The following is a 288,358-nucleotide window of genomic DNA, read 5'->3' as shown; positions in this document are numbered from 1 at the left end:
ACTTTGGTCTATCTAAGGTAGCTGAGGATGCTACCAACATAAATGTCTGCCTTTGCTGACTTCTCTTGATCAACACTGTGTTGCAAGGAATTGCACTGCTAGGCACGCAGTGTAAAATCTTTGCTTTTATTAGTATTGCTGCTTCATGGCCTCTTCTTCCTCTTTGTAAAGAGAAGCAACTGTAAAACCACCCTGGCAATCTGGAGGGGTAGAGTGAGGGAGCATTCTGTTCCCGCATGACAAACACGTAAATTATCGTTTTATATAGGAGAAAGGAGGCAGCATTTGATTTTGTTGGTAATTCATTCAAAATTGATTTCTTGTACTAGTCCAGTATTTCCCTTGTCAATCACGTGCTGAATGTTTAGGAAATACAAATTGATCAGGGGAGGAATGCCCCACACACCAAGGAACTCGAGAGGTCACTATGTCTTACACTGACCAACCCTCTTCTTGTATTGGGAGCAAATCAGAGCTTTAGTGGGAAAACTCTTACATTTTTGTGCAGTGGGCTTAAGACAGGTCATACTTCAAGCCAAATCTTGCTAACATTGACAAGAGAACAGGATCTATCTCCAATTTTCTCTTTCTTAGATTGTAGAGGAAAAAAGTTTGTTGCTTGAGAGAGACTCAATGCATGGAGTGGTCTTTCTGCGGATATGAGAACACAGAGCCTATTTTAGGCACTAATACAAATGTTGTGCAATGAGGAGCCTAATGTGTGTCTAGCAACGAGGGAAGTAGATACATATAAGGTAGGTGGCCTACTTTTGGCAGTGCCTGTAATAAAAATCAGATAAAACTGGCATGCAGGACTTAAATTAAGGGGAATCATTTGAGAAAATAGCATCTGCATTGCTTGTAATCACCTGATGCAGAAGCACTTGAAGAAATTTATGTGTGTGTTTTGCTCCAGTGCTGTAGCCTGTAGACATTTGTCTCTCAATTAGTTCCCAGTTAGACACAGACAAATGGATATAATCTGATTCAGGGTAAACAAATGCTGTCATTGGTTATTAAGCCAATGTTAAAATATGGTCAAAATATGGAGTGTAGGGTACAATGATTCTCCTCAGTCTTTGCACATCCCCCAAAATCAAACAGAAGGGGCATCTGTACAAAATGCTTTATTTTGGGGCAGCCCTAAGAAGCTGTCATGTTGGTGGTGATGGCGCTACGTGAAATCTTTGTAATACACTTATAGGTAAATTAGATCACATCTGAAATGAGGCTGCAAACAGAATCATGGTTTTAGTCAAATATAACAGAGCATTCCCCTGACAGTTAAAACTTTATGTTGAAATACATTTTTGAATAACTTGCAAACGTGTTCCATATTTCATACAGATGGTAGACAAGAGGAACAAAAGTGATAAAATATAGCACTGAGCTTTATTTTAAAACTTGTAGCATGCAAACTGTTTCAATAGTGAAGGTTATTCAAGGTAAATGTCTGGCATCAAATAATCTTGCTCTGCACCTGCTCCTATAAACCCGAGGGCACCTTTGCACGTATCTCTGCTTGTACTAGCTGCTATCAGACATTGCCAACCTCCACTGCTAAGAACAAGTAAATGAAAAGCAAAATTCCTCAACAGATTCAAAACAGATGGAGGCAGGTGAAGTACTTTTTCAGCTATGTTCAAGTTTTATATCTGGCTTGTTGGAGGACTTCAAACACCAGGCATTAAATAATGAATTCTTCCTAAATGATAGTGCATATATTACTCTGTAAGACACCCACGTCCGATGCTAGTGGTAAATATTTGGACAGTGTGAAACCTATATGCAGATGGGCAAGTATCCACATTATGAGCAAGGTACCAAAGGCTGCATCCAAAATTAAGAGGAGGAATAACAGGACATGAGCTAGTCCCACCTTCTCAAATCCTGATGCCTCTAAAATAGATGCGTTGATGTCATTAATCCAGCATCTCTGCAAATTATGAAATCAGTGGATAATCTTGAAATCAACATGATCCCCTCCATCTAATCATCCATATGATACAGTATGATGGTAATTAGATGGTACTCTTAGACCAGGATGTTGTTAGGATGTGAAATGGAGCCTCCACAATGGCCTACTAAAATATGAAAAGTCTGTCTGTCTTCCTCCCTGCTTCTTAGATTTCCCTATTCTCTAGCTAATGAGAAAGGAGTAGCCACCCTTAAAATAAAGTAACTACAACACCTATGTTTATATGCCTTTAATCCCTTCATATCTCCCCCTTAGTCTAAACTAGATGCCAGTATGTCCAGTCAACAAACCTTTTTGCAACCCACGTGGTTTTTATAGCACTCAGTATTCTGGCAGTGTTTGAGAACTATCAAGCACGACTTACATATAACTTTTAGTTATGAGAATGCTATTCCATTTTAAGACATCCTTTCAGATTTTTGACTGCTTGTCTCACCATCCACTTGACAGTTCCCTTCTTTTCCAGCAGTGCCTACCAATTTATTTTAGTACATTTCACTTTGCACCACTGCAAAATGCTGAAATATTGACAGATGAACTTCAATCTGCCTCTTGTAATTCTGATTAATGATATTAATCTGTCACTGAATGATGTAGGCTAATACAACAAAACTTCCTCCCAATGGTTGATTATAAATTAATTGAGGGGATGTCCTGGTTATTTTAGCCCATAAAGCCAGTGGCATGGGAGTTGATGATAGGAGAGGACACAAATTGATGATGCAATTTTCATGGATAGTGAATCTGAAACCCATAATATATTAACACTGGAAACCTGACCACAAACATATGCCCAATCTCAGATCAAATTCAGAAATGTGAATACTCACTGCAAAGAGTTTGTGGGCAATCTAGAGGCTGAAATGTGTTCAGATAACAAGCTCAAACTCCTCTGATCAAATTTGAAGTGTCTGTTCAGAGTAGCTGTGAGCAGAAAACAGGGATAAATGAAGCAGTCTTTTCCTAAGAGCTTTCCCAGCTCTTAATGAGATTTACAAAGAGACTGCGAGCCAGGGTGCTGAACCTTGGAAGAAAGTGAGGTGAGTACCTGAGAGTTGTCTGGGTACACCACAAGAAGGACAGGAGACACCTGCTATGGATTTTAATCAGACTACAACTTTATTATATAGATGTCTGGGACTACCCGGCAGATGAAGTGTACTGTGCAGGCAAATCCATGCTTATTCAAATCAATTCTCTGGGGCTTCCACCAGTCCCACTTTGTTTCCATCCAGGTCCCCCAGCTGACCCATGGCTTGGACCTTACCATCCACCACCCTCGTCAGGGTTAAGATGGGCTATGAGAATGGGGGTGGGGTTCTGTTCCTTTATCCAGTACCTCCCTTTAAGTCCTTTACTAGGCCATTTATATGGTCACTGGCTGCCTTCCCTATGGAGTACCTGCACTGGACATCCGCCACAAGGAGGCACCAGCAATTTGCTTGGCTGCCTCCCCCCTAACCCAGCAGGGTTCCCAGACATCTCCAAATGGCCTCTTGCCTAGCAGCCCTAGTGGGGAGAAAGAACCCATTGTCACAAGTGTGATCATCAAGGGGCACCAGCAGCTACATTGTTCTTGATCTGGTACTGGAACAACCGCCCTCCATGGAGGGCCATATAAGCGAACCACTCTCTGGATCCTTGAATTGACAAGATTCCTTAAAAGAAAAGAAAAATAAACCACTTATAAGCCTGGAACCAAAAATCTCCATTCTGCCGACCACATCATATTCCGAGGTTCCAGAGAGCCAGTGGCATCTGCTCAGGTTCACTGCTAGCCCTGGTGCAAACTCAAAAAATCTGTCAAAATGGAAACGAGACAAGGCATCTGCTATGCCATTATCCATGCCCGGCATGTGCTTGGAAGAAAAACAGATGTTGAAGGTTAAACATTGTAGAACAAACGCCCTTACCAACTTCATAACCCTGTGTGATCTGGAAGTTTGGTGACTGATAACATGTACCACTGCCATGTTGTCGCATCAGAAGCGCACCCTTTTATTAGCCAGCTCCGCTCCCCAAATCACCACCACAACTAAAATGGGGAAAAATTCCAAGAAGATCATGTCACACACAACCCTGTTTAGTGTCCAGGTGGCAGGCCATTTTTGTGCCAATCATTTGCCTAAAATCTATGCCCCCTGCCGCATCTGAGTAGATTTTTAACCCCCCTTGTAATAACCATTCCTCCCTTCACAGTGATACTCCATTAAATTGACTCAGAAAATTTTCCCACACCCTCAAGTCTTCCTTCATCTCTCAAGTGACTCCTATGTAATGGCGTGGCCCGGCTATGCTGGCCGTTGTCGCTGCCAGCTGGGCCAAAACACGCACCCCGGGATAACAACCCTGCAAGCAAAGTTCAGGTGCCCCAGAATAGACTGCAGTTCTTGCAGCATGAGTTTTTTAGCCCCCACTGCTCTCTGGAGCAATCCCAATAGCTCCTAAAGCTTATTCTTTGCGAGCTGAGATACGCCCTCCCTGGTGTCCAGCTCAATGTTCAGGTAGGTCAATGTAATAGAAGGGCCTTCTGTTTTTCCCTCCACTATGGGGTACCCCCAACTTTTTAGCCAGGGCCTGAAATGTGTCCAACAGGTGAACACACTCATCTGACCCAGCTCACCCTGTGAACAAAAAACCATCAACGATATGAACTGCTTCATCACTGGAGGAATAGCGTATGGAACATAGTGCCAAGTCTATTCCAGCATTAACAGAGCCACCTTGCGGGTATGACAGGTGATGGATTAATCAGTATGTACCTGGGGTCTTCTTGGGGACCAACCCCTGGGGGGTGGGGGCTCTCAAATGTGCTATAGGTAATTGATCAAATGGCCCAGCTATCCTGCCCTCCTTTAATTCCTTTGCAATCATTTTTTTAATAATATGTCCAATCCCAGCTACTGAATTTAATTTTTTTTGACATCAAATGAGTCCTATTTCCCACAAAAGGGGTCTGAAATCTTGCTGTAAACCACTCCCACAAATATGCCCCATCTGCCCTGTTAGGGTAATCCCATAAGAGAACCCTTAACACATCTGGCCTAACTGGTGATGGAGCCTGTGCCCATTGCAGCACCCCCAGCGCGTCCCCCTCCCCAGCTTGTGGTCTGTGTTCCAGACCCTGTTCCACCCGTGCCAAACCTGCGGTTGGCACTTGTGCCAGCCCTGTTCCTGTTTCCTCCCTGTGATCTTCCCAAAACATGTCTCGCAAACATGCCTGTATCTACAGGTGCTGCGAAAACAACCACCATCATTAAGTGCCCAGCAAATATTATTACATACCTCGGGCCTCTCCCGAGCTTGCTGCTGTATGAACAAACTACTGTCTGTGTGAACGCCTGGTGCCCTTGGTGTCATCCACTCCAAACACAGTGTGTGATGAGGTATGTCCCACCTTATCCCAGTTTGTGTTGCTGCCCTTAATTGAAACTGCTCATTATAATTAAACCAGGACATGCCCCCAAACATAGTGTGCCCACCTAATTATGTCCATATACTTGGCCAAGGCAGGGCTCCTCTCTGGGTAGGCCTGTACTATAACACCTGCATAGATGAGGAAGGCAGCCTCCCAATTTTCCCATGTTCTAGGCACCCTTGGCCTCTTGGGCAGCTCGCTATTTTGCTTGCCTTGCCCATGCTTACTGTCTATCAACACCTCTCTGTGCAATAGGGATAACATGTCCACATATTCGCCTCTCAGGATTTTATCTTTAGTTGTACTGAGTAGCTGAACTCCCATCGAATCAGCCACCCCAGCAGAACCATACTCAGGACTGCATGGAGGGAGTTCTGCAGAGCCCTGCTCCCCCACAGACCCCCGGGTCTCTACTCTGTCCCATGAGGTTATGTGCCCTGATGGCCGATGAGTCCCCATGTGCCCAGGGGCTTCATTCCCAACATGACTTTGCTACCCTTGCTGAGGGCATGCCCCTGTCCTGCTGCCCAAACTTGAGCCCATGGTGGGCCTACCTAGGGTTACCATCCGTCCGTATTTCCCCAGACATGTCTGGCTATTGCCTCTCTAAATAGCCGTCCGGGAGGAATTGGTAACAAGGTTAAAATGTCTGGGGTTTATTTCTCTCTCGCCTCCCTCCCATGCAGAGTATGCCTGCTGATTGGGCGGCTGGGCCAATTGACCCGCTCCCATTGGCCTCCAGCAGCCAGAGCCCTCCCCTGCTCCCCCCTCCCTCTGTCTGCAGCCCTGGGTAACACATAAACCGACCCACCGGGCAGCGTGTTTTGCAAACACGTGGAGCCAGAATGGTAAGGGGAGTCGGGGGGGGGCAGTCAGGGAGCGGGGGAGTGTTGGATGGGTCCCCGGCCTCCACCTGCCACCCCCCCTCCGTGCATCCCCCCTCCGCCTGCCTCTCCCTTGTCTGCTTGTGCTGCCAGAGCCAGCAGCAACTGCTGTCTGCTGCCCTTGGGTCCTAGCGTCCCCCATCCACTAATGGCAAGGCAGGCTGCCCTTACCCTGCCCTTCCACCCTAGCCCTGAGCCTCTCCAACGCCCCAAACCCCTCAGCCCCAGCCCTCATCCCCCCGCACCCTAATCCTCTGCCCCAGCCCTGAGCCCCCTCCTGCATCATGAACCCCCATCCTCAGACCCACAGCCCTCACCCCTGCATCCCTTCCTATCCCCAAACTCCCTCCCCCCTTCACAACACCCCCTCCTGCCCTCAAACTCCCTCCCAAAGCCTGCACTCCTCACCCCCTCCTGCACACCCACCCCCTGCCCCAGCCTGGAGCCTGCACCCAGCACCCAAACTCTATCCCAGAGCCTGCACCCTAATCCCCAGCCCAGGACCTGCACCCCAGACCTCCCCCCCACTCCCCCTCCCAGAGCCTTAGGCAGGTGGGGGTGGGTGGGTTCTGGGCACCACCAAAATTTCTACAACCCTGCCACCCATGCGACTGGATAAGGGTTAGGGCAGTCAGGGGACAGGTAGGGTCCTAGGGGGGCAGTTAGGGTGGGGGGTTCTCAGCAGGGGGGGTTGGGGTTCTGAGGGGGGCAGTCAGGGGGTGGGAAGTGGGAGGGAGTGGATGGGGGCGGGGCTAGGGCAAGGTTCCCCCCCCCCCAGTGTCCTCTTTTTTGATTGTGGAAACCATATTTCCACAAACAGCAAAGGGTCTGTTACCCTATGCAGACCCTTTGCATCCAGCTTCCTGAAGTTGCTGCAGTAAATGCAAATTAGCTTGCAGCAGCTGTGTCATACCATCAGTGCCCCCACTGAAGGTGCCACCCCTAAGTGGATCTGCCCAGGCTTCTGGATCTCCAACTCCTGGGCCCAGAGTATTTACTACCCCAGTAGGCTCACTCCTGTCCCCCTCAGGTGAACTCACTGAGGGACTAGCTGAGCACAGTCCCTGCACCTGCTACCCCTCACCAGGCTGCAAGGCCAGGTATCACCTCTGCCACCCATTCCCTCAACCTCTGTGTGGTTCAAATCACACTCACCCCTTGGATCAGCATTACTACCATTCCTTGTGTTCAGTGGAGGAGAACATTCTGGTTCTGGGTGACCTTGTGCCCTTTGGAAGCGCTGTAATGCTGTGGAGAAAACCTCAGAAACAACTTCACTGACCATTTGCTGCACAGCTCCACTCACTTCCCCATTAATGCACACAGCCTGCCCACCTACATGCATGGACACTTCCCTTTGGTCATTTCCCTCCCTCGGTCCATGAGGGTGCCCTGGGTTATTAAACACACCACTCAGGGCATTAGCAGCCCCTGTACTGGTGAGCACCCCTTTCCCTTGCTGCAATACTGATTCCGTGGGGCTCCATTGGGACTGCCCTGTGCTGCAGCTGCTGCTGCTGCCTCTGCTTGTCCCCTTTCCAGCAAAGGTACAGACACCTGAGCAGCAACCCGCTCACAGCCATAAAGAATTACAGCCTGATAACCCAATCATCTACCTGCAGTACGGCTGGTACATGAAACAGTTAAATTCCCTTGTCTCTCTCTTCCCCCTCCCAATGCATGGTAATTGTTTCAGATGCTGACTAGTTTTGCTTGCCAATTCACCCTCCCCGATTACAGCTTCCAGTCTGCCTGTGGGTGGAAGTACCTGGGGCAAGGGGATGCTAGTTCCCCTTCTTTCCAGTCTTCCCTTCCTGCGTGAGCCTGAAGCCACGCTGTCTCGAGACTGCAGCAGACGCCGAGCAGAAGCTTCACTTGCTAAATCACACCCTTTGTGTCCTACTTGTAATTTGCCTCTGCCTGCCCTTCCCTGCATCTGGGGCTGGGAGGTAACAGCCCCCTTTTTCTCGCTCTTCTCTGTGCCCCTGGAGCCGTGCTGCTTCACGATCCTGTTTGCTGGCTTACTCGCTGTGTGGAACTCAGGGGCAAATGCTTATTGAAGTGTTAATGGGCAGGATGGCTTGCACTGGATTAATGAATAAATTAAATTACTTCATTTAAAATAACCAGAAACTATTGAAGTAGAACAGAAAATAATTCCAGGGTAATGTCAGTCCTGATTTCCAGGGGATTGTGCAGGATGCAAGCCAGTGCAAAATTTGATATTAAAGGTTGCCTTGGGATTAACACCAAAATTGCTTTAGAGCTCACATATAGAAATGTTGCCTTTCAAGTGACTACTTTAAAGCTCAGAGGGGTAGCCGTGTTAGTCTGGATCTGTAAAAAGTGACAAAGAGTCCTGTGGCACCTTATAGACTAACAGACGTATTGGAGCATAAGCTTTTGTGGGTGAATACCCACTTCGTCAGACTTTAAAGCTGAAGATGTTGAAGCAACCAGAACACCCTTTTTTTTTTTTTTGAAGAGAGCAACAAAGGCATGTTTTTGTGGTTAACAACAGTGCCTTTAATGACAGTATCTAAGTAAAGCAAGTTTCAGAGTAGCAGCCATGTTAGTCTGTATCCACAAAAAGAACAGGAGTACTTGTGGCACCTTAGAGACTAACAAATTTATTAGAGCATAAGCTTTCGTGGACTACAGCCCACTTCTTCGGATGCATATAGAATGGAACATATATTGAAGAGATATATATACACACATACAGAGAGCATGAACGTCTTAGACATATCACTAACTGCAGATGCCAGGCAGTTCCAAATGTCCCTTCTTGACAATTCTCATTTTACTGCTTTAATTTTGATTTCAACTCATTACAGTAACTTAACACCCACCTGAGTAGTTCTCCAGTTAATGGAAACTTCCTGTTACCCTGTCAATACAACTTTACATTCCCTTGGCATTGTGAAGCAGCATAAAAGGCGTGTATTGAGGGCTGAGATTCAGTTCCAGTATACTGTTCAAAAAGAGTTATGGTTGGTATAGCCCAGGGATCTCAAACTCAAATGACCAGGAGGGCCACATGAGGACTAGTGCATTGGCCTGAGGGCCGCATCACCGACACCCCCCGTCTCACTGCCCCAGCCCTGCCCCTCAGCCTCCACCCCTTCCATGAGGCCCCGCCCCATCTCTTCTCCTCCTCGTCCCCTGAGCGCGCGGCTCCTTGCTCCTCCCCCTCCCTACTGGAAAGTGCTAAGGGCCACCAACAGTAATGCACCTCACTCAAAGGACAAAACATGCGCTTAGTTAGATTTACTTCTGTTAAAGCCCCCCCACTGCACTGGGCTGCACCACCACTCCACCCCTGCTCTGCCTCTTCCAGGGGTGGCAGGTTTGTAGAAATTTTGGTGGTAAGTATCTATGTCCTTGGCATTGGAAATGGGTTAGTTTCTGACATAGGTTCGCTTCTTGTCCTTATGTGATGCCTTGACTTTCAATAGTTGATCTGCTGAAATTCACATTATTTTGTGAATACCTTAAGTTTGCTGGCACTCTGTTACTGAAAGCCAATGACAAGAAGGCAAGTAAACAGGAGAACCTTAAAGGACAGAAAGTTGTTTGAAAGAGGCAGAGAAGACTAATGAACAATGGACAAACATTTGCTTTGGAATTACATATTCTACCTAGATGTGATGGGGTGTTAAGCCCATACCAGCCTGGAAAGGGTTAACCTCCCTTTGAGCTATGTTAAGTAACCGGATAAGCCACACCAGAGAAGAGTTAGGCTTGATAGGTGATCCCTAGTTGATGATGGAGCCCAGCTGAGAAGACAAGGGGGATGGTATAAAGCCAGGATACTTGCATCTGAAAAAGAAATGCACAATCACTTTCTAGACATTAGAGAGGGAAAGCAGAAACCCTGGGGATCCAGACCTGGAAGGAAGGGTTTACCAAAAAGGATGGTGGAGCAGAGGTCTGAGAAAGGCAGCTTAGGAAAAGGATTAGGAAAATGGCAGAAAGGTGAGATGTTGCAAACATTGGGTCACTGATTAGAAGGTCCCTGAGCTGGAACCCAGAGTTGAGGGTGGGTCTGGATTCCCCCACCAGCTGCTGGGGAGGTGGCACAGTCAAGGCACTAGGTTTGAAGAATGCCTAGGATTGTTTGTCCTGGGGGACTTTGATACCGTGAAAGGGGAAAGCACATAATGACCTGGAAGGAAGGCCAAGCCATGAAGAGGAAGTGTGTGGCGTGAGGGAAGGGGGTATCGGACCTTCAAGGAGCTAATCCTCAAAGGACCCAGGAGGAGGCACGAACATAAGAACGGCCATACTGGGTCAGACCAAAAGTCCATTTAGACCAGTATTCTGTCTTCTGACAGTGGCCAATGCTAGGTGCCCCACAGGAAATGAACAGAACAGGTAATCATCAAGTGATCCGTGCCCTTTTGCCCATTCCGAGCTTCTGGCAAACAGAGGCTAGGGACACCATCCCTACCCATCCTGGCTATTGATGGACCTATCCTCCATGAATTTATCTAGTTCTTTTTTGAACCCTGTTATAGTCTTGGCCTTCACAACATCCTCCAGCAAAGGGTTCCACAGGTTGACTGTACATTGTGAAAAATACTTCCTTTTGTTTGTTTTAAACCTGCTGCCTATTAATTTCATTTGGTGACCCCTAGTTCTTGTGTTATGAGAAGGAGTAAATAACAGTTCCTTATTTACTTTCTCCACACCAGTCATGATTTTATAGACCTCTATCATATCTCCCCCTTCCCCTCCCCGTCTTCTATTTTCCAAGCTGAAAAGTCCCGGTCTTATTAATCTCTCCGCCTACGGCAACTGTTCCATACCAGTAATCATAAGTGAACCCTGTGGCACTTGATCATTGACTACACAGGGCTTTATGCTGTTATATGTTAAAACAAGTGAGCATGCAGTTTGGTGCTATCAAATAAAATGTATTGGTAATAACCCCTGCACGTCATATGCCAGATACTGGTGTCTACCATGCCCAGGTCAGTCAGTCCAGCATATTCTAGGGTTGCTTCTTTGACATGCAGTGGAATTTGTTTGCCCGTAAGTTGTTAAGATTATTCCAAAATATATAGAGTATTTGGTGTTGTGCATTTTAGATACTGCAGCACAGAGCAGTGGTGACAAATCTCTACAGAGCTTTCTAGTAGGCTATTCCATCTAATAATGGGTGCTTTTAAAGTTTTATTTAAAGCACTTAAACAGTGAATAATAAGTTTGGATACCTAGTATCCAACCTGCTGCTTTATTTACATCTAAATTAACAAGATGATGGGCAATGTTGGTCCATAAAATGAGGTGCCAGTTAACTCTAGCTTCTGTTTTATTTTCTTGGATACTGTATAATTCTTACCTAGGAGATGGCTTTGAAAGGTGAACAAGGGTTTTTATAATTAATTATTGGATGGATCACTCACTACAGAAACAGAACATGAAAGGGAAAGGGTCATGGAAAATGTTCCAATCATCATCAAAGCTAAAATCTCCTCCATTCACTGATGAGAACAGTGTTTTGATCAAATGTTAAACATAGGCAAAAATGCTTTCAGATGTGTAAATTATACACTGTTACTATAAAATAAGAAGAGCTGGTCACATTTTAAGGGAAAGCGTGATGGTGGGGGAAGAACAGCTGAATTAATTATCAGCTCATGTTTATTTTAAATGAGTACTTGGACAAGGTTGACTTAGTCAAAGTTTTTGATATTGTCGTGCACATCATGCGACCTATGAAACTGAAGATGACATTATAATAAACAATCTTAAGTGACCTCAGCAGTGTTTAAGGTAAAGTAACTTCCCAAATGCATGGAATGTATAATAGTGAAGTGTGATTATCTTTTAATACAATTGATGTGTGACTGTGAGGTCACTGAGTTATTGCATGAGTGCAAGCTGGTGTACACACTGCTTTTGGGTATTAGTCAGAGATGGAAGTAAAAGCTTCAGAGAGTGTTGGAGTGAGTTATTGATAGTGGTGGAGACAATATGAAGGTATAAAATGAAACACAAGTCTTTCCCCTTAAGCTCATATTTCCCTACTTCCAAGTTTTTGGGGAGATGGGATATGTTCTGCTACAACCTTAATTGTCATTAAAGTATTTGTTTGATATGGAGCTCGGTCGTACAAAGAACTCAATCTGGAGGTTGTGGCGAACATAATAAATGGGATGTTTGGCCAAGTTAGGGAAATAGCTTAGTCATTTGAATGACTTTTTAGCCATTTTAGTGTTTAAACTTTTTAAGGCTTTTTTATGCCAGACACTGGCAACCCACATTGTACTCAATACAATGGGGGGGGAGGGATAGCTCAGTGGTTTGAGCATTGGCCTGCTAAACCCAGGGTTGTGAGTTCAATCCTTGAGGGGGCCACTTGGGAATCTGGGGCAAAATCAGTACTTGGTCCTGCTAGTGAAGGCAGGGGGCTGGACTCGATGACCTTTCAAGGTCCCTTCCAGTTCTAGGAGATGGGATATCTCCATTATTATTATTATTATTATTATAAGCCTAAATTTCAAAGGACTATGTAGTCTGGCTTGAGTTGCCTACTGGTGTTAATGGCAGTTGCAGGCAAAATCCCTGTGTACTGCTTTGGAAACTTGGAAGAAACTGCTCGGTTTTGAAACTTAGCTTCCCCCAGCCAATCTAAATGCTGAAGTCCTTTGCTAATAGCCTTTCAGTCACCTGTACAAAATATCTAAGCTCTTAAATTCATGCTTCATAATAGGTAATACTTGAAAGAGAAATGACTGTTTTCATAATCACGTCATACACTAGAGAAAGCTTTAGTTTGTGTCTACCTGCAGCTGACTTTACATTCTGTTCTTGAAACTGCATTTTCTTTTCTTTTCTTTTTTTTTTTAAACTATGTCTTTATTTAGGAAGTTAATTTTAACAGGCTTACAAATCCTGTATGTATCAGAGACAATTCAATACAATCCATGCAACTGTGAGCTTTTGTTTAGAGAAATATTATGTACTAATATAATAATCAGATCTGTCTACTTAACAGGATATTACCATGTTACAGAATGAACATTTTTACGCTACCCATATGTCATTTTTTTGGGATTTTATTAGTGATTTATTTTATTTGAAAAACCACGTGTCTACTAAAGTTAACGTTGAAATTGGATAGGTGTACCTTTTTTTTTAGGGGATGGTACTTTGTCTGCATATTGAATAAATGGTAGTTAAATGTCTATCTATCTGTCCTCTTTCTATTTTGTGCGTACATAATTGGTGGATTAATTTTTCCTTATCAACCACCTCCCATAATTTTTGATCCATCCCTCTAGAATTGGACTATATTTTTTTCCAATGAGGCTATCAGTAGCTTAGTAGATAAGAGTTTAGTTCTTCATTTCCTTTTGTGTGATTGTTTGTTAGGAAGCCCTAGGTGGATTTCCAAAGGATCATTTGGTAATAAATATCCAATAACTTGTGATACTTGGTTATAAATTCCATCCCAGTACTCTTAAGTGACTGGACATGTCTACCATATGTGCCTAAAATCTTCTCTGTCACCACAGTTTTTCCAACATTTATCCCTATTCAATCTCTCTATATTTTTAACCTGACTGGTGTCAGGTACCATTGAAATAGTACCTTAAAGAAATTGTCTTTATTGTGCTACTGACCAAGGCTATTGGTCCTCTTTTCCTGATCAAACCCCATTCCTCTGAGGTCTATCCAGGTTTTGTTCCTAGCTTTTTCATATATGGACATTCTTTTGTTAGGAAAGATGTCTGTAAACAATTATATAAACTAGTTATTTTTGTTCCTAATTGACCAGATGCTGTCACTTCTGTTAAAGTTAACTATCTGTATGAAACAGCTTTTCTAGAAAGCTGGGAAACTTAAGTCCTAAATTGAAAGTACCAGTACCATGGGGAAGTGGAAAAGAAAAGCTGCATAAGGTAAGGTCTATGCCCATATCACTGTTGAATCGTGACATGAATATTTTAGCACAAATACTAGCTAGCTGATTGGAGTCCATGCTCTCGATGTAGCTCAAACTGGATTAGTTAAAGACAATATTTGAAGCCTAGTTGGAATCATCCATAATGCCAGATCAAAAAAACCCATCAATTTCTTGTTTTCTTGTGCAGAGAGAGGTTTTGATAGACTAGAGTGGAACTTTCCATTTCAAGTCTTGTCCCATATGGGCAGTGGCCCTTTCACAGGTTGGGCTGCTCTCCGGCACTCTCTGCAGGGCCAAGCATGGTGCTGCAAGCACGCCCTGCCCTAGGACGCAAGATGTGGCTGCTGACTCAGAGCAGAGCAGTCCATGCTGTAAGTTCGGCAACATCAGCCTCTAAGGATAACAAAACTCAGAATTTGGCTGTCTGCACCTTTAAACAAATGAAGTTCACAGGCAAGAGCTTAGTTGCAGTGTTTGAGGGCACGACCCTGACCTGACCTTAGGGTTCTGGTCTAGCACCGAGGAGCTCCTCCTGTGACCCAGACTCACCCCACACTGCCCATGAGAAGAAGAAGGCAAGCCTTCTTTACAATACCTGCTGGCTTCCGATTGGTCAGTGTCTTCTCCTGGCTCTTCTAGACCTCTGATGGACTAAGTCTTGCTGTTAGCCTGGACTGAGTGGTTTGTTCTTGAGCAGAGGGGAGTCAGGGTGCTGAAACCTCCTGCAGGGGCCAGAAAAGTCCCCATCACATGTGCCCAGTTCCTTAAATGGGTAACTGTTCTTTGCACCAGTTCAAAAGCAAGTGTGTTAGTTAATGGAGTTAAGTTTCCCCTGTTTGAATTATGCAGAGGGGCTAGGCAGGGATGTCCATTGTCTCCTTCACATTTTGCATTTGCATTTGCATTAGCCTTGTGCAGGGAGGATGAGGAACAATAAATTTATCACAGGAATAAAACTTGCAGGAACACATCAGAAAATAGCTTTATAGGCAGATGATGTAATCTGATTTTTTTGATCAAAACTGCATTTTCTATATATATTTGCAATCCCTTTCCTAGGATTCACACAGCTGTCTGTTAACAGCTTTCTGTCATGTTGACAATACTGCTTTGAATATCTGAATCTCACCAGTTAAGGTATGATGAGCAAAATATTTTGGAGATGCAGGAAACTTAAACTCACTTTATTTCTTGACATAATGTTTAACTAGCTGTGCATAATGTGGGGTTTAGCTTCATTCACCAGGTTTAGATGAACAGTAATAGCTCTGTCCGCCTGAATCTGCAGGACTCAAAGACCAGCAAAAGAGCTACAGTGTCTGATAAAAACATTTCTCTATTAAGGCAGGATGCATCAATAAATAATTCATGTCCTGTCTGCACTTAGTAACCATTACTGTCTAAACAGGATATAATGGGTGTCATAACAAGAGAGGATATAAAATGCTGACGTGTGCATAACAGGAACAATTTTATTTTTTTAACTGACTGGAACAATGGTTAAAACAATGACTAAAATTTTACTGCATGTCCTTGTTTTCATTTTCTCTTGTTGACCTTCTTGATTGCTGTTGATTAGGGTGACAAGTTAATCTTTGTGCTGACGGTTCTGTTTATGCACATGCCTATGACTTATAATCTGAAGTAATGCCTGGAGAAACAACATTTCTCAAAAATCTCTAGAGTTCCTCATGGACCTGAAGTAAAACCTGTCAAATGGCTACAATTTTTGAGATGGCTGTAATTAAGTCCCAGGAGGAGAGAGGGAAAAGGTTTGCTTTTCTTCAGCATTTGGCCAGACTCAATGCCTTCCTTCAATTATTCCACTGCAAAACCAAAAATGATAGCAGTTCAAAAGGAGATTAAGAGTATCTCAAAAACTTGTATACAGAAGAGATTCTGAAAAAACTCAGTGTAAACAGCTTATTGTATGTACGTCTGTACTACTATGTAGCACAAGTAAAGACTGGAAAGAGACTCTTGCCCTGCACTGAGACTACAGAAGAAAAATTGGGAAATATATCATTGAGAGCTGAGCAAGTGAGCTAAACAGGCCTAGAACTGCCACATAACTAGTCTTGAATTGACTTGTAGGACCACTCTTGTAAGATACATATTTACTTAAGTCAGTGCTCCCAGCTGAGTTAATGGAGGTGGGGTGGGGTGAGTAATTATGCCATCCACAGAGTTAGCCCAGTGATGAGACATCTGAGATAATGGTTGTGATAAATGAAGGGATGGGGTAGCTCCCTTTTATGGACACCCAGTTAGCTATAAAACCCTTGTTAGTAGCTGTTCTCTACTTGCTTTACCTATAAAGGGTTAAAAAGTCCATAGGTAAAAGGGAGGGACTGTGCACCTGACCAAAAGGCTAGAACTTTTTAAAATTGGGGGGAAAACTTCCCCTTTGTCTGTCTGGGTTGTTTTCCCAGAGAGCAGAGACAGGGCTGGAACTATGCTGTAAAAAGCTTTGGGCCAGGTATGAAAATCATCAGACCATACCCAGAAACTACTCATTTGAAACCCCAGGTATGTAAGTAGATCAGGAAATGTCTAGGAAGACACGATTAGGTTTGTCTCTTTTTATTTTTTTTTATTTCTTTATGGCTTGTGAATTCCTCTGTTCCAAATGTATTTTCTTTTTTTGTTTGTTTTTAATAAAATTTACCTTTTTAAAGAACAGGATTGGATTTTTGTGTCCTAAGAGGTTTGTGTATATGTTTAATTAGCTGGTGGCAACAGCTGATTTCCTTTGTTTTCTTTCTCAGTTCTTCCCTGGAGGGGGGGTGAAAGGGCTTGAGGATACCCCACAGGAAGGAATTCCCAAGTTTGCCTTCCTGGGTTCTCAAAGGGGTTTTTGCACTTGGGTGGTGGCAGCATCTACCCATCCAAGGTCAGAGAAAAGCTGCAACCTTGGGAGTTGAATACAAGCCTGGAGTGGCTAGTATTAATGTTTAGAATTCTTGCGGGCCCCACCTTCTGCACTCAAAGTGCCAGAGTAGGGAATCAGCCTTGACAATGGTAAAGAGGAAAGTTGTCATGGATGAAACAGCTGAAGTCTCAGAATTAAACTAGTAACTGATAAATGTTCTAGGCCTCCTGACTAGGAAGCAGTAGACTGTGAAATTGTACAAATAACAAAACAAACAAAAAAAAGTCATTAATGGGAGGCTTTAACTTCTTAGGTGTAGATGGGATTACAAAGGGGGTGGGAGGAGATAAAAGGCTTGGAAACAAGATTATAAATCAGTTGTGACTTGTCACTAGTTGGAAAAGATTCTTTTCTAAGGAGAGAGATCTCTTAATTAGGGTTACCATATTTCAGCAAGCAAAAAAGAGGACGGGAGGACCCCTGCCCTAGCCCCGCCCCTGCCCCTCCCACTTCCTGCCCCCTTCAGACCCCCCAACCCTCCCCCCTGCTCCTTGTCCCCTGACTGCCCCCTCCTGGGACCCCTGCCCCTAACTGTCCCCCAGGACTCCACCCCCTACCTAAGCCTCCCTGACTCTTGTCCCCTGACTGCTCCAACCCTTATCCACACCCCCACCCCAGACAGACCCCTGGGACTCCCACACCCCATCCAACCACTCCCCACCCCCTGACAGCCTCCCCAGAACTCCCGACCCATCTAAACCCTTCTGCTCCCTGTCCCCTGACTGCTCCAATCCCTCTCCCCACTCCTGCCCCCTGGCAGCCCTGCCCCCAGAATTCCCAACTCCCCCCCCCCCCCAGCTCCTTGTCCCCTGACTGCCCCCTCCTGGAACCCCTGCTCCTAACTGCCCTCCAGAACCCCACCCCCCTACCTAAGCCTCCCTGTTCCTTGTCCCCTGACTGCCCAAAACCTTATCCACCCTCCCAAAAAAGTCCCCCCTCCCTGCCCCTTCTCTGACCCTCTGGCTCCCTTGTTGTTGGCCTTCGCCTAATGTCTCTGTGTTCGGCCCGAGCCGTTCGGCCCGGCACGCTGGGTAGCAGTGGGGGAGGAGCTCCAGACTGCCGTAGGCGATCTGCGAATGCAGGGAGGGAGGGAATGATCTCTGCTGCAGGGGAAGCGGAGGAGGGGCTCTCTCTGGCTGTTGGAGCCCCATGTAAGTGGCACCATCCAGCCGGCTGCCCTGTTAGCCGCGCGCACTCTGCAGGAGGGGAGGGGAAGTCCGGATATTTACAAATTCCCCCGGATGCTATTTTTAGCTCAAAAAGCTGGACATGTCGGGGGAATCCGGACGAATGGTAACCCTATCTTAATGGAAGAGCCAGGATTCATCAGTGGTAATGCTAAAAGTGTGTCAGAATACACGGAAACCACTGAACTATCACTTGGTATGATGAACTGGGACTGTCTGTACAACATGTGAATTGTGTGCAAGATTATGAACCCTACATGTCTGTGTCAGGCTGCAAACTCCATTCACAATGTGTACCCTTTTCCCTTCTCTATTGTCTATTACAAAAGCTGGTGGCAAACGAATAACAATAGAGGGTAGATGACTCTTCAGTATCCAATCACTGGAAATCTATTTAGTCCGGACAAAAGACTGGTCCCTGCCTGGAAGAAATGATTTAGCAGGGGAAGTCACCTTGGCAACAAAATCACCCAGCTGGGGTTTGTGCTCATGTGAGGAAGTTGGCAAGGTGTCACCTGACACAGATGGGCTGAAGGTTTTGAAAGGGTAGAGGTTGATCTGCTCAGGGGCCATTTTCTCCAGCTTATGATAAGGGCGGGAGACCAGTTAGTATGAAACAGTCTGCATGAGGAGGGGACACTTTGCCTGCCTGCCATCCTGGACCAGATGGTTCCCCACAGGACTCACAAGAAAATGGTGAGCTAGGAAGTGAGGGATGTTTGATGTTTTATTGTTCTGTATCATTTGTACTCTGCTGTGCTTTACATGATTAAATATAAAAAAAGCATAAAGATGTTAGACTGTGCAAAGTGTGTGTGTGTGTGTGTGTGTTTGGACTGCTTCACAACCTGCTGCATGCCCCTGAGAGAGTTAAACTGTAAACCAGAAGCTTCACACCTTTTAGGGTGCAGTTCTGGGACAGGGATGTGTTCAGACTCCCGGAACCTGGAGAGAATCCAGCCCCTGCTCCAATCTCAGGGATCCCCAGGTGCACTCTCAGAGGACAGACCTTCCATCTGGCATCACCCTCTGAGTGTTGGAATTACTGCCCTGACGCCCACCCCTTCTGAGGGCAGCACTGACCCTTTAGACTCCCCAATACCTGCACTAACCCCTTCTCAAAACTTTCTCCCACCCAAAAGATGTCAAGCTTTTGGTCACACAAAACAGTAAAACACCCTGAACACTGTGTCTCACTTTCCAGCTTGCCGTTCTCTTTCATAGCAGCTGCGTTTTAAAAATAACCTGTGGCTCCCTGTTTTTGATTTCCTCATTAGAGGTATGGTATATTGCTGGAACAAACCAGCATACTGACAAGGTTTAGAAAATTAGAGATAGAGTCCGTCCATGGTACAAGCACTGCATACGAATCCAAGAGGATGCTAGATAGGTTCTAATAAAGAGATGGTCGCATCCCTGCAACCTAAACTACTAGGTGAGGAAATGTGACTTACTTTCTGATTGGTAACCAGGGCTTAATGAAGCATATGGTGTTTTCCACAATTGCTGAACCTTCTTGTTTACAAGCACCAGTAAATGTCATCCTGTATATTAGATCCTGACAAACAGCACAAAAATCTACTTAGCGCACGTGAGTGGGAAACATACAACAGAGCTGTAAGCAAATACCCACTGGGTACATGGCTATCCTATTAACAATTCATGTCACTTACTACGGAATAAACATTAGGTGTCCAGACATTGTAACTATTAGTTTAATTTAGTAATATTTAGAAATTACACAGGAAAAATGGTTAGTAAGCTAACTAACATTCTCAAGTCAAGCTCTAAAAAGGTAGGAAATGCCAGATTTACAGTTGGTCATGCAACCTTAATTTGGCTCCCTTGCACATCCAACCTATAGAAAGAAGGGGGCAGGGAAAAGAAGTATGTGATCATGTAATTAAAGATCACAAGGAGGTGAAATTAAGATGGTTCCAGCAACAGCAAATCTGGCATTTCTTAACTGTTGAGTGCCTGACTTTTAACATGGCTTTTGTATGTCACTTCCTAGGATTTTGAAGGACAAAAATAAGCTATTCTGTAAAAATGTTCCAGAAATCTCCCCATCATGTATCATCTGCAGCATTTAAACGCTGAACCTGCAGCAGCACAGATGTCTGCCATTTGAGCTACAGCACTAATGACGTTACCTGGCAGCAGGAGGGAGTTGGGATTATGGCCACCCTGTGCTGGGTCCTGGGGATAGCTGTGGGGAGCCCAGTGCTCGCTCTCCCTCACAGCAATGTGAGGTGCTCTTGCCCCATGTAGTGTCTCAGGGTGTGCGTATGTGTGTGTGTGTGTGAGGGGAGAATATGGGATGCTAAGGCCTTGTCCTGGTTCAGGAGGAGGGGTTGTCAAAGGGAAACACAAGATCTTTTCCCCCCATCCCTCTCCAGTTACAGCGACTGTGGTTTCTCCCAGGTATTCCCAGAGTAGCATCTACTGTTGCTTTGGTGGAAGCATGGAAGATGCTCTTCATAATATTCAGTGATTTTTGGCAGGCTGACAAAACTTTTCTGAGCAACCTAAGCGAGAGAGGGGAAATACTTAGGTTTCAGCCTTTTACCACTAGGCTAAATCGCAAAGGCATTTCATGGGACAAAGACAGTAAGCACTTCTATAGCTAGTGGGGTTTCCCTTTGCTAAATATCAAAGGCTTGCTGCCAACTATGGTGGTGTTACTGCTTCCCAAACAAAAGATCCAAGGATCCTCTCTCCTTCAGCTCACCAGGAAACCTAAATGAGTCAGGAGCCCTGGAGCCAGCACTACCAGGGCTTCCTAGTTAGGGTGACCAGACAGCAAGTGTGAAAAATCAGGACCGGGGGTGGGGGATAATAGGAGTCCATATAAAAAAAAAGCCCCAAATATCGGGACTGTCCCTATAAAATCGGGACATCTGGTCACCCTATTCCTAGTTCCTCCTTCAGCCCTTGTCTTGGAGTTTCTAAAACAGAATACTGGGGGGTTTCAATTCTGCAAAGAATGTTGAGGTTTTGGGGTTTGTCCTAATTTGGGATGAAAAATGTTTGTGAAAACTAAATATTTGTGGAACTAAAATTTGGTTTCCTGGACAGCTCTAGCCAAATGACATATGATCCCATGAAACAAACAAACAAAAAAAGTGTCCAGGCATGAAAAGTTATGCATCTTAAAGTAAGTGGTGCTGACTATATATCAGGATTTAAAAATCTGGCCCAATGTGTTAGTACGGCTAAGAGATCCAATTTAAACAACTGATGATAGGCTGATTGTTGTCTTAGTTCAGAACTCAGGATTTCAACAGAAGTTAAACAAGTAGCTTGAGGGTGGTGAAAGATGAGCTGCAGGGCCCTCCCTTTATACTTCCTGCCCTGTCCCGGTACTTCCGGCCAGAGGGATGGTGTAGGTGTGGCTCCGCCCATCAGGGCGAGTGTTGTGGTCCCTCGCTCTCTAGTCCAGGGAGGCCACTTTGCCTCACTACAGAGTGGTAGGCCGCTCTGCCTCACTACAGCTGCTACTGGCATCTTGAAGCCTCTCAGGTCTATATGCCACTAGCATGTTTACTGCAATGGTGACAGCTGAACTTATTGTGGAGGGGCATGGGAAAGCATCTTACTGAAGAGGAAAAAATAAGGCTGCCGTCCCCAGAAACCTTCAGGAGAGGATTGCAGAGTACCTCCATGAAAGTTTTAATGTAGGTCTCTCTCAGGAGGAAGAAAGGACATCCCTATGTGCATAAACAACTGCTCCACCTGCCTAACCCAATAGGGAACAAAAAGCAGATACCAACTCTACCTCTGTTTGTTGTACCACTAACTTTTCTTGTATGAGTACAACAATGAAAAGTCTATTCTGTGTCTTGTTAACTTGAGAGTGGGCCAGGCATGGTTTTTAAATTTAAACACTGTAAGAGATAATGCATGCACATGCTTACTTGGGGTCCCTTCCCCTTCATGCTTGGCTGGCATGACTGGCTAGACTATGGTGAAGTCTCAAACAGGTCCCCACTTCCTTCTCCTCCCTCCCGCACTGTTCACAGCATGGGTCTCCATCTCGGCCTCCTTTGAGGTGTCCATAGTGGTTTGTAGGGTGCTGGGAAGGTCTCCACCAAGTAGGACTTGCAGCTCGTTGTAAAAGCACTGGTCTATGGCTCAGCACCAGATCGATTATTGGTCTTCCTGGCCTTATGGTAGGTCTGTGCCAGTTCTTTCGCTTTCAGGGAGCACTGCTGCTGACCCCTTCGTATCACTTTGCCTACATCCCGTGTAATCTTTTCATAAATGTCTATGTTTCTATGGCTGGTCCATAGCTGTGCTTGCACAGCGTCTTCTCCCTACAGGCCCAGGAGATCCAATAGCTCCTGTCATGGAGGCAGCATGGTTGGTTGAGGGGAGAGTTACTAGGTGTGGTCACCAATCATGAAAAGACATTTCAAAAATATGTAGGGTGTTGTTAAGAAGGGGATGACTTTGGATCTCTGTACCTGTAGGTAGTGCAGTTAACAATTGTGATCAGAACAGTCAGTGTCGGGCATTGTGGGACAGCTGCTGGAGGACCATTAGGGTCAACACAGGTCACACCATGTCTACATTTGCACTACATTGACCTCAGTAGGCCAACCCTGGGTCTATGCCATTTGGGGAGGTGGTTTTACTGCCCCACTGTAACAGGGCACTTACATTGCCCAGAGACAAATTTGAGCATAGACCTAGGCACAAATAGGTCAATACAAGGTGAGTTACATTAACCTAACTTTATAGTGTAAACCAGGCCTCAATCTGAAATTCAATGTGTTTGTGGGGGAAATTGCAGAGCTCTCATTTCACATAAACTCATTTCTGAATCATTACAGTGCATGCTTAGCATGTTTATTATACGTGGCAATTCCTTTCAAAACACACATGTTTAAACAGATGGCTCATGTTGACTATTTAATACAGTTCCTACAATTAAGTTAAATCTCAATGAAGTAGACAATGACTGATATTCTATTGACATCAAAGCTGGTATTTTGCATGTTCATCTTATGAATTTTCATTTGCAAAGCTGCCACTGCGATCTTATTGAAATGTCAACTGAGATAAACCTAGGTGTAACTGAAGAGGCTAGATAAGGTATCTGGCATTTCATTAATCTGTTTTTTACTACAATTTACTAGCAATCACACATTCATGCTGTTTTAGTAGTGAAAGAAAAGGACAGGTGCAAATGTATTTGAGCTAATTTCTATAAATAAACATAGTGAACGGGTGAAACCTTGCCCTCCCTCTCTGTGTGTATGGAGAACTGTAAGTGCACCCAAACTCACTTGTTACCATGGCACAGAGGGGGCAGGTTGTGGTAGCATGCTCTATGCACTGGTAGCAGAGGTAGCATGCTTTGTGCACTGTATAGCAGTCTCTGCCTCCTTAGCTGGTGGCTTTGGAGGAGGGTTGTGTGTGGCTACTGAATACTTCACCATATGGATAGCTTGGTTCTCTTTCTGAAAAAACAAAGACCTGGGAACTACAAATTTAGCTTTTACTTACTATGCTAGCAACTTTGCCTTTTATTTCTCAGGTAACTTTACATCACTTTGTGTGCTGTTGCTCAGATTAATTGTTAGCAGTCTTATTTGCTGGAAAAATGAGTTTTATTTGCTTTAGTTTTTTTAATTACTGTACAACTTACAATTGGAAGGTGCTTATAGATCATATGAACAGAAAAAGAAGACAGTTTTCTAAATCACACTCTAAAACAGGGTGTCTCTCAGAGTCTAAAGCCAACAATTGAGGCATCCACAACATGTAAGCCGGTGAAAACCTGGCTGCGTATCTTGGGCCCTCTATGTTTCTCTGCGGGGAAAAACTATGGAGTGTCTCAGAATTCTGCCCAAGAATCCTATGTTTGGGATTGTAGCCTCTTGATTAGCTTCATTTTTTCCAATGGCTCAGTTAAGAGAGAGTATGGATAGACCTAATGCAATGCCAACCGTGCATATTTAAAACATGACAAATCAGTTATCTCCTATTTCTCACGTTCCCTTTATATGTTCAGTCCTTCATGGCACTCTTCTCCTGAAGCATGTTTCAAAGGCTCCTCTTTACTTCCTTACCCAGTTTGTCACAACGTTCTGAGAAAACTTCCAAACGAAAGGACACTTTTCACATACAGTTGCCATAAGTATTTTTCAAATGTCCTTTCTTGTTGAGGACAAAATCTCTAACCAAGATATATCTGCTGGGGTTGGGAGTCAGTTTTCCATGGCACAAAGCTTGTGGAATGGTGAGGTCTGACTTGTGAAGTGTGACAACAGTTAACATTAGAATGGACCTACTGGGTCAGACCAAAGGTCCATCTAGCCCAGTATCCCGTCTTCCGACAGTGGCCAGTGCCAGGTGCCCCAGAGGGAATGAACAGAACAGGTAATCATCAAGTGATCCATCCCCTGTCACTCATTCCCAGCTTCTGGCAAACAGAGGCTATGGACACCATTCCTGCCCATCCTGGCTAATAGCCATTGATGGACCTTTCCTCCATGAAGTTATCTAATTCTTTTTTGAACCCTGTTATGGTCTTGGCCTTCTCAACATCATCTGGCAAGGAGTTCCACAGGTTGACTGTGCGTTGTATAAAAAAATACTTTCTTTTATTTGTTTTAAACCTGCTGTCTATTAATTTCATTTGGTGACCCCTAGTTCTTGTGTTATGAGAAGTTCTTGGAAGATTTCCAGCCATTATCATATGATGTTGTTATCCAGCATCTGAAACAAAAGCACAAAGAGGCTCCTTTTGGTTCTGATCCAGGGCCAGAATTAAAAGTTTGCATGAGGGTGTTTTTATTAGAGTTTCCAGTTTGAGTGACAATAGGACAAACATCCAAATGTACGAAAGATGAACAAGGACTGAAACCTGATATACATGAGCTGCAAAACATCTAATTCTCCATTCTGTCTAGTGACTGCGGGAAGTGACGCCTGTGAAAACACAGCATTTCTGGGAAATCCCTTAGCAAACTAGCTCTGGAACAATATGTAGTACTTAAATTTCTTCTGATTGGCCTTTGGCAGTTGCAACTCAATAACAAATTAACATTAATCTGGATCAGTCTGGATAAATTTATCATTGATTGCAACAAAGAATGCTGGCTGTCATTGGACTATGTATTGTGGCATGTTTAAACTTTTTAGGTCAAAGTGTCCTCGTTTGAGAGTTACAGAACACTTTGTTTGAATCCCTTTAGCAAAGCCAATAAAATAACTTATAACCAGATTATCTACTTTCTGAAAAACTAAAGGTGGCAACTGAAATAAAATCCTAGGAACAAAGACAACAGTGTAGATAGTTCTCAAATTAAGCATAACTATAGCAACCTCTAGATATAGCTGTTAATTCTGTAGGTGAAGAGTGAGGTAAACTTAAAATCATGCTGCATGCACAACTGATTAAATATTTGTAAAGCTCACAAATGTCCTTTCACTAAGTGAAGGTATAATGCACTAACAGCTGTAATTATAGTGCTCAAAAATCACATGAGAAAGCTGATTCTTTTTATGGCTTTGTGTTGTTCTGTACCTCAGGGGAACAGGGTCTCCCAGGGCAGGGGGCAAGTGGGGCAATTTGCCCTGGGCCCCGCAAGGGCCCCCACGATAATATAGTATTCTAAAGTATTGCAACTTTTTTTTATGGAAGGGGCTCCTGAAATTGCTTTGCCCCAGGCCCCCGAATCCTCTGGGCGGCCCTGCAGGGGAACTCCCAGCACCCCCATGTACATCTTTATAATATGATTGTGTGGTCTTTAATGTAAAGTTTGTCATGTCGGGTGTCTTCAGAAGGCTCATGATGTACTAAGCATTGTTGTTATGGTAATGTTATAGGTTGTAATTTCATGTATATAGTTATGAGGCTGAAAATGTGTCCTCATAGCTTAAAGCAAGCCCAGGCAAAAACTCTCCAGCGGTCATAACTGGACACTGCAAGACGGAGGTTCCTAGGGTTGTGTCTGGGACCGAAGATATTGGCTAGTGTCATTTGGTTGCACAATCCAAGGAGCAGCTTACATGCCAGAGGCTGTGCGTGAACAGCGAGTGGGGGTTCTCACAGCAGAGCAGGGTAAGGCAGAGTCAAGGGTAAGCAGAGTCAAGGATTGGAGTGTCCTAGCAATTCACCGGTCCAGATAACACCAGAGGGGAATGTCACAGGCTTACTGGGTGTCTGCCATAGGATGAATTTCTTTTGGAAAATTTCAGTCAAATATACAGCCATTACTCATGACAAGGATAGGGAAAAATGGATTGGTTTGGACATGTTAAAAAAAAATGGTGACCTTTTCTTTAAAAACTCTAGCACTCCCATGCTTTGGAGCAGGGATCTGAAATATGGCAGGGGATGGCCATTGAGTCCGGGGTGTGTTTGTAGTAATCTCTGTGGAAATCTCCCCCAAATTTGACCAAGTTATAAATCTGTTGGGGGTGTATTTTGGATGCTTGTTGCAGATTATTAAGTGCTCAAGGCACAGACTGCCCTCTTAGTGTTTCATACAGCGCCTCATAGGGCCTCAGTCCTGACTGAAGCACTACTGCAATACAAAATATTTCCCATGTGTGGTTTGTTATAATGAAATCTAATGGCTATAGCTAAAATACCTTCAAAATGGTAAACTCAGACAACCAGCTTTGTGATCTGCAAGTGAATGTGGCCTGATGGCTTTTCAGCATGACTGCTAATTACATTATGAGAAATCAATTGGCTGACGTGCTTCCTATCATTATGAAAAGGGAAGGGCAATGTCTTATGGAATTGACTTCTCTCTCTCTGTAGAGAGAAATCTAAGATAGCTCCCCACTGTTTTTTAGGGTGAAGGAGGCTTGGTGTTGCAGAGGATCTTGGCTTAGTGGTCAAATAAGAATATTTTGGTGGTTAAAACGTCAAGTGTGTGTCTACCCTGACAGGGGACATTGTGAAAATGATGCAGAAAGTCAGTTACTTTTTCTCCATTTTTATTATTGTAGGACTTCTAAATGGAGCACAACTGACAGTAAGTGGAATTCTAAGGGCTTGTCTACATTGGCAAGTTTCTGCGCAGTGTTCATACTGCAGACGTGTACACACTGCCAACCAACTTTGTGCGCAGAAACTCCTCAGTTGCAGCGCTGCAAAAAAAACACCTTGAAGAGAGTTGTAAAGCTATTTGCTCAAAGGCTCCAGCGCTCTATTGCCAGTGTAGACACTTGATTGCTTTCTGGGCTGTAATTGGCCTCCGGAGTAGGGTGACCAGGTGTCGAGTTTTGGACCGGAACACCCGATCCAAACGGAATCCTGGCGGCTCCAGTCAGCACCGCTGACTGGGCCGTTGAATGTCTGGTTTGCGCAGTGCCGCAGTGGAGTTGGCAGGCTCCCTGCTAGCTGCCACGCCGCAGACCGTGCGGCTCTCCGGTCAGGAAGCAGCTGCCATGTCTGGCTTCTAGCTTTAGGGGCTGCCAGGGAGGGTCCGCGTGTTGTCCTGCTCCCTGCCCTCAGACGCAGCTCCCATTGGCTGGGCCAGGGCATGGGTGGAACTAGTGCCACTCGTGAACACTCAGCAGGGGGCTGTTGAGGGGTTGCGTGGGGCATGCCTCTCCCACTGTTGCCCGGTCCTCTTCTCCTTGTGTGGCTGGGCTTGAGCTGTGGCGAACCACGGTCTGTTGCCCCATCACTGGCAGCCAGGAGTTGGAGGTATGTGTATCCCCATCTCCAAGTCCTGGGAATGGGGCTGCACCCCCAACCCCCTCAGTGCATCCCTCCCTGTCCCAACCCCCCCCATCATTGCATTTCTCCCCGTCCCATCCCATCCTGCCCCCTACACCTACCCATCCCAGCCCTGTGCCCCTTACAGCGCTCTCCCACCCATCCTTTCCAACTCCTAGAGCTGCCACCCCCATGTCCCTCACCCCCACCCCCTGCAGCCCATTCACCTCCATACACTGCTGCACACCCATTATGTCCCTATACATCCATGCCCCCCACATCCGTATGCACCTGTAGCGTTCTGCCTCCCCTGTATCCCCAGCCACACCACATAGCCCTCCATATTTCTTCCTATCTCCTTCACTGCCCCCTCTCACCTCTACCCTGCTCTCATCCTTGGCCTCTTTCCCTCCCCATCCTCTCTCCTCCACCTCCACCCCCACCCCCACCCCATCTTTTCCCCTCCAGCCCAGCCTCTTCTCTTCCCGTCTGGGAAGGCAGCCCCTGGAAAAGTATATGAAAAAGTGTCTGTGTAGGCAAGTGTGTGCATGCATGCATTGTAAGAGACTGTGTATCTTTGTGTAGGGAAGTGTGTGTATTGCCACATGTGTATATACCTGTGTGAATAACATTTACAGCCTAGCTCTTTGACTTTTATTCCTTTTGCTGGTTTGTGCACAAAAATATGGATGACATAAAATATGTGTGTATTCATTTCATAACAAGTTTTTAAAAGAGAAGGGAACTCTAAAAGAAATGTATTATTTCTTAAAAAGTGAATGTTGTTGACTAGTAATTGCAGAAGAGCCAATATATCATACATTTCTCCCCAACTTTGTCTAGCTACATTATAAACTCTTTGTTGCAGACTCTCTCTTTTTATGTGTATGTCTAGCACCTACCATCCTGGAGCCCTGATCTTAGTTGGGGTCTCTAGGCACTAAACAACAATTGTAATAATAAATAATGTGGAAGTATGTGTTAGTGCATGCTAGATGCGTACACATGAATGCACGTGTGTATCTGCATGTAGGTGTGGGAGTCAGTTTCTACAGATTTATTTTTATAGGTATCTGGATAGGTGTATAAATTTAACTATTTTCTATTGTCACTCTCATGAAAACTGTTTTTGTTTTATATTGTTTGTATCTTCTTTACACTTCAGAAGAAGTTTAAAAAGTTTAATTTTCCAGTAGTGTTTAAAATCTTTCCCTGGTGAGGTGAAGGGTATCTGAATCACACATTCCATCTCCTACATTCAAACTGTTGCAGCTCCTGGCCTTCTCCTGGTGCCTGTTTAGGCCTTGCAGTGAAAATAAGCATGTGAGCCAGGGTGGGGGGAGAGGAAGCGACAGAAGGAGGGGGGATGGAGTGAGTGGGGACAGGGGTGGGACCTCAGGGAGGGGACGGGACAGGGGGCGGGGCAGGGGTGTTCAGTTTTCTGGAATTAGAAAGTTGGCAATCATACTCCGGAGCTGTCCCATAATGTCTCAAGTGACTGCTCTGCTCACTGTTTTGAATTTGGCTGCCCTGGAGACAGGTGCCCCTCTCCTTTCAAAGCACCGTTTCTGACAGCTGTTGCATGCTGTATTGATGTGCTCCACGACACAGAGCAAACCATTACTGTGGAATGCTCGTGTGTGTGTGTGTGTGTGTGTGTATGTGTGTGTGTGAGAGAGAGAGAGAGAGAGAGAGAGAGATTGCCCAAGGAGGGACGCCGGGGCTGATGTCAGGGTTTACCCCGCTCCCTGCCTCAGGACTGGTTGCTTCCTGCCACTGTCTGAACTTACAAGACAGCGTGCTGACACACTCGTTGTCCCCCAAAACACAGTCTCTCTCCTCCTTCTATACACACACTCCCTGTCATACACTCTCTCCCCCCACCTTCAGTTGAAAAGCAGCTGGCAATGTAGTAGGATGCCCATGGAGCAGTGGGATTGGGAAACCTGCATCATGTGATGCTGTGCCTGCCCCAAGAGGCATTGCAAACCCTTCCCAAAGCACCCTGCAGCCAGTTGCACAGTGGGATAGCTACCACAATGCACTGCTGTGTTTGCCATTGCAAAAGCTTTTAATGTGGATGCGCTCCAGCACAGTGTGGACATGCAACAGCGGTTTAATTCCAGCATTTTAATAAAAGTGGTCAGAGATGAAAAGCAAGAAAGCCAAGCAGTAGCCTGTGAGTGCAGGGTGGAAAAAGCTAGAATGAGGGATTTTGGGTCTGGTGTTGGCTAAAAGGGCTTGGCGGTGCAAGCTAAGAAATTGCTCCTTTTGTTCTTGGTTCCTCCTGCATTTGGAGAAGCAGGACTTTGCATATTCCTTGTAAAAAAACAAGATTGCGTCAATTATCAGACTCTAACAATTATTATTTCCAACTGGAACATCCTCAGGCCCCTGAAATTTGGCTAACCTTTTGGATTAAACAGGAGCAGTAAGCCTTGGATCTCTATTGATAGTTAAACACTGTTATCTGGAACCCAGCTGTGTCCATTTGGTGTAATTTTGTGTAAACAAGTTATACTTGTGAAAACCCAGTGAAGACCATGAAGTTGCTCAGATGTAAGTGAGCAGGTGAATGGGTTTACAGAACCTTAATTGGAGGAGGTGTTGCAGAAGGAAAGACCTTAGCTTAACTCTAAAAAAGCATTTTTTATTTAACATGGCTAAAAACAGAAAAGCTACTCTGCATTTTGAGGTCTCCCTTAAAAGACAAAGGGACAGCACAGCACCTCTTTCTCTACAGATAGCCCCAGGGACACGTCTAAATTTCTTCTGCTATCTGTTGCAACTTTAGCTTTTAAAACCAAAAAGCTTTTCCCCATTCTTTCTTTCCTCTTAAGATTTGTGGGTCATGGTGGAAAATCAGCTGAACATGAGCTCCCAGATCAATGCCGTGGCCAAAAGGGCAAGTAGGGAAATGTTGAGTAGGAGGACAGATGTTTTTTAACCTATGTATTTGGCATTGGTGCAAGAGCTGCTCAAAAACTGTTTCCAGTTCTGATGACCACAATTGAAGAAGAATGAAAAAGTTGTGGTGGATTCTCCATCACTGACGATTTATAAATCACGATTGGATATTTTTCTAAAGGATATACTCTATGGATTATTTTGGGGAAGTTCTGTGGTTGTGTTACACAGGAGATCAGATTAGATGATCACAGTAGTCCATTTTGGTCTTGGAATCTATGAATCTTCAAGGGACAAAATTTCCAGATCTTGTTTTCCAGAAAGAGATCACTCCCTGATCTTCCCTTCATTAGTATCCCTCTCCCCCGTGATAAGAAAGCAGGCTAAATTGAGCATGCTAGAGGCAAGAGGTGCTCTCAGGATCCAGTGAAAGCTTGTGCCACGTCTGTTCCAAGCCTGCAAACCTTCATTTGTATGGAGCAACATGCTCAATATGGATGGCCTGTCTCGTCCGATACTAGCTGTGACTGTTAGACTGGAGCAGTGATGGTTGCACCAGTAACCCATTAAAGTATACAATTATCATTGATCAGGAATTTTTTTTATGAATAAATCTCCAAGTCTCTTATATTTCATGATCTAATGTAGTGGTTCTCAACCAGGGGTATGAGTACCCTGGGGGCATGCAGAGGTCTTCCAGGGGTACGTCAACTCATCTAGATATTTGCCTAGTTTTTCAACAGGCCACATAAAAGAACTAGCGAGGTCAGTACGAATTAAAATTTCATACAGTCTGACTTGTTTATACTGCTCTATATACTATATTATATGGTAATGTAACATGCATATACGCACTGTATTAGACACTGCATTAGACTTATGTGTGCAAGCATGATAATGAGGTTGAAGTTGTCATAGTGTATGTGATTGTGATGTAAAAATGGTTTGATTTTTAAAATGAGGAGCGGGAGGGGCGACAGTGATAAATTGTAAGAAATTGAAAATGACTACAAAATCATGGCTCTTTGCCAAATGTGTAAGTAAAACATAAATCTGACAGCCATTCCAAAACTGCCATTAATATCAACGGAAGCAGGATTTGAGCCTACATAGACATGTCAAGTAAGCAAGTCAAAACCATTAAAATCAAAATTAATAAAAGGATAAAATTTCAAGTACAGGTTATTTGCAATGAGCTTTGCAAACGTATTGAAGAATTAATCAAAACCAAACTTAAGATATCCAATCACTCTTTGACAATTGACACAGAGAGAAGATTGACCAAATTATGATAGCAATTATTTCCCAAATATTAACCCTTACTACGGAGATTAAATGAAGTAATTCTGCAGATCCCCTAACCTTTACAAGGATTTTTTTTTCAGACTCCTGTGTCAAAGCTTATTGCAATTGCTCATGACTATGCAAAGGTAAAACCAGTATACTGACACCTGATATAATAGTTCATTAATGTCGGTTTGGGCAATGATTCAGCAGCTGACATTAAATGTCATTCTCTACTTCCTTTCTTCTCCAGGATAAACATGTCAAAGGTTCCACAGCCATGCAGGTAAGTAAAGGAAATGTGTAGTCTTGTAGATAAACCAAGCAAATAAGATTGTTAGAACCTAAAAAGCTGAATCACCGACCAAACAAATCCTACTAGGTTAACCTTTTAACTGCTAATCATGATTCAACTCCTGTGCAGCAATTCCATTTTCAGACTGTCTCAAGAGCTTCTGGTCATTTGATGGGGACGTACCAAACATGACCTGGACTTCAATGGTTAGGATGAAGCAGGGCTATCTGCCATAGGACACGGTGCTTGAAAAGTCAGTAGTACGTTGAAATCCAGCATATGTAAGCAGAGAAAGCTTCACCTAATTCATGTTCACTGTGAAATATTTTGACATTCTGTATCCAATTAGTCCTGGTAATTTGTCCATACGTAACAAATAGCGGCAAAACTAACAACCTTCTTCCTTATTTAGTCTTGATCAGAAATGCCAATTTTGACTGTTGTCTTGGTGGCATTGCTCTGAATTCTGCAGGCAGTCTCTCTAAGTTGGGCGTTAGCATGCTGCTGGGATACTCTGATGAAACATGCATCTCTGCTCTGCTGTTATGAGCACATCGGATGATCAGTTCTGGCACTTTTACCCAAATAATAAGTTGACACATTAACATTAACAAACAAAATAAACTGATTATGAATGCAGTCTTGGAGAAGCCTAGAGCCCACTACTTCAGGTGCAAATTAATCCTCTTAATTTTCAAATCTTGGTGTTCAAATGAATGTAGCCCCATTTATCAGGCCCAGAAATTGGAAGCATTGGAGGGTCTCAGTTTAAATAGGCAATATACGGTTATTATAAGTACATTAGATTGAGTGATTGTTCAGCTGTCATAACCGAGCAGGAGACAGTAAGTTAGCAAAGGGCTAAACACTGAAGTTTACATTGGCAAAAACAATTTAAACAGACTGGAGAGGACAAGCAACAACACCAGGGGGCATTTAAACACATGACATATTGACCATGGCTTAAGAGGATTCAGGGCAATATATTTCAACCTCTAGTTCCATCAAATGATAAGAGCCGACATGTCCTTTTTATTATGCTAATTAAATCATACTGGACTAGAGTCAAGTATCAGGAAGGTGGCAGTCAAACTTGTACTCAGCTGAAATATATACTGTTGATCATGTGGCTCGTAAGGGGAAGGATTGTCCCCTGCTTGAGACTGGTAGCGCAGCTGTCCTCCACCAGAGGGGGAAGCAGCTTTAAGTTGCATAATGGGTCCATAGAAGCCTTGACAGCATAAACTACTTGCAGGTGTTGAATCAATAGGTCTCTCACATTTTCTGGCTCTGTTCCTGGTTTTACTCCAGCCCAACCCACTTTTTGGACCAATTAAAAGTCTTAGCTTCTCAATCCATAGAGAGAGAGAGAGAGAGAGAGGGAAGCTGATAGCTTGGGTTCCCCTGGTCCTCAAGTCACATGGGTAGCTTACAAGCTGGGCTCTTTCCATGGCAATGAAAAAGATCCCAAGGTACAGTAACACATTTGTTTACTGGTGGTGATTGTTAACTATTAAACAAAACTGTAAAAACAACTTAAATTGTTGCTTTAACCTGTAAATCAGACTTCTTTGAAAGCTTATTTACTGCAAATTCTAGTTAGTCTGAACACTGTCTAGTTAGTGGTCACTCTTTTACATCGATAGCTAATTACACATCTAATGCAGACTCGCAATGAAACACAGTTCCTGATCAGTCTCCAGAGAAGAGGCAAACTCTCAAATGATCTTTATTACATAAATTACATCACATTTCTACCCACTTGAGCAATTCAGGGATTATTCCTTTGCTTTCAAAGAAGCCTTTGATCTGCTTCCTGAGAGACAACCTGTTTTTATTCTTTCTTGGCAGCAGAGCAGGGTTTTTTTAAGCCAATCTAATCAAAAAGCACATCATTTGATGTGGTATCTCCAGTGAGATTGATGGCTGGATAAACTATAAATCAAATTACCAAGTGTTGTCCTTCTGCATTGAAAGGAAGTGTTGTCCTTCTGCATTGTGCAAGGAACTGTTGTCCTTCTGCACTGTTTCAGACAAATATATTACTTAATAAAAAGTGTTCGTAAGAGTTGAGATTGAACATGTTAAAATAAAATCCTGCTAACACTGCATAAATGTGCCAAATATTCTCTCTCTTAAATAAAGCCAAGCTGGAAAGGAACACTTTGCTACCACACAACTCTTCATCCCTCAATATCTCCCTGCCTTGCTTAACCCTCTAAACATTTGCAAATATAAATGTACGATTCATAACAAATATGAATAGTATTTAATACTAACAAATCTAGCTTTCTTTTTATTAAAACCTCAGAGTGGAGGTTGTTTGTAACTGAAAGTTCTGTAACTCTGAACAAAACATGATGGTGGTTCTTTCAAAAGTTTACAACTGAACATTGGCTTAATACAGCTCTGAAACTTTACTAGGCAGAAGAAAAAGGCTGCTTTTAACCATCTTAATTTAAATGAAATAAGCACAGAAAAATTTCCTTGTCAAATCTTTTTTTAAACTTTCCCTTAATTTTTTTAGTAGTTTACCTTTAATACAGTACTGTACTGTATTTGCTTCTTTTATTTATTTATTTTTTTTTGTCTCTGCTGCTGCCTGATTGTGTATTTCTGGCTCCAAATGAGGTGTGTGGTTGATGGGTCAATTCATAACTCTGAAGTTCTACAGCATACAAATAGCTATTTTGCCAGCCATTGAAATGTAGTGAAGATGGCAGTCCCATAGAGTAGCTGGTCCCTTAAGACTCTCAGCATACTTGTAACGTGCTCTGCTAAAGAGAATAAGCCAGCAGAGATCCATCTTGGGATAGCTGATTGCCTAAGTATCTGGGGAGTAGTTAATTAGCTAACGAATACCTGGACCTTTTAAAGGGTTATATAAGCTCAGGGAGGGGAGGGAATGCCTCAGAGGAACTGACTAGAAAGCTACTCCTAGTGGAGTCCCCCTAGAGAACAGAGGTTAGAGGCTCCCAAAGGACAGAGCTATGAATGCCTGGTCCCAATGGAAAGAGAAACCTGGTCCCAATGGAAAGACTTCACCAGGCAGCAACAACCCCAGACCAAAGAAATTATATGCTTTCCTAAGAAGATTTGTCATGGTGTGAACTCTCCGGGGACCTTGACTCAAGCGGCGAGATCCATTCCCAGATGATGACAAGAGGCCCTTCTCCAGAAAGGGGTTCTGCGTTAAGAGGGCCCTCACCAATAAGGGACCTGGACAGAAGTGGGGTTGATAGACTAAAGTTGACACAACCCCTTCCCTGCCTAGCTAGGATGCTGGCATGGAAGCCTATTTGTATAATGTTCTGCCTTTGGGTTAAATAACTAGACCTCTGAAGGGACACTGTTCAATATACATAAGCCTCACTGGACTTATTGAAAGCCCAGTAAGGGAAACTGAAGGAGACATAATTTCAGTGCTGCACCAGGCTGCCATGGGGGTGCTCCAGGGCTGAGGACCTCCATTACAGGCAGCTATTCAATATGGTAACAGTTCATTAAAGAACTGTTAAACTAAAACTATAGAATACAACTATTCAAGATCAAATATCAGCAGGGCGCTACATGTATTGTGGTCATTAAGCAATTGATTTGTGAGGTGTGTGTGCTTACTTTTAGACAGACCACTATTTAGAAGTTATCTAGAAGCAGGGCCACTTAATTATAACCCAGCATGAGCTTAAATTGAAATTAAATGCTCACCTGGGTAGGAAGAGTGCTACTTGCTAAATCACCAGTACTTTTTCCTGTAGTGCTTTGGTTTACTTCTAAGGTCTCCCATCCAAACAGTGGCCAGTCTGAGTCCTACTTTTCTTAGAATATAGCCTAGTATAGTATGGCTAGCTATTGTCAGTAGCCACATCTTAAAAGTTGTTCTTGTGTAATGAACCCAACTTGCCATGCTCAAAGGCACTAATCGGAGGACAAATTAATGATAGGTAAAGCTCTTTTTTTTTATATGTAGCTAGTTGTAACACAGTGTAAAAAAGGGGAAAAAAAACTGTTTACAAGGTATATTTTATACTATATAATCTATTTTATCTTAAATTCAACTCTTACATTTTACTACCAATAATAGCAAAACGTGAAATTTATTTGAGGAAAGACTGTTTTTCCACTGATCATCTGACCAAGTTGGTTATGACTATGCTGACTGATGCAGTTATTCATTGTAATAAGCTTTTATCCTTCTCTGGCTACACCAGTTCCCAGAAATGTGGCAAGTGGTGCTTCTGCACACAATTCAGATCACTAGTAAACATGCCCATCTGTTCAATATTTTCCTTCCAGCATAATTTTGACTCTGTGGGTAAAAGCAGTTGACTGAGGGGAGTACAAAAGAAGTATATATGCTCTTACAGACTCTGTCCTTTTGCTGTAAAATGTCATAGGAAATCAATTGTAATTTGTTGTATCAGAATACACATTTAAGAACCTACATTGCCAGTGACATAGCGATATAAATTAGAGGTACCTTTTTCAAACTCAACTTTTGATAGCTCTGGCAGGCTAGTCACTAGTCAAATGGGGTATTTTGGTGAGGAAAGTCACATTCTTAGCAGCGTCGTCAGCCATTTTGTAGCCTCTCAGTTGTTGTAACAAAAAAAAATGCTACTAAAAATAATTTCATTAGTACATTATTTGCCTTGTAAAATTATATCTAGCTAAAATGAAAACACCCTTTGTCCATGTTTATAGCTGTAAAACATGTTGAAATAAGCTAGTTTGAAAGAAATTACATTTTGTAAGTTGATCATAAATGACACATATAGACACAACAAGAAGCAGAGAACATATTTAAAGTAAATTTGCCATAATGAAATCAATATATGGTGAAATCAATGAATAATTATACACATGTTAAAAGGGGAGTCACTACTTTGACTTTTTCAAGAAATTCGACAAGGCAATTGGACATGATTTACAAAAGCATCCATAATTCTCAAAGTTACACTGCCTAATGCCACATTTCCTCCCATTTCCCCCCAGCACTCTTGGATTAATCTCCCTCCCCCTTCATAAAAATGTGTTATACCATTTCTGGAGGAGGCATGTGACAAATTTCAGATTTAATCAGGGTTTTCCATTTGGGACTCCCAGACTATTTTTTCCCCCCTGTAATGTAAAGTAATTCAAAGGGAAGATGCTGCAAGTATATGTGTGTAAAAAGTCTTCTGTATTAAGATGTGAACATGTAAATCTAATGGATATAAAACCTGAGTAACTCCATTGCCTCAAGAAGTTTATTATGGACTCAAGTAAGTGTAAATTGAGCAGAATTTGGTGCTCAGATGCAGTTCCTGGGCCAAATTCTCCGACCATGGAAGTGGCTGAGGTTCCATTGACTCCTTTATAGAAACAGTGACTCAATTTCATCTGAGGCTTTTTTAGTCTAAAGGGTGGGTGGGTCTCTCTCTCTCTCTAGTTTTTTAGTCCTTCCCCCCCTCCCCCTCCCCCAGGACAAGATACTGAGGAATGCATTTGAGCTAGCAAATTTAGTGGAGAAAGAACAACTTCTTCCTAAATTCTCTCAGCAAGGCCAACCTGCTGCTTGTAACCAGTTTCAGAAGAAGTATGCCAGCATAGTTGAGCTCGCCAAGCAGCCATACACCAAGACCAAAGGAATAAATGGCTGTAAGGAAATGGGTTGGTTTTAATGCCATTAATCCTAAATACTTTTTAAACCTCTTCTCACTTCAAGAGGTAATGTGGTGTTCTCATTGCTTGGTGTACTGTCTGTTGTTTAATTTAATTCCAGCTCAGATCATCAGTCTGGGCAGTTTGAAAGAGAGGAGGATTAGAGTTAAAGGATACATTAAAAACACAAATAAGGACTTAGTGCTACCCCCCCATACAGCCAGCTCAAAAGAATCCTACCATATTGACATAACCAAAATCCTGACTGGGACAAATTCTTAAATCTGAAGGGTAGAACACTAGATAAGAGTATTTGCCAATCTGTGTGGAAAATAGGACACAAGGAGATAAACTGGTGCAGCTCCAAAACACTAGAATATCCAGCCTTGACATAATCTTACATTTATTACTGGTTGTAGATGTAGGATTGACAGCCTTGAAGACTTATGCTATTTGACCACAGGCAAGGGCACCATGGGCAACAGCACTACGCATTTCCTACACTGTCTTGAGCCTCAAACTTATGCCATAGGAGCCTCCTCTAAGGTAAGAGCAATTCAGTTTTATATGACATAAATAGACCTTGACGTTTGTGCTAAGCATAACAACAATAGCATGTACACAAGCATTAACTAACTTAGCCATTACTAACCTAGGTTTGATTTAAACCAGTAACATACCTTTGTCTGTCCCACTACCAATATGCTGAGTCATCCAGGCCCACCTGTTTAGGTAATGAATTATTTAGTGGTAATGAAAGTAGTAGTGAAGTGATAACTTTCTCATACGGAAAGTGTCCTGTAGCATCATTAAAATTTAGATAGAGAAGGGGATTTCAACTACAAAACGTGTCTGTTAAGCTTTATATACAGCAGGGGATTCAATTAAAAACAGCAAAGTCAGTGCACCAGCTCAGTGCTGAAAAGTTCTCAAATATCACTAGACAATCCTTGTTTGGGGTAGACTGCAATAACGAAGTCCAAAGACTTGGAATCTTAATTTCCCCTCTGTTATATTAAACTAGGTTTTACATCAGTCCTTCCAAGTGTAGTGGTATAAATCCACACTCTAATACTTTAGGTAATAAATATATTAAAGAACACTTGGGCCTTGATACTATATTGGAATCCACTGGATGAGCCCTTGCACTACTGCACAGTCTCACTTACATGAATAGGCCTCATCGTAGCATAGGGATATTGCTCAGGTCCAGGGGTATGAGCTAGTGGAAGGCAGAACAGAATCAGGGACTTGGATTATCAGTGAACCTAAAGAAAGCTATCCAAAACCCTATATTTTAAATGGCCTAGATTATTAAAGATACTTGTATGGACTCCTGCAATGGACCATGTGAGCCCTTTATTCATGTGTGGTTTCTCTTTAATATTTAAGAGAGTACTTTCTTGTCATAGCAACAGTAGCACTGTTTGCTTTTGGTACATATGCTTCAGTGCTGTCAGAAATAAATAACTGACTGTACAGGAACCAGAGGCTCTTCATTCCTAGTTTCTCGACTGCCTAATTCAACCTTCTACTGAGCAATCATTTTTTTTTAAAAGATCCTTGGTTTTTCTCTGTCATTACTTTAATGATGCAGTATCATTAAATAGTGTTTCCTTACTTAATGTCAGAGACTGGGCTATACATGGAGACCCTACCCACAAACTTTTCTGCCTTTCCAGGCTACACAGTTTGACTCTATGGTAGGTTGATGGTTTTGAGAGAGAGGCAGGCCTATGGAAGAAACCTAAATACATAAACCAGTCTTTTATTGACTCAAACTGCACTGAGTTGCAGAACAGGCTCAGTGAGTATAGGTCAGTACACAAACACCCTTTGCAAATCACTGAGTCTAGACCAGGCAGCTGCCCCTTACTACTGGAGCTACCTGGGCAGGCTGTGGAATCTATAAGCTTTACAGCTGTAGTTCTCCTTCTCCTGCCACCTGTAGGCATCCTCAAGAAAAGAGAGGGAAATTGCTCTGAAGGCCACAATAGTTAATGAGAACCTGTATGGGGAGAGAGTGGTAGGACAGTATTTGATCCCCTATTGCTATAGTAACTTAATGCCTTCAAGTAATTGTAGGTGAGGATCTACCAGCTAAAAAGAACCAAGGACTCCTTATGCTCTTGTCCTAAAGGCAACAGGGAAGGTGATACTGCTAGTTAAATGGGGATTTCCCAGCAGAGAACTCAGATGTACCTATAGTTAGATTCAAGCATTGTGACAATAAAATGCAGTGAGAACAAGATAAATATTTTCAATAAATGTGCAGAGCAAAAGTGTAAACATCAACTTCTTCAAGTAAGGTTTAGGTCTTGTAACGGTTCAGTCCATAATGTATGGCTGTCCTTTCCGCGTGGAATGTTCACAATAAAGATTTCTGGTCAAAGAAACAGCATTCCTATTCCAGTCACATTGAACAAGCCCATGGTTTGGTCACATTGCAACAACAGACCAGGGCAAGGTGTTGTCATCAAAACAGCTTCTATATTAAAAGGTGACAAGTTGTTTAACAACATATCTGCAGAGAAATGTGAAATTCCAGAAGTTGTAGAGGGGAAATAATACAGGTAAGCCCTAGAAGTTGTATTGTCAGTGCATTGCATGTGGTATCTGGCAACTTCCCATGGGAGCTCTGTAGGTAGGGACAAAAGTGCAATTATTTCTATTTATCTAGTGTTCCTGTCCTCCACTACAGTAACATGCTCCAAAGGAATAGAGGATTTGCATCTATCCCCCAATTTTTAGTAAGCAGTGTAGTATAGCCATGTCAGTCGCAGGACATTAGAGAGACAAGGTGGGTGAGGTAATATCTTTTATTGGACCAACTTCTGTTGGTGAGATACATGAACTTTTGAGCCACACTGAGCTCTTCTTCAGGGCTGGGATCCAAATTTTTTAAGCAGTCCTGGGTTTCATGGCTCTGCCTCACCATCAGCAAGCCGAAAATAACCAAAGGTGCCTCTCTTTCCGGCTGTACAACATGAAACCTTAGTGCTTAGCACTTTCTGAAAACCGGGCCCTTCTGAAGGTCATTTAACACATTTGAAAATGTAGGTCCAAAAGTCCAGAGGGTGAGATGACTATTTCAACTCTGGCATAAAAGAGGTGATGGCCTTGGAAGAATACAGGGTCCCTAACTGCCATGTAGATCTGAGAGGAAAACGTTCACCTCTATGATATATAGGGTAAAATGAGAATTGATTTTTGCATCTCAGGGCAAAATTAAAAGCCTTGCCCCAGTTGTTGAACCCTGTTCTTTATTTGTGGTGTTTCAGTGAAGGATGCCTTTCCATCCCAGAAAAAAAAGATTTGGTTAGCCCACAACCTATTAAACTCATTGGACACATTATAAATCAGCAAAGTTGTACTGTAGAACTGAAGTTAAACTCATTGGATTTTTTTGGTGGGGTTGGGTATAGTCTGAGTGTCAAAATTATTGTTCAAGTAAAATGAAACAATTTGAGCTAACTATAACTATTAACATTTCCAAACTCCATAAAGCCTTGACTAGATTACACTAAAGCTACGTCAATATTTCTGTCAAACACGTGCTTTTAGGGGGTTCTAATCATCTCTGGATGAAACCTGGAATGGTGTTCTACAGGTAACTGAATTCCAAAGGCAAGTAGAAGAAGGTTAAGTAACAGAGATATGAGGGAAGGATCAGGCCTGGAGAGTGAAAGTTGTCATACATGGATTTTTCACTTGAAGTGCTCAATCCTAGAAATTGTTCTCAGTAGTTATAAAAGTAAATTATTTGAATGCAGATGTTTCAGGTCAGCACTGAAGTATTCAGCGCAGGGCTGTCCTTAGCCATAGGCAGAACAGGCAGCTGCCTAGGGCACCACGCTACCTGGGGGCACCTCTCTGCCTGGAGCCCGGACAGACGGGAAGCAGTGGAGCATTTAACAGCAGGACTGCTGGGTCCTAGAGAGAGCCGAATGCAGCACAGTCTGAGGGAGGGGATTGGCTGCTGGGGTCTCTGGGAAGGGAAGGGGAGGGGTGGGGGTAGGAACTCACCTGTGAGTGTGACTCTTTCCCCCGGCATGAGGTGAGGCAGGCTTGGCAGCTCTGGCACCAGTATCCTTTGTTGTCCCCAGGGCCGGCTCCAGGTTTTCTGCCGCCCCAAGCGGCAAAAAAAAAAAAAAAAAAAAAAAAGCCGCGGCAGCACGATTGCGCCATTCCACTCTTCGGTGGCAATTGGGTGGCAGGTCCTTCGCTCCGAGAGGGATTGAGGGACCCGCCACCGAATTACTGCACTGCAGACCCAGACGTGCCGCCCCGATAGCGGCTGGAGTGCCGCCCTTTGGTATTGGCAGCCTCAAGAACCTGCTTCTTTAGCTGGTGCCTGGAGCCGGCCCTGTTTCCCACTTATTCTGTAGCTACATCTGTCATGCTTCCCCACTCCTTCACAATTCTGCAATGCAATTTCCTTTGTTCCCCTTGCTTTTATCCATAATGGCTGTTCAGTAAAACCACTTTTCCCTGGCTGATGGAATTGATCTGCAAAGGGATTTATTAAATGCAGCATTTGTCAGAGCTGTTTTTTAAAAGATATTTAAACCCACTTGCTTTACTCAAAGGGAATATTTGTGCTTAGGCTTGTTGTGCATCCAGTGTGCCTTCTTGGTGGCTAGTGTAAGAGGTAATAAGATCACAATTATTCCTTTGAGGTCATGGATTAGTCCAGGAAAGGAGAGACGAATTAGGTGGCCCATGCTAGGAGATTCCCTATGCATCTACCAGAGGAGGGGAAGAGAAGAGATGGAGGGCAGGGAATAAGTCAGTTCAGCTTGCTTATGGAGCTACAGCAATAACTGCAGTTGTGTATCCCCATTCTATCACTGAATTGTTTTCTTCCTAACCAGGAGTCAGATTCTATTCTATTCATGTTCTTAAAACAATGCCCATCCCTGACTTATGTGAGCCCTGGGGCCTTGACAATTTGTCTCTTATATGGACTAACCTCATTCCTTGGATTTAAGCAAGTTATGTTAAATGATCACATTAATTTACATTTTGATAAAACAGCCAAAGTTTTATGGGTGGGGTAAAACATAGGAGTACTGTTAACTTTCTATAGCACTTTATGCTCTAAAAGAAGTTGGTGCCTAACTTCCCTTAGGCTACCACTTTTTCACAGAGGCTTACAAACATGCTTTATTTGGTTATGTTGACTGAACTGCAAAACCCAGCTCAGCCCTTTGGCCCCCACACCAGTCAGCTGACTCCTGGGACAAGGGACCAGGCTGGATCAGAGGTGCTGGAACAATTTTTATAGTGGGGTGCTGAGAGTCAGTGACCCAATCTGTAAACATAGGATGGAAACCACTTCAAGTCAGGGGGTGTGCACTTCAGCACCATGGGCTAGAATGGTGGTGGTGGAGGGTCTGGCTGGAGTCAGGGGACAAAGAGACTTGGCTGGGGCGGCGCATGACTATCATGATGGGGTGAGAGGCTGAAGATCCTCACTGGAGTGAGAGAAGATAGGAGCCCAAATGATTGGACAACAGTATACGATTCACATAAAATAGAATAAAAAATAGAAAAAATAATACATTTATAAAAAGTGCAAAATAAATTTAAAATAGTAATAATGAATAAGATACAAAAATATTAACAAGTAAAAAAGTAAAATAATAAAAACTGAAAAATAAAAGAATTGTAAAATACACAAAAACCATAAAAGGGGAAATAAAATTAAAAGAAACTTAATATATATATATATATATATATATATATATATATATATATATAAAAACAATAAAATAAAAAAGGAAATACAAGTAAAATATATTAAAAAGGTAAAAATATAACTATTAAGAAAAAACACACACACAAAAAGAAAGAAAAAAGAAGTACAATTGTAAAACCGAGGGCGAGAGTCCATGGGGCTTGTGCTTCTATATCATAGGTGAGGAGCTCTGATGTGTGCCCCCGTGTGTCCCCCTCTCTGTCCCCCATGTGGACAGGGCTAGACAGCAGTCTCACTCCGGCCATGCGGCCACCCCAGCCTGGGAATGAGGGGCGGCGCCCTCCCGGGCTTCCAGACCCACAGACAAAGGCCGGGGGGAACCACTCCCATTTATACTTGCTGGACACAAGTCTCTTGCTCGTGTTGTACAGGAGGCTAAGCGACCCCCCTGTTATACACTGAGCAATGAGGGCTCCCTCCGTGTGGGGCAGAGGCGAGACCCTGCACTCCAGGGACGAGGTAGCTGGTGGACAGACCCCGCCAGAGCGGGGAATGTCGGCGGGGCCACTCTGCCTTGGACGGAGTCATCTCCACTTGAGCAAGCGAGACTCCCCGCAACCGCCAGGCACCTCTTCCGTCAGTGGACGGTGACCCTGACTCCGAGAGAGACCCCCAGGAGAGCGAGAGAGAGACGGGGTGTCCCTCGGCTGGGCCCCCTGGGGCGAGATTCAGCCCAGCCGCAGCAGGGTACACAAGGTACTAGGTGGAGAGGGGAAGGAGAGAGAGAGCCAGGCCGGAGGCCTCCGGGCTCTGCTCCCCTCTCTGCACCAGCCTGAGTGAGGGGCCTCAGGGCTTTTCCCAGCATGTACCCAGCTCACCCAACCTTGTGTCATGGGTCCGGGCCAAGCCTTCGGAATGAGGGGAGAGAAAAGGGCAACGCTGCCTCTGCCCAGGCTGTGCAGAGAATCACCCCGCCCTTCTGGAACTACCTCTGGGGACCCAGCTGGGATTGTAGCTCATTGAGACTTCCAGAGCCTGGCCCCATTGCGGTCACTCCATGAGGTAGAACAGAAACACCTGCCTTTAAAATTCAACTGTATCTAGGGTGACCCCACCTGTATTTCAAGTTCCGTAATAGAGGACACTGCTGCGGGGGGAGGGGGTGAGCTCGAGGGGGTATTTTGGGGTGCTGGAGGGGTGTGTGTGTACTGGGAGATGGAATTTGGGAGGTGCTGGACAAAGTATTTGGGGTGTGTAAGAGCAGGGGGGACCGGGGGACCTCCCGCAGGCATGCTGCCAAAGGCAGCCTGACTGCTGCCCTCAGGGTGACTGGCAGACAGCACCCCAGGCAGGCGCTTGCTGCGCTGGTGCCTGGAGCCGCCCCGGTTGTCCCCCATAACGTCCATTCTTCTCCTCCCCACACCCCACGGAGCACTTCCCTTTTCTCCCCCCCCAAGGAGCACCCTTCTCTCTCCTCCCCTCCGGCAGGCCTGGGTTGGGTGAGGGGTTGGGGGGAAGGGTGAGGCTAGCTGGCTGCCTGCTGAGGAATGAAAGTGAAAGTAACTCACTTCCTCAGCAGCCAGTCAGGATTGGAATGGTCACGCGTGGCTGGGCTGGGGATAGCCAGATAGCATGTGTGAAAAATCAGGACGGGGGGTTGGGATAGGGTGAGCAGATGTCCCACTTTTATAGGGACAGTCCCGATTTTTGGGTCTTTTTCTTATATAGGCTCCTATTACCGCCCCCGCACCCACTGTCCTGATTTTTCACACTTGCTGTCTGGTCACCCTAGGTGTGGGTAATTGGTGCCTATATAAAACAAAGCCCCAAATATCGGGACTGGCCCTATAAAATCAGGACATCTGGATCTGGTCACCCTAGCTGGGGAGCGCGTCTCTCCCCCGGGCTGGCAGCGATCCATCTCATCCGGGGGGAACTGCGCAGGGCAGGATGAGCTGCTGTGGCTCCATGGGTGCTCCGTCCCTGAGATCAGATGGTGTGCTAACTTCACCATGGTCCGTGGGGCTGGCGGTGGTGCCCATTGGCATGTGATTGGACCTGAGGGTTTGCTGCTGCTGTTGCCACTCTGCACCCCAAGAGGTGGATTTTGGGGTCCTGCAGTTTTCCACCTATCTCCTCCTCTACTGCAGCTGTTGGACCAGCAGGCTGGGGGGTGAGCCAAGCATGAAAGCAGTACTGTGTTGCCATTTAGATTGTCATTTAACAACTTTGTTTACCAAAAATGCTTGCTAACAATCCCTGAATTCAATTTCAATATATTTTTTTAAATCAATATCTTGGCCAAAAACAGAAAATTAAGTTGTTGACAATTATTTGTGAGAAGTTTGGTTTGGGGCAGGGAGTGGGCCAGTTTTCATCAGAGAAACAAAAAATGTTGACTGACTTTCCTATAGCCCTGTTACTGCTAAATAGAGCCTCCAACAACTGTAATATGCTCATCCCCTTACTAGTGTACAGAGCAGGGGTCGGCAACCTACGGCACACATGCCAAAGGTGGCACACAAGCTGATTTTTGATGGCACGCCGCGGTGGGCTGAGCGGCTCAGCCCACCGCTGCTCTGGGGTTCTGGCTGCTGCCCCATTGCCAGCCGGGGTCCCAGCCGCCAGCCCCACTCAGCGCCTGCTGCTGGCCTGGGGACCCCCAAGGAACCCCAGGCTGGCAACGGGCTGAGCAGGCCGGCGGCTGAGACCCCCTCTGAGCCACTCAACCCGCTGCTGGCCTGGGGTTCCATTCACTCAGCTGGCAGCGGATTGAGTGGGGCCGGTGGGGGACTGAGTGGGGCTGGCGGCAGGCTGAGCGGGGCTGGCGGCTGGGACCCCGACTGGCAAGGGGCTGGCAGCCGGAACCCCAGAGCAGCAGCAGGCTGAGTGCTGCTGGCACCCCAGACTGGCAATGGACTGAGCCACTCAGCCCCCCCGCCGGTCCCGCTCAGCCTGCCAGCGGCCCGCTCAGCCTGCTGCCGGCTGAGTGAATGGAATCCCAGACCGGCAGTGGGTTGAGTAGGGCCAGTAGCTGGACCCCAGACCGGCAGTGGGCTGAGCGGGGCTGGTGGCTGGAACCCCAGACAAGGATCCCAGGCAAGGATCACACTAAATTGATAAGATCTGCATTTTAATTTGATTTTAAATGAAGCTTCTTAAATATTTTAAAAACCTTATTTACTTTAAATACAACAATAGTTTATTTATATAATATAGACATAGAGAGAGACCTTCTACAAATGTTAAAATGTATTACTGGCATGGGAAACCTTAAATTACAGTGAACTTGGCACACCACTTCTGAAAGGTTGCCGACCCCTGGTATAGAGTGACCATATGTTGTACTAAGATTCTCTTGCTTTTTTTCCCAGTGAGTCAGTATAGCTTTTGCCAGCCCAGAGGTTGGGCAGCCAATGTCTTACGTTTTCATAATGTTTTGTCCAACTTTCATAAAGTAAATATATGGTTAATATGAGTTAAAAAGGCCAGGGACACTTCCTTGTGAAGAATCTGTGTAGCAGATCATGCTAGAGCTGTGAAAATGTCAGTTTTTGATGGAACTTTAGAGGCAGTGATTTACCTGTATTTCTGGCAGTGCCCAAAATGTGCTGCTATTGCTAATGTCTTTCCAAACAAAAATGAGGCACAATAGGACTTCTGTAACATTTCTGTGCTACCTTAATCTAGATGAGATGATTCTGTGCTGACTTCATTTTGGTCACTTTGTGCTTTACCTAGGAGTAAAACTAGGGTTATATTTTCCCACTCCTTGGAAACCCAGCTTATTAAACTGGATAATGCCATTGATCTATTTACAGTGTAAGGTTGATATAGAGTTGTAACTAACATTAAGACTGATGCCCAATATACATTTAAAACTAAAAAGTGGCTTTGTAAAAATGACCTGGGTTTCCAACTCTATTGTGTCTCAGTCAGGGCGGAGCGCCTTGTGAGGTGTCTTCACACTAGCTCAAGGTCACAGCGCAAGAACCTAGAGAGCCTCCTGAAGCACGGTGATAGTTTTAATTTAAATGGTCTTGAACTGTACGAAGAATTGAGGACACTGTCACCAATGTTGCCACATGCAAAATCGGTGATGGACATTGTACAGTTTATTCATACCAGCAAACTTGTTGACATATATCCTAATGTGTACATTGCCACTCGTATTCTACCAACAATTCCTGTAACAGTAGCATCAGGAGAACGGAGTTTCTCAAAACTAAAACTCATTAAAAACTATCTCCGTTCTACAATGAGTCAGGAATGCTTGACTGGTCTTGCTATTCCTGCAATCGAACAAGACATCACTTTGTTTTTGTCATACAATGACATTATTACTGCTTTTGCAGCCAAAAAAAGCCAGAAAGATTGCTTTTAATAAAAAACAAATCCTTGTTTCAATACCTCTTCATATAAATTTCCAATAAAATGTTGACCAATTAAAAAAATTATATAATTTGCATCATTCTGTCAAATCAGAATTTTTTCTATAGCGCTACTTCTTTAGTGCTAGTCCATCAGCATTACAGTGTGCTTAATTCAGTTAAACTGGGTTTAATAACGTGCATGTGGCAAGTTTTCCAATACTGTAAGCTTATGTTTGTGTTGTTAAGAGCAAGTCAGGCACAGGGGCACCAGTTTAATAATCCCGCCTAGGGCACCATCAATTCTAAGGACGGCCCTGATTCAGCGAAAGCAAAGGTGGTGTTAGATGATGCCTAGCTCTAATGTTCTAATACCTTACTTGCGGGATAACTGTTGCTTATGTTCGCACAACAGGTTACCTTCTCCCTCCTCGAGAATCCTGGTAAGACCTATACCCAGGATCAGCGTCAGAGCTACAACAGGTTCAGTGATAACATTATTTTTCCCTTGTGGAAACTGAAATATGATAAACTTTGAAATAGGATAAACTTTGAAGGGCAACTTGGAGACCTATTATCAGATGAATGGAAACAATCTTGGCTGATTGTGAGTTGGAAAAATAAATAAAAGCAGTAGCTGTTACTGTGAGAACTTTTTAATCGAGCTCAGGAAGGAATGTCCTGGGCTATTATGGATTACACCTTCAAACTACTGGGACTTTTGTTCGACAAGTGGGTGAGGGATATTCCATGTAAGACCCTGGGATGGTAAACTCACATTACCCAATGCAGCTGCAGGCTTACTCCAGGTATTGACTTAAAGGGTGATCAAAAGGAAGATGGTGAGATCTTTAAAAACATACCTTAGCTTTGCTTGTTTTTTTTTTTTTTTTTTTACATAAAAAGCCTATTCAATTCCTGTAATAAAGTGCAGGCAACAGTGAAGGAATTTACAGGTGTCTTGTTTCTTTCACTGTACATCTTTTTCAATAGATATTTTCAAGACATTGAATAGCTTTGGTTACAGAAGATATCAAAGCTTCTTTTGGTTTGTAAACTCAGATCAAGTTGTGGGGTACACTGATGCTTGCTGTTGCTCTCAGGTGGGCTATATATTAAAATTACTAAACACACAGATCACCACTGAATAATTTTTTGTATGTGGTGTTTCGGGATGTGGCAGGGTCCAAACAAACTCACAACACTGTTTACTCTTTTGCCACCAGGGCCTTTGACTTAACATGTATCTTTTTCTCTTCCCTTGAAACTGTAGGATGCAATATAATGGAAATATGAACTTTCCTTGATTGGATTCAAATGATTCATAAAATAAAGCCAAAAGCAAAACAGAACAATTTGAGAGTGGAAGATGAAATAACATTTGAGTCAAAATATGTGATATTGCTGGACCTGGAATTAGTGAAATGAAGATAAATATCTGCCTTTACTTTTGTGCAGATTTTTTTCTCACCCTGTTCATCTATATGTTTTCACATATATAATATGCATTTAGGAATTGATTTTCAGATGAATCTCAGCAAGCTTCTGTTCTTTGTGGGTGCAGTGGCTTATTTGCAAAAGTGTTAGCAGCTTGCTTTCTGATAACTATATTTTGTGGCATGTAGTTACTATGTCAAACACATCCCCTTAAGCTGTGTTCAGTAACCAGTTTGTGTCATAATATAGCCAAAAGTACTGACGAACAAAGATGGTGAATTTGGGCTGAAGGAAAGTATTCTTTTGTCTCATGCTCTGGACTAGCCACTTTCTCCAGCCTCATTGGCACAGTGTCTAACTTCGCCCACTCATATCTCTTACTACCATATACTTTGAATATTCCATCTAAGCAGAACATAACTATGTTATCTTCATAACTCAACAGCACACATTGTTTATCCACATATGTTTCTAGAGTTTGAAGATAAGATACTAATGTTCTGCCTAGTTGGAATGTTTGAAATGCGTGGTCGTGAAAGCAGTGAGTAGGAAGGTCTGATAATGCTGAGAACCACTGCTTTTTATTGTAAATTTGTGTATCTCCAAGGCTGAATGGGAGGGAATGAAGAAATTCTAGAACAAAACTAAGTCTGCTCTGAGATCTCCTTGATAGAGCATGGATTTGATGTTTCTCTCTCCCTGTGGATCATGGTCTATCATGGTGGAGAACAGAAGAAAATAAGAATAAAACTATCAATTACATACAAGAGCAGCATTTTTCCTTTTAATTATAGGATGGAAATCTCTTCGTTATTTGCAGCTAGAAAAGGAAACAGGAAGACAAAAAGCTAACTCATAACAACTCCTAAGAAAAATCACTTGTACTGCATACTCCTGTACACCACTGAAAGGACCATTATTATGTTTCCAGCAGGGGGCTGAATAGCTGCAGTTTTGGAACTGATCAGAGGACAACATGATAGACAACTTCCTCTGTTCTTCCTGGCCAGTTAGATTGCTTTGGGAATGAATTAGTGCAGAGCTATTTTGGGTGAGCAAAAAGAGGCAGAGTGAGAGAGGCAGCCGTTTGGCCCAGAGGAGAGAGAAGGAGGGTGTGCATACCAATCCTGCGAAAAGGAAGGAAAGGCAAGAACCCAGTTAGAGGTATATTAGCAGCCTGTTAAGTGAAAAATGATGTGGGATAAGTATGGAAGATCCTGCCGGAAAGCTTAGCCTAGGCACCACAGCAGTTGCTAGTTCAAAAGGAGAGACAACAAATTGTGGGGAGAGTCTGAAGGTCAAATCCGAGACATGCACCACAGACAACACTTATAGTCTTTGGGATCCTAGTTTGGGGAAGAACTTGTAACCAAAGGGTGTGGTTCTGATGGGAAAATGAAGAGATACTTGGATTAAATCTGGTATGGGCCAGAAGGATTCACTGTAAGTAGTTAATTATTGGAATAGCTAATTGTGTTATAGCCCTATCCTATTCACTATCTATCTAACAGTAAGGGCAAGATGTCTGAAGTAAATTACCCTCATTTTTACCTATCTTATATCTTGGCCAGACTCTGTGTAAAGGTGGTTGCTTTCATTTTTAACCCCTGTATGGTTAGAGTCAATCTTGAGGGAACCCACTAGGTGCATGTATGAGAACCACCTCAGTAATAAACAATGGCAAGAGCTTTTGTGGTTTCTGTTCTGGCTGTCAAGACCACCGATGCGAACACACTTTCGTGTACTGCCACACAGGGTGGATCAGGCTCAGGCTCATGTGAGCTAGGATGGAGCCATTTGCAAAGCTTAAACATCAGGTGAGGTAATCAAATCATTCTTCAGGGCAGGAGCTCAGTACCACCAGGTTGTCATTGGAAGCCCTTTTCCCCTAGATGCACTAGAGAACAAGTGTCCAGATGTTAGGATTTTATGTGCCTTCCCCAACAAGAGGCTTAGAATGCTGCTGGAAGCATGCTAATGAAGTTAATGGACCACTTTCCCATTCTGATAGATAAAACCTATGATCCTAGAGCCCATACCCAAACTACTGGGGTAGAAGGAATTACCTTTTCTGGAAGCCCTGAAGGCGTGGTAGTATCGTATTAAAATAAATCTTAAGTACAACCAGGGTGGCATTAAACACCTGATCATATGAGCATGAACTTTAAAGTAAGAAAGTGGGATTTTTGGAGTTATTAAAAAACTGTCAATACACCAATTCACCAATAGTGCAATATCCTAGTTAACAGCAATTAAGTTGTGCCACAAATGTTCTCTGCCTTAATTTACAATTAACAACGTACTACAGACCTTTTTGCCTGTAAACATTTTGCTTATAATATTGGCCAGTCATGCAGTCCTCACACTGTCAAAATTCCCCGTCAGTTACAAATAAATCTAGGTAAAGAAAAATTAAATATTTCTTCATGAAAATGAGGCACACATGCAACCACACTGAACATACTGTATTAAAATAGTTTTTCTTGGTTAAATGGTAGCAAAAAAATAAACCTGTAAAATATTCCCCTTAAGTTAAATAAAGTGCCATCCCTTTTAGTATCGAATGAGTACATCATATGAATTTTCTCCTTGGTGCATTTAAATTATTAATAGCTAGGACCCTGTTGTGATAACGGCAAGTATTAATTGATGTGTATATATACTCATGCGGCAGCAGTGAAGCATTGTTCTAAGTAATGTTATAGATTAACAACATGCTCATTCTATAACCTGGCACTTAAAGAATTTTCCTGAGCCAAGTTAGCATCTTTCAAACATATGACATCTCTTGGGCAGATGAATATGGATTAAGTTGTCATTGACATATGTATGATAAATTGCCTCTAATTCACACATGTAAATCTCTATTGCTGCAAACTCCCAAACTATATCTAAAGTCATGTCCAACACTTAGTACCTCTTACCAAATTGTGAACGAATGTATTGCTTTTTAAATAGGAAGTTTCTTTTCTCTGTTGAAATGCAGGGTTGGCAAATACATGCAACTAACTTCCATATCAGCTGCAAGGGTAGCAAGCCAGTGGTCTGACATGATAACAAAAACTCCAGTTTTCTGTTAGGCCCGTAAACTTAGTGCACGGCAGTGGGGATTTCAAAGGATCCTGCAATTGCTTTAAATTAAGGTAAAGAGATCCTTTAAGTTCCCTCTATAGTAGAACTTAAATACTGATACGTGGGAAAAAAAAACCTTGCTTAATATCAGCCACTTACACATGATGTACTTGAAAATAAAACTTTGCTTGCCAATTATGATTTAACAATAACATCAATTAATTGTAAAATAGAAAGAGATAACATAAGAAGGGAAAGTAACATAGCCACATAAAATACACATCTTATTCAAAAGTGAATTTACCTAGCTCAAAATAGACTAGACTTATATTGCTTTCCTGTGCCCCTCAGATAGGCACCATATTCAATAAGCAAAGTTCAATTTTACCTAAAATATAATCTCTCTTCATAGTAGATGTTTTATTCACAGCTTTTATCTTGATTGATCGTCTATGAAGATCATCCTTAGAAATACTATCAAAGAAGAAGTCCTCATTAAAGATGGGATTTCTGCTTCTCTTTATAACAGTGCTTCTTTGTTTCTGAACTTTCCCTGGCACAAGAGAGATGGTGATACAACAGTTAATCCTTTTAGGTTCCATAAATACATCATATAAGCCTTCAGCACTTATCAGACAGAGTCTAAGCCTTCTGCTTTCAGGACAGTAGTCAGAGGACAGTCTCAAGATTCCTCTTCTATCAAGAAACACTGTACGCACATTTCTAAGTCCCTCTCTGCCATTAGTAAAATCCTGGGGAAAGATGGGTGACTGTGACCCAGAAGAGCTTTGTGTGCTTGAGCCCTCGCATAAACTTGCCAAAGACCGTCTATTGGGATTGGGGCTGTTGTCTATGGAGCTGTCTTCATCTGTGGATAAGTTCTCCCTTAGCATTCTGGATTTGCTTTCTGCCTTTAAAGCCCTGCAGAGCAGTCTCTCTGGGCTCTGGATTGTAAATAAAGAGCAGGATCTGGGAAGGAATGTTTTGAGAAGTGAGGAGGTGAAAGGGGAAGAGTCAGTGGAGGAAGCAGTATCACATTCACAAGTGTCTTGTCTTGGCAGGTGTGGATGCCTAGAAGGGAGTCTGGTGGCGGTAGAGCTGATGATGCTGGAATCTACTCCTTTGCAGCAGATTCTGGAACTTGGAAGCAACAGTAGACAGGACATAGAAGAGCTGCATGGGTCACTGTGGAAAATACTCTCCTTTCTTCGGGTATGGGGACTCTCCAGCAAAGTGCAGAATCCATAGGAGGTCTGCACCTTGGGGAAATGGAGCAGGGAAAGTGCTGCCTGTGACTGTGGGTCTGAGTTGGTGCTTTCTTCCATTGAAATGAAATTATTAGCAATTTCAGTTGAGAGGATATGTGGCAGCTGTGTGCTGGGGTTGTGAACAGGTTCACAATGAGGGTACAGGTTGGTCTCTGCATAGGACTGGATGCGGGAGCTGGGATCCCTTGCAGAGTGGGAGCTAATCAATCTGGGTGGGATGCAGAATTCTGGAATCCTGTCTGGGGTTAAGATATTGGGAGAAGCAACCGTTGCCTTCCGGGCTCTATTCCAGCACCAAACTCCTTCTTTTCCCAACACGATTGGCTCTGAAGCCTTGCTGAGTTTCTCCAGGCACAACATCAGTAACAGTTTGTGAACCACACAGCTACCGTACAGGAGGAGAGATCTGTCCTAGGGGAAAGGCTGGTCACTTGGAACCTGCAACACAGGAAAAGTAAGATGAGGATCACTCGCTGCTTTTCATAAAATCCAGCAGCCACTAATGGTCCAGAGGGAGGCAGAATTAAACACTGCATCAGGAGGAACCAGCTACAGACTTCATAGTTAGGGAAGGAGACTTAAAAAAACAAAACAAAACAAAACAAAAAAAAAAACCTGAGCGCGATTTTAAATGAATTGAAGCAAAATCACAAATGTCAAGAATTAATGAGGGAGCCTTCCTCTGTAGTGGTGAGACATGACAGGTGCCTCTAGGAGTTTAGGTCAGTTTTCCTAAACCACGAACTTGGTTGAAGGACTCTTCTTTGTCCAAAATGGGCACCAACCACTTGGCTGCTGCTAAATGGTGTTTAACAAATACCAACACTTAAAAGCTTTTGGCTTTTTAATTTATAAGAAGTAAACACCCCACTTGACTTGCAATACATGTAACTTGAATCTTAAAGCATACTAGTCTAATGATATTTTTGACGTGCTGTTAGAATGGGTGCATGTTGTACAATTTAAGGAGTACCTACCTCTAATTCTTGCAATGCAGTGAGACAGTCTCTGCTAATGCCACTTAGATGGGACACTGCAGTGGATGTTCAAATTGTAGTTCTGTTGCAGTTCAGCTAGACAACTAGTTCTGCTTTTATAAAGGCTGACAGAAGCGGTCAGCAAATCAGACAGTAGACCATCACCAGTGGAGACCTGCTCTCTTTCAGGCAGCACACATCCTCAGTTGCCGCTCTCAGGATGACGTGTTATCTGCCACAGCAACAACCTGCAAGCCCCACCCTCAGACAGGCTTCCAGTGAGTTTACATGCAGGTCAGTTTATCTACTGCTGCAGCTACACAATATAAGAACCTCATGGAGAGCCTGTGCACACCCCCTCCTGTGTAACTTCTTTAGATTTGTTTTTATTTGGTTGAATTTTTAAAAAAGACAGTATGACTGTGTCTACAGCAAATATAAAAGGAAAAATGGTAAAAAGAAGTGGATGTAGTAACGATGATGCTTCCGCAAAGAATGGTAATTAGATGATCTAAGTGCCTAGGGAAAGTAAGAGGAGAGAAATGGCAAGATGACTGGTACTGATGGAACTAGTATCAGAGGGAAGGCTAAATTGCAATAGAGCACAGAATTTCATTGCAGTTGCCAGTGCAAAAAACCTACCTATTAACTACATATAAACAGAAATTACACTAATAGCCACCCCAGAGATCCAGAATTTAGCCCAGTAGTTTCCAAATTGTGTAAGGAGAGATGGCTGGTCATATTTGTGTTTTCCACTTAGTATCCAGCTGCTAATTTGAATTCAAAACCACTTAAAGAAAACCCACTTAATACCATTCTAATATTTTCTATCTAAGTAATTGCTGGTCAGCATAGGCACAGGCAGCAATTGCCAAAAGGAGTGTTGGGATTGCAGTGCAAGGGACATTTGCAGTGGAACATTTTGGCAACTTTGCTCCAGTTTATTCTGAACCACACTCTTCTATGAAAAGTCTCTCTAATTTCCAAGGCTGATTAGAGTATGGGGCAGTTGCCGTATGGGGTACCATACTTGCTTATGGGTCATGCCAAATGCCGATTCCAGATGGTCCAACAGCTCCACCACCTTATCTATGTGCTTCATAGCACAGTGCCCCTGATAAAGGCAGATTATTCAGGAGTGGCTAAAAACTCCCCAGATAAATCCTAAGCAGCAGGCATTATTCCAGATAGCTAACGCGCCCCAGTGTCAACAAGGCAATCACTCTAAAATATAGTATGCCTTATGAAAAACTGATATCCCCCTGAATTAGGCCATGGTATACTTCCCAAAAGTACTTGTGATATCATTGGCCGTACTTCTGCCTGAACCCAAAAGTGATAGGCATCAGAATCTGAATGAGGATTCCCCATGCAGTGAGAAAGGTGTCTGACATTAGCTTGTGGTACATAAGGCTATTGAAATGTTAGTGCTGTCGGAAACCCTGAACATGCTGCACAGTTCAGGTGCTGCTGGAGCCTTCAGAAACCCACAAAATAGGATTTGCCATGGATATGGGGAGTTCAGTGAAAGTTACTCAGTGGGCTTAGTCTCTTCTGATCCAAGATTCCCAATCAGTTGAGGTTGGTCCTGCTTTGAGCAGGGGGTTGGACTGGATGACCTCCTGAGGTCTCTTCCAACCCTAATCTTCTATGAGTCTATGGTCAGTGTCTGCTTTAGTCCCAAACTTGATGATGAGCACTAGAAGGTCTGAACCATAAGGTGCTGGGATGCTTGCTGTAAAACTCCCTGACCCAAGCATGATTCTTCTCTCTTACTGATTTTACATACGGGAGTCACTGATTGTAATGGAGTTACTGCTGTTTTACACCAACATAAGTGACAAGAGAATCAATCTTAATATCTGCTGAGTTATGTAATGTGTATCCATGGCCATGCCAGGTATTCATTGCCAAGAGATAATCTCAGAAAACACTAGAGTGCCTTAGCTCTTTGAAATAATGCTTGCTTCTTAGGATTTATCTGGGGAGTTTTTAGCCACTCCTGAATAATCTGCCTTACGCTATCAGAATGGGGCAGTGTGCTATGAAGCACATAGATAAGGTGGTGGAGCTGTTGGACCATCTGGAATTGGCATTTGGCATGACCCATAAGCAAGTATGGAATCCCATATGGCAACTGCCCATAATCTAGTCAACCTTGGAAAATAGAGGGACCTTTCATGGAAGAGTGTGGTTCAGAGTAAGTTAGAGCAAAGTTGCCAAAATGTTGTAGCTCTTTTTTTTTTTTTTTTTAGGTGAACAACTTTCTTGCCCCATAGCGATACTGTCTAGTTGATCAATGCCTTGAGTAAGGAGGATCTTTTGTGAAGAGACAGAAATCATTCACCATTTCACTTTAGGTTGGGTGATGCGTGGGACATATGGAATCTTGCCATCCTTTGTTGGGCTACTTAGAAGGACTGAAGTTCAGCTGATAATTCATTTACTCTGCTAGTCAAGAGTGGAGGCTGTAATTGTGCCATATCCTGCTTTTATCTTTATTCTTTTCCTTAAAGGCCTTTAACTGTCTCTATAGTAAATTTTAGCCAATGACAAATCCGTGATCCTTCAAGAAAGAAAGTATTGCCAAAAGCTAAAGGAAACCCAGACTCCTGAACCTGCCCTGAATGTGCCCATTCAGTAGCTCTCCTTATTCAATTAATGCTTGGCTGAAAAACACAGCCCTATCAGTCCCTCTCGTTTTTGAATCAACTACAAAGCCTGATCTAGGACATACTGGTCACAATGGTGATCATGTCCATAGACGACTGGTCCATCATCCAAGTGATTACAAGTGAAAATTTTGTCATGAGAGGTAGAGTCTGGACTTGGGCTAACAGATGTAGATGACTGTACATTTTACTGTCTGCTTAAAATTAATTCTCACATTCTAATTCTCTGATGAATGATGCATTCATTATGGACACAATGCTCAACACAGTTGTCTCTGATTCTATCTTCTTAGACTTTCTCTGTGACTTGCTCCTTCAGGACCCATAACAGTCATTATTAATTCTTCACCAGCTTCTGAGGATTTTCTATCTGTTTTTACAGCCTATGGTTATCCCTCAACTATCAAAATCACTTTGTTCTCAAATACTGACTAATTTCCAGTTGACTCCATTATGTTAATTCATACCCCAAACACCTGGAGCATGTCACCATGGTTCAGTTTGTGCCATATCTTCAAGATCATGTTTTTGAAACACCCTTTTCAAAGAGGGTTTAGAATTGTCTGTTCTTCTGAAGCAGCATAATTGAAAGTATTTGATGATCTTTCAGTAGCTAAATCAAGCGGCCTTTCATCAGTTCTGGATTTGCTCTGTTTAGCAGTCACGTTTAACAAGATAAACCACAAGATATAATGTTCCTATTAATCCTTTTCAAAGGATTTAAACCTCCATGCTCCAAGTGTTTTGCTGCTTAGATCTCTAATTACCCATTTCACATTCTCCACTGGACAAAATTGTAATTATTCTATCCAGGTGAATGCCCTTAAAAGGTTCTCTTATGTCCCTCCCTATTTTCTCTTTCTGTTCACTTTCAATGCTTTGTGTTAGTTACCAACACCGTATGGGCAACATTCTCAGCAGTGCAACTGTACAAATGTTCCCTGATGACTTTCAAGTGATGAATCCAGTATTCTGTATTAACACACTCTGATCAGTCGCCAGCTTGGGTCCAGCATGTAGTGATGCTTCACAAAGGCGAGTGTTCATAGGAAATCAGCTCATCAGAATACCCCCTGGTTTCTCAGAGAGAAGGGCTTCAGCCACAAAGTTGAGTTCTAGGTATGAATTACCCAACAGCTGTTGGTGGTAAGGCCTGGAGCTCTGGTTTGAGCCTATGTCCAGTTAAGAACACCAGTGAGTAGTAAGATTCCTACTTGACTCTAACCGCACTGCTGCAGAGCAGCTGGCAAAATGGTCTCTTCTGATTACTTCTTTTCTTTTGACAATCACAGATGGAGTTGCAGAAGAGCCCTCTCCAAAATCTTGGAAATAATATCATGCCCAGAATTATTGCCAAAATCCTGGGAAGTAAAAATACAGATTTAAAGGTAAGAATGAGTCGTCTCTGTGTACGGAGGCCTTGCTATGTTGGAAACAAGCATTTCAGTATTCAGTTTGTCCCTTTCCTGCCCCAATAAGTCAATATGTGGGTGCATCAGTCAGGAGTGCCTATGGACAAGCACCGTTGTGCAAAGGCCTGTATTACTGTCCAAGGTAAATAAAAAAATGTACAACTTATTTCACTGTATTAAATTGTTTATAAAAATATGCAGCATTGGAAACAGAAATACTGGTACAAAATGACTCGTTAAAGAACTGTGATATGGGATCTTAAAGGCTTATAATAAATTGTAGGTTGGCATAACAGTGAGCCGAAAGATTCTAGAAATAGGAGATGTTTATAGTTGAAATAATTGAAATATGGTTTGATTGGTTAATTTTAGTAGGATGAGTTTTATTTTTCTTACTACCAGGGCTGCTTCCCCCAGGGGAAAGGATTGGGCCCAGACTAGAAAGGAGTCTAGTCTGTGAAAGAAACTTATTTGAACATCTCTGAGGGTGAGATTTTACCTGTAATCAGTTTCTTAATGTATTAGGCTTAGACTTGTGTGTTTTTGCTTCATTTTGTTTGGTGACTTACTTTGTTCTCTCTGATATTACTTGAAACCACTTAATCCTACTTTTTAATCTTAATAAAATCACTTTTGTTTATTAATGAACCTGGAGTAAGTGATTAATGCCTGGGGGAGCAAACAGCTGTGCATATCTCTCTATCAGTGTTATAGAGGATAGATAATTTATGAGTTTACCGTCTATAAGCTTTATACAGAGTAAAACTGATTTATTTGGGGTTTGGATCCGATTTAGAACTGGATGCTGGAGATAGGTTACCTGCTGAGCAGTTTTTGGTTAAAGTCTGTAGCTTTGGGGGCATAGACCAGACATGGGTCTGTGTTGCAGCAGGCTAGCGTGTCTGGCTCAACAAGGCAGGATTCTGGAGTCCCCTGCTGGCAGGGAAAACGGGCTCAGAGGTAATTCCAGCAAGTCAGGTGACAGTCCCAAGGGACTCTCTGCGACCGAACCCATCACACTAACATTCTTTTTCGCTGATCTGTGCCATCTAATTTAAGCTGCATGTCTCTCTCTGCTGCAGCAATGCCAAGTGGCTCTGCAGCTCTGACACTGTCATTTGTTTTTCTTTGGCCAGTTTCTAGAACAGTGACTCAACCTTCCAAAAAAACCAGGAGTACTTGTGGCACCTTAGAGACTAACAAATTTATTAGAGCATAAGCTTTCGTGGACTACAGCCCACTTCTTCGGATGCATATAGAATGGAACATATATTGAGGAGATATATATACACACATACAGAGAGCATAAACAGGTGGGAGTTGTCTTACCAACTCTGAGAGGCCAATTAAGTAAGAGAAAAAATCACTTCAAAAGTTTTTTTTTCTCTTACTTAATTGGCCTCTCAGAGTTGGTAAGACAACTCCCACCTGTTTATGCTCTCTGTATGTGTGTATATATATCTCCTCAATATATGTTCCATTCTATATGCATCCGAAGAAGTGGGCTGTAGTCCACGAAAGCTTATGCTCTAATAAATTTGTTAGTCTCTAAGGTGCCACAAGTACTCCTGTTCTTTTTGCGGATACAGACTAACACGGCTGCTACTCTGAAATCAACCTTCCAAGTCAGTCTTGTCCAAGATTCTAGGAGTAAAGAAGGAAATCAGATTACTTCTCATTGTGACTTCAACTTAAAACAATAATAGTCCTTCCTTAATGTCCCATCTCTCCCTACCATATTGTTCCCAATTATTGGGGCAGAAGACTATTTCAATCATTAGATATCAACAGTAGCACAGGCATCATTCACCAGCTAACAATTGCATCATTGCAAATCTTCCAGTGGTGCTGTACTGTGGAGTCACACAGCAATACTGCTACTCACACCTTCTTGTCAACTGTTGGAAATGGACATCCTGATTATCACTACACAAGTTTTTTTTCTCCTGCTGATAACAGCCCACCTTAATTGATTAGTCTCATTATAGTTGGTATGGCAACACCCATTTTTTCATGTTCTCTGTGTGTATATATATATTCCGGCTGTATTTTCCACTGCATGCATCCGATGAAGTGGGTTTTCAGCCACGAAAGCTTATGCCCAAATAAATTTGTTAGTCTCTAAGGTGCCACAAGTACTCCTTGTTCTTTTTGCTAATACAGATTAACACGGCTGCCACTCTGAAACCCCCTAATCTTAACCTTAGTTGTTTTTTTGAGATTTTAAATAAAGCTGTTAACCAATGAACTAAAACAAAACAACCAAGCAACCAAACAACCCTCCTCTGAAGCATTCCTCATACCCTAATAAATAATTTGGACATTTTTATGCCAACAATCTACTGATAAACCTGTGGTGTAAATTCCTCATCACACTAGTATCAGATGATGTTATAATAATTAAGGCTACAGGGCCAGATCTTGCCCCCTGGTATTCACCTTTGTGCTGCAACACAACATATTGCTAATACTCGTCTTTTCTGAGCACTGGCTTCTTGTAAAGAGAATGTGTGGCTTTCCAAGTGCTGTTCCTCCATGGATCACAGTACTCTTAAAATTTTGGAATGACTTGGCATAACTGGTTTTAGTCCCAGTGATGTTCATGCTGGAGTACACAGGGCCGGCTCCAGGCACCAGCTTGTCAAGCAGGTGCTTGGGGTGGCCACTCTGGAGAGGGGCGGCACGTCCAGCTATTCAGCGGCAATTCGGCGGACGGTCCCTCACTCCGGCTCGGAGCAAAGGACCTCCCACTGAATTGCCGCTGCAGATCGCGATTGCGGCTTTTATTTATTTATTTTTTGGCTGCTTGGGGTGGCCAAAACCCTGGAGCCGGCCCTGGGAGTACACTATTGATCTCAGTACCTGTGGATATGTCACATGTAGCAGTACTTTACCCTCTAGTTTCCCTACAATAATACTGACTTGCAGAAAAATCTGGAAGTGGGATGGTCACCTCTTACTCATCTCTAACAGGTCACATGCCACCAGGGGCTATTCATATATTTTGACCTAGTACACTTTTAGAAGCTACACAAACATATAAGAAAAGGTCTGGTACAGAAGAAATGGTTTAGAAAATAGACTTCATTTATTCCTGTCACATAGCAGGAGTCAATATATGCTCAGTCCAGTGGCTGTAAAAGGAACATATATAGGTCAAGATGAAAGATGGTTGTCATCTGCTTAGTATTTGTAAATTAACCAGTGAAAATAAAAGGGCAGATGTTGACTTGTCCTGTGCAGGATATATGAGGTTGAGAGAAAAAGGTAAGGTGCTTTTCCCTTTATCCAGTGCCATAAATTACATGTGGCAGCTAGAGTCCTGGTGCTTGCTTCCCAAGTTGAAACATTTCTGATCATCACAGCCTCCTAGTGGAGCTAGCTATCTCACAAGCATTGTGGATGGCCAGGACAGTGCCCTTTTTGTACTTAAGGGAGGATATACATGTAGTAACTCCAAGTGAAGCGAGACATGAGGACTTGCTCTTCAATGCATCCCTTCATATTAATCTAACCATTCTTTGACTTTGCAACACAGGAACAGTAACTCTGGAAACTGCTGCCAGTATAACGTCTGCCCTTTGCACAACTCTAATACTGTGCCTATAAGAGCTGCGTCATAGCTTATATAAACATGATTATGATTAAGGCCTTACTTAAATCACGGGATGATTGTCAAAAAATTGCGACTGAATTGCAGACAAGCCATGGAAAATTGTGGAAAAATAATAATAGACCTTATTATTTGAGGTAATACGGTTAATTACTTTTCTGTGATTTTTCTGCTGTTGGCAGCCCGGGGCTGAGAGAGGGGACTCCCACTATTGGCCAGCCGGGGCTGAGAGTGGCTGCCCGGGGCTGCGACAGTCAAAATTGTGGTGGAAGTCACAATTTCCACAATATTGTGAATTAAGTATGGCCTTAATTATGATTCAGTAACATATTAAATGTATTGTAGAAACAATTTTGTTGTAATAATGTTTGTTTCTTGATCATATATAGCTCACTCACTGCCTTTTTATCTCTTTCTTTACATCAATTAACTTAACTAATCTGAATTTTTAAAAGATTGATTAAATAATCTACTTAGTTAATTAAACACAATCATCATGCTTTTTTAAGGAGTAATACTTTCTACTTTCTGTTGCAACACTTGATGAAAAATTTATTTAGGACACAATGGGAAACATATTTTGTACTGTTCTCAGATAACAGCACAAAATAATGTCTTCAGCATATAAAGTCACTATCTGAATAGTCTTTTTAAATATGGCAGTGGTTCTGTGCTTGTGTCCAAATAAGGACACAAGGAACTAAGGCAAGATTTGCACCACATAGCTAATCATGGGTATATGAAAGGAAACTTTGCAGTTAGGAGTACTGCTGAAAGTATAAGCCATTAATTATATCAACCATATGTGGGAGTAGCAGATAAGCATTGCATTTACATTCATACTTTCCCAGACTCATGCTGCTGAGAATCTTACACAACCTGACCTTCCCCCACACTCAATAACTCTGCATATTTAAAAAAAAAATCAAATACATTGACAGATGTGTAGTAGAAGGAGAGGAGAATGGAGGATAATACCCAGATGAAAAAGAACAATTTTTAATTAATCTTCAAGTATTACTGAATCTGATACCTACCAATGGGCTGTGCAAAAGCTGAGTCTAATGTACCCTAACACACAGGCTATGTAGATGTATCTTACTGTTACCATAAGGTTATGTAGCATATTGTTTCCAAGTGTAACTTGATAAAATTTCCTTTCTTCTTTTGAGAGCATCACTACTGCCCCCCTCAAAAAAAAAAATTATAAGAGTATGTGAAACTTCAGAAGCATTGATAAAATGTTGGAAAACTTGGGAGGTAACAAAAGTGATTTAATAAATAAAACCTTACTTGAACTTTAAATCCAGAACAGACTATGTTTCTCTAATAGTGGATGTGAGCCACACACATGGGAGGGTAGGAAGGTGTCTGTGGCCACATGTTACTGGGACAGGCTCCTCTGCTGCTTCCTTGCAGCTTTTCTTCCAGAGCAGAAAAACTGGTTACCTACCTTCTTGTAACTGTTCTTCTTCGAGATGTGTTGCTCATGTCCATTCCAATTAGGTGTGTGTGTGCGCGCCGTGTGCACAGTTGACGGAAGGTTTCCCCCCTAGCAGCACCTGTTGGGTCGGCCGTGGAGCCCCCTGGAGTTACACCTTCATGGTGCTGCATATTATAGGGCCCTGCCAACTGGCCGCCTCTCCAGTTCCTTCTTCCTGGATTACTCCAACAGAGGGGAAGGCAGGTGGGTTTGGAATGGATATGAGCAACACGTCTCGAAAAATAACAGTTATGAGAAGGTAGGTAACCAGTTTTTCTTCTTTGAGTGCTTGCTCATATCGATTCTAGTTAGGTGACTCCGAAGCCTTACATAGGAGGTGGGGTCGGAGTTCATGGAATTTCTGACTGAAGCACCACTCTGCTGAACGCTGCATCATCCCTGGCATGGTGGGTGATAGCGTAATGGGAAGTGAAGGTGTGACCGAGGACCACGTTGCCCCCTTACATATCTCCTGGATTGGGACCTGGGCCAGGAAGGCCACCAAGGATGCCTGAGTTCTGATGGAGTGCGCTGTCAGAGCAGAGGCAGGGACCTTTGCCAGGTTGTAACATGCCCGGATACAGGATATGATCCATGATGATATCCTTTGTGTGGACACTGGGAGGCCCTTCATCCTGTCCGCGACCATAACAAACAGCTGGTTTGACTTGCGGAGTGGCTTAATTCATTCAATATAAAAGGCCAGTGCATGCCGCACGTCCAGGGAGTGGAGCCTATGCTCATGGCTATTGGCGTGAGGCTTCGGGAAAAAGACTGGAAGGAATATGTCTTGGTTCGTGTGAAAATTTGAGGCCACCTTCAGGAGGAATGCTGGGTGAGATTTCAGCTGCACCTTGTCCTTATAAAAAGTGGTATAGGAAGAGTCAGATCTGAATGCCTTGAGCTCGGACACCTTCCTGGCTGATGTTATTGCGACCAAGAAAGCCACTTTATAAGAGAGAGAGAGTAGTAAGCATGTTGTTAGGGGCTTGAACGGGAGCCCCATCAGCCTCAAGAGTACCAGGTTAAGGTCCCAAGCTGGGGTGGGCTGTCGGATTTGAGGATACAGCCTGTCCAACCCTTTGAGGAACCGTCACACCATCTGATTAGTGAAGATGGAGCGACTATGTTCTCCCATGTGAAAAGCCGAGATGGTGGCCAGGTGAACCTATATTGAGGAGTGAGACAAGTCTTGCTGTTTCAACTTTAGCAGGTAGTCCAAGATAATGGGAACCAACAATTGTGTTGGAGGGATATGCCTCTGCGAGCACCAAATCACGAATCTTCTCCACTTGGCCAGGTAAGTAGCTCTGTTCAGTGGTTTTCTGCTACCCAAAAGGACCTCCCTAATGGGGTCTGAGCATGTGAGCTCTAGTACAGGGTTGCTCAAACAGGGGTCGCCGCTTGTGTAGGGAAAGCCCCTGGCGGGCCAGGCCGGTTTGTTTACCTGCCTCGTCCGCAGGTCCGGCCGATCGCGGCTCCCACTGGCCGTGGATCGCTGCTCTGGGCCAATGGGAGTTGCTGGAAGCGGCAGCCAGTAAAGTCCCTCAGCCTGCGCCACTTCCAGCAGCTCCCATTGGCCCGGAGCAGCGATCCACGGCCAGTGGGAGCCGCGATTGGCCGGACCGGCGGATGGGGCAGGTAAACAAACAGTCCCGGCCTGCCAGGGGCTTTCCCTACACAAGTGGCAACCTGTTTGAAAAACCCTGCTCTAGTAGGTTTAAGTATGCAACTTCCAAGCCATGAGGTGGTGAGATTTGAGATTGGGATGCTGGAGACAACCGTGATGTTGAGTGATGAGGTCAGGAACGAACGGCAGAGTGATTGGAGTATCCACTGAAAGCTGCAGTAGCATGGTGTACCAATGCTGACATGGCCAGGCTGGTGCCCCTCAGGATCATCGAAGTTACGACACTCCAGATCTTGAGGAGGACCTTGTGAACTAGCGGAATAGGAGGGAACACATAGAAGAGGTAGTCCTTCCATGGAAGAAGAAACAAGTCTGCCAGTGAGCCCAGGCTGTGGTTCAAGAAGAAGCGGAATTGCAGGCACTTCCTGTTGCCCACCATTGGAAGATATTGCTTATTACATCCAGGCAAATACACCACTCGTGATTGTGAAAAGACTTGCTGAGATGGTCTGCCAGCTTGTTCTGAGACATGGGGAAATAGCACACTTGATACTCTTGGAAGCGTCCTATGCAGAACTCCCAGAGCTTGAGGGCTTCCTGACACGGGGAGGAATGACATGCTCCCCCTGTCTGTTGATAAAAAAACATCGCTGTTGTATTGTCTGTCAAGACTGATATGCATTTGCCCTCCAGGAGAGGCCGAAAGGTCTGACATGCCAGACGGAATACTCTGAGGAACCTGACATTGATGGGAAGCAGCAGTTCCTCCAGAGACCACGAGTTCTGTGCTCTCCGAGGTCCGCTCTCCACCCCAGGGTTGAGGCATCGGTGGTCAGACATAGCAAGGGGTGGGGATTGGAAAAGGCGACTCCTGCACACACCAAGTGTGGGTCGAGCCACCACTGAAGAGACTCGAGAACCCGCAGTGGAAGGGTAAGTACCTTGTCTAGGCTGTGCCTGCTCAGTCGATACACCTGGAGAGCTCTGAGTCTGAGCCTCATGTGTTGCACGACATACATGCAAGATGCCATGTGTCCTAGGAGTTTCAAGCAACTTCTTACCGTGGTTATAGGTAATCATCTGAGGTTCTGTATGACGTTGTGAATGGCCTGGAAACAGGATTTAGGCATGAACGTTCTGGCCTGTCTTGAGTCTAGCACAACCCTATGACCTCTATTCTTTGAGTAGGGGTGAGCACTGACTTCAGAGTGTTTAGGAGGAGGCCCAATACATTGAAGGTGGATTGCCTGCTGGTTTGCAATCCAAAGCTGGAGCCCTCCCATGGAGTATATCTTCGTCCCGAAGAGGTCCAGCTTCTTTATGTCCTTAGTTCAAGGGGTAGGCCCTTGCTGCCCTTGCCTCTCCCTCTCATTGACAGCTGCAACCACCAAAGAGTCTGGAGGGGAGTGGGTGAAAAAATATTCATAGCCCTTGGAGGGCACAAAGTACTTCCTTTCAACCCCTTTAGCTACAGGGGCCAGAGAGTCTGGTGTTTGCCAGAGGGTCTTTGTGTTCTCCTGAATAGTTTTAATCAGGGGAAGAGCCACCCTGATGGGCCTTGCCGGGGATAAAATGTCCACCATTGGGTCTGACACCTTGGTGACCTCTTCCATCTGTATTTCGAGGTTCTGAGCGACCCGCCTCAAGAGTTCTGCTGTCGTGAAGGGGAGGTCCTGAGGATGTTCCTGCCACTGCCTCATCTGGTGAGGATGAGGAACCCCCAACCAGGGAGGGTCCCTCCTGCCCATCCGGTTCTTCAAACCACTGCGGCTCTGCCCCCAATTCGGTATCCACCTTGGTGCCAGACGCAGCACTGGTCGTGGTACCGGCCATGGTGCCTTCCACGGTGCTGATTGTACCACCTCTGGTGGATGCGGTGCCAGGTGCAGTGCTGGGTACAGCGCTGGTCCTGCTGTTGGTGCCGGGAGTGGTACCGATGGTGGCGCTAGCAGTAGTAGCAGTGGCCGATGCCTGAGAGAGATCCGTAGCTCTGGACTCAGTCCTTCTCTCTGATGCAACTGAGGAGCATTCCGAGACAGACCCCTGGGACTGACAGTAAGCCCATGGGGTCCAGAAAGACCACTGTGCCAGCATCTGGGATGGTACCTGCCATTGTGCCGGCCATGGCTCCAGGGGAAGGTCTGCATCACCCCGCAATCTGTGAGTGTTGGTGGCTACGGTGCCAGCTCCTCTGGGATACATAGGAGTCCGAGAGTGGAGACCATGGCAGCACTGTGCCTGTCGTTGCCAGGGATTGGTGCTGGGGAGATGGAGATGGGCGCTGAGTCATAGCTGGCTTGCCCTTGGACTGCACTGGTAGCCTCTGTGGAGCCTCAGGGCTGATGCACTCTCCCTCTGATTGGGAGAGTATGGACCTGTCAGAGTTATAAGGTCCCAGGCTGCCTCGTAAATCTCCGGTGTGGAGGGAAGGTCTAAATCCTCCACTTGGGTCTTCTCCAGTGGCACTGGACTCAACAGCCCCTACCGCGGGCCCAGAGTCAACGATGCCAGCTGTTGAGCAGGAGGGGAGGTGCGGACTTGCACAAGTTGCCCTCTCTTGGGTGGCTCCCATTCCGCTGCTTGGGAGGGAGAACGCCCCCCATCCATCTTCCTGTGTTTCTTCCTTGGCACAGGAGACTGTGATCGGTGCCATGATTGTTCCCGCGCCGTGGTCTTCAGTGCCGGGGAGTGCTGGTGCCGAAGGTCTCTAACCCCAGATTCCTTCTTCGGCACCTTCTGAATTGAAGCCGGTGTGCTGAGCACCGATGCCGAGGAGCCCAGTGCTGTGTCCATGGGGCTTGACTTGGACTGAAGGCGTAGAGCTGCTTCCATTAGCAGCAGCTTCAACCTGTGGTTCCTTTCTTTCCTCATGCGGAGGCAAAAACTCCTACAGATCTTACACTTGTCCATTTGATGAGACTCCCCCAGGCACTTTAGAAAACCTATGTGTGGGTCGCCCTTGAGCATAGGCTTTTGGCAAACCCCACATGGTTTAAACTCTGGGTCCAAGGCATGCCCCAGGCCCGGGAGAGGGAAGTGGAAACAGGGAGTGGGTGGAGGAGAACACCCCCCAGTATCCCCAGTTCAGATAACTAAACTAACTATAAAACAACTTTTTAAAAAACTTGTCTTTTAACTATTTACAGAGAGACTATGCTAGAGGATCGCTTGTGAAGACGGAAGACGAAACGCTCCAACGACCGTCACTGGCGGTAAGAAGGAACTGGAGGCAGGGCCCTATATGCAGCACCATGAAGGCACGACTCCAGGGGGCTCCACAGCCGACCCGACGGGTGTTGCTAGGGGAAAAACCTTCCGGTGACTGTGCATGCGGTGTGCGCACACACACCTAATCGGAATCGATATGAGCAAGCACTTGAAGAAGAACTGTGCTCCAGGACTAGGGGGAGGGATTATAAACCCTTCTATGAAGTGCTGTGGAGCCAATATGCTTTGGTGAAACACAAGAGTGTAGCAAATCAACCCAGAGCCTCCTTCTAAAGACAATGAGGGGGCTGAATGCACGCAGCAGGAGGCATGTACTCCTTAAAAGGACCAGGGAGGAAGGATAGCTCAGTGGTTTGCGCATGGGCCTGCTAAACCCAGGGTTATGAGTTCAATCCATGAAGGGGGCCCATTTAGGGATCTGGAGCAAAAAAAAAAAATCTGTCTGGGGATTGGTCCTGGCTTGAGCAGGGGGTTGGACTAGATGACCTCCTGAGATCCCTTCCAACCCTGATATTCTATGATTGTTTTTTCTTTCTCCTGCTGGCATACCCACTTCTGAGACTGAAGAGGCCACTTAATAAAAATTAGATAGTAACTGCCCTTCCATTTATGCTTTCATATTGCTCTTATGTATATTCTACAGGTGGGGCAGGTACTGAAGTTTGTTAAGGTTGTCAAACACTAAGACAGTTTTCAAATCACTTATAATTTTGCCAGATTTAAACTGTTCAGGCTCAAACCCATATGGTGTGTCTGCTTTAGGCTGAAATGTTTTTGAGTTTCAGCAAAAATAAACAAACCAAAATAGATCAGCAGTTTCTGGGAATGAAATTAGGGAAAAATATGCTGTTACACATCTCTTAATGAATAGGTTGCAAGTTGTTGCTTTATTTATTTTCGGAAGCTCCGGCTTCTCCAAGATTTGGAACAAAGACTTAAAATTCAGATGGGGGCTTGCCCTGGTTTCAGGGATGTGTCTTTGGCACTCCCTGCAAAGATCTGGCCAAGTTATAAACCTTCTAAAAATCTGTTTGAACAGGCTCAGTAGTGACTTATTGAAGTTTTACTGCTAAAATTTTCAGAACAGTTTGTCTGCACTGAGCATACTCCAACCCAGGCCACTGACTAGGACTTTATTTGAAATTGCTTCTTCTGGCTGCTATAAGATGAATACAGGAATTGACAACTGCTGGACTGTTTCTCCTCCATATTCCTTATGGACATTCTGACAGTGTGGAGGAGGAAGCTACCTCAGCTGAAGGAGAGAGGGGACAAGAGTTAGTATTGGGTTGATGGTGGGGTAGATGGGACAAGGAGCCAGGGGCACAAAAAATGGAACTGCCTGGATAAAGAGAGTGGGAGGTGGGGGTGAAACAGGGGCTGAACAACTCAGATTGGGGAAGCAGCTGAAGGCCATGGAACAGGGTTGCCTGAGCACTAGTAGGAGAAGAGACGGTGCAGGAAGAAGAGGAGGAGTTGTGGGGAATGGGGACTGGCTAGACAAGGAGAGGAGAGGATCGGTGTGTAAAAGAGGAGGGCTGGGGAGAAGCACTGAGGGGAGACTAGAACTGGCTGGGAAATGGGTCTGGAAGAGGGGCAAGAAGCCCCTGGAGACGGGAAAGACTGGGATGAGGAAGGGACAAGACTGGGACAGGTTCAAAGGGACTGGGCAAAAGGGGTCACAGTTGCGGGCAACAGGGGAGAAAAGAGCGTTCTTATTAGCGCATGCTCCTCTCCAGAGCCTGGAACTGAACCGAGTATTCCACTGTCTCACATTCCTCTGCTGTCAGCAAATATCCATGAAACTCAATGGAGACTGTGTCATCCTTCTCTAGTGATGGCTCAGGTAGAGAATGATGAACTACCACTGCTGTTAGTTATTCCGTTAGCTCAAGAGTCAATAGTTGGTATGATGGATCTAAAGCTTCCAGCCCTGTTGATGAACCACATGGATGTCAATATAACTCTATGTGATGGAATTAGTTTTTTCAGGGTTTTTTTTTTTTAAATCTAGCAAATTACACACACACACAAAAAATCCACCCTGAGCTGCTTTGTAAGGCTCACATTCATTCATAACTCTCCCTCACCTACAAATCTCTCAGACCTGCCTTTAAGTTTACAAATAAGCCAACTAATAATGATTAATAGAGGAGATGTATATATTTAAAAATAAATCAAATGAAAGTCATAGGGTCTGACCAATCTTCACCCTGACGACTTGCCTGGTACATTGTATCTTTCTCCCATCCTTCATCGTTTTCAAAACTGTTAGTGCTTTGGGGCAGGGTTGGTTTCCTTCTGTATGCCTGAACACATACAGGGAGTTAATGTAATATAAATGATAGTAAAAGGATATGACAGAGTGCTGAGTCTGGAGTACCTAAAGTGCAGCTACATCATGGCTGAACTGCTGTATGAACAAGGAGTAGGTGCGCCACCTGCAGTCATAAAAGCTGCCATTCTGTGTCCCTCCAATCTTCAGTGAAAATGGGTTTAGATTTCATGGTGGAAGATGAATTCTGATTATTTTCCACAAAAGCTGCTATAGGGTCAAAAGAAATTTTCCGTGTTTGTAGATGGATCCTCTATATGATGACCATTTGACAGGGCTTTGGAGCGGAGCCCGGAACTGGAGCGTGGAGCAGCTCCAGAGCAGTGGAGCTGCAGGTTTTTGCTTGGAGCTGGAGTAGAGCCAGAACACAGCTCCAAAGCCCTGTCCTTAGTTGGTGCCTAATCTGGGCTCATGAGTTAAAAATTTGGTTCTAAGCAGTAACCATGCAGAGCCACATAGAGTGTGATGCCAAGGTGTGATCTGGAACCATAAATGAAATACTGTGAGATGGTATGTCTGAAATATGTTTTGTCCCATATTATTCATACATTTGTCCTTGACCTCCTTGAAATATGCAATTCATGTATCTGCATTAGAGGGGGCAGCCAGTGAGGTGATCACCCTCTGTTTTTGCAGAAGGGACTTTGTTTACGGAGTCTGACCCCATTGGTTTGACACAAACAATACCACCACAATCAGCAAGTGATGAGCTGAGCTGCTGAAATTGACAGGCTGCTTTAGCACATAGACACCTCAAGGAGCTCACCCTCCCTGCAGGGGAGTGGAATGACTGTCCTGCCCCTGCCCGTGAGCTCTCTGCTAGCTCAGCATGCGGGGGTCCTACGCTCTGAACACCCCTCACCCTGCTGCAGCCTTGCCTCCGCTACAAGCCTAGGATGACCAGATGTCCCAATTTTCTAGGGACAGTCCCGATTTTGGGGTCTTTCTCTTATATAGGCTCCTATTACCTCCACAACCCCGTCCTGATTTTTCACATTTGCTGTCTGGTCACCCTATCCAAGCCCCACAAACCTACCTGCCTGAGTGAGTGAGGTGTGGGGGCCCCACTCCTTCAGGTCAGGGCAGGAGACCCCAACCCTCCTTGGAGGGTCTCGCTCCCGTTTCGCTACCTTGGGTGTACTGAGCATGCTCACTCGAACTGAGCATGCTCAGTAACCTTCGTTGTAGCCACTGCCCTCTCTCTACCCTTACTTCTACTTACGCTTTGTTGCCTCCTCTTTGGGGGGGTTTAAAAGGATTAAGGGGGGCAAATCGCAGCGGGGGGGCTGTCAGAGTCTGAGCAGGGGGCAGAATTTTACTGGCCTGGGGGGTTCAAGCTACTGTAGCTAGCGGCAGAAGAGGGGCTGAAGGGCAAAAATCGGTGGTGGGGGGTGAGAGCCGGGGTTAAGCGGGGGGGGGGGGGAGAGACACTGCCAGACCCCGTGCGGGTACAAAACCCCCGTTTAGGGAGGGGGAGGGGGGGAACAGTGACCCCGTGGGATGAGCCACCCACTGTGCTCGCTAATCTAGGGGTGGGGGGTTGGCAGAGGCTGTTTTTGTTGTTCTCACAGGGACGCTGCATGTCAGCTTCGGAGCAGGGGGCGGGTTCCTGGGACTGGGGTCTTAAAGGCACAGGCCTCCAATTCCTAGCCTGTCAAAGCTTAATCACCGCAGCTCCTCTCTATCCTATACAAGTGTTGCAGCGCCAGGGCCGCCCAGACGGGGGGGCCAAGTGGGGCAATTTTCCGCAGGGGCCCCCACGAATATGTTGGAGACTGCCCCCGCCTCCGTCTTCCCCCGGTGTCTCAGCGTGCCGCGTCCGAGAGCAGCCCTGGCGCACTGCAGCGCGGTGGCTCCAACGCTGTCCGGGGCCGCTCCTGGTCGCAGCACGCTGAGGCTCCAGGAGAGGGGGTAAGCGCCATGGTAAGGGGTGGGGCACGCCCCCCCGATCCCATCCTAACCATCACCATCACCGAGCAACAGCCCATTATGTAATTGCAAATGTATACATACCATTAAAGCATTTAATGTTTTTAAATAACGTATTTAGTGTATTTTCAAATTATTACAAATTAATTTTTGAATGTATGTCACTGGTTATTTTTTACATTTCCAAATACATGTTACTATAGTATTGCAACTTTTTTTTATGGAAGGGGCCCCCAAAATTGCTATGCCCCAGACCCCCTGAATCTTCTGGGCAGCCCTGTACACGGCTACGTTACTGATCCAGCCAGGAGACTGAATGCGGTGAAATATTGTACAGACACTCCCTCCCTCCAACTCTGCCTCTCACATTTTGAATATGTAAAAGTGTCTTCTGTCAGTTTCTATGCCTATATGAAATCACTGCAGCTCATTTCTCTTATATAACGTGCTGAGTTGCTAACTCCCTCCCAGAGCCCACATGTCTGCACCCTCTCCTGTACCCCAATCCCATGCCCCAGGTCAGAGCCTGCACCCCTCACTCAAACTACCCATAGCCTGCAACCCTCCTGCACCCCAACTCCATCCCAGAGCCTGCACCCCAAAAAGGGCTGGATTAACTTTTTGTGGGCCTGGTGCTAAACATATTTGTGGTCCCCAAGGGGGGAAATGGGGACATGGGGCGCAGAGTCCTCAGAGCGATGGGCTGGCCGGGGGCAATGGGAGATGGGTCATGGCACGGCAGGGACAACCCTGCTCCACCCAGCCCAGTACAATGGCACTGTTTACAAACCGGGAGCTGCCAGACGCACACTGGCCAGCCCAGCCCTGTGCTCCCATCATGCTTCTTCCCCTTTGGGGCAGGCCCATGACCCCAAGCTGATACCAGAGTGGCCCCTTTGGTTGATCTGTTTCCTCTTGGCTAATGTGACACAGTGATCTATTGGATGATTGAGGCGTGCTGTTTCACGTTTTTGTGTGTGAGTACGTGAAAAGGGAGGTAAGCTTTGGGGGTACGGAGCATGCCCCTGAGCCCAAGGTGAGACCAGAGTGGCCCCTTTCATCGATCTGCTTCCTCCTGGCTAGCATGCCCCTGAGCCCAAGGTCATACCAGAGTGGCCCCTTTCATTTTTTCCACTGGCCTTCCTTATTTCCAATGACTTGTCTGCTCATGCACCTGTCACTGGTCCATGGGGTTGCGAATCAGGAGGGATGGGGTTTGTGGTCAAAAACACTCACGGTCTGCTTCCTCCTGGCTAATGTGCCAAATTGATCTATTGGACAATTGAGGCGCGCTGTTTCACGTTTTTGTGTGTGAATACGTGAAAAGACCCCCACAAACCCCCATGCCCAGTGCCCTCCCACAGACCACTCCTAACCCCCCCCAGATCCTCTCACTGCCCAGTGCCCCCTAGCTGTAGACCCTCCACAGCCCTCCCACAACTGCACAGTGCCCTGCCCCTCCCCGCCCAGAGCCCCCCCACAGATTCCCTCACTGCCCAGTGCCCCCCACCGCCCCACTGCCACAACTGCACAGTGCCCCACCCAGACCCCTGCACACTTCCCAGTGCTCCAACACACACAGATCTCCCCACCCCCCACTGCACAGCACCCCCCCAGACCCACTAGAGACCTACTCTCCCACACCCTAACCCCCAGCCACAATACCCAGCCCTGATGGGAGGTGACTGTGTCTGCCAGGCTGAGCCGACAGCGCAACCAGAGCTTGTCCTGGGGCAGGATAACTCTGGCCCCTTGGGGGTGCAATCAGCCAGGCTGGAGCAGGAGCAGGGCCTACCCGGGCCAGGCTCCCTCAGGACCCACATGCCTGGCAGGACCCAGCTGAGCCTCCCACACTCTCCCCCTCCCCCAGCCGTCCTCTGGGACTGACTGAGACTGGCCCAGCCTCTGCACCAATCCCAGGTGGCTCTTTCCCTGGGGAGGCAGGTGGGGCCCCACAGGTCCCAGGCAGTGGCAGTGGAGACAGCTCAGGGCTGGAGCAGTGCTGGGGAGTGGGGCATATCCCTGGGACATGACTCCTGAGATCCCACCCACACCCATTGGCCCCGTGGCCAGCAGCCCTGCCGAGCCCACATGGTGGCTCCCAGCTGCTGGGTGATGAGCCCCCTACAGCAGCGGCATAGCCAGGTTCTAACATCAGGGATTTCTTGTATTATGTATAGTGAGTGTATTATATAAAAATCAGGTAGTAGGGTTTACAATGTTCTAACAAGAGATTATGCTATTATCATTATCCAGTCAACTTGCACACCACTATTTTGAATTAGTGATAATTCACAGAGAGAGAAAGAAGAAAGCTGAATTTAGAGAATAATTATTAACCAGATTCTTGGTTATTCACCAGCCACTTTGCTCCAGTCCAAAGCACACAGCACCATAAACCCAGTAGAATCTGGCCAAGAGAATATTCACCTCAAATTGTCATCTGCTACACGCCCCCCCCCGCCCATTCCCAGTCACCACTATTCAGCAGGTCCGCCCGGGGGGGGGGGGCAAGTGGGGCAATTTGCCCCTGGCCCGGAGTATGTCAGAGACTCCCCACACTTCTGTCTTCCCCCATCCCATCCCGCGGCGTCCTGGATGTGGCACGCTGAGGCCCCGGTAGAGGGGGTAAGCGGCATGGTAAGGGAGGGGCCAGACAACCCCCTGACCCCATCCCCCCACAGCCATGACCCCCAGCTCCGAGCCCAGCCCATCTGAGCCGGACACCTCCAGACCCCATCTCCCCACATCCCTGAGCCCAGCCCCTGTGAGCCGGGCGCCCCGCAACCCAGAGCCCAGCTCCCCCCAGAGCCCTGGGCAACAGCAGCACCACCCCAAGGCAGCGACAGCCCATTTGCACCAACCATCACCATCACCATCACCCAGCGGCAGCCCATTATGTAACTGCAAATGTCTACATCCCATTAAAGCATTTAATGTTTTCAAATGCTGGATTTAGTGTATTTTCAAATTATTACAAATTAATTTTTGAATGTATTTCACTGGTTATTTTTTACATTTCCAAATACATGTTACTATAGTATTGCAAGTTTTTTTTATGGAAGGGGCCCCAAAAATTGCTTTGCTTTGTAATAATTTGAAAATACACTAAATACATTATTTAAAAACATTAAATGCTTTAATGCTATGTATACCAGCTGCTTAGCTGCAGCGCGCCAGGGCCGCTCCCGGACACGGCGCACTGAGACGCCGGGGGATGGAGGAAGACGGATGCAGGGGGAGTCTCCGACATATTCATGGCGGCCCCTGCGGGGCCCCCGGGGGCTGGGGCAAATTGCACCACTTCCCTCCCCCCCCGGGCGGCCCTGAGACATTCTCTCGCCTAGACCTAGACCAGTTTCAACAGATTTAAAATTTTTATTAAGATTATTTAAAAAAAAAAAGTGAACAGAGTTTGAGCATAGAAGTTTATGGTTATCAGGGAATACTGTACAGAATTATCGATGGTGCAAAGTTTGGTTTAAAATCAGGTGGCATAAGGAATACATAATCTGCAATATCCCCGATTGGGGGGTAAAAGGTTGATGGGTCAAAGTACAGGCATTGAGATATGAGGGTATGAAGTTCATTTAGTGGCTATGTACGGGTATGGAGTATAATGAGTAGATATAATGATGAAGATGGATTGACCCTCATTTGGTGAGATTTAATGTTCAGGGAGTTTATGGTTCCAGTAATTCTCTACAGATTTGTCACCAAGAACAAGGACTGCAGTGAAAAGACAGCAAGGCCTGTGTGCTGGACTTGTGTGTAGAAGCTGATTCACAAATATTCAGTGTAGTGTATTATATGGTGTCATCTTACATCCTTCCCAAGGGCAAAAAATCTTCTGAAACAATGAAGGCTTGGGCTCATAACCAGTGGCTGCAGAACTTTTGGATGCGCAAGTCCACATTTCTGCATCTGTGTGCAAAACTCACCAAAATAAAAGCTGCACTGACAATGGAAAAGAAAAAAAAATTGCACTATGGGGATCTGCAACAACCAATTCTTATTGGTCAATCAGTGGTCTCTCTCCTAAAACAAGGTGGACTGGATTTCTTTAATGTAAGTAGTCACAACATATTGTTAAAGCTCATTTTATGCTCAATGCTGTGTTAAGATCTCTGCAGTCACAGATAATAACGGTCTTCTTGGGGAATCAGGGCACAGTATCCAGTCTGCAAGACACACACACACACCCCGCTTTGCAACAATCCCTGGACCAGTGACAGGTGCACGAGCAGCCCAGTCATTGGAACTAAGCAAGGAGAAGCCAGTGGAAAAAATGAAAAAGGGTCACTGAGGTCTCAACTTGGGCTCAGGGGCATGCTCCATACCCACAAACCCTACCTCCCCTTTCACGAATGCAATGAAAGCGGCCACTCCGGTCAGGAAGCAGATCGGGATCGTTTTTGACCACATACCCCATCCCCTCCTGATTCGCAACCCCATGGACAGGCGGTAGCAAGTTAACAAACAGTTTACCAAACTGCTACGCTGCGTGGCAGAAACCGCTCCCAGTTGCAAAAGGGGAGGGTTGCGTTCTGTGCTGATACACCTGCCCATTACCCCGCCGTGCAGCGGAGCTCCCCGGGCCGTGCGCAATACCGAAGCTGCGCTGGGATGCGTGCGGGGCCATAGGGGGCCCCGTTCTGGTTGTCGGGCTGGTGGGGCCGTGCATGGGGGGCTGGCAAGAGGGGGGATCCCCACCCCTTGCGGACCGGCCAGGCTCGCGCGAGGCCTCGCGACGCCGTGAGTGACAGAGCGGCCGGAGTCTGACAGCCGGTTCCACAGCGCAGTCACGCGCCGGCTGCGGCGAGGACCCGCCCCCTCCCCCGCCAGTCACATGACAGCAGGAAGCTGACGGGGGCTCGCCAGGCTTCCGTCCCGTGCCCCCTCCCTGCTAACGCCGAGGGTGCGCCCCTGCCCGCCGCCATGGTGCTGGAGTCGGTGGTGGCGGATCTGCTGAACCGCTTCCTGGGCGACTATGTGGAGAACCTCAACAAGTCTCAGCTCAAGCTGGGCATCTGGGGGGGTAAGCGCGGGGCGGTGCCTGAGAACCCCGAGCGCTGCCCACCGTTAGCTCGCAGCCCCCCCCCCCCCCAGCGCTGCCTGCACGGGCTCCGACCGTTAAACCCCCACCCCACCCCTCTGCCTGGACTGCCCCTTCCCCAGCGCGGCCTGCACGGGGCTCCGACCGTTAAACCCCCACCCCACCCCCTTGCCTGGACTGCCCCTTCCCCAGCGCTGCAGCGGCACGGGGCTCCGACCGTTAAACCCCCACCCCACCCCACCCCCCTGCCTGGACTGCCCCTTCCCCAGCGCGGCCTGCACGGGGCTCCGACCGTTAAACCCCCACCCCACCCCCTTGCCTGGACTGCCCCTTCCCCAGCGCTGCAGCGGCACGGGGCTCCGACCGTTAAACCCCCACCCCACCCCACCCCCCTGCCTGGACTGCCCCTTCCCCAGCGCGGCCTGCACGGGCTCCGACCGTTAAACCCCCACCCCACCCCCCTGCCTGGACTGCCCCTTCCCCAGCGCTGCCTGCACGGGGCTCCGACCGTTAAACCCCCACCCCACCCCTCTGCCTGGACTGCCCCTTCCCCAGCGCGGCCTGCACGGGGCTCCGACCGTTAAACCCCCACCCCACCCCTCTGCCTGGACTGCCCCTTCCCCAGCGCGGCCTGCACGGGGCTCCGACCGTTAAACCCCCACCCCACCCCCCTGCCTGGACTGCCCCTTCCCCAGCGCGGCCTGCACGGGGCTCCGACCGTTAAACCCCCACCCCACCCCCCTGCCTGGACTGCCCCTTCCCCAGCGCGGCCTGCACGGGGCTCCGACCGTTAAACCCCCACCCCACCCCCTTGCCTGGACTGCCCCTTCCCCAGCGCGGCAGCGGCACGGGCTGGGCCTGTGGCCGGGCTGCCTCCCTCCGCGCTGGACAGCGCCCGAGGCAGGGGTTCTGTTCTGTCACCTGGGGTGCTGAGTTACTGGGGCGGGGTGCAGCCAGCGCCCCAGGTGTCCCCGGCTCTGCCAAGCCCCGCGACAGCCCGGGCAGCGAGGACCTGGAGCTCGGTGTTTGCAAATGGGGAGGGGGCTGATAGGGGAAGATAAGTTTGTGGTGCCTGGTTTTTGCATGTCCTCCCCCCGGATGGGGGCTGGGTATGGGTGCAGGGTGTAGAGAGGAATTCAGAATCATTCTCCCCTGTTGGCCCCTGCTGCAAGAGGAAATTAACATTGTAGGTGAGACACACAGCTGCCAGAAAGCGGAAGTCTTCCCGTAAAAAAACAAAAACCACAAAGCAAATCCTGGTTTAGGTGGTAGCTTTTGCAGTGAGTTGTTTGCTCTGTTGGGCTGGTCTGAAGCAAGAAGCTGACTGAGAGGAGGGACAATGAGATCATTAGGCTAACAAGCAAAACAAGTACTTCTTTAAATCAGCTAGTCTGGGGAGCATTAAAGGAACTAGGTTGTGTTGGCAGAAAAAAGTGGGTTGTATATATGCATGTGTTGCAATGGCTGGGAGATGTGGGAAGTCTGAGTTGCTGAGCAGTACCTGATATATTTGTGGGACAATACTGTTGACGTTAACTTGGTAGTAGAGGAATTGAACATTTTAAAACATTATCGTAATAATGTCTGAAATACTTGTCATTCTGTCTGGCTTGACTCATGACAGCGAGTGCCTACCTCAGGGCAGACACTCCAAACTGGTGGTATGTTCTAGACTTCATGGAGCCAGTAACTCCTAAAGTATTACAATTGTCTTATTATGGAGTCATAGACAGTCCCCTTACACATTCCAGTCTATCTTGCCACCCAGGCAAGATGGACTATGTGATAAATGCTCACTTATACCAGAAATCACAAATATTCCAAATTACACCCAGTCCCAAGAGACCAGTCACTTACCCAGGTCAATTTACATCCTAGCTCTCTCACAATGTTGTGTAGCCAAGATTATAGTAACCTAACTAAAGGTTTTTAGCTAAGAAAAGGGAATGAGAGTTAGTGAGAGGTTAAAGGAGGTACAAATATACATACAGTTGAGGCACTATCTATAATTCCTAAATGTAACAGAGATTTATTAAACTGCCAGTTTCCCAAAAGTCATTAGGTCTATTTGGAGTAACTTTGGGGATCTTCATCTTCTCATTGGGTTTTTCTGCCATGTTAAAATCCAAGCAGTCCAGAGATCAAGTTTTTCCTTGTGTCCATATTTACAGCATCTCAAAGAAACCAGCTGACAGTAACAGCTCTCACGCAGGTCTCTTCTTCAGGTCTCCTCTTCACTGTGTGGAGGGAGGAGGAAGGAATGCACTTGAAGTCTTTAGTCCTTGATCTCGTGCAATGGATCATTTGTGTTTAATGAACAGGATTTAAGATCTTCTTGTGAGAGACTGTTAGTTGCATTACACAAGGCTTCTTTCTGATTTGATGAGTTATTTAGTTATAGGGGTATATATAATGTGAATGTTTGCTATTACAGTCTAACAGGATATAGATAAGTGAAAACAATGCCTGCAGCATCCCATTAGTTTTCATGAAGTTAAACACCACATACATTCCTATATATGTAACAGTTACTTTGATCTATATTAATAAACAAGGGAATTTGCCTGGCTCCCAGCTTCTGAGTTTGTCAGTTCTCATCTGATTCCTACACCTTGCCCAGAGCTGGCTCTTGGCTTACCAGCATCACATAACTCATCCTCTGTATTTATTTCTGTGCTTATACTATGTGTGGTGCTTTATTGGGCCAATAAAATGGATGGAACTCCTGCTGTAAGGAGTTTTTTTTGCCTTACCTCATACTTTTTCTCCCTTGTTGCAGTGGTAAGTGCTGTATGCCTGCAAACTTACTGATTACTAAAGATCTATTTGTTGTAAGCCATGCATATAAATGCAGTACAGGGAAGCTGGTTATACATGTTTCCTTCATTATTATGTAATCCTTTGAGCCTCCAACTCTCTTTCATTTGGGAATGATACTTTAATTCTGATGCGTAAGGCAAGTGGAGTATGAATAGCAACAAGTGTTTGAAATCTAGCAATTTTTAAAATAAGTTTACAATAGTTGCAGGAACTAATCTGCCCCAGGATGCCCACGCAAATTTTAGTGAGGGTTTTTTTTTTTTTTTTTTTTTACAATTCATATTTTTTTGTTTTTGTTTTCCTATTGTTAAAAGACCCAGTAAAACAAGGGACACCGAGAGACTATGTAGGTGATTTAGTGCAACTGACAACATACTCAGTGCTGTCAAATGAACAAAGTAAACAAACTGAAAAAATACTAATATTTTTCTCTTACTATGTTATCTTTTAAAACAAAAATTGTAAAACACACATACATAAACCCCTGTCACATATATACCTTTTGCAATACTTAATTTCTCCAGAGGTATCAGAGTTATTGATGTTCCCCCGCCCTATCTCGGAAAAAATGCCTCTTCCTATTTTGTTAAATAATACTGTAGTCCTGCTTATTTACAGGAGTATTGATAATTTTAATCTTCTGCTTTGTAGGTAACGTGGCACTAGATAACTTGCAGATAAAAGAGAATGCGCTGGTAAGTATCTTAATATAATCAGTGGCTTTTTAATGGGTTGCAATGATTAAGCTATATGGTATAAAACTAATGACTTAGGAATTTGATTTTTATAATCCTTATTGTTCAGATTTGAATTCTAGTGCAATAGTAATACATAGAAGATTGAAAGGATAAGAAAAATAAGATTTCAGTCTCACCCTCCAGCATCGCTACCCTTCACATTTTGAATGGTATTAACATACCTTTTTTGAAGGTGATTTAAAACAAATTGCACTTGTAGACTACTCTTACCACCTTGTTGTAAATTCTTATTTCCTTCCATAACAAATTAATATAATGAACTACTTTATTTTGACTTCTACAGTCATTACATTTTGAATAGTTAAAACCCAAGCTTTTATCCTGCATGTGGATCTGAAAGGGTGGGTCCTTGTGCCTGTGCTGACTGCAAACAATTTCTATAACTGGGCAAATACTTGGACCAGCTTTACTTGATAGGTGTTCTGACAGGTATTTATGTAGTACTGAGTGAATCCTACTGCAGTATCTAAATATGCCTCTAGCAAAGTTCCGCTAAAGATGATAATAACCTACAAAGTATTGAGAAAACACTTCAGATGCTTTCTGTATCACCCTGACATAGTAACTAGCTTTTCTTTTCTGACATGAACGGGGACTGGCCACTTGAGTAGGTGTTGCACATGTTGCTGAAGCAGCAGGGCTGGTCAGTTTAGCTTGTGCCTTTGCAAGTGGGCAGCTTTTCACTATTGGATTTGATATAGAGGCCTAGGAAAACTTGTAGTAACTGAAATGTAACCCTAGTAAAGCACGTTATTGCTCTTTGGAAATTTCTGTAGCTATAGGCAGGGGCAGCTCCAGGCACCAGCGCAGCAAGCGCGTGCCTGGGGCGGCAAGCCGCAGGGGGCAGTGTGCCAGTTGCTGTGAGGGCAGCAGTCAGGCTGCCTTCGGCGGCATGCCTGCGGGAGGTCCACCGGTCCCGCGGTTTTGGCGGCAATTCGGCAGCGGGTACGCCGAAGGCGCGGGACCGGCAGACGTCCCACAGGCATGCTGCCGAATCCGCGTTGCCAGCAGATCTCCCGCAGGCATTACCGTGCTTGGAGTGGCAAAATACATAGAGCCGCCCCTGGCCATAAGTTTTATTGTACTTAGGAAAATAATACTGAAATCATCTCTTTCCTAGCTGAAGGAGGCTATCTTGCTGTTGTGTTCTATTACTGCTAGAAATGCCAGTCAAATACATAAAAATAAAAAAACGTTTTGTTAAACATTTAAATCTTTCTTTGTCTGTAAGAAAATGTTACTTATGATCTGTTTGGAAATTATTACTCTTAATCACCTACCTACTTTGGGATCTTTAATATGTATTCAAACTGAAAAATTCTGAGAGTTTCAATTCAAGGACCACGTCAAAACTGCTATTTGAAAAATAGCATCTGTTTTAGTCATGTTGGCCTTCTGCTCTGCCTGTAACCACTACCTAATGCTCCCTTGACTAGTACTATTTGAAATATGAGCCCAATAGGCAGTACTTGGGCCTGCCTGCGGCAATCTGTATTGTCAAAAATGGATGATGATTAATTAATATATTTGATTTTGTATGCAGTAGGGTAATAACAATGGAATAATCATTCTCCAGTATTAATGTAATCTGTGTGGAACTGATCTGTTCTAGATTTAATACTTAGATTAGATTTAACACATTTGCTTAGCGTTTGGTTTCTGACATACTTTAGGTTGGTCATTTCATGTAACAAAATTACTGGTACTACAAACTGCTATTCTACCTTGACTCAGTAGAGAGCAGATACACCATTCCACTTGCTTTCAAGAGATTCAAAAGATCCTGCATGTAGTAGAGCTCTTATGCTATCTTTTGGGTTCTTCTTTAGTGTATTTACAGTACATGATCATGGTTAAACAGAACTTCTGCTTTACAGTTCACATACTAACATAAGTGTTCCCAAGGCAAGATGTATTGTCATGTAATTAATAACAGAATAAGGGCTGAAAGAGAAGTAAGACAAATTAGGGAGAACTAAAAGTAAGCATTGCTTTACTGAAGTTGGTAGTATGACTACAGTACCTTTAGGCTTCAGTGGATCTGAGCAATAGGTAGGTATTGTAAATGAAAGTTAGGTTTGAACTGCATGTTCAATTATAAGACTGTCCCTTTTAATTATAGCTACAAATGTAACTATTTGAAATGAATGTAGTAATAAGAAAAAAGAAAGTGGGAAGAGGAGACTAACAGGGCATTACAATAGCAAAGTGGAACACTGCTAGCACAAACACAATACCAAACCGGGATGATAGCTTCCTGAATGGTGAGAAAAAAATGATGTGTATAATTAACTTTATTCACACATGCTCCTTTTCATATATTAAAAATAAGATTTTTTTTTATGAAAAATAAAGCTGACTAAAGCTTCAAATTGAGCTTTCTGAACAAATAACTTATAATATGAACTTTCTTAGGTAGCAATGACCACTCAGAAGAGAGGGATAAACTTTAAAAGCACAGTGTATAGGAAGTACACACATTGTCCTATGGGACTTCAAGTACACCGTGAATTAATATGCAAATATAACATAAAGGAATTAAAATATTCCAGACCTTTTGATTGCTTTTTAAACAGATGATGAAGTAAGAATGAGTTGCGCTAGATTTCTATCAGTGGTCAATTTTAAAATGTTATTGACACTTCTTTGCAATATTCAGAACAGAGCTTTTGTTCACTGCTATTTATTTACACTGATACTTAGTTTTCCATTCTGTCTTGTTTTTTATCTATTCAAGAAACTGAGTTTTTTTTTTTCTCGTTTAAAACTCATCCCTCTAACAGCCCATTATCTTAATTTTGGACCCATAGTGATTTCAATAAGAAACAATTAACATCTTGCCTTTGTTTACACCAAATACAAGTTGGTAAGTTTTAAACCAGAGACTTTGTTTCTTGATTGGGGGTGAAGCTACTTCTTCGGGGAGTTTTTCTGCTTTTTCTTACCAAATTGTAATGGGAGCCAGGGCTCTATCATCTGTCTCCCAGTTAGTGGGGAGAGGTGGCTAACATCTGTCTCCTTTGTAGCGATATGTTTGATAGCTTGTATTTAATCTTTGAGATTAAAAATACCTTCCAGGCTCCTGAATCTAGCAATTGTTATGATTACTTAAAAAAGTATCAGAATAGTAAGGAGTTTCAGAAATTAATTGGGAAGTTAAAGAAACCCCATGTCAGTTAAGACATGCCCAGAAGTTGGCAAATACTTCTTTTAATGTAGAAAAATGTGAGATTGTAGACTCGAAGAAGATATATTCTGTTTGAGAGTAGTTAAAATGAATTTGAATGAGTATGATTAAAACTTCCTTATTTAGACACATTTGGTTCCTCTATTAAGTGTTGTTGGTATTTGTTTCACTGTCTACTTTGTAGCTTAGGTTCTTGATTGTGTTTAATAAACTGTCCTGATTGCAAAATAGTAGTATCTTCCTTGTATGGGTTTATAGGTCTACTCTGCCCTTGATACTTGGCAGGGAGTCTTGTGTAGAACTTGTCTTTGCTGTATTAATAATGCAGTATTACACCTAGCTCTTCTTTAGTGATTTTCATCAGTGGATCTCAAAACACTTCATGATGTATTTATCCTACAATACCCCTATGAGGTAAGGAAGTGCTTTTTCTCCCCATTTTACTGATGGGGCACTGAGGAACAGAGAGCCACCTAAGTGACTTGTCCAAGCTTGAGCAGGGAGCCTGGGGGAGCAGGGACCTGAACCTGGGTCTTGCAAGTCCTAGGTTAGTGCCCTAACCACTGGAAAGTTGAAGAAAATATTTTTCTTTCCTTTTAAATACCACAAAATATAAGACAATAGTGGTAATTTTTCTTGTGTGAATAGTGGAGGTTGTGGGTGAATAGTGAAGGTTGTGGGCATCACAGATTTATACAATAAGTTCTTTAATACCCCATTTTCAGTAATAGAGACTATTTTATAACCAGGTTCCTGTCAGTCTGATTATTTTCTAAGCTATGTGGTGTCAACTTTACAGAAGAAAATTTCACTATAAACTTATTTTATAACTTTTTATACAATACATTTATTTAGAACTTAAATGACTTCTTTAGATCATGATCTTGTGAGCTGATCCATGTGGGTACAGGGATCTGCCCCCCTGAGTCAGTTTACAAGATTAGGGCTTTAGTGTATGGAGGTTGCTCATTCAGCTTCTGACCTTTCAGAAAGACCAAATCCTGGTTCCTATCAACTCTGATTTTAATAAACTAATATATTTGAGATTTGCCACTTACCAACTTCCATATCATGTGTGTGGGGATTCTTCTCTTCACTGAGGCTCCAGTTCAAGAAAGCATCTCTGTTCAGGAAAGGGCATGCTAAGACTCATTGAAGTAAATGGGATTTAAGCAAATACTTAATTTAAAGCATGTTTTAAGTGTTTTCATGTGTATGTTTTGTCTAAATTATGCAGATTACACTAGAGCAAGTTCACCTTTTTTGCAGAAACGTACTTCTTGCATTTGATGCCTATTCTTAAGTTTTGTATAGAAAAGTGATTTTTGTAGAGTTACTTGAAAACTAGCTGTTGGCATTTGCTGAGAGCATTATTTATCTGTAAAGAATAAAAGGTTATGCTAATAACTTTATATGTTACATGTCAGATTGATGTAGGGGTGTTTGTGTGTGTGTATATGTATATGTATGTATACACACACACACACACACACCCCACCCACCAAGTAATTGAGATTTTACCTTTTTTTGTGCCCTAAAGATCTGTCTATTGGGAAAATATCTGATTTTTACCCTCTCTTTGCCACATGGTTCTACTTATAACTAATTAGCTTGGTCTTCAGTTTTATGAACATCGTTTTAACTACTATAATCTACAGTACTTGATGGAAGTTTATTTTGAGTTTGTCACACTAATTTCCTAGTTTGTAATTTCACAATTATCACTGTTACTACATTCTGTCTCAGTTTGAAGGAATACTTTTGCATAAGGCAAAATTTCCTTGTCAAAGAAAAATAACTAATTGAAAATCAGTGCTAAGATTGCTAGGATACCCTGGGTTCTACAGCAGAATGAGCTGATCTTAAAAGTAGATGATAGCTCTGAAATTTAATGAGTATACTATTACTTTTCTCTGTACAGAGTGAACTGGATGTGCCTTTTAAAATAAAGGTTGGGCAAATAGGTAAGTAAATACTTCTTACTACACAAGCTGGGATAATCTAAGCTTTCACTCTGAAGAGGAAGTTAAAGCGTAAGTCTTAATGCTGACCTGTCTTGCTCTCAACTTTCCTTATTCTTAGGCCTCGTCTACTTTGGGGGAGGGATCGACCTCAGATACGCAACTTCAGCTATGAGAATAGCGTAGCTGAAGTTGACGTACCTCAGGTCGACTTACCTCGCGTCCTCACGGCGTGGGGTCAAGTGCCGCCGCTCCCCCGTTGACTCTGCTTCCACCTCTCGGCGTGGTGGAGTACAGGAGTTGACGGCAGAGCGATGGGAATCGCTTTATCGCGTCTACACTAGATGCGATAAACCCATACCTGAAAGATCAGTCACTACCTGTTGATCCCGCGGGTAGTGTAGATGTACCCTTAGAGTTCCCTTAAACTGATCTTTGAGTGCTTGATTTCCATGACTGACTTGCTGTGTAGATGTCTTAACATTGATTCCATAGCAAGTGTTGAAATCTTGCCTGAATGACAATAAAATCCTGTTCTAGCATACCTCTGCATGTCATTCCTGAAAAACCTGTCAGTAGGGATCTTGCTAGCAGATATGTGGGGTCAAACTTGAACTGGTGTGGACAAGCTGAATATGAAAATGTTTTCTTTTCATATACATTAGGTACATTATTCCTGGTAGTGGTTACCAGTATATTAACACTGTGCTGCGGTAAAGAACCCACTGCGGCAATATATGCCTTGGTAATGGTCCCACCCTCTGATATGGAGATGTCTGAACCTGAACGCAGATCTTTAATGTTAAATTTTTTCCCCATATATTCTTATCACTTAAATAGCTTTTAAAAATTGTTCCCAGACCCAGGGTATTACAGCGTTGTCTGTTTCTGAGTAACTCCTCACCCACCCCAATTTTAGTCCTTTTTTAGTAGTTGCTACTGCTTACATAGCCTCAGGCTTTTGGGGCTCTGGAAAAGTGAAGGGATGTACTTCTCAGAAGTTGTCAAAACTAGAAATGCTCATGTGCCACTGAGGTAACCAAAAGTGGACATCTGCTAAATGCCTGCTTTATCTTACAGTATCAATAATATTTTTCAGTGTTTGAAATTTAGTGCAAAATAAATTAAGCTCTAGGCTTATTCAATTTTTTGCTTTGTAGCATAAGAAGCTGAATGTGTATTGTATTTTGGTCTGTTTAGATAAACTTACTCTGAAGATTCCTTGGAAGAATCTGTATGGTGAGGCAGTGGTTGCAACTCTAGAAGGCTTATATCTGCTCATTGTTCCTGGAGCAAGTAAGTCATCAAATCATAGTGAAATAGAATAATTCATGATGCAAGAGAAGTAAAACTACTACTATCTGATGATGCTATATGGATAAGTACAAAATGGAACTGTTAACTAATGTAAGTTACTGGTAATGTAAGTTAGTTTCCAGAGAGAAACATTATTAGAATACTTTATTTTTAGCCAAATATTGGCAAGTGAAGAAACTTGTTGCTTTTACAGGCTGCCTTGTCCCTACATTTGTTTCCCTATCCTTTGTCAACCAAAAACCCTCTTAAACTTGCTTATCTTATCTTCTATAGGTTTTTTCCAGAATGGACTAGTTTAACAGGCTGTAGACTTAGGCTACATCTACACTAGAAGCACTAGAGTGGTGCAGCTACACTGCTGTAGCGCTTCTGGTGAAGACACTCTAATCTGATGGGAGAGAGCTCTTCCGTCGGCTTAATTATTCCATCTTCCACAAGAGGTAGTAGCTATGTCAGCGGGAGAAGCTCTGTGTACACTGGTGCTTAGGTCAGTATAATTTACATTGCTCAGAGGTGTGGATTATTCATACCTCTGAGCGACGTAAGTTATACTGAAGTAAATTATAATGTAGACAAGGACTATGAATTTATCCTTTTACAGGAAACCTTGTCTAACTTCTAACCATTGAAAACGGTAAGCTTCTTGATCTTGCATTTTTTCTCTGAGGATGTGATTAATTTCCATGATCCTTAGCTACATTATTGGTCTTATGAAACTTAAAATTTCTGATCTTGACAGGAAAATCAGTAAATTCCTAGATCCTTAAATGCTGGTTTAATAGAACTTATAACCTTCACTGTCTAATTTTTTACCAACTGCACTTCAGTGGAAGAGTTTTAATTCTCTTAAATCATAACTGTCTCATTGATTTCATAAACCTACCAGTGCAACTTGTAAGATCAGTAAGTTTGTCAGTTCCATTATCCTTACATTTCTCATAGAACTTTAGAAGCTCCATGATTTAGTGGGTCTGGTGCATGAAGAACTCAAAAGAAATAGAAATAGCTGCGTTTGATGGCACATGGAGCTTGTATCTTAGAGATTCATATGAGTTGCCAATTCTGCAGGCTTCTGAGTGGACCTGTCAGAGTATCGAGAAGGACTTGTGGACCTTGTGAAGTCCACCAGCTATGTTGCATAGTGTAAGACCTGTGAACCATTGAAAGGAGGATTCAGAGAGGTTTGAATTTTGTCATCTTGTTTGTTTTGCTTCAAAATGCGATAAAAAAGTTTGGAAAGATTAGCGTTTTATCATAAATGTTGAAAAACGTTTATTTCTCTATACACACAGAAGCTGATGAAAAAGCATGTCCATCAGTGATAACTGAAATTTATAAGTAGGCAAAATAAGAAAAATGCTGCTTGAGAAATTCTTAGTTTGATTTAAGCATATTTACTTAGTATTGTTTGACATGTGATGTTGACAATTTGTGGTTTAACAGTTTCAATTTTTTGAATCTCAACATCTACAGTCATTAAATAATTGTCTGACCCCTTCATTGTCTGATGCCCCTTCGTAATTTCCTGCAACTGTGAAAATTTAAATAGATAAAAATAGAAAAAAGTTCAAAAGCCATAATTTTGCACGTTTGAAAATTTATAATGATACTCTAAAAAATGCCTAAAGAAAATTGATATCCATCAAAATTATATTAAAATATCTAATTCTGACAAGCTTCTTCATAAATCCTGAGATGAATAATTTGGTGCTGATGGTAATTCTTTTTCAGAAGATTTTGCAAAACAGATAAATCTGGTCATGAAGGATTTCAGCTATTATAACACTTGTGCAACATATTTATTTAAAAGGTCCACACCTATAGACAGGTGGAAATGGGTCTGAAGGCCCACCCTTGTAAGAGTCCTTGAGGGAATCTATAATGTGGCCATCTTACTTTGACAGCTAGCTCAAGTAACACCTGTGAAATTTATAAGCTCCCTGTATTACAGCTTGTCTACACACACATCTAGTCCTGTTTCAAAGAGGATGAGGTCAAAGTGTGTTAACAGTTAGTCCATGGCAAGCTAGTGTAGGGTAGATTCATGCCCCAGCTTGCCGTGATCTAAATGTTTGTGTAGACAAGCCTTTGGGTTTCTTGTAAGCTTCGTATTAGTGAGTATTAGATACAAAGTATTTATTATGATTTAATTCATTTGTATTAATTATGAGTTTATATTAGTATGCTTTTATTTAATTTGTGTAGTTGTATGTTGAATTAAACATGAAATCTCTCCTAATTTTTGTCTTCTAGGCATTAAATACGATGCAGAGAAGGAAGAAAAATACTTGCAGGATAATAAGCAAAAAGAACTATCAAGAATTGAAGAAGCTCTGCAAAAATCAGCAGAGAAAGGTACTGTATGTGTACAAAACTAATTAAAAGTTTTGGGGACTTAGACAATACTGTAGAAGTAAGAGAAACCTCATTCTGTGACTGACTTCACAAGTGGTACAGCTCAACATTTTAATTAACTGGTGTAATTTTCATGCTTTTAAAAATAATAATTTCTGTAAAACTTAAAGTAAGAGATGTAATCCTGTGTGTTTACTCTCTAGTTACTTATTTTGTAACTTCCATTAGAAATGTGAAGTTGAGTATCTGATATACAATATATGCCTTACCTCAAACAATAGCAAAAATGTAGATCTTGATGCAGCTGTAGAATAACAGCCTTTTTGTTATCAAATATGTTTTAGCTGAACATATATGAACATAGGTTTTGGAAATTCTTGCAAGCTGAGTTTTGTTAAGGGAAAGGAAATATTGAGCCTACAGGAAACTGGTAACTTTGTGAAAAATGCTGTAATTTTGGTGCTATAATAAGTAAACTTATATTTGCAGTTTTTAATGTTAAACATCCGATGTTTAGTTTGGTTTTGATTTGTGCTGTCACATCTGAATATTCTAGTCAGTGTTAGAATAATGGTTAATAAATAAGAGGGCCATTAAACAATTGCAAGACGCAGGAAAATGATGAAGTAAAATATAATGTCGCCACTTAATTTTTGGCCTAGGTCAGTAGGGGCTGTTTTATGGATAGCTGTTTGGCTTCATGGATGGATGTTCAAATTGCAAAAATCACTAGCTTATTGGTACGTGTGCCTCCCAGTCCTGATAAAGGTCCAGGATTTAATTTAAATAGAAATGGGACTATCATCTTACCCTCTACCCTAGGTGGCCCATCTGAGTCAGGTGTGAGACTCATTAGCTGGGTAGTGTGAGGACTCTTGGACTATTGTTGCTTATGTTGTGCCCATTAAGATAAAGAGGTGACTACAATTTACAGGGGTGCAGATCATTTCACTTTCATGACAACTCTAAAGTCAGTGAAAATTAAATAACACTTAAAAACATCTTTAGAAATAACTTTGGAGTCCAGTCTCTGAAAATTCAACACACAATTTTCACGCTTTATTCTCTTGTTCCTGTTTTTTGTGCTACTTTGAAATGCAAGCTAATGCTTTCCTTAAACTGCACATGTTTGGCTTCCATTTACAGTGAAGAGAAAAGCCCTTATTCATTGCACATGTTCTTCTAATATTCCAGGAACTGTAGAATTCATGGTGAATTCATGTAATACTGATTGACAGTCTTTTATCACTTATGTCCATTTGGCCCAAAGAATCATATGCATAAATAAAAATGATCAGAGTTACAGACTTGACTACTACATAAATTACAACTGCTGCTCATAAGATCAGCAGAACTATGGTAGAATGGGGCAATAGTGCCAGAAAAATTAACAATTGCCTATTTTCTATGTTATGCACTTAATTCATCTTATAATACTGTTAATGTGCAGCTTTCTGAGGGAAGGCATCACACTGTTTTATTACTACAGAACCAGCTGATGCTGTCTTGGTAACTGGATATAATTAGGTTTGTTTATGCATTTGGAACAGGAATATTGTTTAAGAAATTATGAAAGAGGAGACTTTCATAATGGCTATGACAATCAGTAAATCATTTGTATTAGAAGGGTTTGATTGGACTACTGAAAGAAATGTGAAGTATTACATATTTAATTAGTAGCTTGATTGTTTCATGAAAAGACACTAGCTCTGAGATTCTATGTTGTGTCTCTAAGAGGTGCAGCCCTGAATCTGCAGTCCGGGGGAAGGGAAGGCCAATGAGGTTTTAAGATGCCTTTGTGCCATCCTGATCCTGGGCTGTTCTGGGAGTTGGAGAGGCTCCTGTTGTATCTTAGGCAGCACTGTGGGCCTGTCTAAATTAATGTATATCCTATGGAGCCCTATGGGTGGTGCTGGTGCCTGGAATCTCTCCAGTGTTGTGGCCTTGCTTCTGGCATGCTCCTTCTGCCCCTGGCGCAACTCCTCTTCTGGAGTTTGCCAGTGGCTGATTGAGCAGAAGTATTACAGCTGCCTTGCTGAATGAATCTCCTTGACTGCAGCTAGGGTACAAGGCTTTTAGGGCTCATTTATGCCACTCTGGACCTTTTACACAGCGTAAAGGGCCAGAGTAGAGGAGTGAATCTCATCCCATAGATGTTGTTCCTTCAGTGATATACAGTGTACCACAGATCCAGTGAATATGTATTTAAGAGCCCATGGGAGTATATCAAGGAGAGAAGTGACTGTTCTTTGGGGTGTACGTGGACTCTTGGCTCTCAACATGCTTTTCATCAAGATGCTTTTCTATTTGCTAGTGTACATGGCAAAAATAATTTTAAGTGAGAAGCCTATTACTCCCTAGTTACACATTAAGAGAAGCTCTTCATTGGCTTAAAAAAACAAAAACAACTGGTGATTTGTAGAAGTAGTACTTAAACTCATACCCAGTTTCCATGTAGTTATATAGCTAGAGAACTCTTGCCCAGTTACAACAGTCAACTGTTATATGCCACTTGTGGGGAATGCCAGAACCCTCTGGGGTACAGTTCACATGGACATCCGTTTACATGAGCGTATCTATTGGACAAGCTTTACAGGCTGGCTGTTTAAGCCTGACACTTTTGGTTTGAAACTGGAGCTTTCCTTCTCCAAGGTGAGCTGTCTGCCAAGGCTGATGAATCTCAGCCGCCCTGTGAAGACTTACTTTAAGCTGGTCTTTATTTGCCTTGACATCCTCGTCATAGGGCCTAGGTGGCATTTGACAGAGGCAGCCAAGCCACCAGCTATCTCACCATTCCCTGCTGAGAGGTGTTGCCAGTTGGTCTGCAACTGCTTCTTAAATATTTGCAGCTGTCCTGCATACGTGCAGGACGTTCCCCTATCAGCCACAAAAGGGCACACTTGATGGGAGTTGGTTGCTCCATTCCAGAAGTTACATAGCTAGAAAAGTGACACGCAGTGTTTTTTGGTGATGTGGGGAGAGGAGGAAGGAGACAGACCACCTTTGTATATAGGTTTGTTGGGTATTAGATAAAGAATTAAAGAAAATGAGACTTGTATATCATGGGCAATACAAAAAACTGCCAAAACCTTTGCCCATTGTGTTACCAGCGTTAGCTTAAAACTACTTGCATATGTGTTAAAAAACCAAAATTTAAACAAGTAATTTACATGCATAAAAAAGCAAGTTTTTCAAATAAATCACTTTGCAATGTCTACATTTATCTTCTAATATCAGGAAAGGATTATCCTTGTATTTACATGGTATGTAAATCTGCTTTGAAGTTTAAAGATTTCGTTTGTTCTGAAATTTGAAAGTAGATTTCCTTTAAAAATTGTGTTTTTGGTTATTGCTGACATGTGGATCAAGGCACTCATTCAGGAGACACCATATATGGCTTGGAGAGCTTTGTTTGCAAGGATAACAAGCCTGGTGGGTATGCATGGTTCATTACCTTCTTCCTTTAAAAAAAAAAAAAAAAAAAAAAAAGCTTAATGTATCATTGACAGTATCAGAACTCACATACTTGATTGGCAAGCAGTGAAATTTAGGAGGTTTTGGAAACAAGATATTAAGTAACATGTCATTGAGAGAAAGCTGAAAATAACATACTATGTTACTTGAATGTTATGAGAGTCCTGCTTTCAAAAGAAAGATAAATAGAAAACAGTGAAGTCTGGTTCTACTCTCAAGTGTCTCTAAAAACAGTATTGTTGATTTTCTCAAGGAACATTCAAAGACACAGATGGCAGTTGGGCACCCAAATTCCATTGACTTAAAGTGGGAATATCTCGCCCGCTATTGGTGCCTTTGAAAACGTCCCCATCAATTATCATTATACTGTATTCTAACCATGTTAACAGTTCAGACAGACCTTAACTATTTCAAGGCCAAGCTGTACTACTGCCTTAATAGTGCAGCCAGTCTTCTTTCATGAGGTGGCCATTAATCGGCCAAGTCCTTAGCTGTTGCAAATGGGCATAGTTCCATCAAAGCCAATGAAACTAAGTGGATTTGCACCAGTTGAGGGTCTGGCCCCATGTTTCTTGTAATGCGAGATGACATGATCATGTTTTGTGTCCTCATGTAACCATGGTATTTAGCTGAAAGGTGCTAGAGTCATATGATGTTTGATTAATTCAAGGAAGTTGCCATATATTAGTTGAACTTCTTAGAGTTAGTTTTTTGTTTTTAATGCAATCCATTTGCCTCTCTCCCACTGCTACCCCAAATAAATCAGTTTTTGTCTACTTAACCTTGAGGCTGTTGAGATTGGGATTGCTGGGTGACAGTGCTACACTGGTATTTACCTATTATGTTCTTTACAAAAAAGCAAGCATTTAAGACTAAGGAAATTTATTAATAAGGATTTAGGAAATATTCAACTACCCATATAAGAATTGCCATACTGCATCATACCAGTGATTCCTCTTAGCCACAGTCAGGCAGGAGACTGGACAGTAATAGATGAATTTGAGGATGGTGCAGAGAAGCCTGCATTAGACACTAGTGAAATAGCTTTTGCATTGGGGGAGTTTGTTGGTAATCTCCTCCAGCAGTTGATGGTTCATTTAAGCCCTAAATCTTCAGGGCATTAATCTCTGTTTAAAAAAAACCCAAACATCCGATCTAACTGTGGATGTTCACGTGATCTGTATGTATCTAATATCACTTAATATACTACTACGTTATTGGATGATAACGTGACTATGGATTCCACAGGCGAATCTGGTTTTGTGTTTAAAAAAAAAATTGTATCTTGATAAGTTTTAAATGCATTTTGAAATTTCATTACATGACTCTTTGCTCTTACATTACGAGAAGGGGCCAAGTACAAGCAGATGTGTGACCTCTTTTGTACCATTAATTAATTTGTATACCTAATATATCATCTTTTTATTGCTGTATCTCTTGAAACTAAACAGTCCTTTTACAGAAATCTTTCTGTGCTTCTAACCATGATTTCAAGAAATATATCTCTTTCTGCACTTAGAGATATGGTGATCAGATCAGAACATACCGTAGTATTTAAGGTGTAGGTATGCCATTAGTCTTTATATAACGGCTTTTTAGTATTTTCTAGCCTATATTTTTTATGTAGCCTAGCAATTCCCCCCCCCCCTTTTTTTTTATTTTTATTTTAACCACCACTGTGTGTTAAACAGATAGGAGAGATTTTAATTGAGCAGTCCCCAGTGATGTCCAAACTCTTTTCCCTGTATGTGGCTAAAGTTGATGTAGAACCAAGCAACATGTAAGAATATTTGAAGTTAATCCTTGTAGCAAGCATTATCTAACATTAGTCAACAATGGACTTTTCTGTAATAAACAGCAACTTTGTTAAAGCTGACTGAATTCCCTTAATCTATTGTAGCCTTGATTAACTTAGATATTTTTTTAATTACAAAATTGGTAACCACACTGTTCATCCTCTTTCCTGGATCATGAATAAATATATCAAACACTAATACAAGTACAAAAACATTTGTTTTAATGTGGTTAGTTGAAATTGTCCATTATTACAGTTCTCTGACTTAGTGGCTACTTAGATCACTCTTAGCACTGTGCACTTGATATATTTTTCCTGAAAAAGAAGCAGGTAGCATAACCCTACTATTATAACCCCAGAAACACAACTATATAAAGCTGGAGGTAATGTAGAGAGAACGTATCAGTCATTTAAAGGTAAAAGAATTACAAGAATATTTTAACTATCCCCAAAATGATAATTTATTAACTCAGGAAATTCAGAATTAAGGTTAATGTTAAAAGCAAACAGATCCAGAATTCTAGCAGACAGCCTTAATTCTGATGTTTTGATGTCATAGGGCTGATGGAGGGGGAAATGAGAGACTAATTTTTGAAAAACTATTTTAATCTAATCTGGGAGCACAAACAAAGCTACTAAGGAAAGAATATTATTTATTTTGGCTCAGTTACTTCATTACTTGACCTGGAAAATGGACCAGTGCACTTTTTATATTTAAATTAAGGGGGCCAAAATGGCAAGGAACAAATGAAGAATCATTTTTACAAGATACTGGAATTTGCCTTCAGTTGTGAAAATTAGCCAGAGGCTAAAAATGAAAATTTTAAGTTTTCTTCCTGGAGCATATGTCTAGTTTTCAAAAAGTGTCAATTTCCTCTCATGTTTTACTATTTTAACACTTGAAAACTGCTTTTTACAAGTCAATGTCAAATTCCACCAAATATCTGTGTGGTGTAATTTTTTTTTTTGGTAAGCAGGTAAAACAGTGAAACTGCAAAAATTTCAGAAAGGAACCTCTTCGAAGTTTTTTTTATATCAAAAATATGTCAGGTCAGTTTTCAGGGTACATTCTAGTTGTCAATGGGAGGATTTTTGGCAGTGGTTGAGTTTAAAGCAGGGGTGGGCAAAGTATGGCCTGCGGGTCAGTTCGGCCCACCAGCCATTTTAATCCGACCCTCGAGCTCCTACTGGGGAGCAGGGTCTGCTACTCAAACGGTTAGGTTTGGCAATGAGTGTCTATATCCTTAGTGTATGTTTAAGGTTGCAGTCAACTTCCGCAATAGCATCCTATGATGCAATCTTAACTACGGAGAGGATGCAACCTCCCCGTGATGGAGAGAAGTTAAACAATGTAACTAAGAAATACATTTTTCAAGAGATAACTAATATACTCCATTTCCTCCTGGAAAGTGTCAAGTCCTGGTGGTAGAATTAAAATTCATTTACTTACTAATTCATTAGCCTTAACAAGAGGCTAATGTAAGTGTTTCAAGGCACAAAACCATGACAGCACAAATTATTACAGAGCTCAAACAAATTCCTGGAAAGTCGTCATCCACTGTCCTGTACAGTGAAGTAATGTAATTCAATGACTTCAATGGCAAAACTTCAATTTCAGAAATATGAGATGGAAGATGAGTTTCAGTAAATTTAAATAGATTTATTTAGAAGCCATTATTGTGCATTGAAATAGCATGTTTAAACTTGAATCTCAAAGGATTAATATGTATACATGGTACACTGGGTGTGTATTTTGCCTTACCATTCTTAAAATGATGATACAAAAAGCATGGAAAAATTATTTTCGTGTTCTTCATTTGATCAGTGTAAGAACAGCAGGGATAAATGCACAACGGACGTACAATGAATAGCTCTCACTGAAACCATTTTAACCTGTGTTTTGTGACCCCACGAGACAGGAGTGGACTTGATGACCCATCCATATGTAAATGTCTGTTATTCTCCACTCAGTGCATTTAAGTAACTGCTTGAAGTATTGTATTGGTTCAGCTTTTTGTGTCTTTGTCGATTGGACCAAAAAATAACTGTCAGAGGCCATTTAAAGGATGACAGTTTTGGATGCTAACAGGTACACCTTTCACATGTGGAATTCTACTACCCTTTTTCTGAACAAAAACATTGTTTCTCTACTTGTGAATTTTGTTTTGTCTCATCACATGTTTAATTGCTCCTACAATATCTTAAATTAATTACATATGGTTATAGTGAATCCTGATGTGTATGTTATATGTGGACATGCATATGTTTTTAAGTATTAAACTTCCCTCTCTCCCCCCGAGTATAACATCCAAAAAGCTTGAAAACTGATACTAAGGAACAAACACAAAGAAAATTCAAACTTTCATTTGATTACAACTGACATTACCATGTTCAACATATACCTCATGATTTTTAGTGTATAGGTTTGGGGCTGATGTGACATAGCAGAGAAGAGAAAGATTAGTTTAGTAAAGTTAAAATCTGATAGTGTAAAAGAGAAGCATAAAAATCCTGCTTGAATAATTCATATAAGAACCATTTTTATGTGGACTTGTGTGCCTATGTATAGAACTGAAAGATGAGAGAGAATTGGAAACAGATGATAAAACATACAGAATAGCATGTTGCTTCACTGAGTGAATTTGAAATATTTTAAAGGTTTTGAAGAAAGGCAACTGTTTAAGATGTCATTTTTCTTTTTAGAAAGCCAGTTACCTACGTTTCCTCATTTTCCTTCTTACCTTTACTTGCTTTGTAATTTTACTAACTTGAATTTTATCCTTTTCTCACAAAATTGCCTGCATTGAGAAGGACGTAAGCGTAAAAAGCATAAAAAGCATTTTAAGAAACCCTTTAAAAGTCATGATCACTCAAAAGGTGGGTACAATGTAGCCTTCTACATTGCATATTTTATTTGCTATTTAGTTTTTAATAGCAAATGGGAAAAACACAGACTTCCAGGGCCAAATTCTTCTCCTCCATTGTACAGCTGGAGTAATGTTATTGATTTCAGTGTAGTGAAAATTTAGATTAACAGGCTTTATTGCAAAATTTGGTCTATCCTCTGCACATAAAACTTCAGTAAAATTCAAGCTTACTGTTGAAAAAGAAGGCACAAGATTTTAAAACAAGGATTTTTTTTTCTTTGTGTGTGTCACACTATTTCATAACGTGAAAATAGTTGTGGTCATATATCAAGAGGCTTCTGATGCCCACATGACATTGATGGCACAACAGGAAAGCATTGTTTTTCTCAACTCCACTTTTGTTAGCATTTGTTATAAATAAATAATATGCTAAACTCCAAATAGAGTTATTGTAGGCAGATAAGCTATTACAAAGCATATAGAGAATAGAATTCACATCCTCTGATATTAATGTCAGTGCTGAGGTCCTCTCTTTTTCTTTGTTATTGATTGATTGTACACAAAGCAATACATATGAAGATTTTCAAAGGCACGAGAGGCAGATAGTTTCCCATCCCTTACTGAAAGTCAGTGGGAGTTTGGGAGCCTGTTTCAGATGGATTAATTAGAGAGGATGGGGTGGGAAATGGAAGGTACATTCTTGGGTATTTGGGGATTATTTTTCATACCTGGGAGGATCTAGGTGGAAATGTGCAATATATAAACAAGAGGTGGAAAATGAATGATGAGTAGGTGGTCTTGTCATACAATTTTTGCTTGCACACATTTCTGCTCAAAGTTGCTGATGATTGGTTTGTTTATTTGTGATTACTTGCTTTCCATTGAGTGAGCAGTGTCATCCACCTTCAGTAACAAGACATGTGCACTTTTCCATTTTTGAACAAAATGCTACTTAACTTTGATGTCTGAGGCTTTTTTGAGATGCAGATATCTTCACTTTTCTCTTGAAGTGAGCTATATAGTGTATGTATACTTGGCATCATATAGCTGATGTTTGTATGTGTACAATTAATAATAACTATATATTCTATATTTAAGGACAAATGTATACATAAAACTTAACTAAGTCTTCAAGATTAAGCATTCAAAAATCAGGTGGGGCTATATGTGCAACCTTAAGTGTAGCCTTAACCCTTGTCACTTGTACATAGCTTGGAAGAATTTGATTTAAAAAAATATTTTCTACAGATAATATCCATGTTTCTTTTTAAGCATTTTCCCCAGTTTTTTGTCTGTTTACATTTTCACAGTTGTGGGAAATTATTGGGGGAGTCAGACGGTGGGGTGGGAGGCTCACAATTATTATTTAATGACAGTAGATGTTTTGATTCTGAAAGTTGAAGCTTTATAACTGTTAAAACACAAATTGTCAACATCACATGTCAAAATACACAAAGTAAATATCCTTAAATCAAAATTTAATAAGTTCCTAAGCAGCCTTTTTCTGACTTAGCCTATCTGTACATTTCACTTTATTATTGATGAAAATATTTTTTGTCTCTTTGGGTACAGTGAAATCGACACTTACAGATAAAACTCTAATCCTTCCAAGCCTACATGTATACAGTGTATGCAAATTCATGTATACAACCGCTGATAGCCATGCATAGCATTTTCTTTTACAGTGTAAGAGCCTGTGTCCCAGGCAGTGAAATTACAATTACTTATAAGGTGTATGTGGAATGAGCAAGGCTTCAAGAAGCCATGTCTCATTGAATTCATAATTGAGGGAGAGAAACACATTGACTGTGTAGCTGAGTCAGCCCTGTACACATGCACTGCAGCCTTGTTTACCTAAATCACCACTTGTAAATGGCTTTAAAAGTCTTACTTGGAAGATAGCACCCTCATGTGCCAATCAAACCCTATAACTTGATCAAATCAAAACCATTTTTCACCAGTACCCTCTCAAAACTACTTTCCCTCAGTGAGGAGTATCACCTGCCAAATTGCACCTTTCTGCTCTTATCTATACCAGTGCTGTTACTGTTAAGCCATTTCTAAAGTGTTGTTTCATTATGGGTAAAGCTTGTTTTTTTCAATTTCTTATTCAAAACTGGGTTTGTTCAAACTAGAAAAAAATGGCCTTTTGGCAGAGATTGGGTTTGAAAAACTTCAACCTGAAAGATGAAAGTTGATTGGTTAGAAGCATCTGGCTTTAAGTGGAAATATAACTGTAGTGCAGATCGTGTGTTGCTAACATCAGTATAGGCAGAATTCTTATAATCCACAGAACACATTTTTTTTATATAAAAAGATTAATAGAATGTTATGGTTGGGCAAGGGATCGGGGAAATTGTCCACTCGAGAGGGATAAACCAAAGCTGCTGCTTTTGCGTCTTCAGGGTCTGCTGCAGTTCTTAGTACAGTGTATAGTTTGTCAACTAACATAACTGTCTGTCTCTATTCACACCATATTTAATATCTGGAATTCAAACAAGTTTTTAATTGTTCCATTCTTTTGCAATTTCTCCCTTTAAGCTTTAATATTTTTAATTTGTTTTCTAAGCACAAAAGGGCTCTAAACAATTTAGACTAAAGCTTAAATGGCAATACTTAATGTGAATAAGTGTGTGAAGTTGTTGAAATGTGGTGAACAAAACTTTGTATGTCTTGTTGGGCAAAATGTAATGAATTCTGATTTTTTTTTTTAACTTTTTTTTTTTAAGATAAGCCAAAGGCAGAGAAAAAAGATACATTCTTGGAAAAGCTGGCAACTCAAGTTATAAAAAATGTACAAGTCAAAATCACGGGCATTCATGTTAAATATGAGGATGATGTAAGTGTCCTAAACTTTTTTTTTTCTTAAACCAAATTTCAACTGAGATATCTCTCATTGTGACAATAGGCTATTTTCTATCTGCACTGTGTACTCGGTAGATCTGAAGTAAAACAGAGTTTTCAGACATCTTGAAAAAGTTTTCATGGGTTTAATACAAGCAAAACAAACAAAAAAAAGCCCTCCAGGATAACTGAAAACTTAATATCCTGTGATATATAGCTGGACTTGGCCCTCCAATTTGGACAGACAGCTGCTTTTCATGTCTTTGTATATGCAAGTGAAGCTGCTGATTGTTCAGTGTATTATGGGAGGAACATAATAGTAGGCATCCCCCCGGAGCACTGCTTTACCGCGTTATATCCAAATTCGTGATATCAGGGTAGAGGTGTATTGAGGCTTAGAAAAATGTCCCCTTATCTCAAAATAGCCTCACTTCAAGACCTATTTGAAGTGAGAAGCCTTTAAAAAGCAGAATGATGTAACCAAGACAGCTGTTGGTTGGAGAGTGTCGCCATGTGGTTTGTATGGAAAAGGGGGATGTAGATATGGGGTTTGGGGTAGAGGATAACAGGTTGGCTTTCACCAACTAAAAGAGAGAGTTTGAACTCAATATTAGATGCAAGAAGAGGCTAAAACTAATCCCTCTAAACTGAATGAAGGGACAGATTAATGGAAGTTTTCTTAGAAGTTCCTGCATGGTATCAGATTTATCATGGGCATAGCTAGTTACAGTGAAGTGTATGTTACATTGAAGATTTAAATCCCAAGGCTACAAAATGGAGTCACTGTTTTAAGATGTCTAATGAGCTGATAGGTGTTTGTTTGCTGCATAAAATAATACAGTATTTAAATAAAATTTCCTTTTTATCCTTTTCTGTTTGTAGATCACAGATCCCCTTCGGCCACTTTCTTTGGGAGTGACATTGGGTGAACTTAGTTTACTGGTAATGTTTGTTCTAATTTATGACGAAGAATGTGGTTACACGATTTAGAACATAATGCAGACTTGCTGAACAGATTCGTAAACAGAATACTTGGATCTGTTTACTTAAAGCTGTGCATGTAGTTGAAAGTAAAAACAAACAAACAATCACTGTCTATACAAATATTATTCATGTTTTGGTGGTTAAACATGGGCTGAGAGACTGTAGGGGAAGGACTGTCTGTGGCCTAGTTTGTCACTTGACCTCATGCTTCAGCTCATCTGTGTAACTGGATAGAAGGAAGAGTTTAATGCTGATTTTGCATTAATCTGTCCTGGGTAAAATAGGAGAAACAATTCCATGTTGCAGTACTACTCTGAACAATTTTTTTCTAGGTCAGCTACTAGGTACAAGGAATTCATAGAAAATACAAGTGCAGTCAGTACTAGTTAACTAGCATTGTCCTGCTAAACCCAGGGTTGTGAGTTGAATCCTTGAGGAGGCCATTTAGGGATCTGGGGAAAAATCAGTACTTGGTCCTGCTAGTGAAGGCAGGGGGCTGGACTCGATGACCTTTCAAGGTCCCTTCCAGTTCTAGGAGATGGGATATCTCCATTAATTTCAAATTTCAAATTCTAGTTCAATATCCTTTTTTTAAAAAAGGATATAATCAGCAATGTTGATTCTGGAGTGTACAGTTTGTTATTCCTTATGTATGTGAAACTTGAAATTCTTGTTTGAGGTGGCCTCTACATACTCCCATTTGTGGGAAGCACCTTGTCTTCTGCTGCCACTGAGTTTATGGAAAGAGTTGCTCCTTGGGACCCCATGACTGGTGCCAAAGGACATTCACTTTTCTGAGATGAAATTACTGAAGTGTCATGTGGCTTGAACCACTCCAGCCTTTGCCTTCTTTTTGTGTGGTTAGCTGGTGTAAGGCCTAGAGTGGCTTCCCCCCTGCGGAGTCCAGGTTGGTTAGGGCATTATTGATCCATACATTTCCTTAATTTTTATTAAAACAACGAGGAATCCGGTGGCACCTTAAAGACTAACAGATTTATTTGGGTATAATCTTTTGTGGTTAAAAAACCCCACTTTTTCACATGCATGGAATGAAAGTTACAGATACAGGCATAGATATACTGATACATGAAGAGAATGGAAGGGAGTTACCTGTGCCTGTATCTAATTTTCATTCCATGCATCTGAAGAAGTTGGGGTTTCTTTTACCCATGAAAGCTTATGCCTAAATTAAACTGTTTGTCTTTAAGGTGGCACCGGACTCCTTGTTGTTTTTGACAGGTTTCAGAGTAGCAGCCGTGTTAGTCTGTATCCGCAAAAAGAAGAACAGGAGTACTTGTGGCACCTTAGAGACTAACAAATTTATTAGAGCATAAGCTTTCGTGGACTACAGCCCACTTCTTCGGATGCATATGCATATGCATCCGAAGAAGTGGGCTGTAGTCCACGAAAGCTTATGCTCTAATAAATTTGTTAGTCTCTAAGGTGCCACAAGTACTCCTGTTCTTCTTTTTGTTGTTTTTGTGGATACAGACTAACATGGCTACCCCTCTGATACCTGATTTTATTATTGCTCTGTAATATGGGTCGTAAGGTTTTTTGTTTTTAAGAAAATGTTTGTTGTACATCTCCTTTAAAACAGCCAAACAAACTGGATCTCTAGTCTTTGGATATGAAAATTTCATGGCCAATAAAGCCTCAGAGGATCTGAATAGGAAGGGCATCGTTCAGTGAAGCATGTCATGTTCCTAAATGATGTAGGGCCAGCATACATACTGGTTTGTACTGTTGTGGAAACCTATTCCTAGATCACTTTTTGGTAACATAGCAATAGGGAGTGGAGGGTTCCATGCCTTCGTCAGTGAAAAAGGCCTGAGGACGCCATTGACTATATCTGCCATCGGATTGGTTGTGTGGCCGTCTGAAACCAGAGAGATTCTGCTCCCCCGTCAGTGTCAGGCAAATCAGGATAAGTTAGGTACTGAAGAAACCAGTGCTAGGTCATGGGCTATACCTGGCTCTGAGAGCTGGGAACTGGGTGTCAGTTTCCATCAATAAATCCTTAATTTTGTACATTTAACTCTGTTGTCTAAACTTGATGAACTTTGTAGCTTGACACACACAAGTTTAGCCTTTCATGAACACCATTCAACCCTTAAAAATGTATAACTCCTAAAATGATTTATATTTAAACATCCACAATTATATATTATAGAGAAACTAGTTTTAAACATATTGGGTTATGTAAGTCTTAAAATCCCTTCATGGTAAAAGGTATCAATATTTTTTTTTAAAGAAAGTTATGTCTAAGGCACTGTTGAGCCTTGTAAATGCGACAAGGTGTTGAAACATGAAATACATCAACATAAGTGGTCAAACTTTCAAAACCAGCCAATAAAATTTGTTTGCAAAATTTGTCCACAGGACATATATATACAGAGCAAGCTATTTTGGCTTTCATTGTTTAAATATATGTTAAGAGTTGTAATGTGAAGTTAGCTGTTAAAAAGGATTTTAAAAAAATCATTGAAATAAATGTTACATAATGAATTTAAGATGGCTTTATGGAGAATAATTTCTAATGTTTTTCAACTTCTAGACAGCCAATGAAAACTGGACACCTTCCATTTTAAATGAAGCTGCAAAAATCATATACAAGGTAATATGTCCTTCATTATTTCAGTCAGTTCATTACTACTTGGGTGTGGAGTGAAAATTGGACCAAAAATATCCACTGATAAATTAACTCAATTCAGTAGTCCATGAAAGGGTGGGTGGGGGGAACATAATGGTTTAATGAACCAAAATAAGGAAATCATGGTGCTTTAACTTGTTTTTATTATATTACTTTGTAGCTCTTCATTCCCTATGCCCTTGTTTTTCAGTTGTTTTTCCTTTTTATAACTAGTGAGAAGTAGAACCATGATCACTGCTTAAAATACAAGGCATTTGTTTTCAACTGTGTGTGTAAATGGGGTTCTCATACTAAGCACAAGCAGCAATCTGTTCATTAAATGAACTCTAAGATATTGTTAACCTCATGCAGATTCCAGCTTTCTTACTCAAGGAATCAAATATTGGCCTCAAAAAGCAAATTTAACCAGACACACCTTGCATCATTTTTTTACCCTCACAAATAGACTTCAAGTACAGAAATAGGAAAAGAAGGCCAGATTTTTGAGCAACACATTTAAATCAAATTTGGCAAAAAGAAATAACCCTCATTTTGATGGTATTCACATACACTGAAAGCTTATTTCATTAATACAGAAGTTGTATTGTTTATTTTTCATAAATTGCGGAATCCATTGAGTTTTCTTTACTTTGCAGCTCCTGCGTCTTGATTGCCTCAGCGCCTACTGGAATGTGGGTAGCGAGATGTATTATCATGGCTCCCGTGAACAAATATTGGTAATTTAAAAGGCTGCATACAGAAAATGGTTATATGATATAAATATTCTACTACTAAGATAAACTCACCGCGGGAGATTTCAAATGCAAAAATAGAAATTAGGTGCCTAACTCCCAATTCTGATGTAAAAATCTCCTTCGTAGTGTGTATTATGCTCTGATCATTAAGGAAATTTTTAGGCAAAGCCAGTAGAGCTGGGTGACTGATTTTTATTCCCCCCACTCCCTTCAATTATCTAATAAAATCATGAATGTAGGAACTGATCCTGTTAATATTTACTAGTTGTTCTGCTGACTGTTGAGCGTTTGATCCCCACTGATTTTTGAGATCATAAACACTATCAAGTACTATGACTGTAGAATTCGTAATGTTGGATCATTCATTATAGTTTCTTATCTCATATATGATTATTTATATTCAGAAATTGATTGTGGGCTACCTACTTTTTTTCTCATTTAGCAGCTTAATTTGGGCTTTGTGTTGGTGTCTCCATTCATAGAGTTTTTAATTTCATTATGGTAGCACCTTAAATCTGAATCCGAGATCAGGGCTTTTATATTACACTCGCTTCACAGGGTAAGCTAGCCCGTAAAAAGGGTTGGGAAGGAGATGAGTGCTGAAGTCATGTGTCAAGGATCATGTGACTAAACAAGGCCTGCCGTTGCAGATAAGAGAAGACTGGTGAGCAGTCATAAGTCCTAGGAGCAGTAGACCTGGGAGATCACAAGAAGAAGATAGCAGGGAGAAGAGACCTGGGAGTCAGCTCTCCATCAAGAGTAGGAGGACAGCCAGGAGGGCTGGCAATGTAGAAAGAGGCATTTGGAAGAAGCAGGACAGGTTAATGTTTTAGAGGCAAATAATCTGGTTGTTTAGGGTTCCCATAGTAAAAGGTGGATGTGGGTTTCCCAGTGCTGTTATATTGGAAGGGATGATGGAGAGACTTATACTGCCACCTAGTGAAGTAATATACTAACACCTATGAAAAAGGGGAGCATGAAGACGCTGGCTAGAGCCCGAGGGAAGGGGACTGCTGAGAGTGTATTGTGAAAGACAAGACAGACTCTTGAGGAGAAAGGGCATATCCCAGCAAGTCTGGGATAGAATATTAGTTGGTTTGGACTTGAGATTTACTCTGGAAGGAGTGGGCTTTTTGTAAGTTAACTGGAATCATAGAATATCAGGGTTGGAAGGGACCTCAGGAGGTCATCTAGTCCAACCCCCTGCTTAAAGCAGGACCAATCCCCAGTAAGGTTTTTGCCCCAAATCTCTAAATGACCCCCTCAAGGATTGAACTCACAACCCTGGGTTTAACAGCCAATGCTCAAACCACTGAGCTATCCAAGACATCTCAGCAACGTGACCACTTTGAAAGCCAGGAGAACATTTGAGAGAGGGAAAGTGAGGCAGTGGATGGGACCAAAGCCAGACCCAGGTCCCAGCTACACTAGTGTTAGTAGTCCATTGCCGACTATGATGACAATATTGTCACAGTTCTCATCTATGGCTACAAATAAAGATATTCTCTGCCCCAGGGATCGTACAGTTCAGGTGTTGGATAGGATGTGACATATCAATACAACCAAATAAAGCAGGGTGGGAGTAGACCTAACAAAACTTAGGTTGAGCATTAAACTGGATGCCTATGTTTGCAGCTTGACTAACCACTGCCCGATGGAAGTGACTTGTAGCCATCGCAGTAGAGAGAGTTTTAGAGGAGGCATTTGAAGGATGATAAGGTGGTGGTTTACAGAATTTTGTTTCCCCTCCGCCCCCCCAGTCATAAGATTCAGTATTAACAAAAAGATGGAGACTTGAGGGAAAAGCAGACAACTGCATGAACAAGGCTGCCGTTGGCAAAGGAAAGATAAAGATCAACAGCTCGATAAGTTGGTATATATGAAAGATAGGGTGAGGCTAAACAACAATGGGCTTTAAAGATAAACAGAAGGAACTTAGGTTAGATATGGTGGTGGATGAGGGAGATCCAGTAGAGTGACGTGAGTGGACAGTTGGTATTATGAGCCAGGAAGATGGTCATAGCAACAGTATTTTGTATGTGTTTGAGAAAAATAATGAAGGTGACATGAGGGCCAGGGCAAGACTTTACCACGGTTTGAATATCTGGGCTAAGAGAGAGTGCCATATCTAGGTTTAAGGCAGGTGGTCTGGTTTTAATTCCTTCAAGCTATTATCTAAATGAGCAATAAATCATAGAATAATACAATTTTTATATACACAATCTTTATCTCTATTAACTAGCAAAGACTTATTGTGTTCTGTAACAGTTTCCTTTTCTTTGCAATATTAATGTATTATCTTGTTGTAAGATTAACACTGGCAAAAGCAGGAGTTGTGAACATAATGCATTAAAATATGAGCCTAGCTATGATAGCTTAACTGAAATAGAAACTTAAATTGACTATCATGCAGGTTTACTTTCTGTTGTGTTCATAATCTAGTATTGCCTCTTACAAAGCTGATGATTAGCTAGCTATTACATTTCTTCAAAGCCAGTATATAGATTTAAGAAACCCCATAGACCCTTGCAATCTAGTTTTCAAACACAGTTAATTTGGATTTTAATAATTGTTACAATGGAGAAATGTAAGTCTTTTTTTCTGTGCACTTGTTAAAGACCTCTGACATGCCAAATCACAATTTACTAGTAAACAGATTACATCAGATGGCTGCTTCAATAATGTGATTAAATGGGTTGCCTCATTTTTAAGTAATGACTAACAGATGGTACTTTGACATTTGTTATTTAATTGAAGTAGTACATTGTTCAGTATCTTGCAGCTTTATGGTCCTTTGTGAAGTATGCTTTCAGAAGTACTATACAGGAGTTTTACCTTGCTTTGAAAGTTTTTGAAGACAGACATTTAATTATTTTTTAACTTGAAAATTTTTTCACTTACTGATGTGAATGTTTAGTCAAAACCTATGTAAACTACTTACTTTTCTGTGCAGCTTATGAAGGAGTGTGATCTGTTCAAATAAACGATTCTGATGCGAAGCTTGTACAGTTAGCTAACTGATGGCTTAAGAAATAATTCTACTCAGATTCAATTTTCAAAAGCTTGAACACATGCAAAAACATCCCCAGTGGGGAATGTGTGCATGGGTACTAGCAGAAGTTGAATACAAATGGATGTTTCAAAGGGAGAGGTGGAGTGTGACACTGCTGGGTCTGGTGGGTGCGGCTGAACTGTCCTGTATGGCCAATCCTGTAGCTCCTTACTTATGAAAATTTTGCTTGTATGCTTTTGCACCTGAACAATATGCACTGTTTGGTAATGTGCTCCACGTGGACCCTGCAAACCTGGCTCTTTAGTGTATCAGAACAGGAGTATAAGCACTGAAGGTGCTCATTTGGGTTTTACCTAAGCACTTGGTGACTGTCACATGAATATGGGTGACAAAAAAAAATGTAGCTGAGGGTTTAACAAAAGGTATTCACTAGAGCAGGTCAGAAAATCTTTATCAAGGGTTCCGTTAGAAAGTGCCATTTTGATTAAACCAAAATTTTACATAGAATCATATCTGTTTAACTAAATTTCAGGTAGAAAAATGGAAAAACATTTGGAAAATACCCGATTTTGACATTTTTAGAATACATTTCAATTTTTCATTTTGAAATGACTTCTTGTTTCAGAATTTATCTTTTGAGTAAAAAAGGGTCAAAACTGAAACAAAACATTTCAGATTCATCAAGATAAAATATTTTGGTTGTCCCAAAACAAATTTTTTAACAAGTTTTGGCTTTTGGTCCTGATTAAGGATGAAAAAAAATCATTTTTTTGTGTTTAAGCATACATTGTATGTACATATTTCCACCAAAAAGAACAGGAGTACTTGTGGCACCTTAGAGACTAATTTCAGAGTAACAGCCGTGTTAGTCTGTATCCACAAAAAGAAGAACAGGAGTACTTGTGGCACCTTAGAGACTAACAAATTTATTAGAGCATAAGCTTTCGTGGACTACAGCCCACTTCTTCGGATGCATATAGAATGGAACATATAATGAGGAGATATATATATATACACACATACAGAGAGCATAAACAGGTGGGAGTTGTCTTACCAACTCTGAGAGGCCAATTAATTAAGAGAAAAAAAACTTTTGAAGTGATAATCAAGCTAGCCCAGTACAGACAGTTAAGAAGTGTGAGAATACTTACAAGGGGAGATAGATTCAATGTTTGTAATGGCTCAGCCATTCCCAGTCCTTATTCAAACCGGAGTTGATTGTGTCTAGTTTGCATATCAATTCCAGCTCAGCAGTCTCTCGTTGGAGTCTGTTTTTGAAGTGGCTATATTACAACAGAAGAACTTCAAAAACAGACTCCAACGAGAGACTGCTGAGCTGGAATTGATATGCAAACTAGACACAATCAACTCCGGTTTGAATAAGGACTGGGAATGGCTGAGCCATTACAAACATTGAATCTATCTCCCCTTGTAAGTATTCTCACACTTCTTAACTGTCTGTACTGGGCTAGCTTGATTATCACTTCAAAAGTTTTTTTTCTCTTAATTAATTGGCCTCTCAGAGTTGGTAAGACAACTCCCACCTGTTTATGCTCTCTGTATGTGTGTATATATATATATCTCCTCATTATATGTTCCATTCTATATGCATCCGAAGAAGTGGGCTGTAGTCCACGAAAGCTTATGCTCTAATAAATTTGTTAGTCTCTAAGGTGCCACAAGTACTCCTGTTCTTCTTAGAGACTAACAAATTTATTAGAGCATAAGCTTTCGTGAACTACAGCCCACTTCTTCGGATGCATGTAATTAGTACTATATGTTAGGGCATAAATCCACAAATTGCATTCTCAGGAAATACTCGATTGCTGCATGCATGGATTTTATAAGGGGATGATTTGTGCTGGATTTTATAGAAGACAAGGTGGAGAGTGGCTTCGAAAAATAAGTAACTGAGGTGATCTATCTGTGTGGAAATTGATTGTGATTAGATTCACATATTGACAAGATTGGTTTAATTCTCACTCATGAGAATTGTTAAGTGAATACAGAAAAGTAGATCTGAAGAGCATGATAACATTGAAAGAATGAAGAAAGCTGACTTAAGAGGAAACAAAAAAGGAGGTAAAAGACGACTAGTAAACTGGGGGGGGACTGAAGAACTAAAAAAAAGATTTGAGGAGTGGACCTCATATAATGTCATCCTCCCCACCTACTGCAACTTCTGTGATCTTTACAGAATACAAAACTGAACTGCCACAGTGTGAATAAACTTTCAAGGTCAGATTAAGACCTCATTCAAGCATGAGGTCATCTGCATCTTTGCCAGGACAGAGAGTGCTTACATATTTATCACAATCACAAACTCCACGAATAATGACAGTTTCTCTACTTTGTTCTGTGCTTTCTCCAGCTTCCTTCACATGGGGAAGAAGTCAGGGCTCAGGACACTGATCCGGCAAGAACCTATTCTTCACTGGAATGTGTCCACACTCTGCTGACAAGCAGTTAATAGGTTAATGCCCCTCTGCTTTTTGATGGACTCAGTGCAAGAATATACTGCCCTATAAGTTTTAAGCTTTAAATAGCGTGTAACCAGTCACTGGCAAAATTGGTTCTTCTGCTCTAAACAGGTTTGGAGTAACATAGTTAGTTCTGTAGTTATGGCAGCTAAATTTTTTGGCTTCCGCCTAGCGCTTAAATTGGCACATAATTTTGTTTTATTCCCTTGTAGCACAGATGAGACAAACCATGTTTGTGTAACTGGTTTGGTTGTTCATCTTTGCTTCCATCTGTTTGTGCCCTATGGCATTCCAGAGTATGTTGCTCCTGACAGACTGACAATGTCCTGGACAAACCGTATGGAATTAAGATAAACTTCACTGAATTAAATTAAAACTTATTGACTTAGGTTTAATATCTTTGGGGTCCCTTGTATTAAAAATGCAATTGTTGTGTTATAAGATTGTATGTAACTTCTAGGGAAGTGACTAATGTAAATATTAGGAACTCCAAAGAACTGTTTCGCACAAGATGTGTGAAGTGGGTTTCCTAGGAGGTTCTCGGGAGGCCTGTTGAAACTATACCCTGGAGAGACCCTTTATTTATTCCTGGAAACTCCAGATCAGAGACCCCTAAACAGTATAAAAAATGGACTAAACTTTTTGTGAGGGTGCATGATATGAGCAGATGAACTTGAAACAACAGTGAAACCCCTTGGGTGGGGTTTTGAAGGGCTGTTCCTTACAGAACCAATGTTAGGTTTGAGGTGATATCTGGTAAGCTTATTAGCATGCATGTAGATTCTTTTAGTGTTTTAATGGGTTCTCTATAGTTCTTTCACCTTAAGAATGAAATTGGTTTGCATAAGAAGCTCTGTGTGGTATCTTATAACTGTTGGTAATCACTCTGTTATTAGTCTCTGAAGAGAAGGCAAGGGAAGCTTGCTTAGGCAGCCTTTTGCTGAGAATAAAGCAGGGTAGGCAGGGAACTGTTAGTCTTGTCAGGAGGGAGAGAGACAGGGTCTCCACCCAAGAAAGACAAAAGCTAAGGAGCTTGGAAGCCTGACAGTGGGTGTCCTTGCTGAACCACTAAGGGTGCAGTTGCCCTGAACTGTGACACAACCCATTGGCCATGTTCTCCAGGTGCACTCTCCCTTGTTGAAGCAATGAGCTATCCATACCTTCAGAATGGACTGATAGAGGAAAAGATTAGGGAACTTGATAAATGCGGATGTAAAAAACATCTTTGTGCACAAACTGGACCATGTTACTTGTAATCAGTAAAGGTAGCAATCCCTCTAACTGGTTACAAATACAAGGAAAAGTGTGGGCAGGGTTTCTTGGCCTTTGTATTGGGGATCCCATGATTCCTTGTTTGCAGAATTGTGTGGTGGAAATGTGGAATATCTAATCTCTCCATTTTAGAGTAGAAGTATCTAGTTTTCATGGGAACAATGGAAAAAATTTAAAATATGAATTAATTCAGGGATGTTTTCCCAAACTTTCAGATGAGCTGAACCTATAATTGAAAAGCATGAGCTATCAAATTAATCTTAGTCTCTGAAGTATATTGTGATGACAATGATTTTACGTGTCAAAATCATTTTATAGATTATTTTAGCAAAAACTTCTAGCTGGCAGGCTTACTTATCTACAGTTATTGGATGGAATGGGAAAAAACTAACTTTGACTGGTTTCTGTACCAAGGGTCACTGCGGTGGGGAACTGGTCACGTAGGCAGCTCTTCGCTACTCACCACCCACTTCCCCTAGTGTTGTCACCTCAGATTCTTGCCCATAAAGGAAAAAGTGAAGACTAACAACATTGCTTAAGCAAAATTACTGCTCACTGCCCAACGCTTCAGCTGCTTTCTGTGCGCAAAATAATGGGGCTTCCCTTCTTGCACCCCTCTGACTTTTATCCGTTTAGCTTGCTTGTTGCAGCTGTTCAGACTCCATTACTAGTACACTATTAAAGGTGATTGGGGAGAGAGAGACACTTAAAGAAGCAGAGAGATCTTTCAGCAGATGAAAATTTAAGGCTAAATTACTAAGCAAAGGACTTTTTTTCTGTCCACAATTTTTTTCAAACTAGTATTAATATAGATTAAGCTTTGCAAAAAATGGAATGGTATATCAAGATTTTTAAAGAAAGAAACAAATTAAAATACAAACTAAACAGAAATATCAAATTGTTAAGCTTGCAAAATTCAATTTCCAATGACTGTGCTGGGATTTTTTTGGCAACCTATTTTTTTTTTCATTAAAACGCATGTATCTATGAAATTTGTAACAAGATGTGTCGCTCTTGAATTGGGCTTGTCATCCAGAAGCGGATTCATCAGGCATCTGACTAGACCTCTTACACATATACCATGATCTATGGATCAACAGTTGCCTATATATTCAGTAGCTTTATCTTTGTACTAAGAGTAGAATTCTGCTCCATGCTATTCAGAGGAAAACATCTAATTTACATAACATTCAGTAAACCCTGTTTCCCAGAGGACTAGTTCTTCCTTCTAAACAGGATGTTTGGGTCTTAATTTTAAAATTTATTCTCAAGAACTCCGTTTGATAAATGGCTAATTAGTCTGCTTTGTGTTAGTGGTAATAAATTGTGTAAGCCTTAGCAATCTGTCATTTTTAGAGCAACGGGCTTGGTGTTTCTAAGTAACAAAAATATAAGGTTGTTTGCGAGATTGGTTATTGCATATTAAATATCCCTATTTGAATGTTAGCTTTCATTAATATAGTCCAGCAGACAGGATATATGATGAAATACAAATATTGTGAATAGAAAGCTACCTCCTATTAAATTACAAATTAGCTTTACAGAGGAAGCTGGGAAACGGAACACTTTGAAGAAATTTGTTGCGACAAAATCCCCTTCTGGTAAAAACATTATTTTTTTTAATATCTGGTTATCTTTCCAATAAAGAAACACTTGTTTAAACTATCCACTGTATTCTAGTAATATCTGGTAAGCAAACATTGATGCATTTTCGGCTGAATTGTAGTTTGTTCTTGAATAGGGATATTTGGGGCTAAATATGATTTGTAGTTTACCTATATTATATTTGAATAGGCTTTAAGTGCTTCCCATGACTAATTTTCTTTTTTTGGAGTGATATAAAATACGTGTTTCTTTTTCCAAAATAAAATTCTACAAATGTACTTAAACCATGCACCTAACTTTGCCTTTTTGTGATATTTTTAATCTAAAAGCTGTAGTAAAAACAATATAATGCAGTTTTTATAATACAGTAATTGCAAAAGGTATTTGAAATGTGAGAACATGACCAAGGTAGACATGAGAAGTTTTTATTTTCGGAATATACAGGAAAACAAGAAACAGAGTTATTGGTATCTACTGAAATGTTCATATCGGGAGACTGTGTAACCCTTAGTATGACCCGCCTACTGCAAGCTTATTTCCTTCATCTCCTAGTTGTGGAACCTACTCACAACCATATTAAGAAAGCAGACTTCTTTGCTACAAAGGGGATAGCAAGTCATGATATTGGCTCTGTTACCTTTGACCTCCTGTGGTTGAAGAGTGTATGCTGAGACACACTATTCTCATACCTTTTTCTCACCTGAAGGAACAGGAGCTGCCTAGGAGTGGACTCCATATCAGGGCCGCCCAGAGGATTCAGGGGACCTGGGGCAAAGCGGGGGAGCGGACATACTCAATGGGCAGCGCTCCGAGTCTGCGGCGGCTGTGGTGGATCCTTCTGTTGCTCTGCGTCTTTGGCAGCACTGAAGGACATGCCGCTGAAGACCTGGAGCGACTGAATGGCCCCCTGCCGCTGAAATGCTGCTGAAGACCCAGACTGCCACCGGGTAACTCGGCCAGGGCTTGCGGGGCCCCTGTGGGGCACGGGGGCAAATTGCCCCACTTGCCGCCCCTGCCCCACCCACCCCGGGTGGCCCTGCTCCACATCTCTTGAGATGTTTCTGGGCTGCGTGTATTTCTGTATTCCAGTCTTGCAATGAAATGGTGGTGACTGAGTTCTGTTACTTTCTGTTGGAAATATTTTATGTACAGATAGCATTTACAGGCCTGACTTGAAGTGCATATAGTTCCGCTGCCTGGGATTATTGGTGGTGTTTTGGTGGTGCTGAATAGATCTGCTACTTTGCACACAAGAGAGCAGTTGTTGTAGAGCAGCTTTTCATTGTGTAAATGGATTCTTTACTGTTTTTTTGTTTTTACCTTCTGATACTCTGGGACAGGGATTGGTAACCTTTGGCACGTGGCCCGTCAGGGAAAGCTGCTGGCAGCTGGGATGGTTTGTTTACCCGCAGCGTCCGCAGGTTTAGCTGATCGCAGCTCCCACTGGCCGTGGTTCGCTATTCCAGGCCAATGGGGGCTGCGGGAAGTGGCGCGGGCCGAGGGATGTGCTGGCTGCCGCTTCCCTCAGCCCCAATTGGACTGGAACGGCGAACCGCAGCCAGTGGGAGCTGCGATCGGCCAAACCTGCAGATGCTGCAGGTAAACAAATCATCTTGGCCTGCCAGCAGATTTCCCTGCCGGGCCACATGCCAAAGGTTGCAATCCCTGCTCTGGGATTAGCCATGGCCTGGTTACCCACAGGTCATAAGTGGGGGAATTGGTTAATTGTTCCTATGCTGAATACTGTATATGCTTTTCTGAGACCCTGCTGCATCTACATGTGCATAGATACATGTTGGATTCTTCAGACTCATGAATATGGGAGTGCACATAACTGCACTACTATGGCATAAGAAGTGTTACACTCAGGTTGTATATCGGATGATAATATGAGCATTTTAAACAAAAAATTTTAAAACTGGGTTTTATCTCCAATATTTGGGTTTGATAGTTTTGGAATTGAGAGAAGCTCAATTGAATTAAAAGTTAAACCCTGGATTAAAGATAAAGGGAAAACTTAAACAGAAAGCTTGGTTGGAGAGCAGCAGTGTAAGAGATAAGGAGTACTAAATAAACTGTTGCATTAAACTTCTTCCCATCTGATCTGCAAAATGGCAGTGTGTGAACTTGAAACACAGGCTCAGTTTGACTTAATTAACAGCTCACTAAGAACTTTCTACACAGTAGTAATCAACACAGCCAAAGCCTCATAAAGTTAAACTGTTGTCATTTGCAGGATCAGCTAAAAAGAGGAGTTCCTTCTAGCAGACATCAACCTCAAAACTACCAGTATAGTAAGTATGTTGAAGAGTGTATTCGTATACAGCACTTGTGAGTACTTTGCTGTGCTTAAGGTTTTTAAAATGAACGTTCGGAGTCAATTTTTGTGATAATTTAAAATCTTCTGTTAAACGAGACCTGTGATAACGCTTGTGATTGTAGAGGGAGAGGATGATAGGTTGTGCCATATTTCGTTTCTTTGCTATATAAAGAAGACATTACAAATTTTATCAATGTGTCATCTCATTCTCCTTCACTTCCTCCACTTTTTTGACATTAGAAGTTACAGATACTGTTGATCCTATTTTCATAAATGACTCAACACTACTGTAGAGGCAGCATGATATGACATCATGGGTGCAAGGCGAAACCTGAAAAATGAGGCAGCTGAATACAAGTCTCTTCCTTCAAAAACAATAAAGCTTAATTCAAAAGCTTGGAAAAAACAGAAGAAATGGTTCCTATTAAATATTTTCCTTTTGTACACTAACTTAAGTCTTGAAATAGCTCCCACAAAATTCGTTGGTCCTCCATGGACCAGCAAAAACAGGAAAGTCAGGATTTGATATTCCTGAAATCAGGGTGGATTTGATTTAAATCACGATTTAAATCACTCATCGAAGACTCAATTTAATCATCGATTTCTACATAAAAGTGGATTCTTGTTCGTTGTTATAACCTTAATACATAGTCTTCACAATTCAGAGATAGATGTAGGTTTCATTTTTAGAAGGTACACACTATACATTTTTAAAGTGATTTATTTTGAAAACTTTTCAGATTAGTTTTACAGCTATATCAGAAAATGAATGATTGTTTGGTTATTTCATTTACCAAAGGTAATTGAAGCAGATAGTTCACTTCCCAATGACTTCATAAATATCTCCAATTCAACAGGTTAATCATTAATATTTGGAGGATTTTCTTGCCATGCTGTATTAGGAGGAGAACATCACCAGACAGACATTTTAATTGTTTTATTTAACTAAAACAACAACATTATGTATTCTGGATTTTTTTCTTCAACCGCAATCATAATACTTTAACAAAACGAGCACATGAATTTTTGAATTTAGTTAAACATTCAAGTTTTTTTAAAATCAGGTTTGTTTTTGTTAAACTTGTTTTTAACTAAAATAGTTAAATGAAATGTTTAAAAAAAAATTAAATGAACTATGTCAGCCAGGGTCAACATGAGAAACTTAAAATATTGGCTTCTTCAGCTAACTCAGTCATCTTCACCTTCGTTTTCCTGTCTGTTTATATTCTGGAAAAGAAAAACAAGCTTTCCTGCTTTTTCAGATCCCAAATGATTTCTCAGTTTGGAATGAATTAGTCCAAAGGAAGAAAATATTCTTGCTACACCGGCAGAAGAAGCTATTGCTGTTAAAAGTGAGATTATCACTTCAACAGTCTCTGAATCCAAGTGCTTAAGTGACTTGCACTAGTTCACTGGTGTGACTTTCTTTAAAACATCATCAGCAAACATATATTTCTTGAATGCTTCACCCTTAGCTCTCAAGTTTATTATAGTTGGCATTATGGAGGGTTGATTGCTGGATGTGCATGTCATAGCCAACTCCTCATCTTAAGCAGTTAAGGTTTGACCCTGGTACCAAGTATTGAGAATATTTTCAAGAAAATGAGCTGGAGATAGTGCTTGTCCCATTTGTTTTTTTTAATGCTTGTAATTTAACTCTGTCATTGCCTATTTCTCTTTTTAAAATCTCACTCAGTTCCTTCCAAATTTCAATAGCGTCAGCAATAAAACAGCTATTTCCCTGCATTTTGTTCAAGGCTACAGAAATAAGCTTCAGGGTACTCGGCACGTGTTCAACATTTCTTTTAAGCCCAATGTTGAGAACTTTGGCTGTGACAGTGCCATCTATTTTTTTCACAATTTTGTTCACAAACTGTCATCAGATTAGGCCAGTTCTTGATATAGTGCTCAAAAAGTCCACTAATGTGTTCCATCGCATGTCTTGTGGGAGAGTTAGCTTGGTTCCTCCCATTTTTTTCAGAGCAGTGCTGCAAAGTGGTTATTATGGAAGTATTTTGCAATTTCAACATCATTAGCCTTTATCTCTGGAACACTGAAGTCTTTGGCTAGGAGGTGCATCAAATGAGCACTGCAACCCTATATTATTAGCTTGGGACTCTCTTCTAAATTTCTTCTCATCTTGGATATATTTGCAGCATTGTCTGTGACCAAGCTGCGTGCTAGACATTTGAATTTTTTTTCACAGTTTGTTATAGCTTTTACTGCTGCTACTTGTAAGTATTCTGCTGTGTGTGCATTTCCTGATGTAGCAGTTTTTCTGTAAGGAAGACATTCCCTTCTTCTGTTGTCCTACAAGCACATACAACAGGATCGTTGTGGACATTGCTCCACCCATCAAGACTCAGGTTAACAATTTTACCTTCTAGACCAGGGGTCGGCAACCTCTGGCACGCGGCTCGTCAGGGTAAGTACCCTGAGGGGCTGGGTCAGTTTGTTTACCTGCCGCATTGGCAGGTTCAGCCCATTGCGGCTCCCACTAGCCGCGGTTCACCGCTCCAAGCCAATGGGGGCGGCAGGAAGCCGCGGTCAGCACATCCCTCATCCTGCGCTGCTTCCCGCTGCCACCATTGGCCTGGGACGCGAACTGCGGCCAGTGGGAGCCGCAATTGGCCGAACCTGCCAACACGGCAGGTAAACAAACTGGCCAGGCCGCCAGGGTGCTTACCCTGGCGAGCCGCATGCCAGAGGTTGCCGACCCCTGCTCTAGACATTTTGTACACTGCTCAATTTCTCTTTCATACGCTTTATCCAGCAATTTGCCTGTGACATCTGCTGTGTTGTGTGGACTGTATCCTGGTCTTTATGACTGAACCATGTTAATGAAGTGTAGGTTCTCAATCATATGGAAAGGAGAGTTTGTTGCATAAATAAACGGGGCAATTTTTCATCAATTACCTCTTTTTGTAATCTGCTGGGTCTTATCACAAACTTATCTATGGTTGTTTCTGGATGATGGAGTGATAATACTGTGGCTATGTGACATTCATGATGTGACTCGAAACACTATCTTTGGCAGATATTTTCTATAGTTTCAGAGTTGATGGTGATCTCAAAGGTGGATAGTCTTCAGAATCCTGTATATTCCTAAACAAAATAAGTCAATGCAGTTATTTAATGTTTATTACCATACTGCTCATTTAGTATTACTCATTGCATTCACTGACACTCAGTACTACTTTAGAGGTGAAATTGTAAGAGGAAGATCTGCCTACTTCAGCTATATTTTTTTTTTATCACGACTGCATCTAAAATGATAGTATCATAGAGTAATGACTATATTTTTTGCTCAAACATGAGAATTCAAGAATAGTCCAGAAGGAAGACAGGCAGCCCTTAAGAAAGAAAAATGCATCCGAAGAAGTGAGGTTTTTACTCACGAAAGCTTATGCCCAAATAAATCTGTTTGTCTTTAAGGTGCCACCAGACTCTTTGTTGTTTTTGTAGATACAGACTAACACGGCTACCCCCTGATACTAAAATAAAAAAGTTTACCAACCTGAAGATCCTGCATGTTAAGACGTGTTCCTTTCATCATCTTCAATGCAGCTTCCTCCTGAGAGGGAAAACTTCTCATCATGTTTCATCTGGGCAAACAGGCCTTGCATTTCTTTGTTGCACTGTTTGCATTTTGCACACATGCTTGTCTTACCCACAGTTAGAGGAACGTCATTAAAATATTCCCAAACTGGGTCTCTTTTACGGCCTGCTGCCATTATAGGTTTTCCCTTCTAGTGAGAGAATGGTATGGTAGATCTCAAATCAATGAAGGCTACACTCAGACCTCAAGACTTCTGGAATATGCTGCTAAAACAGTTTCACTTTTTTTTCTACTGCCTCTCCCTCCCTTCTCACATTTTAATCCAGACTTCTTCTCCTTGTCCAGATCTATTCTGCCCCCAAAAATCTTCTAGTCACTGAATTTTTTGAAACTTTGCACTTTTAGAGAGAGATAAGGGATTGACTCAGTGTACACACATTTGCAGAGGGACAATAGGGTTGAGGTCAGTTATTTCTCACCTCTATTTATTTATTTATTTATTTATTTGTTTATTTAAAGCATGTTTGCTGTTAACAAGAATGTTATCACTGGAGACACAAATCCACAGTTTGAGAACTGCAAAACTAAACATCTCTGATGGTATCTTCTAGACTGAGCACTGAGTCCCATTGGGTAGATAGAAAGATTAACCTAAATGATCTATACAGAAGCTCCTGGAACTCCATAAGATTGGGTCCCTAATCCATGAACTATTGGAACTGTATGCAAAACTTTTCTTAAACATTACGTGAATATATTGTCATACTATAGAATTAGAATTTATAATCCCTATTCCATGATGAGATATCTTTTTGAGCTATAATGTATCTTAATAAAAACTATCTTTAGAGAAGTTTTTTCCTCAAAAAGCATTTTATCAAAAAAATTCGATTTAAATTAAAAAAATCTGATTTTTTTGATTTTAAAAAAATCATTGATTTTTATCCATCCTACCTGAAATTTAAACAAAACATAAACCTTTAAAATAAATACATACCTTGTCTATACATTATGCTGAAGCAAAAAAAGGCACACATGCCATTCTTCCCCCTTGAAGAGTAAGCTTTATTAAAGCCAATCTTTTAAATGTATATAGTCATTAGTAGAGTTTTATAATATGAGTAATTAGACATGGATTTAAGACATTATTATGCCATTTAAGCATGGACTCCTGCTTTGTGTAAAGTGTTAATGCTGAAATAGTAAGGTAGTGGGGGTCTTAAAAATATTAGAAAAAGGACAGGTCACGAATTTGCTCATAGAATATCTTCAAAAGAGAGATGCTGAGCCAAATTACCTGGGTTGTGGATGTGATAATCACAGTAAACTTTTCGGTTTTAAACAATAAAAAATGCAATTATATAAAACCATTCAAATGTATGTAACAAGCTATCTTAGTCAGATGTCCTCAGAGCGAGACTGTACAAAGGTTCTAGAAATTAACCAAATAAACATTTTTAATTTTTCTTATATTAACATAGTAAATGGTGTATTATGTTGTGGCTATTGTCCTTGTAATGAATCCCTTTAGTGTTCTTTAAGGGGATCATAAAGAGCAGTGTGGGCTTCAGATAATTTAAGTAACTCTATAAATCCATTACAGACAGTACTGCAGAATGAATCCATCTTGTTTTCTCCTCTTGCATCCCAAATTTGCTTAGTTGGGTTTAAAAACACTTGTTCATCTACAACAGTGTATTCCTTAAGTGTGAAATTATCACTTTTCCTTCTAAATTCTAATCTGTGTTGTGAAAACTAGGTTTGATGGAGTATTTTTGGTCTTTTTCTCCAGACATGCTGTAGACTAGAGGTTCCTTCCTGGTAACCAGTACTGCAGTCCTCAGTTTCTTTTATGGACTCCTCGTATAGTTGATTTGTCTATCGCAGAAGCATCTGCCATAATGTGTAGCTTTAATGCTCCTAGCTTCCTAAGAGCACATTTTTACTGCAGCTGATTGAAAATAAAAATAATCATTTTGTTGTCATCATTGTGATAGTTTTGAAGGGGCACAGTCAACTTAAATAATATTTATCTGAAATGTTGACCTACTAGTTATAGGTAATGCAAGATTAACAATTTATGAAATGTTTAATTAAGCTGAGCATCACCCGGTAGAACTTTTGCTCTTGCCATTTTGGCATAAATATTGCATTGACGTTTTTCTGTAAATATAAAATGTAATAATTGATTTAGGTTCAAACTGAGAGTCATAAACAGATCTACTACATCATATTGTGCCCTGTTGATTACATTATATCACAGAATGCTTCAGAACATCACCAGTGGCAGAATTTGTGTAGTAGTAGTTTCCTTTACTAAGTTTTACTAATTTTGGGCCCATCAGAACCATAGTGTTATACATGTTTTGTATCTTGAAGTTTTTAGGCCAGTATCAGCCTCTGCAAAACTCTACATCAACCCGCATGCAGAAACTGAATTAAAAACTCCAAAGCTTGATTGGAATATAGAAGTACAGAATATTGCCATTGAACTAACTAAGCCACAGGTAAGTTATCTGGCTATTTTTATTCTCTGTTTAAGGATTATGACATTGCCTATATATATTCAACCAGACAGGTTTGTTAGTTTAATTGCACACAAGTCTAAACTACCTAATGGTAACCCTGGGAAAGTGTGGCAGCTTCTTTTTGTCTGTATTGTAACAGGCATTGCCTGGTGTTAGCTCATGATACTTTCACTGTGGGTTGACTGTGGGTAAGATCCCAGCCGATCTATGTTGAACACTTGTACATTGGCATGTTTCCCACCTATTTGAGGTGTTTTTCCTGCAGGGCTATTATATTGTTTGCCTTTGCCCCACCTAAATTTAGCACAATGAATCAGGGTTATGCATGCTGAGCATTTTGCTCATATTTTGGATAAGGCAAGCAATAACTTTTTCAATCCAAGTCACAGTGTCTCCTAGTTTATCTTTCTGATTTTTACCATTTTCAGATACGGGCTTTTGTTTAGTATATGAAAACTTCATGCTAATGTATAACTTGATCTTAATCTAATTGAATTTCCTTCGTGCTAATGTTGTACATTTTCTGTCAAGCATCCACATGTGCCTATTAAACCTTAAATTTTCCATAATGTTAAACAATATTCATTTCTGGTAGATAATCAGCGTTATGATGATCTGTATAAAGGCATGTGGTAGTGCTCAGTGTTCCCATAGGACCTAGTTTCTGCATCAGAGACGATGCAAATAAGAGCGTGGTAGTCGCGTGACTTGGCATAATGCAATCTAAACAAGTAGGAATGGCTTTATGCAGCCAAGAGAGGACTATGTATTGGAAGTATTGAAAGTGATTTAGTATGTTCAGGAGAGAACCACGCAGAAGAGCCACACACAGTCATATTTAAAGTTACAGAACTAAATTGCATGTCTTTTTTTTAAGTCCTCGCTTTGAATGTTTTGTAGAAATGTAAGCACCTCACTAGGAAGATGCTAATTACAGTATAAAATAGACTCGGACAATAATGTTCTGTAAGTTTGAGAGGTATATGTAAAACTTGAAGAAACTTATAAAGTTTAAGCAAATAGAATGGACATTTCAATCAAAATACAGCAAAAATGTAAAATTTTAGTGGTGGGCAATTTATTTTAAATTGGTCAACATGTATTTTTTTTAAATAACCCATGCAAATTAAAGTGAAGTTGAGGTAAATGAATATCAGTGAAATTATAAATGATGTTCACGGAAACCACTGCACCTGAGGCTTTTGAAGCTTTTCCAAGAAACATTAAACAAGAGATTAGTGTAGAGAATAGCTAGTACCTGGTGTAGGAAGTTGGGCTTGATAACATGGGATTCTTCACAGCTATGATTTTGGGGCTGCTGCATGACTGCACTGCAACAAATTAAAAGCTGTATACGTTTTTCAGTTTTATAGTCCTTTTCAGCTGCTTAGAACTTGGTTAAACTTTTGTGTTTAGACCAGACCTGAAAAACATTAGTCTAATCAGGTGACCAGACGTCCTGATAAAATTCAGTTGTTTGTCCCGCGTCCTGATATTCTTGCTTCGACGGCGCTCTGGCTCGGCTTTTTTTTTTTCTTTTTTTTTTGCTTCAGCAGCGCTCCGGACCTGCCCCCCCATGTGTCCCGATATTTTGTTCATGTCATCTGGTCACCCTAGGTCTAAACCAAGAGTGTAATCTTGTGGCATACTGGCTGTATTACAGAAACAGCATGGGAAATCCAATAAATCTCTATGTGGGTTCCAGTAATACAACTGAGACACATAGGATAGTGCATTGTGGGGAACACACAGAGTGGAAGTGAGGGAAAGAAACCAATTTGAGAAGTCTACCACAGGAAGATGAGCACACTAACTGAAATACAAATTGTGCCTTTTGGTTGTCATTTACGCAACCAAAAGTTTATATTGTGTGTCATGCATGCAGCTCTATACTTCATTACCCCCAGAGCATGCATTTCTATATATTTCAGGAAAGACTGAAGACCATTAAATAGCTCTAAGTATAACCCGATCTTTGCATGTAATTAAACTTTGTAAACCTCTGGTGGTAAGAAATAATGTTTTGTTTCATATGTGTAGTACCTCAGTATGATTGACCTTCTGGAGTCCATAGATTACATGGTTCGAAATGCACCGTACAGAAAATACAGACCAGATGTACCTCTACATAAAAATGCCAAACAGTGGTAAGTTGTACAGCCTTACAGAAATGCATTAAACTATCAGGATTTGTACTGCATATCCTGAGTAATAAATGCTGGAAGCTTTCATATGGGCCATGACCACTATTCATGCTTTCTCTTAAGGATAAGGATTTGTTACCCTCTTGATTTTACTTTGTTATTAATATGCTTTAAAAATTGATGAGATGGTCTAGGTACTACTTGTCCAATGTTAAGTTCTCACTTCTAAAGTAATGCCCGTACGGAAATTTAAATAAGCAGAGACAAGGTGGATGAGCTAATATCTTTTATTGGACCAACACCTGTTGGTGAGAGAGACAAGCTTTTGAGCCATACAGAGCTCTTCTTCAGGACTGGGAAAGGTACTTTGAGCATCACAGCTAAATGCAAGGTGGAACAGATGGTTTAGCATCAGTAGTTAGCACATATTCTAAAGGACCAATGAGGGTAGGGTGGCCTTTGGTCACATAAGGCCTCCCCGCTTCTCCCCCCCCCCCCCCCCAACTTAAAAAATGCCAAATTTAAGTCTGGAAGTAACAGGGTATGTTCAGAGGAATTAAACACCTTTCTTCTGTACATCATTCACTATTTGTTTAATAATGGAACTTGGGTTCCTAAGAGTTGTATTTCAGTGCTTCTTGAAGACTTACAGGTGAATAAGCTTACCCATTCTCTTCTGTAGAACTTCCTTTGAGCTACTGGCAAAATAGTGATATTCTGAACTCCAAATGGAGAAATGGTTAATAAATGAACTCCATGTTCTAACTGGAAGTTAAACAGAAAAATGTGGGAACTTGCTATAGCAACTTGTGGGGTCTTCCTTAGAATATTTAATAGATGAGCTCATTCAAGTTATTAAGGAAGAGGCAGAAGCAATTGATATAGAATGCCATAGCCAGTAGCTTTCTGCAAGCTATTCTAAATGGGTAAGCTAGTGCATTTCAGTCAAAACATGCAAAATGTTGTTCCAGCCCATTTTATTTTGAGCAGTTTGCCTATTGTGCCAAGTTCTGTGTTGCTGGAGTCAAATAGGTTAATTTGCAGTTGGTCCTTGGATGAGACCACTGAACATGACTAATTTGTGATGTGATTTGCTGTTTGTAACATAGATCGAGTACAATAGCAGTTCTTTTTCCATCCAACTTAATGTTGGACTGTATCGCCAGCTTCAGCTTTACCCTATTCAGAGTGAAAATATAATTAAAGCTTATAGTCTGGTAACTAAAGATGAGGTGAATCAGAATGCTTGTGTTCAACACTTGTGAAAATCAGACATTGGTTTCAAATTTAATTTATTAAATTAAACAATAACTGGAACAACTCATCTTCTAGTGTAACTCCTAGAGCTGCAACTTGTTCAGATACTATGAACAAAATAATCAAACCTTGATTTACTGTTTTTTTTCCCCACAATTAAATTTTAAGTTGTAAATCATAAAAATGCAGCCAGAAATAATTAATGCAAATGAAATTCCTACAGGTGGAAATATGCAGCTAACAGCATTCTTGACATTCATATCAGAAGATGCACTCGCGTGTGGTCATGGAGCAACATGAAACATCATAGGCAGCTTTTGAAGAGTTACAAAAATATGTACAAGACCAAACTAACACAGAGCAAACTATCAGAAGAAACACAACGACAAATTCAGGTACTTGCTATTAATATGGTGGTATATTTGACAGTGGAGTACGTCTTAATGAATATTTTAGTACATGAATATTTTAGTGTATTTTTTGTAACATTCCTCTTGCCAACCAATATGTTAAATTCATTTCTCTCTTATAGAAAAACCTTGCTTAATATTCACACTTGACTAAAACTAAGGGAAAATCTGGAGTAGTATTCTTTACTTCTGCTATGTTTTTTAAAACAAAAATGTTTTAAAATAATGATCAACCTTTTATCCAGGGAGAAGGAGAGCCTGATTCTTCAATGCAAAATGTGTGTTAAGTGTAAAGTCAGGAATAATAAATGAATTTGTGAAATGTACCAAAATAAAATATTAATTTTCACAATTTGGTGTTCAAATAGCACATTAGCCATTTGGATAGTGTCACTTTTTTGAATATTTCAGAAATAGAGCTTAAAACCTGAGGGAAGATGAAATTCTAATCGCTATTACTTTTTTCCCCATCACTGCAATTCTTGACTTTTTGTTAAAACATACATGGGAAAAGAAAGCTAAGATAATTAATTCTTTAAACTTAGTAAGATAAAGTTGACGGCTGGTTGCTTTCCATACTGCAATTCTGTATGAATATATTTCAATGTTCGGCTCCAAAATATCAGAAAACCTCCATATTATTGTTAATATGTGGGCACTATTAAAAAGGATTTGTGAACTTCAGTTATGTTCAACTTCCTGAATTATAGATGAAATGCACTCCCAACATTTATTGAACTGGAAAACTGGTTTATTAAATATTCTGTCTTAAGCCAACTTTCACCTTCCAGTGACCTATTGTAGAGAGATGAATTCTAAAAGGCAGAGGCTAGAAAGGAGACTTAAATGGATTTGTGGAAGTGGATTTGTGGAATGGATTACTGCAACAATTTTTTTAAGAGGCCGTAAGTTAATTCATCTTGCACTAACCAGGGTATTTATTTCCTTTGTTTAACAGGATCTAGAAAGAGCACTGGACGTTTTCAACATCATTTTAGTAAGACAGCAAGCACAAGTTGAGGTAACAAAATAAACCAGTTTCTAATGTTTAGTAGCAGATATTTATGTATATGAAGTTAAGGCATGGCTTGTGGATATTTTCTAACCTTCAGGAAAGATTCATAGATTCTAGGACTGGAAGGGACCTCGAGAGGTCATCGAGTCCAGTCCCCTGCCCTCATGGTAGGACCAAATACTGTCTAGACCATCCCTGATAGACATTTATCTAACCTACTCTTAAATATCTCCAGAGATGGAGATTCCACAATCTGTGTTTCACTGCTGTAGTCATAGAATATCAGGGTTGGAAGAGACCTCAGGAGGTCATCTAGTCCAACCCCCTGCTCAAAGCAGGACCAATCCCCAGACAGATTTTTGCCCCCGATCCCTAAATGGCCCCCTCAAGGATTGAACTCACAACCCTGCGGGGTTTAGCAGGCCAATGCTCAAACCACTGAGCTATCCCTCCCCCCTTACCTACGTTAAAGAAGCATAGAAGGTAGATGGAGAGGAGCTCTTGTGTTATAATTCTTGCTTTTTGCTGGACAGTTTAATATATTTTCCTAGTTTGGTGTTCAGTCTTAAATTTGTATGAAGCATTGAGACTTCTAATACTAATACTTCTGCTGGCATAGTATCCCATAGTATGATACACTGTGCTGTCATTTTTTCCTGATAATACACCTAAGTATTCCCCTTTCTTTATTCCATTACAGGACTACTTATATTCCTGCATGACCTCCTAAATACTTGATCTCCATCCTTGATGTTATATTCCCCAAATATGTGACTGCTAGATCACTTCTCTTTATCAGCTAGCCAAGCTTATGCCTTCTGAGGCAGAGATGGAAGCAATGAGAGACACACCAGAATATGGTTAAATGCAGTGATCACAACTTATTAAGCTATTAAACAGCAAGGAACCACTACTTGGCAGGCCTGCTACAGTGCAGAATTTAACTGAGCACCACTAACCTTGTGTTCTACAAACCTGAGTGTATATATATGTAGGCAGTGCCCTCTGTATATCCACTGGCCTAGTTGGAGATCCTGGCATGAAGCCAGAGTCTCAATCTATTCCCTTCATCCATGTTGGATGTAGGAGAGGAGAGAGGAAGGAAATCATGTACTCCGCAAGACTTGGAGGCATATCTCCTCACCGTGCAATGTCATGCATAGGCCCCATGCCCAAGCAGCCCATTGGTTTACGGGGTTTTCACATCTTATCCTTTCTCAACACATCCATTGCACTGGAACCCACCACAGGGGACGACAGCAATTAGTTTATGTCTACTCTCGCACTGATGAGCAGCTAGAAAGGAATCTGTATTAGGTCAACCAAGAAAATATCTGTACCACGTCCTCCCTAAACCGCTCAGGAGCAGTATACTTAATTCTTCAATGGGAGATCATTGCACCCCTTATTGTGGTAATATACTTACTCGCTTCCCAGTTCACCTCTTGCCTGGTTCATTATTGCTGGTCTGGCGATTCCTTGCCAACCCAGTTTTGGAAGGTTTTTCGACCAGACCTGGGTAACACAAGGGGAAAGGGCTGAAATCTGGCTGACATCTCTCTTTAACATAATGATCAGACTAATACCTTTTGCTGTGCTTAAATCAAAATAATGAATGAATTATGATCACCTGTGAAGGATAAGAACAGCCTGCCTAGGGTAGATGAGTGGGGCCAGCAGGTGCCACAGCATTTTTCTCCTTCCCTGCCATCTCAGGTAGGGAACTTAATTGGAAAAGTCCGAATGGAGACCCCATGTTTGCCAGACACCTTTTTTGTGCCCAATGAAAAATACTGTGCCCACATACTGAGATATCTATAGGTGTAGCTTTTCCATGTGATCCTGAAAAAGACAGACAATGTATTTAATAATGAAATTTTAAATTGATGTTACCCATTTGGGGTGGCTTAATATAGGATGTAAACACCGGTCCATGTGTGCTAGCACCTGATAGATTGTATCTCATAAGCACCAGGAGGAGGCTAGGACCCTGTTATGGAACAAGCCAAGAAATGCTGGGCAGAAACAATCCCTACTTCCTCCCACTGCCTGTGAAGGTGTAAGACAATCAGTCAGTCTGACATGACCCCACACATGCAGTGGCAGCAGGAGTGGGTGGGATGAGCTCAGATGCTATTAGCGATAGCCCCCCTGGGAAGGAAGGGGAGAGGAAATAAACACAAGCTAGAGTTCCCCCCTGCTTTCCTTTTCTCCCACCCAAAATGGTGGGAGGTGGTTGGTGGTGCATGTGTCATCACTGCCCCCAGTCGTATCAGTTACACATCTCGGTAGCAAGATGAGCACGTAGGTACTCTGTGAATAAAGATGATGTGGTTTTCTCCAGTTTTTTTGCTCTTTGTTGTAATTGTTCCAATTTTTAATATCTTTCTTTTAACGCAGTGCCCAGAATTGAACGTAGTATTCCAGGATCAGTTATACTGGAGCCATATATAGGTTGTCTTGGGCTCCCATTCGTAACACCAGGGAGAGGAGGTTGGCGGGGGTGGGGGCTGTGATTGTGGAGCCGTTTTTCGTTTTTTCATCCATTCGCATATCTGGGCAGAGTTTCTCTCGCTGGCTCTCTCGATGTTTTTGAGGAGCATTGGGTGCTGTCCGGGGTTCTCTGCTTGGTGTCCCCTTCCGGTTCCTTAGTTTTGGCCCTTTGACCCCCACGCCTGTTCCTGTTGTTGCCTTTGTTGTCCCCTGAACTCAGTTGGGTTCCGGGTTTAGTAGCCCCTCCCTAGGCTGGAGGAGGGGCTTTCAGCAGTGGGCGAGCTAGTGCTCGCCCATGTCCCGGTACTCAAAAGGATCACTCTCCTGTAGCCATCTGGCCTGACCCTGTCACACTGCTTACAACCTAAAAGTGGAAATATGAATAAAATAAATTAAAATGGTAGAACTATCACGATGGATTTATAGCAAACCTGAAAAAGTCTCTAAACTATATTAACAGTATATAGATGTTAGGGCCAGAAGTTGTCCTTCCGTTCCTTTATCTCCCTTGCTTTAGTTTTGTTTGTAGATCTCACTTGATTTGTTTGCAATTAGATTGGAACCTCTTTGGAGCAATGGATTACAAGTAGATAAAGGGCACAACACAGAATAAATGTCATGTTAAGCAATGAAGCATTTTTTCCCCTTTAAAATACGGAGACTAATGTAATTGACGCTTCCATCTTATGCTGGGACTTAGTCTCTGATCTTTCTCATTACTGAAAATGCCTGTACATCATTTGATGTATCCATTGTTTTTTTTCTGGGAATACAAAAGTTAATACGCAATGGTTCTAACATTTATGTTAATTTAACTAATTATCTTTGGTTTGTAGGTGATAAGATCAGGGCAGAAATTGCTGAGGAAGAAATCTGCTGATGGAGAGAAGAAAGGTGGAGGATGGTTTAGTGGGTTCTGGGGTAAGAAGGAATCTAGAAAAAAGGAAGATGAAGAATCAACAGTTCCTGAAAGTAGGTTTGAATTTAAATAGGTCATTCTCACATGAAGCTTAACAAATAGTACTAATATTTAATTCACTTGTGGGTAGGTGACTGTCTGTCCTTGGGTATAGGAAAATGGAGTGCACTGTTTTCTTGTTTTTAATTTTGGGTCTCTGCTGTTATATCACTGAATAGCTAGTAGTAATTCAGTGAAAACACAGTAATAAAATATGTCCGCAAATAAGCTGTGGCATCTTGTAAATGATGTATGAAAATTTCAGAAGTGCATTATAAAGAAAAAAATACTGAGTTATTTATGTTAGTTGTAAAAGGCAAGTATTCACTAGCAAGTTCCTCTAGTGACAGTTGGCTGTTTGGGCCAGGAATTCTTAGGGCAGTGTTTCCCAAACTTGGGACGCCATTTGTATAAGGAAAGCCCCTGGCAGGCCGGGCCAGTTTGTTTACCTGCCGCGTCCGCAGGTTTGGCCGATCGCGGCTCCCACTGGCCACGGTTCGCTGCTCCTGGCCAATGGGAGCTGCTGGATGTGGCGGCCAGTAAATCTCTCTGCCCACGCCACTTCCAGCAGCTCCCATTGGCCTGGAGCAGCAAACCGTGGCCAGTGGGAGCCGCGATCGGCCGAACCTGCCGACGGGGTAGGTAAACAAACTGGCCCGGCCCGCCAGAGGCTTTCCCTACATAAGCAGCGTCCCAAGTTTGGGAAACACTGTCTTAGGGTATTGAATGGTGCCTAGCACAATGGGGTCTTGATCACAGCAGGGGCTTCACTGTGCCACTGTGATGCAAGTAATTTTGGCGAGTTTACACTATGTAGGTATATATCACTTACTAGCCTGTGGTAGGGGAATATGAGTCACATTGCATAATTTATGATCTTTTTGAGAACTACTTCAAAGCAGAAATTAAATTAAGTGCCCTGGCAGCATGTGGTGTTAACGTATATTAATTAAATTATGTTTTTCCTGTACCACTTATGGGTACTAATGTGAATTTGAACTTTTTTTTTTTTAAAGCCATTGATGACCTCATGACCCCAGAAGAAAAGGCTAAGCTCTTTACTGCTATTGGGTATAGTGACAGCTCTCACAACTTGACTTTACCTAAGAAGGTAAACTGAATATTTTTAATGAAAGAAAAACAAAAACTTTGTTGTCCTGGTATACATCAGTAATACAGGAGTGATGTTAGGAATGACTATATTTTGAGTGCCAATCGTTCATTGATACTGATCTGCCAAATATATATTCACTGTGAGTTCATATTCACAATCTGTAGACTAAAAGATCATTATATTGGGCTGTATAAACATCTGGGCTTGTTGAGATTTTGGTGTCCAACAGTCAAATGCATCCAGACAAATCAGTCGCTTGATGTTACTATCAAGATGTCAAAATCATTCATGTGTGATCTTTATTCCCAAAATTATGTGGAAATGGGTAATGGGAGCAGAATGAACTGAAAGATAAACTTGCTGCTTAAAAAAGAGGAAAAATAAAAAGTTTGCTGTAAATGGGGAAAACAAAACAAATTCCAACAAACAAAAAAACTAAAAATAGTTTGACCTCTTCAGCATCTCTCTTGCTGAGTGTTGGAGGGAAGAACTTAAATTTGTGTTAAACTTAGAATCCTATGGTAATTAAGTGAAATAAATATGTATTTAGGTCAAATGTTAGTATAGTATTGTTGATGTCTTGAGTCAACGGCTAACCAATATTCAGAGCTTGGCAGGGTTGTTCGTGTTAGGATGAGAAATTGATTATATGAGTCAGGTGTATATTCACTGTGTAATTTTGTTGGGTTAAAAAAATATATGCACAAGGTGCTGTTTCCATGAACACAATAGAAACAAACAGCAGTAAGCAATTGGATTGCTAAGAAATCCCCAAGTCTGCCACTCCAGCTAGTTATGTGCACAAGAACCTCACATGGCCAAAAAGCCATAATTACTCCAGGTAAGAAAGAGGACAGCTTAGGCTAAAACCTGTCCTGGTTTACTGATGAAGTACAGGCAGCAATTAGAAATTAAAAAGCAATGCACAAAAAATGGAAAAAAGAGGAAATAGATAGTAATGAGAATAAGTTAGAAGTTATGAAGTGTAGAAAGTTGATAAGGGAAGCTAAAGACCTCAGGGAGAAATCCATGGCTTGTAGGGCAAAGGACAATGAGGAATTTAAATATATTAGGAACAGAAGAAATCCTAACAGTAGTATAGACTCATTACTAGATAGAAATAGTAAAATTAATGATACAAAAAGGCAGAAGTTTCAATAAATATTTCTGTTCTGTATTTGGAAAGAAGCAGGATAATGTACTAGAATCATAAAACATCTGCTAGAGATGAACCTTTTTAAATCTGCAAGCCCAGGTAACTTGCACTAAAGGGTCCTAAAAGAGTTGGCGGAGATCTCGGTCCTGCTGACATGAATTTTTTTAATAAATCTTAGAATACCTAGGAAATTCCAGAAGACTGGAAGAGTGCTAATTTTGTGCCAATATTCAAAAAATTACAAACTGTATGACCCAGCTAACTGTGGACTGACTAGCCTGACATCAGTCCTGGCCAAAATAATAGAAAAGCTGATTTGGGATGCGGTTATAAACAATTAAAACATAGGAATATAAGTAATACTAGTCAGTATGATTTTTATGGAAGAGAGTTCTAATCCAACTTGATTTAAATGTTTGAGACTACCAGTTTGGTTGATAAAGTTAACTGCATAGATGTAATGTACTTAAACTTATGCAAGTCGTCTGTCTTATTACCAAACAATGTGCTAATTATTTAATAGACTTACACGCTGTCAATATAGCCCATATTAAATGAATTAAGAATTGGTTAACTGACAGATTTTAAAAAAGCAGTTGTCAGTGGGGAATCATTATTGAATAGGGCCATTTGTAGTGGAAAATCACTGCTGATAAAATTTGTAGTTATCACAAAGATTGGCAGAGCAGTAAATAATGTGGACGAGGCAGTTGTACAGATGGATAGGATGGGCCCATTCAAACAAAATGTGTTCGAATGTAGCCAAATGCACTTATACATCTAGGAACAAGGAATGTAGGTTCTACTTAGAGAATGTGGGGTTGAATCCTGGGCAGATGTACCTCTGAAAAGGATTAAGGGGTCGTAGTGGACAAGCAACTGAACATGAGCTGTGGCAAAAAGCTAGTAGGATCCTTGGATATATAAACAGGGAAGTAATGAGTATAGATGTGACTTTACCTTGGTATATGGGATTGGTGAGACAGATGCTGGAATACTATGTTGAGTTCCGGTGTCCACATTCTTTTAAAAAGAATAATGAAAAAATCAGAGCAAATGCCACCAGAATAATTGGAGGGCTGAAGAAAATGTTGTTGTATTTTGATTTACAGCATATTACTTGAAATAAGAACCTTACAGTAAATCAGAGAGCTTCAAATATACAAAATATTGTTCTTGGCAGCTCTACCCCTTTGGCACATAGTGGACTAGCCATTTATGTATTTGTGATATTGTAGATATACAGAAGTTCAGCAAGTGTGATCTATTTGAATGTGACTTTTTTGGTCCTGAAGACTTGACTAGAGATCTTAGTAGTGTAATCTGAGTTGTAACTTCTCATAAGTGAAAGAATGCTCATGAGAGATGGAAAGCAGCCTGAAACCGTAATCTTCTATTTTTCTCAATGAAGTGTTCACCCTCAAGATGGAACCTGAATACTCTTAACCCTGTTAACTATTTGACTGCTGATCATTTCATCTTGCTCTGTTGATCCTCTCAGAGGTTTGTTGATGCTCCAGTAGGGGTTCAAAAATATACCATTGGAAATTGTGCATAATGCAAACATAAACATGCAGAGATTAACTTGGAAGTGATTACTTCACTATATGAAGTATGCAACATCTTACTGAGTAGAAAGTGAAGGCACATCCACCAAAAAAAAATTGCAGGGCAGTATCACAAGAAAAATTGCAGGGCAGTATCGTACTTTTACAAGATTGATTCTGTAAGCTTTGAAGGACACAGCCATTCCGAAAATCTCCCGGACTCTTTGTGGCCATAGCAGAGATAATTAAGGGACAGCACATTTTCCACCCTGAGGATCTCAAAATGAGTCTCAGGATGCATTACAGTCTATGAACTAGTAGGATGATCCCCACCAGCTGACATACAAGCCCATTCCATGAGAGCACAAGCATAAGCTACCGCTGCACTCCATGACATGCCCCTCTTGGACATTGGTAAAGCGGCCACATGGAGCTCGGTGTAGTCCTTCTCTTCTCATTATGCTTTGGTGCATGATTTGGCAAAGGATGCTTCGTTTGGTACGGCGGTCCTTCATTCTGTGGTTCTGTCATCCTCCTCGCACCCTCCTATATAGGTACTGCTTGTCAATCACCTTAGTGGAATACAATAGGGACCATCACTCGAAGAAGAAGGGGAAGTTACTTACCAGTTACTGGAGGTTCTTCGAGATGTTTGGTTCCTATATGTATTCCAGACACACACCCCTTCCCCTCTGCTGTGGATCTGAGACGTCTACGGTGGAGAAGGAACTGGAGACGTGATTGGTCTGCCCTGCCCTTTATTGCCTCGGGTGAAACCAAGTGGCAGCGCAAGGGTGCATGTGCAGACCGACGGACACTATATTCAAAAGCTCTAGCTCCAGGGGCATGAAGCATGCACATTACCCTCAGTGGAATATAGGTAGGGACCACACATCTTGAAGAACCTCCCATTCTGTAGAAGAGTCTTTCACACAGGGAAAAACATTTATTATTGAATGAGGGAATCTTTGGGGTAGCAGTACTCTGTCAGTATACTTCATGTACATTGCTACCCTCTTAATTTCTCTCTCCACACTGGTAGTCCTGTTACTTAGGTTAGGGCTGCTAGTCATGTACGCAGAAGAATGTACAGGTTACATAACTGTTTCTTTTCCATGTTTATATGGCAAGGAACGTTCCAATCCTACTTTTTTTTGTTTCAGATAAAGAGAAATCATTTCCTATTGTTCTCAAAAAGGAAAAGTGTTCTCCGATTGTTATGTGGATGCATTCAAACATAGGTCCCAGGAAGTAATCCAGTAACTTTGATTTACATAATCTTTCTTGCTGCTGAGACTGACATACATGTGTGTAAATTATTCAAATCATGAATCAAAGTTAATGATCACAGCTAGTAATTATATCTTTTGAGTTCAACTAGCCATAGGATTAGGAGTTGCCTGGCTATACTGGATTTCCATCAAAGTAGTATGTCTATATCTCGAGTAAAAATAATTACTGTTAGATGGAATTGATGTCCGTTCTTTCAGAGAAAGGAAATACCTCAGTAACTTTTTTTTTATTATTATTTTAAACTTGGAGAAGGAGGATGATGATTGAATTCAGGGGACTATAACACAGGTTTCAGGCAATATGTTGGGCCACTGGATTGGCTGCACTAAAACTATATAAAACAGTGGAATATGTGGTAAATATACGAAAATAGAAATTATCATGAAGCATTTGTGCAAAGACTCCTAATCTTTTTTTATCTCCCCAACTAGTATGTTGCTCATGTAATGACACTGAAGCTGTTAAGTACTTCTCTTACAATTAAAGAAGACAAGGATGTGCCAGAGACTCTTAAAGTACAGATAATTGATCTAAGCACGAAAATATCTCAGAGACCAGGAGCACAAGGACTTAAGTAATTACATGTTTGCTTTTTCATATTTCTGTGAACAGTGATCAATTATATTTTCAATGTGCTAATTTCCACTATGCTTATCCCTTTTTGAAATTAATGATTCTTGAACAAAGCAATATGTTGTGTATGACTCTCCTGATTACATTTTCTCAGATTTTTTTTACATCTTAAAACTTTTTTGTAGGTAAATGAAGTTTTAAATATTGATTTTAAAAAACAAAGTTGAAGGAATGAGCCGTACTGGCTTGCCTAATAAAGGCCTCTTTTGGAGCCCTGCTTCATTCAATGTTTAACATACATTGCCTTTTTTTTAAGCTAGCCATTCGTACATGTGCAGCTTGTCTTCAAACCATATTTTGTTAAAAAGTGCTAAAAGTAATACCAAGCCTGGCTCCACAGTCAATGCCGAATGCTCTGGCCAGAGTGCCCCTCCTGCCTCTTCTCCCCCCCGACCCCCATGTTAAGTTGGTTACCTTGATTGTCATTTATTCAGCTAAAGGTAAATACTGCTTTGCACATAGTTCTGTTTCACCTGAAAATCTCAAAGCACTTAACAGAGGATTAACCCCGCTTAAAGGGTGACCTAATCAAATACAGAGATTTGAAATTATAGGTATGATGATGGACAGCATGGCCTGTGTCCAGTATATGGGTCTATCCTCAGCTCAGAGTTAATTTCCCAGCTCTGCCACAAACTTCCTATGGAATCTTCACCAAGGAACTAATACACTCTCTCCCTTAGTTGCTGCATCTGAAAAATGAACCTGTGCACACTTTTTCTAATTCAAGTTAGCATATTGGTGGTGAGAATAGGAGAAGTAATTTTAACAGATCCTGTTTTTTCCCCACTTTTCTTTTATGCAGAACCCAATTTCACAGAATATCTGTTTAAAATATTCTGTAATGTGGTTTCATTGGACAGATTGAGGGGCACACAACTAGCACTTGGCCCAAAAATAAAAAAGAAGACATTTGAAAGTATAGTTGGCAATGAGACTTAATCCCAAAACTGTGGAAGTGATGATTTTGCTAATAAAATTTCATAAAGGAAAAGATGGAGCTAATCTGCCTTAGTTATTCTCCTTTATTTTAAAAGGTTAAAAACATCACATCTCTATGAACCTGGGCCTAAACTGACTTCCCTGTTTTAAACTCCCAAGTCTTTTTACCACTAAAACAAAATGAAAATCTTAATAGTCAGTTGTAGAAAAACCATGTATTTTTTTTTTTCTAAGGTGCAACCAACCAACATAATCTCACATTCAGAAATCTGGTTCCTGCTTCTACTGAAGTAAACAATCAAGAACTTCTATTGATATCAAAGGGAGCAAGACTGGGTCCATTACTTGCATTGAAATCTGCAAGATTGGGCTTCAAACTGGCTCTCCTAAGTCATTAATAACTTTTTTTTAATATAGCACAAGCGCACTGTCTCTGCATAAGAGAATCAGTTACAAGAGAAATGTGAACCTGAATTTAAAATGAAATAAAGTTGAATGTAGATGGTAAGGACATTAAAATTGCAGGGCTTAACTTAGTCTCCTGTTGTTTTCTTTTCTTTGGGTAGCTTGTGTTGTCACTTAAACTATTTAGCTTCATTTAACCTACGGTATTTCTTTGTTGCCTTTTTATATGCAAGAATCTCCTAAAATTCTTTTGCATGTAGTTAGTCTTATGAATTTAGGATACTTCTTGAGACTGTTCTGGCTAATGATTAGTTGCCCCGTATCTTGTGTTCACTTAGTTCTTGTCTAAGACACTGTGATTTTTCCTGGTTTGTGTTGGTGCAAAGTGAAATTGCAGCCTGTATTCCATTGATGCATTTACATACTATTGAATATTCATACAAATTGCTTTAAAACAATTCTTGTCTTCATTTACAGAGTGGAGGCAAAACTTGAGCACTGGTATGTAACAGGACTGAAACAACAAAGTGTTGTACCTTCTCTTGTGGCTTCTATTGGGGATACCAAATCATCTTTGCTTAAAATAGTGTTTGAGACAAATCCAGAGGATAGTACTGCTGACCAGAGCCTTATAGTTGAATCACAGCCTGTGGAAATCATATATGATGCTGTGAGTAATATTCAAATTAGAAATGTATGGGAACACCTTTTGTTCTCTCTCAATCTCATTGCCTTTCCATCTCCTTTCAAATACTGTACCAAAGTAGTTTTTCTTCCTTGCCTTAATTTTTTGCCATCTGTTGAATTAATATTTAATTTATATTTTGGAACTGATGCAGTGTGTATTGGATGATTGCATATAAACTGGTATTATTTGTTTTTAAAGAGAACAATAAATGCAATGGTGGAATTTTTCCAGACAAGTAAGGGAATGGATCTGGAACGACTAACATCAGCCACATTGATGAAGTTGGAAGAAATTAAAGAAAGAACTGCTGCAGGTAAATAGATAAAAGTAACTACCATTGATAAGTGAACCCTTAAATATTAGCAAAGAGACTGGGGGCCTTACTTGCGAGGCAGTATTAGTATTGATGTTTGAATAAACGTCATACCATGGGATCTCTGAATCAAAATTACTTTAGTTCTGTTTCTCTTGAGTCAATACACTGATAAGTGATTTAACCTCCAAATAGAATGCCTTCTAGCAATAAATTGAAAAATTGACTTAAAAACTTACAAGATGTTAGTATATAGAGACGTTTAACCAAAAAGATGTCTGCATTAAAGATTGATCACTTTTAATCTGTAACTGCTCCTACAGTGAAAATGTGACTTTTACCTTGGTATAGTATTGTTTGTTCCATGTCCCATGCCTATTGGTTACAGATGTGAATATATTTTCATCTTTTAATCTGTTGTTTTCCCTATTTAAGGACTAGCTCATATTATTGAAACACGCAAAGTCCTTGACTTGAAGATTAATCTGAAACCATCCTATCTTGTGGTTCCACAGACTGGTTTCCACAGTGATAAGTCAGACCTACTTATTTTGGACTTCGGTACATTTCAGGTATGCAGTTGGTTTCCTCTGGTTTCATTTGCATTCAAGAAAGAGGGAAATAGTACAATTATTTGTTTGTTCCCAAGAGGCTCGTTTTAAGACTGACAACAGGGCTGATCAGAGGTCAGTGGGTTTTTGTAAACCCACTAGTATCATTTGCATAATAACCTTTGTCATAAACACATGAATAAGAATCATCCAGAAGAACTATATTTCATTCTTTGTGAAATGTGGTTCAGTATATCAAACAAGTTAAATTGTAAGAGTTATGTGATTTTCAAAGCCATGTCTTTCACTTGTTCATAAAGCACTGTGTACCTACATTTTTTTAGTTAAGTAGTCTTCCTTTTATTTAAGAAATAAGAAGACTTAAGAAAAGCTATTGAGCTACTCTGGAGCTGTGAAAGTTGATGCTATGGTGGTGGTGTAAAGCTGAAACTTGAAGTCCTATATAATTTGACTAATATATTGTTGACGTGACGTGATTTATTTACAAAAATAAAAAAAAGTTACTGAACTTCTTCTATTTTCAGTTATGATATCTTAATTTTCATTAAGGATAACGGCGTTGACATTTCTAAAATACCTCTTCTGAGGTAGTCAAACCAAAAATTACAGGCTTTAAAAATCTAGTAGTTTTACCTGTACAGTACTGAAATGAATAATATAGTGTGTGTATAAATTATTGTGCTTTTAGTAGACGTACTTTTATTTCTTTCAATCTGTCCCACCAGTTGACCAGCATAAATCAAGACGGTCATCGAGCTTCCAGTTTTTCATCCTTGGAAGAGATTATGGACAAAGCTTATGACACGTTTGATGTGAAAATCAATAATGTACAACTTCTCTTGGGCAGAAGAGGTATTAAAGCATAATCACTATCTAATCAAAGAACAATAAAAATGTTTAAATGTGTATTAGTAGATAGTGGTTTGTTCTTTAAATAAGTTACGTATAATGTAAAGAAAATACAAATTAAAACTGTAAAACTTCCTTTATTTTGAATTTTCCAGTATCTTGAATAAAATGCCCATTTGTTCTCTGGAAATCTATATTATTGCTGTACTCATTGAAGTGTTAGCAAGTAAATTAGGGTTAGGTAATTTAGTATTATGCACCTATTGATAGGCTCATGAATTTTTGTTTGTTTGGATTAATAGACAGCTCAGACTAGCTGCAAAATATATATGATGGTCTTTTATGATGATTTACATGTGGGGACTCTTATGTTAAGAAAAATGTTGTGAGGAAAAGAAGAAATCTGACATTCTGATAATGGCTGAGTTCATAGCTCTTGCTTCTGGGTTTCAAGGTTGTAAGTGAAAATACTTCTTGGTTTTGGCCCATGCTAGATGCTGATAAAGCATGGTGTTAGGGGTGGTTGTTTTCTGACCTGTGGAAGTCCATGCAATATCTTGCCTATATGAACTTAGGTTTCTGCAGTTCATTAGATGGGCTGGATTTTTTAAAGTAATTCTTAAATGATTTTTCTGGATTATTTTTTATACGGTCTCTTTATTACAAAATAAAGCTTGTGAAGTTTAATTTTTAAACTGGATAAACACTCCTTCAGGTGAAGACTGGAAGAAGGCTCGATTTCAGCATCCATCAGCTTTGCACATATTACAGCCTATGGATATGCGTGTGCAATTATCCAAATCAATGGTGGAGAAAGACATCAGAATGGCTAAGTAATGTATCAGCACTATCAGACAATTAATTTTTGCTTGGTTATTTGTGCTTATTGAAAAAGGGCATTGTCACTGAAACCCAATGGGACAAGATGGAGTTTGAAGACTTATATGCATGGTCTTAATTTTCTCCTTGTTATGGGCAAAGTCAGTAGCTACACTTTTATAATTAAGGCTGCCTAACAGTTTACATGTTGCTTGTAACTTTGCCAAGCTTCAATCATTTGGGCTGAAACTTGCCATATTGAGTGTTTGCTGCAGGCTAAGAATTTTGTAAAGTTTCAGCTAAAACAGTGCAGCCTTTTATGAGAATCAGATAAAGGAAAAACACCTTGTTTTGCCCATGTTAAATTGCTAAAGTGTGTCTATGCTTTAGAGCAGGCACTTAAGAGAATTCACTCTCGTGTCAAGGATGTGCTTTTTGTCATTCCTGTGAAAATTTGGCATTAGTTGTGAGCCTCTGAAAAATGGCACATGGATACTTGTTAGCATTTGGCAGCTAAATTCTCAGAAGATTCTATCTGCACTGACTATGCTCCATGCTCATACAGTTCCTATTGGCCTGCAATAACCTATTGCTGTGTAGACAAACCCTCTTAGCAGAAGCATTTCTCTATCTGGTCTCATCTGTCTGGAATTTTGCTGATATATTCTTCAGTCCAGTATATTTTGGACTGTCTTTTGTACCTAAAACACATATTGGTTGTTAGTTCCATCAAGGTCCACTTAGTTGTTCTCAGCTGTGGATGACGGCTCTGTCTTTTCTAATAGAATGTCAATACATTTTTGAAAGGCCTGGAAAGATTGTATCCTCAGGTACAAGATCCTGTTCCACATGGGACTTAAACTTGATACTGTCAAAGCTTATGTTCTTTCTTTTAAGCTTTTAGCTATCTGCTCTTGACTGCCTCTTTCAGTGAAAGTAGCATTTCTGGTGGCTATTACTTCTGCTACGAGGATGAGTGAGCTGCAGGCCCTGATGTCTGGCCCTCATTCTAGTGTTTTCTCTAAAGACCAAGTTTACCTGTGTATTCATCCAAAGTTTCTCTCAAAAGTGGTATCTAGTTTTTATATCAACCAAGCAGTTTACCTATCTTCATTCTTCCCAAACCACATTCAGATAAAGATGAAAGGAAGGCTGCATGTACTCTGGTTATTAGGAGAGCATTGGCATTCTACCCTGACAAGTCCAAATAGTTCTCTGTCTGTCTTCCCAACTCTTTGTGGTGATCGCAGACAGAATGAAGGGGCTCCCAGTTTGTTCTCAAAACATATCATCTTGGATAACTTCATGTATCCGCCTGTGCTACTATTTGGCTAATGTTATCCTGCCAAGCGGAGTGACAGCATGTTCAACGAGATAGCAAGCTGCTTCTGCAGCCTTCCTGGCTAAAATTCCTATCTCAGACATTTGTAAGATGGCAACTTGGTCTTTGATGCTCATGTTTGCTTCCTATTATGCCATCACTCAGCAAGCTCAGGATGATGCCAGATTTGGGCGAGTTGTCCTTTAGTCCCTGTGCAGATTAGGCTCTGATCCTGCCACCTGTTTCCGTGGCTTATGAATCATCAAGAGAAGAATGCACATGTGCAATCACTTGAAGAAAAAAACCAGTAACTAACCTGTTCCATAATTGTTGTTCTTCGAGATGTGTTGCACATATCCGTTCTATGACCTGCTGTCCTACCTCTCTGCCTCAGTGTTTTTCCGGCAAAAAGAAACTGAGGGAGGGCGGTGGTGACCTTGTCCTTTTTATACATGTATGCACAGGCATGCAAGAGCAGTACCCCTCTGATACTTTGCTCCAACAGTTAATCACCTGTTAAAATTAAAATTTAGTAAACCTCTTGGTATCTGATGAAAAGTTGGCTTACATGCAACTTCATTCCAACATTATATTGTTCACAATGCCATTTTTTTAATTCTCTACCCCCCAGGTTTAAAGTTTCAGGAGGCCTTCCTCTGGTGCATGTGAGACTTTCTGACCAAAAGATCAAGGGGATTTTTGATCTGATTGATAGCATTCCATTTCCTCAGATGTCAGCCATGTCAGTTCAAAGCACAAAGGTAAACTGACTAGAATAATGGTAAACTTGAACTAAAACATGATAGTATAACTGCATAGAACCCTTTTAGTGAGTGCATTCTTTCATTTAGTATTTACGGAAAGCAGATATTGGCAGGTAAGAGAAGGCTACAGGATATCTGAAAAAAAAAAAGACAGTAATATGTTCATGTGTTGCTCTAGATGATGATGGTGATGATGAAGAGAGTCTTCAAAGTCCACTTGAACACACACAACTAGTCTTATTTGAATAGGCCATGTATTATCATATGTTGACTTGAAAGTTCAAATTAAAATTTGAGTCTTATCCACAAATTTTATTTGGGAAGCAGGGTGGATTTTCATGAGAATATAAATGAACATTCTGAAGTCCTGATAAGTTATTGTAGATCAGTTTCTGTACTTGGCTATTTTTTTCTAGGTACCTGCTATCCCCATGATTACTGATGCAAGGAAAGGGTTACTTGACACATCAATATTGCTGGAAGGAGTAGAGTCAGGTAAGAAAATATTTTTAACTATTTCTAAAACAAAACTTTGCTAGGTGTTTCTGATCATGAAATGAGTGTTCTATGGACAATAAATACCTATGCATACCTATGAATTGCAAAATTTAAGGTGGCCTTGCAGATCTTGCTGATACTGTCTTAAGACACTAAGCTTGCTTTTTAAAAATACATAATTAGCTTTTTTTTGTTCAGAAGATACATTAATTTACATTATGAAAGCTATGGAAGGCTTTCCTAATCTGAGATCAGTCATTTAATGGGATGTTAACTTGTGGTATCTGGACCCTGATTGTCTCAACCACCTTGCACTTGTAATTACCATATTTAGAAAATACTTACATGAAGAGGCCTCAAACACAAGTAAACACAGAATTGATAATGACAAACAAATCAGTATGTCAAGGTACTAGCCATTGCAAAGAGAACATTTGCTCGCTTTTATATTTGGCTGTCAGTTCAACAGACAGCATAAAAATATTACATGTCTTTATTTCCTAGAGTCTGATGAATATTTTGATGCTGAAAATTCTTTTTCACTAACTGAAAAGGCTCTACATGAAGGACATGAACTAAAAAACAAAACAGAGACTATTAATGAGGAGTTCACAGACCTTCAATTGAAGTTTGAAATTAAAGAGGCATGTGTTTTACTTTTCTTTCTTCAAATTGCATTAGTCTCTCTTAATCTGTAGGACCATTATAAAGCAGTTATTATAGGATCCGTTACATGTCAAAGTGCACCCCCACTAGTCTGATGAACAGCACAACATTGATGAAATGTAACCTCAGAAAATAATACACTTACTTTAGCACCATAATCCAGCAAACTTCCATATGTAGTAACTTGATTGTGATGCCACATAAGAAGGAGGAAGTTGAAACATCGGGAGAGTCATTAACAAAGAACCAACCCTAGGAGTTTGCTTCCGCTTTGTAATAGCAAAATTCTACTGAAAATATTTGTTCACCAAGAATTAGAAATTCCCTCCCCTTTCCATTATGCTTCAAGTAGTTCAGATCTTGACAGCTCACCTTCCGTTTCACACGCTTGTGCAAGAATGCTAGTTGTTAAAGAAAATAAAACAGTAAAGGTAGCAGCAATTTCATTTTCCTCTTTCTGATTAATAAAAAATGGAACATCAGATATGAAAAGAGATGATCTGATACCAGGCTATTACTGACATTTGTGTAATTCTTATTCATGTAGGTGGTTTTAGAACTCACAAAGCAACAGAAAATAGAGGAAACAATACTTGTATTTAATGTAATGCAGCTCGGAACAGAAGCTACAGTCAGAACATATGACTTAACAGCTGTATCTTACTTAAAGAAAATCAGCTTGGATTACCACAAAACTCAAGGTAATGAAAATAATAAGACAAAATGGAGGATAAGAATAATAGTGTCTCTGCTTAGTAGACTTCATAGTTTAAACCTTTTTGTATCAAGGTTTCGACTGCCTACCCTAGCCTTTCAGAGAAAAGTTCTACAGTATCATAGTTAGGTTTGATATTTAGAATCAGCCCCTTCTCTTTTGAGGCTGCAGTTGTGTGGGCCCATATAATTGTGTGCAGTGCTCCACATGGAACTTATGTGCCGGCACAGTTGATGCCATTAAGACATTCACCTGGTTTTTTTTGCTTATCTAGTAAATGTGTAATTTTAGATATATCAGTCGTAGCTGCAAAATGGTGGAAGTCAAGTTTTAAAAATCTGGCCCTTACTCTTCGACATACGTGGAAATTTTTAGGAAGATAAGTAGCATCTAGAAAATGAAGTCACCTTTCTTAGTAATACATTTGTGGCAATGTATTTGTTGTAGAGTGGGAAGGGGTTAATTTAAATTTGGTTCAGAGAAACAAGTAGTGGTAGCCTACCTCTTACTAATTCAGGGAAAACCAAATCAAAAGATGGAATCTTTGTTACAGGCTAATTCATGAGACGATCCTCCGGCTTATGATTCCTACTATTTAGTCTCCAGCGGTTCTTTTACATACCTTTATGGGACACCATGATTGAAGCCAAGTAAAATAATCAGTTATTAACCCTGGCTGTTTTATTATTAAGGAAAGGAAAAGAAAACATTAAACAAAACAGACAAATGACAGAGCACACTGATAAATTAGCTGTTTTGTTCAGTCTAGGTGCATGAGTGCATGCTAGCCCAATTCAAGCCCTATAAGAACAACTTCCTGATACTTGTTCATTTAATGATTTTGGTGTACACTGTAAATTTTGTCCATGTTGCTGTCTTTACTACGTTATAGATAAAGGATTCAGTGTTGAGATACTGAAGCAGAGCCTATTCCATTTGTCACTACTCCTTTTTTTTTTTTTTTTTTTTATTAAACCGAATGCTTTGTGAAACCTTTTTCAGAGGCACATATCAACATTAGTCTCCCAGCACACATGGACTTCTAATGCCAGTTTGGCACCTACCTTTTTTGAAAATTACAGCCCTTTAAATGTTTTAATATTCTTATTCTTCAATATCAGTATTTTAAATATGGCAAAAAGAAAAGGTACAAGCCTGTGTAATGACAGTGTTAACTTGTCATTGCCTGTCTAAACGTTCAACTCAAGATGTAAACGTGGATTCTAGGTTATTAGCACAATGCTTCAGGCAGCAACACATTTTGAAGTGTTAAATAGAAAATGATATTCGAGGAGAAGGGTTTAATAAAATCATTTCTCTGCCTGCTTCAATATTGCGAAAGCTGAATTCTCAATATGCTCTCATTTGGTATGTTACAGATAAAAAACGACCACTTCACTTAATTAGCTCTTCAGATGGACCTGGATTAGACCTTTTGAAAGTGGAATATATCAAGGTACATGCTTACTATTTAATAAGTATTTATTAAAATGATCTGTGAAGTGTATCTGGTAATAAGTTAAAAATTTAGTACATAAGGTATAAGTGAGTGCAGTCTACACAATGCAATGGCTCATTCAATTTGTCTATCTTTAACCTTTTATAACGTTTCCCTTTCAGGCTGACAAAAATGGTCCAAAATTTCAGTCAAGCTTTGACAACACTGAACAAACACTTCAGGTAACTGAATTTTTTTCCAAGTGTCTCATATTAGCCTCTTTACTTAGCAGGTACTTGCAAGTCAAAGCTGAGACTCACTGAAGAGTGGAATGTTAGCCTGACTTCCCTAGGTAAAGTGGTATGCTCTTATCTCAAGTTAGGTAACTTAAGATAAAATACTAGTAATGACAGGGCAACTTGAAGTTTCAGCAGGTCAAGTTGAAGCCTATGCTCCTCCATAGTCTTACCTTGACCTGCAAACTGTTGTGAAAACTACCAGCTGCTTGGTCTTCACTAGGGTTTTAACTAGCTAACTTGAGTTAATGAATTTTTTATTAAGATGATGTTTAAAAAAAGTGAACGGTACAGAGTTTAAGCATAGAAGTTTCTGGTTATCGGGAATAACATATAGATTATCAAGGGGTGCGAAGTTCGGTTTAAGATCAAGTGGCATAAGGAATACATAATCTGCAATATTCCCGACTGGGAGTAAAAGGTTGATGACAGACAAACTACAGACATGGAGATATGAGGGTATGAAGTTCACATAACGGCTACCTTCGGGTGTGGAGTATAATGAGTGGATATGATGATGAGGATGGATTGACCCTCATTTGGTGAGTTTTAACGTTCAGGGAGTTCATGGTTCCAGTTCATATGATCCAAAGGAGAAAGTTTCTTGGTCCCTTTCTCGTACAGCCTTCATCTCTCTCCCCTCCCTCCCCCAGTGGAGACAAAGCCTTGAAGTCGAGATTGCCACCATACCACTCCATCCCTGTCCCCAACACATCCCTGCACCTTGGGGTTCATAGGAGATGGCTATAACAGCTGCCCCGACCTAGGAAAATTCTCAGTTGCCCACTTAGGGCAGTTTTAGTGTCCCTTCGTGCCACTCTGGCAGTGCAAAGGGGCCCAACTCTCCTAGAAACTGTTAAGTTGCATATGGATCAGAAGTCTCAGCCAATGAACTGAAATATGTGCTTAAAAGCCTTACTTCAGGCACCAAACATTTTAACATGACTAGATAACTGTGTAACAATTGGCGGAGTGAGCAAGCTCTGTACTAATGCTTTTTTCCTCCTCAGTTTGTGAAAAGGAAATACACAGCATATATTTAACTTGTGGTACTCTCAATATCTGATGTTCGGGTGAAATGTCAGAAGAGATTAAAACAACCTTGGGGGTGGGGAGGTAAAAAAAATCTCCATTAACTGTGCCTGAGATTAAAAATGACAAAGGTAGTCAGTTTTCTTACCTTGGGGCATATTGCCAATGGGTGTCAGGAAGAAACTTTTTCCCTGGTGAAAACTGTGACTGATGTAAGGAGTGCCTTGAGGATGAAGGCACCTTCTTTTGAAGTATCTGCCAGTTACAGTTGAACTGAATATTTGACTGAAATGGTCAACTAGAGTGCTCTACATTGGGTCTATGAATTCTTTGTGTTCCCAGTTTAGATATTTTTAATATTTCTGTGAATCCTATAAGAGTTGAATTCTTTGGTACACATTTAGTGTTAAATCTTTACGTTCCTTAATATGAAACTGTCAAGGTTATTGAAAAGTGATAGAACTAGGCTTAGGTACATCAGCATAATTTTCATGAAAATGAAGTTATTGTTGATGGTTCCCAGATGAATTTATCAAGTTATGGCCTAATTAAACCACATGTATTGCATCTTGTCTGTCTTTTTGTGTGTTTGGGACAACTACGGTGTGGTATAAGCCTGGCTAATACCTCTGGTATAGCACGGGATTTTTAGTAACATTCAACTGCAGCTTGCTTGAAAGGTTTATTTTGTCCAGCTGAGAACAGAGAGTTTAATAATGCAAGTGTTCCCCTGAAGAACTTTCTGGGAAGGTATTTTCTGCATCTTCTGGTAATTAGTATTATGCATTTTCCCCAATAGACTAAGTTCTCATGGCAACAAAGGTTAAGAGAACCAGAAAATACAAACTTAAAAAACAGATCAGGAAAAACTACTCAAAGAATATACTGGAGTTAACTAAAAGGAAAAACCCCCACAACTAGTTGAGTATTTGATGTCTTTTTAGTTTAGTTGCATGTCACCTTGTTCTTGTATGTTGGGAAGATGAAGCCAAATATTTATTGGTGATTACATACCTGTGTCATTTTCCCGTATAATTGTCACTCTGCAAGCCTAAATCCCAATCCATTCAGCATGTCTACTCGTGGAAGTGATCCACACGCTAAATGAATGTTATCTGTAGCTTTACATTTTGTGATTTGGATTCTTTTGTTTTAAACAGGTGGCCTTTTCGTCGTTAAATTTTCTGTTACATACACAGGCCCTTCTCTCTACTATCAATTTTCTAACAGACGTTATTCCATCAAGCAGTCCAAGTACTGGTGACATAGGACACTCGCAAACACAAGGAGAAAAGCAGCAAAAAGATACTAGTGTGAAGAAAGGTATAGTTAATATTTCTGGCAAGTCTAATGTTGTTCAGTGTGTCATGTTGGAGTGAAAGGGTAGATTTAAATTGTTAGACACTAATTTAGTTTTAAAAATTATTAAAATATTTAGTTTGCAGAAACAAGAAATGGTAGGCCAGTTCTTAATAATTTTCTTTCACTGCCAACTTAGAGGTATCCACTGTTTAGTCACAGGAATTATTTTACATAATTCAGGGGACACCATGATCAAGGCCAAGCAAAATAATGGCAGTTATTAACTATGGCTTTTTGTTATTGAAGTAAGGAAAAGAAAATATTAAACAATACAAATGATAAGCTGGTTATTTACATTACAATTTCTGTGGTATATCTCTCTGTGGAAAGCTTTTAACAGAGATTACAACCCTGAGAATGAACACCTCTGAGGTGTGCTTTCCTCTTGGTAAGTTAAAACTAAAATATATTTTCCCCAAAATTATTGTGAATCCGTTTAGTATATCCTTAGATAAATAATCATGTTCATAGATGGGCAGAAGAATTTTGTTTAAAGGCAGGTTGTCCCATTGTTTAATATATAACCAGTTAGTATATCAGTAAGCCAGTTTATAGTTGGCAAAGTAAGTGATCTTAACTGCACCTTTATGAAACTGAAGAAAACGTGGAAATCAGTTACTTAGAAGAAGCCATTTAAGGAGAAATCTTGAGACAGGCCAGTTAGCCAATATTAAGAATCTTAAATCCAATTAAAGCCCAGTGTATCTCAGTTTACCAATGTTTAGCCTCCGTCTCCTCTCCAGGAATACAAGGTTTAACCACTTGGTGATCAACAGGAGAAACTTAGTCTTTTAAGTATCAGAGGGGTAACCGTGTTAGTCGTTATTCACAAAAACAACAAGGAGTCCAGTGGCACCTTAAAGACTAACAGATTTATTTGGGCATAAGCTTTTGTGGGTTAAAAAAAACCTACTTCCGTTTTTTTTTTTTTTTTTTTTAACCCATGAAAGCTTATGCCAAATAAATCTGTTAAGGTGCCACTGGACTCCTCGTGTTTTGTTTGTTTGTTTTTTTGGTAATTAGTTTAGCCTCAAATGACCTTGGCGTAAAACATCTGACTATTCATATATCAGTGAAATTAGGAAGTTGTTAAATGAAGGCATTCATTTAGATACAAAATATTTGCAAATGTGCATATTAAAAGAATCTTATTCCATTGTAAGCATTGGAGAACCAACAAAGGTTTTCATCTGTAAGTGGAAACATGAGTTAGAAGTAACCAGTATCTTCTTCTGTAAAATATTTCCCACCATAAATGTTCTTCAAGTTCAAGGAATGAAGACTTTAATGTGTCTACTAAAGAAATTAATTTCAAAAAGAATATTTCTAGTTTTATTTGTGAGAGTTTAAATTCAGGTTTTTCTTTGAAAAGAAAAGTGGGGGTGGCTGGTCTAGGCCCACTTTACTTCTAGATTTATTGCTCCGACGACCTAGTCTTGCATTCCTTTCACAATTAGGTTGCTTCTGAAAAGTGGTTACCTGGTTTGTCTGGTGTTTGCTGTTCTTGGGAGATAGAAGCAAAAACTTTAATAATATTATATAATAATAATATAATTAATTAACCTTCTATAATGTCTTGGATTAGCTTCAGCATTTTGTCACATAATTAGCTAAACATGTATATTGTTAAATTTCCAAGCCTCCTGGCTATAAAACTTCAGTATCCAATCTTAATGGCCAGTAAAGGGTTCAGTCATGCAAGATACTAAGCACTCTGGCCCTGACCTAGCAAACAAGTTAAGAACAAGTGCTTAACTAACAAGACTATTTGCTTACTTAAAGTTAAGTATGTGCTTAATTTGTTGGATCAAGATGCAGGAGCATGGATGTGATCTAAAGATAGGTGTGGCAGGAAAAAGGGGGAAAAATGGAACGTCTGTCACCTGTGTTGTCTTCAGTTGGGCTTTTTATTCCTATATATGCTTGTTTAAGAGCTGCTTCACGTGTGGCTCACTGAAACTGAGGTATGCCAATGACTTTCTCTCTCTGTTTGTGGAATAAAAAGTAAGGCAGGATCTTCATCCTCATTTCAGGGTAATATACAGAGAGAAGAGGCACACATTGCTTTTTGCAAGTAGTCATTAACTTAAGAGCTCGGTGCTGAGCTAGAGAATGCAAGAATAAACCTTTTCTGACAAGAGACTTGCTGAGGAAGTAGCGTGTTCCTTTTTTCAGCCTAATGAAAATTCTCTACGTGCTTCTGGAACATAGGAGCAAAAGATGGAGAAATCTCAAGACAGTTGGTGACTGAGGCAGCAGTCTGTGCCAGCTTCCCAAGAGCTATAAAATGTACTTGGCAAGTGTCACATGGGCCAAGAAATGGACTACTCTGGCAGAAGAGCAGTCTAAAGCAGTTTATCGAGCTAATGAGCTGTTTACGGGTGATAGGTTCGCTCCTTCTGCAGACCAGTAACAAAGTTACTCCACGGATAATTAACAAACTATGAGCATTTGAACTTCAGTGTTGAGCATTACTTTTAACTATGGTCAGTCAGCACTTTTATTAATCAACACAAATATTTAGTCTCAAATTTTAAGAAAATCCTTTCTTATCCAAGCAATAAAATTAATCCTGAAAATAAGGCCACCTGTACATAGAAGATGTAAATTGATAAAATGCTCAAGGGTTTTCATAACTAGAAAATATTTATCAATCACTGTAACAACTCATATTTTATAGTTGATGTTTTATATACAAATTAGTTTAATTAACATTGACTGCACTTAAGTAGCCATACTTGATTTCTCTAAAATTGTTGATCCACCAGAGGTAGCAGAAGTGGGTGTGCTACTTTCAACAGAGCTCCAGGCAACTCTGGCATTTAAAACATGTCCTATAGACTAGATCTGAGCAATTTAAGATTGGTTAATTTGTTCATTGGTCATCTGGAACCCTGTCAAGATTAGCACCACCATTGATGTATCAGCAATGAAGATGAACCAGAGGCAGCAGTGGTTAGGAGTTCTTAATTTAAAAAAATAACAAGGTTAATCTTAGTGGATGTAGTCCTGTCAACACTGGTTCTCCACTTGTAAGGTTAATTTTGAACTCCTTTTGTCTACTTGACAGAGGCTGAAGAGCTTCAAAGTATATTAAAAATAAACAAAAAAGGAGTTATGATATTCTTTGTTTTTACTTAGTAGTGACCAGAACTGCCAAGGATAAGCATGTTATTGACTTCAAGCTGTTTGCCAAGTTGGATGCCTTCTGTTTAAATGTGTGTGATGAAAAGAACAATATTGCTGAAATCAAAATACAAGGTAATGGCTTCTTTAGTAAAGAAAGTGATTACTGGACTTGTTAGTAAATTAGCAGTAGTTTCTTTGATTACTTTTTACCAGGTTATAAAGTATATCTTACCATGAAGATGTGAACTTGAGTTCTTTCACTTTTTGGGGATCTATTTCTGGTGCCCCAAGTATGTATCCTGAAGCCATCTGGTGCCCCAAGTTTTATTTTTTTAATAATCACACGTGATGTAAAATGTTTCCCCTTTATAAAATATAAATAAAGAAAATTTAACATTATCTGTGATATAACATTAACACTTTCTTAACTGAATAACCAGCTCTTTAAAAAAGCACTTTTCATCCATAGATCTCAAAGCACTTTACAAAGGAGGTCAACATCATTATTCCCATTTAAAGATAGGGAAACTGAGACACGGGGCAGGCAGTGACTTGCTCAAGGTGACCTAGCAGGATTAGGACAAAGGCCTCCTGAGTCCCAATACAGTGCTCCATCCTCTAGACCACACTGCAGCCAAACACATAAATACAGACAGGAGATGAGGAAAGGGACGTGGGGAAGCAGTTCCATTAAACACAGATGTGGGTGGATTGTTGTGATGTTAAGTCAGAATGGAGTCGATACCTTCTCTTGGCAAATAGGAACAGTTGTCCATAAACTTTCAGGGAAGGCTTGCGCATGAAGCTAGAGACTCTCTAGCTGGCTGTTAGACTTGTAGTTAAAATTTGTGGTACAATCTGCATTTGCATGAACATAACTGAAAACAAGCAGCATTGGATCTGATTCTGAAGTGCAAAGAATGCACATTTCTATCTGCTGCTGGATAAAACACATTTTTGTTAGTGTCAGTAGCAAGACAAAAAATAGATGCTTGTTTCTCTTCAATACCGGCAATCAATATAGGAACAAAAAATAGCTAATGGCATACATTATGTTTTAAAAATAACAACTTCTTCAGAGCTCTCAGAGGAATTCATTTACTATCTATCATACATAAAACTACAAGACAAATATTTCTGAAGCAAATAATGCTGTTAGGTAATTTGGAGTAGCACTTACCTCTCATTCTCTTGCAGGTGTCGATTCATCACTCTTCCTTCAGCCAAGTCACACGGTGCTCTTTGCCCGTCTTAAAGACATAATTGTCACAGATGTTGATTCAAGGACTGTTCATAAAAAGGTATAATGCATAATAAAAGGGTATTGCTATTTTACTTGATCCTTGGTTACTTTTATGTATATAAACCATTTGTGACAGAATAATTCACCCGAATATCTTAAAATGTTTGATTTGCTAAGTTCTATCAAGATAAGATGTTAGAGACACCAGGTGGGTGAGATAATACTTTTTATTGGACCAACTTTTACAAGATATTACCTCACCCACCTTCTCTGTCTATCTTGGGACCAGCAAGGCAACGGCAATGCTGCATACAAGATCTGATGTGTAATATGTAGGTGCAGGGTCAGCTCTAGGATTTTTGCCGCCCAAAGCAAAAACAATTTTGGCCGCCCCCCTCCCCCCCCCGTTCTTTAATTACCCCACCCCCGGCCCCGCCTCAACTCCGCCCCTTCCCCAAATCCCCAGCCCTGCCTCCTCCCCCCAGGCTCTCAAGCCTAGGAGGGAGGGAGGGAGAGAAGCCGCGCCCGCGCCGCGCCCACTCGGAGTCTCCCCTCCCCCCCCAGGTTTGAGAGCCTGGGAGGGAGGGGGAGACTCCGAGTGGCCGCGGCGCAGGCGCCGCTTCTCCCCATCCCTTCCAGGCTCTCAAGCCTGGGAGGGAGGGAGGGGGGAGCAGCGGCGCGCGAAACGGCCGCTCGGGATCTCCCCCTCCCTCCCAGGTTTGAGAGCCTGGGAGGGAGGGGGAGACCCCGAGCCGCCGCGGCGCGCGAAACAGCTGATTCGTGCGCTGCTGCTCCCCCTCCCTCCCAGGCTTGCGAGCCTGGGAGGTGGGCGAGTAGCAGCGCGCGAATCAGCTGTTTCGCGCGCCGTGGCAGCAGAAGCGGAGGTGAGCTAGGGCGGCCGGGGCACATTTTTAGGGACGGCATTCTGGCGCTGGCCATGCTGCCCCTAAAAATGTGCCGCCCCAAGCACCAGCTTGTTTTGCTGGTGCCTAGAGCCGGCCCTGTGTAGGTGGAACTGTAAAGTATGAAACCACTGGTAATTCTTTTTTTTTTTTTCTTTTTTCTTTTTTCAAATGTGTATTAAGTAGTTCAGTGGGGTAGCATTCTCTCCTTCAAGTAGGCTTTACATGCAGGTATACAGTGGTAAAGGTTTGCAGATCTGCATCGGTGATTCCAGAAATCTAATTGTAGGTGGTATTGATCTTGGATCACAAAAACTTCAGTTTGGCACAATAGCAGTTATGATTCATGAGTCCCAAGCACCAGAATAGCCAGGGAATATTGCAGGTTTCAATAAAAGTGAAATTGCAGAGTTACATTTGGGCAATTACATAATGTCCAGTCTTCGTGGCTCAAAATACTGAGTTTCACAGGAAGTAAGTTGACATGAAAACTTATTTAAAGTTTACATCCCTCCCCCTTGCTAACCTAATGGGAAGCATTATCACAAATCAACAGATGGATTTAAGGCTCGCGTTTGGGAGATTTTTATAAAATCTGGATAATTGTATGTTTCCTCAGTCTTGCTACCAGTTTCCTTGTTGCTACTGGACATAACTATAATTATTTCACCTACTGTGGGAACTGTCAGAATTTTTACATTTCAGATCATTATGCTGAATTGATTACTGTTTCTACTCCTTTAAATAAAAATAAATAAACATTTAGATAGGAGTGATATTGAGTTGGTTCTTAATATTTTACCTACAAGATTGAAAATTACATGAAAATCCAGCAACATGTTAACTTGCAACTTCTCAAGGAAGAAGATCATGTAGTTCCCAGCAGCCTTATTTGTCTTACTGCATATGGAGTTACATTAAGACATTTAAAGGTGTGGTTAAAACAATGGAATAATAGAACATTCTAATTGTTTCTCCCCAAACATTGAACTGCAGTGCTATGGACTGGAAAAAGGCTAATGTAGTACCCATCTTTAAAAAAGGGAAGAAGGAGGATCTGGGGAACTACAGGCCAGTCAGCCTAACCTCAGTCCCTGGAAAAATCATGGAGCAGGTCCTCAAGGGATCAATTCTGAAACACCTAGAGGAGAGGAAAGTGATCAGGAACAGTCAGCATGGATTCACCAAGGGGAAGTCGTGCCTGACTAACCTAATTGCCTTCTATGATGAGATAACTGGCTCTGTGGATGAGGGGAAAGCAGTGGATGTGTTAGTCCTTGACATTAGCAAAGCTTTTGATATGGTCTCCCACAGTATTCTTGCCGCCAAGTTAAAGTAGTATGGGCTGGATGAATGGACAGTAAGGTAGATAGAAAGCTGGCTAGATCGTCGGGCTCAACGGGTAGTGATCAATGGCTCCATGTCTAGCTGGCAGCCTGTTTCAAGCGGAGTGCGCCAAGGGTCGGTCCTGGGGCCGGTTTTGTTTAATATCTTTATTAATGATCTGGAGGATGGTGTGGACTGCACTCTCAGCAAGTTTGCAGATGACACTAAACTGGGAGGTATGGTAGATCGGTAGGGTAGGGATTGGATACAGAGGGACCTAGACAAATTAGAGGATTGGGCCAAAAGAAACCTGATGAGGTTCAACAAGGACAAGTGCAGAGTCCTGCACTTAGGACGGAAGAATCCCATGCACTGCTACAGACTAGGGACCGAATGGCTAGGTAGCAGTTCTGCAGAAAAGGACGAGAAGCTGGATATGAGTCAACAAAGTGCTCTTGTTGCCAAGAAGGCTAACGGCATTTTGGGCTGTATAAGTAGGGGCATTGCCAGCAGATCGAGGAACGTGATTGTTCCCCTTTATTCGACATTGGTGAGGCCTCATCTGGAGAACTGTGTCCAGTTTTGGGCCCCACACTACAAGAAGGATGTGGAAAAATTGGAAAGAGCAGCGGAGGGCAACAAAAATGATTAGGGGTCTGGAGCACATGACTTATGAGGAGAGGCTGAGGGAACTGGGATTGTTTAGTCTCCAGAAGAGAAGAATGAGGGGGGATTTGATACCAGCCTTCAACTACCTGAAGGGGGGTTCCAAAGAGGATGGAGCTCGGCTGTTTTCAGTGGTGGCAGATGACAGAACAAGGCGCAATGGTCTCAAGTTGCAGTGGGGGAGGTCGAGGTTGGATATTAGGAAACACTATTTCACTAGGAGGGTGGTGAAGCACTGGAATGCGTTACCTAAGGAGGTGGTGGAGTCTCCTTCCTTGGAGGTTTTTAAGGCCCGGCTTGAGAAAGCCCTGGCTGGGATGATTTAGTTGGGAATTGGCCCTGCTCTGAGCAGGGGGTTGGACTAGATGACCTCTTGAGGTCCCTTCCAATCCTGATATTCTATGATTCTGTGTTGTCATAGTTGATTGCATTTTCCCCCTTTAAAAAAGGAAAAGGAAAAAGGGGAGGAAAAAACTGACCAGAGAAACCAGATTTATTTGATGAAGGAAAGTCAAATATATATTCTGATTTTTACTCTGACTGCACATACATGATATTAAAATTAGACTTACTTTTAAATTGTATGCCATAAAGAGCAAAAATTACAAGCATCACAGCTCAGAGTTTGACAGAAGTGTGGGGCTTTTAATGCCTTCTTAATAGTACTGAAGATTCAGAAGACTTTAGAGAAAAAAAAAAAAGGAAAAAAAAGATAATGCAAAACAAGTCCTAGGGGATCAAATTTTGTCTGCAGGTATCAGTCACAAAATATCTGTGCTGCATACGTTGATAAATGAGGAAAATGGTATACTGTGCATAGTCTGTATGTTGTCTCTATTCCATAACTTTTTGATACTTAACCAGTTACTTTTGGATTTAGAATGCAAATCAATTCCTTATTGATGTTCATGCCAAGATTGAAGATTAAATGAGGACAAATTACTGGATTATTGGAGTGCTGTGTGAAGATCTGACAATTAGTTTTAAAATATTTTCGTGATCATAGGTCTGAAATGACAAAGGAATTCTTAACAAATTTCAGAAGAGTTAAAATAAATATCTGTGCTCTAAGAATGAGAAGTTTCAGATGTAAGAATTGTTTATATTATACCAGTATATTGAATTTTGTATAATTTAAAGGGCTCCTTAATTTTAACTGGAGCAGGAAGTGTTTAAATAGACTTTGCGAATGAGCACCCCTAGCTTGGCTTAACTTCAATATTAAATGAGTTTTATAGACTATTGCATGCATGTACTGCATTAGAGACAATCACTGAAAAAGCTAAATTGCCTCCAGGTGGGCTTAAAATAAAAATATTTTGTGGTTATGAAGACAAACTAGCAGATGGATTTGATATTTGAAAAATGGATGTGCAAATTGTTTTTAAATAGAATCTTTTGAGTATCCATTTTAGACTAATGTATTTGCTTTCTCTGCTGTTTACATATTTAGTTTCCTACTTTATTCATAAACATTCAGGAGGGTAATATGAAAAGTAGATAAAAATTTTGTTTTGCATTTACTTGAGAACCGGGAATAGTGATGTGAGGATCCTGTACCTATGTCTTCTCCAGGCTGTCTCTATAGTAGGAGATGAAGTCTTCAGTTTCAACCTGGCACTGTATCCAGATGCTACTGAGGGAGAAGCTTACACTGATATGTCCAAAGTGGATGGCATTGTCTCTCTGAAAGTGGGCTGCATTCAGATAGTTTATCTTCATAAATTCCTCATGTCACTTCTGGTAAGATTGCGGATTGTACTGAATTACCAGTTCAAGTTGTTTGAGTACCTCTGCTGTATGAAAGCCACTGGTAGCTTGCAGTTGCCATTACAAAAAGGACAGGTTTACTGTTTTAAATACATACTAGGAGGACAAAGGTTAGATAAAAGCATTAATTTGTAGAATAAATTCTTAATTTTAATATATGTTGGATTTAAATAGATGATGTGCTTGAAACTCCTTTTACAAAAATGAGACATGGCGTTAATCAGAATTGAAACGTGTTTTTTCTTTCTCAACATCACACACAGTGACTTAAATTCATCATGCAAAACCCAGCATTATTAGAGATGATCTTCTCTTGCAGTTGATTACCTCTATCATAACCTGTAGCTCATGAGACTTATTTCTATTTGCTTTTCTGCTCTTCATAACATTGATGAGTTAAATGTTTGTATCTAGTTTACAGGATGCAAACTAAGTAGGATGTACTTCAAAGCTGATGTCATTATGACCTCTGTTCTCCATATTTCAGAACTGTTTGCTGAAAAATGACTTTTTAAAATGCAGTTAATGAATGTTGTTGATCTTAGCCACATCTTGGGTTTCTTTAGCTGACTTGTGAGCAAAAGAGCAATGTTGCTGTGCCCTGAGGCTAATGAGTTTTGATTCCTTTCATGAAGGCTGGCAATTTGTTGACATAAGAGTGAATCATGCTAAAGAAATAGGTTTGTTACATTTGGATAAATAGCAGAATGGTGAAAATTGTTAAAATGCCAGTTTAAGCAGGACAAGCTGTTTACACTGTTACTGAATGAGTGTTCTATAGTGTCCAGTAGCCCCATTCTCTTATCCAATAGAATCCTCAGTCTGTGATCTCTGGGAAAAGTTTATATTCCAAATTTTTCCTCTTTTGCTTTAACTAATGCTCAGCATTTTTTTTTATGTATTCTTTTTACAAGACTTTTACTAGTTAATTTGTGGTACTTCTAATTCTGAATGTCCCAAGAAAATGGAACCACATTCTTTTAGGATTAATAGAAACCATTGTACCTTTGGTCTGGGCTGAGATGTTCAAAGCTGAATGTCCAGTTTATATTAAAATGATTTGAATGCCAAATTTACATTAAAACTAATGAGACCCAGGTGTCCAAATAATTCAGGTGTCTGTGAAAATACATTAATAGTTTAAAGAAAAATAACTACACTTTTATAAAATTGTGGAATAGTGGTATGGGCATGCTTAAGGGGAAAATATTTATTTTTTGAATCTGGAAATTAGGAAATAACAATTTTGATGAAGAAGAGAGTGACATATCAATTAAATATGTCCAATACAATATTATTGCTGAATTATCCCCTAGCATATGCATGTATCTTCCTTTAGTAAAACCTTAAGAAACACATGTGTATTCTCACTCTATCGATCACAGATATTATTAAATCTAAAATTATTAGAATTGCCAGTATTTTTTTTTATATTCCTTTTGTGAAGACTCTGAAGAAGCCATCATTTACTAGATTTGTTAAGCAAACTAGAGGAAAGAGCATAAAGCTTAATATTTTTAATTTAGCTTTCAGTTTCACAAAGTTATCTCTATTGTTGCCTGTGTCTGTTTTTCAAATTTTCTGTATTAATGTTAGTGCATAATGTTATCTATCCATGCATTGATTTCTTGTTGTGAAAGTGGCACAAAGAAGGGGTGTTTGGCTTGTCTTCTCCCAGTAAGACTGGGAGGTGCTAGTGAAAATATAATCTATTTTGTGCCAGGCTGCACCTTTTCTCTCCTCTCAGCAGACATGCTCCTCAGCTCACTTCTTGCTTTGCTTGAAGAAGCAACTTGTGTCTCTGGCTGAGGTGCTATCTTAGCTAGATCCCTGGTTGCCTCAGCTTTTAAAGTACCCAGACTTGTCCATAGGAACTTCACCAGGCACATACAGGCCACTAACTTATTTGGTAAAGTCCCAGAAATCCATCCATTGAGGGGCTGGCATCCTAGAATCCTCCTTCCTGGCATTCAGAGCTCTCTGTCCATGGACAGGAGACCCATCCTACAAACTCAGGCACTTACTGTCTCTTTTCAAGGGATCTGAACTCTTTTTGTATGGGTTCTGGACCTAACCTCGAAACGTCAGAGAAAGTCTAAAACAGTTTCCTTCCTATTACAATTTCTACTTTCCACAATAATCAGGAGATTTAGTTCCCACAGTTCTGAAATCGCTAAATTGATTAAGATCCTCTGACAGTCATTCCCATAGAGAGGAGGAAGTCCCACTCTCTGTTTACCCAGCTCCAGATTCCAAGGAAAAAGAAGAGGTCTGTGGATTACCTCTCTCTGGCAGCTTCTGATTTTGCTCTCATGTAGCTTATTACATGATAGACTCCATGATTAACTTAAAGCTTAGAGACAATTCCACTGTATCAGTTGCCACCATGTGAGAAGAAAGAAGATTGCTAGGACTAATCTGTGTGAATTGATTGTACCTGTGGCATTCTTGCTATTGGAGAAACATGTATCTTACCGGTGGTATTTTTCCATGACATGGTGACATTGATGTAGTTACTCACCATTTAGGTACTGGCTTGAATAGCGATAATGCTACCAGGGAGAGAGAACCAAATGAATAGACATGTCAAAAAGTCACCAAACTGAAGAGCCGCCTTCTAGGGAATAGATGATGGAGGTCTAGATGAGTGCAAAAAATGTTTAATTCTGATTGGTAACTTCCTTCCTGATTGACAGATAACAGGGCATATCTGATCTGTCAACCCATATTATCTTGCCATGGGAAAAGGTTAACAGATAAGAAACTTGCTTTTAACCATTAGTTATACAATAGGAGAGCAGCTAAGCTGTATCTTTATTTTTTTTCTTTCCACCCCCTTATATTTGTTACAGAACTTTCTGAACAACTTTCAAACAGCAAAGGGGGCACTGAGTGCTGCTACAGTTCAAGCTGCAGAAAAGGCTGCTACCAGCGTGAAAGATCTGGCTCAGAGGAGTTTTCGCCTTTCAATGGATATTCACCTGAAAGCGCCAGTTATAATCATACCTCAGTCTTCAGTGTCCCATAATGCTGTCTTAATAGATCTTGGTCTGATCAGGGTACAAAACAAGTTTAGCCTGGTATCTGCTGAAGGCTGCTTACTTCCTCCAGTCATTGATAAAATGGATGTGCAGCTCACAAAGCTTAAGCTGTCTAGGTATGATAGTTGATTTTACTATCTTGAGCTTGAACTGAAAATTCACCAGTTAATTATTAGTAATTTACCTGCTATGAAGTTATTTAATGCAACTCCTCTGTAGTTTAGAACTCCATGTGATAGAACAAAATATTACTTTTCAAATATTGCTTAAATTAGTTGATGAATTTAGGATAAAAAGGTGTTTATTTTTTCTGTTGTGAAGGTAAGTAAAGCTGTAAATCATTAAATAGTGAGTTGACTGATAACAAAAGGCAACATTACCTCAAATAGTGTTCTATTTATGAAAACATAAACACACTTCAAGAATGTTTGTATTTGAGCTTTGAGGTGTTTTTTTGAAATGTCAGAACAATGAATTAAATGAAATGTAATGTGGATAAATGTAAAGTAATGCACATTGGGGAAAAATAACCCCAACTATACATACAATATGATGGGGGGCTAATTTAGCTACAACTAATCGGGAAAAAGATCTTGGCGTCATCGTGGATAGTTCTCTGAAGACGTCCACGCAGTGTGCAGCGGCAGTCAAAAAAGCAAACAGGATGTTAGGAATCATTAAAAAGGGAATAGAGAATAAGACGGAGAATATCTTATTGCCCTTATATAAATCCATGGTACGCCCACATCTTGAATACTGCATACAGATGTGTTCTCATCTCAAAAAAGATATACTGGCATTAGAAAAACTTCAGAGAAGGGCAACTAAAATGATTAGGGGTTTGGAACAGGTCCCATATGAGGAGAGATTAAAGAGGCTAGGACTTTTCAGCTTGGAAAAGAGGAGACTAAGGGGGGATATGCTGGAGGTATATAAAATCATGAGTGATGTGGAGAAAGTGAATAAGGAAAAGTTGTTTTCTTGTTCCCATAATATAAGAACTAGGGGCCACCAAATGAAATTAATGGGCAGCAGGTTTAAAACAAATAAAAGGAAGTTCTTCTTCACACAGCACACGGTCAACTTGTGGAACTCCTTGCATGAGAAGGTTGTGAAGGCTAGACTATAACAGGGTTTAATAGAGAACTGGATGAATTCATGGAGGTTAAGTCCATTAATGGCTATTAGGCAGGGATGGGTAAGGAATGATGTCCCTAGCCTCTGTTTGTCAGAGGGTGGTGATGGACGGCAGGAGAGAGATCACTTGACCATTACCTGTTAGGTTCACTCCCTCTGGGGCACCTGGCATTTGCCACTGTCAGTAGACAGGATACTGGGCTCGATGGACCTTTGGTCTGACTCAGTGCGGCCATTCTTATGTTCTTAACATATGGTTTGTTTCATATTTTTGTTGGTTGTTTCTTTACTAGGACAATTGTACAGCCTGGTTTTTCACAGCCTGACATTCAGATACTTCATCCTATTAATCTAAATCTGTCTGTGAATCGAAATCTAGCTGCAACTTGGTATCACAAAATTCCTATGTTGGAAATCAAAGGGCATCTTGACACAATGAATGTAAGTATTTTTTTTTTTTAAAACACACTACTTTCTGATTGTGTTGTGTTGATAGTGTGAACCTTTACATTGTTAATAATTCCATGAATATTCTTTGTTTTAAAAAAAATTTACAGGTTGGTTAAGTCTATGCAGGATTATTAGGGCCCAGAAAAGACTCATTGTGTTGTGTTAGGTTTAGTTGGAATTAAAAAAAACAACAACTTTTAAAAAATATTTTACTGCACAGGAATATAGAACTAAAATGATGTTTTTAAACTGTTAAAGAAAATACACTGTGATCAAGAATGTATATACATTTGTATAAAAAGAAAATCAGATGAGTTTAAATCTCATAGTCATCTGCTAGAAAGAACATGTTGTAAATAAGACTGAATTCCATTGTAGATAGTCAGATTCCTAAAAAGTCTTTACCCCGTAACTTGTGTGTTGTTTTTTGTTGTTGTTTTGTATTTCTTGGATGGTCACATATAGAGCTGCATTTATGAAAGCCATATTATTGTGGTGTTTGATTCTTTTGAGTGGTATTGCTGAGTGAGACGTGATAAATAAAGAGTAATGTATTCCTGCCATAAAGAGCTGCTTTGCTGATATAGGTGAACAGTAAGAGGAACACATATACAATTCATTCTTTAAAACATTAAGCTGTTACGTTACAGGTTATTTTAAGTCAAGAGGATTTGAATGTTCTGCTTAAAGTATTGACAGAAAACCTTGGTGAAGCAGATGAAATGTTAAATAAAGCAAAACCAATAGTGCAAGAGGAAGGTAAGAGACTTTTTCTTCTGCAATCTTCAATTTTAAATGGGTATTAGTCTTCATTAAATTTTCGGTGAAAGTGAACAGTTAAATGTAAATGAAAAGCAAGTCTATCCCCAATTTTTACTACACAATTGTTTGTTCTCTTGCTTTCTTGTCTTATTTATGTGTGTTGACATTGCTCATATGTAAACATATATTTGAAAGTGAAAATATTGGAAGTAAAAATGAGCAATGTTATTAACTAAAAATCTATATGGAGTTAGCCAATATTGTCATATTGTGAGAGTATTTGTAATCAACAGTGCTTCCTTCTTCCATTCTTTACTGAAAGGCTCAGTTGAAAGAAATTTTGTACATTTTCACTAAGAATCTTTAAATATATAAAATACATAGAATGTGTTTCTTGTGTGAAATGAATTGTAGTAACACTTCTTTGAATGAAATTAACAAATCATTGAAAATGGCAGGAAAAATTAAAGGAACTGAGATACCTCTGTCAACACAGAATGAGAGTACTTCAGGAGAAAGCTTACCTGGTACAACAAAAGTAGCATTACATGAAGATGTAACCAACATGCTCCTTAATTTTGAAATCAAAGAGGTATATATTTAACTGTACAATATCTTGCTTGTGGCTGACTGTGAGGACCAGGTTTTGTATCCCTCTGTGGCTGCTTTGTACCAACCAGGACAGAGTAACCATAAAGCCAGTTCGGCAGGATACTTTTTGGCAGAATACCAGATTGCCCTTGGTTAAGGATATCACTAGTGGGTGGAGCTCACTCAGCTCAATGCCAGCTTCCTGGTCCCCAGTGTAGCACCTTTTTCCCTCCAGCGGTTCTTAGTTACCCATCTGTTACGTGCTCAGCCAGTGAAGTAATGTTGGAAAGAGATGCATGCTGCTATAGAAAATAATTTCCCTAGGTAATTTTAAATGGGCCAAAATCAAATGTAAATACTGGCAATCTTCTGCTTTTGATCTTTAGCAATATCAGAATGTTGTGTGTCAGTCCAAATAAAATGAAACAAAGCAAAACCTTGGATTCCAGCAAAGAAATCTTGTGGTATCCAAAATAGTCCCTAGAATCACTGGTTTTTAGAAGAGTTACAAAATGGAAAATAAAAATTCTCATCCTCAAAAAGAAAAGAGCCTCTAAGTTTTTCATTCAGTCAGACTTAATTACATGCTCTGCTTCATAATGTACATACTGGCCCAAATTTTCTCCTTTTCTGAGAGGGTGGAGGGCAATCCAGGAGCTGTAATCAGCTGCCTGATCTGTATTATGAACCCAATTTGTTTTCCAGAGACTGTATGAATATGAAATGTTCTGGCTGTGGCCCCAGTTCTGTTGTAAATTGGATCACGCTAATGGTTGTATTAACTTGATCCCCTTAGCTCTGGCCACTGTGTGGATATACACTAGCTGAGAATTGACAGAATGCAGATGCCCATGACAGGGTTTGGGGGACAGTTGCCATAGGATCAAGCTGGTCTGCTTTATGCCATCTGAGATTTCACCCTATGCCAGGGATACTCTCACTTCTTCAATTAGGGACGGATTAGGTCTCTCTGTGCTTCATGCTGCAAAATGGCCAGAACTGGGGATAGAATCTGGTCTTAACTCATGATTGTGTTTGGGAATAGGGGTTAGCTCATTTAAAACATTGTCATTTTGATTATAAGGTTGTATGTCCCTCCGAATATTTTTGACTCACTATAATTCTTGTGCTTTCCTGTCTTCATGCCTCTTATCATGCTGCCCCTCTACCTGGAATGGTTTCCTCATAATATTCTAACAAGCACTTTATTATTTTTCATCTAATTCCATTAAACTAACTGCATCCTGCAATGCTTTCTACTACCACATCAATCTCTTACCTAAAATTGCTGTGCTCTGGATCTGGACTCATGGTAGCTTTTCCCCTTAGCTCAGATCATAAGGTGTTGAGGGGTAAGCACTGTGTATTACTGAGATGGGGTACATTGATGGTGTTGTTGAAGTTATTTTTTAATCATCTTGATTCTAACTGGAAGAACAGTTATTTACTTGCACATTCTGTTCATTCACTTGAGGATTTAGATACATTACTCATCTAAAATAGCACATGGTTCACATTAGTGTCAGTTACCCCCTCCTTGTCCCCAGAGAGGGCAACTTAGTATTTTTCTAAGTGTTCATTTGCTTGTTTTGTGTACAGCACTGAACAAAGTCTTACACTAAAGAGTTTATAATATAAAATTGATCTAGATAAGACCAGGAGGTACTGAAAAAGCCAGAGAGCGAGCACCTTTTTCCCTTTTCATACCGTTGCTATAGATTGTAAGTGAAGATTTTTCTGGAGGGATTTTACAGATATAGTGGCTTGGCTGAGTGGAATTGGGAGAACATTACATACATATAGAGAAGTATGGAAAAAGCATAGATACAGGCATGTGTGAGGTAAATAAACAAGGTGTCAAGGCTGTCATTGCTGATGGTGTAGAGTTATGGACATTATAATTACCTGCTATAACCAGTGAATACTTTATTGGAATATAACCTTAATTTATCCCCCCCCTAGGTTGTGTTAACCTTGATGAGACAGGTGCAGAAGGAGGGGCATCCCTTACATATTCTAACTGTGCTGCAGCTTGGAAGTGAAACCAGAATTGGAAACCATGATATGACTGCAACAGCATATCTGAATAAAATTACTTTGAAGTGCCTTGAATTTACTGGTAGGTGCATTGTAACTTGGCACTTTGTATATAGTACCCAAACATTATAGCAGTAAGGTTGTACAGTTAAAAATTTTAGAAGTGCAGAAATGAATTTCTACAGCAACATTAACTTTGTGATGTTGTCCTTAGGTAATGGTGCTGCAATAAGTCAGTCTTTAATGGTCTAAGGCCTTGTTTTTGGTGTAAAAGTTAGCTTGAGTTAGTACATTTAAGCCAGTTCAAATGGAGTAAAAGCTCCAGTGAGAGCAACCACCCTGCAAACCAGCACTTGAGGTACACAGAGTGATTAGATTAGCAGATGATGAGTTTTAACTCATGCTGCTGCATCCTCAGCAATTTTCGAGCTTCAACCCTTTCTGTCGGGCCAGCTAGCTCAAGCTTGAAGCATCACTTAATTTGAGCTAGATGGTTTTGTGTATGATAGGAGTCTGGTTAAGAACAAAACTCAGGTGATAGCTTGAGCTAACAACACAATAAAGACAAACTGTCAATTTAATTGTGCAACCTTAATATTATATAGTGTAATAAATATTTGATAGCTGTACTGTTTCCAAAAGCAAATGCTAAAAAAAAAAATCAATGAAAGTTTCATTTTAATTGTGTGACTTCATTCTCAGCTAAAGCACTAATCATTAATAGATATATGTTAAGATGAGAACTCCAGCATTTTTTATTGTGTGTTTTTTAAATAAGGAAAAATCCATAAGTAAATTTGAGTCCAAAAGGAAGACTTTTTTTTTTTTTCCTAAGGGTGTGTCTACATTGAAAAAAACAAACAAAAATCCAAGCAACCAACAGAAAAACAGCATATGGCAGGAAGTCTGAGTCTCGGTCAACTGATTTGGGCTCACACTATGGAGCTAAAAATACACTGTAGATGTTCAGGGTTGGGCTGGATCCTGGACTCTGGGACCCTCCTCCCTCATGGAGTTTTCAGAGCCTGGGCTCCAGCCGGAGCCTGAAGATCTGCGCTACTACTTTTAGTCCTGTTGCACGAACTTGAGACAGTTGATCTGGGTTCTGAAACTTGCTACTACTGGTCTTTTTTTGCAGTGTTAGATGTATAATTGAAACAACTGAGTAGTGATTCTGACTTTTGCTACAAAGAATGGTATCCATTGATGTCATTATGATGACATAAAAGGAGCACTGGGAAGATGCACATTTTTTCCAAACTGAAATTTTTTCATGGGTTTAGCATAGTATAAAAACGACTAAAACCATTACTTGGATAAAATTACATAAAATATTTATTTTTCGTTAGATAGCTCTTGATCTGTGGTCTTTAAACTGAAAATGACTACTTACAATTATTTTCATTATGACCCATTACTTGTTCACTTTCAATAGCTGAGTCGATTAACAATTAAAGCATTTGCATGGGGGCTTGCTTCCTTATAAAATGTGTATGTGAGACAGTGATTTGAAGTAATATAAATGTATATGTGCCCTTTTGTCTACAGACTCAAAAGGAGATCCTCTTCATATTATTAATTCTTCAGAGGAGACTGGTGAACAGCTTCTGAAAATGGAATACATAAAGGTTTTAGTATAATCTTTATTGAAACCTCTGGATTATTTTAACCAGTCTTAAAGCCCTGATCCAGCAAACACACCTGCATTAAACTTCAATCACAGGCAGAAGTATTGGTAGGATTGGGGTCTAAATGATCAAAGTCCTGTGCCAGTTATCAGTTTTCAAGAATAAAATCTGCATTCTGCTCTTATACTAACAAGCCTAGTGCTCACTGATGTGAAGAATCAATATGAAGTAATTCCAATGATGAAATATATCCTCTCCCAATGGGAACAAGATGTGTCAGATCCCAGTGAGCACCTGTTCCTGGCTACCCACTAGCGTTGCTGTGAGGGGAATCCAAGCCTAAAGTGCTTTGGATTCCCAGTAGTGTATTATACTTCTGGAGTCTGAGGAGACTCTAGCCACTGCCTCAATTTTGGGGTGGCAAGATGCACTCTCAAGATGCTAACCTTCTATTTGATAACCTCCTTCGAAGTGTTGGAACTGATTGTCCAGATGCCTAGCCTTCTGGGTGCAGAACAGTAACCCTTCAAATTTCCCAGTGGTTGAACATACCCCTGTCCCAAAACTCGACTCCAAAATTATGAAACTTCTGTCTTACAGTTTAACTCTCTTAGGGGTGTGCAGCTGTTGTGAAGCAGTTAACACACACTTTGTACAGTCCAGCATCTTTATGCTTAATCATGGAAAGCACAGCAGAGTACAGATCGTTCAAAACAGTAAAACATCCTAAACACAATGTCCTTCACTAGCTCACCCTGTCCTTGGGGCAGGGATCATCTGTGTTCTGTCAGGCAGGATCTTCCACAACTTTACCTACTCTGCCCCTGCAGCAGCCTCTGATCTTAATCTGATGCAAAATGGCTCTATCCGCCCAGCTCCTGCCCATGAGTCCCTTTATAAATTCCTGCTGGGAGTCACCTGCTTCTTTTATTTTCCTCCTGCTAACTTTGCACTTAGAAACTCCTTTTCCTTCAGACAAGAAGTGGAAGCTTCTTCTGCGAGTTTGAGCTATCACATTCTCTCAAGATACTTTACTTTAAATAAATGTTCCTTGAGTGCTGATGACTCTCCGTAGTCTCTGGCCTGGCAGACACACAATAGAACCCTGTTAACTCATGGGGGATCCACATACATGTAGACTTTTCATGATACAATAATTACATGATACAATTTCTTAAAACTGTCCACTATTCAAACGTGGTAGAGACAGAATCCCCAATTCATCACACAAGGAACAACCTTATTTGCAAGAAAGTGCTGTTAAATATAATGGAACATTTGCTCATATCTATTTGTGTGGCAGGTACCCCTTTAATAGTGGTACTGGCTCAGTAGGGTTCACAAATTGTGGGGAATGGACTCTGAACAAGGCAGCCTCTCAGAGGGGAGTGAGCTATGGATGTAGATTTAGTTATAGCAAGAGAGAACCTACAATGCAGGATATCCTTCAGAAGGTACGTGGTTATTAGGGAGAAAGTCCAGGACACCATCTCAGTCCAGTAGTCCTTAACACTAGTGCATTCCTTTCTCTTAGTGCGTTTCTTTGTCTTTTTAATGTGAAAGTACATAATTGTAACCAACAAGAGATAGAAGAGATCAAGCTTATTACATTCACAGGGGTAGCCGTGTTAGTCTGTATCCACAAAAACAATGAGGAGTAACAGATTTATTTGGGCATAAACTTTCATAGGTTAAAAAAAAAACCCACTTCTTTAGATGCATGGAGTGAAATTTATAGAAACAAGCATAAATATATATTGGCACATGAAGAAGACGGGAGTTACCTTACAAGTGGAGAACCAATGTTGAAAGCCAATTTAGTCAGGGTGGATGTGGTCCACTCCCAATAATGGATGAGGAGCTGTCAATACCAAGAGAGGGAAAATTGCTTTTGTAGTGAGCCAACCACTCCCAGTCCCTATTCAAGCCCAAACTGATGGTGTTAAGTTTGCAAATGGTTGTAGCTCGGCAGTTTCTCTTTGAAGTCTGTTTTTGAAGTTTTTTCTTGAATTATGGCTACTTTTAAATCTGTTATTGAGTGCCAGGGAGATTGACGTATTCTCCTACTGGCTTTTGTATGTTACCATTCCTGATGTCTGATGTGTGTCCATTTATCCTTTTACGTAGAGACTGTCCTGTTTGGCCAATGTACATGGCAGGGGGGCATTGCTGGCACATGATGGCATATATCACATTAGTAGATGTGCAGGTGAATGAGCCTCTGATAGCTTGGCTGGTGTGGTTGGGTCCTATAATGGTGTCGCTAGAGTAAATATGGGGACAGAGAAGGCAGCAGGGTTTGTTATAGGGGTTAGTGTTTCTGTGATGTGTGTAGTTGCTGGTGAGTATTTGCTTCAGGTTGAGGGGCTGTCTGTAAGTGAGGATTGGCCTGCCTCTCAAGGCCTGTGAGAGTGGGGGATCATTTTCCAGGATGGGTTGTAGATTGATGATGATGCACTGGAGAGGTTTTAGCTGGGGGCTGTATGTGATGGCCAGTGGTGTTCTGTTATTTTCCTTGTTGGGCCCGTCCTGTAGTAGGAGACTTCTGGGTAACCGTCTCGTTTTGTCAATCTGTTTCCTCACTTCCCCAGGTGGGTGTTGTAGTTTTAAGAATGCTTGATAGAGATCTTGCTAGGAGTGCTGGCAGTGTAGGGTCTGAGGAGAGATAATAACCAGATAATCCTGCTGTATTATCTCAGTGCCTGAGATGATGGGGCCTCCACGATTTCCAGGTGTATGGATCTTGGGTAGCAGATAGAATACCTCTGGTCCAGGCTCTAGGGGTGTGTCTGTGTAGATTTTCCAATGCTGTAGCAGGGAGTTTCTTGAGCAGATGGTGTAGTTTCTTTTGGTACTCCTCAGTGGGATCAGAGGATAGTGGCCTGTAGAATGTGGTATTGGAGACTTGTCTGGCAGCCTCCTGTTCATAATCCGACCAGTTCATGATGACTGCAGCACCTCCTTTGTCAGCCCCTTTGATGATAATGTCAGAGTTGTTTCTGAGGTTGTGGATGGCGTTGCGTTCTGTACAGCTGAGGTTATGGGGCAAGTGATGCTGTTCGTGCACAGGCTGAAATTGTGAACATCTGTAGAAGCACTCTGTGTAGAAGTCCAGTTTGTCATTTCGACCGTTGGGAGGAGTCCACGCAGAATTCTTCTTCTGGTAGTGTTGGTAGGAGGGTTCCTGTAGGTCAGTGCTCTGTTCAGTGGTGTGTTGAAAATATTCCTTGAGTCGCAGATGGTGAAAGTAGGCTTCCAGATCACTGCAGAACTGTATCATGTGTGTAGGGGTGGTGAGGCAGAAAGAGAGTCCCCGAGATAGGACAGACTCTTCTGCCGGGCTGTGTGTGGTTGGACAGATTAACAATATTGTTGGGTGAGTTAAGGGTACCAGTGTTGTAGCCTCCTGTGGCATGTAGGAGTTTAGATAGTTCTTCTTCGAGAGATGTCCCTGTGGGTGCTCCTCTCCAGGTGTTTGTGTGTCCCTGCGCCTTCGCTTGGAGATTTTTCGCAGCAGTACTCGTACTGGCCACGCATGCGCAGAGGCTGCCCCCGCTGTGAGTCTAGGATAATAGTATGCATGCGTGGCCAATCTCCTCAGTTCCTTCTCTACCGTCCCCGGCCTGAGACGGAGCTCAGCAGACTCATTAGGAAATCCCTCACTCTTGCTACAATTCCCTTTTCTAGTAGATTGTTTGCTGTCAGTTCTTGTTAGTGTAGTTCATTAGTTCTTTTATCTGTTATAAAAAAAAATAATAATAATAATTTCTCTCAGCCGCAGCTGCTTCTACCATGCCCGGCTCCACAGGCTTTAAGCGCTGCTCTACGTGTAAGGACACTATCCCGCTCTATGATGGCCACTCTCAATGTATAAAGTGCTTGCGGGAAACCCACATTCCCCAAAAATGTGCCCACTGTAGCAAACTCAGTTCCAGGACACGGAAGGACAGGGAGCTTTAAACTGAAACTGCTCCTCCTGCAAAAGTCTATCGGGTCAGTTTCAGACCCAGGCGCCGACTCTGGCTCTGCTGCCCGCCACAGCCCCCCTGCTTCAAAAAAACTGAAGAAATCTACAAAAAAGGGGCAGCCCTCTCCAACAAAAAAGTTGTTGAGGCACATGAGTTCTTCAGGCAGGTCAACAGTTTCCCTGCCCGTGCTTCCCCGCCTCAGCACTTTTGAAGAGCCGGGCTCCTCAGGCACCGCACGAAAGCCGCCTCAGGCTGCGGCGGCGGTGCGAGGCTCCGGTGCCGAGGCTTCAGGCTTTCAGTTGCCTGCCTCGTTTATGGCACCGCGACGGACGCGGTGCTGACATTTCCCGCCCTGCCTGACCTTCTGCAGGCTGATGTTGCCACCACGGCACCGGCAACCGCGGCACAGACTGACAGGGAGATCAAAAGCAAAACCCCTGCTCAGAGGAATGTTCCCTCACGGCAACCTCCTCCTCCACAGTTTTCACCTCACGCAGGAGCCTCACCTTTTCAATTTACTCAGACAGCAGATCTATTGGTATCACCTATTCTGCAGTCTCCCCGATAAATGCCTGTTTTTCTCAAATGCCTGAGTCAGGATCTGAACAACCTTCCTCCAGTGAGGAGGAAACTGATCCACAGGGAGTTTTTTCTCCATATCAAGACTCCCAGACCCCAATCAATAGAGGTTACAAAAAAACTACCTCAGCCTATTCTCAGCATCCTGCCCCATGTGGAGTGAACCCCTGGATGGCACCACCTATGCCCTACCCACCACCATGGCAATGTTGGGCACCATGGGCATCGTACCCTCGAGAACACGTGCGCTACAGCACCTCAACCAGGCGCAACACCGGTCTAACACCGCCACCTGACGGACCTGCCAGTGACACAAGATACCAGGTAGCACCGTCACACTTCCAGGAGCAACTGAGTCCTGCTCCTATTCCAGCAGAGCCGGACGTAACGCCTGAGGAAGCCTTACTTCCCCTCCCTCCAACACCATCGGATGACTATGCAAAATTCCAAGACCTCTTTAAAAGAGCTGCCAGTGACTTGAGAATTAACTTAGAGGAAGTCACTGAACAACAGCATGAGCTAACAGACATCTTGCAGCCCTCTTCTTTCTCTAGAGTGGCATTACCAATCAACGTAACCCTTGTAGAACCCACTAAATCCATCTGTCAGACTCCAGCCACAAGCCTACCTACCTGTCAACAAGCGGACAGGAAGTACTTCATCCCTTCAAAGGGCTCTGAATTCCTTTTTACCCATCCGGTGCCAAACTCATTGGTAGTAGATGCAGCGAACCAGAGGGCCAAGCAACAGTACTCCCGCTCCACTCCAGCCAACAAGGACAGTAAACACCTGGACCTCTTTGGCCGTAAAGTATATGCATCCTCGACGCTACAATTTCGCATAGCCAATTATACTGCAGTCCTTGCAAAATATGACCACAAAAATTATAATAAATTCATGGATTTTATTGATGACATCCCAGAACAGAAGAAACAACAATTCACAGCTCTGGTTTCCGAAGGACAAACCATATCACGTACCACTCTTCAAGCGGCCCTTGATGTAGCTAACACTGCAGCAAGGTCGACCGCCACAGCAGTGGTCATGCGACGGGGTTCATGGCTCTCCTCCTCTTTCTTTCCTCGAGAGGTTCTGAGCACCATTGAAGATCTTCCCTTTGACGGGGAAAAACTTTTTGCCTCCACCACGAACGACGTGCTTCATTCGATGAAGGACGCAAGGGCAACCCTCCGGTCCCTAGGTCTCCAGCCACCTGCGACCAGAAGACGACAATATAGATACCAACCTTATTAATTTTCCCGCTACCCCGCATTTACACAACACTCCTATAGACCACAGGAGCAACAACAGCAACAAAGACCAAGACCAAGATTCCAGCGTCGTCGTCCTAACTCTACAAGGGCGCCGCAACCCCCTCCAACTAATAGGCAGATTTGAAGCATTGGTCGAGGGTTTAGAAAACAGCGTTCCCACTTCAGCCGGCACACCTATCTTTGGACACCGCCTACGACGATTCTCTCATCAATGGCAGAAAATTACATCCGACAAGTTGGTCATCGAGGTAGTTACAATTGGATACGCCATCCCCTTCCTCTCCCTCCCTCCCACCCACTCACCCTCCCCGTTCCTCTTCAGGGACCCATCTCATGAGCGACTACTCTTCCAAGAAGTGCAGCATCTCCTTCAACTGGGAGCAGTAGAAACTGTGCCAGAACGACACAGAGGGAAGGGTTTTTACTCCCATTATTTCTTAACAGAGAAGAAAAATGGGGGATGGCGACCAATCCCTGACCTCAGGCGGCTCAACAAATTTGTCAAAAAGCAAAAGTTCAAGATGGTCACTCTCAACACTATAATCCCGGCGCTGGAGCAGGGCGATTGGTTTTCAGCCCTCGACCTACAGGACGCCTATTTTCATGTGACTATACACCCGTCCCACAGACGGTTCCTACGTTTTACTCTCTGCTCCACACATTTCCAATACAGGGTTCTCCCCTTCGGACTGTCCACGGCCCCCTGTGTTTTTTCCAAGATCCTAGCCGTAGTTACAGCCTACCTCAGAAAACAAGGGATCGTAATATTTCCTTACCTAGACGATTGCCTCCTCAAAGCTTCAACGTTCGACGAAGCTCTCCGATCCATACGACTTACCATCGATTGTTTCCTATCTTTAGGCCTGCAAATAAACAAAACCAAATCCACATTATACCCCCACCCAACATCTGGAGTTCATAGGGGCATACCTCGACTCCCGGACGGGGTTGGCATCTCTCCCACCAGACCGCTTCAACTCTATAAGCCGACTGGCCACAAGGATTCGCAACTGTCCCCGGGTGACTGTCCGAGACTGCCTACAAATACTAGGTCGCATGGCCTCGTGCACCTCTGTCGTCCAAAATGCACGCCTATACATGAGGTGCTTCCAAGCGTGGTTGGCCACGGTGTACAGACCGAATGTGCAACCTCTAAACAAGACTCTCCCCATACCTGTCCGAGTCAAAGATTCTCTACAGTGGTGGACAATTCACTCCAACCTCTGCTCTGGAGTCCCCTTTCTTCAGCAGGCTCCATCCCTCATACTGATGACCAATGCATCTCTGACAGGCTGGGGTGCACACATGTCTCACCACACAGTCCAGGGACTTAGGTCTTCAACTGAGACCTCTCTCCATATAAATGTCCTAGAACTTCGAGCCATTCACAATGCGTGCCGTCACTTTCTGCCACTAATCAAGAATCAATACGTACGCATAATGACAGACAATATTGCATGCATGTTCTATGTGAACAGGCAGGGAGGAGCTTGATCCCATTCGCTATGCACAGAGGCTATGGAACTGGCGCATTGCGAACAACATCCGGGTATCAGCGGCCTATCTTCCCAGAGTGATGAATACCACAGCGGACGAACTAAGCAGACGTTTCCCCTGGGATCACGAATGGGAAATAAACGAGCACACCATTCACAATGTATTCCGCATTTGGGGCTACCCAGCAATAGACCTCTTTGCAACTGCAAAAAACAAGAAATGTCCCAATTTTTGCTCCAGAGCAGGACTAGGCAAACATTCCCTGGGAGACGCATTCATGATCCCATGGCACCAAAACTCACTCTATGCGTTTTCCCCGATACCGGTTCTTAACAGGGTCTTGATAAAAATACAAACAGATCGGGCCAAGGTGATCCTAATTGCCCCGTCATGGCCCAGACAGGTTTGGTTTCCGTTTCTCACCAAAATGTTGATTCGACCACCAATCCCCTTGCCTCTCATCCCGAACCTCCTATCACAACAACACAGCCGCTTTCTCCACCCCAACCTGTCCATGCTTCACTTCAAAGCATGGTTCCTAGATGGTTCTCCCAAAGCGAACTAGATTGCTCTGAACAAGTTCAAAGAGTGCTTCTACATAGCAAAACACAATCTACTCGCACCACCTATCTACATAAGTGGAAACCATTCATACACTGGTTTTCAGCTAAACAACTTGGTCCCACGTCAGTATCTTTTCCGCTCATACTTGACTACCTATTGGACCTTAAGCAATCTGGCCTTTCTTTCAGCTCCATCAGGGTCCATTTAGCTGCTATTATAACTTTTCATGACAAAATTGATGATACTTCTGTATTTGCTCATCCTATCACTAAGCGCTTCTTCAAGGGACTCCAAACCCTATACCCAGACATTAAACCATCCTCCACCCCATGGGACCTTCATCTAGTACCATCTTGCCTAACTCAACAACCATTTGAACCCCTAGCCACGTGCTCCCTTTTACACCTCTCGATGAAAACAGCATTTTTAGTGGCAATTACCTCTGCCAGACGGGCAGGAGAAATAGCAGCTCTTATGGCAGACCCTCCATATACACTATTTTTCAAAGACGAGGTTACCCTCAGGTTACACCCCAAATTTTTTCCAAAGATACACTCGTCATTCCACACTAATGAGTCGATACTTACCAACCTTTTTCCCAAAGCCACACGCGAACTCGTTCGAAGCCTCAATGCATACACTAGATGTCCGCAGGGCATTGTCCTTCTATTTGGATAGAACCAAACCTTTTAGAAATTCTCCTAAACTTTTTGTGACTATTGCTGAGCGTTCCAAAGGTACCCCTATTTCTATCCAGAGACTTTCAAGCTGGATTTCTCAATGCATCTGGCTGTGCTATCAGATGAAGAAGGTTACACCTCCAGACGGCATCAGAACGCACTCCACGAGATCTCTGGCTGCCTCTGTTGCATTCTTACGCAAAGTTCCCCTGGCTGATATCTGTAAAGCAGCCACTTGGTCCTCTGAACACACATTTGTTAAACACTATGCCCTTATTCAAGGCCCTCTATCTGATATACGCTTGGCCAGGGCGGTACTATCTACGGCATTCCTATCAGATCCGAAGTCCCTACCTCCTTGAGGCCCACGGCTTTTAAGTCACCTGGAGTGGAGCACCCACAGGGACATCTCTCGAAGAAGAAGAGGAGGTTACTCACCCTGTGCAGTAACTGACGTTCTTCGAGATGTGTGTCCCTGTGGGTGCTCCGCTACCCACCCTCCTCCCCTCTACTTTGGAGTTGGGGTAGCCTCCGTTGTAGAGAAGGAACTGAGGAGATTGGCCATGCATGCGTACTATTATCCTAGACTCACAGCGGGGGCAGCCTCTGCGCATCGTGGCCAGTACGAGTACTGCTGCGAAAAATCTCTGAGCGAAGGCGCAGGGACGCACCAACACCTGGAGTGGAGCACCCACAGGGACACTCATCTCGAAGAACATCAGTTACTGCACAGGGTGAGTAACCTCCTCTTTACTGTCCTTTTTCCTCTGTAGAGAAGTAAAGTATGCATTGTAAATGGCTTGTCTTGTTTTTGTAAAGTGCAGCCACGTGGAAGTTTGTGAGGAAGGTTGGTTTTGTATGAGAGTCTCCAGTTTTGAGAGCTTATTATGGTATTTTCAGAATGGCCGTCAGGTGGTTTGTAGACGTAGATTTGAAGGCAAGATGAGCTATTATAATTGGTTATTCTAACACCCTTATTAAGATAGGCTATAGAATTTCACCCAGTAAATTTGCACATAGACCCCATTAACATATGTTGGCAAAGTAGGAATTGTTTAGAAAGACATCCAGTCTTAATTTTAAGGTCTCTGAGAGATGGAGAATTGCTTACGTCCCTTTGTAATCTTTTCCTTTTATTAATTGTTCTCATGGTTAAAAATTGGCATCTCACTTCAGTTTTAACTCTGTACTTGATCTATTAAAATACAGATACTGTTACTGTGTGTTTCAGTCTTGACTCTTTTCATAGGCTGATGCAGATGGACCAGACTTTACTACTACTTACAAAAATACCAAGCAAGCTGTCAATGTAAGTACAAGCATGTAGACTTCAGCAATCTTTTAAGATGAGCTCCTATGTTAATTTGTAATTATTTTGAAAGATTAACTAAAAATATCTTTTTTTTTAAACAATACACTTGGTTTTAAGGTAACTTGAAAAATGGCGTGTCTAGAATTGATTATTAATTTTTAAATGGGAACTGATGAATTTTTAATCTGTTCTTAGCTATGCCAATAGCTGACAATGCCAATTTCTGACAATAGTTTTTGTGGGATGTGATTTGTTAAAAGTGAGGAGGAGGTGTACTCTAGAGTAGTAAACTTGTTAATCAAATGGGAACATATTTGTGGTAGAAAAGTAAAAGCTCTTAGAACTAAAGTAGGGAGGAACAGTTGTGCTATGTAAACGCTCTGGGTGGGTTTTAAATTATGACGTGAGTCAAGCAGGCTCTAGCACTGTATTGTCCCAAGTGGACACGGGAGACAGTGTCACAGAGAAGCTACTCCTTGACTGGAGGAAGAGTTCTTCACAGTTTCCTTGGTGGATAAACTGCGCCACAGGTGAACTAGCTCAGCTCTATTTTCCCCACCCCCTTTCAGTATCCTTTTGAAGCAAGCAAGCCAGCTCTGTATACAACCCAGATCACATGGACGATAGCGAGCAGCTCCAGTGCAGATGTAGTATAGAAGACTACTTGCTTATTTGCAGGGGCAACTCCCCTTTTGAACCTCATTAAGTGATGAAATACCATATATTCTTGTTCATAAGCCGAATTTTTTTAGTAAAAAAGGGAAGCAACAGAGAAGGGGGTCGGCTTATGAACGGGTATAGAGAGGGAGAGGTGGGACACAGCCCCTCCCCCCAACAGAGGGAGAAAGGAGAGGCAGCACAGTCAGCAGAGACAGAAGGGAAGAGGAGGGGCCAGAGTCTCTCCGCTTCTGACCACGCTGCTCTCCCCCCCAGCCTCCGAATCAGCTGCAGTTCCGGGGCTGGCAGGCTGCAGCTGTGCCGCTTGGCCCCGCCCCCCAGACCAGGCTGCGGCTGTGCCACCCGGCCCAGCCCACTGGAACATGCTGCGGCCGTGCCGCCCGGTCTGGCCCGCCAGAGCAGGCTGTGGCTGCACTGCCCAGCCTGCTGGATCGGCTCCAGCCAGGTCAGAGAGATCCTCCCCGGCCCTCCCCAGATAAGGTGGGAAGGGAGAGTGGGGGTGTCCCGGGCTAGGGGTCATGTGGGGGGTGGTCACAGGGGTTACTCCCCTGACTCCCAGCTTCTCCCCTGCCAAAAAATTTCCCCACCAGTTGCTGTCCCGGCCCGTCAGGGTAAGCAGCTGGCATGCTGGGACACTTTGTTTACTTAGGTTTACCTCCGTGCCTGTGGACGCTTGAGGTAAACAAACCATCTCGGCCCACCAGCGGCTTATCCTGATGGCCCGGGAGCCAAAGTTTGTTGACTCCTGAATTACAGGGTCGGCTTATGAACGGGTTATAAAAATTTTCCATTTTTACGTATCCATCTTGGAGGAGGGGGGGTCGGCTTATAAATGAACCAGCTTATGATAAAGTATATACGGTATGCACTTCAGAGATGATGGGGGAAGGCCAGAGGGACCATGGTTGTTAATAATATAAATATTTGCCAAAAGTTACTACAATACAAGGCAATACCATGCTAACTTACATTCTGTCATATTTTAATGGTATAGATTTTAGTGACAGCCACTATAGCTCACCCTCTGTTGTGGATGCATTGTTTGAAGCCTTTTATTATCCTAGAACTTCACCTAGATGTAGTAGGGGCTCTAGACAGAAACAGCTGTGTGTCCTTGGTTGGCTTTTTCAGAGCCCTAGTTAAACATGCAGTGCTTTCTGATCCTGAGCTGTGACATGGAGAAGGATTAAGCAGTATAAACTAATATTAATACTGTATATTATATTCACCTAAGTAGCGCTAGTTAAAAATGCAGATTCACATCAAATAGCACAGAATGTGGTATAATGTCCTTGTAGGATCGTCTTGTATCATTCTAAGCTTTCATGTGACAGAATTCTGGCGCCTTTCTTCTCTATTGCTATGCAATGCTATGTTGGTCAAAAATGTAGGATTACATGAGTAGCGAGTAAGTAATTTTTTCTACATTTCAGTGGTGATAATTTTGAATTAGTCATACAAACACATAACGTACCAGTATGATGTGTTTTAGTTAATATTACCATTTCTTTCTCTCTCTCTCTCATATATCATGTTAGGTGTCCTTTTCATCTTTGGATCTAGTACTCCACACAGAAGCCTTACTTTCCATCATGAACTTTGTCACATATAGTGTTCCATCAGGTGGTCTTACCAGCTCTGATAAGGGATTTGACCCAAAACCTCAAAGAGAGGAACAAAAAAGCGCTGTTCTCAAAGCAGGTATTGTGATATTGGAAATTCCATGTCTTTTATTTGTGATTCAGTAGCATGCCAACTGCTGTCAATCAGCATTGTTTGCAAGCAACACAGAGCAGTTCATCTGGCAACACATTAGTCACACACCCAGTTGTACATGGAAAAAGACAATAGTAACTCACAATGCTAAATATCTGTTTGAACAAAAATCACATAAGATGAGTTTCTAAGGATATTGACTCTTCTTTTTGGTAATTGCTAAACACTTTCTTGTTGTACAAATACTACTAGCATTAGGTATTTTCCCAGATAGTGAATTAATTTTTATAGACCGTTATCTTGACTGGTTAATTTGCCTGACATTCACATCCACCAAAAGTCTAAAATAAACAAAGTTGGCTTTATCAATGGTTGAGCTATTTCATTAGTATGAATTAGTGAGATTAGGTATGATCATTGCACACTTCCACTTCTTCCCCATTAGCCTCTTGGATAACTTTAATCACCTGAATGAATTAAAACTGGTCACTTGACAAATGCATTTCTTTACTATTCCTTATAGGTAGATAAAGTAGTATCCTAATTGAATATTAACAATGGTTGTGAAAAACTAGGGTGATTCTAGTAAAAGATGACAAGGTTGCTGCCATAGTATGTATACCCCTTCATTGCATTTTTCAAACATTGTAGCAAGAACTTGTTGGTAGCTTTAACATCTCACGGAAGGAGACAGCATTATAAGTTGAAAAGGGCAGACTAACTTCCTGTAAAACTTATTGGAGCTGCAGAGGATGAGGCATCGTTGTCAGATGTCTTCACTGAACTATGACTCATCAAAACTCACTACACATTACAGTAGTGAAACATACCTGAAGTGTGGTGCTTCATAAGTGTATGTGCCACAACCTCCTCTTGCTGCCTAATATGACAATTCCATATGAATGCTTGCATTTTTTGAAATTTCACCATGTATTTACCAACTTCCAGACTATATGGAACCACAGTTTATAAGAGGAATCCTAAACCACATTTTCTATTTGTGTTATGTTCGTATCAGCAAGCACTAGTGAACAGTAAAGAGCGTTTTGTTAGAAGCTATTTAAGGATTGGCTAGTTTGGGTTTTTTTAGGGTTATTTTTAAGCCTGATAGGCTTGAGCTTGAAATTGGCTGATTGTCCTAATTGGTCTTGGTCTGTGGCATAGGAGCTGCTTTTCTTCCTACACCTGAAGGCTTCCCTTCCTGTCCAGGATAGACAGTGATTTCTCACCACATTGTGAAGTCTAGTTTTCTTTCCTGAATGTAAAGAATGAACTACAAACTGTGTTTGGAATTATACTATTCTCAGAGGAAGTGTCAAATATGGAAAATGTAACCATATTCTGTTTTGAAGTGATTGCTATGCCTGTATTTCATTTGGCTGCTGTTTTTGTCCCAGAACAATGATTAGTCTTCTACACAATGTAATCAAATTTTGCCATAGCTTTGATCAAATAGAGTTAAAATTTCCAAGGTGTTGCAATAGATAACTTTTGAACAGTGTGTATATATATATATATATATAAACCTTAATTACTACAAGATGATTTGCATCTGTTATATTACTGGGATGAATGTGCCCTCTTCTGACCATGGTTATTTCTGCTATATAGTATTTAGTGATGCAGCCCATGAAGATGTATATGACTTGAAACTTACTGCAAAGCTGAATGCATTCAACATTTTTGTCTGTGATCAGAAATGTAACATTGCAGATATTAAAATACAAGGTAAGTTATCAGTTAAGTATTTTGACTAGTAGAGTTTAAAGAGATGCATCATTGCTTTTCCCCCTAAGTTTTTAAAACGCTACTGTAGAAGTTGTACATTAATATTTCAGTAGCATTTATTTAAATTTTTAACAGGAGATGAAAGAGCAACTGAGCATTAATCTGAGATTTTTAATAGCCAAGATACATGTGTGATGGAGGAAAATGTATTTGGCAAAGTGCTTAGTTTTTAATGGGGTGAATTAAAAAAACTTGAGTTGTTAACTCACTAGAAATACTGTGGACTTGAAATTCTCTGAGAGTTAGGCACTCATCAGTGTTAGTAACTGGTACTCAACCCTGTATTTTCAGAGAAAGTTAGAAATGGTCTTGTCTCTTCATCACTAATCTAAGACTATGTGGTAGAGGGCATAAAGCAAATTGTTAGATCAGAAACTCCTAAGGTTGAACAGCTTGTACCATTTTTGCTAAAATTCAAGAAAGAATGTGTCTTTATTAATGTACTTATGTGAAGGTCCTATTGTATCAGAATCCCTTACTGTGTTTTATACCTGTTGTTACTATGAACTAAAATTGGATTTTTTTTCATCAGGAATGGATGCTTCTGTTTCTATGAAAACTAAAAAGATAAAGGTTTTTTCCAGACTTGAGGACATCATAATCACAAATGTTGATCCAAAGACCATTCATAAAAAGGTGACTTGTGCAATGAGACAAGATTATAGAAATTATGATTTTTAAAAAAATATACATTGACTAAACAGAGCACAATCAATTGCTTAATACATTGTCTTCCACATACATATCTCAATAAAAACGTGTTGCTTCAAAAATTGTCAAATTAAAAAACTAAGGAGTTAAAAACTACATATATACCAGGGAAATAAAATATTTTCTTTTGAATATTTCATTATTTGCTTAGGTTAGTGTTCTGATATCGCCTTTGGCAAAATGACTAAAATCTCCAGTAAGACAGAAATAGCTAAATGAGATAATAGAATTGAGTGGATTCACTCAAACTTGTGTATCTAGCTATGCTGTATTAAACATAGAATCATAGAAATGTAGGACTGAAAGGAACCTCGGTAGGTCATGTAGACCATCCTGACAGGTGTTTGTCTAACCTGTTCTTAAAACCTCCAGTGATAGAGATTCCATGCCCCTTCACCCCCATGTCATTTGTTTCAGTGCTTAACTACCCTTTCAGTTAGGAAACTTTACCTGATGTTTAAACTAAATCTCCCTTGCTGTAAATTAAGCCCATTAATACTTGTCCTATCCTCAGTGGCTAAGGAGAATAATGTATTTTCCTCTTTATAACAACCTTTTATGTACTTGAAGACTCTTTATCAAGTTGCTCCTCAAGGTCATGTTTTCTAGACCTTAGATCACTTTTGTTGCTCTCCTCTGTTTCTCCAGTTTGTCCACATCTTTCCTAACTGTGGTGCCAAGAACTGGACACAATGTTTCAGCTGATGCCTTATCAGCACTGAGTAGAGTGGAAGAATCCCTTCTCGTGTCTCAGAATATTTGCTTTTTTTTGTGACAGTATTTAATTGTTGACTCATATTTACTTTGTGATCCACTATAACCCCCATATAATTTTTTGCAGTTCTTCTTCCTAGGCAGTCATTTTTCATTTTGTATTTGTGCAGTTGATTATTCCTTCCTAAGCATAGTACTATGCATTTGTCCTTATTGAATTGCATCCTATTTAGTTCAGACCATTTCTTTAGTTTAAGATCATTTTCAATTGTAATTCTGTTCTGTCCCTCCTAGCTTGGTGTTGTCCTCAAACTCTGCCATTTTCCAAATATTTATGAAGATATTGAATAGAACCAAACTCAGGACAGATATTTACGGACCCCCCTTGATATGCCTTTCCAGCTTGACTATGAACCATTGATAGCTACTGTCCGCCAGTACTCAAAGATAATCACTAATGGCTCAGAGATCTCTTTAGCAAGATCTTTCTTAAGATGTACGTTGTCAGGCCCTGCTGACTTGAAGATATCGATTTGTCTAAGTAATTCCTAACTTGTTCATTTCCAGTTTGAGCCTCAGATCCTATCCCATTTACACTGATGTTGACCATATTAGTCATCTGATCACTGCTAATTTTTTTGGTGAAAACTGAAACACAAAAGGCATTTAACGCTGTGTTTCTGTTACTGTCTTTCCCTCCTCATAGAGTAATGGGCCTATCCTGTCCTCTGTCTTTCTCTTGTTTCTAATGTATTGGTCAAGTGTTTTCTTGTTACTGTTTGCCTCTCATTTTGTGTCTTGGCCTTTCTCATTTTGTCCCTACATGCTTGTGGTGGTTTTTTTATATTCATCCTTCATAATTTGAACTGGTTTCCACTTCTTGTATGACTTTTTTTCAATATTAGGTCATTAAAGATCTCCTGGTTAAGCCAGGGTAGTCTCTTATCATACTTCTCATCTTTCCTCAGCATTGGGATGGCTTGCGCTTGTGTCCTTAATAATGTCTCTTTAAAGAACTGCCAACTCTCCTGAACTCTGTTTTATCCCTTAGACTTATCCCTTTCCACGAGATTTTACCTACCAATTCTCTGAGTTGGCTAAAGTCTGCTTTGTTAAAGACCATTGTCTTAATTCTACTGTTTGCCTTCCTACCATTCCTTAGAATTATGAACTCATCATTTCATGATCACTTTCACCCAAAGTACCTTCCATCTTCAAATTCTCAACCAATTCATCCTATTTGTCAGAATCAAATCTAGAATAGCCTGTCCCTTGGTTGCTTTCTTCACCTTCTGCAATAAAAAGTTGTCTCCAGTGCATTCCAAAAACTTGTTGGATAATCTCTACCCTGCTGTATTATTTTCCCAATAGATGTCTGGATGATTGAAGTCCCCCATTACCACCAAGTCACATATATTGCTTGTTAATACACTCGTGGTTACATCCTATTTGTTTTAGACAACTTGTTTTACATTCTTGGTCTGTGACAGAATTAACAAAAGGTTACATCAGGATACTAAATACGTATATGTAATAAAATTGCTCAATTCAATTCTTCCAGGCTGTCTCCATAATGGGAGATGAAGTGTTTCGATTCGAAATGGTCCTTTATCCAAACGCTACTGAAGGAGAAGACTACACCGATATGTCCAAGGTGGATGGTAAAATGTGTCTAAAAGTGGGCTGCATTCAGATAGTTTATCTCCATAAATTCTTCATGTCACTTCTGGTAAGATGTTACTAGCATGTATAATTTGGTACATTTAGTTTCAGTTAATAGTTTCTATGCTGCCCAAAAATGCAAGGCAGAAACCTGTTTTATGCCATGTTGTTGTAGCTGTGGTGGTCCCAGGATATGAGAGAGACGAGCTGGGTGAGGTAATATATTTTATTGGACCAACTTTTCTCACCAGCAGAAGTTGGTCTAATAAAAGATTTTACCTCACTCACCTTGTCTCTCTGAAACATAAACATGTAAGACCAAGTTCCTTACCCTGAAGACATGATGATTAGAAGTTGCACCACTCAGCAAGAGGTTGATAAATACGAAGGGGAATGATGAAGAACAAGAGTGATACGGTGACTTAGTTTTGGCATGTACAAATAGTTGAATGTGAGTGTAAACCCTTCAGATGTAAAGTATCAGAGGGGTAGCCGTGTTAGTCTGAATTTGTAAAAAGCAACAGAGGGTCCTGTGGCACCTTTAAGACTAACAGAAGTATTGGGAGCATAAGCTTTCGTGGGTAAGAACCTCACTTCTTCAGTCTTGCATCTGAAGAAGTGAGGTTCTTACCCACGAAAGCTTATGCTCCCAATACTTCTGTTAGTCTGAAAGGTGCCACAGGACCCTCTGTTGCTGCCTTCAGATGTAGATATCTTATCAGCCAAAAGTACAACTAGACATAAATGTACATAGTGCATCCTGCTTTAGATGCACGTTCCAAGTAGGGTTGAATTCAACAATGAGTACCCTGCTTAGCTAGCAGATGATCGTGTAAGTGAGGCAGATAGACTTAAGAATTGTGAACTCCAACTTGATTATATTTTAGCAGGGACCAGGGCCAGTGAGAGCGCAAATGGATTAGGCAGGTGCCACAGCCAGCCCCCACTGACAACTTCTGCTTCAGCAGCCTATTGATTACCTTGAGCTTGTCACCTGGCAGCTCTGCCCCAGTCACCCACCCAGTATCCTGGCATGCTTCACAGGCACCCTCTGCCTAGGAATAAGGGAAGGGCTCAGGGGCTGGCAGTGCAGGGCAGAGGCAGGTGCTTGAGTCAGGCCTGGCCATTACCTATAATGATTCCAATCATGGCGTTGTCCAGGGAGAAACAGCAGCTCCGCTGAGCCCCAATCCCTGGGAGGGCCGTGGGGCCAATACTCCAGAGGCCTTGACACCCGTGGGTGGCAGGATGTGGCAGCTCATAGTGGGAATGGCTGCGAACCCTCCAGCTGCTTCCTCTCAGGGCTGGCCTCTTCTCATCTTCTGCCCAGCGGCTCCACCTTGCCCTCTGCCACTTCGTCAGCTGCCACTGCTGTCCGCGTTGCAGCGCCATCCCATGCCGCCCCCAGCTCCACCCATAACTGCGCCGGCGGACCACCCAGGACTGTGTCGCAGCCCACGGTTTGGGAACCCTAATGTAAAGTACTTATTTTTGTGCTACGCAAGATAATGCTGTTTTCCAACAGAACTTCCTGAACAATTTCCAAGCAGCAGAGGAAGCCCTGAGTGCAGCTACAGTCCAGGCTGCAGAAATGGCTGCTTCCAGCATGAAAGATTTTGCTAAGAAGAGTTTCCGCCTTTCAATGGATATCAACTTAAAAGCTCCGGTTGTAGTCATCCCTGAGTCTTCAGTCTCCCATAATGCTCTGGTAGCAGATCTTGGTTTGATCAGAGTTCAGAATGAATTTAAATTGGACTTCACAGATAAATCTTCAGTTCCTCCAGTCATTGATAACATGGATGTGCAACTAACTCATTTGAAGCTATCAAGGTATAAACTACTGTGTGTCCCTTGATACTGAATGTTTATAATTGGTGTTGGAAAACAGTTCAAGTGCCAACAGTGCTCTGCATAGAGTAAGAAGATAAAGCCTGTGCCTCAAAAAATGTAATACCTAAACAGGTTGTACGGATGTCATGGGAGAGGGGGAAGTTGTGCAATGGGAAAGCAAAGTGGTTGATTGAAGAGGCTCAATATGTTAATTGTTAAATCTGCTTTTAAAAAAAAAATTTTTTTTTTTTTAGTTCTATTTAACACAATGTTTTTAGAGGATAGGAGTAGGATTCCTAGGTTTCCTGGAATGACAAAACTGGTTGTTGTTGTTGTGTTTTTTTTTTTTTTTTTTTTTTTTTTTTTTTAAATACTTGTCTTGGGTTCTTTGGAATTGACACATGAACAGTACAAAGGGTCTTGTGGTTAATTTGTAAACTTATAATCAAGGCACTACCTTTCACTACCAGAATACAGATAAATATTCACACACAGGCTCATATCTTCTGTAGAATTTTATATATACTTTTATTTTGTGCATCATAAATATAAAATAAGTAGAAATAAATTAATACATTATTTCTGGGAAAACAGTCTTGTTCTGTAGAGTACTAGAGATGAATGTATTCCATATACTGGCCAGGAACATACGATTGTTGGCCTTGCCACAGTAGTTTTTTGCTGACAAGCTAATGTTTGCCTACAATTATTGCATAGTGGTACCTGTGATACTACACTAACCTATACTTTACATAGAAAAGAAGTGCACAACTGCAGAGATTGTGTGATATCTGTGGAAATCTTTACTTGCTAGTGGCAACCACTATATTCTTTTCTCATGAATGCATAAACTAAAACATGTGGTTTGAGCATTGGCATGCTAAACCCAGGGTTGTGAGTTCAATCCTTGAGGGGGCCATTTAGGGATCTGGGGCAAAAATCTGTCTGGGGATTGGTCTTGCTTTGAGCAGGGGGTTGGACTAGAGGACCTCCTGAGGTCCCTTCCAACCCTGATATTCTATGATTAAGATATGATTCCGAGTTGAGATTTGAATGCTCTTTATCGCTGTAGTCCAATAAAAAGGCTGAAGGGCAAAGCTCCAAGCTCTTGTTTTTGAGCATGGTTTCTGTACAGAAATCTAGGTTTTCACCTGCTCCATTCTCTTCTAATTTCCCAGCTACTCATGGAGAAGTAGGGGATGAACTGTATGTCATCAGAGATTCAATAGATGTTATTTTTAATCTTTTTCTATGTGTTTTCAGGAGTATTATACCCACCGCTTCTCAACCAGATGTTGAAATTTTACAGCCAGTAAATCTGGTTTTGTCTGTCCAGAGAAATTTAGCAGCAGCTTGGTATCACGATATTCCAGCAATTGGGATCAAAGGAGACCTAAAACCTATGCAGGTAACGCCACGGCAAACTAATTGTTGCATTTTAAGTAGTAAGAGATTTCTGTAATGATTAGGCAGATCTTGTAAATTTGTTTTGTAGCACTTTAGCAGGGGCGGCTCCAGGCACCAGCGCACCAAGCGCGTGCCTGGGGCGGCAAGCCGCAGGGGGTGGCCTGCCGGTTGCTGTGGGGGCGGCAGTCACAGAGCCTTCGGTGGCATGGCTGCGAGAGGTCTGCCGGTCCCGCGGCTTCGGGGGCAGGTACGCCGAATCTGCGGGACCAGTGGACCTCCCGCAGGCATGCCACCGAATCTGCATTACCAGCCGGAACTCCTGCAGGTGCTCCGCCAAAAGCCACCTGACTGCCGTGCTTGGGGCGGCAAAATACATAGAGCCGCCCCAGCACTTTAGGTTCTTGATGCTTACAGAATACTGTTTTATTTGGTACCACGGTGTTCCTTGGCTGTCTCTCAGTCATGTACAATTCCAGCCTGACAGTGATCTGATATGGTTGTAGTGGCAGGTGTTGTATGGCTTCGTTGTAGTCAGATGATTTGGGTGCATGATAAAATGAAGTCTATATTTGGGATCAGCTGATCCTGGCAGAGCTCAAATATCATAGTCTTGTGGATTAATAGCCAGCAGTATCCATCAGCATGAGTTTCCCTTTATTAAGCAGCAACTTAACACAAGCAGACCAAACCTGGCTGCTTTATCATAGAAAGAAAGAAAACTCCTTTGCTAGAATCCAGAAGCTAAGTTGCAGGCTCTGAAACTCAGCTTAGTTTGACTGCCCTGTATTGCACAGTTATTTGAGTGAATGTTAAGTCTTTATCAGTTTTTATTGTAAATAGAAATCATCAGATCTCAGCTTTATCCTCTCACTTTCTTTTCCCATCATTTTCACAGTGTAGCAAGAGTCCCACTTTAATGGCCTCAAGAGTCCCAAATTTTAGCCAGGAATCAGAGTAGGGGTTGCCCTAACCCCTGTACCAGTAAGGAGGAGGGAATTGATATATCAGGCCTTTTTGGCGAGGGCTACCACAGGAGTCGTCTTGTACTAGTATGATCCTTCTGGGATTGGAGAGTTCTGTCCTATGGCCAGAATCCATCAGTGGCATGGCACAAAGTGGGGTACATGGCACAAAAGGAGGCCCAATGTAGTTACTTAAATGTTGTAAGACCTAAATGCATTAACAGCATACATTTCTAGAGACTTTAAGAATTGTCCTGTAAAGGTGTATTGCTGTTTCTTGTAAATAGTATTAATAATTATATATTCTTAACATTCTATTTTGCATTATGATTCCTTAATGTTGAATTACTTATTTACTTGGTCATAAAAAGTGTTGGGTCCTAATTTAACACTTCCCAGACTTAATGTTGCCTGCTTTTCTTTTCATTGGCAAAGCATTTCTGTTCCATATGGAATTAACTCACTCTTTTATTAAATAATTATTACACTATTTGGGGCCAGCAAGCGTTTGAAAGTGATGAACTAGGTTCTTTTTGTTTAAATCGAAAAGAAGCAAATGGCATCTTGGAAAAAGGAAAAATATTCTTCATCTTAGAATTTTTAGACTTCTTCAGCCAAAATTGTTGTTTTTCAATCAAATTACAACCTTGTTCACAGAGGAAACATCCCTTAATTAGAATGTTGGTAGGAATTGCTGGAAAGAAAAGACCTTCACTAACATGGAATGAATTGGACTGAAGTGTCTAGGTTGGGTGATGTGGTGATGGTACTACTAATAAAGAGGCAAGTTCTCAATATGTGTTGATGTGTTTTACAATTTACAGATTGCTCTCAGTGAAGATGACCTAACTGTCCTCATGAAAATTTTGCTGGATAACCTTGGAGACGCTTCTTCTCAGTCAAGTGCTACAGAACAGACCCTTCAAGAAGCTCAAAAAACAAAAAAAGAAAAAGGTCAAAGTGATTCTTATCTCCATGAAGGTATAGCTTTAATCCAAAATTTGGCTCGAGTTCAGAAAAAGATGAGCTGTTTTTAGTTAATAATTGCATGTACTTTGCAAGTATAACATTGGTAAACTAATGAATTGTTCTAGCTGCTGACCTTTGCATACATGGAGCTCGTCTGGCATTGCAGTTAAATGCTGTGTATTTTTTCTTTCTTTTGCTTAGTTATTCATTAGAACCTAAATATTGATATTTGCTTTTGGCTTATTGAATTTACAGCTTAATGGATTATGGAGAAGTTACAGAATACAACAAAATCTGTAGCTAAGGGAAGAGTAGTGATACTACTATGAAGCTGAATAAAAACTGAAGAATATTTATTAAGATATTTACACTTATTGCTCTTGTAAAACAAGTTTCATTTGTCAGGTCAACATAATAAATTGCTTCCATAGATGTAGTTTCTTGAGGTAAAGTGACAACCCACGCAGACCCTAAATGATAAAACCAAATAGATTCAAAGACATACTTAAATGCGCGTGCTGTTGTATTTAGCTGGAATATATGGGCCCAAAGAGTCAAAGGTGTTAACAAGATCCTGTCACTGTCCACTTTGAAGAGTCTTAAACAAGGTTTAGAGCTTGGTATACAGAGATCTCAGCTTGCTCAATACTATTGCAAACACACCTTTAAAAATTCTTTTAACCTTTTATTATGGATACAGAAAAGAAGAAATTAGTTAAAACATTTGAAATCTAAAGTATTAAATAAGGATTTCATTTTAGCACCATCTGCTGCTCCCTTTTGTTGGAGAGAGTTTTTAGAAGGAAAAACCTCCTCCTTTGACAGTCAAGACAGTAATAGCTGTTCTTTTGGAGAAAAGAGAAGTTGATAGAGATGGGTTGGTGCTAGTGTTGCTGTTAAAATCTTATCCCATTTCTTAGAAGACAAAACAAGACAGACATGCACAACAGGGAAGAGAAAACAGGAGCAAAGATAGGAAATGCAGCTTCTGGCTCTGGTGTTGACTTTCACTTGCAGAGGGGACTGGTAAGGGAAGTGGATTGGGCAAACGTATTAATGGACCTAAAGGCAGATGATGCCTGGGATTATTTTAAGTTAAAGCTGCATGAGCTGTCGGAGGCCTATATCCCTAAAAAGGGAAAAAGGTTAGTAAGCAAGAGATTTAGACCGAGCTGGATGAGCGACCGTCTCAAAGGGGCGATTGGGGAAAAAACAGAAAGCGTACAAAGAGTGGAAGAGGGGAGGGATCAGTAAGGAAACTTACCTTAGTGAGGTCAGAGCATGTAGAGATAGAGTGAAAAAGGCCAAAAGCCATGTAGAGTTGGACCTTGAGAGGGGAATTAAAAGCAATAGTAAGAGGTTTTACAGCCATATAAATAGGAAGAAAGCAAAGAAAGAAGTGGGACCGCTGATGATTATAGCTGGAGAGGAGATTAAGGATAATCTAGGCATGGCACAATATCTTAACGAATATTTTGCATCGGTGTTTAATGAGGCCAATGAAGGGCTTAGGAATATTAGCAGCGTGACAGAGGGGGATACAGGAGGGGGGATTATCGTATCCGAGGTAGAAACCAAACTTGAACACCTTAATGGGACTCAGTCGGGCGGGCCGGATGGTCTTCATCCGAGAATATTGAAGGAATTGGCACGGGAAATAGCAGGCCCCTTAGCGATAATTTTTAATGAATCTGTAAACACAGGGGTGGTTCCGTTAGACTGGAGAATAGCTAATGTGGTTCCTATTTTCAAGAAAGGGAAAAAAAGTGACCCAGGTAACTACAGGACTGTTAGTTTAACATCTGTAGTGTGCAAGGTCCTGGAGAAAATTCTAAAGGAGAAAGTAGTTGGGGACCTTGAGGTCAATGGCAATTGCGACAAATTACAACATGGTTTTACGAAGGGCAGATCATGCCAAACCAATCTGATCTCCTTCTTCGAGAAAGTAACGGACTTATTGGATAAGGGAAATGCGGTGGACCTAATATACCTTGATTTCAGTAAAGCGTTTGACACTGTACCGCATGAGGAATTATTGGTTAAACTGGAAAAGATGGGGATCGATATGAAAATCCGGAGGTGGATAAGGAACTGGTTAATGGGGAGAATGCAGCGGGTCGTATTGAAGGGTGAACTGTCAGGTTGGAGGGAGGTCACCAGTGGAGTTCCTCAAGGTTCGGTTTTGGGACCCATTTTATTTAATCTATTTATTACTGACCTAGGAACCGATTGTAGGAGTGGGCTGATAAAGTTTGCGGATGACACAAAGCTGGGAGGTATTGCCAATTCAGAGGAGGATAGGGATGTTCTGCAGGAAGACTTGAATGACCTTGTGAATTGGAGTATCAGAAATAGGATGAAATTTAATAGTGAAAAGTGTAAGGTGATGCATTTAGGGATGACTAACAACAATTTTAGTTACAAGCTGGGGACGCATCGGTTAGGAGTAACGGAGGAGGAGAAAGACCTCGGGGTCCTTGTAGACCGCAGGATGACTATGAGTCGACAATGTGACGTGGCGGTGAAAAAAGCCAATGCGGTCTTGGGATGCATTAGGCGAGGTATATCTAGTAGGGATAAGGAGGTGCTGCTTCCATTTTATAAGGCGCTAGTGAGACCTCATTTGGAGTACTGTGTGCAGTTCTGGTCTCCCATGTTTAAAAAAGATGAACTCAAACTGGAACGGGTACAGAGAAGGGCCACTAGGATGATCAGAGGAATGGAAAACCTGTCGTATGAAAGGAGACTAGAGGAGCTCGGGTTGTTTAGCCTGACCAAACGAAGGCTGAGGGGGGATATGATTGCTCTCTTTAAATATATCAGAGGGATAAATACCAGGGAGGGAGAGGAATTATTCCAGCTCAGTACAAATGTGGACACGAGAACAAATGGATATAAACTGGCCGTGGGGAAGTTTAGGCTTGAAATTAGACGAAGGTTTCTGACCGTCAGAGGGGTGAAATATTGGAACAGCCTTCCGAGGGAAACGGTGGGGGCGAAGGACCTGTCTGGTTTTAAGATTAAGCTAGATAAGTTTATGGAGGGAATGGTTTAATGGAAAAACATGATTTTAGTCAAAGGAATACCGTGCCATGGCAGGTAAATAGTATAATGGCTATCGAGGCTCAGGCTGGAGAATCTTGCCTACATGCTCGGGGTTTTTACTGATCGCCATTTTGGGGTCGGGAAGGGTAGATTGGCAGTGGCCCTGGAGGTTTTTCGCCTTCCTCCGCAGCATAGGGCAGGGATCGCTAGCAGGAGGATTCTCTGCTAATTGAAGTCTCTAAGCCTCAGGTTTTGGGGACTTCAACAGCAGAGTCAAGGGGAAGGGTAGGGACGGCTTTGCGGCCTGCATCATGCAGGGGGTCAGACCAGATGATCATAATGGTCCCTTCTGACCTTAAAGTCTATGAGTCTATGAGAGAGTTGCTGTTGGAGAAACAGACACAGCTCATGGTCTTATCTACCACGTCCAGAAATGGAAAAAGTGTACCAGCATCAGGCTGTTTAGAGCATTGCTTTTAATTGCCTCTTCCTGGTCACAGGGTAACAGCAGTGTTGCAAAATATACAGTCTTGGCCAGCTTATAATTACGCAGTGGGGAAAAAGGAGTAGGATAGGCAGGGCCGGCTCCAGGGTTTTGGCCGCCCTAAGCAGCCAAAAAAAAAGTCACGATCTGCGGCAGCAGTTCGGCGGGAGGTCCTTCACTCTGAGCGGGAGTGAGGGACCATCCGCCGAATAGCTGGACACGCCGCCCCTCTCCGAAGTGGCCACCCCAAGCATGTGCTTGGTAAGCTGGTGCCTGGAACGGGCCCTGAGGATAGGAAAGAGAAGAAATAAAGTGGGGCAGGAAAAGGACACATGGCAGGCAAAGAGACAAATTATCTAATCCCACTAGATGTATGGGATTCAGCTGGAGCCAGTCGAGGTGGCAATGTCATATGGGTCTTTGGCCTCATCTGGTCTGGACATCTTTCATATTGGGATGACAAAGGCTCAGGGTCCCAGAAGATGGTGAGAGTGGCAACCACGATGGTTAACCAGATCCAGTAGCCAGTATCTTCCCCAAAATGATTTTTTTTTTTTTTTTTTTTTTAAAGGATCCCAGAAAGGAATGATGGGTGGAATAGCCCATCCTCTCATTTTGTCTACCAATTAGGCCTAGTTTCTAATGAACCTATTTTGGTTCATTGATTTTTCGGTCTCTCACTGTCTTGTTTATCAGGCATGATCTTAACACAGTCTTTGAATTGTATCAGGAGGTCTTTTTGTTGGGACTAATTCAGACTTAGCCTTCTGAGTTTGAAAGATACTATTAAGCTTTTTGGGACATATTCTAATAGACTTCTTGGTTTTTAAAAGCAAAATTAAGTTGTTGTGAGTGTATGAAATTTTCTTTCAATTTGCAGATCCTGGTCTCACTTCAGGGCAAACAGATATTTCTGCATCACAGCGTCCTGTGGAATATTATTCAACTCTTAAATTTGACTTCAACTTTGAGTCACTTTCAATAGTTCTTTACAGCAATGACCATAATCAGGTATGTGGTGAAATCTTCTAAAAGCTGGGGGGAAAATGTCAATTTTTTTTGTCAGTAAAATTCATGGTAGGAGAATAAAAACATTCTCTATTCTTGTTAACTTTGTATGAAACCTTTGCTGCAGTAGAACTTAAGATTTACATTCTGTTACTTATGATCCACTTGGGTAAAATTGTTACATACTTTTCCATCTTAATAGATACTACTAGGAATATGGTAAACCAGTTCACATGAAAAATTATATATGTGCATATTTGAAACATCATTCCAGTTCACACTGGGCATTAGGCTTTATTATGTAAAATGGAAACTGCATTATTGAGCTAAAAAGGGCAATTGATTAAAAAAATTGTGAAGTGTTGAGACAAATGAGATGCACAAGTGAGGCTAATCTTGGAAAATGTGAAGTGTTTGTAGGTGGCTATAAGGCAAATGCTAAATCGGCTCTTAGTGGCCCCTGGGGATGCCTTTGGCAACAACTGACACATGGGAATGTTTATTTAAAATTAAACAAAAACTTCTGCATGTATGTCTGTCTTAAACACTAGGCATAATGAAAAAATGTTGGTTTCAGGTTATGACCTTGTAATTATTGTGGTGTTTTTGGATTTGTAAACGCTGACAGACAGCATAATATGGTTAAATGCAGAGGCCCCAACTTAATTTAAAACTATAATCTAACTGGATTGACGGCCCCAAACTAACCTGCAAGGTTGTGCTGATGCAGATGTCAAAGAACACCAATAGCGTGGTTGGACTGTAAATACAATGGTAACTGTGGAGCAACCCTCCTTTTGCACCCTCAGGCATGCCCAAGAACTCTGACTGGAATCCAAAGTCCTAGCCTGCCCCCCTTCTTTACAGTAGAAGTCAGGGAGAGAGGCTGAGATGAACCACAAGCTGTGAGAGACATCAATGCGTGCCCACTCACCATGCACATTGTGCCCAGGACCAATACCTAAACAGGCCACTGGGTTACAGAAACCTCTGACTGACTCTTTCTACCCACCGATTTCACTGGAACCAGCCAACATTGGGACAGTTGTGATTTAAACCCTCAAAACCAGAACACCTAGATTCTGGCTGGGTGAAAGATGAAAAAACCCAGAGCAGTTTGCTAATTTGGTTATATGGGGATAAATCCCTTTCAGACCCCAAAACTGGCTATTAGCTTTAGCTCCCAGCATCATCACTAGAGATCCAGCAACTACCTTTCCACAGTGACAAGACCCACATGCACACGTGCTCTACCCCACCAGGCAGGAGCCAATTGCCCAGTTCCATCCCCACCACTTGATGCCAGCAGTAATGGGTTGGACAGGCCCAGGCCCCAGGGCTGGCTCTGGCTTTTTTGCTGCCCCAAGCAAAAAAGCCTCACGCTGCCCCTTGGCGGGAGCGCGGCAGGGGAGGGCGCCGAGCCCGGCCGCGGCCCAGCTCTCCCCGGCGGGCAGAGCGCTGGGGGGAGGGCGGCGAGCCCGGCCGGGGCCCCGCTCTCCCCGACCAGCCGGAGCGCTGTGGGGAGGGCGGCGAGCCCGCCACTGGCCCCGCTCTCCCCGACCGGCCGGAGCGCCGCGAGCCCGGCTGGGGCCCTGCTCTCCCCGACCGGCCGGAGCGCTGGGGGAGGGCGGCGAGCCCAGCCGCGGCCCTGCCCTTGACCCTCCAGGTGCCGCTCTAAGCTCTCTGCCTGGAGCTGGCCCTGCCAGGCCCAAGATGCAACATACGACCCCTCCCCCCACCCTGAGCATGAGGTGGAGAAGGGGTGGGAGAGAAAGTAAAGTAGAGGGGGGCAGTTGCTCCCAGCTGCGATTTTTGTCCTCTCCCCTGGTTAAACCCATACTCTGGCTAGTGAAATTAACTTTTGGTGTCACTGATGTGACAAAAATCGCATATGTTGTAGCTATATGATGTACCTGAATCACACTCTTGTTAATTATGCAGAATGAATTCCATTCTTCACTCGCTTGATATCTGAGCTTCCTCAAATTTACTGTGTAATATCCCAAATTTTCAGATACAATATAAATTTCTCCTCCCCCTCCATCACTGTTTGTGTGGAATTGAACTTAATAAACTACTAGCATAAAATCAGTTATATACAATGAATCATTCCAAAAGTATAGTTTACTCTTTCATGGATTAAAGTAGACTTTTCCTCACTCATTTTTAAATGAAAGAAACCATAATGCATCATTTGATTTCTGAAAGCTTGTAGTAGTACCTAAACCAGAAGCTTCTGAAACAGAAATAGCAGAATTAGAATTGCCAGAAAAAAACAGTTAAAAAACAAAACAAAAAGACCTACTCTCATTTATGCTTAATTTCCAATTCTGGTTGTTCCCAGCAGTGATCTAGTACCAATAAAATATCCTAAAGGCAACAATGATGCACATAATTATTACCACAATTCTTGAATCATAAATGTAGTTTGATAAAAGGTGCTAAGAAAAGTTGTTTGAGATTGGGATCAATTTAACTATTAAATGTTTAGTGGGCTCGGAATGGTACCATAATAATCAGGGCCTTGGCAAGCCTGAATTTGACATGGTTTGTCGTGGTAGCCGTAAGTACAGCCAAAATACCAGTTTTTGTTGCTTACAAGCTTCAGTTAATTGAGCATGATAGATCACACCAGGTTACTTTTTTCTTCTTTGCTGTCATCCTTCCCATGTATGCTTGGTGCAGTTTAGAGATGCCTCAGTTGCGTTCTTGCCCATTTGCCATAGGACAAATACAACAGATGAGAAATTCATAGTATAGGCTTCAGGAGGATCAGATGAATTGCTGTCAAAGTCTTTATTGTTCATACTTTTTAAAGTAGTTTAAGAAAATACTAAAAAACGCCCATAGTATATGAAGCAAATATTTATCCTACAAGAATGATATACACCTGGCTTTCTATACTTTATCAGGTGGGATATAGACTGGCTTTGTGACAAAGACAACTTCGGTTCTATTGGTCAGTTATCTCTCCTGGTAGTGGATATAGATCACCTTTGATATTGTTAATCATGAGATGGTGTTAATCCATCTAGGAACTACAGTACTGAATGAGGCTGCCGTTAAGTTGGTTTATTTTCTCCCCTCAGTAGTTGTGGGCAACTGCTTTTCTTGGCAAAGAGATCTTCTGTAGGATGTCTTTCAGTCACACCTGATAGTTTGTGTGCGCACATATGTGTGCACATGTACGCAGCTAAGGAATTTAGTCGAGGCTTATTTTCAATCTGCTGATGACACAAAACTGTCTCTGTAATTCATCTGACTCAGATGATGCAGTTCAGCACCTCAGCCTTGGTTGCTCTCATCCATGCTCTAATCTCATCTAAATTAAGTATAACTTCTCTCGTAACCAAATCATAAAGTACATTCAATCTCTAACATAAGCAGAAATACACTTATGTTTAATCTTCCATTCCCCATAATTGTTTCCCACTGTTTTTGTAGCAGTCCCTACTTTCACTGCATAGTGACAGTTTACGCCTTGGTGAACTCAGACTACATCTCATGGCATCATCAGGGAAGATGTTTTCAGATGGTTCAATGGATGTTAATATTAAACTCAAGACGTGTACCCTGGATGATCTCAGAGAAGGGATTCAGAAAGTAACAGCGAGGTTAGTTGAACGCGTCGCAAATGAAGAGCTGCAGTGAAAGTGTTATCCCTTGTAAATTACTTTTGGGAGGAATGTTGGTAGCTTTACTCAAATTTTATAAATAAACGTTAGGTATACTTTGTTGTATATATTTGCTGAGCCATGGAATAATAGTATGGACAACTGTCAAAATAGAGCTGCCAGACACGGAAAGAGAAGTAAATAGGAGGCCTGGATCTCTGGAACTTCATAAAGCTTGGAATTGCTGGCTCAAGTTGAACTCCGTTTAGTTAGGTTGTTTTGTGTACTTACAAACTTGATTCACATTCCCTGTCACACTATATCAGTTTTTGAAATGTTGTAATAAAATACGCTAGACTACGTTTGTATGACTGTAAAACAGAATTCATACTTGTCCCTAGTTTCTTTGCTTATTGAACACAAAAGGAATTCATTACTTTTGAGCTGGGATATATTGAAATAAGTGACTTTGAGGAGAAAGAATGCATTCCATTACCACTCCCCTTCTCTATCCAAATTCTTCTAATGCTATAAAAGTTCATTAAAATAATGCTTTTTACATTTATTGTTTTTCAGAATGATTGACAAAAAATGCGGCAAGACTGATAATTATATGATTGATATAAACTACAAGCAAGATACAAATGGGATTAAAATAGTTGCTATCCTTGATAAACTATATGTGTGCGCCAGTGTGGAGTTCCTGCTAACAGTGGCAGACTTCTTTATTAAATCTATGCCAACAGCTTCAACTGAAAGGTCTACTCAGGTTCAGTTAAAGCATGTCCCTGGAAAGCCCAAACATGAAAAAGGTTTGTAAAAATGTATCTGGCTTTTTAAGGAATCTCTGGGGGAAAGGAAACATCCAGAATCACATAACTTGCTGATATTTTTTGAAGTTGTGTGGAACAGTATATCAAAGGGCAGTGTTAAGTCCCCAAAATGAAGATAAATATGGTCAGTTAAGGTGCCAGAGATCATACTGAACTGAACAGTAATCTTATCTAACTCTTGCTGTCATACAACACCTAAGGTATGTTCTCCAGAGATCTTAATAGGCTGGGATCAATTTCTACAGTGACTCTAGAAGTATTTTTCCCTGTTACAGTAAATTTTGTAAAAATAACTTGCATACCTATTTTTTTCACCCAGCAGTTGCTGTATATCTGTAGGCACTGAAAAAGCACTTAAATATTCAAAGGAAGCACACTTAAATTATCATACTGCTATATGGACCATTAGTCTAAGCATAGTTCTCTGCTTTTAAGAAAGTGAAGAGAGAAACAGCACACTTTAAATGCAGGTTACAAAGAGCATTTGATCTTACATATAGGCTTTTGGAGTGTAAAATTCCTCCTTGGCTAAAGAAGACTTGAGAACAACACTGAGTTCCCTAGTTTGAAATTTTGGGGATATTTTTAGTTAAAAATCCAAAACCTACCTACCTTCCCCTGCCTGGTAGAATTCTAAGGCTCCAACACTGCAATATGATTTAAATAAGAAAAAGAAGCAATTTGTTTTTCAGAACAGCTGTGGTCTAATATGATGAATAATTTCTTTCTGTTCATAGGGCAGGGATCAGGAATTCAGGCTGTATCTTGACTGATCCTGCAAAAATTCAGTGTTGAAGCTTTTCATCTAAACGAAATATTTGCTTTCCTTTTACTTATGGTATCACAAGGCATCTGTTTCCCATATGCCTTTGGCTTCTCAGCTGCAACATATGGAACTCTCTAACTTCAATATAATCTCTTGTAGGGGAACATGTTGGAGAACTTTGTGCTCTGTAAAGAGACCTCTTTCTGAGAAATATACTCATAAAGACTTGGAAATAGGAGGTTGAGTAATTTTTAATATTAGGAACTACAAGTAGATGTTTATAGTAGCTTTTTATTCAGTTGGGGGTGGGTGTTTTTTGTTTGTTTGTTTTTGTTTTGTTTTGTTTTGGTTTTTTTGCTTAAGTGATCACTTTATACCTGGCTCCCACTGTTTTCAACAAGCCTTTTCATGTACAGCTCCTTTTTCTGGCTACTGGCGGATTATGCAATGTATTTTTTATAGGACACACAGGGTTCTAGTAAATGGCTGTGATGAAACCAAGTCACAGCATAACGTGTCATAATTTGAGGAAAACCTTAATGAAGTCCTGCTTCGGAACAGAAACTAGGAACAGGTTTCTTTAGATTTTCTTTTTCTACTGTATAAAATCACAATCCTTCTTAATCCACCATAAAGTAATGGTTGGATAGCATTTCTAATGATGTAATTTAAGATGTAATATAAGTATGTCTCTCAGTACTTTTTTCTTTTTGTCCAGAGGGTTCCTTACGGCCAAACATGACGGTAAAAGCAGTGATCCTGGATCCAGAAATTGTATTTGTTGCCAATTTGACCAAGGCTGATGCTCCTGCCTTAAAAGCTTCATTCCAGTGTGATTTCTCTTTATCATCTGATAAGCTTGTACAAAGGATGACAGCTCAAGTGAAGGATGTAAAAGTGCTGGCCTGTGCTTTCCTCAGAGAAAAGCAGGACAAGAATATCACAACTGTAAGAAAACTATTCGCATGCTTCACACGCAAGGAAACTAGACGCAGAACTGTTGGTTCATATAGCCTTTAATCAGTCGCGCCTCCCTCCGCCCCCCCCAAAAATAAAAAAATGGTCCGGCTCAGTTCCAGGGTAACATGAAGAGATGTGTAAGGGGGCGGGGGCGCGAGGTAGAGCAATTGTATTGTGCCTTGAAGAGAGAACTGATTTGGGCTATTTTGGTCAAAGGGAAGGGAGCTAGTTCCAAAAGTGATGGAATCACCTAGAGAATGCTGTGATATTCCCTTCATCTTAAATCAAAGAAGCTGCAGCTTCAGCACCTCTGCTGGTGTCAATATTTCATGTGGAGAGAGGCCACATATAATTAAAACATTAAGTTGGTATGGGTGGCGTGTTCTTTCTGATTTGTACAAATATACTGTTAACCCCCATTTCCCCAGCTCCATTTCATTCTATTTGCTCACAGGCCAACATGTCTGAGCTCCATAAGCCACCTCTCCAATTGCTTCTGCCCTTCCTTCCCCATCCCCCAAGGAAAAGGGAAAGTTCAACTTCAAATCCCAGATCTCACTTAGAAATATTACAGAAAAAGTTGTAAAACTATGGAGCATAATCACATTCAGTGAAAGTTTTCTTCCTAGAGAAGACACTGATTATATAGTGGTTTTTTATTTAAAAATCTGTTTTAGCAAAAGCTTGTGAGCAAAAGCTTGTGAGCTTGAGCATAAAGCAGAAATTGATGATAGCAAGAACATATTGTAGATAGGAAACTAAAGTTAACTTACTAATGATGAGTTAAGGATCGTTAATATGAAGTCAACAGTTTTCTATTATGGGTTAGATTTGAGTCTGTAGGGTTAGCCTTGACTAGTATGGGCAACTGGTAACAGCATTACTCCAGAAGTAGCACTGTGGAAGTCCACTGGGCTCCTCCTCCTCTTTTTTGCTGAGAGTGTGGGGAGTAACTTGTTAAACCTCTATTCAGGAAGTCGCTTACTCACCCCAGGAATCTGGTCAGCTCTGTCCACTCCCTGCCCTTCAGTCCTCTTGCTCACAGGAGAGTATTTGGTGCACAACTACTGGAGTCTCTGCCTCCATGCCAGCTGTATTCCCCTGAAACAGCTGCATAGCTCCGTGCTTTTTGCCAAGTGTTAAGTCCCTTTGGCCATTAATTAGAAAGATATGGGGGGAAAATATTTTTAAAAGGTGGAAGGTTGGAATTAATTTATTTCATAACCATAAATTCAAATACTCCCTTCAGGTGTTACAGCCTTGTTCTTTGGTTGTGGAAAACATGACACATGTTTCAGGAGTACAAAGTATGGCAGTGACAATAGAACAACTTATTATAAAGGTTAGTAATATTGTTAAAAATTGACTTAGAAAAAGCAATTACGCTTCTCAGACTAAAATTTTAACATGTTTTTATTTTTTTATTTTTATTGCTGTGCAAAGTTTCCATTTAGACCATCAAAATTCTATGTGTAATTTTGGTGTGGATGTCAAAACATTTTGGTAATACTGCTATGAACAAGCACTGATAGTTCAGAGATGTTTTAAAATACAGTGTACTGAATTATTAATTAGTATTAATATATACTCAGTTTGTAATCTGGTCAGTTTAAAAAAAAATCAGATAGTACCCTTTTTCCTGAGTCTCCAGCCAATCTTTTTGGTTTCACAATTGGTTTTTCCTATTTTTAAAACATATTTTCCCCCATTACTGAGTGCAAGACCTACATCTGTAACGGAAGTTGATAGTTGCTTGAAATTTATGCACAATTACTTCTCTGCAAATGGTATAATTTGATAATTCTTAGAATGAAGCACTAATAACAGTTGTAAAATACCTTTCACTTAATGGCTTAATCAGTAATTTAAGGATAGCTACAATAAGAATCTTCACTTGACATTACTGCTAACGCTCCATTTTTATATAATGTGTGTTCCAATCATATCAGGGAAACTGGCACATATGGTATATTACAGTAAATCAGATTTCACCACTTGTAGCAAGTCTTTACAATAAGAATGTTGGTGGCTTTCCTCTAGAATTAACTTTGGGTTGAAGTTCTGTAGAGTATGTACCCATACCAAATAACAGGTTTAGCTTTTTAAATAAATATTTTGTGTATAACATAAATATTGATGCTTAAACAAGAAAATTGGTAGTATTTTAGCAGAGGTGGTGTTCACTGAATATATCAGAATATTGTTAAAATATATGCTTGCTGTGCAGAACAGTAAGAAGGTTAGGACTTTGTGAGTTAGAGCATCAAGAATATTATTACAACTCTGAGAATGTGTGTGGAAAACTAGTGAGGATTTTAGGAAATATAGATGAGAGACACTTATGCATGATGGCCATTTTTGTGCTCTGAATTTAAGTTGTTACTTGTTAGTGTAATCAGATACATGCCTTATCTATGTGATGGTGGATAACCTATAACAGGTACCACAGTCTTGGGGTATATCTTCAATGTCCAATTGTTTTCCATCTGGCTTACATGTAAAAAAACAAAACAAAACATAAGCTACAAATGAGACTCTTTATTCTTCAAGATTTCACCAATCATTTTGAATACTGTGATGACTATAATGGCTGCCATAAAACCAAAGGCCAAGGAAGAGGATTCCAAAGGGACAACAAGTGATTCTGGAAACTTGTGGGATGTGAAACCCATTAACCAGTGCAATGCTTGGTTCCTTGGGGTTGATGTTGCCACAGAAGCAACTGAAACTTTCACGGACAGTGAGCATGCTCTGAAAAATGAGAATTTTGACGTGGGTGTGAAATCAGTTCAAATCACCTTGGAATGTGGTCTGGGACATCGTACTGTTCCTTTATTATTAATAGAATCAGCATTTTCAGGAACACTTAAAAACTGGTCTTCCCTGTTGGGTGCCACTGCTGACTTGACACTGGAGGTAAGTGAGGTCAATTCATGCTTCCAAATTAAAATTGTTAAAGGCAGAAAAATGTTTTGAAATGCTAAGACAATTGTTACTTGATTTATATGTAGTAGTGCTTAAAGTCCTCAATAACTATTGGGCTAGCATTGTATTAGTGCTGTAAAAATGCATACGTAGTCATAGTCAATACTCCCAAGAAGTTAGTTGCATTAGAGACACTGCAATCAGTCTAAGAACTGATAACAGGGAGAGAAGGAGGGGCAGCAGACAGGAGAAATCATTATAATGTAATGTGGTTTCATAGTCTATCAGTGTGTACGTAGCTTGATTCCAAAAATGTAAACAATTATTTTAAAAATCCCTATCAAATAACAATTGTCTGCCTCTCTACTTCTTTAACATTTTTGCATATCCTTTGGGATCTTGGTGATGAACCCCATCCCTCTTAATCTCTATGGAAAAGGTGATCTTGGGTGTGCGTGATCATGCTTCGTGTACTTCCTTTTCTCCATACAAGCTATGTCTACACTGTGAGCTAGCTCTCATCGAACTAGTGCGTTGAAACTAGTAGTGTAGCCATGGCAGCAGCAGCACAGGCTAGCCAGCCTGAGTACCAACCTTCCTGAACCTGATGTGTACATACTGTGGGCAGTTGGCCCTTGCTGATGCTGCCTGTGCAACTGCGGCTATATTGCTGTTTTTATCAGGCTAGCTCAATGAGGGCTAGTGTGAGTATGTCTATGCAAGCTGGGAATCACACCCCTAGCTTGTAGTATACTTGTAGACACAGACTATCAACAGCTACTGCATCTATCTCATGGTTGGCTAGCTTAAAATATTATCTATCGCCACAACTCCTTCTGATGAATTATCCCGGGGGGAGGGTGTTGAGTCCCACATGGGGTTGGGAGGTCACCAAGACCCCAAAGGGTTATTCCATACTCTCTGGTGCTGTCCAAGTGGCAGGAATGGGTCCCTGCAGCTGGGAAAGGTGAGAAAATCCGTTAACTTGTTAGTGGACACATGTTAATTAGCTGTACACTAGATATCCCTGTAGTTCAGGATTGTGAATGTGCTGGCAGGGGTCTGTCTATTACCTAATGCTCTAATCCCTTTCCTCACACATCCCCACCCTGTGGTCAATTCCCAACCCCACTAAACAGCTCACAGAGTCCAGAACTGCTCACACTGTTGAGACGTCTGGGTCTCCAAATGCTGCCTACTGGTGCTGTGGGAGAGGACAGTGGTTACGTTAATGAATTAGGCATTGACTAATAGACTAACTTGAATTATCAGAATGTCCAGGCGAAGTCAGATTTAGAGCTAGTTACAATTTCTTAGTGATAGATTGAGAAAGAAGTCTAGTGCTATGAAAGGTAAGGAAACTAAGCTTGGTGTGCAGTCTGTTATATCTGTTTTTTAATAAAAGATATTCATTAAACACATTAAAAAGGTCTGTGTTTTTATAATAGTTAATATTAAATCCAATGAAAGAACCATTATATGAAATTTTGAGTTGGAAGAAATGCATATGCTTTCATAACATGGTAATATTAGTACTATAAGGAGTGATCTAACAATATATTTTGCTTTCCAACCCAATTTTAATTTTCTTTCAGGTTCATTATTACAATGAAACTTATGCAGTATGGGAGCCTCTTATTGAACGAATTGATGGAGGAAGGAAACCATGGAATTTAAAACTTGAAGTATGGAAACATAACAGAAAATATATTAAATATTCATTGTCAATATACAATTTTTTTAACATGTTGATGCATTAAGATATTGACCCATGACCTTCCAGATACTGTCCTCTTTGACTGAGGGTATGTGTACACTGCAATTTAAACCCCATGGTTATCCTGTGCTAGCTAACTCGGGCTGCAGGGCTGTTTAGTTGCACTGTTGACTTCTTGGCTCGGGCTGGAGCTGAGGCTCTAGGTCCTGTGAGGTGGGAGGGTCCCAGACTTCAGGCTGCAGCTTGAGCCTGGAAGTCTAGACTGCAATGGGACAGCCAACAGCTACAACCCTGCAAGCCAGAGTCAACCAGCACAGGCTAACTGTAGGTGTCTAATTGCCATGTAGACAGACCTGTCAAGGTTAAAAATGCTGAATATTTGCGGAATTCTCAAGGAGGCTGCCTTCAAACTAAATATAATAGCCTCTTCCTTGTACATGATACTAAATGCTTGTTTAGGGGCAACACAAGCTTTCAGGAGAACTTTCCAAGATAATAGTCACTGCTAACTAGTGATTAAAAACATCTTATATAGAGGGAGAATTGTAATTATCAGGGGTGGCTCCAGGCACCAGTGCAGCAAGCACGTGCCTGGAGCGGCAAGCCGCAGGGGGCGGCGTGCTGGTCGTTGTGAGGGCGGCAGTCAGGGAGCCTTCGGCGGCATGCCTGCGGGTGGTCCGCTGGTCCCACGGCTTCGGTGGCAATTCTGCGGCGGGTATGCCGAAGGCGTGGGACCAGCAGATCACCCGCAGAAATGCCGCCGAATCTGCGTGACCAGTGGACCGCCCGCAGGCGTGTCACCGAAGGCCGCCTGACTGCTGTGCATGGGGCGGCCAAAAACATCGAGCCGCCCCTAGTAATTATCCACACTTCTTAGGGATGCTGTTAGGCCTAGGTGGAGAAAATGCTGCCTTTGTGGATATTGCAATGAGCCTAATTGCACTTTTAAGTAACAGCCCTGTACTTTAAAGAGCTCTCACCTGGTACTGGTTTTGCATTCCAATAAATCTTTGTCCCCCATAAACAGATTGTATCCCATTTTTTAATAAGATTTGCACTTGGAAATTGTGAATAAAACTGATGTTTTAGTATGAGAGAGAATTTTTACAGCCTCTTCCAGTTTCTGATGGATTTTGGGACCCTGGGTAGTCAATTAAAAAAAAAAATTAAGAGCATAACAAAGAACTAGTCAAAACTAAAAGAACTAGTAAAAACTGAAGGAGGACAAAGTAATAAAAAAAAAAATCAGTATCACCCAGTTATGATACTAAATTCTTTTAGTGATGATACTAAAAAATACCACTTTAGGACAAAAAGGTGAGGAGGTCACTGGAGGAGAACTCTTCCCTAGTCTGAGACATAGGGAAGGCAGCAGAAAAGAACTTCACTTTGTACTGCTAACAAGACCTTGGAGCCTAAGGACGCATCTTCGAAAGAGAGAGGCCTAGCTGATAATGATATGACAAAGGTGAAGGGAAGAGCTAAGTACTAATTTAGACATCTTGGAAATGAATGCAATTACCACTTGAGATGTGAGAGCCTGAATATTGATGGTAATGGAAAAACTCTTAGCCTTGCTTATATTAACAGCTAAAAGCTATTGACTATTTTCCTGAATGAAAGTGCAGAAAACAGTGCTATGTTGACTTTTAATGTTGGTGGGTATGAAATAAATTATGCATACAAGATCATATTAAACAAATTTGCTAATAATTTCTCAACACGTTTGTGAAGTATAGTTTTAAGAGAAAATTGCAAACCTGCATAAAGCTACTTACGGTAAATTTGGAGAAACAGTTTGTGTTCCTACTTATAAAATTAGACAAAGAGAAGGTTTAATGCTGTTTTTTTCCTTTAGATAAAGACTAACCCTATTCAAGATAAAAGTTTGATACCTGGGGATGATTTTGTTGTTCTTCCTGAAGCGCAAACTGCAGTTAACATCTCTTCAAAGGATACAATGAATATAACAATATCCAAATGTTGTCTTGCTGTTTTCAATAATTTAGCCAAGGTAATTTTAATAAATACGGGACTTGTCGTGAATTAATTTTGTTTGTGGCCAGTCCTAAATTCTTCTTAGTAGTGTTCTGCTCGGCCAGTCAGGTTGAGCGTCCACTCACTCATTTTCTGTCTTTCGTGATGGGGTGAATTCTTCCTTTTGCTATACAGTTGATCCTTCTAGCTATTAAAAAGAGAGTTTGACTTGTTCAGAAAGAAGCCAGCTGCTCCCTTGACTATGAAAATGGAGGTGCTGACATAGGACTTCAAAAGGGAGAAAATGTGGTAGGGAAATGATTGAGTGGGAGTCTTAAAACTTAATCTGAATTGGTACAATAGAAGCAGCCCCTCCCCATGGTGCATGATCAATCTGATCCCTGGTCTCTTCATTATAGGGTTGCCTTTCAATAGGCATACTGGGGAAAAAAGATATTTGCTGACTGTTGGCCTTTCAAATTTAATGGAGGCAAGCCTCTGCAGCCCACCAGTGTGCTAAACTTCTATTGTATTTTCCTCTTACTCTTGAGGAGGCAAGACATGCTTGTTCATGTCCCAGAAGATGTTCTATTGTATGGATATTGCTCACTGATACTTTACTAAATAAATATAAATTGGGTTTGTCTATGTAGGTGGTAATTATATTAGACTTCTTATTCATAAATTAACAATGATCATATAAGTTATAATAATGTTAGTGGAATTTACGTTTTAGCGTGGTGAAAATGACTCATATTAATTTATGTAATATCAGATTACTTCAAAATACTGAATATTGCTTTTATACAGTCATTCCAAAAGCACATACTTTGTGATATACAGTATATACTGTTGCTTCTGTAAAGAAGGCAGTATTGGGTATGGATGTTTTTATGTTAACTGGTTAAGATGTTTTATTCTATCATGACCACTATCCTTTAAAAATCTTATTGTTGTACTTTCTTACAGGCATTTTCTGAAGGGACTGCCTCCACTTTTGATTATTCTTTAAAAGATAGGGCTCCTTTTACAGTGAAAAATGCACTGGGTGTCCCTCTCAAAGTGCATTCTACCATCAATCTTCGAGTGGTTGGTTCAACCTTAAAAGAAGATATTCATGATGTAGAAATTGGTCAGAAATTGGAACTGGAATATTCAGTTTTGGAACCTCTGCATCGAGGAAAGCTGTCTGCATTATACCGTCAAGAGAGCTGCCTGTTCACTTTGAGCATAGGTAGTGTGCAATGGATAACTGTTGGTAGCAATTGTGCTTGGTGAAGCGATTCAGGGGAGAGTTACTAGGGTAGTCCATGGACCAAGTACCATGTGGTCAAACTTAACCACTGAATTTCCTTGTTCAACCTGGAGACAACTGCTAGCCACCAGCTGGCAAGTGTCTTTACTCTTGCCCCTGCTAGATGTTTCCTTGAGCCAGGGTTGCCACTCCATAGTCAATTTCTCATAACACTGACTTGGGTGCTGGGAAAAGAGTGGGGAAAATTCAAGTCCCTTTTCCTTTACTTCCCTAATAATCGAACTAAAGGTTAATAAGAAGCACAGGCAGGTAGAACATCTTTCCACTCCTTCGGAGAACTAGGTTAGCTTGTGAGCTGATGCGACTGCAACTCAGCTGGCCTGCTGACCTCCCCAAATGGAGATCCAGCTGTCACCACTCACTTTATATAGCTAGATTCAGTCTCTTTGCAGTAGTCAGGAGTTCCCACATGGCAAGTTGTGCTGGTCATTTCCTTGGAGGGAGTACGATAGTGTAGATCCTACTATACTGGCATTCCCCCATCTCCTCCTTATTAAGAATCTTGAGTTGCTTCTGTGTGAAAGACTTCAATTCATTCACCTAACAAATAGCTGAGAGTGCCTCATGATCTATATCCATTATGTAGCAAGGATCCGTTGTAGAGGCTGGTGGCATCATACTTGGTTTTCCCAGCCATTATTGACTTAAAACTTACTTTTAATTTTCCCTTCTGGTTAACCATTTTCTAGTTATTGTGGGGCAGAAACACAACCTCTGAGGTTTCTTAGGTTGGAGGCTATGGGGTAATTGTATTAAGGGGCTAGCATTGCATGCTTGCTTGAAAATGGTAATGATTTGTTTTGTAAGTTTGCAGAATCACATACCAGTGTTTTTTTGTAAAACAGCGCCTCTAGGCTATACAGAAGTGGCAAACATCCCCATAGCAAAACCAGGCCGACGATTGCACAGCGTACGAACTCCTCTTGTCGACCACTCGGACTCTGTTCTGGTACAGATAGATGCAACAGAAGGGAATAAAGTTATTACCATACGGTCTCCTCTGCAGGTAAAATCTATAATAAAATGCATAAAGTTAAATAAGCTCAAGGCCACTGCTTAAAGTTTGTTTACTTCTGGAGAGTAACTTCGGCTTCCTTTTTTCTTAATACATTTTGAGATTATTCTTCAGCAAAAGGCAAACACAAACATATAAAGTAAAAGCAATTATTTCATAAATGTAAGTAGTATTGTTTTAAATTTACGTTTGAGATTGTAATTTTAAATGTGTAATAGGATTTGAATGGAGTCGTATGCATATGTTGGTATAAAAATCTGTTTTATGTTAAATACCTATAATGGATAGAAGTGATACCTTGGCTACATTCCCTTTAAAGATGGTAGTTATTAAATTGTGGCTTAAACTGGCTCTCCTGTAGCTCTAAGCTATATGTTTTCAATATGTAATTTGTACTGCAAGATGCAGTGTTCTCTTCCAAGCAAATAATATTGTTAATGAGTAGCTGCAAAATAGCATGATTGTGTTGTTGTTATTTTGATGTTTCACATAGCTTTTTTTGGTTTAGGTAAACATTAGTTACTTTCTGAGGACAAATCCTTATAAGTTTCAGTTCTTCTTCAAGTGCTTGCTCATATAGATTCCAGTTAGGTGTGCGCACGCCACGTGCACGATCGTCGGATAAATTTTCTACCTTAGCAACACCCAGTGGGTCGGCTGTGGAGCCCTCTGGAGTGGTGCCTTCATGGCGCCGGATATATACCCCAGCCGACCCAGCGCCCCCTCAGTTCCTTCTTACCACCCCTGATGGTCGTTGGAACTGTGGAGCGCGGCATAGCTGTTCTCCACTCTCCCTAGCTTATCCAGTTAATTCTTATAGTTATAGTTGTAGTTATAGTTGTATGTTCTTTAGATTAGTTATTCCTGTTCGTAGTTCATTGTTAAATACTTGTAAATAGTTAGCGGGGGTTAAGGGGGTTGCTTCTCCCCCCTTTTCCCCCGGCGCATAGCCGGGCTTATGCCCAAGGCTCCTGGCTTTAAGCCGTGCGCGTCCTGTGCTAAGCCTATGCCAACCGGAGATCCGCACGACTCGTGTCTGAAGTTTTTAGGAGAGTCCCACCAAACAGATAAGTGCAAAATCTGTAAGGCTTTCAGACCCAGGACCAAAAAGGAGTGGGACTTTCGACTCAAGCAGCTCCTCATGGAGGCAGCACTTAGCCCAGATCCTCCCTCGGCGCGCCAAGTTCCGGCACCGAGCGCTTCGGTGCGCAGCGCCCCTGCGGCACCTACCGGTACTACACCGCGAGCAGACGCGGATAAGGCCTCACGGCACCTTCCTCCTTTGGCACCGCGTCCGCCGCAAGCGCCTTGGCGCCGGTCCCTGTCTCCGGTACATAAGAGACCCCGCAAGACACAGGAGGCCGCTCTCCTACAGGCACCGGCTCCCCCGGTACTGGTGGTAGAGCCGCGTCCGCCTCTAGAGCGCCAGAAGTCGCAGATATTGGCTACGCTGTTGACTCCGGCACCGGGACCGTTGAGTCCAGTGCGGACTGGCTCACCACCACGTTCCGTGGTGGAGCCCTGTCTCCCGTCTACCCCGGTGAAGGACCTCATCGCTCTCACGGAGCCGGTGCCATCTCAACCTGCGGCACCGCCCGCCCTTCGGTCAGTGCAATCCAGGGGCAAGCCTGCACTGGTACGCCCGCCGTCTCCGAGCGTGGACTCGCGGCACCGCTCCAGGTCTCGGAGCAGGTCCCGACGCCGCTCGCAGTCCTGGCGCCGACTTTCACCCCGGCACCGGTCGTACTCGCGGCCTAGGTCCTCTTTACGGCACCGATCTACGTCTCGGCACCGTCAGGATCATCGGTACCGATCGGAGTCGCGACGTAACTCTCTCGGCACCGGAATGAGCACCGCTCCAGTTCAAGGGGCCGCTCCCGGCACCATGTCTACAGGCGGTCGTCGTTGTCTCGGTCCAGATCTGGATCCCGGCACCGACGGCACCGATCTCGCCTGCGGACCAGCACCATATCATACGGAGCCCATTCAGACGCGTTCAGCACCGCCTTGGCCCTCAAGATCAGCGTCTCGCTCCTCCGGCGCTTCGCGATCAGCATACCCTCCTCAGGGTCAAGCTGCCGATGACTTGGCTTACTGGCAGGAGGGGGCAGTGGACCCTGCACAGGACCCTACGCATTGGTCTTTCTGGACTCTGTGGGCGTATCACCAAGCGCAAGGGGCTCCACCATCAGCCTCTCGCTCGGCACGCTCTGAGCCCAGAGTCCCGGAGGCTACCATCTCCCGTCCTCCCCCAGGGGGCATGGAGGTTCCTGTGCCTACACCTCAGGCCCTAGACCCCAGGGCAGGAGACCCTCCGATTCAGGGAGAGCTGGACCCCCCTTTGAACCCCTTGCCCCCGGAGGCATCCTCCTCATCTTCCCTGGATGAGGCGGTGACGGGCACATCAGCCTCGGGCCCGCCCCCAATAGATCTTCGTGCCCACCAGGACCTATTACGTAGGGTGGCACGTAATATGGACCTCCAGGCGGAGGAGATGATAGAGGTGCAGGACCCAGTGGTGAACATCCTGTCGGCTGATGCCCCATCCCGGGTGGCATTACCACTGATTCAGACGATTCAGGCTAATGCCACTACCATATGGCAAACCCCTGCCTCCATTCCACCCACAGCCAGAGGGGTAGAAAGAAAGTACTTTGTCCCATCCAAGGACTATGAGTACTTATATACGCACCCTCCACTGTGTTCACTGGTCGTGTCCTCGGTGAACCCAAGAGAGTGTCATGGCCAGCAGGCGGCAGCGCCCAAATCGAAGGATGCTAAATGCTTCAATTTGTTCGGGCGTAAAGTGTACTCCGCCGGGGGTTTGCAGCTCAGAGCCACGAACCTACAGGCGCTCTTGAGCCGCTACAGTTACATGGAACTCCATGGGTAAATTCAAAGAGTTGGTTCCCCAGGACTCAAGAAAGGAGTTCGGGGCCTTAGTGGAGGAAGGTAAGAAGGTGGCTAGGACCTCCTTGCAAGCCTCTTTGGACATAGCAGACTCTGCCGCCAGGACTCTAGCATCGGGCATAGCCATGCGACGCGTCTCCTGGCTCCAGGTTTCGGGCTTGCCGCCAGAACTGCAGCAGACCCTGCAGGATTTACCGTTGGAGGGCCAGGGACTGTTCTCGGATAAGACGGACTCTCAATTGCGGAGCCTCAAGGACTCGAACTATCATGCGCTCCCTGGGGATGCATGTCCCAGGGCCCCAGCGCAGACCCTTTCGGCTCCAGCCGCAAAGGTTCTACCCTCCCCCGCCTCGTCTGAGACAGGACTTTCCCAGAAGGCGGGGTCGAGGTGGTAGACGAAGGTCGACCCCTCAGCCTGGTCAGAACCAGGGCCTGCCTCGGCCGCCTTCAGGTCCTAGACAAAACTTTTGAAGGTGCGCTTGAGGACGGCGCCCCAGCCACTACCCAGGATCCATCTCCCTCCTTTCGGGATCGCCTCTCCCGTTTCCACCGTGCTTGGTCCCTTATAACCTCGGACCGTTGGGTCCTTTGCACGGTGGAGAGGGGATACGCTCTCCAGTTCTCTTCGTCCCCCCTCCTCCCCGTCCCTCTTCAGGGACCCTTCTCATGAGCATCTCCTTATACAGGAGGTTTTTGGCCGCCTCGCTATGGGGGCCATAGAGGAGGTGCCCCCGGAGGGAAGGAGCAGCTGGACGCGCGCCGCATGTGCGCGGGGCAGGCCGGGGGGCGCGTCTCACCGGGAAGGAGCCGCAGCCGCGAGCGGGAGGGAGAGGCGCGGGGCTCCCTGGCAGCAGCGGGGATTCGGCCCCTGCCGCCCACCCGGCTCCCGCCTGCTCCGTGCTGCCCCCGCCCGGACCCATCACGCCCCGCATATGCCCGTGGCAGGCCAGGCTGCGCTCCCGGCCCCAGGTGCAGCAGCCCAGGCAGAAGCCCTCTGGCGCGGCGGGGGGGGTTCACAGCTGAGCCCCCTGTCTCCCTCCCTTGCCAGCCCCCCTTTGCCCGCCTGGTGCCCAGGTGCTGGAGCTGACTCACCAGCTCCAGGATCCAGGCGCCACCGCCACCCCCTCCCTCCAGGCTTGCGCTGCCATGCTGCAAGCCTGGGAGGGAGGAGGAATGCTGCATGGTTGGGGAAGAGGCGGGGATTTGGGGAGGGAGCCAATGGGGGAAGGAGAGGGCGGAGCAGGGATGGGGGGGGGCGCGAGCGCCAGAGCGGAGGGCAAAATTTCTTTTTTGTCCAGTGTTGGGACGTGGGACAAAGCAGCAAATATCGGGACAGTCCCGATAAAATTGGGACGTCTGGTCACCCTACAGACTTTGGCTTCGCCCACTTCAGGCCTGGGTATCGTCGGTGTACCGCCCTTATCGGGACAACCCGAGCATGGTGGTCACGGTTCCGAACTCTGTCTTGACCTCTCTCACTTGGTGGCTGGATCACAAGGCGGTTTGCGCTGGAGTGCTGTTTCACGCCCCACAACCCTCCCTGCACCTGGTCACAGACGCTTCATCTCTAGGGTGGGGCGCTCACCTCGGGGAGCACCATACCCAGGGCCTGTGGACCGCATCCCAACTGGCTCTGCACATCAACGTTCGAGAGCTGATGGCGGTGCGCCTAGCCTGTCAGGTATTTCTGGGTCTCCTGCATGGCCGTTGTGTGTCAGTCCTCACAGACAACACCACGGCCATGTTCTACATCAACAAGCAAGGAGGAGCTTGGTCGTCTGTCCTATGCCAAGAGGCCATTCGCCTGTGGGAGTTCTGCATTGTCCACTCGATACATCTCACGGCATCGTTCCTCCCTGGAGTCCAGAACACTCTAGCGGACCGTCTCAGCAGGTCTTTCCAGACGCACGAGTGGTCGATTCGTCCAGACATCATCTATTCCATCTTCCAGAGGTGGGGATTTCCCCAGGTCGACCTGTTCGCATCTCGAGCCAACAGGAAGTGCCACGCGTTCTGCTCCCTACAAGGGCGATCTCCGGGCTCCCTGTCAGACGCTTTCCTTCTGACGTGGAAAGACCAGCTGTTCTACGCTTTTCCTCCATTCCCACTGGTCCACAGGGTACTGCTCAAGTTACGCAGAGACCAGGCACGTATGATTCTAGTCGCTCCAGCTTGGCCAAGGCAGCACTGGTACACCACACTTCTGGAGCTATCGGTTCAAACTCCGATGACGCTTCCCTTGTGCCCAGACCTCATCTCTCAGGACCACGGCCGACTCTGTCACCCCGACCTGCAATCGCTCCACCTCACGGCGTGCATGCTCCATGGTTGAATCGGACAGAGCTACAATGCTCACATCCCGTGCAGCAGATTCTGCTGGGAAGTAGAAAGCCTGCTACACGGACCACTTATTTAGCCAAGTGGAAACGGTTCTCCTGTTGGTGCAAGGACCGGACCACGCCCCCCTTGCAGGCATCTATTCCTTTTATACTCGAATATCTCCTATCGCTGAAACAGCAGGGTTTGGCGATATCTTCAATCAGGGTGCACCTGGCCGCTATATTGGCTTTCCACCCAGGAGAACTCGCTTCCTCAGTCTTCTCTAACTCGATGGTCGTCAGATTCCTCAAGGGCTTAGACCAGCTGTACCCACAGCAACGACAACCCGTGCCGGCGTGGGACCTCAACCTGGTTCTCTCCAAGCTCACAGGGCCCCCGTTCGAGCCATCACTTCAGCAAGGCGCGTTTCTGAAATCAGGGGGCTCATGTCTGAGCTTCCATACACAGTTTTCCACAAAGACAAGGTGCAGCTCCGCCCCCACCCTGCCTTTCTCCCCAAGGTAGTTTCAGCTTTTCATGTGAACCAGGATATATTTCTCCCGGTCTTCCATCCTAAGCCGCACGCTACCCGTCGAGACCAGCGTATGCATTCCTTGGACGTACGCAGGGCCCTGGCTTTCTATATTGAGCGTACAAAGCCGTTTAGGAAGACGACACAACTCTTCGTTTCAGTGGCCAACCGGATGAAAGGCTTACCGGTCTCCTCACAACGTCTCTCCTCTTGGATCACGTCCTGCATTTGTGCTTGCTACGACTTGGCCAGTGTCCCGACGCCACGCTTCACCGCCCACTCCACGAGGGCCCAAGCCTCCTCGACTGCCTTCCTGGCTCATGTCCCGATCCAGGACATTTGTAAAGGTTTGGTCATATGTCCACACCTTCGCCGCTCACTATGCGCTGGTACAGCAGTCCAGAGACGATGCTGCATTCGGATCAGCGGTTTTGCACACAGCGATGTCTCACTCCGACCCCACCGCCTAGGTAAGGCTTGGTAGTCAACTAATTGGAATCGATATGAGCAAGCACTCGAAGAAGAAAAAACGGTTACTCACCTTTGTAACTGTTGTAACTGTTGTTCTTCGAGATGTGTTGCTCATATCCATTCCAAACCTGCCCTCCTTCCCCACTGTCGGAGTAGCCGGCAAGAAGGAACTGAGGGGGCGCTGGGTCGGCTGGGGTATATATCCGGCGCCATGAAAGCGCCACTCCAGGGGGCTCCACAGCCGACCCACCGGGTGTTGCTAGGGTAGAAAATTTATCCGACGATCGTGCACGCGGCGCGCGCACACCTAATTGGAATGGATATGAGCAACACATCTCGAAGAACAACAGTTACAAAGGTGAGTAACCGTTTTTTTGCAAAGGAGCATCCTAATTAGATTTACTGATTTTTGTACATTATGTATAGTTCATATTTTCATTTTGAAATTTGTGAAATATATTTAATGAGACGTATACATTTTTATCATAGATCAAGAATCATTTCTCTGTCCCATTTACAATCTACAAGTTTGTCAGAGATGTTAGACTCCTGGAGCCAATAGGAGTATCTAAGCCTGAAGAGGAATTCCATGTTCCTTTAGATTCATACAGGTACACTTATTCTATAATGCCAAATCTTAAAGCGTGTGATGTAAAATTACCATTATTTGAATCAAAATATTTTTTTTGCCAACTCAGTCCATTAGTCTTACTAGGTACCACTCATACTCATCTTGTGCTGGGCTTTTGTCATGATTAAATTGACAAAAGCCAAATGATATTTATTTTTTTTTAAAACGATGATATAATGCAACTGGGTGCATTTTAAAAAAAAGCCCCAAAAATAGTAATAATAAAGGGCAAATGGTCCTTCAAAATGGTCGCAGTTTACATTTGTGCAGTTGCTTGTATTGCATTAACACAACCATGGTGGTTGTTCATATTTTGTAAACAATTACACCATTTGCCTAATCATAACTGCATTTGCAAATCTAACTTTTTTTTTAAATCTGACCTGAAATAACGAGCAATGAGAGGAGATTTTCTAAGATCCAGGGACAAAGTCAATCCATTATCTTTGGTAGGAATGGTATAGCATTTACATGCTTTTTCATTGAAACACTTTGGCTTTTTAGGTTGTATTTTTGAATCATTGTTTATTATTTCCATTGTTTACTTTCCCCTCCCCAATTTTTAACTCCTTTTTTCCTTTATAGTGTATCTTACTTACAATGTGTTTATATTTAGTTGTTGATGTTTTTATTGTGAATTTCAGTACTTTAAGACTTGAGAGAATGCAGAAGCTTCTAAACACTTGCATGTCAGTGGAATTCTGGTCTAAAACAGATGGGATATTAGAACTGTGAACCTTACTTAAGCAGAAATTTGAGAAGGTGACAGATGGTTTTGGGAGGGGCAGATAGGTTCTCATATGAGTCTCCAATGTCCATATTTTCATTGAGGTCTCCAGGTGTCACAGTTCATTTAACCTTCTGTCATCCTGTGTCTGGTGAAACACTCATCAAGATGAATGATATATCCAAAGAATCATAGGCTAAACCAGAATTAAACAGTGGAATCCAAGTCAGACCTAATTAGAAATAAACTACATTTGGTGTCTCATAAGGACTCAGTTTAACCCATCAGTTTCTATTGGCTTTACAGAATTTAGAGTTCATAGATTCTAAGAATCCCAGGATCACATTATTTCTTTTGCTCACAGTGTCACACTGGGAGCTCATGTTAAGCTGATTATCTATCTCAACTGCAAAATCTTTTTTCGAGTCACTGCTTCCCAGAGTAGTGTCCCCAATCCTGTACATATCGACTGTTATTGGTTTCCCAGATGTATATGTTTACATTTGTATTACAATGTATTAAAACATATATTATTTGCTTGCGTCCAGTTTACCGAGTGACCTAGCTCACTCTGAATCAGTGGCCTGTTCTCTTCTTTTTTGTGTCATCTGCAAATTTTATCAGTGATGATGTTAAGTTTCCTTCCAGGTCCTTAATAAAAATGTTCAATAGCATAGGGCCATGAACCAAACCCTGTGGGACCCCACTGAACACAGACGTGTTCAATGAGGAGTTCCCATTTACAGTTCTATTTTGAGACCTATCAGTTAGCCAATTTTTAATCTGTTTAATGTGTGCTATGTTAATTTTATATTCTGGTTTTGTAAGAAAATGCCACATGGTATCAAGTCAAAGTATGTTACATCAACACTATTACTTTAGTCAATCAAACTTGTCATCTCATCAAAAAAAGATATCAGGTTAGTTTGACGGATCTAGTATCCATAAACCCATGCTGATTTGCATTAACTACATTATCCTCCTTCAGTTCTTTATTGGATTGCCCTATCAGCTGCTCCAATATCTTCCCCAGGACTGATGTCAAGCTGAAAGGTGTCTACTTAGCCACTTCATCCCATCAGCCCTTTTGAAAAGTTGGCACAATATTAGCTTTCTTCCAATCTTCTGAAACGTCCCCAGTGCTCCAAGGCTTGTTAAAAATCAGTGTTAATGGTCCAGCGAGCTCCTCACCCACCTCTTTTAAAACTGTTGGGTGCAAAAATGTGTATCTTTAGTAGCTGCTGTTTAACATCCTCCAGAGGTACTAGTGGAATGGAGAGAGTGTTACCATTCCCCAATGAGGCTATATCATGTTTTGTCCCCAGATACAGAACAGAAATATTTATTTAACACTTCTACCTTTTCTGCATTATTATTGATGATTCTATCATTTCCATCTAATAATGGGCCCATACCATTGTTGGGATTCTTGTTGTTCCTAATATGTTTAAAAAAATCCTTATTGGACTTAACTCGGCTGGCCATAGATTTTTCCTTGTATCTATCCCTTGGCTTTCTTGATCAATTTTCTACAATTCCTATCAGATTCCCCTTTCTTCCCTTTGTTGTATTTTTTTTTTTTTTTTTTTTTTACAGCTGCCTTCATTTTCCCTCTAAATCAGGTCAGTTTATTGCCAACACTGCCTTCATCCTCGGTTGTGGAATTGTGGCTTTTTGGGTGTCTAGTAAGGTGTTCTTAAATGGTTGCCAATTATTATGCACATTTTTCTCACTAAACTCTTCCTCCCAGCTGATTGAGCTCATAATTGTTTTCAGCTTTGTGAAATTGACACTATTAAAGAACCAAGTATACGTATTACTGGTCTGGACTTTATTCTGCTTGCATGTTATAAATGTGATCAACTCATGATCACTTGTATGTAAGCTACCATTAATTTTTAGTTCTTCTTCGGGTGCTTGTTCACATCGATTCCAATCAGGTGTGCGCACGCCATGTGCACGGTTGTTGGAAACTTTTCCCCTTAGCAGCTTCTGTCGGGTTGGCTAGGGAGCGCCCTGGAGTGGCGCCTTCATGACACTCAATATATCACCCTGCTGACGTGACCCCACCCCATTCAGTTCCTTCTTATTGCCCATGGCAGCACTGGAACTGTGTCTCGCTTGCTTTGCAAGTGCTCCCTTTGCCTAGTTAATTGTTCTTCTTCTCTATTGTTTTGTAGTTGTTAGTTGTAGTATTAGTGTAGTTGTAGTTAGTTACTATAGAGGGTGTGAGCGGAATAGTTTCCACCTCTTCACAGTTTTTGGGGCTCCAGGGCATGCTTCGAGCCCACAGTTTTAAGGCTTGCAGCACATGCCACAAGTCTATGCCAAACAGTGACCCCCATGACTCTTGTCTGAGGTGTCTGGGGGAAGCATATCGGTCTGAGTGTTGCAAGATTTGCAGGGCGTTTAAGCCCAGGATCAAGAAGGAGCGGGTTTTCCATTTGAGGCAGCTGCTCATGGACCGCCAAGGCTCTGGACCGAGCGCCTCAGTGCAGAGCGCTCCGGTGTCTGTTTGCGATTTGGTGCCAAGGAAGGACTCTACTGAAGGAGACCGTTGGCATTGGTGATCGCCGGCACCGCAAAAAGGTGCAGCGCCCCAGCACTGCTCCACTTCTCCGGTGCCTCACAATTGCAAAAAGCCTGAGAGAGAATGCTCCCCTCACAGAACTCTCGGACTGCCAGGGGATGCTTTGCGGCACCCACGCAAAGACCTGGTTCCCAAGCACCATGAGTCGGTGCCATCAACTCCGGTGCCCAGGAAGGCACCATTGAGTCCAGCGCGAAGTGACTCTCTGGCAGGGCACGGCCAGGTGGAGGTATTGGAGCCACTTTCCACCCCGGACACTTTGAGGCTGCAAGGGATCTCATAGAGATGACTGTGGCCCAGGCCCCCGGTCCTCAGGGACAAGCCTCTGATACCGGTGAGACCGGCACCGTCCAGAGGCAAGCCTGCAACGATGCAGCACTCTGTCGCTGGACCGGCATCGTGCCCGGCACCGCTCCTGATCACCATTGCCACATCATTCCCCAGCACCGTGCTCAGTGGGAACATGCCTTGCATCGGGGGCGCAGTGTTCCGTCTTCCCGGCACCAAGCACGCATTGGCACCGATCCATAACGCCCTCACAAGCAGCACCAGAGCGCAGAAGCCGATTGCCGTTATGGGATAAGCGGCACCGGTCTCCCTCACCAGACTGTCAGCACTGGTCATCGGCAAGATCGTCGCGGCACCGGTCCCCTGCTTCTTTCTTGCAGCACCAATGGCTGATCCTTGGGGCCTCAGCACCGCCATGGTCTTCGCCCTTGGATTCTTAAGACTCTGATAGAGACTCCTACTATTCAAGGCGTAGTCAGCACAGGTTGAGCAGGTGCCGAAGGGACGTGCGTGCGGCTTGGCAGCCACAGTGGCAACTCCCCGAGCAATGGCCTTTTTGGACCCACTGGGTTTACCATCAGGCCCAGGGTACCCCTTCCAGAAGTTCTAGATCGGTGACCTCGGGATGCTCTCCTTACCAGTCACCTAAGGATAGACCTGCTCCGCGGGGAGCTGAAGCAACCCTCTCCTGGCCGCCCCCGCAGACTGAGGAGGTGGGCATGGAACCTGCCCAATACCTGCCAACACTTCATGAGATAGCTGCCTCTGAGGAGCCAGTGTTGGAGCCTGGTGCAGTCCAAGAGCAACCCAGGCAGCTCGAGAGCCAGGGAGGACCCTGTACCACTGCTGGCGACCTTCAGCTTCCTCACTTGACGAGGTGCTAGCAGGAGCGTCAGCTGTAGGGCCCCTGCCCATTGACCACAGGGCACACCAAGACCTCCTCCGTCACATTGCCTGCAACATGAGCTTGGAGGCGGAGGAAGTGGTTAAGGCAGAAGACCCAATGGTGGACATTCTTGCCCCAGAAGGACCTTCCCAGGTGGTGCTGCCGTTAATAAAGACCATCCAAAGCACTAATCTGTAGCAGACACCAGCCTCCATCCCGCCCACCAGCAGAAGAGTTGAGAGGAAGTACTTCATCCTTTCCAAGGGCTACGAGTACCTCTTCTCACACCCACACCCTTGCTCCCTGGTATTCTTAGCAGTAAATGAGAAGGAATGTCAGGGGCAACAGGCACTGGCCCCCAAGTCTAAGAAGGCTAAACGCATGGACCTATTCGGAAGGAAGGTCTCTGCTGCTGGAGACCTTCAGCTGAGGAAAACCTGCCAACAGGCTATCCTCAGCAGGTATAACTTCAATTCTTGGTCATCTATGACCAAGTATAAGGAGTTACTCCCCGCTGAGTCGAGGTTGGAGTTTTCAGCCATGGTTGAGGAGAGGAAAGCAGTTGCGAGGACCTCCCTGGAGGCCTCCCTCAACTCGGCTGACTCAGAGACGCATACCATCTCCTCCAGGGTGGTCATGAGGGGGACCTTGTGGCCCCAAGCTTCCAGCTAACCCCTGGAAGTTCAACAGACCCTGCAGGACCTTTCCTTTGAGGGCGCAGGGCTGTTTTCAGACCAAACTGACTTTAGGCTATATAGCCTTAAAGATTCAAGGGCAACTATGAAGTCGCTGGGGATGCACATGCCTGCTACCCAGCGCAAACACTTTAAGTCCCAGCAACAAAGGCAGTATCAGCCTCGGCCAAGACAGGATTCCTATCGCCATAGGAATAACAGGCGCAACCCTTCAAACCTGCTTTCAGGGCAGGGAGAGGGCCCGACCAAGCCATCGTTGGGCTCCAAACAAGGATTTTGAAGGTGTGCCCAAGGACAGCGTACCCACCATGATTCCGGATCCTTCCCCATGCTTCCTGAATTGTCTGTCCCACTTCTACCATGCTTGGTCACAAATAACATTGGACCGCTGGGTGCTCCGCACAGTAGTAGGATATTCTCTCCAGTTCTGCTCCTCCCCTTCCCCGTCCCTCTTCAGGGATCCTTCTCACGAGCATCTCCTTATGCAGAAGGTGCAATCGCTCCTTGCCATGGGGCAGTGGAGGAGGTTTCTCAGGAGCTATGGGGCAAGGTATTCTACTCCCGGTACTTCCTTATCCCCAAGGCAGAGAGGGGTCTCAGACCCATTTTAGACCTATGAGGACTCAACCAGTTCATGTTGAAGTTCCGCATGGTCTCCCTGAGCACGATCATACCTTCCCTGGATCCGGGAGACTGGTACGCGACCCTCGATATGAAAGATGCGTACTTTCACATTCCCATTTGTCCAGCCCACAGGTGTTTCCTGAGGTTTGTGGTTGACCACAAACACTGTCAGTTCACGGTGCTCCCATTCAATCTGTCGATGGCCTCCGAGCATTCACCAAGTGCATGTCGGTTGTCACGGCCACTCTCTGCAAGAGACAGGTACAGATATATCCCTACCTCGACGACTGGCTGCTGCAGGGGCACTCCAGGGAGCATGTGGAGTCCCAAGTCCAGTTGGTCAGAGACACTTTCAAGAGACTAGGACTCCTCCTCAACTTAGACAAGTCGACGCTGTCCCCGACCCAAAGATTAGAATTCATTGTGGGGGTGCAGGTGAGAGCGATACTTCCAGAGTCCAGATTTCAAACACTTACAGATATCATCCATACCCTCAGGCGATACCCCACCACAACCGCAAGGGTATGCCTGAGTCTCCTCGGACACATGGCAGCCTGCACCTGTGTGGTCAGGCACGCCAGTCTGAGGCTGAGGCCACTCCAGGCATGACTCACCTTAACTTATCATCCAGATCAGGACAGCTTGGACTCGGTAGTGACGGTACCGGAGCAAGTTCTAGAATCCCTTCGGTAGTGCCTAGATCCTTGTGCGGTTTATGAAGGAGTCCTTTTCGGCACCCCTCATTCCTCCATGACCTGGTAACGGATACGTCCGCTCTCGGCTGGGGGACCCTCCTAGGAGACTTACTGATGTAGGGTCAGTGGTCGCAGACGGAGCTCCCGCTTCATATCAACATCAAGGCACTCAGAGCGACGCAACAACTTGTGAGACTTTCCTAACCAGAAAGCAGTGGCAGTGCATGGCGGTGATGACCGATACCACCACCACCGTGTTTTACATAAACAAGCAGGGCAGAGCCCACTCCTCCCCTCTGTTGGGAAGCTTTCTAGCTTTAGGAATTCTGTACAGCCCCTTCAAGCATCTATACCACTCATCCTTGAATATCTATTACACCTGAAACAGCAGGGATTGGCAGGTTCCTCCATCAGGGTGCGCTTTGTGGCCATCTCGGCATTCCACCCAGGAGAGCTGGGGCACTTTGTATTCATCAACCCCATGGTAGGGCGTTTCCTCAAGGGCATGGAGAGGCTATATCCACATTCGTGACCACTGGTACCTGCTTGGGATCTCCATCTGGTCCTCTCCGGATTAATGGGGGCCCCATTTGAACTACTGGCAACATGTTCCCTTCTTTACCTCTCGTGGAAGGTGGCATTCCTGGTTGCCATCACATTAGCCAGGAGGGTGTCCAAGCTAAATGCACTAATCTCTGACGCCCCCTACATGGCCTTCCATAAGGACAAAGTACAACTCAGGCCTCACCCAGCCTTCCTGCCCAAGGTGGTGTCTCAATTCCATATTGACCAAGACATCTTTCTGCCAGTTTTCTATTCCAAGCCACATGCTAGTACGCAGGAGCAGAGGCTTCACTCTCTAAATGTTGGGAGAATGCTAGCATTCTACAGCGAGCGCACAAAGCCTTTTAGGAAGTTGAATCAACTGCTCATAGCAGTGGCAGACCGGATGAAGGGACGTCCGGTCTCTTCACAACGCATCTCTTACTGGATCACGGACTGCATCCATACCTGCTACGAGCTGGCCAAGGTCCCAGTGTCATGGACTTTGGGGGAGACAAGGCCCTGCACCCCCGGCTTCCTGCGATTCACCATGACTCTCAGCCAGCCAGTAAAACAGAAGGTTTATTTAGACGACAGGAACACAGTCCAAGACAGGTCTTGCAGGTACAGACGACAGGACTGGGCTTCCCTCCATTTTCCCAGCCAGCTCCAAACTGAGACCCTCCAGCCCCTCCTCTCTGGCCTTTGTCTCTTTCCCGGGCCGGGAGGTCACCTGATCTTTGTTCTCCAACACCTTCAGTTGGCATCTTTGCAGAGGAGGGGCCCAGGCCATTAGTTGCCAGGAAACAGAGTGCCGGACATTCTCTGTGCAGACAGTATCACTGGGGCCTTCTTGGGCTCTGCAACAATCATACACACTGATCCCCCCACCTAGATACCTAAGAAATGCATAGGGGAAACTGAGGCACCCACACAGTATTCAGAGAAAACATTAAGAACATTACCACTTCGTCACATCCAGCCCCAGCGATTACAGCCCACTCAACAAGAGCACAAGCCTCGTCAGCCACCTTCCTGGCCCAGGTGCCCATCCAGGAGATCTGCAGAGTGGCAACCTGGTCTTCCGTGCACACGTTTATCACCCACTATGCCATCACCCGGCATGCCAAAGAGGACGCAGCTTCGGCAGAGCGGTTCTCCAGTCAGTGATTCTTAACTCCAACTCTACCTCTGGGGGAGAGTTTGGGAATCACTTGATTGGATTCGAAGTGAACAAGGACTCGAAGAAGAAAAATGGTTACTCACCTTCTCGTAACTGTTCTTCGAGATGTGGTGTTCACGTCCATTCCAATACCCACCCACCTTCCCCTCTGTCGGAGTAGCCGGCAAGAAGGAACTGAAGGGGGGTTGGGTCGGCAGAGTCGTACATTGAGCGTCATGAAGGCGCTACTCCTGGGGGTCCTTAGACTATCCGACGGGAGCTGATAAGGGAAAAAGTTTCCAACGACCGCACACGTGGCGCGCGCACACCTGATTGGAATGGACATGAACAACACATTTCGAAGAACAAGAGTTACGAGAAGGTGAGTACCCATTTTTTCTGTGATCAGTTCCTCTTTATCTATTAGGACAAGGTCTATTATAGAATTCTCCTGCATTCATCCTCCTGCATCATCTTTTTTCATCCAGGTTACAAACACTAAAGAATTGACCTTCTTATTACAAATATTTCTTATACTGTTAATAAGGTTGTCTATGAATGTCCAGTGCACTATTTTTCATTGCATAAAGGGTTAATCAGTGGGATTTCAGAGATTTTTGGTTACTCAGTGGGATTAGGTTATTCTATTTAAGTATAGTCTAAAATTAAATGTGTTATCCACGCTTGTGTGTTTGTGAAGGCTCTATTGGTGGTTTTTGGTTTTTTTCCCCCTCCATGTAGGTGTCATCTATTTATTCAACCAACAGGGATCTTAGAAGGTCAGTTTAAAGAATCCACAACTTATATTGCGTGGAGAGAAGAGCTTCATAGAAGCAGTGAAGTGAGATGTATGTTACAGTGCCCTTCTACCGAAGTAAGCTTCTTACCTCTAATAGTCATGACAACTGCTGTTCCTGATCAACTAAACTTTATTGCCACGCACGGGGAGGACTGGGATCCAGCCTACATTATCCATCTTTACCCAACACTCACTTTGAGGAATCTTCTGCCATACTCTTTGAGATATTTACTTGAGGTATGGAATTTAAGCAATCGTGACATTTTAAAATAATGTTAAGGAAAACATTCAATGATTTCCATCTATAAACAGAAGATATTAAGTTATATATTCTATGGACTACATTGGCTCTTGGATTCTAGGGCAAGGGATGTGAGCTGGAGTCTTTTTCCTTCATCCCAAGTCAGTCTGAGTGCTCTTGTATGGTGAGGCTTAGTACCCAGAGACGGTTGTTGTGTTGCCATCCACCTGGAGTAACAAGAGTTAGGGACCAGGTTTTTCTAGAGGATCAAATATTGTTTATACAAGGAACATTGGTCCCCACTTGTACCTTAGTTAATGCCAAGGAGGACCATATTGCTAAATGTCAAAACTGATGGACACCAGATTTTTTTTCCCTGGCTATTAATTTAGGTCTTCATGATGGCCGTCTACAACATTTAACTTGGCTAGAAATGTGAAGAAGTTAGTGGCTTTCTTTATAATTTCCCCTTCCTCACTTTCTTGGTGAGGTAACATGGAGAAGCATTTCCAGTGTCACATCGAAGGAGGACATACTTCCATAAAGAATAGTAGGACAGTAACCTCCCATCCTTTTCCCCAATCCATTGTGCACACATGTGCTCTCCTTCCCATCCTCCCCAAAAACCCAAACAAACAAAACAAGCCCACCGAAAAAACCATACAAATACTTTTAACTCTGCAGCTAAAATATTGCAGAAGTAAGAAAATTTGGTCTTGGATTGTTTCATTTTTTGTTTTGTAAGAGAATAAGACCCCTGAAAGAATGAAATCCTCTTAAGCTTTTGTACAGCAGTAGACAGCCTAAAATAACTGCTGTGAAGTGTTTCAGCCTCCTGGCCTAAAGAAAATTGGTATTTATCCCATGACTGACCAAGAAGCAACCTGGTGTTCATTGCACACATTTCTGAGGCATTGAAGAACACTTGTTAGTGTTTATTTCTGGTATTGCCAGCTGATTTGTGTGTCCTGGCTTCATTTATGAAAGGTAAAATGCATTATTTGCATCTGATCACCACAGGCCCATCTTAGGGCTTCAGAATAGTACTACAGAATACTACTACATTAGTCTCAAATTAGGAGAGTCTTTGGATGGACAGTTACTAAAAAAACTTCGTAGGTAGAGCTGGTTGCTACAGTAATTTCTCTCGAAAAACTTGGGACAGGCTGACTTGTAGGTCATGCCAGGATCCAAAATTGTAACAGGAGTGTAATACTGTATGGAGAGAAAAGTGAAGAACAGTTGTTGTCCCCGGGCAGGGGATCCTCTCACAGAAATACATAGCTCTCAATTTGTGAAACTAAACTTGTATGTTCTAGTAGTTGGAGGAAAAGGCCTAGTTAGCTCGCAGATCTGCCATGGGTTTTATATGTAACTTGAGGCAAGTTGATTTAGCTACTGTGCTACCTGTAAAATACCTCTTTAACTGTGAAATAGTTGAATGAAAGGGGTTGTATAAGAATCCCCTTGTTGACGGTTTGATCTGTTTAGGTTTTGAAACCAGATTAAATTTGTAAGTGTCTTTTCCCCATCGGTTCTTAAGGCTTCCTGTGTACAGTGGGCAGTCATGATGGCCCTGTACTGTGTGTCTGTAATCAAAGATATCCCTTGGTGGAAACTCTAGGGTCAAGTGAACAGGTAAGACTTAAAAAGTAGAATATAAGCTATTGCACTCTTTTTGTAGTAACCACTGTATAGTTCTGTATAGTTAATAATACTGTATAGTTCTTACCAGTAAGCCTCTTAAAAATTGTTTGTTTTATTTTAGGGAACCGCAGAAGCTCATGAGTTGCTAGAAGGGAGTGCTGCAGATGTTCTTCACTCAAGAATCAGTGGGGAAATAATGGAGTTAGTTCTGATAAAATATCAGGGTAAAAACTGGAATGGACATTTTAGAGTCCATGATGGGCTGCCAGAATTTTTTCCTGTGTGTTTTAACTCCAATTCCACAGATATGATGACAATAGATGTCTATATACATGTCAGGCGAGTTAGTAGTCGTATGATCCTGTCTGTGTTCAGTCCCTATTGGATAATCAATAAGACTTCCCGGGTTCTGCAGTATCGTGCTGAAGATACACATGTGAAACACCCAGCAGATTATAGGGATACTATCCTGTTTTTCTTTAAGAAAAGGAACATTTTTAGTAAAAACAAGGTATGCTACCTAATTTCTTTTAAAATATCCTCAAGGGAGGAATTATTTAACTTTTGACATTATTCATGCTTGGCCTTGAAATTCTTACCCTGCTTCAGTATCAATACTAGTTTAAAAAAATCTATCAATATAACATCAGTATTTTTGTGTTTTTGTTGAAATTTAGCTCTCCTTTTGGGAAGAAAAGTAAACACTAGTTTATTTCTCTCTTGCCTCTTTCTCTTCCCAAAATCTCGGGGAAGGTTGGGGAAACAAAGAAGCAACTTGTACAGGCAGTGCAGCATTAGTTCATTCTGCACTGATATAATCTGGAGTTCAACTTTTAAAAAAAGGAAATGAAAAATGTTGGACAACATGAAGCAGTGCTAATCTTGTATTTACAAAAATTATAATAGAGTTGTAATTTTGAGGGGAAAATTATATCTTATTGTGGGGGTTTGAGCAGCCACAAGGCAATAAAAGCATCTATTTCATTTCTTATTTATTAGATTTGAAGAGAGGTATATTAAGTGGGAGGGTGGACAGGTGAGATAGTTGCTTGCTTTTGATTTTTAAGGCTATCGTTTCTCTCACAGCTGTTTAGAGTCATAGTCAGTTTAACAGAAGTTCGCTAGGCAAAGGGGTTTGGGTGATGAACATCCCATTAGTTCCTTGTCTGAGGGTACATTGTGTTAAATATATTAGTCATGCTCTTAAAAAAAAAAAAAGGGTGTTTCTGTGACAAAATAAATGAAACAATTGGTTAGTATTACTCTTTTTTCATATATTTTTTGGATTATGTAGGCCTTTAGTCCTGGATGCTGACAATTTAAAGATGGAACAATAAGTGAAGACTGGTCTTGACAGCATCTTTTGGTTATTACCCTGACCTTTAAATAGAGACCACAAGCATTTATATATTTTCCTCCCCCTCTTTATCTACATGCTGTGGTCACTAATGGCTACCAGGGCAGATGGCATATTTGGTTTTGTGTGCTCGTATATTGATTACCTATCTTCTGCTGCAGTGAACCTCTTTGCCAGAGCCCGAGTACTTAGCGGTTTTAGTAATCCAGTTAGCTGGAATTGCAGCGGTGAAACTGGATGACTTTGCTAGTAATACATCATGGGTGGGATTTTCAAAAGCTTACAACCTAGGCGTTGGTGCCATTACAAAATTGGGCTAGATATTTAATATAATCAGCATATGAACTTTTTAAGTTTTTTAAATTTACATAAAAAAATCTTTTAAAATGCTTTTTCTTCTGTAGATCCAATTATGTATTTCAACTAGTTCATGGTCCACTAGCTTCTCCCTTGATACTGTAGGAAGTTACGGATGTGTAAAGTGCCCAGGCAATGACAGGGACTATCTGGTAAGGCCTACTTTCTGTATTTGTTTACTAACTTTTCTGAAGCCTAATAATAATAATTAAATAAATTGGATACAAATAAGTTTAACAAAAGCCAATTTGATATTTCTTGGGTGCATTGGTTTGTTAATATAATCACACTAGTATGCATAATACCACTTAGTTTGACGTTTGATGGCCAGTAGTTAGGCCACCTGGGGATTCAGGCCTAGTTTGTGAAAACAGATGTTTAAATATTTGGACATGGTGAGGCCTATTTTTTCAAAGATGGACATGCCATCTCAGATAAGTTAGAGACACAGATGATCAAGTTGCAATACTTGATTTATTTGTACAGTACCTACTACAGGGAATCCTGGTTCATGACTGGAACTTCTAGGTGCTATAAATAATAAATACACAAATAATTAACAGTATGTATACACTTAATTTTGTGTGTCAGTCTTTGAAATATCAGATTCAGACTATATACAGTGGCTATCTTAAAAAAATAATCAGATAACTAAATAACTTTACCTTGTTTGCAGATATTGAAATAACCATCCTAGGGGCAAAATGGAAACATTTATAGGGAGACTACAAACATTTCCTTTTAAAGATAAACTTTCTTTCCCATCAAACCAAAACCACTTATCCACTTTTTTGATAGCCCTTCAGAACCCACCCCCTGTCCTATTAAAGGCCAGATTGACCCCTGATTATTTTCCATTTTTTCATCTCTTGTTCTGTTCATCTGGGCTAAGTCCAAAGCCTGTCACTTTTCTCCCAATAGCATTTCGAAAATCTGATCTTTTCCCCCCTCCCTCCCATGTTGATCAAGCCATATTCATCTTATGTCTTTATTGCAGTAATTTTATCCTCCTTGGGTTTCCCTTCTCTAAGTGAATATAAAATACCACTGCTAAAATAATCTGTATCCATTGTATTGGGTATATCACACACTTCTTTGGAGGTACAGTCTCTGTTCCTTGGAGTTTGTGTAGTCTCTAGCACTGGTCCTACTACTGTTGAGGCCTTTGGGTATTGCTGTTAACAGGATAATAAATATGTAGAAGGAATAACTTTATGGGATAACATAAAGGTTTACTTTTCCACTTGTTTTATTTATGTCACGCAGATGAAAATACCATGGAGAAATGGGCTGAGTTTAACCAAGTTATTTTTATTCAACAGGTTGGAGTTAGCATCAAAATGAGTAGTTTTAATCTCACCAGGATAGTTACCTTAACTCCATTCTACACCATAGCAAACAATTCTTCTCTGGAGCTGGAAGTTGGAGAAATCAAGTCTAATGGCTCTTTGCCAACTCATAACTGGAATTATTTCTCCTCTTCAGAGGTATTCTTTGTTTTTCTTGCTTTAGATGTTTCTAAAACAGACAAATGATTCTGTGTAAGGTAAAATATTTAGAAATAAATACTCATATTTTTGTTAATCAGGCTGAGGTGTTTGTCAAATTAATGAAGAAAATTCAGTAGGCAGTCTGATATAAGGTTCTTAGATCATCATAGATGGAGTAACTTAGTAAGTGACAGTGTAAATGTGTACTCCTGGATGTTAGGGGTATAGAGGGAGAGTATCTGAAAGGCTAATCCATATTTGTCATTAACTAATTTTTATAACAATATTGTTGAATTATCATCATGTTACATGTGTCCTTTGTTTGACTTTTTTCCCCCAGTGTCTTCCATTTTGGCCTGAAAATTTGTCTGGTAAATTATGTGTCAGAGTGGTGGGCTATGAAAGTGCATCCACACCATTCTTCTATAACACACAGGACAATGGTACTTTGTTAAGTCTGGAAGAGTTGGTGAGTCTTTGACTTTAAATAATAATATTTTCTATAATTTTGTTATGTTTGTGGTGTTAACCAAGTCAATGTAATTTCTTAGTCCCCTGCATTGAGTGCTGGCAGATGGATTTAAAGTACCTATTGAAAAGTCAGGGTGAATGTAGCAGGATATGCATTTTGTGCTTATGCAGGATATGCAGTTTGTACTTTTAAAAATCCTTTTTGTTAGATGTATGAAACTAGGTTGAATTGACTTCTTCACAAGTTTATAACGAACTGCACAGCTGTATTGATCTATAAATAGAATGGTATAAGTCACCTGCAATTTGTTTACTTGATTTGCAGCAAGATTTGCTGTGATGTGTGCGCCACCATAAAAAGAAGGGAAGATTACTTCTGTATCTCAAATTCCTAAGCTATTACAACATCATAAAGATATGTGATGTAGCATTCTTGACAAACAAATGGACAGTTATTAGTATGGTTTAAAAATGGTTTCATGTTTAAACTGATACAATTTTTGAATTTTTTACTTGCATTACATGCCACTGTGAAATTCTAGGCACATAAGTGTTGCATGCTCAAACAAGTCACTCAAAGCAGAGTTACTTTACATATAATCAAAACCAAACACTGAATGGTTGAACAGATTGTTAGGCAAGTCACTCAACTGATTGTTGGGGATGATTTTGGATTGTAGATTGCTGGAGAGATGTGCTGAGGCACTTAGATTTATTTTTTTCAAATAGTTAGAAACACAGGATATGTAAGCGTGATATCTTTGACTCCCCATTTTTGGGTCCTGACCTGCAACCTGATCTAAACTGTTTGGGCTGTCCCTCTCTTTGCAAATATTGAAGGCAGGTTGGATTTTGTTAGGCCACACCCCTTCTTTTCACAATCTTCTGTCTCTACAATGCAAACAGTGTAGATTTAGTACTTCCACATTAACTTGAAATTTTGACATAAAATTAAATTTTCAAATAGCAGAGTGTAAGTCTTCCAGCCTCTTTTATTTCCAGTCCTCTTAGGAGATTTTCAGAAGGCACATGTGTAATGTTGCGGACCTCACTGCCTCTTATAGGGGCTAGCTGGGCCTGATTGGGGCTTGGCCACAGCTGAGCCTACCTTCTCTAATTAGCCCAGGCTTCTTGCCCCAGCCACTGCCCTCCCCTGGGCTGTTTTAAGCCCCGAAGGGCAGGAGCGGGTAACTACCCTGCTACAACATGTTAGCTGAATAGGTCCACCAACAAAACTCCTCACTGATAACAGGTGCCCCCTCCCCCCGATACTCGCACTACTCCACAGAACAACAAAGTAAGCTTAAGGTAATGAGGTGTACTGTCTGTGTGGGAGAATCCTCTCTGAAGTTACATATAGCGAGGTTTGACACAACTGTTCTCAGGCCCCTAACACTCACATGACTAGGGAGAGTGGCTTTGACTTTGGAAGACATATTGGATCCTCTGCTCTTCCCTATGTGAGACAAGATTCCTATGGAAAGCCTTCTCAGAAGGCAGGGAAAACCTTTTTCAGGCTTGATTGCTTGGGAGATTGATCCATTTACATACCCAGGAAAGGCCTTCCTCACTCCCCAAAAGACATTGACCATCCAAAGACAAAAGTGCTGACCCCTTAAAGCTTGTGGAACACATGTACAACTGTGTCTCCATTTTAGAGGATTATTTTCTCTGTGAATTAACCATTAAAGTTTTTGTTAGAATTAGTTTAACATTGCCATATTTTACTTGGGGAATGCCAACTTAAGAGGCAATAAATACGAAGGTTTGAATATAAGTTCTAACATCTTCAGTATTTTAAGGTGAATGTTTCAGCCAGTACACTGAAACAAATAATCTTAAAAACTATTTCAAAGATTTAACTAAAAATCAGTCGCAACCTACATTAAGATTACATTTGTAAATAGTGTATAAAGGGTTAATAAATGGTTTAATAATTGGTTAATCATTTTCACAATTTGTTAGAGTTCAGCAGATCATTAGATTGCCTATGACTATCCACTATACATATTATGTGCATCTGTAAAATGTTTACAACATACATTCATTTATAAATGGTTTATAAAGGGTACATCTTAATGCAAAGTGACTCAGTTAATTTTCAGTAACTACCGTTCATATTTTATATTTAATAAACTATATACAGTGCAAGTCTTTATCTTCAACAGAATGGAGGCATACTGGTAAATGTGAACATTTCTGAAAATTCTACAGTCATAAACTTCTCAGATTACCATGAGGGAGCTGCTCCAGCTCTTATCATTAACCAGACTCCATGGGACACCCTTAAATATAAACAGAGGTATGTAAAAGTAAGAATTCTGCCATCTATTTTTTCCAACTTTTATCCGTTTTTTAGTGTTGAAGGCAAGGAACCTAAATTCTCATGCACTTTTCTTGAATACAATATAATGAAGATAAGAAATAGATATTTTACAATGATGTTCCAATGCTTCATATTAAACTCGGCTTATGCCATGAGTTTCAGTGGCTTATTTACCTGCTTATTTTTATCGCAGTGGGTTACAGGAGGAGATGGAGTTAAAACCAAAGGAGGTGCGACTGTTTGCCTGGGCAGATCCCACTGGAATAAGAAAACTAACTTGGACGTATGCACAAAATGTTGGTGAACATGATCTACTTAAGGTACATTTTTTTTTTTTTTTAAAGATTGGGGGAGGGAAGGTGTGACCCAAACTAGAATCATGAGTTCATTGAGAGACTGGAGATAAGGCCTTGACTTCAGATATGGTCATTTAAAATGCAAGACCTTTTGTTAGGTCATGGTTTTTGTTTCTGTACATAGGTAACCTTTTGTGTAGTTGCTGTTTCTACTTGAGAGTATGTTGAAGAATCTTGTAAGCCCTCATGTGTAGGGCAAAACTCAGATCTCCCAATTTCCTTTATCTGAAACAAACATTAATCAGACTAATAAGCAGGCTGTGTATAAATGAGGAATAAGAGGGGCAGACTGTTACTGCTGCCAGGACTAGAAATCTGTATTTGCTGATACACCTCTAAAGAGAGGAGGCAATGAAAGAGGAAGTGATGCAGCAAGTGAAGATGGTCACTCATACCAGTATCAAAAGTGAACAATGTACACTCTAATTATTCCTGTTTGAACTGCAGCAGGTGAAAGCAGCACTTCCTGCAGTTATTTTCCAGAATATAATATGTATTTTTTCTGGGTTGGGGAAAATCACAACCCTGAATTCCTTCCCCTCACTAAGAGGAAACACTTCCGTTGAGTAGAGTACTGCATTGCAGGAGTTGCTCACTGTGAGCTACTTAAGTGTTCAGCAGCATGTACAACATGATTTAGGATAGAGGGTAGAAAGACAATGCTGAGACAGGAAATAGGAAGAAAGGGGAGCAAAACCAAGGTGAAGACATAAACCTAGGAAAAGATCAAGCAAATCCATCCTGCCAGAAACAGCACTTCATATTTAAAAAAAAAAAAAAAAAAGTTGATGGACAATTTTGCATGGGCAAAGGATTAGATCACATAGTCTAGAACAGGAAAATAGAAAATAACTGGAAATTGACAGGCAGAGGAATAAAGGAGCATTTTAATTACAAGGTGGAATTTATTTTTCTTCGCTCAGTTTTAGTAATGGTGGTTTTGTTTTGTTTTGTTTTTAAATTGAGGTATCTTACAATGTAAACATCATTACATACTGGAAAATTGCTACTTTCTTGTAGCTTCTGACTATTGAAACCTGTTTTAATGTATGTTAAGACACATCTTTTCAGCTTATGGTTAGCATTACATTAATTATTGTACATTACATGAGTATTATATTAATACTCACTTCTGAAGTTATATTTCAAAAGCCTAAATAACTGTCTCAGTTCTCATTCATTCACAGTTATGTTAACCCTGAAAGAATTCTAACACATTAAGGGGATGCTATAACATTTAAACACTACATTTGTCCATTTAATATTGTGATTAGTATACTAAGGTGCTGTATAATAGGGGATTCATTTTTCTTAACTCTGTCATTGTACTGCTAAGGTCTTCAATTCTTGAGATTACCCTTAGTTTCTTTTAAAAAATGTGGATATCTTATTTAACATCTTAATAATCCACAAGACCCAAAATACCAAAAAAAAAAGGGATGGGTTGTATAGGCAGCCCATGATGACAGAAGACTCCATCCCATTAATATCCTACAATAGATTAAAGGTAATAATAAGGTACCTCAGAAATTCTAATTGTTCTGCTTAATTGGGGCCGTTGCTTGCTACTTGCTTTGTGTTTTTATGCAACCAACTAAAGTACCTTTCTTTTTTCCAACTCAGGATGAATGTGGTCAATTTCCTTACAATTCAAATACTCAGATACACTGGGTGTCCTTTCTGGATGGACGCCAGAGAGTACTGCTTTTTACAGACGACGTTGCATTAGTTTCTAAAGCACGGCAAGCAGAGGAGATGGAGCAACCTGATCAAGAAATAAACTTGTCACTTCATAGTCTTGGACTTTCTCTGGTCAACAATGAGACTAAACAAGAAATCTCTTACATAGGGATTACTAGGTACTGCAGATGGAAAGCAAGTTTGCCTTTAAATGGACCAAGGAGTAGTTCAGGCATATACTTTAATGCACTTGAAAACTCTCATTATGCTTCTAAAATAAGACATTTTTTTAGCATTATATGCTGAATTTTTAAAACTACATTTTGTCTGCTGTTGTAGAGCTATCAAGGGAATATACATTTTAAATGCCTGTCTTGTCACAGTTCCATAATTAATTTGATATTTATTTCTGGACTTCAAGTCCTATTATATCATTTGAGCACAGTGGAGTTATTGTGTGACTGGTTAAAGAATTGTGCCTTGTGATACAACACAAGGTAAATTTTGAGTTGATTTGTCACTCTGCATTTTAGTAACTGTTGCTTTCACAATGGCAAATTAAATTTGAAAACACTCATGTGCATGATAATAAACAATCAGTTCTTTTCTTCAATTTCATATTCATAATTCAGAAATTACTTTACTATTAACTTGATTCTGTGTACTAAATCATATCCTTTTCATCAAAAATTGCAAAGATAGATGCATAGAAATATCCACAAAAGGACATCAGTAATTTGGGTCATGTCTTTACTTTGTTATGATAGTAACTGTAGAAATCTGTATTCAAGAAAAATAAATTTCATTTCTAAATTTCATTTCCACTTTCATGAGTCATTGACTTGGCAGGCATAAAGAAAGAATCATAATTTTGACAAATGAATGGAAATCAGCATCAGAAATATGGGGATGAGGCTTTGTATGGTTTTTTTTATTATTATTATTTTTATTAACATTAGAACATTTGGTATACTGTACTTCAATGCATTTTTATTCAAAAGTATTAATTACATTAATGTACTTTCCTTGTAGTTCTGGTGTTGTCTGGGAATTGAAACCAAAGCAGAGATGGAAGCCATTTAATCAAAAGCAGATAAACCTGTTAGAAAAAGCCTATCAAAAATACCTTTCCACAAATGCCATGGAGGATCTGGGCTGGGTTAAAATAGACAACAACTTTGAGGTACACTTGTGGCTGTTCAGTGTTTAATCATACATTTTTTTCTATCAAAATTATTAACAGTTTTTACCATATTACTACCAGTAATGTATTTAGACAACATGTAAAAGTCTTCATTTGGGAAATGCCTTCACAGTGTATGCAATTGTACATTTAAGTATGTTACAGATCATCTCCAATCAGACATTTGTCAGATTGCTTTAATAAACATTGTTGATGATGGTAGCTATGTTAGTTTGTATCAGCAAAAACAACAAGGAGCCACAAGGACTCTAAGTTGTTATTGTTGATGATATTTGTCTGACAGACACTGTAATTTCAATTATGCAGTAGTTGTATGTCATCTAGGATGCATGCAGTACGACAAAAACATTGCAGAACTTGCAGGATATTTGGTTATGAAACCTTGTTTAAGTTGGTCTAAAAAGTTTCTTCCATGTAGAAGTTATACTTTATGTATATTCTTTATGAAGCACCAAAACACATCTCATCCCTTTTATGACACAGGAATTGGAAACTTTATAAGCACATTGGACTTTATAATAATTCACTGTTTCACTTACCTTGGGCTTTTGGAATTCAAGACCATAATTGGTGGATAAACTCAGGATATCTGATTTTAAAAATTTATGCCACTACACCTTCTCCTAATAGAAATTCTCCTTTGGCTGTAGCAGTATTAGGGATCAGATGGCAGCCACTAAAAGGATAAGTAAAAAGTGACAGAGTCTTCTGTGGCACCTTATAGACTAATAGACATATTGGAGCATAAGCTTTTGTGGGTGAATACCCACTTCGTCAGACACAGCGTCTGACGAAGTGGGTATTCACCCACGAAAGCTTATGCTCCAATACGTCTGTTAGTCTATAAGGTGCCACAGAAGACTCTGTCGCTTTTTACAGATCCAGACTAACATGGCTACCCCTCTGATACTTAAAAAGATAAGATCAGTCACACTTCCATTCAGTTCAGTATTGTATATGTGCTGAAATACCATTGCAGTCAACTGGACTTAAGCAGATGTTTAACTTTAGGCACATATTTAAGTGCTTTACTAAATAGATGTGTACTGCTGAATTGTGGTCTTTGGATTCCATCTATTTTAGGGCAGTGATGAATGTACATATTGACTAGTACATTATCGCCTCTTACTTAAAAATGGGAGCTGTTTCATTTTGTGGAATCTTAATCCTTAAAGAGATGCACAAATAAAAATTGAAGACCTAGCATTATAGCCGTTCTTCTTCGAGTGCTTGCTCATATCGATTCCAATTAGGTGTGTGCGCGCGCCACGTGCATGATAGTCGGAGAATTTTCTACCCTAGCAACACCTGGTGGGTCGGCTGGGGAGCCCCCTGGAGTGGCGCCTTCATGGCGCTGGATATATACCCCAGTCGACCCAGCGCCCCCTCAGTTCCTTCTTACCACCCGTGACGGTCGTTGGAACTGTGGAGCGCGGCATAGCTGTCCTCCACTTTCCCTAGCTTTCTTAGTTTTTGTTGTAGATAGTTGTTAGTTGTATAGTAATAGATTTAGTATAGTTTAGTAGTTTAATAGCTGTTACAGAGTAGTTATAAGTAGTTAGCGGGGCTAAGGGGTTTTCATCTCCACCTTTCCCCTTGGCGTGCAGCCGGGCTCATGCGCAAGGCTCCTGGCTTTAAACCGTGCGCGACCTGTGCTAAGCCTATGCCAACGGGAGACCCCCACGACTCTTCTCTAAAATGTCTAGGGGAGTCTCACCAGACTGATAAGTGCAGGATCTGCAAGGTTTTTCGGCCCAGGACCAAAAAGGAGCGGGGCTTTCATCTTAAACAGCTCCTTATGGAGGCAGCACTTAGCCCAGACCCTCCTTCGGCATGCCAAGCTCCGGCACTGAACGCCTCGGTGCGCAGCGCCCCGGTGGCGGCCTCGGGTACTGCACCACGAGGAGACGTGGATAAGACCCCACGGCACCGTCCTCCATCGGCACTGCATCCGCCACAAGCCCCTCGGCACTGTTCCCTGTCTCCGGGTCACAAGAGAACCCGTAAAACACAAGAGACTGCCACGCAACAGTAGGCACTGGCGCCCCCCGCACTGGTTGCGGAGTCGCGTCCGGCATCGGAACGTCCGAGGTTGCAGGCGCCGTCATCGACACCGTTGATGCTGGCACCGGTAGTAGGGCCGTTGAGTCCTGTGCGGACTGGCTCCCCGCCCCGTTCCGTGGTTGAGCCATGTCTCCCGTCTACGCCGGAGACGTTTGCGATGGCGAGAGACCTCATTGCCCTCACGGAACCGGCACCGTCTCAGACTGCGGCACCGCATCCGCTCCGCATGGTGCAATCCAGGGGCAAGCCTGCCCTGCTATGCCCTCCATCTCTGAGCGTGGACTCTCAGCACTGCTCCCAGTCTCGGAGCAGGTCCCGACGCCGCTCGCAGTCCTGGCACCGGACTTCATCACGGCGCCAGTCGTTCTCGTGGCCCAGCTCTTCCTCCCGGCACCGGTCCACCTCTCGGCACCGACCCAAGCATCGGTACCACTCAGAGTCCTGACGCTGTTCCCGGCACCGGTATGAGCACCAATCCCGTTCGAGAGGCCGCTCCCGGCACCGATTCTACAGACGGTCTTCTTCGCGATCCAGATCTGGATCCCGGTACTGGCATGGCCATTGGCACCGTTCTCGCTCCCAGTTCCGCTCCCCGGCACCGCTCAGCAGGAAACCCTCTACACAGGCCACTTATTTGGCCAAATGGAAGCGCTTCTCCTGTTGGTGCGAGCAGCGGGTCATGCCCCCCTTGCAGGCGTCGATCCCACTTATACTTGAATATCGCCTATCCCTAAAACAGCAGGGCCTGGCGATATCTTCGGTCAGGGTGCACCTGGCTGCTATATCGGCGTTCCACCCAGGAGAACACGCTTCCTCGGTCTTCTCTAACCCGATGGTCGTCAGATTTCTCAAGGGCTTAGACCACCTATACCCACAGCTGCGTCAACTGGTTCTGGCGTGGGATCTTAACCTGGTTCTCTCCAAGCTCACGGGGCCCCCGTTCGAGCCATTGGCTACCTGCTCACTCCTTTACCTATCTTGGAAGACAGCCTTCCTTGTAGTCATCACTTCAGCAAGGTGTGTTTCTGAAATCGGAGCCCTCACGTCCGAACCTCCGTATACAGTCTTCCATAAAGACAAGGTGCAGCTTCGCCCCCATCCTGCCTTTCTTCCCAAGGTGGTATCAGCTTTTCATGTGAACCAGGATATATTTCTCACGGTCTTCCATCCTAAGCCACACCCTACGCGACAAGACCAACGTATGCACTCCTTGAATGTACGCAGGGCCCTTGCTTTCTATATCGAGCGTACAAAGCCGTTTAGGAAGATGACTCAACTCTTCGTTGCAGTGGCTGACCGGATGAAAGGCCTACCAGTCTCTTCACAACGTATCTCCTCTTGGATCACGTCCTGTATTCATGCTTGCTACGACTTGGCCGGTGCCCCGACGCCGCGCCTCACCGCCCACTCCGCGAGGGCCCAAGCCTCCTCGACTGCCTTCCTGACTCACGTCCCGATCCATGACATTTGTAGAGCGGCGGTTTGGTCATCGGTTCACACCTTTGCTGCTCACTATGCGCTTGTACAGCAGTCTAGAGACGATGCTGCATTTGGATCAGTGGTTCTGCACTCAGCGATGTCTCACTCCGACCCCACCACCTAGGTAAGGCTTGGTAGTCACCTAATTGGAATCGATATGAGCAAGCACTCGAAGAAGAAAAAACAGTTACTCACCTTTGTAACTGTTGTTCTTCGAGATGTGTTGCTCATATCCATTCCAAACCCGCCCCCCTCCCCCACTGTCGGAGTAGCCGGCAAGAAGGAACTGAGGGGGCGCTGGGTCGGCTGGGGTATATATCCGGTGCCATGAAGGCGCTACTCCAGGGGGCTCTCCAGCCGACCCACCGGGTGTTGCTAGGGTAGAAAATTCTTCGATCGTGCACGCGGCATGCACACACACCTAATTGGAATGGATATGAGCAATCTCGAAGAACAACAGTTACAAAGGTGAGTAACCGTTTTTTAATGCATAGTGGTTTGAGGATGAAAATAGAATTACCCATTTTTACATTGTTGATTCAGAAAAAAAATCTGTAGCTTTTCAGGTGTTTATAACATTTCTCTCTTGTGATTTAGATGTTTCTAAAGAACCAGTTATTTGTAGAACACTTACATTCCAAGCATATTGGAATTGTTGAAAAAAATCTCTTAAAGTACTTAATAAGGCTAAATAAAATAGAGATAAAACTTTTATGATATTCAGTATTATAAACAATCTGAATTTTTCTTCTATTTTGTATCCAAAAAGGTAATCTTTTATACTACCATAAATTATATAGGCCTTAAGTTTTTGTGTAGTTTTGAATATGATTGTGTTTGAACTAAATGATACATAGGACACACAATTTTTTGTGATTCAGCATTTTTGAGTTAAAATAATGAAGTGATGGAGGTTTTTTATTAAACTGATTATTTCTTCAGAATATTATCCAAGTTACATAGATTTGTGGTAAAAAAAAATTCCGTGCTGGAAAAAATATTTTCATTTGCATGCATATATCTTTAATTCTCAGAGGGGTGGCCGTGTTAGTCTGTAGCCACAAAAATAACGAGGAGTCCGGTGGCACCTTAAAGACTAACAAATTTATAGGGGCATAAGCTTTCGTGGGTAAAAAACCCACTTCTTCAGATGCATGGAGTGAAAATTACAGATGCAAGCATTATTATAGCTGCATAACAGGTATTGCGACGGGTTGAATCACAGAAACTCCCTTGGGAACTGCCACCTGATGTGCCAAGACTACTTCTGATCTTGTTTTCCGTGCCAGCTTGGGACTTCAGTGCCTTGCCTGGTTTGAGCCAGACACACTTGCCTGCTACAAACACAGACCCAGGTCTGAACCGCGTCCCCCAAAAGCTGCAGGCTTAATTGAAAACGGCTTAAGAAGTGTTCCTGTCTCCAACACTCAGGTACCCAACTCCCAATGGGGTCCAAACCCCAAATAAATCCGTTTTGCCAAGTATAAAGCTTATACAGGATAAACTCATAAATTGTTGGCCTTCTATAACACTGATAGAGAGAGATGCACAGCTGTTTGCCCCCCTCCTCCCCCAGGTATTAATACATACTCTGGGTTAATTAATACAGTAACTCCTCACTTAACGTTGTAGTTACGTTCCTGAAAAATGCAATTTCAAGTGAAACAGCCCCATAAGAATGAATGTAAATGGGGGGGTGAGGGGGGGTTAGGTTCCAGGAAAAAAATTTTTTTGCCATACAGTACAGTACTATAGTTGGGAGGTGCCCCCGCCTTACCCATACAGGCACAGCTCACTGGCACTAGAGACAATGAGGTAGGCAAGGAGGCTGAAGGTGCTGTAGGCTAGGAGAAGCATGTTGAGCAGCAGCTTCCCCTACTCTGCAAGCACCAGGGGCGGGGGGCTCAACCCTCGGCCTGCCCACGCCACCCCTTCCCACAAACCCCTACCTTTAACCCGCCTCTTCTTCCTTCCCTCCTCCCCCTTTACTCTGCATGCCGTGTCCTCACTCCTCCTCCCCCTGCCTCCTGCCCGTGGCAATCAGCTGGCTTGCAGTGTTCAGGAGGGAGCGGGGAGGAGCGAGGACACGGCGCACAGGCTCACCTTCACTCCCCTGCCTCCTGAATACCGCAAGCCAGCTGATTGCCGTGGGCAGTAGGCAGGAGAAGGAGGGGGGAGGTGCGCCGTGTCCTCGCTCCTCCCCTCTCCCTCCTGCCTGCGGCAATCAGCTGGCTTGCAACCTTCAGGGGGCAGGAGGGAGGGGGGAGGAGCGAGGACTCAGAGTGCAGGCTCCCTTCTCTCTCCCCTGCCTGCGGCAATCAGCTGGTTTGTGGCATTCGGGTGGCGGGGGAGAGAGGGGAAGCCTGCGGGCCAAGTCCTCGCTCCTCCCCTCTTTCTCCTGAAGGCCACAGGCCAGCTGATTGCCGGGGGCAGGAGGCGGGGGCAGGAGGGGGAAGGCGCTGGTCCGCGGGGTGTGCCGGCGGGCAGGAGGCGCTGTTGGTGGGGAGTGTAGGGGAGCTGCTAGCTGTGGACAAAGCAGGCAGCCAAATGACGTTATAGCGAAGCATTGCACAACTTTAAATGGAGTATGTTCTGTAATTGAGCAGGGACGTAAGATCGAAACAACGTTAAGCGAGAGGACGTTAAGTGGGGAGTTACTGTAAGTAAAAAGTGATTTTATTAAATACAAAAAGTAGGATTTAAGTGGTTCCAAGTAATAACAGACAGAACAAAGTGAATTACCAAGCAAAATAAAATAAAATATGCAAGTCTAAGCCTAATACAGTAAGAAAGTGATTACAGATGAAATCTCGCCCTCAGAGATGTTCCAGTAAGCTTTTTACAGACTAGCCTCCTTCTAGTCTGAGTTCAGCACTCACACCCCTGTGGTTACTGTCCTTTTTTCCAGTTTCTTTCAGGTATCCTTTTTGGGTGGAGAGGCTACCTCTTGAGCCAGCTGAAGACAAAATGGAGGGGTCTCCCAGGGCTTTATATAGCTTCTCTCTTGTGGGTGGAAACCCCTCCGTTCCCCTGTGTAGAATCCCCTTTACAAGATGGAGATTTGGAGTCACCTGGGCAAGTCGCATGTCCATGCATGACTTAATTCTCTACAGGAACGTTCCCAGGAAAGCTCAGATGTGGATTGGCATCTATCAAAGTCTATTGTCAGCTTAAGTGTTTCTTGATTGGGCACTTACTGAGAATAGTCTTTTTCTCAAGAAGCTGACCAAATGCTTCACTGAGGTTACTTAAAATCAAATAAGTACACAGCCAGTATTCATAACTTCGAACACAAAAATGATACATGCATACAAATAGGATGAATATATTCAGTAGATCATAACCTTTGCAGAGATATGTTACATGGCATATGTAGCATAAAACATATTCCAGTTATGTCATATTTACATTCATAAGCATATTTCTATAAAGCATTATAGGGTGCAACCTCAGAGGTAAAATAATGCCTGCATCTGCAATTTTCACTCCATGCATCTGAAGAAGTGGTTTTTTTACCCACGAAAGCTTATGCCCAAATAAATTTGTTAGTCTTTAAGGTACCACCGGACTCCTAGTTATCTTTAATTCTGTTGACTAAAAATGTTAATGATACCTTAAATTGGGATAAGATTGCTCCCAACTTCTCCATTCAACAAACTAAAGATATGCACCAAAAGTAACAAAATAAGATCTGGTTTTCTTTCCTCCTTTATAAGGAAAAGAAAAGAAAAAGAAAAATTCAGTGTTGGCTTGTGTACGTCCAGTTCAATAACCATTCTATTATGCAACAGCGATAAAGTTCTGGAAATTCAATTTTTTTAATATTAATGTACTTTCTTTTAATTGATGAACGCCCATTCACGTCTAGTCCAAGGACAGTTTAATGAAATCTAAGAGCAATAATATTAGCCAAATGGAGCTAAAATGTATTATGTGTTTCTAGGTGAATTTTTGTAAGATGCCAATGAAAATGCGCCTCCCAATCAAATGCAGTATTCGACGAAACTTCCTATCAGGCATTCATGTTGAGTTCAAACAGTCTCCTCACCAAAGAAGCTTACGGGCACAGTTGAATTGGCTTCAGGTATCATTTTTATTATTCACTGTAGGCTGAACAAGAATTGCTAGTAAGCGTTGAGATCAATTCCACAGCAGGTGAGATCATCTGAAGCTGACAGTCCTCTTGTGGTAAAATAAGAAGGGGCCACAAGGTATTTGTGGTGAATAATCCTTTGATCTGGACCTCACTGTTAGCTTTGCTTCATCAGCTTAGATGACCTTAAAGACATGCTACAGGACTTTACTGTATCCCAGAATTTCACAGGTGGTGTCGGTAAGCAATCTATAGTACAGAATAAAGACAAGTGGGAGACGTTATAATTGAGGTCATGATGGAAATCTTGTTGTGGCAGAGAAAATAATTATAAACGTTGTCAGCATTTAAATTGTTGTGTATTTTGCATTTAGTTATGAGATGTCCCTTACTCTCTGTGCTGTACCTAGAGGTTCAGAGTCCAATCCTACAAGAATTACCTGGCATGGTGTTTACTACTGTGAGCAGTCAACATAGAAATTGCTGTTCTTGGTAGTAATAGTTGGAAGGTTTGGGTTCTTCAGTGTATTGGAAGTCTGAAGCAATACTTGTACAGTAAGAACATTTCCATTGTAAAACTTGAGCGTCTAGGTCTCCCCTTCGCCACTCCCTGTAATTGTAATTGCATACCCATTCATGCACTGCCATGAATTCAGCACCAAAGGTAAATCTTCTGAAGTGCTCTTAAAGTGGAAATAAAGCTATTACATTTGACTTGTAGATTCTGATTACATACAAGCTTAGCAGATTCTAATGTTCTTCAGTCAAAAGAAGAAAGGGAGAATATTTGCTAAAATCGTTCTCTGAAGGGTAGATAATACTTTCTTAAAGAATGAGAAATAGGAGTTTGTGGAGGAAGAAAACTTGTGGTATTCCAGTATTAATACTTCTGCAAAGAACCTCTCTTTAAATAACCAGCTATGTTCCTCATAACTGGATATTTTTTTCCAAATCCTGTTACTTGACTCAAGGCCACAACTGAAAGTGTTTTTATATTCCATTTCTTTTTATTTGCCTAATTATATAAAAACCTTACAAACCTAAAAAGTTCAGTCCATTTGAGAAATTTTAAGAAATTTATCTGTCTACCAAGCTCTCTTAGCTTCTTATAATGTCACTTCAGTCATTTATAGCTTCGTGTTCGCATCAGCACTTCGTACTTGGAGGAGTAATACAATATGGTACCAAGTATTCATTGTATGCCACATTTAGTTGGAATCTCAAATCATAACGTAAGGCCTATGTATGGAATGGGGCATGTGACTAGGCTGTTGAAAGTGGAGTTTACAGAGACCATCTTATTTGATTTGAGCCAAATCCTGTAAAACCTTTTTTTTTTTTTAAATCCCTTTGAAATAAAGGGGAGTTGATTTTAGTGGGAGCCTGTAAGTAAGGCTTGTAAGTAAGGACTGCAAGATATGGCCCCTCACTATTTAAAATATAAAACAACAACAAACAGTCAGAGTGTTTTTAATAGTACCTAAACCCCTGCCTGTGCTGAAATTTGAAAGCTTATTTGCACACTTCCAATCACAACTGTTATTCTGTTGGTCCTAACTGTTCTTGATAAACAGGTGCTAGCAAGGCTTCAGATATCAGGGTAAACACAAAATAAGATTGCAAATGACAACTTTTACTCCAAAACATCGTTCTATACCTAAGCTGCTTAAGCCACCCGAAGCCAAGGAATCCTTTATAAATCTTACTCTCACTAAAATATTGCTCATCTGATATGACTTTGTTTCAGGTTGATAACCAGTTACCTGGTCCAATGTTCCCAGTTGTGTTTCACCCTGTAGCCCCTCCCAAGTCAATAGCTTTGGATTCAGGTAAGTAAATGCAAGAGTAATCTAAAATTAGTTAGCCATGACATTAAATATTTTGATTTAACTGCAGAATGGAATCCATTATAAAACTAATTTGCACTTTTTTTATTAGAGCCAAAACCATTCATAGATATCAGCATCATCACTAGATTCAATGAGTACAGTAAAGTACTGCAGTTCAAGTAAGTAAAAGCATATTATACCTTGCTTTAGAAATGTTAATACCTGTGGAGCTAATACTTTGAGCCCAGTGGTTCTCAAACCGGGGCCGCTGCTTGTGTAAGGAAAGCCCCTGGTGGGCCGGGCCAGTTAGTTTGCCTGCCGGGTCTGCAGGTTCGGCCGATCGCAGCTCCCACTGGCCGTGGTTCGCCACTCCAGGCCAATGGGGGCTGTGGGAAGCGGTGGCCAGCAAATCCCTTGTCCCGCGCTGCTTCCCGCAGCCCCCATTGGTCTGGAGTGGCGAACCACGGCCAGTGGGAGCCGCGATCGGCCGAACCTGCAGACCCGGCAGGTAAACAAACCGTCCTGGCCCGCCAGGGGCTTTCCCTACACAAGCGTCGGCCCCAGTTTGAGAACCACTGCTTTGAGCCTGTACCATTGTATGCTAAGATGCAATTAGCGTACCAAGTCTTCCAATCCAAGTACTAAAACAAGTCTCAGCATAAGCCAGTTTGATTAGATACAAAAACACATTCAGAGAACATTTGTGTTGTAAATGCAGTTTTCCCCCCGCAGAAGCTGACAAATCATGGTGACCACCCAGGTAAATGGGCAGTTTACATGGGAGTTTTACAGTGGTCAGAATCAGAGTTTAAGGATCTGAAGCCACTTATCCCATGACCTTTACTACTTTCTCAGAATGTATTTCATGAAGCAATTGTATTGTAATGTATGAAATTCCAGTTAATTATTAGGATAAACCCTAAATAGATTAGATTATTAATGTATTGTGCCTTTTCTGTGTTGAATTGCAGCCTATTATTAATAGCAGAACTCTTCAGATGTCTTTCTGTTAGGCCCCTCCAACTATAAACTGATGCTTTTAATACTCTAATCAGAGCATTAAAATATTGTTATGAGCTTGAACACTTAATACCCAGCATGTGGTTGTTAATTTAAATCTGTATCTATAAGATGATCTGTGATTATAAGTATGCAAAAGTCAGTCACCATATTTTTCCTTTTATCTTTTCTTAGATATTTCATGGTTCTTATCCAGGAGATGGCATTGAAATTGGATCAGGGGTTTCTAGGAGCACTTATTGGGCTTTTCACCCCATCTACTGATCCAGAAGCTGAAAGGCAAAGGGTAATGTGTGTTTAGGAAAAAAGTATTTATTTTGCTAAAACAGGTTTGATTTATTACCATGTGAATTAGATATTTTGAAAATCAAATTTAAAACAAATGGAAAGCATCTTCCAAACTGTAAAATGACTACCAGTTGAATGCTCAGACAGTTGGGGAAAAATATATATTCTCAAATTGAAGTATAGAATTGGGCCCTCTATTAGTTTGTGTGGGCTCCTAGTAGTAGTAGCTTGTCAGTGTTTGGGTAACTACTATTCATAAGAAATGTTAAAACACTTGTTTGAACAATGCACATTCAACTTGTGGATCTCATGGCTACAAGGTGCTGGGGGCCAAGATTGCAGTAGGATACATACAATTATTTTATAGGGCTAATGAAAAAATGCACAGTTAACTTACATATAGAGTATCTTTAATTGAACCTGTTAATAGTTCCCATTTTAATTGACTGTCAGATTGAACGCAAGAATGGCCATACTGGGTCACACCAAAGGGCCATCTAGCCCAGTATCCTGTCTTCTGACAGTGGCCAATGCCAGGTGCCCCAGTGGGAATGAACAGAATAGGTAATCATCAAGTGATCCATCCCTTGTCACCCATTCCCAGCTTGTAGCAAACAGGCTAGGGACACCATACGTGCCCATCCTGGCTCATAACCATTGATGGACCTATCCTCCATGAATTAATCTAGTGCTTTTTTTAAACCCTGTTATTGTTTTGGCCTTCACAAACATCTTCTGGCAAGGAGTTCCACAGGTTGACTGCGTTGTGTTAAGAAATACTTCTGTTTGTTTGTTTGAAACCTCCTGCCTATTAATTTCATTTGGTGACCCCTAGTTCTTGTGTTATGAGAAGGAGTAAATAACACTTCTTTATTTACTTTCTCTACACCAGTCATGATTTTATAGACCACTATCATTTCCCCCCTTAGTCGTCTCCTTTCCAAGCTGAAAAGTCCCAATCTTATCAATCTCTCTTCATACAGAAGCCGTTCCATACCCCTAATAATTTTTGTTGCCCTTTTCTGAATCTTTTCCAATTCCAATATATCTCTTTTGAGATGGGGCGACCACATCTGCACACAGTATTCAAGATGAAGGTGTACCATGGATTTATATAGAGGCAATATGATATTTTCTGTCTTATCTATCCCTTTTTTAATGATTCCCAACATTGTGTTAGCTTTTTTGACTTGCGTCTGCACATTGAGTGGGTGTTTTCAGAGAACTATCCACAATGACGCCAAGATCTCTCTCTCTTGAGTGGTAACCACTAATTTAGACCCCATCATTTTGCTGTAAAGTATGCATACTCATTCCATTTCTTCCTAAGGGAGCAGCAGGTGCTAGTTGTGCAGTATAAGACAGGATATTTTTTTATCATCTATACATCTTCAGAAATAAAAAGATCCCCCATAATTTCTGTGTGAGAGTAGCTCCTACAAACTGGTTTTGAAATGAAATGTTCAAACCCATAAAGTTTCTTATTTCCAGGTGGAACTGAAGGCCCTCTCTAATTGAGGGGAAAAAAGCTTTAGGTGAACAAGGACTTCATGGAAATCATAAGGGTTTATAATTTGTAGTTCTCAGCACTCCATCTCAATGAATAAAGTAATAAAAAACTAAAGAATGACAGAAAAATCTTGAGTGAGATGGAATAAATGTGAGAAGTTATATTTGTCATCAAATCAAGAAAATTTACCCATCAAAAGAAAAACGTGTGTAATAGGTCATCTAGAAAGTATTAGTTTGCACTTCTTTGAATAAGGAAGGAATGAGCATAGTTATCACAATTTAGTATATGATGGATAATTATTCTACTGTACTTGTGTATTTGGAGGACATCTCTGCTACAGCTATCTAAGCAATTGTGTAATTATTTTACTTTTACATTTCTTTGATCCCATAGCTTTTTTTTTTTCTTTTCCATTTTGAATTCAGGTTGACATTGAGGAAACCAGAGTTTTGATTTAAAATTTTCTTTTTTACAAACAGACAAAGTTAATTCAGCAAGACGTAGATGCTCTTAATGCTGAATTGATGGAATCTTCCTTAACTGATATGTCAACCCTCAGTTTCTTTGAGCACTTCCATATTTCTCCAATTAAGGTATGTTGTAGAGGAAAATACTTCAGAGAAGCAAAAACCTTAAATAGTATCTCCTAATTTCTTTATCATGTTTAACTAGCCATTCACATTGATTGGATTAAATAACTATTTTCTAGCCTTTCGTTTACAGTAATATGACCCTGCAGGAATCTGTGACTTGTCAGATTTTCAATACTTGGTGGAAATGTTTCTCAGTTGATCTAGGAATCATCAACAAATATTTGTTTTATGTTCCTTCTGCACTTAATAATAATAACTGTCTAAACAGAAGGCTATAATGGATGTCATATGGATGTCAAAACTAGAAAGAATATAAAAATACTAACATATATAATGGTGAAAATGTTCACCTTTTTAACAGATGTGAACAATCTGAATAAAAAGCATTAATCTTTCGTTATACTTAATGTCCTCTCTTTCATTTCTTTTGTTTACCTTTTTATTCCAGTCACAGTAAGGGAAGAAAGCTCACTGATGGTTGTAGTCTAGTTCTGCATCAACCTGTAGTATTCTTCCTCTGCAGTAATGAGTTAATTGCTTAGAGTAGTGTTTCCCAAACTTGGGACACCGCATGTGTAGGGAAAGCCCCTGGCAGGCCGGTTTGTTTACCTGCCCCGTCCGCAGGTTCGGCCGATCGCGGCTCCCACTGGCCGCGGTTCGCCACTCCAGGCCATTGGGAGCTGCTGGAAGCGGCATGGGCCAAGGGACATCCTGGCCGCCACTTCCAGCAGCTCCCGTTGGCATGGAGCGGCAAACCGTGGCCACTGGGAGCCGCGATCAGCCGAACCTGCGGACCCGGCAGGTAAACAAACCGGCCTGGCCCGCCAGGGGCTTTCCCTACACAAGCGGCATCCCAAGTTTGGGAAACACTGGCTTAGAGGAACCACAGCTTTTGTAAAGAATTACACTTTTGTTTTTTATAGTATTACAACCTCAAGTATTCAAAAATCATGAATCATGCCCCCCAGAATATAAATGGCTTAAAATTGTTACATTGAAAAAATAATAAAAGATCTTGATTTCTTCTTACTGGGCCTTATTTCTGAATCTTTAGGGTGTATTTGGGTTACATTCTAAGCTCTAGTTGTGCTTCCTCTTCTCTCCCTTCTCCCAAATTAAACTAGTGATTGTAACAATCACATAACTTCAGGACAGAGTTTAAAAAAACACTAAATATCATGAGGCCCACAATAAAATGGTGGAATTTGACTGTACTTTCATTAACTCTTTGGCGCTACTTGTGGAATTTGGTTATATACCTGTTGAATTTCATTGGAGATGGCTATGCTTTTTGGCCTTTTGGAGCTCTATCTTAAGGGTCTGTAATTTTGGGGAAGAAGGGCTGTTTTTTCTTTCCACCAACTAGCGTGGCAGGTCCAAGTATGCAAAAAACCTGGATGGTAGCGAGGCTCAGAAATTGACTAAGGTGAGCAGTTGGGGGGAGGGGGGAGGAAACAAAACCAAAACTTAAGCAAGGAGAGATACTAAGAAACCCCACAATAAGGTTGATGCAGTAAGCAGTTTCTCAATATAGTTGAGAGAATGAATATGGATAGAGAAGGCTCTCTGTTATGTTGCTCCCTGCTATGGTAGAGAAATTTTGAAGAGTCCCCCTACTTGCTAAACAGGTAGTTCTTCTTCGAGTGCTTCCTCATTTTGATTCCATTCTAGGTGTATGCACGCCCGCGTGCACAGTTGTCAGAGACTTTTGCCTTAGCGGTATCTGTAGGGTCGGCTGTGGTGCCCCCTTGAGTGCTGCGCTCATGCGTCAGTATATTAGGCGCCGGCGACCCTTCGCCCTCTCAGTTCCTTCTTACTGCTCATGACGGTTGGAGTGCCTCATCTTGCCTTTAGCAAGAGCATTAGTGGTTCTTCATAGTCCTTTGTTCTACCTAATCTGTGTATAGTTAATAGTAGTTAGTTAGCTAGTCTTTGTAGTGTTAAGTTAGAGTCCTGGCTGGCAAGGTCATTGGTCCAGTCACGATCACTACTTGCATATCGACATCAGGGAATTCAGGGCGGTGCACCTGGTCTGGCCTGCCAAGCCTTCCTACCTAATATACTGGGCAAAGTGGTTCAGGTCCTTATAGACAACAAGGCCGCTGTGTTCTATATCAACAAGCAAGGCAGATCCAGGTCGACAGCCCTCTGTCAAGAAGCCCTCAGGCTCTGGGACCTCTGTCTGCAGTACGGTATATGTCTCATTGCAGCGCACCTTCCAGGGGCCAAGAATGCCTTGGCAGATTGCCTCAGCAGAATCATCTTGTCTCGCCAGGTGGTCAGTTTAATCTTCTGTAAGTGGGGAACTCCCCAAGTGGACCTGTTCGTAACCAGACAGATTAGGAAATGACATGTCTTTTGATCGATGAGAGGCTTGGACAGGGGGCCCTTGTTGGATGCTTTTCTACTCCTGTGGTCGGGGGCTCTGATGTATGCCTTTCCTCCAGTGCTGTTGCTCCCCAGGGTCCTTATGAAGATCAAGCAGCACAGAGCAAAGGTGATCCTCATAGCATCAGCCTGGCTGTGCTAGCACTGGGACAGCACGCTGCTGGACCTTTCGGTGGCAACTCCGTTGCAGTTGCCTCTTGGGCCGGAGTTGCTGTCCCAAAATCACGGCAGTCTTCTGCCACCGAACCTGGCAGCGCTGCACCTGATGGTTTGGCTGTTGTGTGGTTGAATGAGTGGGACAGCAGTGCTTGGCAGAGGTTTAGCAGATCCTGTTGGGAAGTAGAAAGCCCTCTACCAGAGCGACCTACCTGGCTAAGTGGAAGCTGTTCACTTTTTGGACCTCAGAAAAAGGTGTCCAGTCTGAGCGGGCCTCGTTGCAGCTCATTCTGGAATACCTTCTGCATCTCAAGCTCCAGGGTTTGTCCCTTTCATCGATCAAGATCCATCTGGCAGCCATCTTGGCGTTCCATCCACTGCTCAAGGGCAGGTCAGTCTTCGGCCAGGACATGACTGCCAGATTCCTCAAGGTCCTTTAGCGCCTCTACCCGCACGTCAAGGATCCCGTTCCTTCGAGGGACTTGAACTTGGTGCTGTAATGGCTCACGGGGTCCCCTTTCAAGCCTTTGGCTTCCTGTTCTCTCCTTCTCTTGTCCTGGAAGATTGCGTTCCTGGTTGCGGTGACTTCGGCCCATCGAGTCTTGGAAATTCGGGCACTCACTTTGGAGCCGCCTTATACGGTTTTCTACAAGGACAATGGAAAGCGGAGACCACACCTGGCTTTCCTTCCCAAGATGGTGTCTCAATTTCATTCAAGCCAGGACATTTACTTAAGTCTACAAAATTGTTCATCACGGTGGCTGACAGGATGAAAGGACACCCTGTATCTGCCCAAACAATTTCTTCTTGGATCGCTGCCTGCATTCGCTTCTGCTACAATCAAGCGAAGGTGTTGCCCCTGGCGGTTGTCACTGCCCACTTGACCAGAGCACAGGCCACTTTGGCAGCCCAGGTACCTATCCAGGGCATCTGCATGGTGGCCACCTGGTCGTCTGTCCATACGTTTACGTCCCTCTACGCACTGACCCAGCAGGCCCGGGACGATGCTTGCTTTGGTAGGGCAGTACTGCAAGCCATGAAACTGTGAACTCTGAGCTCACCTCCCTAGATACTGCTTGAGAATGCTAGAATGGAATCGATGTGACCAAGCACTCGAAGAAGAAAAAACGGTTACCTTTCATAACTATTGTTCTTCGAGATGTGTTGCTCATGTCCATTCCATTACTCACCCTCCTATCTCTGTCGGAGCTGTCGGCAAGAAGGAACTGAGAGGGCATAAGGTTGGTGGTGCCTAATATACTGATGCGTGAGCACAGCACTCAAGGGGGCGCCACAAACAACCTTAAGGCAAAAGTTTCCGACAACTGTGCACGTGGGCGCGCGCACACCTAGAACGGAATGGACACGAGCAACACATCTCAAAGAACAACAGTTATGAAAGGTAACCATTGTTTGCCTGAAGAGACTCAGAACTGAGATCACATATTGCCAACACTGTGAAATGTGTAGTTCCAGAGAAGAATTCAGGATAGTTAAAATACAAGCCTTTTTTGCCAATACTAATTTCCATCAGGACCCAAATGAGTCACTTATATTCCACATTCTTTTCTGTCAGTGAACTTGATTGATGTCATCATGACTTATGAATAAACTTTGGCGTTATTCTCACGATTTTTATGAACAGAGGATTTTGTTTGCGTTTTACTGTGCTCTGTGCACATGGTAGAGCCCTGCAAATCCACAGATAGCCACAGATATCCACGAACCATGTTTCCAGCTTGCAGATGGATGCGGATCCAAATTTTGTATCCATGCATGGCTCTACACATGGGTGAATAAAAGAGCTATTAAGGGAACTTGATCACTATTTTTTAAGCGCATTGCAGGTGTAACTGTTAAAGTAGTGCAATTTTTAAAAACCAAGTCAAATATAAATAATTTACAAACATGATTGTTGGATTTCATATATACCTGTTGATTTCACTCGTTACAAATATTTTTGTCTTGTAGTTGCATTTGAGTCTGTCTTTGGGTTCAGGTGGAGAAGAATCAGATAAGGACAAAAAAGAAATGATCGCTATTCATTCGATCAACTTGCTATTGAAAAGTATTGGGGCTACTCTGACTGATGTGGATGATCTTATATTTAAGTAAGCTGATACTTCTGGCTAATGGATTTTGACTGTTAAATTTGTAAATAGAGTTAGTGAATTCTTGCAGGTATTTCAGTTCTTCAGCAGTAGTCAGTAAATGATTGGTCTGATTTAACGATTTAGAATGAATTTAATTGCTCTCTAACCAAGTAAGGTGACATGCATGTAAAGTATGTGTGTTATTTTTAAAAGCGGACTTGAGCTCCTCGTGGGAAGGAGATGAATGGGAAAGGAAGGGTATCTAATTGGTCTAAATCCTGGCACTGCATCTCTTGGTATCCTTTGCTCCCTACAAATGTATAAAGTAGTGCTCTAACTGCATTACTGAATAATGCACAATAGAAAGGTATAGGTTAGTTAAATACTCTAATACTAATCTCTAGTTACTAAGTCCATAAAAGATTTTTTTTCAGTTATTAAAAGTTCCTATTTGTCTTTCAGACTTGCTTTCTTTGAAATTAAGTATCAGTTTTACAGGAGAGACGAGCTAATAAGGAGAGTTGTTACACATTATAGTGAACAAGTAAGTTCATTCAGTGAATTCTACTTTTTAAATATATATTTTTAGGATAAATATACCTGCCTGGAATGTGAAGCTTTTGTGAAATAGTTTATTTGGGTATAAACTATTAATTTTACAAATCCATTGTTCATAGTCATTTTTGTGGCAAAGCATCTAAACCTGAATTACCTCTACTTCAAATGGATTTCAGTTTCAACAGTTCCTGCTTTTTCTTTTGCCCACCTATGTCAATACAGTACTAGACTCATCATCCACCATGACATTCTAATAGAGCTACTTGTACATGTGCCGCATCTTTTGTCATAGCCAGACCCTTTCACAATCACTCAAACAGAGCATACTTACTCCTGTGCCCATGTAGTGCTTTTATCCTGGTCTATAGCATTACGCAGTACTTCTGCTAAGCCACTGTTTTAATACCATCTTACTTGTGCTTGAAAGATTTAAAAAGCTATGTTATATAGATTTTTAATTCTAACTTGGGTGTAGTGTTAAACAAGAGCTGATATGTACTATGTCCACTTTTGTTCTTCATTTAGTTCTTGAAGCAGATGTATGTTCTTGTACTGGGTTTAGATGTCCTGGGAAATCCATTTGGCTTAATCAGAGGTTTGTCTGAGGGTGTTGAAGCTTTCTTCTATGAGCCTTTCCAGGTATGATTTCTTCTTTTAGGTCACTGTATTAGTCAGTTAACTATAGGTTGCTAAAAGTATTTTGGAACCTGATGAAGAATTGGGAAATTGTGACACTTGCTACTTGAAGAAATGTCTTGTTAAAGGGTATGTCTATACCACAATAGAAGATGCATAGGATGGCTGCGGTTGGCCCGGGTTAGCTAACTGTGCCTTGCTGGGCATGGGGGCTATGATATTGTAGTATAGATGTTTTGGCTCGGGATGGAACTCAGGTTCTGAGACCCTGCAAGGGGGGAGGATCTCAGAGCTTGGGCTCTAGCCCAAACTTAAACGTCTACACTGCTATTTTTAGCCCTGAAGCCTGAGTCCCGTGAGCCCCATCAGCTGACCTGGGCTCTGAGACTCAGTGCTATGGGTTTATCACCGTGTAGACATACCCTAAATGAACGGACATTTTCTAATGCACAGCAGTTGCCATTTGATTCTTGAAGAGCTGTAGGATGAAGAGAGGCTTTTCTCTCTCTCTCTCTCTCTCTCTCTCTCTCTCTCTGTATTTTAATTTGTAGTAAATTTCATCTTTAGGGGGCTGTTCAAGGACCTGAAGAATTTGCTGAGGGCTTTGTGATTGGTGTAAAGAGTCTTCTTGGTCACACAGTAGGTATGTATCATGTACCTTTGTCATTGACAAAAGTACTTATTAACCTAGTTCTTGTACTGTATGACCAAATGTCTTTGCAGAGTTTTTGCTATTTTAATTTGGTTGAGAAGCATTTTCAAAACACTAATCATGGGAATCATGGCAGAAGCTGTGCTAGAAAACACTGGCTGAAGAGATCTCTGAGCTATTAACAATTATTTTTCAGAATTCATGGAGGATGGGAGATATCACAGAGGACTGGAAAAGGGCAAATATAGTACCTACCTGTTTTAAAAAAAGGGAGTAAGGGAAATTATAGACCAGTCAGCTTAACTTTGGTACATGGAAAGATAATGGCGCAAATAGTCCAGCAAACTGTTCATAATCACCTAGACGATAATAAGCTGATAGTAGCAGTCAACATGGATTTGTCAAGAACAAATCCTGTCAAACCAACCTAATACTGTAACTCCTCACTTAACGTTGTAGTTATGTTCCTGAAAAATGCGACTGGCTCTGATAATTGTAACTTTTTTTAGTAAACAATTCTGATGGTGTAGAAGTCAAACCTCCCTTGCTGCAGTTTAAGCCACTTTACTTCGTGTTTTGTCCTTAGGGGTTAAGGAGAAGAATGTATCACCCTCCTTTTTATAACAACCTTTTACAAACCTATAACAACCTTCTGCCTCTTCTGAGAGAGCTTTGATGGGGAACCTTCTCTCCTGAAGATACTCAAAGACTTATGTCCCCCCTCAGTTTTCTCTTCTCCAGACTAAACAAACCCAATTTTTTCAATCTTTCCTCAAGGTCATATTTTCTAGACCTTATATCATTTTTGTTGCTCCCCCCAGCCTTTCTCCAATTTGTCTTCATCTTTCCCCAAGTTTGGTGTCCAGAACTGGACAGAATACTCCAGTTGAGGCCTTATCAGTGCTGAGTAAAGTGGAAGAATCACTTCTTGTGCCTTACTTACAACAGTCCTGCTAATACATCCCAGAATGAAGTTTGCTCTTTTTGAAACTGTTTTACATTGTTAACTCATATTTAGTTTGTGATCCATTTTAATAAAGTACTCTTTCCTAGGCAGTCATTTCCCATTCTGTATTTGTGCTGCTGATTATTCCTTCCTTATCATAGTACTTTTCATTTTCCTTATTGAATTTCATCCTTTTAATTCCAGACTATTTCTCCAGTTTGTCAAGATGATTTTGAATTATAATCTTGTCCTCCAAAGCACTTGCAACCTCTCCGAGCTTGGTATCGTACACAAACTTGATAAAAGTGTATTCTCTATGGCATTATCCAAATCGTTTATGAAGATATTGAATAGAACCTGACTCAGGACAGATACTTATGGGACCTCACTTGATATATCTTTCTAGCTTGACTATGAACCATTGATAATTACTCTGGAGTACAGTTTTCCAACCAGTTGTGCACCCACCTTACAGTAGGCTCATCTAGGCTATACTTCCGTGCTTTGTTTATGAGAAGGTCATGTGAGACAGTATGAAAAGCCTCACTAAAGTCAAGCTATGCCACATCTACTGCTTCTTCCCTATCCACCAACCTTGTTACCCTGTCAAAGAAGAATACTGTAACTCCCCATTTAACGTCCTCTCGCTTAATGTTGTTTCGATCTTACGTCCCTGCTCAATTACAGAACATGCTCCATTTAAAGTTGTGCAATGCTTAACTATAACGATGTTTGGGTGTCTGCTCTGTCCACAGCTGGCAGCCCCCCATCAGTTCCTCTATGCTCCCCACAGCGCCTGCTGCCCACGGTGATCAACTCTGGCTTGCGGCATTCAGGAGGGAGAGGGGAGGAGCGAGGACTCGGCGCGCTGGCTCCCCCTCCCTCCCCTGCCTCCCAAACGCCGCAAACCAGATGATTGCCTTGGGCAGGAGGCGGGGAGGGAGTGGGGAGCCTCTACGCTGAGTCCTCGCTCCTTCCCCCCTCCCTCCTGCCCCCAAAAGTCACAAGCCAGCTGATTGCCGCAGGCAGAAGGGAGGTGGGAGGGAGGAGTGAGGACACGGCGCACCTCCCCCCTCCCTCCCCTGCCTCCTGCCCAAGGCAATCATCTGGTTTGCGGTGTCTGGGAAGCAGGGAAGGGAGGAGGAGCCTGCACACCATGGCCTCACTCTTCCCCCCTCCCTCCTGCCCCCTAAACGCTGCAAGCCAGCTGATTGCTGCAGGCAGGAGACGGGAGGGAAGGGGGAGGAGCGAGGATGCGACATGCGGAGTAAAGGAGGAAGAGGAGAGGGAAAGAAGAGTGGGGTTCAGGCTTGGGGGAAGGGGTGGCGTGGGCGGGCCAAGGGTTGAGCCCCCTGCCCCTGGTACTTGCAGAGTAGGGGAAGCTGCCGCTGCTGCTGCGCAATGTGCTTCTCCTAGCCTACAACCTTCAGCCACCTTGCCTGCCTCATTGTCTCCAGTGCCAGTGGGCTGTGCCTGTGTGGGGTAAGGCGGGGGCACCTCCCAACTATAATACTGTACTGTATGGCAAAAAAAAAATCTTTCCCTGGAACCTAGCCCCCCATTTACATTCATTCTTATGGAGAAATTGGATTCTCTGAACATCGTTTCACTTCAAGTCTCTTTACTCAGCACTGATAAGGCCTCAACTGGAGTATTCTGTCCAGTTCTGGACACTAAACTTGGGGAAAGATGAAGACAAATTGGAGAAAGGCCGGGGGGAGCAACAAAAATGATATAAGGTCTAGAAAATATGACCTTGAGGAAAGATTGAAAAAATTGGGTTTGTTTAGTCTGGAGAAGAGAAAACTGAGGGGGGACATAAGTCTTTGAGTACCTTCAGGAGAGAAGGTTCCCCATCAAAGCCCTCTCAGAAGAGTCAGAAGGTTGTTATAGGTTTGTAAAAGGTTGTTATAAAAAGGAGGGTAATACATTCTTCTCCTTAACCCCTAAGGACAAAACACGAAGTAAAGGGGTTTAACTGCAGCAAGGGAGGCTTAGGCTAGACATTATGAAAAACTTTCTAACTATAAGGTTGGTTAAGCACTGATACATATTACCTAGGGTGGTGGTGGAATCTCTGTCATTGGAGGTTCTTAAGAATAAGACAAACACCTGTCAGGAATAATCATCTGGGTAATATTTAGTCCTGTCTCGGTGCAGTGGACTGGACTAGATGACCTATCAAAGTCCCTTCCAGTCCTGCAATTCTATGATTCTGTGCTAGGTGTTATAAAGTCTGCCACTCATTCTACACGAGCTTTGTTCATTTGCAGATTATTAATAGTAAACGCAATTAACTGAGAATTCCTAGTTTTCAGCATGATGGAGAAAAAGGCAGCTAATTTATGAAAATGTAGAATGCATTGTCAGTGCTGGGATGATAAACAAGTGATAAGTATTAGACTTTGAAGACATTTTTTGGAGACCATGAATAGTATATCCAAGATAAAAAGCAACAAAGAGTCCTGTGGCACCTTAAAGGCTAACAGATGTATTGGAGCATAAGCTTTCGTGGGTGAATACGTACATGCGTCTGACGAAGTGGGTATTCACCCACGAAAGCTTATGCTCCAATATATCTGTTAGTCTTTAAGGTGCCACAGGACTCTTTGTTGCTTTTTACAGATCCAGACTAACACAGCTACCCCTTCTGATACATATCCAAGATAGTAACCATTGCTTTGGCTAATTTATTAAAGCATCTATTTTAAATACTGTATCAGTTGTTGGAAAAATTCAGGTAAGAGGATGAAACCTGACTGTGCTAAAAATGTTTCAAGGCATGCCAGGTCTATATGAAATATTTGTCCTTTGCTACAATAAGTTTCATGCCTGTACACTGGAGCCTGTTGCTTGAAAGGTAATGTGGTATTCCATGTTTCTAGTGTGATGATTTTACTAAATGATCATATTAACTTTAGCACCAAAAGATTTCTCTGAATTGCATGCTGTTTAAATTGTACATTATGGTTTGTCCATTTTTAAATATTAAGAAGGAACCATGTGACTTAATCTCTCCTTGGCTGACAGGGGGTGCAGCTGGGGTGGTATCTCGGATCACTGGTTCAGTTGGAAAAGGCTTGGCTGCTATAACTATGGACAAAGAATACCAGCAAAAACGGAGAGAGGAGATGGGCCGCCAGCCAAAGGACTTTGGTGACAGTTTGGCCAAAGGAGGAAAAGGCTTTTTACGGGTATGAAATTCAAACTAAACCTACAGTGAACTGACAGTTGGGTCTGTGCTAGAAAATCATTATCTACATGTATGAAACAATTTAATGGTATCCTCCATATTCAGTTTAATGAACTAATAAAAGAAGCAGAAACTGAAGAAAAATAATTAGTCTATTTACATAGCATGGAGTTTTGGATGATATTGTAGGGTGATTTATTTTCTGTTTCTTCTAGAATCTACCTGGGAGTGTCATAAAAAGATTTTAAATTTTTAAAAAATATCAGAAGAGGAAGCATATGTAGACAAATTGCTTCAACATTTCTGAAATGTAATGTACTTAGATTCTGAAGTGTGTTCTGTTCCTGACAATGATACATGTATTTTGAAAAATAAGACACCTAATAGTATAGATATGTGACATGAGGCAGAACGGGGAGTGTGGAGAGTTAAAATCCAAGAGATAATATCTGGTCATAAGTAAGTGAAATTCTAGTTAACAGTAGTATTGTCCTGTAAGACCTAAGTATTACTGCTCATTATTATCAACTTCTGTAGATCTAACACAAATATGCTAAATGTTTCTGAAAGAATATCAGTTATAGTATTTATGAGCTGCTGTCTTTTTGTAGCTTGCTTTTGCAAAGTAGGAAGCTCATATCAAGGGTATTTTATTTTAAAAAATCTATCTTGATGGGTAAGTGTGAAGAACCGTGCAATTAATGTATTTTATAGATAATAGCTGTATCGGGAACAGAGAAGGAAGGAGGCTTCCACTCCTTTCCTTATTTGACTTCCCACTCTTTCACATAGGAGTAAAGCTGAAGGTAAAAAGGGAAGGACCAACTCGGGCCCCTTCCAACCACTTTAATCCCCTTCCCCCTGGCTAGGAAGTTTCTTGTGGCCTGAAACTTACTGGGTTTTAGATCTTTATCTCTGGAATCAGTAGTTCTTTCCTGAGTGATTGTCCCTATGTGTAGTGCCCTTCAGGTTGCACATGCTCACCATACAACAAACACTGTCAGTACAGGATTCTTCCCTTTGGATTCTGGGCAACACCAAGAATGTTCACCAAGGTGCTATCAGTGCTGGCAGGTTACTTCTGCTGACAAGGAGCGACAGTATTCTTTTACTTAGAGGATTGGCTCCTAAGGGACAATCTTACTGTGAAACGTAAGAAGCAGCTTCTAGATCTCTTTGACAGACTGAATTCAGGGTGAACCTGAAAAAGTCCACCCTAGAAGCCACAGTTGTGGATGAGGTTGAATGCTGTGACTGCCAGGATATATTTACCAGATGACCAGTTCCTCTCCATCAGTCTCATACAGTGAACCCCGATGACCCTCAGGATGTCCATACAATCCTGGCACTGTTGGATCATATAGCCACAAGCACCTATGTGATCCTGTTAGCTGAGCTTCATGTCCGATGTATGAAGGCTTGGTTACAGACTATGTATACCCTGGTTCAAGCATAGATTCAACCTGCTAGTCAGGGTTCCCCAGAGGTTCTTGTACTCTCTTACTTGATGGGAACCCAGACAAAAAAATGTGTGTGCGCATATCCATTATATGAATACCGTTCAACTCCCTGCTCCCAACAAAGACCTTGACCATGGATGCATCCCTCATCAGTTGGGGAGCACACATGGAGGGACAGGTATATAATATTACCTATAGAAATATTGTTATCTTATATTTACCTATCCCTCCATGTGTATATAATCTTGAGTTCTGTTGTAGGTTCTGGAGGAGAGTATTCCTCTACTGGCCACAGACCTTCTGTCTCATCTCCTTCAGTTTTTCTGTTTGTCCGGTCTCTTTCACACTTCCCCATGTTACCCCAGCTTCTTGTTTCAGTTTGACCCTTGGGGCTCCTCGTCCCTGAACTCCCTGTCAGAGTCCTGGTTACCCCACGCACTGGCTCCCAGTCTTCTTCACACCCATCTCCCTGTTTCTTCCTCCCTCCCCACCCTGGGCTCCTTGTCCAAACTGCCTTCTCCTTCTCTCCCGTACCCCACTTTGGTTCTTGTCCTCTCTGCATTGATTTAGGCTGCTGATTCTACGAAGTTACTTGGGCACTACGGAGGAGCACTGGAAGCACAGGAGAGAATCTCTCTTCTCTCAGTTCCTATGCCACACCATAGAGGCTCCTGGCAGTTGGGAGGAGCAATTCCAGTGGAGGTGCTTCTCAGGTCCTGCCTCCCTGTACTAGAACATACTCAATAGCTCTGTCAAGATGGTCTTGCCCAGTCAGCTGGGTAAATAGGACCTATGAGGAGACGTTGCATGGAAAGTACAGATGGACTCTTAAGAGAATTTAGCTGCCAGATTCTTTAAAAAAAATCTCTACTGAGCATGTGTGAACTGAGATTTTCAGGAAGGTAGTAATTTGGCCAAATGTGGGCTGTTTCTCATGGAAACCACAAAGGAAACAGATTGCCAACCCCAGGGTGTGACCCACCTGCCAAATTTCAAGTCCCTGCTTGCAAAGTGGCTCATTCACCTCAGGAGCCACCTCCTTGTGGCCAGGCATGGTGGCAGTCTCTGTGTATGGCACCCCCTGCCAATAGTCATTCGATCGTTGCGGTGGTCTCTCTCCCTGCAGCTTGGCCTTCTGGCCAGGTTATGCTTTAATCCACTCCTTCCAGGGTAACAGAGTCACACCCAGCGATAGACTTTACAGTGGGCCTTCCATCTGTCTTGGTGGTTGGAGGTTGTCACGAATCCACAGGATTGGTGCTACAGCCCCAGCTACATTGGTAGCTGGTACGGAAACCCTGGGATCTTGTAGCTGGCAGCCAAGGTCTTCTCCCTCAGACTCCTTGCTGCCTCCCTGGATCATATCCTACCTTTTTTATCCCCCAAAGAGAGACACTACAGATTGTCTCCCTGTAGCCCTTCCAAGCTGGGTTTTGGTATCAGTTAAGCTTTTTTGCTCTCTTCCTTGCAGATGCTGCTCGGTATGTTAATTGACCTCTCAGGCCCACATTAACCTCTTCAGGGTCTATGTGGGGTACACATACCCCTCATTGCTCCAAAGTACGGAGACACTACTAGAGCTTCTAAATTAAACAGTTATAAAAATATGTTTTAACATGGGCAAAAATATTTTCTCCTAGTCTTGTTTTCAGAGACAGCTGTAACATGTTGGCTAAAACTTTCCAAAAATGTTGAATATGAGTCAGAGACCTAGCATGTAAAACTTCAGCTGAAATTTTTCAGGTTCTGGCCAGGTTAGAAGGAAGTATTGGGGGAGCCTTAAGTACAGGCAGCACACTCAGCTCCACCTATCATTACATATGTAAATAAGTTACTAGTTGTATTCAGTTTTGGAAGAACTCACTCCCCAGGTGAACAATTGAAGAAGGCAGTGTCCACCTTTATTGTCTGTGACAGAAACAACTATAAGATGCAGTAAAGGGGCCCGTGTGCAAATTCAGATCACTGAACATTTGGTTCACCAGAGAAGAAAAGCAAGCTTCTAATCTGAAGTAACATGCAACAAAATGATTTTTTTAAAAAAATCTGTTAAAGGTCTGATGAGCATGGAACAAATTACCACAAAATAAACACTACGTTACCTACACGAGGTTTCTCTGAAATGGATGTACATGAGGTTTCTCTGGAATGGATGCTAAGTGCCAACGTGATCCATTTTATCTCAAGTGAGAAATTCTTCCTAGGAGATGAAAGGCCATGTTTACATCCCATGTCTGTTTTTAATGTGGGTTTTGATTCATACCGATCATCTTTATGCTAGAATTATTTGCTATGTGAAATGCAAATTAAGCACATTAGGAACTGCTAATAATTGATATTCAAAAGAAAAAAACATGTAATCTCCCCTACTTGCTCAGTAGTGTACATTGAGTGAAATGCTTTTTTTCTAATCTTGTTTACTGACAAATTAATAAAAGCCTGTTTGCTATTCTTGTACTGTACTGCCAATCTTAAGCATTAATCTTTTTAGTACTGCTGTGGTTGGGGTACTGCCTAATCCATTCATTGACAACTTTTGTTTACTTTATAAAACTATTCAGCATATTAGTGACCTTCTTTCCCAAAAGGCTTTACTGTACTTTGGATATTTCTGAAAGCACTCATTTAAGATTAGTCAAAGTATTGTTGCGATACGTGTTCAAGGCTTACCTAGGTGGATACTCAGGCTTGTCTACACTTACCGGTGATCTACGAGCGGCAATCGATACATTGGCGGTCAGTTTAGCGGGTCTAGTGAAGACCCGCTAAATCAACCGCAGATCGCTCCACAGACCATCCACTTCTGTATTCCACCAGATCGAGAAGAGAAAGGGGAGTCGATGGGAGAGCATCTTCTGTCAACATTGCCTAGTGTGGACCCTGTGGTAAGTAGATCTAGGCTATGTCAATTTGAGTTACACTATTCACATAACTCAAATTGCATACCTTAGATCAAATTTTCCTTGTAGTGTAGACAAGGCCTTAGTGGCAAGCCAGGACGTGACTCTACAGTGCACAAACCTGCTGCATACTAACTGGCCATGTGGAGTCTGATGTGGAGAGCTATTAGTTCATGGTAGCAAAGTGTGCTAGAAGTTCCCAAGTGCACTCTGGCTTAGAGAACTTCTAATGTGTGGTAGCAGAGTCTGCATGGCCAGTTAGTGCTTGGGAGGCTAGTATGCTGTAAATTTACATCCTGACTTGCAGCACACTCTCTATCTGTAGAGAAGCCATTATAACATGAATTCTAGAACTTAGGCTTAGTTAACTAGTTATTGTTGTGTCTTATAATATTGCTCACTTGTCTTTCTCAGCCAGGTAAGCTGTGATCCCTTTTTCATGAAACAAGCTATGCTTAGCTTGTCTCCTCAGTGAAAGCTGTCTCTCTCCACCCCAAGTTATCACCCAACAATCCATTCTTTATTTATAACCAGGATCCCATGTTAGTTGTTTTTCCTGTGTGTTCCTTCCTCATCGACTCTACAAGCTCTTCATTAGCATCAGGCTCATTATTGCAAATAGACTTCCATTGAAAGGCACTCAGTACACGATGACCAGCCAGAGAGATAAGTGTTTACTTCCTTCTGCCTGAATAGATCCTGTTTATCACCTCTGGTGACCTGTGTTAACTTATGTACCTTAATAACATAATTTTCAGTAAAGACACGTAACTCCTTAACTATCATTGTACATACATTTTGCAATTATTATGATGACCAGTAAGCTACTGGCTCTTGGTAGAGACCTCACATGCCCCCACTCTTTGGTGAATGATTACATAGGGGAACTCTGTAAACCGCTGTATATGCCCTCTGCCAATTGGCCCCAGTGGTCTGTTGGTCACATTCTGTGACATAGGCTGCAGAACAGCAATGGAATAGTAACTTAGCTGTTGTTTTGCACTACCAGTCAAGATTCTAGCATGGTATCTGGCAGGGATGGACTGTGTCCAGTTTACTAGTTCCCTGAGTCTTCTAATTATTCCATAGATGTTTTCTTTCATGATTATTGTGTCAACAGGAATTCATAATAAACAAAAATAAGCCTTAGGAAAAATCCCATTTGAACGCTTTGTCTAAATGTTAATTTTAAAACACAGCAGGAGAGACACCTAGTGGCTGAATCACGCTTCAACATTTCTGGCTTTCAAGTGCTGACTTAATTAAACTATCATTTTTCTTTCAGGGTATTGTTGGTGGTGTGACTGGAATAATCACTAAACCTGTAGAAGGTAGGCAAAAATTATTAGTAAACCTAAAGCCCATTTTTCAGAAGGCTAACACATTGTACTACTTATAACTTACTTTCTATTAAGAAATATTGACTTAAACATGATAGTACTTATTTAGATCTGAGCTCATTATTTTTGTGTTTCTGAACAAAAGTAACATTTTAAAAATAAAATGTCATTTGTAAAAAATAGTTTTGATTTCATATATTTTTACAGTTGTTACTAAAGGTTCTTGTGCAAATTCACATGCAGATTTTGACAGACCAGTTCACATAATATCATGTACAGCTGCATATGAATAAATTTAAAATGAAAACTTTCTCTGAACAGCAGCCATATAAATTTAAGATATTTTTGCTATTGGACGCTTTCAGTAGAGTTTCCTTTGTATCAGCAAATTAACTGTATAAAGCTAGAGCTTGAGTAACTATCTCTACCAGCAAAGTAGTAGAAAAATAGACCTTTATTCATTAAGGTATTTCACCCCATAGGTGGCACATGCGTGTGTGTGTGTGTGTGTGTGTACAATTAGATGTTGATTAATAGCACAGGTAGTATTTGTGTTGTTGTGTAAGTGACAGGGTAAAGAATAATTAGAGTGGGAGCCACACTAAACATAACATATGTTTTAACCACTTGGTCTGTTTCTGCTTTTTTTTTTCATTGTGAAGCTTAACTGGCTTGTGCTTAAACCTGACAGGTAGTTTTTTTTGTTTTAAGCCTGCTTCACTCTATCAATATGATGCATGGTAAAAAGAGTAAAAGAGATGAAAAAATAGGTGTAATTGCTTCTTTTAAAATCTGGCATTTAGATAAGGAATCAGGACACTCTCACAGATATACAATCCCAATTCCTTAAATGTTGACAGAAGAACCATCTAAATATAAGTCAGTTAATGGCACTAAATTTCACCTGATTTTTGCAGGTTGCTAATAAATGAACTGAATTGTTCTTCTCTTCTGAGCAGTGATTCTGTAAAAATGGTATAAAAAAACTAAACACTGTAGTTTGGTTATTTCTACTTGTGCATCATCACCAGTGCGAATGGTTTAGGAAGCTAAATTCTGACCTTAGTTGCATCTGTGTAAATCCATAGTCTTCACATTTTGCTCTTAATCAGACCTGGGAGGAACCTCATTGTCTTTAATGGAAGTCCACTGATGTAACTGGCTCTGATAATTGTAACTTATTTTAGTAAACAATTCTGATAGTGTAGAAGAAAGAAGAGTCCCATTCACCCTCTCTTAGCTGTGTTGGTTCTGTAGGGCTAATGAGATTTAAGGTGAACAGCTGCATCACCAAACACAGACTGGAGAGGTTCTGTACAGCAAAAGGTGTCATTAATACATAGTATTTTTTCTGAGCTGAACTGCATGTAACCAGCTATTTTGGAATGTTTCGTCTACAGAATTGTTCTAATTAAAGTTAAGTCTTCATAAAGCAGGAGGTGGATTAACTTTAGAATTTGGATCTTCTGCAAGGGTATGTAACTAATATTGTATTCCCTTTTCTGAAGGGGCTAAAAAGGAAGGTGCAGCTGGATTCTTCAAAGGAGTTGGGAAAGGGCTTGTAGGTGTTGTGGCCCGCCCGACAGGTGGCATCATAGATATGGCAAGCAGTACCTTCCAGGGAATTCAGAGGTAAAATGATGGGGTGGGAGTTCGTGATTGTCTGTTTACCAAATGTTCTCAGGTATGTGCAGTGTGTGATTAGAGATACAGTGGTAACATACGTTTGCTTGCCATTTGATGTGATTAAAGTACAAGATGCATAGGAGGTCTGAGAGTGTACCATGGTGATGCTCTGTTAGGTGCCAGGTGAAGGAAGAGTGCTACAACCACCTGAGACTGATGCTATTACAGGATAACTTAATATACTACAGTGTCATATGGAGGTTATAAATCAGCTCCAGGCAAACATGAATAATAAAATGAAAGTCCTATATTATGGTGTACCAACTGAAAGTCCATACAAGAATGTAGAAACTAAATAAAAACATAGAACACTTAGTAATTAAAAACGTTATTTTTCAGCTCCTGAATGCTCACAGACATCTCTCACTTTACCCTTCTGTAGAACCTAGACCACTGCAATGACTGTCAGTGGGACTTGTAATCCTAAATCATTTATGCGCTTCTGAAAGTGCAACTGAAAAACTCTTTCTTAAGCTATAGAAGAGTCTATAATTATTTTAGAGTTGGGAAGAAACTTCTCCCATAGGCATGTAGTTTCATAATTATCTGGCTGATGCAGGATGGCGATGTTACAGATTGCCATGAGACACAAAGTATTTGTATAATTCATGGCTAGCTAGCAAGTATGAGCAGGATCTCTCAAGGTTTGAGGGGATGAATTTTAAATAACTTCTGTGCTGACTAAACTAATGTAAAAAAAAATAAAAGAAATGCAAGTAACAAACAATTTTGGTGCAAACTGAAGTCTGTAGTAGTTCTGAATACATTGAAATTGTTGGTCTTTGACAGGGTGGCAGAATCAACTGAAGAGGTTTCTAATCTCCGTCCTCCACGTCTCATTCATGAAGATGGCATTATCCGGCCATATGACAGGGGTGAAGCTGAGGGTTATGATTTATTTCAGGTAGGAGTTGCATTGTTAACTTAGGTACAGCCTACATTTTCTAACCATTGAAGAGCTTGCCTATCTATTACCATCCAATGCACGCTTTAGTCACAATGAAGAACTAACATATTTGCTATGCAGAGTAAATCCGATTACTGCACAGCCTTTCAATATTCTGTTTTACCAATTGCTTATCTCCTCATTTTGTGTTAAATATTTCACTATGACCCTCGCTTAAAAAAGGGGGGTGAAGATATTTTAGCATTTGAGGGACAGTCTTGTGGGACAATATTTAGGTGGTTAATCCTGTTACTTACGTTTCCCATGTTTTCAATCTGTATTTTTAATGGTAGTGTGCTAAAAGCTACATAACGCATATGATGGTCTAGTCTGGTTGACCACCTGCATGGTGTTAGACATTGGTGCCATATTGACAATGAATGCTATTTCTCATATGCAGGGGAATTTTAATCCAGTTAATTTTGAGTAAATGCAACAAGACAGGAAACAGGAGAAGCACTTTAAGAACACGCTGGCTGAGATTTCAAATATAATTTAGCTGAAGTATTGGTTATGATAAAAAAATAAAAAATACTGGAACAAAATAACTAATTTAAAATGTTTACTTCTAAGTTAAGACTGAAACTTGCATCTTAATTATTGATGATTGCATTTATTTCCTGTAGATATCAACTATTGTTTATGATCTCTCTGCATGGGTTTCTAATATTTCTCTCTCTCTCTCTCTCTCTCTCCCCCCTTGCATACGTAGCAAGAACTGGAATAATGGAGTAAACATTTTCCATACTTTTTCATGATTTCCTTCATGGGCCTTTAAGAATTTAGATTAAGGGCATGAGTCCATAAAAAAACTCAAAATATTCATTGACTTCTATTAGAACCTCTATGTAGCAGTTGAATGGCACTTTAAATTATCCAATTCATAGTAAGAACAAAATAATTTACCTGTTATGGTCCAAAGGGTAACACGGGAAGGTAGTACACACTAACATGAAATCATTTCCTCTTGCCTGTTTTTTAATGATGCTGGGCCTTACTTCTGAGCTCTGAATGGCAAGTGTTTAATAAAGTGGTCACTAAAGAAATATTCATGGTAGTGTAGACAATAAAATGCTCATTGGCTAGTCAGCATTCTCTGGAGGGTATTTATATAGTGATCTTGCTTAAAAATGCCAAGAAAAGAAAGTAAGCATGGCTACTGAAAATGAATAAAAAATTTGCTCCTGTCTATGAAAATGCTTTTGCAATTTCATAAGTCAGTTATATAAAATTTGAAAATATATCAACTAAAATGCTTCTATTCGTGGTTTAAATAAGCTGCTATAGGTCTGCCCTTGACACTTCTGACTAGCCACATGACTCCATGTTTATAATGAAAAATGAGTAATCTTCTATATAACATGTTCTTCCAATCAAGGAACAGAAGGCTTGGTTGACTCGGCCCTTTGCCCCAAATAAACCTTTTGTATTTCATTTTATGCGATGCATATACATACTATTACACAACATTTAAAACTGTAATCCCTAGTATGTAAATGCCAACTTTTTTAAAGTGAGTGAAGCCACAAGTCTCTCCTTGATGTGTGACATTTCATATTAGGGAAACCAATAATGAATCTTACTAGCAACAAAATGTCTGTTCTATGTTTTATGCATATACGCTGTTGACAAAAAATTTTACTGGCTTCAAACATTTGTCTTAAACATTATTAATAAGATTGTGATCAGTACTCAACACTTCTTTTTTGGAGTTGTTGTGGTGCTTGAGTGCATCTCTGTGCACTAGCATGAATTTTTTTCAGTTCCCCTCTCAAAAATTCTTAATATTAAATAGTTGCAGCCTTTTGTAAAGCAACACTGTCTTAAACTTAGAGTTCAAAAGCAAATTTTTTAAAAATTCATCCATTTGTCATACCATATTAAATAAAAATAGAAATGTTAGTTCTAGGTGTGTGCTTGTCACTCTATTGCTTAAAAACACTTTTCAGTGCAATGTTAGACTTCCTGATCTGTTATATGGGGCAAATGCTTTTGGTACATGAAAAGGAAAGATGTCGCACAATTAACGTTGGAAATTGGCTGCTATACATATACATAGCCTCTAAGTTTTGTATGTTTAACCTAATTTTTGTGGATTAGAGTTTGATAATATTATTAAAAATAAATATTCCTGTACATAGTTTTCCATATTGAATTTTCTTTCTGTCAGAAGCCAGGAAATGCTAAGGTTGCTGTGAAACAGCTCTCTCCACCACCCCCCTCAATGCTGTTGCTGTACCTGTACATTTGAGAAATTAGGGTGGTAGTGTAGCATAGCCCACATGATCTGTTTTAATGATCAAACAAATACAGAGGGAGCCTTCAAAGAAAATAGGACATTTAGTAAAGGAGTCTTAGCCTTTAAACTAAATCACCCTTTTCTCATAAAAAGCTTGCACTTGTCAAAACACTGAATAATAACTCAATCTGAGTCCTAATTTTGAATTTTCTTGAACTAAATTTGTCAGAACCTTACAGTTAGTGAAACATAGATGTTTTATTTCATATTCCTGGGGGGGATTCTGCACCACTGCGCATGTGCAGAATTCATGTCCCCCTGCAGATTTCCCTGTTCCCGCAGAAAACAGATTATGTTGGGGAGGTGCTGCAATTACATCTTTTGCACACCAGGGGCTGCTGTGGTGTCAGAGTGGGCAGCCAGCTCAGGGCCAGAGCAGCCAGCTGCAGAGAGGGAGGGGGGCAGCCACTGCCCCATCATAGTATCCTGTCCTGGTGCCAGGTGGGGAGACAAGGGATATGGGAGGGATGGACAGTGTGGGGCAGACAGGGCTGCTGCGGGGGGCGGTTACATAGGCATTCAGATGAGCTAGTGGGGGGGAACAGACTGGGTGGGGGCACGGGAGCTAGTGGGGTGAAAACATTGAGTCAGGCTGAATGGGAGTGGGGGTGCAGGAACACATGGGATGGCATAGGGGAATGCAAGGACACATGACGAGGGAGGAGGAGTGGCTGAGTGGGGGTGCAGGGACACATGGAGATGGGTGGGAAGGGGAGTGCAGGGACACACAGGGACTGGAGCAGACCCAACAAACCTTCAGGTTCACTGCCAGGCTCCTGGCCAGGAATTACTTGTCTCTCCCTCAGCTCCTCTGTTACCCCTGACTCCCCCAAGCCTTTGCACTACTACTGTGGGGTACAGGAAATAGGTTTCTGTCTTTGAGTAATAATTCAATTAAACTACAAGTTCTGTATTAATATGCCAAGTAAGAAATCTGTTTGCCAAAAACCATTTCTTGAATCTTTTTTGTTTTCTGTATTGTTAGACATACTTGCTGACAGGTATTTTGAAATAAATTACCAAAATAATTGAAACTGGTGTAATTATATTGTGGTATTTTAACAAATAAGATATGCAGAATTTTCAAAAGTTTACAATATTGTGTACAACGTTTTTATTTTTTTGGTGCAGAATTCCACCAGGAATAATTTAAATGTAATTCTCATGGTTTTTTCCCTTCTGAATTGGCCAGAGTATAAGCTTAAGAAAACAATTATTTTTAGTTGTAAATGAGTTACTGTAGTGTAAACTTGTCTCAGTCTTTGTTTCTTTCGTTCTGTTGCATTTGGTAGCTTCCAATACTCAGTCTTGCACCACTGACATATTCAACTTTCTTCCTCTCTGCCACTGGTCATTCATGCTGCCATGAAGTCCTGCTGCCACTTTACCACGACAGCATTTCCAGGCTGTTTTCTTCCTGCTTCTGAAATCCTTTTTTAACACATCATGTCTGAAACACTGACTCGCCTCATCTTGTTGAGTAATTCAATTAAAGTTCTTCAGTGAAAACCTAAACTGCTCTCTGGACCAGGTGGATACCTTTTCTCAGATCCCATCACTAGGATTCGTTTGCCTTCTGCAACAAATTTAGCCTTCTCATTGTCACTTGATTGACCTTCTCAAATTTTATCTCCCTCTCACCACCCCATTCTTGTGTATCTGCTGCCTTCCTCACCCCCTTCACTCTTCCTAATGTGAATGCCTAGCTACTAATTCTTTTTCCCCACTTATTACCATTTCTTTTCCCCTGTATCTGGAACTCACTTCCTTACCAAGTCCACCATGCGTCCACCATCTCCTGCTTGAAGTCCCTGCTTAAAATGCAGTCTTCAACAAGGCCTATAAAATTTAGGATGCCCCTCTAACATTAAATATAAGTTTCAAAAATAATTAAGACAAAGGCTTGGAACCTTGAGGAAGAATGCCTTACTCTCTCAAACTACCAGGTGGTGGTGTTTTGTTCTGTCTTAAAGCTAGATTATGCATGAAAGGCACTTGGTTGAATTGGGTGCTGCAGACTGCCATCCCAGAAAAACTTTGACTGTGAGGAAGTAACAATGCTTCTTGGATTGTAATCTCTGGAACACCCTACAGTAGAGTGTCCATAGCTGACCAGCTCAGGGTTAGTGCAGAAGGTTGGAATAGACTCATTTACTCACCAACAAGTCTTGGGATAGCGTGTGCCATTAGTTGTCTTGGCCGTCTATAGCCCAGAATATAAAAACTGCAGTTGTGACTGACTGCTGCATCATGACACTAGTGAGGAGTTGTTTTACTCTGTTCCCCACAACTTCTGCAACTCCACACAGAAGTCACTTTCAGTCTAATCCATATGTAGGGAGGGCAGTGGCTTTATCTGTTTTATTTGTCTAAGGGCTTATAATGGTGCTTTACAAAGAAGGTAGAGAACCTCTTGATAAAGCGAGCTAACTTTTCATATTTAATAAATAGTTAACACTTTATGCAATTATAAGAATGTGAAATAATTTGCATGGGATGGTGACCTCTACTGGAGCGTGTACATGTACAAAATGATCTGTTCAAACTGGAGAAATGGTCTGAGATAAATAGGATGAAATTCAATAAGGATAAATGCAATGTACTCCACTTAGGAAGGAACGATCAGTTGTACACATACAAAATGGGAAATGACTGCCTAGGAAGGATCTGGGGGTCATAGTGGATCACAAGCTAAATATGAGTCAACAGTGTAACGCTATTGCAAAAAAAGCAATCATCATTGTGGGATGTATTAGCAGGAGTATTGTAAACAAGACATGAGAAGTAATTCTTCTGCTCTACTCTGTGCTGATTAGGCCTCAACTGGAGTATTGTGAACAGTTCTGGGCACCACATTTCAGGAAAGATGTGGACAAATTGGAGAAAGTCCAGAGAAGAGCAACAAAAATGATTAAAGGTCTAGAAAACATTACCTCTTAGGGAACATTGAAAAAATTGGGTTTGTTTATTCTGGAGAAGAGAAGCCTGAGAGGGGACATAACAGTTTTCAAGTACATACAAGGTTGTTGCAAGGAGGAAGGAGAAAACTTATTGTTCTTAACCTCTGAGGATAGGAAAAGAAGCAATGGGCTTAAATTGAAGCAAGGGCGGTTTAGGTTGTATATTAGGAAAAACTTCCTAACTGTCAGGGTGGTTAAGCACTGGAATAAATTGCCTAGGGAGGTTGTGGAATCTCCATCATTGGGGATTTTTAAGAGCAGGTTGGACAAACACCTGTCAGGGATGGTCTAGATAATAGTTAGTCCTGCCTTGAGTTCAGGAGACTGGACTAGATGACCTCTCGAGGTCCCTTCCAGTTCTATGATTCTATGATTGTTCTTCTTTATTAGCTGGAGTGATTTTAGTGGATGTCCAGTTCAGCCCTAAATGCATCTAGTGACAGTTATTCCCCAATTCCCTTTGGTAGTAGATCTTGCAAAAAAAATTTCTTTTTTTTGTATCTTTTAATTCATTTTATCAAAAACATTATCAGAGGTCCTAGAAACTGCTTGTTTATCAAAACCCTTTTTAAATAAAAATGTCTGTCTTGTAATTGTTCTATCAAAAAACATGACTGAAAAATGTTGACAAACTGAAAAATGGTTGCCTTTTAAAATGACAGTAAATATAATTTCCTTGAAAATAAATTTTCACATTTAGAACAAGATGCCAGGTAGAGCTGGTCAATTGTTTAATACTGCAATTATCCTAAGATTTAACTGGGTATTTCAGTATGGCAGGCTGAAGTCAAGGATTATGCGATTATCACTGGGGACAGAGAAGTTCCAAAGTTTCATGTAGACACACTTAACCTACTTTCTAATTTAAAAGCTAAACTTGGACCTATTCAGTCTTGTATTGTAAGAGAGTTGAAAATGACTGTCCATAAATGGTTATTGAAAGAGCAGTAAGTTGGACATGGAGGTAAGGGATCCAAGACCTCCCCTCTGTCCCTCTCCCCCAAAAGGATGTTCCTCTAGAAAAGTGTAGGAGCTCTTGAGAATGAAATGCTGCATTCTCAGACTTTCCAGCTACATTTGTTGGTTTGTTTATTGATTTATTAATAGCAGTGTGTTCAAAATTGTTAAAAGAAACAGGAAATGGCATTGACTTGAATTTATAGATGGTGGTTTTATTTTGAAATATAGTTGTCATCTCTGTATCTTTAACTGACTTTAATTTTTTTAAAGACAGCTAAGCTAGTAAAATAGCAGCAAGATAACCATCTAGCCTACTGCACATAAAAGTGTAAGTTGAAGTTTTTATTTAAGGCTGAGCCCTTTTCAGCATTTTAAGCTTGTTTAAGAAGGAAATTGAAGAGGATTCTCATGTCTCAGGCTGAAATTCCCAAAGATGTTTGAGTTTCTTCAAAAAGGACTTTAATTGTTCAGCCAAAGAAGAAAAAAAGAAGATAATCTTTTATGGCCAAATGTAGGAGCAGGTTTCCATTTCCAGTTTGAGATGTGCTGTCTTTCACAATCAGCCGTTGAATATGCACACCTAACTTTAGGATTTGGAATGAAGCTGGCAAAATGTTTTTTTGCTCCAATTATTCAAAGTAGTAAAACAACCATGCTTCAGATGTATAGGAAGTCCATTACCTAGGTTGAAGGTTATATATTTTAGAATTCATACATTGCCTTCATTCTCCAACTTGGAGGGATGTGAAGAATTTTCCTGGATCAACAGTTGAACGTGAAGCTCCTGCTTTCTCGTTTCTTTGACATTGCATTTCTTTGGCATTGCATATTTTAGAATATCAGAAGTCTGGTTTGAAAGTGTGTCATAACATGAACCTGCAATAGATTAGAAACTTGTTTGTAATGATTTGTGGTGACTGAAAGAAATGGATATTGGATTTTAAAAGATTTATTGGAGTGTCTTGGTATTGAAACCCACTCCAAAGGTGCACAGAGTCCATATATCTTTAAACACTGAAATTTTAATCTATTTTAACTGAATTGAAAGATTATGTATATTGCAATGTATAATATGTTTTAAGTTGCTTGGAAAGATTTTTTTAAATATGTGAAAATGAAGAGCAAACCTAAATAAGTGTTGAAACCTGTTTTAATGGACTTGGTATTGATGTGAACCATGATCACTCTGAGACCTTTCCATGTATTTTACTTGAGCTAAACAGGAATTGTGGCCTACACAGTAGAATAAAGAAAGAAAGAAGCAAAGTTAAGCTTAACTTTTATTGTTCTTGATAGATATACATTAATATAGTGAGTATTTGTTTAAGAAGTATACAGAATTAAAAATTTAGCTTTAAAAGGGGTATTACTAAAGAAAAATGGATCCAAATTCTTTCACCCTTTCTTCCATTGAATGTCATTCAGGTTCATGAATAGCTTACTGATTTAAGTGGGACAACTGACAAAATTATGCTACTATTCAGCATGAGTAAGGGTATTGGAACTTGACCCAAAGAAAATTAAGTAACATTGGTAGCAATGAGGAGCTAAAAGTATTCATGTTAATCAGTTATATAATTAAGTAAGGTTTGGATTATCTTGATAGCAGAAGGATAGGCACTAGCTGTATTCTTATCCAAGGCAAAGCCATTTTGCATCCCTCTTAGCAAAGTGTAGGGAGCCAGGGTGGCTGCCCTCCGAACCTGAGGGTAAAGGGCCTTTCCCTCAGCCTGAGTGGGCGGGGCCAGCCCAAGCTCGCTCCACCCCCCCCGGAAGGGGAGGGGTGGAACAGGAAGTATAAATGGCGGGGCCCTTAGCTCTGTTAGAGCAGCACCAGGGAGGGAGGCAGACGCAGACCGCAGGCTGCTCCCTTCAGACCCTGCTGCCACGCCAGGGGAGGCCCTGGACCAGCGGAGACCTCACCTGGAGGACGGACTGGGGCTGCCAGGACTGCCCGCTGCCGAGTACCCAGAGGAACTGGAGGAGCCGGAGGGAGAGCTGGAGCCGCCAGCAGCCGAGTACCCAGAGGAGCTGGGGGAGCCTGAGCCTGAGGGGGAGCTGGAGCTGCCAACAGCGGACTACCCCGACGCACCGGCGGGACCAGAGGGATTCGGACAAGCAATCGGGTAGGAAGTAGCCCAGGGACAGAGCTGCACAGTGGTGAGTCTGTATTGCGGAAGGACCCCGCTGATCCAGTGGCGGGACCCTCGTCTTGCCACTGTCAGGGCCCTGGGCTGGAACGCAGTGGTGTAGGGTGGGCCTGCGTTCCCCTACCCGGCTGAGCCACGCTGGAACCTTCGCCGGCACTCCCCTGCCTGAGGGGTGCGCTACTGACTTTTGCCGGCGCTCCCCTGCCTGAGGGGCGCGCTACTGACTTTTGCCGGCGCTCCCCTGCCTGAGGGGCGCGCTACTGACCTTTGCCGGCGCTCCCCTGCCTGAGGGGCGCGCTACAGACTCTGGCTGGCGGCCGCCCCACCGCTAATTCCCCGCTGACGGAGGTGTGACCCAGACCGGCCAGTGACCTCGTAGCTCCCCACCACCCCCTAGCGGGTAGGTGGGCCGACGCCGATCACACAAAGGATGCATGGTTTTCATTACTCCTTTCATTACCCCCACATAGTTGCATCAGTTTCACACATGATGACAGTGCATGCTGCATTCTAACAGGCAGTGTAGGGAGTTGGGTTAATTTAGAAAAAAACTAGCATGCATTGATTTGCTTTATCTTGCTCATTTTATTAATTAAAAATATTATTTCTTAGAAGTGTTATATGTATTCTACAAAGACTTCAGACAGTAATGTAAAATTTCTTCAATTCTAGATGGCTAAATACAGATGCATAATTATAGTAATGTTTAACAGTGCCTTGACAATATTGAGCTGAAATCTTATTAAACATTTATTCGAAAATATATTTCAAATACTCTTGTGTATTGAAATCTCTTGTGTTTAGCAATGAAGTGTGAAGTTGGTTTTGTGAACTTAGAAAGTAGGGATGTTGTTTTTGTTACAGTTGCTATTGCCAAAACTTAATCCAAACCCATCCAAGTATGATAAATCATATAAATCATAAAATAAATGATGCAGGATTCATGCCTCATGGTGTACTACATTTGTAACGGATATGGTCTAAATTTGAATATTAGTGACACAATCTCCCAAACGCTACACATTTTAATTGTACATGAGCATAAAGCAGTCTACAGCCCACATCCTAGGCTGCCATATTAACATGCCTTTTTAACCCTAGCAAATCACCTCCCCTGCCCTTAATAAGCTGCCTTACAGTTGAGCAACCTTATGTGTGTATTTCCCCACAACATACAGATTGTAAACAAGAAACAAGTTAATTCAAGGGAAGGACTTGGATTTTAAATCATTGTTTACCACATAAGACGAGAAGCAAGTTCTCTAATGTGTGTAAGTTTGTCTGCATATGATTGTGGAGTTAAAATTGTGTGTTCAATATTTCATTTTTTGTTTGTTTTACCTCCATAACTTACTGTCATTTGTCAGTTTGCTCTCTCCAGAGCCCACAGATGTGTTGTCATATCCTCATCAGTCTCATATCCTCAGTATTATCATTATCATACTTTCTGTGTGTGTAAATGCGTGGAGGAGATTGCTTGTATTTTGGTGTTTGTGAAATGTCAGTATCTGGCATTTTTCTGTGATTTATGACGAAAGATAAAGGTTAGATATTGGTGACTGAATCTCTCAAATGGTACATATTTGAAGTGTACCTTAATACAAACCAGTTTACAGACAGCCCCCAGACAGTATTTACATTCTTGAATTGTCATGTTTCAGTTAAACAGCAGATAAAACGTTGCTAATTCTAAGAACTTGGTTTAACAGAATTAAGTCCATAAAAACTCGCTGGAAAAGAAAACAATTTTTTTAACTTTACTCTGACTTGAAGACTCAGCTCCCTATTACTAATATATCAGAAACATACCTGAGATCTTGGATTTAATATGCATTTTCCTTAAGCTTCTTTTTCAGCCTATATGTTCCATAAATACTTGTATCTAACATTTCACTTGCTAACATTTTATAATAAAAGGCCTGATCCTGAGAGGTGCTGAGTAGATTCAACCTGATAGTTTCTTGTGGCAGGACACCTCTCTCTGGATCATGATCTGAGTTGTATGTTTAAAACTAGGCATATTCTTTAAACAACATATCACAGGATTCTCACTCTTGTGTTCAAGGATCCAATGTGAGGCTTGGCAGAAGGAGAGAGCTCCTAGACAACCAATGGCAGAAAAAGAATGACAGTTGAAAAAATTAATAGGAATGTTCCACCTGTTTAAGTGATTGAGGACTTGAACAGATATAAAAAATGACTTGACTTTGGGTGTGAGACTCCCATGAAATAACTTCAAAGAACTAAAATGACTAGATAAATTTTTGACCTGGAAATAATAAATCCAATATAAATTGAGTATTTAAAATATGTTCCTAGAATCCTAGAAATGTAGGCCTGTAAGGGACCTCAGGAAGTCAAGTTAACTACCTTTATAGTTGGAAAGATTTTCCTAATATCTAACCTAAATCTCCCTTGCTGTAGATTAAGCTCATTATGTCTCATCCTCTCTTAAGTGCTCATGAAGTCCTCTTTATAACAGACTGTTAACAGGTCCCCTCTCAGTCTTCTTTTCTTAAAACTAAACCCAGTTTAAATCTTCATTTTCCTTTTTCAGAACTCTCATATCAGAAAGCTGGAAGGAGAAAGTTATCGATACCACTGTGTGCTTCCAGGAGGCAAGAAGACAAACCTTGTTGTTACCAATAGGTATTACTATCAGCATAGCCTAATATCTGTTCAAAAGCTGCTTTTTAGAAGCGTTCCATATTTTCAGGGCTTTGTCTCTTTCTTAGTGTGATAAATAAAAATCAATTATTCTTTGGCCTATAGAAGTTATGTTAAACTTCTGTGAACTTTCCTGTCTTCTATTTCCCGATATTTTAAACTTCCTTTATTTTGTTCCTATAAAAATTTTAAAATGGAACCAAATCTCTTCATATTAATGTACCTGCTTGGAAATACATCTTAATCAATGTCATTGTGGTTTGCGGCATTTTTCATGCAACTGTACTTGACTAGGAGGCAATACAATGCATGCAAATGAACATCCACAAAGAGCAGTTAATCTCTTTCATGTATTAGATGAATGGACTCCAGCAACCTGGGTTTTGTTTCCAAAATGATTGTTTTGCCCCTGAATAATGTGTCTTTTATTCAAATAGGTAGACTAGGTTATACTGAAACTAAAATTCCTAAATTGTTGTAACAATCAAACTCTAATTGTTTGAGAAATGGATTTCAACCTTGTTTCTTACATTACATTACTCACTTGCTGTATACATCTACTTTATCCCACATGCTCCAACAACCGTGCCAACGTTAATGTGCCAGTTGAGGCACCTGTGACTTTTTTGTACAAACAGGAGAAGAAATATAGCAATTGCTACTTAAGAACAATGAGAACATCACTTAGTAGGTCACTGCCTATGGTCTTAGACACAAACAGTTGAGGGATTTAATTGTTTTTAGAAGTGCTTAAACAGAAGCAAAGAGCACATGAAATGTGGTCTTACCCACCTGAGAAACAGAATGAGTGACTAGTTTCTGATCTTACTGATCACATGGGGTAGGTTCACCCAATACAAAACCCACATGAAAATGCTTCTTAGTTAACTTTGACAGCCCATCCACCTTGAAATTCACAATGCAATAGAAAAAGCCTTTTGAAACTACTATTGAAGTCCTGATAGTAGTAACAAGTTAAGGCTTGTCTTCACTGCAGCGTGAGCTCACCATATAACTGGAATGTAGGTCCTAAGCTGACTTCTGTCCCCACACACAAATTTTGTAGCTACAGTTAAATGTTTGAACTCAACTTAAACTAGCTCGCCTGTTGGGGATATGGGTTGAAGTTTGAGTGCTCCTGACACTCCAGCTGCTAATGCAGCAGGGATGCAACTACAGCTTGAGTTAGCACAACTCATCAAATAGCTTTATGTAGCTCAAGTGTGTTTTTCGCTGTGTGCTTGCTCACAGCAACTTGAGCTAGCGGTTGCAATGAAGATAAGCCCTGAATTTTCAACCCTGATGAAAAGGTGGTTTTAGTTGCTGTTTGGTTTTTTTTCTGTTTATGCAGATTGGTCTAAAACATAAGCTATTTCTGAGTACTCCTGATACGCAAATTGTTAAGGTAGTCCCAGCACCAAACTCATAGCCCTCAAGTAACATACCCACCCCTTGGCTCTGGAGCGATCACTGGTCTGTCATAAACATAAGGACAAGTCAAAATTAACCTTGTTTTCCTTCTGATAAAGTCATGGCTCTAGGAGGAGGTTATTTCACAATGCTTTTGTCTTTTGGATAGGAGGCTTATGTGTGTAAAAGACGTGGAGATCCTAGGCCATGTAACAGACTGGGATTATTTATTTGAAGATTTTACACATCCTCCTTCTGTCGAAACAAATGTACTAAAAATCATTGTGAAGGTAAAAAAATATTTATCCCTTTGGAGTGCAGATCTACTCTGAAAAGTGACTTGGATTTAAAAAGTATCAAAACGGCATTTTGGAGTTCTGTGTGTCAGGAAAACACCACTCTCGCTGTAATCGCTAACACCCTGAAAGTCAAATTGAGTCTCTTCCCCCTTATCCCCCACCTTACGTCTTCCATTAATAAAGGTTTTGCAGGCAAAATTATGCCCTCGACTAACATTTGCAACCCTATGATGTATACATAGACTTTCTGTGAAACCTCTCCAGCTTCACTGCCTTTAACAGACATGCACAGTTGTAACTGACTGAAACTTTTTAAGAATCTTATAATGTCAGGTACAGAAAAAGTATATTTTAATAAGGCTCAAACCCTTATTTTTAGAACATAAGTCCAAAAGCTTAACTTTTTGCTGCTATGGTATACTGAAAATTTTGATTTAAAATATTTTACATGTAGCACAGCCTCTGCTGCTTTCAGCATTTGGTCTTAAGACCTATATCGATATATCAATTTCTAATAAAGATTATGCATCCAATTCCTTGGAAAATTCAAGAATTTAGTGGAAAGTTAGGAATCCTAGATTTGAAGAAGCGACCTTATCAGGCTGTTTATATTACCAGGTGTTCTTGTATTGTTACTGTATGTCAGCCAATTTCAGAATCTTTGCATTTCCAGGGTTCTAGCTAAATCAAAAACTACTATAATTCAGCCAGTGCATGCTGCATGTGTAATGTTGATGAAATTTTTTGTGCCTTGTTATACTCTTTTTAAAATACCCCAATTATATAAAAAGCGTGATTGTCAAGAACTTGGATTGTAACATCATTCTACTTGAATTGTATCCTTGCATAACTTGACACTTTGTTGTCATTTCTGAGCGGAGCTAATTTTACTGTGTCGTCCTATATCCACAGATTTTGCCTGCAATTTAAGGAAATGGACTAGTATTTTTAATTTTTCACCGATGATAAGTTAGCTAGCAGTCTTGTTGCATGATACTTATCCATAGAAATTCACTTACTAAAATTTATTTTTTCAGATATGTAAACATCCGTCTCTAAACATAACTACTTTGATAATAAATTAGGATGATTGTGGTGTGAAGTCATTTATTTATAATATGGTCCGGATCTGTACAGAAAGAAAAGCGGATATAATTTTAAAGATGACATGTAAGCAACCCAATATTGGGTTGTGAATTTTTTCCCCAAGGCTTTTAAATTTATTTTTATTTCTCTTTTTTCAGGATCAGGGGCTGTTAATGTTCCAAAAAAAGGACCATGCAGCTCATGAATGTCTGAAGAAAATTCAATTGAAGGATGAAACTAGTGCAAGGGTAACTATTTCATTATTTATTTATTTATTTTTACATCTCATGCCATTCTAGCAAAATCAAAAACTATTGTCATTCAGCCAAAGGGGAGGGCCTGCTTGAAAGGATTAAAGCAGGCCTGCCCTGACTACTGGTTATTTGATAGAGGTCATTTAACACTGCACTGGATCCAGATACATGTGCCTTTTTAAGATGTATACCTTTGTGTACAATAACAATCCTAAAAGAGACAGTCTCTGTAAATTTCCCCTAATGTGAAATGCTTCTGAATGCTGGGAATCTTGTGAAAGGCAAGACGGTGCCTGGGGCCTCAAAAGTGCCTTCTGTAAGTGCTGAAAGGTAGCCGGTATGGTTCAGAGAAGACTGTGGCCCCAACTATGTCAGTTTCCTCCTTTCTCAAAGCAAGTGTGCATGTAAGGACCCTCTCTCTCTATGCCCAGAGCTACTTCTCAGATTTTGAGCAAAAAGTCACTTAATTTCTTGTGTTTTGTTGTATTATCACAGCTAGGTAGAAGTATTAGGTAACTTACCTTGACTTTTTGTTTTGGACACTTCAGGAATTCAGATAACAATGGCAGATTTAAGCACTCGCTCATTCTCCATATTGCAAGAGGTCAATGCACGTACCTATTGACTTTTCTGCCTAGGGTTGTTGCCTCTTCAATTAATTGGCTATATTGATTATTTGAAAATCCCCAATTAATAAACTAAACTTCTGAGGTTTGATAGATTCTAGTCCCAGAATCAGGTACAGTAGTATTAAAATTACTGTTTGGTTGGGAACCCTGCTATGCACAGCTGCAACACTTGCACTTAGAAAAGTTTTGAAATATTCAGTAATTTTATTAACACTAGTAAAAACACTAATGTTCCTATGCAAACAAGAAAGTAACAGTAGTGCAATATTAATTTGACTTCCAGCATCATATTATATTATATAATATTCAGCATCATATATATAATATGCATACTCACACAGTTCTGGAAGTGGGAAGACAGGTGATGGTCCACGAGGGTCCTATCCTGTCCCTAGCATGCCAAGCAAGTCCAATGGTTGAGATCTCTTTGGCTTAGATGGTGGTTGGGCCTATAATAAGGTCTGATGACTGTCCTGAATACTCATAAGACACTTCTGCCTCCTTTGCCCATAACTAACTTCCTCACCTTAACAACAAGGAGTCTGGTGGCACCTTAAAGACTAACAGATTTATTTGGGCATAAGCTTTCGTGGGTAAAAACCTCACTTCTTCAGATGCAGTGAGGTTTTTACCCACGAAAGCTTATGCCCAAATAAATCTGTTAGTCTTTAAGGTGCCACCAGACTCCTTGTTGTTTTTGTAGATACAGACTAATACGGCTACCCCCTGATACTTAATAATGTTGGGGGTATCCTTATCCTATAGCTTAGTAATTAATTATGTCAAACTTATTAGCATATACATCAGTTGGTTATTGTGGCAATCTTGTGCTTATACATCTGCTGATATTCCTAACCTAAAATACCCCAAAGTGATATGAACAGGTTTGTTGTGTTTACGTCAGCATTTTATGCAAGATCTCAGCAGAACTATATACTGTAAAACAAGCAAAATAATATATCTTATGACTCAGCGTAACTGCTGGGCAACTTAATTTTGATAAGGATTATAGGCCTGACTTCCTTATGCCAACTCTGTAAGCTAATACCTTACAGGCTTGGGCCTGCAGATTCCTTGCATTATTCTGGATACTATACCTTATTTTTGTATTCAAGCTGACTTAAAATCTATAGGGTATTCCCTAGACTGGCCCACAGGGCCTTCGCCTCCATCCCACACTGATAAACAATGGAGGCTTTTTGCTATCCTCTCCAACCCGTTTTACAAGCTGAAAAAAATTCTCTTGCCTAATTACAAGTTTTAGGTTGTCTTCAAATTTTGGGGAACCTAAATCTTTCTGGTTGGTCTTAGTTCACATTCAAAGTTTGCACTGAGTTGTTGAGAGGTATAGAAAGGGAGATAACATGCACACAAGCCAGCTTCACTCTATCATATTACACACACTAAATGAGTACACTGTTTCTAAAAAGAAAGGCATGTCAGATTGAATCCAGGATAATGGAAATTAATGCATCCTCTTAGCTTAAATGCTCCTTGTTCCATTTTTTTCATTAAATGTGAGACTCTCCTTTGGTATCCTTGTTTTGTTGTATTGTTTTGAGAAAATCACCTGTATTACTATTTTTGTGAATACCATTTGATACATAGAGCAGTAATTAAAATATTAACCTTACTGAGGTGTTGGCTATACATCCAACGTATAGGTGGCCAAAGCTTTCCAAGTTGGGTGAATACATTTAGACAGGCGTCTAAGTGGTCTGCCTTTCAAAGTTACAGAGCACTGACTTAAATGGAAATTTTACATGCTCAGCACATGTGAAAATGAAGTTACTTAAGGAACCTTGTTGTATCAGTGCCCTAAGTGTGTGCCTAACTATTTAAGCATGTGAGGAGTCTCATTGAAGGGTTAAGTATGTATTTTAAGAATGTGAATATTCCCATTGACCTCAGTTGGGACTATTCACTTGCTGAAGATTAGGCCCATGCTTAAGTGTTTTGCTGAATAGGGCATAGGTTCCTAATTTTAGGAACACAAGTTGAAAGTTTTGGCCAGTGTTCACACCTTTGCACTAGTGCTGATTGCTTTCAGACAGTGAGTGCCAGCATTTTAATCAGTCACCGTGCTTTGTTGTTTGCAGAACTAAAATACATTTTAGAAAATACACCTGTTTCAAAAATTGCCATAATTCAGTAAGTTGCGACTGTTTTTTGGTGGGGATCGCTAGCTAAACATGGCCTTTATTAATTTTATTATTGCTTTACAGAGAATTTGTCGTGCTGTTAATGAAGCCCAAGCAGCAAGACAGCAGCAAAAATTGGTGAAGAAAGCTTCACTGAAATTAATCAAACCACAGTCACCACCTTAATGATAACAGGGTTTGCATTTGGTTTAACTAGTGGTATGTGATCTTATTCCTGAAGATTTACCAGAAGCAATTTGTATACAATGTACAGAAAAAAATGAAATGCACTGATGGTCTTCCTGCAGGGTGTAGCTCCTATATTATCTAGACCACCTTTCATTTTTAAAAGTGAAGTTTCTTGGCAATTGTTGCGTAACATCATCTGATGGACTTTAACATTCCCCTTCAGCATATATATGTATTTTGATTATTTTGCAGGAAACAAATTCAATACATTGAAAATTTCCTTTAGAAAAGAGAAACTTTTATGGATTTTCCTCTTACCTTTTTTCCGATTATTAAGAAAAATATCCAACAGTTCTTTTTCACAGACTTGAATTGCTACTTGCATGAAACTATACCTAATTTGCAGTATAATGTAATGGTTTACAAATGAATTAGCAATAAATAATAATTCTAACTTTTGAAAACTAAAATCCATATATATCTAATTGAAGCTTATTAATAATATGTCCTTTATATTAGGAAATATTTCTAATGTTTAAAAATGTTCTTGTGGTGTTGGTCTTTCTATATTTGAAAGAAATACAGGGCTATTTGTACTCTGTGGTACAAGAAAATATTGCACTTTAGAATAATGTAAAAAAAGAATGTGGGTATATATAAAACACATCATTACTTCTCAGTAGAGACATGCACTTTAGAAATAATAGCCAATTTGCATATTATTAGAAATAATAGCCAATTTGTGTATTATTAGAAATAAAATTGCTCTAACTCACTTTAAAAATTGACAGCTTAGGTTCTCCTAAAATGACAAGCCATTTAATATCTTAATATGTATTAATAATAGGAAGGATTTAGTAGTAGACTGCACATTAATACTGGCTGTAGTTGAAAACTTAAATAGCTAGTGGGAAGATTTCCCTGTGAAGAAAATACAACTCATTTTTATACAACAAGATATATGCAGTTGGTCAAAAACTTGAACATTGATTTGTTGTCCATATTTCAGTGTCTAATTGATATTTGCCTGAGATTTGCCATTTACTTAAGTTAAATAATCAACAGCTGACAGTAGTATTCTTACTGAGTGTACTATTGCTTGTCTTGAATACTACTTCTAGGCCCCAGTTCAACAAGATACATAAGCGTATAACTAATTTTTAAGTGTTTGAATAGTCTCATTGACTTCATTGAGACAACTCACTGCTTAAAGTTAGGCACATGCTTAAGTACCTTTCTGAATCAGGCCTATATGAGCAAACTGTTTAGTTGAGTCATCAGTAAACCGAGACCTACCACTGTCAAATGTTTGACTTTCAAATGAGAGAATATGTGCCCTAAAACACCACTTGTAAATTTTTGCATTTTTTACTTTGTACCTCAACTAGAGAAAAAGACCAGTTATTGACTTGCCCTTATTTTTCTTTATATATGCAAGCTTAAAGACTGCCAGTATGAACTCGGTGTTGAATAGATTCTTGCTCTGTCAATATTTGAACTTTATTTCTGCTGAAGCAATCATCAAAGATAGAGGAAGACTCAAATTTCAAATCTGTACCAGAATCTAAACTTTCCCAGATTTCAGGGGTATGGAATTCTAGTGTTCTGGCCTGGGTCCATAGCTAATTAAGTGGTATACTTTGTCTGTCTTACCAAAGGAGAGAAATTAAAGATAATGAAAATGTGCTGCCAAATATGAAGCATCTAGGGAAAACTTGCACCTGTGCTTCATTTACTGCCGCTATGTACATTTGTAGTTTTGAACATCACATAGTACAGTAGGAAGAAAAAACCTTAATTCCTTAACTGTGAGGCCTCAGACACAGCTGTTGGCTAGAGAAGTCCTGAATGTGTAGTTTCATTCTAATGTTAAAACAGTACAGTGAATTGATAGAATGAGTTGTTTGGTATATTCTGTACATTTCAACTACTATGTTTAAAATACGGACAAAATAAAATCTTTATATGCAGTTATTTATGGTTTGAGTCTCAAAAATCATGGTATGAATCTCAAATGATGAATGAGGTTTATTTTCCAAGTGAAATTTATAAACATTCCTAAATAATTATGGTGGGGGTACAGGTGGAAAAAGAGTACTCACATACACTCAAATTGTAAACTTACATACTGCACAAGAGTTCTCATTGTGTCATTGTTTTCTGCACTGCCTTTCCTGTTCTCAGCTTGTGGCCTCTGAGGAGCAAACTGGCAAATCCTGATAGAAATCAGAAATTTCACTACTCTTTGCAGAATTGGTCTTGGATTTTTAGAGGCTGTCATG

At 41.6% G+C, this 288,358-nt stretch overlaps 2 protein-coding genes across 3 annotated transcripts; one reads left to right on the top strand and one right to left on the bottom strand.

The window, feature by feature from the left end:
• Window positions 1-50,453: 50,453 nt before the first annotated feature.
• Window positions 50,454-55,128, bottom strand: LOC128843905 (C2 calcium-dependent domain-containing protein 4C-like). The gene is made up of 2 exons (XM_054041038.1): window positions 54,960-55,128; window positions 50,454-54,420 (listed from the first exon to the last, which is right to left on the bottom strand). The coding sequence occupies exon 2, from the start codon at window positions 54,340-54,342 to the stop codon at window positions 53,062-53,064; it is 1,281 nt and encodes a 426-aa protein (XP_053897013.1). The 5' UTR covers window positions 54,343-54,420; window positions 54,960-55,128; the 3' UTR covers window positions 50,454-53,061.
• A 23,024-nt stretch (window positions 55,129-78,152) lies between these two features.
• On the top strand, window positions 78,153-288,050 carry VPS13C (vacuolar protein sorting 13 homolog C). 2 transcript variants are annotated; one of them, XM_054042704.1, is made up of 83 exons: window positions 78,153-78,302; window positions 81,792-81,835; window positions 87,007-87,049; window positions 88,247-88,342; window positions 90,617-90,718; window positions 101,584-101,693; window positions 102,581-102,640; window positions 105,240-105,299; window positions 105,971-106,051; window positions 116,676-116,733; window positions 122,698-122,825; window positions 124,887-124,993; window positions 126,471-126,642; window positions 127,616-127,678; window positions 131,002-131,137; window positions 132,140-132,234; window positions 136,665-136,807; window positions 138,691-138,883; window positions 139,100-139,214; window positions 139,650-139,786; window positions 140,512-140,638; window positions 141,351-141,468; window positions 143,407-143,536; window positions 143,956-144,034; window positions 144,542-144,681; window positions 145,251-145,404; window positions 146,798-146,874; window positions 147,039-147,098; window positions 149,345-149,507; window positions 152,688-152,807; window positions 153,873-153,976; window positions 158,388-158,555; window positions 161,435-161,739; window positions 163,054-163,201; window positions 163,861-163,969; window positions 164,431-164,564; window positions 166,526-166,682; window positions 168,149-168,228; window positions 178,040-178,099; window positions 180,319-180,481; window positions 182,108-182,224; window positions 182,817-182,920; window positions 185,271-185,438; window positions 186,897-187,201; window positions 188,465-188,609; window positions 190,395-190,551; window positions 194,949-195,079; window positions 198,521-198,690; window positions 199,267-199,502; window positions 201,008-201,237; window positions 202,499-202,591; window positions 203,800-204,165; window positions 205,770-205,859; window positions 207,750-207,905; window positions 208,838-209,102; window positions 210,029-210,189; window positions 216,920-217,041; window positions 226,013-226,307; window positions 228,080-228,469; window positions 229,720-229,824; window positions 230,995-231,159; window positions 231,503-231,631; window positions 233,802-233,935; window positions 234,153-234,279; window positions 235,939-236,174; window positions 237,028-237,178; window positions 244,686-244,826; window positions 246,583-246,664; window positions 246,774-246,843; window positions 247,859-247,970; window positions 249,965-250,078; window positions 254,594-254,733; window positions 255,178-255,259; window positions 255,799-255,912; window positions 256,477-256,552; window positions 260,538-260,701; window positions 266,346-266,391; window positions 267,909-268,032; window positions 268,876-268,990; window positions 279,959-280,050; window positions 281,648-281,768; window positions 283,022-283,111; window positions 285,972-288,050. In XM_054042704.1, exons 1-83 carry the CDS (start codon window positions 78,203-78,205, stop codon window positions 286,071-286,073), a joined length of 11,172 nt encoding a protein of 3,723 aa, XP_053898679.1. In that variant the 5' UTR covers window positions 78,153-78,202; the 3' UTR covers window positions 286,074-288,050. The 2 variants fall into 2 exon arrangements, with proteins under 2 accessions (XP_053898679.1, XP_053898680.1); XM_054042705.1 differs by lacking the exons at window positions 279,959-280,050; window positions 281,648-281,768; window positions 283,022-283,111; window positions 285,972-288,050 and adding an exon at window positions 269,745-272,365.
• The last annotated feature ends 308 nt before the right edge of the window (window positions 288,051-288,358 follow it).

This window comes from Malaclemys terrapin, chromosome 10, assembly GCF_027887155.1.
Source record: "Malaclemys terrapin pileata isolate rMalTer1 chromosome 10, rMalTer1.hap1, whole genome shotgun sequence".
NCBI classification, from domain to species: Eukaryota; Metazoa; Chordata; order Testudines; family Emydidae; genus Malaclemys; species Malaclemys terrapin.
Note: the sequence above shows the minus strand (reverse complement) of the source record. Positions and strands in the feature narration are given on the sequence as shown.

Bases quoted from the DNA above. Each gene is read 5' to 3' on its own strand.
- VPS13C (XM_054042704.1), top strand. From the start codon at position 78,203: ATGGTGCTGGAGTCGGTGGTGGCGGATCTGCTGAACCGCTTCCTGGGC. The intron at 106,052-116,675 runs GTAATTTAAAAG...TGTCATTTGCAG, and splicing joins GCTCCCGTGAACAAATATTG to GATCAGCTAAAAAGAGGAGT. The intron at 163,202-163,860 runs GTAAGTATTTTT...GTTACGTTACAG, and splicing joins GGCATCTTGACACAATGAAT to GTTATTTTAAGTCAAGAGGA.
- LOC128843905 (XM_054041038.1), bottom strand. From the start codon at position 54,342: ATGTTGTGCCTGGAGAAACTCAGCAAGGCTTCAGAGCCAATCGTGTTG.